The sequence below is a fragment of the Lates calcarifer genome, linkage group LG19 (assembly GCF_001640805.2).
Source record: "Lates calcarifer isolate ASB-BC8 linkage group LG19, TLL_Latcal_v3, whole genome shotgun sequence".
Lineage (NCBI taxonomy): Eukaryota > Metazoa > Chordata > Actinopteri > Centropomidae > Lates > Lates calcarifer.
The window spans coordinates 12,249,058-12,486,814 of NC_066851.1; the positions used below are offsets into that span (position 1 = coordinate 12,249,058).

The 237,757-nt window shown below is 40.8% G+C and overlaps 11 protein-coding genes and 1 long non-coding RNA gene across 13 annotated transcripts in view; 4 read left to right on the forward strand and 8 right to left on the reverse strand.

Annotated features, from left to right (window-relative positions):
• prlh2r (prolactin releasing hormone 2 receptor) overlaps positions 1-3,174 on the forward strand; it is a 5,904-nt gene extending 2,730 nt beyond the window's left edge. The window contains exon 3 of the mRNA XM_018683926.2: positions 698-3,174. Within this exon, the coding sequence (XP_018539442.1) occupies positions 698-1,021 (324 nt within the window). The 3' untranslated portion in view covers positions 1,022-3,174. The remainder of the gene's footprint in view (positions 1-697) is intronic.
• A 3,616-nt stretch (positions 3,175-6,790) lies between these two features.
• Positions 6,791-34,909, reverse strand: bahd1 (bromo adjacent homology domain containing 1). Of its 2 annotated transcripts, none has more exons than XM_018683952.2 (7): positions 34,215-34,909; positions 16,316-18,098; positions 13,253-13,656; positions 12,782-12,941; positions 12,585-12,664; positions 11,272-11,363; positions 6,791-11,013 (listed from the first exon to the last, which is right to left on the reverse strand). In XM_018683952.2, the coding sequence occupies exons 2-7, from the start codon at positions 17,967-17,969 to the stop codon at positions 10,821-10,823; spliced, it is 2,583 nt and encodes an 860-aa protein (XP_018539468.1). In that variant the 5' UTR covers positions 17,970-18,098; positions 34,215-34,909; the 3' UTR covers positions 6,791-10,820. The 2 variants fall into 2 exon arrangements, with proteins under 2 accessions (XP_018539468.1, XP_018539469.1); XM_018683953.2 differs by lacking the exon at positions 34,215-34,909 and adding an exon at positions 23,754-24,139.
• A 3,369-nt stretch (positions 34,910-38,278) lies between these two features.
• Positions 38,279-46,159, reverse strand: ivd (isovaleryl-CoA dehydrogenase). Its single transcript, XM_018683954.2, has 12 exons — positions 45,852-46,159; positions 44,915-45,004; positions 44,661-44,712; positions 44,263-44,432; positions 44,066-44,159; positions 42,519-42,649; positions 42,247-42,343; positions 41,988-42,081; positions 41,324-41,405; positions 41,069-41,173; positions 40,483-40,555; positions 38,279-39,488 (listed from the first exon to the last, which is right to left on the reverse strand). The coding sequence occupies exons 1-12, from the start codon at positions 45,981-45,983 to the stop codon at positions 39,355-39,357; spliced, it is 1,254 nt and encodes a 417-aa protein (XP_018539470.1). The 5' UTR covers positions 45,984-46,159; the 3' UTR covers positions 38,279-39,354.
• Positions 46,160-47,675: 1,516 nt separating this feature from the next.
• Positions 47,676-58,487, forward strand: itpka (inositol-trisphosphate 3-kinase A). Its single transcript, XM_018683956.2, has 7 exons — positions 47,676-48,364; positions 53,233-53,329; positions 53,602-53,815; positions 55,073-55,277; positions 55,857-55,958; positions 56,414-56,485; positions 57,295-58,487. The coding sequence occupies exons 1-7, from the start codon at positions 47,933-47,935 to the stop codon at positions 57,565-57,567; spliced, it is 1,395 nt and encodes a 464-aa protein (XP_018539472.1). The 5' UTR covers positions 47,676-47,932; the 3' UTR covers positions 57,568-58,487.
• A 135-nt stretch (positions 58,488-58,622) lies between these two features.
• ltk (leukocyte receptor tyrosine kinase) lies at positions 58,623-151,222 on the reverse strand. The gene is given in 33 exon segments (XM_018683957.2): positions 58,623-62,319; positions 62,426-62,516; positions 63,058-63,192; positions 64,964-65,065; positions 65,337-65,429; positions 66,483-66,580; positions 66,665-66,794; positions 68,032-68,096; positions 68,540-68,630; positions 68,735-68,921; positions 72,441-72,554; positions 72,676-72,837; positions 75,125-75,203; positions 75,205-75,224; positions 75,932-76,117; positions 78,492-78,648; positions 78,949-79,077; positions 79,278-79,428; positions 80,659-80,833; positions 81,205-81,276; positions 83,668-83,762; positions 84,136-84,296; positions 84,440-84,540; positions 85,011-85,160; positions 87,841-87,966; positions 88,882-89,021; positions 91,610-91,838; positions 92,125-92,274; positions 93,651-93,746; positions 114,617-115,130; positions 127,775-127,867; positions 147,570-147,669; positions 151,200-151,222. Coding segments are annotated over 30 exon segments (4,599 nt in total). The 5' UTR covers positions 114,669-115,130; positions 127,775-127,867; positions 147,570-147,669; positions 151,200-151,222; the 3' UTR covers positions 58,623-61,257.
• Positions 148,981-164,169, reverse strand: rpap1 (RNA polymerase II associated protein 1). Its single transcript, XM_018683961.2, is given in 28 exon segments — positions 148,981-151,449; positions 152,889-152,945; positions 153,651-153,827; positions 153,975-154,206; positions 154,313-154,431; positions 155,256-155,390; positions 155,392-155,689; positions 155,966-156,108; positions 156,189-156,335; positions 156,619-156,814; positions 156,977-157,086; positions 157,503-157,698; positions 157,804-157,974; positions 158,112-158,269; positions 159,273-159,443; positions 159,520-159,654; positions 159,813-159,992; positions 160,242-160,409; positions 160,497-160,598; positions 160,682-160,780; positions 160,903-161,018; positions 162,160-162,393; positions 162,570-162,731; positions 162,895-163,084; positions 163,350-163,442; positions 163,716-163,864; positions 163,973-164,078; positions 164,080-164,169. Coding segments are annotated over 28 exon segments (4,284 nt in total). The 3' UTR covers positions 148,981-151,299.
• Positions 164,170-164,953: 784 nt separating this feature from the next.
• On the forward strand, positions 164,954-170,178 carry si:dkey-13p1.4 (transmembrane protein 151B). Its single transcript, XM_018683959.1, has 2 exons — positions 164,954-165,689; positions 168,520-170,178. The coding sequence occupies exons 1-2, from the start codon at positions 165,561-165,563 to the stop codon at positions 170,176-170,178; spliced, it is 1,788 nt and encodes a 595-aa protein (XP_018539475.1). The 5' UTR covers positions 164,954-165,560.
• Positions 170,179-173,034: 2,856 nt separating this feature from the next.
• On the forward strand, positions 173,035-177,699 carry lrr1 (leucine rich repeat protein 1). The gene is made up of 5 exons (XM_018683960.2): positions 173,035-173,592; positions 174,926-175,024; positions 175,853-176,105; positions 176,325-176,799; positions 176,884-177,699. The coding sequence occupies exons 1-5, from the start codon at positions 173,410-173,412 to the stop codon at positions 177,137-177,139; spliced, it is 1,266 nt and encodes a 421-aa protein (XP_018539476.1). The 5' UTR covers positions 173,035-173,409; the 3' UTR covers positions 177,140-177,699.
• Positions 177,487-180,366, reverse strand: dnaaf2 (dynein axonemal assembly factor 2). The gene is made up of 2 exons (XM_018683958.2): positions 178,389-180,366; positions 177,487-178,306 (listed from the first exon to the last, which is right to left on the reverse strand). The coding sequence occupies exons 1-2, from the start codon at positions 180,111-180,113 to the stop codon at positions 177,929-177,931; spliced, it is 2,103 nt and encodes a 700-aa protein (XP_018539474.1). The 5' UTR covers positions 180,114-180,366; the 3' UTR covers positions 177,487-177,928.
• Positions 180,367-182,560: 2,194 nt separating this feature from the next.
• Positions 182,561-186,188, reverse strand: klf11b (Kruppel-like factor 11b). The gene is made up of 4 exons (XM_018683962.2): positions 185,987-186,188; positions 184,838-185,116; positions 183,453-184,431; positions 182,561-183,184 (listed from the first exon to the last, which is right to left on the reverse strand). The coding sequence occupies exons 1-4, from the start codon at positions 186,023-186,025 to the stop codon at positions 182,883-182,885; spliced, it is 1,599 nt and encodes a 532-aa protein (XP_018539478.1). The 5' UTR covers positions 186,026-186,188; the 3' UTR covers positions 182,561-182,882.
• An 8,886-nt stretch (positions 186,189-195,074) lies between these two features.
• Positions 195,075-211,173, reverse strand: grhl1 (grainyhead-like transcription factor 1). Its single transcript, XM_018683964.2, is given in 17 exon segments — positions 195,075-196,441; positions 196,670-196,734; positions 197,261-197,346; positions 199,157-199,242; positions 199,467-199,495; positions 201,601-201,728; positions 202,458-202,689; positions 202,691-202,702; positions 204,949-205,043; positions 205,607-205,718; positions 205,842-205,995; positions 206,377-206,459; positions 207,090-207,325; positions 207,415-207,548; positions 208,162-208,235; positions 208,563-208,752; positions 210,996-211,173. Coding segments are annotated over 17 exon segments (1,851 nt in total). The 5' UTR covers positions 211,016-211,173; the 3' UTR covers positions 195,075-196,326.
• LOC127143615 (uncharacterized) lies at positions 210,042-210,989 on the reverse strand. The gene is made up of 2 exons (XR_007815181.1): positions 210,718-210,989; positions 210,042-210,296 (listed from the first exon to the last, which is right to left on the reverse strand). It is a non-coding gene; the product is annotated as an uncharacterized LOC127143615 (long non-coding RNA).
• Positions 211,174-237,757: the final 26,584 nt, after the last annotated feature.

Consider the following 237,757-nt stretch of genomic DNA (forward strand, 5'->3'; position numbering starts at 1 on the left):
CTCCTTGGTTCCTACTCGGTGCAACCAGTGGAGACTCCAGCACATAAAAACTAAGAAAATCACAGTTAGGCCCTGCCCTGCCAATGGATACCCTGCCCTCCCAAAAAAGGCAAAGAAAAAAATCAAAAATCATTTACATTTTACTTCCTGTTTCATGTGTGTCTCTGCATATGTGTCCACACACAGGAGTGGAAGAGCTGCAGAGGAGACAGGCTGACAACTCCTATCCTAAACATCCAAAAGTCAGATCAAATTATCAGCATGCTATCTGCCAACAGTGGCTTTGCTGTCAGGGAGGCTAGCCCTAATCCTTTTCTCCAGCATCTGTATAGAACTGTAAAGTAGCTACATCATTCTAGGAGAAACACTGGATAGTGGTATTGATTTTCTCATCTCTTTCTTGGCAAGCAAAAAAAACAGAGGTGTCCTCTACATGTAGGAATACATTTTTAACAACAAATCTTGAAAGTGAACTGACTATATCAAATCACCACTGTCACTGATTGAATCATTAGCTTTTAGCACTATTGTTAGCCATGTTTCTTGTTAAAACCTTATTAAAAGACAATGACGACCACAGAAACAATCTTACAACCTTGTTGCAAACAGTCGACTACTGATCTATTAAACTTATCAATGCTTCCTGAAGGAATTAATTCTTGAATGAATACTTCGGATAACATTGTTTACCTTTCAGGTGGTGAACCTGATCCGTGACCTGGACACAGACTTCTCCATCTTGGGGAAGAATTATATTAATGTCATCCAGGTGTCAAGTCACCTGTTTGCCATGAGCTCTGCCTGCTACAACCCTTTCATTTATGCCTCATTACATGACAAGTTCCTGTCCTATCTGTGTCGCCGCTTCCTGTCCCGGAGGAGAGGAAAAGGAAAGGAGCGAGGCCAAGGATCAAGCATCTTAACAATGTCTCATAGAATGCCGCGTCTTCACACCTCCACCATTGTCGCAGATTTACCAGGTGCTGTAGCAAATAACATTCCTCAAGACAACTACACTTAAGTTGTTGTTTCAGATGACTAGGCACACAAATTTTATCCACTGCCGTTTTCTTCAGTTCAGTTGGGTGTAAATCTCTGTATCAGAAATGACACAGTATATCTTCTTCACTTCATATTTACTAAGAAGCTAGTCAGCCTTCATACTGACAGACAAACGGAGTGAAAAGAGAATTTGTTTAAAGCACAAAGTGAAGCTGCAAGGCTTTCATGCAATAGCTGTGTACAGCAGAACATGGTCACAAACAAAAGTACACAATGGGTCAGTGACTTTGAATGGATTTATAAAGGTGTAAAAACATCAGCCTTCTTTGGTTAAAAGGATTTACGTGTAATGACATATCTTTTATGTATGAATGTTTATGTGCTGAAAATCCATGTAGCACTGAAAAAAAAAAAAAAAAAAAAAACGCTGTTGTGAGCTTAAAAATACATGTTAGACAGTGATTTTGCTCTGTCCTGGCAAATAAAACACAGTGAAGTTTTTCATGATTTTTCATTGAATTCTATGTGTGTGTGTGTGTGTGTGTATATATATATATATATTTATTCTTGTGCATATATACTTCTCTGCATCAACTTTATGACATTAATATATATATTATAATGTGCTGTTCTTATTTATTTGCCATTTATGTCCATTTTAACTGATAATGTATTTGTTTAGTTGTGTATGTGTTTATTACATGTGTAATGTTAGATATATTTAGTTGAATTCCACTCAATAAACAGGTTTATTTAAATCATCTGTCACTGACAATTTTATTTATTAAGAGTTTCTGCCTTGAGTCACAGAGCACTTTTCACTCTTTCTGCAACTGCAGCTGTGACATTTGATGAACACAATGCAATATGTAAAACACGCGGTGTTGTTAAAATGTCAACTTTAAGATTGTGCTAGAGTCATTAAGACATGTAAAAATAACAGAGTGAATAAACCTGAGAGAAGGTTTAATGAATAAAGAAATTTAAAACAAACAAAGAAACAATGTCCTGATACTTCTGAGTTAAGTTAAAGCTTTGCTATGCAAGGATATTTTTTGCAGCTGGGCGCCCCTCCAGTTTCAGAGAGCAATTCACTTTTACACCACTGTGGTAAATCCAAATCTGGCCCTGACCCCTAATGGACACCTGAACATGTATTTGTTGAACTGAAATATTGAGTCCGAGTGTGGTATCAGCAGGTTTGCTAACATCATCTCGAGATGTCTAGCTAGCAGCTAAACCTCCAAAATGGGCTGACTTGGCCTGCGAACAAAAACTAATGAGTCAACAACTTTGCTGACACAAACATCAAGCAAGTGCAACAACACAAGACAAGCTAATATTACTCACCAGCTCTATGCACAGCAGTCCAGCAGCAAGAGGACCAGCTCAGTGCGAAGCTCTCGCCAACGTCCAACTGCCAGTCCGACATTTACTCTCGCCGGCCCTGTTGCTTGGTCACACTCACATTTTCACCTCTTAGCCTCCTCTGTTAACGTCCTCCTCGGCCTCTAAGCCGCGGGCAAGAGACCATTCCGAAAATAACGATCTAGTTTGTTTTTACAGCTGTCTAAGCACGCATAGATGGTGGTTTGTGACATGACGCCATTAAGCGTAATAAAATTATTTTTTTCAGCCGTGGTGGGCGAAGACCCGCCCCTACCCAAGCCTCTGATTGGCTGGTACCTGTTTCAAAGATCTACTGACAGCTATAGCTACATTTCTCAAATTGTGCTTAGGTCACAATGCAATTGTTGTGTATGTATGTGTGTATATATATATATGTGTGTGTGTGTGTGTGTGTGTGTGTGTGTGTGTGTGTGTGTGGACATACACACACTTCATACCAACCACATATATATATATCCAACAGATCAGAGCAGCTCTACTGAAAGCAGTCACTTTTACTGGAAAACCAGCGGTGAAAACAAGCACTCTGGTGAGTAATGCACCATTGCACAATCTCTCAGTATTTTCTGAGTAAGTCTTGAAGTTGTCATGACCCCCAGCCACTAGAGTTGTGTAATGTGAGTTTAACATTCTCTCAAGACTGTAGAAATGATCAGATCTTAAATGAGGCAAGTATCAAACAGCCTTTTAAATTTCCTGATGTCCCACATATCAAGAAAACCAACAGACACCAACAATACAGACGTTACAACACCAAGGTTGAAAAACATCTGCATTACTCATCAGCTAAGTAGATGTTATGTAACAGTTATTGCTAGTGAAAGATCATTTATAAGTCTGATTTTGTGAGATCTTTTCAAAAGGTTGCGTTTATAATCATAATGAGGAGACACTGGTTCTCCAAGAAAAAAAGAAACTAAATTTTTTTAGTTTGTTGACACACCATTGATTGGCATTAATACACAATTAGATCAAAACATGATGCAGCCAATTATAGAGTCTGATATCTGCAAAAGTAGCACTTCATCTAACACAGTCCCTTTGTTTGTGTGCATAGATGTCATTTTATTCTATATCAAGTTAAAAAGCTGAGGGATGTCTTTTTAAATACATTTTTAAAGGAAAGGCTAACTAATGCATCACATTGTAAAATTTCTGAATGGCTCCTTTTCTTGATCTCATTTTCTTCGATTTTACCTCACAAAAAAAGGGCATCTGACAGGATGGTGGTGCAGAGGCTGCTTACATTTCAGAAACTCAGAACTCCTTTTAGACCACTTTACTAAGCATAAAATACATGTTTTAAGCAGCTGATGGTTGAGAGATGATTGTGAAGCATGGGCAGTGTAAGCTGGGATGAGCTGCAGTCTGAATATATGAGCTCACAACAGAAGATAGGGAGAGGGTGCTTGTAAAATATATCAGGAAAGCTCATGTGTTGTCACCTCTGCTAATGGGAACATGAAATTATCCGAATGCAATGTTTTGAACGCAAGTCACATTTCTACTTATGCATCCTGCTATTCTCAAGTCTGATTGTGTTGAGAACATCCTTTATGAAAATGCAAATGTGAACCGGCTTACCAAAGTCTTCACATGCAAATGTCAGTGGTCTTGATAAAGTAATCACCAGTGGTAGTAGTGTGCTGTGTATATAAATTCAGGAGAGATGATGGTCCTCTTTCATTCTGAGGCTGTTGAGATTATTGTCCTGAACACTAGGCATGTTTAATGTTCAAAAGAAACTCAACTGAGGCATCACCAGACCTTTAAAATGTCAATGTGTAGAAAAATCATATAAATCAATTCTTAAAAGAATATGGTGTTGTTGTGATGTTAGCTCTTACTGTCTGATGATACAAATAAATAAATAAATAAAATAAGAAAACAGCGAGCAACAAATGAGACCCTTCTGGAATAACCTTGCAGGGCATTTTGAGCTGAAGAAAACAATTTACACGCTTTCACTTGCTCTTGTGTAGTATTTTTTGTCTGTAGACTCACAAGGCTCACAAAACCCTCACAGCTTTACCTGGAGGGTGCACTGTGGGCAGAGGTTTATAAAAAACTCAGAATAATTAGAGAGGGTTTTGATGGAGCATGAAAATCCTGAATGTCAGATAAGTAGCGGCTTAATTGTTTCCTCTGCCTTCATGTGGAGAGGATTTTACACAGACCAAAAGAACAGCAGGAAAAAACATAGTCTCTTCTGAATAAATCGGAGAGCGTTCAGCCTCAGTTCTTGTATTAATGTTATAAAAGGGAACAGCATTGTCAGAGTTATATTTCTTATTACATAACAAGCTGAATATGTAGCATGATGTGTGACTTTACTCAACAATTTAGCAGATAAAACAACACCAAGTCGCCTCAATAATCTGAGTCTCCCCAAAGGTAAAGCCACTGTGCCTGTGATTCAGTAGATCACTAGTGTGTACAGCTGCAGAGAGGGCAGGAGAAGTTGAAAAGAGCAGAGAGTGGTGCAAAATTGGAATGAGTCAGTCTGTGGAAAGCCTTGCAGGTGTGTAATTTAAACACCTCAGGACCTCTGCTGAAATACACTTGCTCTCAGCACAACTCGTGGAGCTGTTGTGCATGACACGAGGAAATCCCATTTGAGGCCATTTCTTCACCTCTCCAGACAGTTCTGACATATGGGAAAATGTTTTCTTGGAGAGGCCTTTGGGGAAAAATTAAGTTTTTCCTCTTAAATATATTGTACTGGTAGAGTAAATGGCTGCAACCATTCATTTACAGGCACCTGGTCGCAGCTTTAGCGGCATGTTTTATCTGTGCTAGCATAGTTAATTATTCATTTTAAAAGCAGAGGTTCTCAACTCTTTGTCTGACACACTTCTATCATTTGGAGAGCCTTGTTCCAAATATGTTTAAGTTGATATGTTTTGCATATAGTTAATTAGGTTGGTTTAGCCAAGTTAGCATTTCTACTACTATCACTGTAGTGATTGAGTGATGTGGTTGAAATAGTTAGCTGAAAGTAAATAACCAGTTTTAGCTATATGACTGTAAATCAACTTTTAGCAATCTCACACATTTTCCAAATTTTTAGCTAACCATTGTCAACTGTTAATCTACTGTTTTCAGCAAATTATTTCAAATGTTAATCTATTATTTTTAGCTAACCATGTCAACTGTTAAGCTACTATTCTTAGCTAACCATGTTCAACTGTTTATCCAGTATTTCTTAGCTAACTGTTTCAACTGCAGAGGTACCCCCTGGTGTACAAGTAGTTGGGAATCATAACTCCTGTACTGGGTGTTGCTGCAGAAAACAGGACATAATCATAATTGCACATTCACTGCACAATCATTGAGCATGCACACATGCACACAATCTCACTAAACAATCTGTGAACTGAAGCAGCTGAACTCTATGACTCTTATCCCACACATGCTTGCTGTTATAGATGCAAATGATTTACCTGCTTGAGCCATTTTAAAACCCGACTGAGTAGTGCCAGAGGTCTCATACATATTCATCAGAGGCCTGATTATTGAAGTTAGATGATTTACGTCTCCTCATGTCTGTTTTCAAGATGCTCACACTCTTGTCTTTCCTGTCATGATCTATGCAGCGTAACATATAAATGGGATCGTAATCATTTCAGGTTTTGAGAGCTGAATGAATTAGAAGTAGAAACAAAAGGGAAGGGCTTGAAGTAATGGAAAGAGAACAGACATTTTGATGTATCTAGATAAAATATTACTTTGCGTTTTACTCTGTAAATTTAAATGCAAAGGCAGATGAATAATTCCTAAAATGAAGAAAATATTCAGATTGCTTTCATGCAGCAGAAAAGAAAAGTTTGAGTTTCCTTTCATTGATGACAGAAAAAAATTGAGTCATGGTCAGTACAGGAATCTATCCCCATTTCTAATTAAATCGACCATAAAGAAACAACAGACACATACCTGACTAAGGGAGAGCTGAGAGCTACAGCATGTTGTGAGAATTGATTGAGTGAATCGATTGAATCATGATTACACAGGAGCTTAACAAACCATATTAAATTTGTAATGTGGATACAGCTTGCTGCCTCAAGTATCCTGCAAGCCTGGAGTCAATATTTACTGACTACACAGAGTGCTAACAGTCTTTTCAGTTCTGCATTAACCGTTTCCGTAGAACATTAACTGGTCTCGTACAATATTTGACACATCAATATTAAGATAGTTTCTTCAAAACCATGTCAAACACCTCTCAGTGCAGTGATCACTGTGATGACTATATTTGATAAAAACAGATCAGATACAAAAATATTATCAGAGTGAGCCACCATGTGGGCAACAACCATTACTACAGCTGTCAACCTGTTTAAAGAATTTAAATTTGATGTAAAAATCTCTCAAACACATGTTCAAACTCATATATTATTTATTACAATTAAATATTTTTCTTATATTACAGAGGTCCATTTGAAACCATACAAATAATCTGTGCTGTGATTAATATTTCCAAGATATTTCCAAAACTCCATGCAAAGAATATGAACATAAATTCACATCAGAAGAACCAAAGTTTAGTTTTTTTTTTTTTTTTTTTTTTTTTTACACCTGGGAATGAAGTTAATTCATGTTTCAATATCCTCCTCTTTCTCTCTCTTCTCTCTTTTTGGTGCAGACATTTCTTTGTGGTGATTCAAGATCAGACCAGCGTTATCTGACAAAAATGAAAGGCATTTGGAAGGTGAGTAAAAACAACAGCAACTGCTCGTCCTTCTCTTCATGGAACCGCTTGGAAGATATATATATATATATATATATATGGGTTAATGGGAATAGGCACAGAGGACCAACTAAGACATAAGTATCACACATCTTGATTAAACATAATTAGTTTGCTGAGTGATTCCTATGGTTTCTAACACTGATCCAGAACACCCAGAGAGATTTTAAATTGAAATTAAACCAAATGTAGTTTACCCAATTCTGCTGTGTAGTATTGTGCTGTGTGGGCTTTGCTACATCCATCATGCATAAATATACTCAATAAAATGTTTCAATCAGTGGAGAGGTCTTTTGATACAGGCTGATTACCTTTGGTTTACTGAAAAGGGTCTAACCTCTCCATTTTAGCCCACTGAGTTGAATTAATCAATATGAATATATTCAACTAAGGAGGCTCGTTTGAAAGTCATATATTAATCCATTAATTAATAATAGTGAATTTTATTTTTGTAAATTAACACACAGAGTTAATCGACCCCACCCTTTGTACAGGGAGCAAAGCAGAAGTAGACAGGATGTGGGCAGTTTCAAGTGATATACCACCCAAAATCTTTTGAATATCACAGACTCACTCTCTGTGCTTGTAAGGTGGCTTAATAGCCTGTACTTTACTCCTTCATGTAGAACAGCAATTGCTGGCAGCTTACAACATGTTGAATACCAAGTATTTAAATGGGGACAAGTTTCAAAGCAGAGTAAAAACTACTCCTGCATAATCCATTTCCTCACTGCCAGTGGCAAAGTACACCACCTCTGTGTTGTGCTTTCACCATCCACAAAGCTCTACCAAAAAGTTTCTTTAGCAATATTTTGACAAAAATTGTGATTGTTTGGAACATGATGAGCATTCAGATGGACAGTTAAGAGTTGGATTGTGCTGAAGTAGTGGTTTACGGAGTCTGTATGGATTTTTTGTACTAAATTCATATCGACTGTTACAAATCAAGCTAACCACAGCTTTTGTTATTTGAGAGGGATAAAACTACAAACTTAAAGGAAATGTTTGACACTTTGGAAAATGTGTTATTGTAGTCAGTTAGATGAAAAGATCAAGACCACTCTCATATCTGTGCGTCAAATATGAAGCTACAGCCACTTGCTAGCTAGCTTAGCATAACATAGAGGCTGGAAGCAGAAGGAAACCGCTACCAGCAAACTGCTGTTTTAACAGATTAAATAAGTTATAATGTGTTAATTCATGAGCTTTAGATGTGCTGACAGGTGGTTTTAGTTGCCTTTTCTGATTTCTGCCTGCTTACAGTTGTTACGCTAAGCTAAGCTTAACAGCTACTGACCGCATCTATATATTTAGCAGACACATATGAGAGTGATACCATTTTTTTCAAAATGTCAAACTATTCTTTTACCCACCATCTAGTCTTCAGGTGTGTGATGCTGAAGATCAGTTTCAGTTTGAATTAAACGTGCAGACATTTGTCCAAATAAAAGTATTGATCAAGAGTCAGTCTTGTGTTTCAGATCACATGAATGAGATGGAACTGAGATGCATTTCAAGCATCTAGGAATCAAAGTCAGCACACTAAGAAGCTTCACAACCCCAGGCTGAGATTGGTACACATTTGTAAATGAAAGGCTGGGAATGTTCTATAAGGCAGCAAGATCAAGGGCACAGGCTAATGGCAAAGTACGTTTAAATCATTGTAGCATTCGGCATTTAAAGGTGAAGAGGCAAAGCTTTATCATCTGAGGAGACATGAAAGGAGAATAACAAGAAGCTGGGAGAGGCCAAGGTACGTTTTGGTCCTGCAAACATCTCTGGTCACATGTAAGCAGGTGTCCTTCAAACTGTATCTGATTTCCTTCCAAATACTCTACATGTGTCCTCAAATCTGCCAAGGACCTCAACATCTCAACACTACATTTAATAGGCTTGTATTGGGTGAGCAAGCTTGATCAGTCACAGAAAAAACTATTGCAAATGACTCACACTTTTCATTTTAGACAGTGCAGCTAAGCAGAGACATCTTTGACTTTTCTAATCAGGAATGAAAGCCACTCCTTTTAAACTCTATTCTTTAAAATTATCTTTTGAAAATAAATTATATTTTCTCAGTACAGAAATAAATACATATCTTCTCTCAAACATAGGAATGAATCATTATCACATATCTAAATGCTACACTGAATACATTACTCACCATCTAATCGGTGAAGAAACAAGAATATAGGTGACTAACTGATGCCATCTGCCAGGAACAGACACTCATCCAGACATATAAATGCAAATATACAGTTAGCTGACACCAAAGTAAAATCACACCTCTGGCAAACAGCTTTGAGAAAGTAAAATATTCCTAAGCATTGGCATAACAAAAATCCCCTCAATGCTCGGCTCGCTGGACATCTTCACACTGCGAAACCAAACAAACCTAACTGTGCTTTCTTTGTAGGGTGCACGTTTGTTATACAGTGTGAAAGTCGCCACTGGGTTGAATTTCTGAGTTAAAGATATGACACTAAACCTATAATTATCTTAGAAACTCACAAGAGGTGTAGCCCAAAAAAATTCCACATTTCATCGTTTGCTGTGCATGAAACCGATCAGTGATAATAAAACTGAGTATACTTAATCAAACCTTCTGATCAATAACTTTCTCCACTTCTGCGTTCAAAGTGTACTACATAGACCTACAAGTAAATTACACTCACTGTATATGAAAATGGAAATGTTAAATAAGAGAGTATATTAATTTGTGGGAAACATGCTTATTTGCTTTCTTGCTGAGATTTATGGCTGTGTCTTAATTATGCAGCTGGAGCCAGCAGCCAATTAGCATAGCTTAGCATAAAGACTGGAATAGGGGGAAGCAGCTAGCCTGGTTCTTGTCAAAACCAGGCTAGCTGCTTCTACATGTTTCTAGTCTTTATGTTGAGCTATTCTAAACAGCTGCTAACAGTAGCTTCATATTTACCGTAAAGACATGAGCGTGATGTCAGTCCTCTCGTCAAGAAAGTGAATATGCACATTTACCAGAAATGTTAAAAACAACTTGAACACAGATACTCGATCTAGAGCTTTTCTATGACACTTCACTATATAGTGCCTTGTAGAAAACTGCGCATTTCTACGTTCAGATCATATGGACACCACTCGGCCGCAGATAACAGAGAAATCCAACGATGAATGTGTTTTCAGCCACCAAGAAATCTCTTTGTTTAGGCACAATACGCCTCAGATTTTCTTTACCTATGGCATATCACCGAGACTTTTGTGTGTCTGATATCTGCAGGCAGATATAAACGTTATTCACATGTAACATCAACCTCTCTTCCTATCTACCAAACGTCACATTTCTAAGAGCTACAGTAGCATTTTCTACAGCAGAGTTACGTTCCAGGTTCTTCACACAGCTGCTACAACACCAGAGAGCCATGTATGATAAAGACCATTTACACTGCCATAATAACTCTTATACAATATGTCAGACCAGTACTCTTACTAAATAAACATGTGGCATGTTAAGTATGAACAAGAGATTTGAAATCAAAATAAGCTCATGTCTCCTTCATCCTAAATTTCCAGTTCCTCTCTCACAGAGACAGCAAGTAAGTTTGTGGCTAATTAAAGTCGCGGAGGATGAAACCACAGTAACATTAGCTCACGTCCTGTAGCATGACACGTCATGACCTGTCAGATGCTACTGCAGGTTCTTGAGGAGGCGTCCATAGCGGAAGTCGTAGACGTGTCGACTGAAAAACACCAGCTCTGGGTCGATGTCGTCGGGCACACAGTGGTGGGTGGGCATGGCGTTGCCAACAATGGGTGGCACCACGAGGGAGGCAGCACTGTCGTGTACACCCTCCCTACGGCGTTTTACCAAGGCACAAAATCTGGACAGAGAACAAAAAACAAAGTCAGGTTAAAAAAAAAAACATTCAGAAAAGCAATAAAACATTTCTTTTTAGCTTCAAACTGTCTGAGAACTAAGAAAACCTGCATATTTACCTGGATTTAGAGGAGCCTCATAAACAATCACTAGAATTTTCTCAGCAGGGACATGTAATCTTTAAAAAGCCGTATGTTTAACGTGAAAGAAATGTACTTGAAAGGAAAACGCAAGAGCCACCACAACATGTAAACTTTCTTACCGACAATACTGTGCCAATGTTAGGACATAGCATTTGTCTTCAATACAGGCCACACTGTTCACATCCTGGTGACGAGATGCAAAGATCTCATTCTATGGAAAAAGAGAGATGTGTTTTATTCATGTGTTAGCTCTTAAAAGTGTAATTTAGCAACATTTGACCCCCATAAAGCTTCACAGTAATCCTCGACTGACTGGGACCTCAAAAGGCAACATCTTTCACTTCCAGATGTAAGGACAGATTCAGCTGAGAAAGATGTTTCACTTCCTCCTCTGAGCCACAGCCTGTGCTACTGTCCTCACACTGCTGCTCTGATGTGTTTGTTGTTTGTTAGTGCAGCCGGGAAATGACAGGCTTTATGTGGTTTATTGTTTCTAGAGATTGAATAAAGTGCAACTCGTTCCACTGGGAGATTACTGACAACAGGAAGCGAGCACAACAGAAGCTGTTCCTCAGCATGTGTGTCTGTCTGTGTATGTTTGTCTCTGTATATCTGTGTACTATTGTCTCACATTTGCAGCTACTGAGTCTGTCTTAAAATCTCAAGTCTTTTCTTGAATCCTAATGTGATCATTTTGATACAAACTCACAAAATGAAGAGATGCTAAAGGAATATTAAAACATGAAATTACTGAAGTGTACTGCAAAATAAACATATGTCCTGTAAAAAATATTACAATGTACACCAATGAGTCTGGCTATTATATTTTTTTTAAACTGTAGACACTTGTCAATTAAAGCTCTGTTTAAGCCTGTTTAAAAAATCTGCCTTGTGTTATTCTAAGATTTTCTTGTTGTCAGCAAAACTTAGGTAAACTCCAATGTCCGCAAACCTGTGACCTGGGACTATTTTCAGCTGTGGATTAATACATATTTGGTGCTCTAGAGAGTATTTACTGCAGCAGGACAGTGCACAGCCTTGATCATGGTCCAGGACAGATGCAGATGTGATCAGCTGCACTTGGACAGTGTACGCACACATTCATGCGCTTCTATGCATATGTCAATAGAGGTATATCGTAGGCGGACACGTTCCACACATGCGCACCAGAGAACATGACGCCTACCACCTGACAGCAAGAAGAAGAGCTTTTTTTGTTTATTGTATTTTGTTTTATTTTTACCTGAGGGAGTTAAAAGCTAAGATGGCGTGTAAGTATTCTTGCCATGCTTACATGCAGTTTAATGTGCTGTACCTTGCACGCTGATTTACATACAGTTGACTGATTTTACATGATTTTAGCAAACACCTGCTGACCACTCATACAACCATTTTTTTCTGTGGGACTTGTTTGAAAAGATTTATTTCTCACCTCACAATGTATGCTGGGGTTGCGTCCCCCCTGTGTGTGTTCTGGACGGTAGTACCAAAACAAACTCATCATCAGCTCTCCTGAAGATAAGAAACACAGAGACACACAGTTCACTTCAATGCTCAAGGCAGTTATTACTGCTTTACTTCAGCTTCTCTTGTGGTGTAAATAAACACTGTGTGCAGTGCGTGTCCTACCTGTCTCTGGCTCTTGCCACAGAGCTGAGATCTTGGCCACATAAGGCAGAGATTTCTTCCTAGGTCCAGATTTCAGCAGAACAGTGTCTCTGACCCGAATCAGCTCCCCGTCCCTCTGGACTCCCTCAAAACACTTCCTCAGCACCAAAGTCTCCTCTCCCTGGGAACACAGGCAGCAGGAAATACTGACTCCTCCAGCAGTTACAAACTGATAAGCTGTGAAAGGCTGTGGAGTAAAATGCTGCAGGATGTAATTTGTATTGAATGACTTCTGTGTCTCGACAGAAATGTGGACAGTCAGGAGTTTGGATAAAATGCAGAAAACAGTGAATAAGCCTTGATGTAACAATGATGCATGTGTGATAAATCATCGCAAACTCTCTTAGGACAAGTCAAGTTAAATCAGATTTAATTACAAGTGGCACCACCATGGCTGCATCAAAAAGCACCAGCGTGACTTTTTCTACATACCACAGAGAACACCTCCTTCTGAAAGGGCAGGCCAACTGGCTGCCAGCCGTTGGTGGTTTTTTGGCGCCCATTCTTCGGCTGCTTGGCAACGGATCGCTCCCTGACGCCGGGAGAGCCGAGCTTCTGTTTCTTCTCCCTGTCGAGAGGGCAGACAGCCGAGCTGATGCTGCTGGTGCCGCGCGCACCAGACCTTGACCCGCTGGGCGGCTTGGCACTCTGCGGACACTCCTTTGCCACCTGCAGCGGGGGCTGCGGTTGGCTGGGGTCAGACAGCGGAGTCTGAACGTGGGGCACCGACTGGCCGGCTGGAGGCACAGTGGGAATGGGGCAGCCAGTGAGGATTCTGGGGCTGGGGGAGATGGGGATGGAGGAGGGGCTGTGATGGTCTGTGAGATTTGATGGATCTGAGGAAAGGAGCAGAAAAAGGGAGATAATGAAGTAGAGTGACGGAGTGAAACATGTGCACGCAGTCTTTTAAGGGGCCGCCACAGTGATCAACAACCTTTAACAAGGTTACATAATAGAGACATGAACTGCACTCAGTTGTTATTAGTTCCGCTGAGGCAGCAGAAAAAACAAACAGAGCCTCAATTAAGGTCAATTATAGCCTTTAACAGAGCAACCACACACACACACACACACACACACACACAGACATACACACACAAATAGCCTTCTCCATAAAACTGACAATGAAAAACAGTAACATCCTCCTGTGTGTGAGATAACAGAAAGAGGTTGTACACACCCCCGTGATACAGCTGTGGTGATGACATTATGGTAAATTAATGGTCGATTTATTTCAGTGTGATCTCTCAGCTCTCTGGATCCAAACCTCATCAGCTGCCTTTATTTGTTCCATGGAGAATACATTAACATTAGGCTGCTTGGTTTACAGTTATCCTGCTGAGGATACATACAGAGAAGTAGGAGTGGACCACAACTAAATACAATTCCTCATGTACTGTACTTGTGTACACTTTACAGTTCCTGAATACCTCCATTTTCTATTCAACTTCTTACTCCTACTACATTTATTTACCAGCTGCTGTAGCAACTAGCTACTTTATAGATTAGGATTTTATGTACAATACCTCATAAAGTTGTGAAACACACTGCATCAACAATATATACGGTAAAATAAACATTAAAATGATACTCATACAGTCATGATAATGCAGTGACCACTTGTATTTTCAATGCCTTAAACCTGCAATAACTGACTTTTCGACCAGCTGGGGGTAGCAGAAACAAGCTAACACAACAGCAGCTGCAAAGCCAACAGTTTCTAGTCTTATATTCACTCTCTTTTAACACTGTTTATGTGTTCACCACCTTCTGAGAGAATTTTCGCCATGTTCACCATCTAGCTGCTAACTTCGAGTCACACAGGTTCTTACACTGGCTAATAAGACATCTGCTCAGGTTGTAGTTGGGTGGAGCCTTGCTGGGAATAACACGAGGGCACCGAAGTCCATGTACTAATGAGGAGTGAGTTGTCCAACCTCAGCAGGTGCAACAAAACAAGCAGAAGAGGGAGGGAGATGTCAATGAAACCTGATGTGTATACGCCTACACAGTTCTGAGAAGAGTTCTAATCAGGCAAAAGAGGGGGCAACACTTATGATGATGCACCATAGGCCATTTTCACAGCAGACATTTTGACTTGTCATTAAAAAAAAGCTTACAAGTAACATTCACAATGGCTCTGTTCTATATCAGATAAGAAGCAAACTAGAATTCAGACGTCTTTCATTCTGTTATTTACACCTCTGCTTTTCCTACAGTGACATGTCAAAATGTCCTCAGTGAAAAATATTTGTAAAGATTTCCAATGAGAAGGTTGACAGTGCTCTTGCAGACAAGAGCCATCAACCCTCACAGCCTGACCTGGTTTTGGCTGCTGGAGACCACAGGAAGAGAGAGAGAGAGAGAGTATTCATGTGTAATCAAGTGTCGTTTTGAGGTCACGTTCAGGTGTTTTTAACCATACACTCACACATTCTGACACACACTGTTACACCGCAAACATCACAAAGACTTTTCCTGTTTGGGTTCACATCTGTGACTCCAACATAGTAACTAGCTGCTGACACTCAAGCTCATGCAGTCAGCTCATTAGGTTTCAGCTGCACAGGCCTCGTATTCACTGTCCGGCAGGCCTGTATTCAAACTGAGACAAAAGAGGTCTTGCCCTTTATCTGATATTTTTTTGTTACTTCCCACTCAAGTGACATTCCAAAAAGGGAAATTAAAAATGCCTGACATAATAGCTATTCTCAGCACATTGTGCTGCTTTGGCAGCCGGATTACGGGGGACACTGCATACAAAACAACCTTATAACCATAGTGCTCTCATGAACATTTAATACTTATCAGGAAACCTTGCTGTCTTACTTAAAGCTGATGAAGTTCAGTTTCACTCATCATGGGGAGCATGACCCAATCCTTGGTTCAGGCTCAAAAACTACACATTTCTAACACAAAAAAATCAGTGTTATAAACTGAGGTCATGGAGTTTGGAAGATGTGGGCATTTACCAAGGAAAAGACGTCTAACAAAAGATATTATTGAGTTGCATTTTTGTAAATGTAGGATCCAGCGTTTTTGAACTTGACCTATGATAGGGACAAAAAATCAGGATATCTCAGCCTCTGCTGCAGAGATTTTGATCTTTTTTCCCCCCAATCTGTCTCCTGCAGACCTCCCGACTTTGTAAAAGCACAAAACTAAATTAGCTGGAGTAACCCTTTCAGTCAGCTGATATGACATGAGGCTGAAAGCTCAACACGATCGGAAAGAAATTCATGTTCAAGGCCCAGATTTAAGGCTAGTTCACATTCAATACATCTCTGCCATTCAATAATCAGAGATAATGGACTCTACTGTCCTTTTTCTTCATATCTGAGGTACTTCGGGAAGATGTCAGTGTTGCTGCATTAGTGCCATCAGGACACATACTTGTGCATTAAATTGTCCTGGTAATCTGTAAAAATAACTCTGATACAGTGCTTGAAATACATAAAACATGAACCTTGTAATGTTAGTCTTTTGTCTGCTCACCTCTTTTGATGCTGTGGTTACAGTTGGTGCAGTCTGTGGGGCTGAAGGAGCACCCTCCTCTGGCGATGGCTGGAATCACACTGGTGTAGGTGGAGTAGCCATTGATCCTGCAGGGCTCTCCGTAGCACGCCTCCACTGAGGTGCAGCAGTACACTGGATGGCTAATCCCTGAGGGCTGCGAACCTGTGCCGGGGAGCAGCTTGGGTCTCTTGCCACTCCTCGGGCATAAAGCGAGGGGCGACACAGGGGAGGGGGAGGCGTCCGGGTGGCTGAAGTGGACATAGTAGCTCGGGAAGCAGGTGTACGTGTGCGGGCTGATGGTTATGGCTGCTGGGTGGGCTACAGAATGAGGAGACTGAAGGTGGTGATGGTGGTGGTGATGGTGGTGATGGTGGTGGTGGAACACGTCGGACAGTGAGCCGTCCTCCGGCTCCTTGAAGGTCTTGTCGTCCAGGAAGAGGGCCAGTCTGTGACAGTACTCGACACACCTGTCCTGGGAGCAGCAGTAGCAGGAAGACACCTCGGTCTCCACCTGCTCCTCTTTGATTGTTTTTAAGGAGAATCCCAGCGTAGAGCCACAATGGAGGGCATGTTTGAGACACTCCTGCCCTCCCGTGGCACCTTTCCACTCTGGATCCAGAGCCTCTGTCTTACATAAACTACAGCATCCCTGGATGTTAGGGCCCAGCTGGGAGTGGACCGGATCCTCTGTACCCTGTTGTCTGTGCTTTAGTTGCTCATGTTTGGGATGCATTGCTCTTTTGGTCTGCTTTGTCCCACAGCACACAGGTTTACTGCTAATCTCATCCTGAGTCATAGCTGCTGCTGTTGCTGCTTCACCTCCGCTCCCCAGCTTGGACTCTGACTTCTTTTGCCGTTTGGTTCCGTACGTGGCGCTGGTGAGTTTGAGCAGCGTCGCAGCAGTGAGGCCCGCCTGGCGCCGAGGGGTTGGCGTGAACAAACTCAGCCAGTCAATGTCATGAGTTTCCACCCGTGACCGCTTCTGTTTTTTAGGTTTTTCTTTTAGTGCTGCTTTCCCTCCTGAAGAAACCTTTTTGGTTTTCTGACCTCTGTGTTCAGCTTTGACGAGACTATCCTTTGCTGGATCTTCATATGAAGACTGTCGTTTCTTCATGAGATTTGACACAAGAGGATCGTGTCTGTAGAGCAGCAAGCTGTTGACAGCCTCTGCGTTCAGAGAGGCCATTCTCCGCCTGCGGGGCTCAAAGACAGGTAACATGAATAAGGCGTCAGATTGGTTGATTTTTGGTTCCAGTGCTTGTTGATTGGCTGTGGAAGTTTTCTTTAGTCCAGATTTGGTCCTTCTTTGAATGGCGGAACTGTGGTGCAGCTTCTTTTTGACTTTAGCACTCTTTTGTTTCCCAGATTTTGGTGCATCCTTTTCCTTACCCAGAGCTCCTTTCTCCTCCAGACGGGTGAGCAGGACGCAGCAGTCCAGCGCGTCTCCATCGCCCACCGCCAGCGACTTCTTCCTGCGCCGGTGTGACTCTTTCTTGTCATTCTTTTTCTTCCCTTTCAGCTCGTTCTTTCTCTCCTTCCCCTTTTTCACACCGCCTCCTTTTTCCTTGCTTCCCTTCTTCTCCTTCTGGGGCTTCCCATCTTTCGCTGGCTGACTCTGCTGAGCTTTAACCATGGTCTCAGTGTCCGGGAGCAGATACACCACCTCCTCTTCATCCACAGGGTCTCGGCGATGGCGTGCTTCGGCTCAGAGAGGGCCTTCAGCGAGCATCGTCACGGATCATCAGATGGGTCCATACACTCTCTATGGAGACACAGATCAGACATTGAACCACACAGACTTCACTCTTGCAGAATCTGAGAGTGACTTAATGTAACAGACAGGATCTTCTGATGCATTATTTAACAACCGGTTTTACTTAGTTTGCTGTCAATTTCCAGGTCCCCAGAGAACATGGCCACTTAGACAGCCCTTCTCCTTAACATGCAAATACACTGCACACACAGGATGGAGAAACTGAGATAAAGAGCACATTATAGTGTTATGTTTAAGCCTGAGGCAATAGGTACTCCAGCTGCTCTCCCATTTTTCATTGCTGTTTTAGTTTAAAAATTAGATCATGATATATTAACTATGCTGTAGCTACTGCATGTTTTGATTTAGAAAAAAAAACCCCCTGCCTTTTCATCCTTTGTATCAATAAAGCCAATTTCCTTGAACCCATGTTGAAGCAGATAAATGACTCACATGATCCACCAGGAGCCCAACATTACAAGCATTCACCCACTCACGGCTAAAATACAGAACAAGAGCAGATGAGGCATTGAGGTGATGCGTTTGATGCCTGATATGATGCCTTTTAGAAGTGATTTGAATCTTTTAATTCACAAAGCCACACCGATTTAATTGGAGCAAAGGCTACAGTACAGCCTGCAGCTGATCTCCACAAGTGGTACTATGGCTTCCCAAAGAGAAGGTAATTAGATTAAACATGAAAAGACTGCGAAGACTGTTTCACCTCGAAGGAGCACATTCGCTAGCTTCAGTAAGTATTCAGACCCCTTCACATTTTGCACACTTAATTGTGTCGTAGATTGAAATTTCAATAGAAAAAAATGACCATTATTTAGACTTAATAATCCATAAAGACAAAGTGAAAAGATATTTTCAGAAATTTTCTCTACCAGTAGCAAATTGAATTAACTGTAAATAGTTCTGGAAAACACACACTTTTATGTACATGAAGCCCCTCAGTTCATATTGTATGTCAACATAAAAACCAAGTTCAAGACACTCTCTCTGGACCTCAGCAATAAAACTGCTGTGAGGCATAGATCATAGCAGGAGTATAAAGAGCAGTCCTTGAAGTAAATCTACCACGCCGAGTAACCTATGACGTGACCTGACACTGGGGTGATGGCCTTTTAGCACAACAATGATCTGAAGCATACAACCAAGACACTGCATCAGGACAGGACTCTGATAGTTCTTAAGTGGCCAAGCTAAAGCCCAGATTTAAACCTCACAGAACATCTGTGGAGAGACCTGAAGATGGTAGGTCACACACTTCCCATCTAATCTAACAGAGCTTGAGAGGATCTGCCAGGAAGAATAGTACAAACTGCCCAAATCCAGGTGTGTAAAGCCTGTAGAGACTTGGTCAAGAAGACTCAAAGCTATAATTGCTGCTAAAGGATTCAACAAAATACTGAATTAAGGGTCTGAATACTTCTGTAAATAAGAGATTTCAGTTATTGATTGTTGAAAAATTACCAAAAAAGAAAATAAAAAAATCTCTTTGTCATTTTGGGTTATTGAGTGTGTGTTGAAATTGCAATTTTATCCATTTAAAATGTAATCTACAACACTATAAAGTGTGCAAAAAGGGAAGGGATCTGAATATTTTCTTGAGCCACTGTATTTCAATTGTCTACAAGGTCAAAGGGGCAACAAACACTTTTCAATCACTGTGAGATATGTAATTAAGGAATCAATCTCCAACTTTTGGAGATGGAAAAAACAGTGTGAATAAATCACACATGAACTGATAAGATTTCACAAAAAGCAGAAACACACAACCATGTCAACAAGCTGTTACAGATTACATCAATGCGTCTCCAGCAACTTAATAAAAAATGACTCATAATAAGATTTAAGACTGTCTGCAATTTACTCGTGTGCCCACTCCTCTGCTCTCTCATCACACAAAAAAACACCTCACTTAGGAAAAACCTTTAAAGTTCCTGATGATTCAACTGCCAGTGACCTTTATACAATGACACTCTTTCGTGCAGCTTAAAGAGATGGATCATCCTTCTTGCCGCAGCCCTGAAACACAATTATGCTGCTTGACCTCAAAGAAATAAAGTCAACACAGGCCATTTTTATATTAAGTGACTCTTCAGCCAGAAAACCATCTAGCTTTCATGACCACACACCGTCTCAAAAAGGATTTGGTTCCCTATTAATAACTGAGACATGCTGTATGGTTAGTGACAGAATTTTCTTTTAACAAGCTGGTATGTATACACTCAGGTTGGTACAGTTAGTATTTTTTTTGTCAGTCTTAGGGGTAGTGGACACTTTCAGTCCAGCATGTCATTGGCTGCCAAACACTTCATCTCAGATGTCTTATTGTTGTTATTTCTTTCTACACCAGTAGAAGCCCTGCATAAAGTCAGTCTAAAAATGATTCACATGCTGCCTTCATCCTGTTGTAGGGAATATTACAAGCTGAGCTCCAACTGTGATCATTCTCAGTATTGGTGAAGCTTCAAATTGTTGCCTCTTGGTCTATAAATGTCAGACAACAGTGAAAACTCTGCTCACGGGTTATTAGAATCTAAACTTACATATTTAAATGTCTTGTTTTGTCCAGATAAAAGTCAGTTTACAAGTCAAGTCAAATTTTATTTATATAGCGCCAATTCACAACAGAAGTTATCTCGAGACGCTGTGATGTCAAACTGAGAGAAGCTGCAAAACTTGATTAATCAACTATTTTAACATTACATGAGTGATGTATATAGTATACATATAAAATAGTAGGAAAGTAATATGACAGCGAAAGTGCTACGGTCCCTGAGCGCAGACCTTTAAAGGAAGAATGCGTGGAAACCTCATCTGAGAGCAAAGGAGTCATATTCTTCATATTCTTGAAGGAAAATCTCACATATAAACTTGCTTTCCAGTAAACTTCTTGCTCTATCACCACAGTAGAATACAGGAATTAGTCATAAAAACTTAATGAAAATATGTCAAAAAAAAAAAAAAAACACTGATGAGAGGATATGACTCAATAATACATGCAAATTCTACTGGAGACTGTTGTTGCGCTGCATAATAATAACAGAATCACTTAACAGCTCATTGAGGCAGTCAAGTATTTACACGACTTTCATCTCATCAAGTGTGCAACAAATCTGCTTTTCTTTTTCTACGACAACTTGTTATCATGCAACACCTAATGAAGGGCTAGAGAAGCAGAGCCTGGTGTGGTTTTTGTTGAAGTGCTTTAATTACAAGGAACAGACTGACTGACTTTTATTTTATCACATTTTCTCTGTCTGTCAGTAACAAAATACCAATTTGCCTGTGATCTACTGCAGTAAAATGACTGTTAAACTTGTAAAGGATGTTTCCAAAACCTGTGACTCTTGTAAGCTGTGATCTGTTTAAAAATTTTACGCCCTCTTAAAACAACTGAGAACATAGCCAGAGTTAAATTGAACTAAATATACAAATTCAGGCTGACTCTGAAGTGGACACAGTGGGCATTTTCAAAACCATCTCATGGCTCGGTCCGCCCTTATTACCGAATGACTCGGTGAACCGTGAAATGCAATCCATGAGAGAGAAATTTAATTTCCAGATAACAAGAGGACAGAAGGAGCCTCACATTGAGTTTGTGTCTGTGGATATCAAATCAAGTTGCTTCATTTGAATAAGACAAGCGTACACAATGGAAAGACAGGAGCTCATTGAGGAGCGTCATTATTTTCTTCCAGCTAGACCCTTGCCGCACTGACCACAACAAATAACAGGATAGATTTTTAGGTTGAAATTCATCCTGTGGTCTTATATCCGCTTGTTTTGTCCACACTGTAAGGAAAATCAACTTAAAGCAGGGTAACAGTTCAGAAACACTCTTCACACTCAGCTTAACAAACAGCAGCAACACCTGTAGCCACACACACACACACACATTCAAATCTTAACATTTGTTTCAGGATATTTTGAGCAAATATTATAAGCTCTCTGGTAACTACCACTGATTATTGACCAAATGCATCCTTTTTCTAATCATTTTTATTCTCAAACTTAAAGAGCCTGTCGCTAAAGTGCATCTCTGAAGCTTAATTCTGTTGTGTAGATGGTGTGTGGTGTCATGAAATGACGTTTCTGATAAGACAGAACTACAGTTCCTCTCAGACTTTTCCATAATGATTCATTTTTGCTTGTGAAATACTCAATCATTTTTTATTTTCAGGCCTCTAAATACACTCCAATGAAACATTCTGAGGGAGGAAAATAACTCTGGTTTTAAATGGTCTTTTTGAAAGATGAAACAAAGACTGATTTTCCCCTCTAGGTCTGGTTCACTTGAGGGATTTTGGAAGGTGTCAGTGAAGTGCTCAGATCTTTTACTCAAGTCACAGTGGCAGCTTGTTGGGCTGGAGCTCACTTCAGCTGCTTCATGCACAGTTGGGCAGTTCCATCTGTTAGAATGCATCACATTTTAAAGACTGATCATATGTTTTCTGAGTAAAGTCTTAATCTGCAATGTAACTACCACAGCTACCAAACAAATGCAGAAGAGTAAAAAGTCCATTTGTGTCTTAAATGTACTTCCTGAGTAAATTACGCAAAAGAAAACAAAGCCAGAAGAAAAGCGACAAAAATGAGAGAAATTTTCTTAAGCAGGGACATTTTTTTTCCTTTCGTATCCCTTTAATTATCTTGTGAACCTTCTTATTTATCCTGGGGCCCCTCTTGAGGTCCTGACACCCTAACCCTATAACCACTGTATCAGAAAATCAAATGGAAAGACATATTTCAATCACAGGAGATTAAAAAAACCCATCACATATATGCAATGCAGCCCAAAGTAAACAGAGCATAATTGACACATAAAACCTACTTAGTAATAATTCTGTGTCATGGATTTGTCTCCCTCTCTCCTACTGATGGCTTATTAACTGACTGTAGTTTCATCTGTATCAGGGGGTTCGGATATAGAGGAGGAGGTGGCTGCGCTGCCTGACTGTCAGACACACTCATTCAGAAGAAGGACATGGTGTAGAGCTGTCATCAAAAAAAAAAAAAAAAAAAAAAAAAAAAAAAACCAAAAAGCCCGAGGCAGCTGGTGTGTGCAGCTTCAGATAGCGCCTATCACCAAGTCCACTTTTCCTGGAGCAAATCAGCAGTTCAACAGTCCTACACCACCAACACTAAACCATCCTCCTCCTCCACCACCAACACCCTTCACCTCCATGCAGGTTCGGCCACCAGCAGTTACAAACACACCCACCATTCACTCGTGGATCGGGATTTTTTTTTTTTTTAAAGCAGAGGAAAAAATGCAATTAAAGAGCAGCGTTGTGTACGTCTTGTAATGAGGCTGTGTAAAGACAGACTCGCCTACTGGAGCTTGTAGTTGGCCATGGTGGTGGTGGTGGACAGTGTTAATCTGACAGCATGCCGTAGCAGGAGTGCAGGCTGTGATAGGAGAAGTGAAAAAGCTCCACAGCGGAGAAACGAGTCTAAAACACCCGAACATCCCCTCGATCAATCGCGGGAGTTTTTTGGTTTTGTTTGTTTTTTGGGAAGCGGAGCTGCTCGTTCATATCAATATCATTAGGAGCTCGTATTACAGCCGAGTTGTTAGATGCAGGGCTACCCACCGATCCTACCATCTCCACAACTGTGACGGGAATTACAGCCGCGATTCATCGTTACCTTGTGCGTCCCGTCGGAAATGGAAATCATCTTCCTTCAAAAAACGAAATTAAAAAAGCCACACATAGATCCCCTCGTCCGCGCTGCTTCTTTTTCGGTCAGTTTCCATTCGCTCGGGCTGTCGACCTGGAGAGCGATCCGCGGACCAAACAGCCCACAGTAGCTGGAGACATGGTGAACAAATCGGTGAGCGGTGACCTACTTCCGAAGTGGCATGCTGGAGATAATATCCATGCGCTGCCTGCATTCGCATTCGCCGTTGCACCGGGACATCCCTCTGTAACGCGAAATCACGGCCGTTGTTGCTGTGATATTCCTGCAGGGACTAAACTAAAGGCGATTTTTGCCCCTACACTTTACGGGATTTTTAATCTCACACTAATTGTGCACTTGTATCGCTTCTCTCTAACATTAATTATAGGAGCGTTATGGGTTTATTTGAGCTCATTGGTGTCCAGAACCAAAAACATCACAAACTTCCCCAAATGAGATCACTTCTTAAAAACAGCGACTAGTTATCAATTAATTCTCTTTATTTTCTCCTGTATGATAACTTTAAACTCACTGTATTCAATCTCTGACAACTCCATACTGAAAGATTACTTAAGGTCATTATAAACTCACTGTGCATTAAACGTACTACACTGTGAATATACTGTATGTCCCTGTAGGTATGGTTACATAATCATCATCATGTATAAAATAAATGTCAACTCAGTAATGAGCATTACATTCATAATACAAACAACCATGAATCCAACTTAAGGCTGAATGACCTCATATCGTGATGAATAATACACAGATACCTGATTATTACTGTCACATGTAAGAACACCAACCAAGTCCTTCAATGACACTGATAGCAGGCTGCTGTAATATCATTTTAGACTCACTATACTGAAGTCCATGCAGAAATACTGGAGAACTTCACTACATGCAAAGCAAGCTTAAGTTTCTATATGTGCAGTTAACAGTAACAGAAACATAAAATACTGATAACAAGTTGATTGTTTAGCTCTTTTTTTCCCCAAGACAAACTGGTGACATTTCACTGGCTCCAGCTCCTCAAATGATAGTGATATCTTTAGGTTTTGATCTCTTAGTTTGACTAGGTCTAAGTCTCATTGGGCTCGGGCGACATTTTTGACATTTTATAGACTAATAGCAGGTAAATCAATCAATAACGAAAATGATAATTAGTTGGAGCCCCAGAATAAACACGATAAAATCTAATTATATTATATAAGATCATAAACTCACTATAAATCACACTAAGTCTCTTCAACAGAGACATAAGTGTTATTGAGCATAAGATCACTGTCAAGTCACTAATGGGTTCTACATCCAAAATATGAATCCCTAAAGGAATATTCCAGTGATTTACTTCCCCATCAGATTAATGACGGCAGAGAACAAAAGCTTGTATCCCTGTTAATTAGTCTCATTTACTGTATCCTCTTCTCTTAATGATACATGCAATCTAATAATATGGATGAGTGATCAGTCTCTGCTTGTCATTTATTGCCTTACTTCTTGAGGAAACACAGATAAGATTGGCCTGTTATGACACACACACACACACACACAGCTGCTGGATTCACTCAGTAGGTGTTCAGTTTACAGGAGAACTTCAATATCTGCTCTGAAGCAGGTTCAGTCTTTTGACAACAAACTTGATTGAAAAGCCACTACGTCAAGTTAGCATGCAGTCAGAATAAAGCCTAATTGGGATAAATGCTGATTGTCCTCATCAATATCAGCTTTACAGTGTGTAATTAACAGCTGTAAACGAGCTGAGTGTGTTGAGTTAATGAGGCGTGAGCACCGAGGGAAGCTGAGGGAGTATAGACTGCTGAGAGCTGACCTGCACTGCAATAAACACACTGCAACACACTGCGGGGAGATGCCCGGCTCTGACCACGACAACTAAATGCTTCCTAAAAGCAGGAAGCACTCACTTACCCACTCACTCACTCACTCACTCACTCACTCACTGGTGCTGATACAGACGTACAGCAGGTATGTAAATCACTGCTGAAAAGCAAATTCTGATTCAAATCTTTAACAGAATAAAATGAATATGTTCACTGTCAGGGAAAGTCAACTAAACACTTGTCACATGTTCACATATTCATCTTCTCTTATGCGGGCCTACACGAGATATTTAATACTTCCTTCATTCAGCATTATTACAGTTATTTATTTATTTTTGGGGAAATTTGAGCAGAGCAGAAAAAGCTGTGAACACAACGCTGTTGGCAAACAGCTGCCTCATTATACATCTGCCAGACACAGAGCAACATAAACATTCATTTAAAGTCGTGTTTCTGGCGACCTGTCCAAAATTCACTCTTCTTTTAGCTCAGTTTCTCATCTCTACCAACTCTACCAAAATTACGCAGCAGGAACAGTAACACTGAACCAAAACAATGAGGTGAAAGATCAGATCAAAAAGGTCAGCAGAAGAGAAGTGAACTGCAGAGTCTGGTGATGATTCTTTGTGTATTACCCACCGCTGGCGACCCTTTTCACATTACACATAGTGATTTCAAATGTTGATTATGGCAGCTTTAAAGATTTGTTTAAAGGTATGGTTTTCAATACCCTGATCATGTTTCACAGCGTGAGTGCATTCAGGCATCCCTAGTCCCAAAATCTCAAAATCAGATTTTTAACATGCCAAACAGTGTATTTATCTATTTTTTCAGGATCATTGAAAATAAGTAATTTTGGGGGCGCCCCCACAGCCGAATGCTTAGGGTGCATACTGCATGGGCCTTAGCGCCCTGAGGAGCTGGAGCCTGGGTCAACACCCGATCCAGCCGGACCTTTGCTGTATGTCACTCCCCTACTCCCTCTCCCCGTTTCCTGTCTATACTTTCCTATCCAATAAAAAAAAAGCCCCAAAAATAATTTAAAAAGAAAAAAAAAAGAATTTCAGTCTAACAATAACAGTTATAAATAAAGACAGGTGTAAAATAAATATCAATAACCATGAAAAAATACACACTGAGGGAGGCAAAAATATTTGGGAACTAATACTTTGTACAAACAGAAATTGTCAGCATATCAGAGAAAACAGTTCCTCAACAGGGCTTAGTTAGATCAGGGAAGTTTTTAATTCCAAGTTGTCCCTCATGTCAGGAAGCACCTTGCCGTTGTGGACCGAGACATGCAATCTGACTGTAAACTCAACAGTATTTCTTAAGATTTTGGTCCTTTGTATGGTCTTAGTGTGCTCCAAACCATTTTCACCAAAGATATCTCCAACCTGATCTACATTTGTCCTCGTACGTATCCCCATTCGACAAGATCTTGCCCCAGAAACCCTCATCTCGGGAGATATTTACTGAAGATGATGAATTTTTCATTCTGAAGGTGGAGAGATAGCATCGGGGCCGATGAAATAACACTGTAATACTTTATTGATCTCTTTCTCCACTTGCCCCTGCCTGAAAAGTCAGAGCTCAGATTCTGCTACAGACCAGTCGCCCTCGAGCTGACAGAGCGTCTGTGCACTGAAAATGAAAGGTTTACAAAAATATCTACAATATGTACTTGGACTGAAAGATTTTTTTTTATATAAAAAGACAAGTTAACAACCTTTCACATCTAAAACCAGCAAGAGCTACAATATGAAATTACGCTGCCATTTTTAAAGATGCTAGGTGTATGGAGCACTCTTTAGGCCCTTAAAAACTTTTTAAAGACTGCATTAGAAAGAATAAATAACCTTTCTTCCTATTATAAATAAAAAGTTGAATTGATAAGGAATGAAACATGCCCTTACTCAGTTCAATTCACTGCGGGGTTTGGCTGCTACAGCCTTATGTGGTCTGGTATGACCAGTAGCTTATGGTGGCTACTTCAAGCTAACTTTAGAAAACATACTGTAAGCTAGATATTCAAAATTAACTGAGTCAATTCACTGACTTCATGGTTCTTCTGCTTATGTGCAACTATTAAGCTAGTAACATTATTATCCTGAAACTGCCACTTATAGTCACTGCTGTCCCTGAATACTTCTATTCAAGGACACCTGTAAGAGAGACCTGAAAGTCTACAATATTTCTCCAGTGTCCACAAGGGCACAGCAGACGCAGATGTGAGGGGAGGCCGACTCGCAGCACAGAAGAGGGACTAGAGGAAGCGTGCTGCAGCAACCCCCCTAACCCAGGCTTCTCTGTTAGTCTGTACCAAGTGCAACAGAGACTCTTGTGCATCTGCCACACACAACCACAGCAGACGATGCCGCGACCCTTCAGACTGACAGACAACACTCCGGAGATGCATCAAGCATGGTTTTTCAAAACCAAGCTGTCAATCACACACACACATCAAAGCAGCAGTAATGAGGATTTTTATGGTGAAAACGTATAAAAGGACAGTGAGGAAACAATGTGACTGTGAAAAGAGTTGATCATAGAAATGAACCTACAGGGAAATATCACCTGAACCTGAACCTGAAGCTCCACTCAACTTTACAAAGCTTTATAGCAACTTTCACCTCATTTTTAGCTGCCGGGCCCACAGCTTTATGATTTGGTTCTCAGCCGGATTCAGCAGCTGTTTACTGCGAAAAAGCTCTAAAAAACCCCACTGTACCTGCTCAGCACCAAACAGCTGACAGACACAGTTAGTGACTAGTTGATGAATATACTGGAGTTCTTCGATGCTAAAGAGACAGATATTTGCCTCAGGAGTCGGTAGAGACCAAAAACAGAGCTAAAAGAGAGTGGATTTTGGACTTTGGCTCACCAGGTGGCCAGAAACATGATTATACATGACAGGGTTTCTCTGTAACTGCTGGATGTGTAAATAAGCAAGTTGTTTTGCCAACATGGCAATATGTCAGCACTCAAAATCACTGACATCATCATCATCCAACCATCATCAGTTATTGAAAGGTTAGTTAAGCCAAATTTTGCAACCCGTCTTTAAATGTAATGAAATAGCCATGGTTCTAAAAATGCACAAAAAGTGTCTGACTCGCTCTTTTTGTCACCTAAAAACAAAGCAGAGCCGACACTCGGCTTCAGGAACCAGGCGGGAGGTTCAAACCAGTGGAGCTCTGTGATTTCCCTCCTCATTATCATTAACGTCACCTTCAGTTACGAGCGTCCTGAGAGTCATTACCATCATGATAGGTAAAACTGGCTGACGCAATAGTAAAGGCAACTGTGTGAATCTGTCTCTGTCTCTTGTGAACAATACCCCTCTTAGGTGTGGCGATCGTGGTTACACACAGCTACAACGTGTGAATGTACTAAAAATATAACAAACATCCAATCGCCTCAGCCAATGTGGTTTATTTAGCCACATAAAGAAAAGCTGCAAGAGGCTGGGCAGCAAGTGTTTACTCTCAATTTCACAATACAGTAGGAGACGAAGTGAGGCGCACAGCAATCGTTTGACATTAAAGCGAAAACATATATCTTTAATGTAATTATTCCTACAGTGTACGAGTGATCTGACCTGAGTACAGTGTGTGTGTTAACCGACACTTCTTTAGCAGTGTGTGACAGAGGGAAATATTTATGTCATGCACACACACATGACTGGTTTGTTTGTGTGCCAACAACTTACTCATGCAAAATAGTCATATTTATATCAGTTAAAAACATTTAAAGGGAGAATGACAGTGAATAAGTAGATGAACGTCAATAAAAATGTTTAAAATCAACTCACAAGTTAAACACGGTCAAGGACACAAAAGCGTGTCGCATTGAAAACTCTTGAGTTTGCAGCACAACAGAACAGGTAGTAAGCTGTTATTTCTCAGCTTCAGAGTGAAGCCTACAGATGTAAAGATGATAGTTCAGCACTACAGAGCAGATGCAGGACAGGAAGTGTAATTATCTGCTTCTACTGTTCCTCTTCAAAGAGACGAGGCAAGATGCCAGACAGCCTGATTGGCAAAGAGGGAGAGGAGGAGGAGGGGGAAAAAAAAAAAGAGAGAGGCGAGTCAGATAGAGAGAGATAGTGATGAAGATTGAACTCACAGAGATTGAAGCGAAGCACCAGAGAGGATTGGGAGAGTGAAGAGGGAATCTCACACCTCACATCTCATCGAGGGGCAGAAAAGTCAAACTTAGTGGAAATCAGAGGGACAATTTTTCACATTCGCCCTCGTGCTTTTCTTTGCCTGACAGCTCCTCAGAGATACAGCGGTTTGACATGGACTTTGTGAGAGAGCAGGCGAGAACAAGGGAGGAGGAAGAAAAATTAAGAGAATGTGTGAGAGACAGCGACAGAGAGGAGGGCAGAGGGGGAGGAGGGGGGGGGAGCGAAAGGACAAGAGAGTGATGGATTGAGATAGCACAGAGAATGGAGACAGAGAGAGATTGTCATCATCATCGTGAACAATGACTCTCTGATAGGAGGCCTCTTGCTGGATTTTCAACCCAGCTGAGGGAAGGAGCAAGGAGGGGGCGGTCGCCCGCCTGCCCACCTGCCAGGGCCTCTGTCATGCTTTTAGCATCTGCCAAACTGAAGGACGCCTGGTGCCATGTGCTTTTCACTGAGGGAGCCTGACGTTTGTCAGTCACACTAAGGGCTTCTGTTCTGTTCGGCCTCAGCCAAACAGGGTTTAACCCAACACCACCCCCCAACATACACACACACACACACTCCTACCCCATGCAAACAATCCCAGTGTGTGTGAAAAGTGAGCGAGACCCCGGCTCTGAAAGCTCCACATCCACTGCAGCTGTGGGCCGGCCGACAGCTGACGCCAGGCTGTGGGTCCCTGCTCTCTTTCTCCTTCCTTCCCCACCAGCCCTGCCTCCTCTTCTTCTATGTTTCCATGAAACAGACCTGTAATTTTCACAGCTGTGTGTTGGGCATTTTGCCAGGGTGAGTCAGGAAAAGGGAGACAGAGAGAGAGAGATTGGGGCGGGGGGGCTAATGGCTTTTAGAGGACTACAGGCTACAGCACAGCTCTGCTAATCTTGAGCCACTCAAGATTCACTGCTCGTTCAGGAGCAGAAATATTCAAACAACTGACCAAGATTGAGATCCAACCGCAAAACTTCTTATAGTTATGAAACAAACAAGTACAAAGTTCTGTGAATTGTATCATAGCCCTTAAAGATATATGCAGTTTATAACAACCTGGGTGTTATTTTGTGACTTTGGTCAGCACTTCTATTGGTCACTATAACATTACACCCGGCAAATCTGAGAACACAACAACATCGCTTCAACAAGCTCAGATAATCAGGCAGGTGGTAATGAGGTCAACCGTTTACTCCAATAAAACCATGTTTTTCGAAGGTAAAACCAAAAACGAGTGCAACCCGAAATGACGGCAATAATCCCAAATTGCAGGAAAACTATTTGCACGCAAAACTAAGTAAGTACAGTGGGTCAGAGTCGAGGCAGGAAGTCAGTCTGTAAACTGTGATGCTTGTTTACGACGGACAGTTTGGGAGATCATCGTTTCACCGCCTGCCTTTATTTTCTCCTCAAAATAAAGACCGACAAATTCACATCGTAAAGTGGTCTCAGGCTTTTGGATCTCATTTTTTTAGCAGTGTCACCACATTCCCAGATCTTAGCTATGGCTGGATTACCCACAGGGCTTAGCCAGAACTCTTCAGGGTTTGGGGTTAAAACTCCAGGGTTCAAGTTTGGGCTAATTTTAATGAACATTTACACAGAAATATGCATTATTAAAATGCAATGACAAGATCGGAGCCTTTAGGCGTGTCCTGCCTCATTCATGATCTTGAAAGTTCCTCTCTACGTCTAAAACTAGTTGGGTGCATTCAGGTACTGCATTGGGTGTAGGTCACCTGTGTTTTGGCTCAAATACACAGTCACTGTGGTTACAAACATAAAACAGAAGAAAAGAGACTGGGAGCATAAAAAATGCTTCAGGCTGCTTTCAGGAACGCAAGTAAAACACAAGCCATTACACATCCTGTGCAGAAAGCTTGATTGTTCAAAACCTGCACCATATCTGTGTGCGTGAGACAGATGACTGGAAAATGTGGCTGAAACACCTCCTGAGTGGTCACGCCGTTAAACTGCTTCAAACCCCAACCCCATACCCTACACCAGCAAGGTATGGCAACCTGAGAGGCAGGGCCTGGGGCAGAGGAAGTCTAGAAAGCATCTGCTGCACTGCATGTTTGGTGTTCACAGCGCACCGTCACAACTGAAGGCAACTCAGAGGAGTGTATCAGTATTTTTGTTATCGACCCTGCTCTTCCATTATCATCTAGTATATGGAAGAGCACAATGTTCAGCAAGTTTTCAGTAAGAAAACAAAAAAAAAAAATTGCCACCCACCCACCCCACAGCTGCAGAATACTACACCAGACAGGACACAACTGAATCACATTTCGTTGCACTTGATTTCCTTTAACAGTAATGAATAAATAACCCAAAAATATACATAAAGATAAATGGAACATTAAAAAAAGAATACAAATATAAAAATGTGACTGTACAGAGCAGCATATGTATTTTGTGGACGTAAACTATGTTATTGTACATGAGGTTTCTGCGTTTTTCAAGTCCAGTGTGAGTGTGAATTGTGTGAATAAAGGGTTCAACAGTCGGATAGCATGGGGGAAGAAACTGTTGTGAAACCTGGCTGTACGGGTCTGCATTTAAAATACACAAGATTCCCAAACCTATACAAATCTAGCCCACATTAAGTCATTTACGATGACAGACATGCAGCTGGAGCTGCCGAAAAATGGAGCAAGTATCAACAACTGCTTACAAAGTTACATAAAGGAAGATAGCCTGTACTGAGAGGCATCCAAACAGATCAAGCCCAGTGAGCCGCCTGAGTTCCTGTTAGATAATATTTAACATCACTCTGTGGTGGAGCGCCACAGCGCGATGATGACAAGTGTTTTGGAAAAAAGGGATGTGTCAGTGTACTTTTCCTAAGCTGCTTCATGAACAATAAGTCATTCACAGCAGGTGGGATGTTGTTTTCACTCATAGAAAATGTCCTCATATACTAAAATACACAGCAACGCTTTATTTCACAAGATGAGAACAATACACCACATTTAGTTTGTTGCATTGCTGACAACTATTGTGTTCTAGTCCTCACTGTCCTTCCCTTCTGACCACATGAGGCCTGTATCTGAGCAGGAAGTATTTGTCTCCTGTGGGACAGCAGGGAGGACAGTATGTTTGGGTGACATGAAGCACATTCCCTCCTCCTCCTCCTCCTCCTCCTCCTCCTCTCTATGGCCACAACAGGACACTTCTTCAGAAATAATGGGATTATGACCGGGATTGATATCCAGCTTTATGACTCACGTGTGGCTGCTGCACCTCTATTCAACACGCTGCTATGACAGGCCTGTCAAGGTAGGCTGTGGAGAACTGACTGGACACAAATCTACCACGACCTCCAAAACTGAAGCTCCATTGTCGAGCTTCTCTGTTCACAAGAGGCTTTACAAAACACCATTATGCCGAGGAACTCACCAGGCAACTTGTATGCCACGCATTATCACCCTGATGTCATGTCAAAGCCTGCACTTTCCAGCAGGAGATGATCGACTTTTCACAGATTAGATGCTTTAAGACAGAAACACACAATCATTTACATTATCTGTTGAACCTGACTAACTTTAACAACTGATTGTTTAGACTAAAATGACATAAAATCACTTGTTTTACCTCGCAACAATGGTGGAAGTTGAATAGTTTAACACCACAGTGTAAAAATACACTGTTGTGATTAAAAGTCCTGCATTCGATATCTCATATAAGTTCAGACAGTATCAGTTAACTTTATGTTAACTATCAAAAGTAAAGGTCTTCTTTACGTGGAATGGCTCCTGCCATACATATTCAGCACATGTACCAAAATACAGCCTCTCTACTGATTTGTTTTTATATTATTAGCTGTATATTAAGAGATAAACAGCATTTAAACGTTACATCTGGCTGACACGGTGCTAATTTAAACTGTTTTATACACTTTGGGGTGGTTAAAGTTACTGTATAACAATGCATTGGGATTGTAATTGTAATACGCTCCCCCCACCCCCAAAAAACTAACTTTTATCTCCATCAAGTAACCATCTAACAGCAAAGCTACAGACTCCACAGCTGAGTCGAGCCTCAAACTTGACTCCAACAGAAGCTGCCTGTGTGTGACATTTTCTGCTGATCACGAGCTGGAGTCTCAGCCGAGGCTCCGCTCACCGTTCACACACGAAAAGACACGACTGAGCCACCTGCACAAGAGCAAACAGACATAACTGACATTTCCAAAAGTTGCTTTTGAGGTTCACAGATCGGCAGCAAAAGGGAGGATCTATCTATCTATCTCTCTGTCTGTCTGTCTGTCTGCGGCTGACACATTATTCCAAACCCGAAGCGGTCTCATCGCTCGATCTTGTCCTGCTGCCACTGACACTTTCAGTTTTGCCCGACAGGCGATAAGAGTTGAAGGTTTTTTTTGGGGGGGGGGAGTCTTACCGCTTTGAAGACTGGAAAATAACCCAGCAGAGACGATTTTTCTTTTTTTCAAAGGAAATTTCACTTCCACAGGACGAGAGAGTGATGCGTCAGGTGTACGCTTCCCGCAAGTGAAGGAGGAAAACAGAGTGGAAGGCGACTCATGTTGAGTTGATCGGGTGAAGCCTGTGTGGGTTTTTTTTTTCTCTCTCTCTCTCTCTCCCTCTCTTCTTACTCCAAACTGCGCTGCTCCGTGCGCTACGCGTAAAAATCACCACTCGGTTCACTTTAAACCACAATCCTGGTTTACAGGGCGAAGTGCGGCGTGCCGAGCGTTCAGCAGAGCTCCTGCAAACTACGGCTCACTTCAGCATGTTTTTACATAACAGCATCATCCGCTTTTTATGTTGACGCATCATGTAGCGAAAACATGGAGTTTCTTAAAGGGCCACGGACGTGCCGTCCACATGTCACCGTTCACCCCCACACCCACCCCTCTCCCGGCAGCCCCCGCTGTGGCTGACAGATGGCTTTCACCTAGTTAATGTCTTTAAGCCCCGTTCTTTTGACACTTGCGTTAACCCTGGCAGCGGCGGAGTGGAGGAGCTGGGCTCTGCTGCTCAGGACTGAATGTGTTGTCAGATCTGACTCATGACCAAACCTGCTCCGACATGTGACTGGAGAACTGATGAGCAGGAGTTTGTTTTCCATTTAATGAGACTTTAAATTTCTGCTGTGTAGTTTTATTTAGTGGAAACTGGGATGGACTTGTTTTGTTTATTATTATTATTATTATTATTATTAATAATAATAATAATAATAATAATAATGATAAAAGTCAACGTGCAGAAAGTGGTCATCAAATTTTGGTTGTCATGATTGCACTAAAAGAAAATAAAATAAGATCAAATAAAATAAGCTGAAATAAAATAAAATGAAATGAAATAAAGAAATGACAAGTGAAGACATTTTTCTGTGTGTGTGAATTGGAGACCACTGCAACATAAGCAGGCTACTCATTTGACAGACACATTACATGATTGAAATCCACACTAATCTCAGACAGGTGCTGATATAACACATGTTTGCATACATTAACATTTAATCTGCAGAGACAGACAAAAAATGTATGGCAACTTCCACCCTCTCCTCACCTGTTTTCCTATATGATACATGATTCTTCAAGGGGCTATTAATTACCACGGGTCCATTTTCTAATAAAGCATCCTGAGAAAATGGATTATTAAATCTTAACCAGTGCTTTATAGATAAGTTACAGATCATCAGTTTGTACTTATTGTTGCCAGATTGTTGACGCTTTCCTTGACTGGTCTTTATCCTTTCTATTGTGTATTAATATAATCATAAATCTTGGTAGTACAATAGGGTTCATCTCTTTATAACAAGCCATCAGGTCTGTATTTACACATGTTATAAAGTCTTTAATAAAGGGATTTCACCCATCAAGTCTGTAGGTATATAAGCTTATTTACTGATCTGAGTAAGTGCTCAAACTCAAACTGATTTTTACAAACTGGGGGGCACAGAATTTGTTCGTGTTAACTGACATATGAAGCTTTAGTGAAAGATTTAATGAAGACATTAGTTACAACTTTAAAACCCTTGATGTCATAAAGTGGTTCTATTATCACACATGAATTTATTAAACAAGCCATCACAATGCAGAGATAAAAATAACTTTGGAATTGTGAAGCCACATTTCCGTGATGCATTCCTTCATTTTTCTGTTTATCTCCCGTCAGAGCCTGGTTTTATTTTTAGCCGGGTGGTTATGAATCAGGAGGAACCTCCTCCCCACAGACTGTTTGACTCCCTGCATTTGTAAAAGAAGGTTACATAGCATCCAACAAACATTTATCAATGACCAGCTTATTGTGCATTAACCCCAGGTCTGAAGCTTCTTATAAAATGAAAAACATTCACTTGACAATAAAGCATTCAGTTTGCACCTCTCCCCTAAAGGGAGGAGTCCTTCCTGCTTAATAAAGAGCCACACAGCCAGAAGGTCACAGCACAGTCCACTGACAGAGGTTACACAGCAGCTTCCTTCACTGAGACCTGGTCTGGAAACCCAGAGGCTGTTTTAAGTTTGCATCATCATCATTTATTACTGATCTGCAGGTATTAAAGAAATGTCAGCTCTTTAGAAAGTGGTCAGTGACGACTGGGAAAACCCTTTATAATGTGTATTTTATATAACTGTAGAGTCATAATATGATTGTGACAATATGATTACTCCTGTGTAAACTGACTGCTGTGTCACAGGTGCAGAGGATCATCTCTACACTAAACTACCACCCGACATCTTGTCACTGTGTTTCTGACGGGAGAATGGGCCACCTGCCATTTCAGGACAGGAAACTGTCAGAAATAGTGTAATTGAGAGTCTCTGAGAACATCTGAGGTCCTGTGAAGTGCAATCAGATTAATCTGGCATTTTGCTCAAGGTCCAGTGCCAAGAAAACAAAAAAGGTAAAAGGAGGGAAACTCAGTCTGTTTAACCGTTTTAAACTTTCTTCTTCAGCTTGGGTATCGACTGATTCATCTAACTCTTTATTTGGTTTTTAACTTACTATTAAGCCTCCTTCTCTGTGTTTTCATAATACAAATAGAAAACTTATCCCTCCTCACTGGAACCATAGAGTTTGAATTTTACACTCCAGGCAACCAATCTTCATAATGTTTAGCTCATAGCAGGCCGTCTCTTGTGTCACTAGCTGGAGCTTTCGACCTCATCTCATGGTCTTCATCAGCAGATTATTGCAGTTGTCATGGAGACAAGGTCGTCATCATCGGAGAGAAAAACTTGGAGTAGCGTTTGGCTGTTAACCGAGCCGTCTTCACAGCAAATCCCACCCGCTGGGGAAGATCATGAGATAAAGTCGAAAGTTCTGGAAATTTTTTTTTACAGTTTGTCACAATCAGATTTTTAATCAGAGCTTTCGCTGACGTCACTGTTTACTCTCAGGGATATTAAGTCAACAGTGCTACATATGTGCATTATTAAAATGACAAATGTGAAGGCTTAGGGTTGGAGTTATATGAGGCTGGGATTGAGTCTAATCTCTAAATAACAACTGTTTAGGCTGTTAGCTCAGCATAGTAGAGATACGACATTTGTTCAAACCAGTCCAAACCTATTTCCTGTAAAGGGAAAATCCACCCTGAAACACCCTGAATCCAACCTATGTATTATTCAAATGCAGTGGGATAGTTCAGTCATTGTCTGAACTACTGTCTCCCTCTGGCTTTCCTAGAAACAATGAGCTCTATGTTCAGTGGATACAGATACAGAGGGATGGTAGAAACGTCTGTTTTGTTTACAGTTTTTCTCTGCCTTTTTTTCTTCTTATTTTGTTTTTTAATCACAGGATACATCTGAACCATAAATGCACCCGTATTTCAGGACAAGCACAGTCATCTCTGATTACAGTCAGACAGAGCAGACGCAGTGTCTTTTACATCTTCCTGTGGAGAGCTGATGAGCGCCTTCACATGTGAAATGCCACTCTTTCATCTCCACTGGAGGGTTAAGGAATAAAACAACAAACTCAGAATACTGTTAATCTAACAGCTCAATGCAGCAGGGTTGTTTTTTTTTTTTGTTTTTTTTTAAAATCACACACAGTGGAGCGGTATCAAAGTCCAACCAAACAATCTTCTGCACATCAATCAGCCTGAGTCACGGCGTGTGACAGAGATGAAACGGCAGTAGATGGATTGGAGGCAATAAGCTGCGGATCCATCATCTTAACAGGTGATGGACAGAGACGTCTCAGCAGCAGGTCAGTGAGAGAAGGATGAGCGAGTGCAGGAATTACGGAGAGTAATGAACGGTTTAAGAGACAAGAATGTTTTAAAATATGTCACAGTGACAGCAGGACCTCTTAAAACCTTTTAATTAATTTAATGCTTTTTTACTTCCCTTTACTTTCAGGTTGAATATAAATCATTGTAAATCCTTATAATGAAATGATCAACAATATTAAAAGAAGTGTGAGACGTAAATTGTGTCTTTAAGGAAGTACATTAAAACTGACAAAAATTAAAGTCCAGAAATAAAAAAAGGTTTGATTTTTTATTTATTGCGAACAAAACTAGTATATATGTATATTTTCATACTGTACAACTACAGACTGATACTTAAAATCAAAGTCTTTTAGAGAGGAGAAGACAAACACGTCTCACAGAGGGATTCTCCCAGTGGGATTGATTTACACAGTGTACCACAGTGGAATATATTTGCTCTCAAAAATGAACAAACAGGCTTTCTAATGCTAATTATCTACAACAGAGTACCCAGACATCAGCTGATCCTGTGTCATGTTCAGAAACATTTCACTTTGTGAAAGGGGGTTTATAAAGAATGACTTACAGCTAAGTTACAAACACTCCACACATTTAAAGTGAGAGATTAGGGTAAAATCATGAGACGTTTTTCTTGACTAGTGATAATGACTGTTGAGGTTAGAGAGAGTCATCACTGAGGTTTTATCCCAGCAACAGTTGCCTGCCAAAGTGTCCTGTAGCCACACAGAGCCCCTGGCATCTATCTGCCATTTTCCTCACATAATCAATGATACAATATTCACAGTCAATTTGTTCTTACAACCCTTGAGACCTCAGCAGCAGCAGTTCTGGATCTTTAGTAGGAGTGTTCAAGACAACATGAAAATCTGTTTTTGTTTGGTTCAGGGGCCTAGAAGAACTGTAAAATACAAAACTAAAAAACTGATACACTACCATATCAAAGATGTCCAAATTCAATTTCATCACATAAGAGGAAAATCTCTGACGCTGCCTGTTTCTAACGTCACTGATTTATTGGCTTTTCAGTGGTTATTAAGTACTGTAACTAAGACTACAGTTAGCCTAATATAGAAAAAGTAAATGACATCAAGGCCACTTCACAAACTAGCTCATCATTTAATTTGTTCAGTCTGCTGTCATGCAGCTCGAAACGTCACTGTCCACTCTGTGATTTCCATGTGTATTGCATATGAATTAAAATACCAGGTGACACTGATTCTGAAAACCCACAACATCCTAACAGCAGCAACAACTCAATCAGTATAAGGTCCTGGGTGTGAGTAACTGTGTTCATTCATCCATTCATTTAGTCGATCGCAGTTTCTCAGTCTTATTTGAACATGGCGTTGAAACTGCGTCCGATGATAAGCCGGCGAATTTCGCTTGTGCCCGCGCCTATTTCGTACAGCTTTGCATCACGTAGAAACCGTCCCATGGGGTAGTCGTTGATGTAGCCGTTCCCACCTGGTGGCACACAGGTTTAAAGTTAGTGTGCAGTGACACAGCTGCCGTGTCCGCATGAATAAAATCTGTCAGGATATACAATTATTGATTTACCTGCATGACGTTGCAAAATTATACCTGAAGTTGCTTTAGAGTGCACATACTTCAGTATACATGTCTGTTGTGTCAGTTTCCAATTCTAATTCAACTCAAAAAAATCAGTGATTTTGCACTACATTAATGTAATCAATTTCCTTTAAAAGCTTAGGTATGTTTCTAATTTTAAAGAGACTATAAAAGTTTAAAATATGAAACAAAATCAGTCACACTCAATCAACTTGACAGGATAATTTTGTTTGCATGAATTACCAAGCTCTATGTACAAAAACTGTCGAATTAAAGCATTTAGTGGGTAAAACAGGGTAATAATATGTCACTCGGCTCATTAAAGCCTGGGATCAGGTGCAAATGGAAACAGGGAATGTAGACATGGAGGGAAATTCTTTGTAATTATGCAAATGAGGGTAATAACGAAAACAAGCAAAACAAAACACAGAACATGTCTAGAAATCGGTGCACGAGTCAAACTAAAGAATGAAGCTTCAATCTGGAAGATTATTCTCTCTGTTATACAGGACACACCTCCTGGGTTCTATCCATCCATACTATCTACACTATCCTTCCATGTTCACACCATGTAGTTGAGGAAACCTCCTCTCTTGTATCTATTAACCAAAGAGGCCTGCTCCCTGCTCCTGACAACGATGGTTAACATCAACATCGGCAACAACACTCGGGGTTCACACGGACTCACTGATTCATACATTTATTCCAAAACTGGACACATACACCACAGACTTAATTTATGCATTACATCTTGTCCATAAACTAGACTTTTCTGACAGTGACAAGTTCATTACAACCTGTAATATATGTTTCCTCTGCTAGTCTTTGACAGTTTAAGGTTCAGTTTTCATTTAAATCACTCTTTTTTTGTGTGTTTTGTGGCACTTACCCAAACACTGAATACCATCCAAAGCAACCTGAGTGGCGTTCTCAGCACAATACAAGATCACTCCAGCACAATCCTGCAACGGCAACACAAACCAACACAGTCACTGTGTGCAGGGGAGGCAAAAAATACGAATACGAATGTGAAAGATGTCGACTTAGGGAATGACTGTCCCATAAAAAGAATCCTTCATTTTTCCTCTGGTTTAATCAGGTTACGTCTGAGGAAATTTTATAATGGATAAAATAAATTACACAATATTTTAATCACAATATGAAAAGTCAAACACATATCTAACCAGTTGACACTATGACAGATCATAAATGTTAAAGATTTTACAGGTCACTTTTTCCACAAGTCTTCATATAATAATGTGAGATTACAATCATCAGTGTTTTTGATCTTTTGATTGAAAAAGGTGGAAATATTATAAATAATATGCAGCATTTTGGCCTTAATCTCATTGAACACAGCCTATGAAACACCACTCTAAATACCTTTTAACATATTCTTAACTGAAATAAAACTTTCGAAGCAAATTTTTAAAAAAATCTTTGTCTGCTACAGAAGTGATTAAAAATCCTCTCACCATCGCACTGAAGTGTCCTTTGTCACAAGCCCTGGCAACATTGTACACGTACTGCCGACAGGAGCTCAGTCTGGTGTACATGTCTGCCATCTTGCCTTGCATCAGCTGTTGAACAGATGAATGTGACGCATTAAGTCGGTTTCACTCCAGGTATTTTAAGCTTTTAAATTCAGTGCCGCCTAACGTCAAAACTTAAAAATTATAAAGCAGATCTTTTTAAACTGCACTTCATTTTATAAAGGCTGAAGGTCAAACCTGAAAGTGTCCAATCTTCTGTCCGAAGGCTTCTCTGACATGAAGGTAGGGAATGGCAAAATCCAGAACGGCCTGCATGATGCTGCAAAGTAATAATGTTAGAGACTACTGAACAATTCACGTCCTGTTTGTTAGGATGTAACAGTAACTCACGTAATGTTAATTGCAAGATGCCGAAAAAAAGTGAATGATGTCTGTTTTGGTGTGTAATGCCAGAGGTGTGAGTTTGGTTGGCAGTGTTGTTGTGAACATCTTTACTTTACTGCTCCTGATATCACAACATTTTATTTTATGAGCCTTTCAAAAGAACAAAGCAATAAATGTTTCACTTCTCACTTTGGAACCATTTCCAGTTCCAGAAATAATGGCTTCAATAAAATGTAAATACTGCTTTGCTCTTGTAGGTAAATAGAAACTCAACACATATGCAAACTAAACGTGTCACTGGCTTTGTTGGCTGCACTCAAACCCACACGGTTTAACAGGCAGACACAGTGTTTCCATTCAAATGATTTCCTCAGCAAAACCTGAGGTAGAGTGATGAGGTACAAATATTCAAAACCAAAACTCAAATTAACAAGCAAATACCTGTGGAAATTAAAATCAGTAAGAACATAGACACTAGCCACCACGTTATATTCCATGTGTTCTGGTGTGAACTTACCCGATGGGTCCAGATGCAAGAACCAGCCTCTCCAGATCTAATCCACTCATCATCACATAAACACCTTTGTTCAACGGACCGAGGATGTTTTCCTCTACAACAAACAAGAAGAAGGTTTGATCAATAGAAATTAAACACCAGCGTCTTAGAAACAAAATCAGGTCGCACAGGGTTCACATGACATAAAGAAATGAGCCAAAACAAAGCACCAATCTATGAATTCAAGTCAACATACATGTGTGAGCACTTAAACACACACCTGGGATTTTGCAGTCTTCAAAGATCAGCTCGCAGGTGTTTGATCCCCTCATGCCGAGTTTGTCGAGCTTCTGTGCTGTAGTGAATCCCGGCATTCCCTACAAAACACAAACATCACAACACACATACGCTTTTTAAATTGCTAAGATTTGTGTGACGTCCCCATAATCATCATATTCATTTAATAAATTCATTTTAAAGACATCACACCCTCTCTAGCCACAAATAAATTCAGAGGCAGGGAGGAATATGTCTGTATTTGACTGGATTTACCTTTTCAACAATGAAAGCTGTGATTCCTCTTTGATGGGCCTCAGGATCTGTCTTGGCATAAACAATAAGGACGTCAGCATCTGGCCCGTTTGTGATCCAGAACTTGTTGCCATTCAGAATATAGTAGTCACCTGAGAATAAAAATACAGTCCAAAGAGTTAAGAAGCACTTGTGGGTATCCCTTGCACAATAATCTTGCATGAGAACAAATTTACAAATGTTACTCATACGTTAAAGACAGAAGATGTGATTTTGGTTATTTAATAGGCACCTTCTCATGCAGAATTTTAGTCCGTCACATTAGCTGACAGACCAACAATAAACTCTCACCCTGGAAACATCTCTGTCTCTGGTTAAACTGGCACACACCACTACTCTATCATCCTTACAATCAACAGCAGATTCATAATCAGCATTTACAAGGCATGAGGTAAAGTGCAGCCACAAGGATCACACTCTACAGCTGATCTGTCTGACATGTCTCAGTCATTTCCTCCTCCCGCTGTGTCAGCAAGGTGATGCACGCGTTCCCTAAAATCAGCCGCAGCACATTTTCATCTCAGTGAATGTGCACACACTTTCTACACATGACTTTAAAGTTTCTTTTTCGGTCATGTTCTAGGAGAAACATGAAAGGCTGCACACAGAGAAAACTTCATCTTCTACAGTTCAGCAGTGCTCCCTCTCTTCACATGTTGTTGCCTTGAATTTATTCACACTTTTGCTGCTTAGGGGTAATTTGAAATTCATGTTTGCATATTTGCATTCATTGTTTTCATTGGCTTTGGGCCACTTTAGGCACTTTATGCCATTTTTGTCCTTCGCTGGTATTTTGGCTCGCGCTCAACCCGTTCTCTCCACTGAGCGCAGCAGTGTGTGGGAATCACTGAGTCTGATTTTCTGGAGAAAAAAATACAAATTGCTGATCTCATCTGATTAGAATCAGCCAAACCTGGCACTTATCTATGCGGCAATGTTCGGCAGAAAAACTTGTGAAAATGTCTAAATCCACCTCTAGAGCGAAAATTTATCAAGGGGAGATGTGAGCTTAAATGCCTCTCTTATCAGGCTGCGTAGCTTGTTAGTGACGTGATGTGACACAAGGTGAACTTAAATACATATAAATCTGTGGTCTCACAGGACTCAGTTATAAACAGCTTCTAACTTTTAGCTTTGCTGCAGTGTTGACTGAAAAGAACACCTTGCTTTACATACATCCACTGCTCACACTGACAGTCTGGCCATGCAGCACACACATGCAACCCTGCTGAGTCAGAGTCACTTGGCAAATGTAATATTCAGTGTGAAAAGGGCTAAATGCCAGCAGTGTTTCTGTCAAACCCTGAGTCAGTACAATCCTCAAGAAATGCAAAACTGAGGTTTTTAAATCAGCGGCACAGAAACCAGAGCAGTATCTATTGGTAAGATAGTAAGTTTCAGATGAGATTTATACACAGATGCTGATGATATGAGGATGATATGCTGATGTAGAGTACTACACAATGTTTAACAACAGAGTATGTGATTTACAGTTTTTGGTGCCCTACCTTCCTTCTTGGCTTTAAGTTTCATAGATACGACATCCGAGCCGGCGTTGGGCTCACTCATGGCCAGAGCTCCAACGTGTTCCCCTGTCATTAACTGACAACAGGAAAAACCCAGAGGAGAGTGAACGATTGAAATCATTTTTGTTTTTTCGTTTTGGGTTTTATTTCCCATCAGTATGAATTGTCCTGGTTCTGACCTTTGGCATGTACTTCTCTTTCTGCTTTTCGTTCGCGTGGCGCACCATCTGGTTTACACAGAGGTTAGAGTGGGCGCCGTAACTGAGGGCAATGGCAGCCGACACCCGGGATATTTCCTCCATCACAATGACGTGATCTAGGTAGCCCAATCCTGTGCCACCATATTCCACTGAAAGAGATGTGCAGAGTAAATTAATTTTATAATACCTGCAAAAATAGAGCAGCATTCAGTCAATGCTTTGATTTTAAGAAAATAAACACAAAAAGCTTCTTCCTGTTTCATTATTTCATAAAAAATCTATATTTCTGCTGATAGGTCAGTTCCTTATAGGTAACTAGAATGCAACTACTTCCACATATATTATAGAATAACAGTATTTTCCTCCAATTATCCTACCTGGAGCAGTGATCCCAAGAAGCCCCATCTCCCCCATGTCTTTCCAAAACTCCTGGGAGAGACAATAAAAAGGGATATCAATACAAATATCCTGCTCTAGTGAAATAAACTGTGGATATAATACACAACTCCATTATGAGATACAGCACAGGCGGGGTGTGGATAAAGTTCAATTTATTTGCTAGCATTTCCTGAACTGTGTAACCCGACCAGGAGACTACAGGTGTGCTTTACAATGGAGTGTTTCAACTCACCCGCATTCCTGTAAATTCATTCTTCTTGTCAATCTCATCAGCATAAGGTGCAAGCTTCTCCGCACAAAACTTACGAACCGTCTGTCTGAGCTGCAACACAAACAAGCAAATGAGATAATCCATATATGTGATTACTTTATTAAATGTAGCAAAAAATTTACAGACTCTGACATTAGTTCCTCCTTCCTTTGGCTGCAAGGCAGACTGGTATAAACTTATTTATCAATGAGCGAGTGGAGACAAGTGTGCTGACTGAGTTACAGGTGCATGAGTTAAGGTATTTCACAATCAAACAGAAACCTGTTGACTGAGAGTACAGGTATGTCTTACTTTATGGATGACCAGGGTTGCATCGCAGCCACTTTCACCCAATCAAATCCTTAGTTTGCACCCCACCCCCTGCCCTCCTCCCCAGCCAGCGTCCAGTCTCCTAAAGTTGGTGCCAAAACACCGCTGACCTCTGTGACCTCAATCTGAATGAACAAACTTTGATTTTGAGGTGTGTTAACATGGTCCTCTCACCCCTCACTGCCTTTATAACAACGCTGGCTGTTGTAGCTGTGGGTGACAGTGCTATGATTTAAGCTAGCTGAGCTTTTAACGCTGTCCCTGGAAAAGTATTGGTACCTCTAGCTTTAGTAGTTAGGTGAGAGCTAGCAGAAATGAATTTGGACTAACATTAAGTAGCTGTCGGGTAGGAAATCTGTGTTTTGTAGGAGGTGAGCTAGGTCGGCTAATCTCAAGGTCTGTTAGCTAACATTATGTCATCACGCCACGAGCGCTACGTCCTTAAATAACCGTCCGTCAGACTCATTAAACCGCCTCCATTAAACTTTATCTTTGACTTGTTTGTCACTGTGCTGTTTCTACCACCAGCGTCTTGTCTGCACAGATAAATAAACCCAGTGATGCTCGTTAGCTAGCCGACGAAGCTAACCTGTATCTGCTCGTCGGTGAGTCCGTTCACCACGTCGTCCACCGGGATGGAGGCTCCGGCGCATCCTCTCCTCGCCACCGCGGGTATGGATAACCTGGAGCCGAGGCGGAGAGCGTTTCTGACGGCGAACATGGTGGTTTCTTACGGAGCGTGGGGTACAGGGAGGAAGACGGAGCAAAAGCTGACACGGTGGTGGATGGCTGTCAAATACCAGGGCCAGCTGCCCTTTAGCTGAAAAAAAGTAAGAGGTCTCACTCTGCCACTATTTCCCGGTACCACAGATATCAGCCACACAGTTCCCTCTTCTCTCACTGTGGCGCTGGGAAAACAGCTCAACGGTGCATTAACGCCACCTACTGGACTGGTGTACATCAGCAGATCAGTCAACTGGCTGTTAAAAAACACAACCTGACATTAATAATATCATTATTATTAATGCCATCAGGATGTGTATATACTTGAATCTCTGAATGACCAGCCACTTTTCTGTGCTGGAATACTATCCGGCCACCTTTGCTGTATAGTAGTTAATTACCACATTCATGTAAGGATATGCAGCAAATTCACACGCCTATTTTTGTGTTAAAATATTATTTCTGTTTGGCTTGTTTGAATACTACACTATTTGGTTGACTGATATGACCCTATTTATTGGTAACTGATTTATGTATTTAATCAACTAGCCATTAAAGTGGCCTGGCTGTATTATTTCCACCACCACGACTAAGCAGTCCCTTCATTTGCTGCATATTGCTCTTGCCAGTGTAATATATCTGATGCAATGATGTTAATGGTGTTTTTAAGTTAAAAACATTGAAGTCAAGCCTTAGCCTGAGGATTCTTTGAGTAGGAGTTCTAAAGACTGGGTTCACTTAAACACTACAACAGGATTTCTATAAAGGACCAGACCACTGGTTTTGCATCTTATAGCCTATAAGCCTACTTTACATAATGCAGAATTTCTGCTTAAACTTCACAACCACTCAATAATATAACCATGGAAAACAAAAAAGCAGACTTGAAACTCCACTTTGATGGATTACACAACTCAAGCAGGTCTGCCAGTTTATTTAAATGCACCTACAATCTGGAAATGTGGTGGACCTTTCAGCAGTAACGCACAATGTGCATGACAAAGGATGGACCAGACCAGCGACTGCATCTTTTAAACATTTTGGAAGAGAGTTTATACCTAACAAGTGATTCATCGTCAAGTTTCACACCATCGTTGCTCTCAGCGGTGACTGAGATCAAGAGCTGCGCAGTAGCGTCACCTCGTGGATAACAAAGACTTGATAATAACAACCTGTTGAAATTAAAATGTTGTAGACTTCCTCTTTTGCCGCCAGGGCCCAATACTGTTATACTTTTTTTTTTTTTTTTTTTTTTTTTTAAATTCAAATGTTTTATTTTGAAAATCTGCATTGCTGACACTGGTGTGCAGCAATTTTACTTTTGCATGTTTTGATTATCCTGCCTGATGTGCAGACTACACCAAGTTTTATTTTTTATTTTAAAACACACCAGTTTGTTTTTGAAGCTTGAAGTTTTAAATGGAGGTTATGTTCGTCTTATGTGTCTAAAAATCTTTTCTGTCTGTGCCGGTGGGGAATCAAACACATTTTGATGTAAAGCCAGTTCAGTGTGAGAACAGAGGAAAATCTGTAACGACTAAAAAAAAAAAAAAAAAACTTAACCTGTCAGCCGGTTTAATTTTTCAGTCAGGAAGCGAGAAAGATAATGCGGAAGATAATAAACTAACACGGTTGTGTAAGTGAGTGCGCCGGCGCGCGCGCGCGCGTGTAAACCGCGTAAAAGCGCGAGCCTCTCCGCCTGCTTAGACTGAGAGGGGTTCCCCTTACCGACAGAGCGCACAGAACAAGAGAGGCTGACAGAGGCTGTTAATGTGTCAAAACTCGGACAACAACGAGGAAGTGCGGCAGAGGGCCGAGTGAACAGACCGCCTGAACTCAGAGAGCGTCCGAAACCGTCTGAAAGTGAAATGACTGGATTTGAAGGTTGAAGTTGGAAGAAACTCTGCGCCTCCCGTCGTGCGCTCTCGCGACGGATTTAGGTCTCCAATGCCCAAAGAGTGCAGGAGAAAGACCTCCAAGGACTTGGGGCTCTGTGGGACCGGGCTGGTAAACGAGGGGTCTCGCTCGGAGCGAAGGGCAGCCGGGAAGTCGTCCCAGATCTGCGATGAGCTCCTTCAGAAAGCCGCTCAAATCGGTCCGTCGTCTTCGTCGTCCGCAACCGGAGCGCCGACTGTGATGATGGATGCGCGCCGGGTACCGCAGGTCACCATCACCCCGGAGGGAGGCGGCTCCTCCCGGGAGATTCAGCAGGAGGACTGGGACGATGCGGTGGACGGCACCCTGCGGAGGAAACTGTCCAACTCCTCCATCTCCTCCACGGGCTCCTCGGCCGTGGAGTCCGAGGACGACTTACTCAGTGACAACGAGAGCAAAAGCAAAGGCATCATAACTTTAGAGCATCTGGTGGACGCTGGAGAGGTGAGTAAACTTAATAAGAGATACTGGTCTGTTTAAGACTTTAATGGGGTTTTTTAAAGCGGCGCCTCGGGTTCAGTTTCCAGGGGTTTACAAGCTCATAATTCCACTTTATGGTATTTTCCAGTTACAGAATGCGTTAAATAATTCACAACACTGTTATGTAATGCATGACTGAATCAGCTACAGCAAAAGTCTCCCTATATGGAGCTCCCTGGGACGAAAACATTTCAGATTGACGTCTTGTTATCTTGGATGCAAATCGGCATCCTTTTTATAATTACCCAGTTACAGTAAAGAGCTGATGTTTTGAAAAGAAGAAACAGTGAAGCACAGCAAGCACATAAACAGCAGTCAGCAAACTACTTCCTCACAGGAGACCTCTGGAATCCATTTGACTGCAGAGAAGAGACAGTTACAGAGTGATAACAGTTATTTGTTCAATGTCTGTTCGGCCGATTTTCAAGTCCCAAGGGAAAAAAAAAGATACAGAAACTTTCCCCTGTCTGTTCTGTGTTTAGTACCGTGAGTGTTGTTTTGACATCTTGGAAATCTCAGTTGTGGATTGTACCTGTTCAGAGTCTCGCTGCTTTTTCTTTGGTTATTTGAGATCATGCATAAAAAGAGAAGAAGAAAAGACAGATTAAAGTACTTTGAGATCCTTCTGGAGAGAGCAGGAAAATCCTGAGGAAATGTAATTATCCCCACTGAAATCATGTTATCTCACGTTGTGTTTAATGGGTTATCAAAGCCTTTCACATCACCTTAATGATCTCAGACGCTGTATGAACTGAAACCAACATGAAGAAGCTGCTGAAAGTCTTTTGTTGTGTGGCGAGCCTCTGGACTGCTACTGTCAGAGTCATTTATCTTTGGAGAACATACTGAAGATAAGACTAGCTACTTCTCATACTGATAATCATTTTGTATCAGATTTTTTTTTTTTTTACAGTTGGATCTCTCATGCATAAGTTATACACACTGATATAAGTGAGAGTGCATGTGTTGCTTGTTAAATGTCAGAACAACAAGCCTTTGACTTTTCTGTTTTGGCACTGTAAGTCTTGACCTTTAACACAGCGTGTCCCTCCTTCAGCACACAGACCAGTGTTGAAGGATTGTTCCTTTTAGTTCAGCAGATGCTGAGGGTGCAGATTTATTTGCCTTTGACATTCTCTGCCGATACAGTTTTACTTGTAGCCGACAAGTCTCACTGAACATGCTTGCATTAGCATTAAGATGGTTCTGTTTTCCACCTTTTGAGAGCATAACTTCTGATACTCCACATTTAGATCTGAACGGAACGACATGTGCAGCTGCTGAGCTTTTACACAATCATGGTCTCTCCATGTGAGTCGTAGGGAAGTTGAGTGTGGTCACTGTGAGTCACCTCGCCGTTTCAGCCCTATAGTCAACAATATAATCTGCGTTTTGTCTAAACTGTCACCACGTTTGACTCAGGTGCAGACTTCCATTGGGCGTGTGTGTGTTTTTAATGTTGCTACCACTTCTCTTTGCCTTCTCCATACAAGGCCTGTAGCTGTCACTTTCTTTTAAACAGACTGAATACACATTGCCTGTGAAGCCTGTGTGTGTGTGTGTGTGTGTGTGTGTGTTAGAGAGTGTGTTGCTCAAGTGAAGCTCAGTATGAAAGCTTTTCCAAATATAAGTTCATTCAAGCTATGTTTAATAACTCTTTTGGATGTCCTAAGTTAAAATGGAAATATGTCGGTCGTGTCACCTCTGAAAATAGTGACTTTTACGCTCCTGCCCTATCAGCCCACACACACACACCCACACACACACACACACAGTAGATCACAGGCTAACATGTCATCATAATTATGTTTTTTTGTGGTCAGTAGCCAATTTCAGCCTTGGCTTTTGACATTTAACAAAGAACCACTTCAGGAAGTAACGAACACTTGTTTATCAGTACTTAGCCTCCATTAGTTCACACTTAAACGCATGAATGAATACAGACAAATTCAGAGCAGATAATGCAGAGTAAAGAGGATTTTAATGGACATACAACAGGGGAGAGACCAGACTGTGAACAGATAAACAAACTTTATCATGGCAGAGATTCATTTGATGATCTCGCAGTGGTTCACAGATGCATTAACACCTCACAACACCACAGCTTCATGCGAGAGGCCGACACAAAGGCTTTTGTGTCGGCCTCCCTCTCTCCCTCCCTCCCCGCTCTCCTCAGTCTCTGGAAATGCACTGTCGGCAACTGGGTGAGTGTTTGTCAGAGTTGCGTTGAGTCAGTGTTTCACATCAGACTTAGTGTTACAAAGACAAGGTGTGTCCAACAGAGCAGAAAACCAGTTGTGAAGGAACCAACCAGAAAACGAGCATAAGTCATAGAATTAGCTTCCTTTTAATTTGTAAAAGTCAACAAAACTTTATTGTCCTTGCACGGTTTGTTTGTATATTTACACATATACTGTATTTATACTCCAGCATTTAAATTTTCTTCCACTTTTTGCTACACCCCAACATTCATTTGACGGTTACTGTTACTTTTAGAAAGTATTTTTGAGTTAAAAGCTTATAAAATATAACACTTTGTTAGGGATTAAACCAGTGGTTTCCAGCCTTTGAATTGTGACCCCTTATAAAAAAAAAAGCAGTGTCTAGTTGGGGCTCTGTGCCAAGTTTTGGCTGTTTATGAGTTGTGAGCAGTTCAAGTCTCAAAGAAGTGAAATGATCCAACTTTTCACAAAAATAAATAAATAAAAAACAGGAATACAAATTTTGTGTAGCATGATATATCTTCTCCAGCTCATTAATGATCTCACTACCCCCGTCAGATTTATCTTGTGACTCTGTGGAGGCCTGTTCTCCAACCACAAACTTCCCACCTGTTTACATGGCAGGTAAAAATACAGTAGCTCCACCTACATCTGTGCAACCTACAACAGTAAAACACTGTATATGTGTTTCAGTCACAGAAGTAATTTTACTAATGAATGAGCTCTTTAAGTACATTTTACCAGTAATACTTTAATACATTTACTAAAGTAGGATTTTGAATGCAGGACTTTTACCTGTAGCAGAGTATTTTACATTGTTATTTTGGTGTTTTTAGTTAATTAAAGAATCTGAAAACCACTTCCACCACTGCTATTCATTCATCTTTTGATGATCTCTTGAAGGTGCAGTAAGTATACTGTAAGCAGACCTGCTATTTCAAGTTCTAACTTGAGAGTGAAACCAATATTATTCCCAGTGTTATCAGTACAAACTCTTGCGGTTTCTGTCATCAGGACTGGAGGGACAGCACAGTTTGAACGACGTGAAGTCTCCCAGTCAGACTTTGTGTGAAATATAAATACTGTCCTTATGTTTACATCAAAACTCAAGGCTCAGATCTCAGTTTCCATTCTCTCTCTGTCTGTGGATAAGACGTTACATATCCCGACTCCAGACTCCTGGAGACTTTATTTCAGTTAAAATGCAAACAATCAGTAACATTACCTGTAAATCACCATGATTATCTGCCTGCAGTAACCCACAAGCCCGTTAAGTGAAAGACTTGCAGCGATAAAGCAAATGTTTGTCTGTGAAAGTCCAACACCTTCGTAATGTGATATCGTCAGTAAACATTAATGCTAAGTGAATCATATCGCTTGACATTTAAGGTAGACCTGGCTGACTGCTGCTGAGTTCTGCTGTTGGTGAGGACTGCGAGCTGTGAGACACTCAAGCATGCACCGAGTGTTTCACTGACATGAGAGCCCCTGTTTCATTTCCTGTTTCAATCAGAACGCACAGAGTAAAATGACCTCTCCAAGGCCTAATGACAGGATCTCCGTACATGTTCTAGTTTTCTTCTTCTAGTGCCTGGGAGTTAAGCTGAGTTGGTTTATTTTTCTTTGTAATTATGTTGTATAGAAGTATAAAAATCTCAGAGTTAAAGTGTGTGGTCAGTTTTCTTGGAGGGAGTAAAACAGGCAGTCCCCCATAAGTGTGAAGCACTACTGTGTCTCTGTGAAATCTGCAAGCTGTTCCTGTGTTTTTCTATGTGTGTGTGTGTGTGTGTGTGTTGTGGTGAGAGACAGAGAGAGAAAGGTGGTGAAACTGAGGGTGGCGAGAGAGGAGCCCTTCAATAAACAACCATGAAGAAATAAAAATATTTTATTTTATTATGTATGTGTGTATGTATATATATATATATATATATATATATATATATGTTTTTGGTTTAGGATTCAGCGCACACACTCATATGACACACACACACGCAAATATCAATAACAAGTGAGTGGGAGTTGAGGGGCCAACAGTATGGCAAGTGTCAAGCTGGGTTATTTGATATTAAAACCCTCAGAATTTCACTTGAAATATGACAATTTGACCAAAGATGACAAATTATGCACTTCATTTAGTTTTTTTTTTTTAAACTCTAAGTCTACTTGAGTGTAAATAAAGATCTTTCCTGTCCAACCAGAAACTGTCTTCAACTGTAAATTCATTCATAGTATGTTTTTGTTTGTGAATCAAGTTCCATCACCACACCAAACTGGAGATGCTGACTAGAGATGCTGAATGTAGATATGAGTTTCCACAGAAATGGCATTTAAGTGACCTAGATCTATTGGAGGCTTCATGCAGTGGAAAACCAGAAGCTTGGCATCAGATTCAGTGGGCAGAATTGCTTATGTGATCAGATTTCTCTTCAGACACTAAAGGTTGGACCAGTCAGTGACTTTAACAGAACTTCTTTCTGTTATTAGATCATTTATGTGAACAAGGACACACCGATGCACCTCAACCTGTGACTCAGTGCTTTGCAAGGATCTGTGCCGGTTCTGGGTCTATTGTATTCGCTTCTCATTTGCTTCCTTGTGTGTCTTCTCCAGAGCAAGCCGTGGTGGAAGTTAAAGACAATCGTTCACTGGCCCTTCAGCGCTACCCAGAGGAGAAAACTGAACTGGGTTCAGCTCGCTGGGCATAAAGGTACGACCTAAAGATCTTATCACACACACCACTCAGACCATCACACGCTGTTTGTGACACTGTAGATTTAAACTGATGTCCTCTTTTACTTGCAGCCTCTGCTGTCAGTATGCGGTGTGCAGTCTTTGACGTGATTCTTTTTTAACATTGTGTAATTTTTTTTGTTGTTTTGTTCAACTAAATTCTCAGACAGTTCCTCATCTCTCATGTTTGTGAACGCCTGAACTGCAGAGCATTGGTATTAGTATCAGAATCTCTCTGTCTGATCTCAGGTAACTTTAAAGCGGCAGATGAGGGCACCATTCTGAAAAAGTTCTCAGAAAATGAGATGCAGTGTTTTGAGAAGCTGAGGGGTGACGCGCTGCTCCCGTTTGTGCCCGGTTACCACGGCGTCGTGGAGAAAGACGGAGAGTCTTTCCTCCATATGACTGACCTGCTGGCAAACTTTGACCTTCCCAATGTAATGGACTGTAAGATGGGAGTGAGGTAAGGAAGTAAGGTATTTATGTATTTTCTTGTAATAGATATTTTTCTCATGTATCTATAATTAATATTTATTTATTAGCAACCACATTTTGTCATATATAAAGGAGTTAAAAGGGAACATTTCCTTGTAGCTTATTTCTGCTACTGTATGTGGTGATTTAACAAGATGATATTTATTTATGTGTTTGTTTATGTTTAATACTCACATTGAAATGGATTAATATGATTAGTGCAGACTTGTGACAGTACGTGCTGCCTAAAGCATTTTTTGCTCTACAAGGGAACACCTGTTGTAACTGCAGGCTATATGCTTGGCTTCCTGCCACAGCGGGCGGGGTGCCTCACTGTATCATGTGCACAGGCAGGCGCGAGCGCGCGCACACACACACACACACACACACACACACACACACACACACACGAATGTATACATCCACGTGTTCATGCATGCACAGATATGCAGGTATGGACCCCCCCCACCCCCGGCTCTGAGAGCTTTATATCCGGTTCAAACAAGCAAATGCGCGCACACTGAACCAAGCACATGCACACACACACACGCACGCACGCACACACACACACACACACACACACACACACACACATGCACTAAACATGAACAAATTACCTTAGTGTCTGTCTGCATCTGTATGTTTTAGGCTACACACACACACACACATACACATTTACACGCTCAGGGTGTCCCTGGAGACTCCCCTTTGTCAAAAACACTCTCAACCACAAAGTTGCAAAACCGCCAACTTGCACAAACACACACTCAGACTTTCACACAGTTTAACACTGTGCACTGGAGTCTCCTCTCAGCTTCCCTCTTCAGCACAGAGGAAGTGCAGCGCACAAACTGAAACTGAAATTCACATCTGTTTGTGCATAATTGCCTGGTATGAATATGACAAGTGTCAGTGTGCTGCTGCACTGAACGGGGGCTGTGCAGAGCAGTAATGGCGTTTTCATGCTCTGGTCATTACACCTGCACGGGAGAATACCGTTAACAAGGTGCTGATCTCCCTGGATTTAAGGGGAGAAAAAGAAAAAATATTGTGTGAGATTAATGTCTTTATTCCTGTAGCAATTTATTATATAAAAATCATAGTGGCTTCATAAAAAAAAAAAAAAATGTGTTAGCAGTATATCCTCCGCTTGGGCGTTTATATACATGCAGATAGCACTTAAAACAACAGTGTGTAAACACACAGCTCCTTCATCTGAAGGATTTCTCCTCTCCTGCTGTCTCAGGACGTACTTGGAGGAGGAGCTTGTCCGAGCGCGAGAGCGGCCCAAGCCGAGGGAGGACCTATACAAGAAAATGGTGGAGGTGGACAGCGAGGGGCCGACCCCCCAGGAGCATTCTCAGCGGGGCGTCACCAAGCCTCGCTACATGCAGTGGAGGGAAACCATGAGCTCCACCAACACCCTGGGCTTCAGGATAGAAGGGATCAAGGTAGAGGAAAGAATCCATGTGTATAGTTATGTCGATGTTAAAGCACGTAGCTGAGAAGCAGCGTGTGCATTCAACAGACCATTACTTTGTTTGTTTGATGTTTTTATAATAATAATGGGTTAAAATGAGTGAACTCACTCTGCAGTTTTACCCTCAGCTCTGTGGAACGTTTTACGTTCTGTCAGCTCACTGTTTTGGTTTTATTAAGTGTGAATGTACGGTTTTAATTAATTCTCATTCATGCATTCATTCACACTCTGCCTGCCTTTTCTATATTACGAACTCTCCTGTCATGTCAGACCCACCCCATGCCCTCCTGCCCTGCAATAACCCCGGCTTTCCCACCTCTCAGTCGCCTGCCTCTCACCCTGCCCACCCACTCACCTGTTCTCTAATCAGCCCTCAGTATTTAATATTACTTTTGTGCTTTCCAGCCTTTCTCGCCTGTTTTTGACCACCTGTCCGTTTTTGGATTTTGCTTTTACCTGCTCCATTTGCTTGGTTTATCTGGTTTATCTCCCTAGATCTGAGCTGTGACACTCAGCAGCAGTTTTTATTCTGCTTTTTCCCTCTCTTTAGAAATGTGACGGCACATGTCGAACTGACTTCAAGAAAACCAGATCGAAGCAGGATGTCGTCCAAGTGTTTGAGGACTTTGTTGGAGGGAACGTAAACATCTTAGTATGTGGCAGTCAGTCAACTACACGCACATACACTAAACAATATATTCATGTGTGGAAAGAGACACAAGGCATGTTTGTACAGTGTGTGTGTGTGTGTGTACAGTACACAAAGCAACCTGAAAGACCACACCAACTACAAACACACTGGTTGAGTAAGCTCACATGTTTTCAGTGTTTGGACAAATATAAATAAGTTTGTACACAGTTTTTACATCTGAAAAAGCTGAGACTCGTCAAAGGATGAATGAAAACAGCCTCAAAGTGTTTGAACTGCAAGAGCAAACCATCGACTAATTACACACACATGACACAAAGTAAATATTCACACAGTTATGTTGTTTGAGTTTTCAGTTTTTGGTGGTGGTGGGGGGGTTCTCAAATATACATTGTGTCTACACTCATGTTTTATGAAACGCCTTGAACTGTTGTCTTTTTTTTTTCCTTGAAACACAGAAGTCTTACCTGTGCAGACTGATGGAGATCCAGCAGGCCCTCAAGACATCAGAGTTCTTCAAGCGACATGAGGTGATGAGTGATCTAAAGATGAAAAACAAACAGACAGTGCCTAAGTAAAGTGTTGCACCAGGAACTTCATCTGAAACTCTGCTCGAGGGATCGAACACCATTTCTCATCACTTACTTAGTGTTTCGAAGGGAGCGTCTAACATGTTCTCTTATAAACTGATCAGCCACAACATTAAAACCACCTGCCTACTATCGTGTAGGTCCCCATTGTGCTGTGCAAGGTCACCAGCTTGGGCTCTTTGTTGAGCAGTCTTTGTGGTGTGGTGGGAGCGTTGTCCTGCAGCAGGAATGCTTGAATCCCAGGACTCCAGCAGAAGAGTGTATTGGAACGAGATGATTAGTGTTATTCACTTCACCTGTCAGTGGTTTAATGTTGTGGCTGATTGGTGTAGGTGTGTAATTGGGTGTAGAACTGGTGACCGTGAACAGCAGAGGTTCCCAAACCATACTGCCCCATCAGATAAACTCAAGCAACAAGCACTTTTTGCTAAATATTTTAACCATTATTTTTAGCTAACTTTTCAGCTGTTTTTCCTTTTAGCTTTGCTGTTTAGACCTCTTTGCTCACACTTGCGATTGTATCATGTAGTCTTCAGTATTAAAGGTGATTCAGGGGATGGTAAATTTATCATTTTGCTTTTTAAATAAAATCTTTATAGCTACTCTGTTGCTTAGAAGTATCAGCATCCATTACTCATTATTCTAGTTTTTCTTTTGTCACTCGACTGTTTTTACGGATTGACAAATAAAAAGGAGCAGCGGAGAGAAAAGCAGAAACTAATATTAAACCTGTCTTGTTTTCTTCGAAGGTCATCGGCAGCTCTCTCCTCTTTATCCACGACCACACCGGCAATGCACAGGTCTGGATCATTGACTTTGGTAAGACCACAGTGTTACCAGAGGGACAGACGTTGAACCACGATATTCCCTGGCAGGAGGGCAACCGAGAGGATGGTTACCTGTGGGGGCTGGAAAACCTCATCCACACACTGGAGTCTGTAGGCAACAATGGGGCCGGTGAAGAAACCTGTTGCTCCGTTACCAAAGAAAATAACCAGCCTGTAGAGACAGATGGGCAGTGACCTTTGACTTATAAATGTGTGTGAGGAACTCAAACTATTTTAATGAACACCACAGAGAGACAGGTTTCATGTATGTTGATTTGCTTCCATGAGCGTTGTTAAAGAGAAGAAATGATAGAAGAAGGAACGTTTTGTGTGGCTCAAGAAGAGTTTCATCAAGCTCTTCATCAGTGTGCAGATCAGATTAACACCAACACCCACAGTAATCAAAGGCTGTTTTTCACCATTTCAAACAACAAGTGGTCACATTTGTCACTGAGAGGTTTGGTACTCACACTGACAGGAAAGATGGGAGGGACACTGAGCAGAGAGGAGAGTTTGTCACTAGTTTGAGCAAATGAACTGACACTAATCCAACTTCCTACAAAATGAACAGAAGTGAAAGTGGAGGCTTTCTGCATTTCAGTTTCAGGGATGGGATGTTGCATGTAAAGGCAAATGCTCATAAAATCCCAATTAAATTGAGGAGAGTCAAGTCACCAAACTCAGTCTCACTTCATAAAACCTACTGTAACCATCACCACCCCTGATGTTACAAACCTGAGTGTGATATTAAAGCACAATTTCTTTTCAGCATGAAACTCTGAGACTGGGTCACACACACCTCTTAGTCTTATGACTACATTAAAAACACATGCTCAGTGCAGTGCTGTGTAATGATCAGACTGTGTCATCAGTGTCACTGCTTTGATAAACTGTCACATGTTGTGTATCGATGTATATTTCTTTCACTGATTTTATTCCTGTAATCAAAGTTAAATATTTTCATTTCTTGTGCAAAACTTGTTGGATACAGATGCTGCACTGTTTGTTACAGCACATTTTCTTTTGATCTGGGTCTTATCATTCCTCAGAATATGACATATGGTGTGTGAATGAAATGAATGAACATCTACTTGGAATTAAAAGGGGACAATACAGATTTTTTATTTTATTTTCAAGATTAAAACACTATTTTAGGGTATCTTATATGTTAGTCAGGGCTGAGTTCAAGCCTGTACATTTCCTGTAGCTGGGACAAACCTGTGTGACTGATCAAACTCACACAAATGAGATAAATATATGTTGATTTATTTGGGGACACAGTTAGGTTAGATCAAAGTGTGAAAGACAGTATATTGCATAGAATGTCTTTGCACTGTTGTTTGAGGAATAACACCCTCAGCTACATAAAGAATACAGGAAAAAAACTTTTCAGTAAGTGTAAAATAAAATTCACCAGGCCTTAAAAATATACACTGTGAGCAGGACAAGGGTGTTTTGTTTTTCTCTGTAAAATAAATTCTACAGTAATCAGTATTTGTAAGTGGCACACATTTCTTGCTAAAAAGGAGTCTTTAGAAAACTATGTGAGCCTTTTGGTAAGTTACCTTTTCTAAAGATGTAATTTTCAAGTGGACTGTCAAGCAACTAAGATAAACACTCACTAACATCAGCAAGCCTGAAGATAAAAACACTGAAAGCCAATAGAACCCTTATAAATGAAACCATTCAACATATTAAAAAACTATCACCATGTTTAAGCTCAAAACAAAGACACATATCAGAGTACAACTATTAAATTGATTAAATAAGAATAACCTGAACATATAAATACTGAAGAAAGATTTTCACAATTGAATCTTGCATTAATTGTGTAAGACTGAGATACCTGCAGCAGCATGTGTTTGGTATTTCCAAAGCTGAATACCTCCCCCTGCTGAGTAAACATAGGTACTACCAACGCCTGCATCAGCAGATGCAGTGTCTTGGTATCTAATGGCAGTGATCAACTACAAGTACAGATTCATCACAAACAATAAATGAATAAAAAATGGCAAATAAATGACAAAACAACTACAAATGCAATGGGTTAGTCCAGTGTAAGGAATTGAGTACAAAAATAGCAAATATTTTCACAGCTGCGTGGTCATCAAATTCTATACATTAATGGGACCCCCTGAAGTCAAAGTAAATATTGGGACATGAATTAATCCAAAATATGCTAAGTCAAATCATGATTCATGTAGTTCTGGGGGGAAAATGGTCAGCACTTTCCTCAAAGCTGTCACTGCTTTAAAGGAATACTTCAGCATTTTAAGAAACACAATTATTTGCTTTCTTTCTGAGAGTTAGATGAGAAGTTTGATGCCACTCTCGAGTGAGAATAAGAAAAAAATAAAGCCAACATTCAGTTAGCTTAGATTAGTTTAGCACAAAGACTGAAAACAGGGGGAAACAGCTAGCCTGCCTTTACCCAGAGGTAACAAAATCTGTCTACTTGCACCTTTAAAGCTCACTAACAGGTTTTATCTAGTTTGTTTTTGTCTGTACAAGAACTGAGACATGGAGGTTTTACAGGGGTTAATCAGTGAGGGTCTTGAAACGTCCTGCTAGGTATTTTGTTAACTTCAGACAGACCCAGGCTAACTCTTTCCCCTTGTTTCCAGTCTTTATGCTAAGCTAAAGAGCTGCTGGTTGTAGCTTCATGTACAGACATGGGAATGGTTTCAGTCTTCTCAACAACACGACCCATGAGACTGAATGAACAACGGAAACAGACAACGTCAGCTGTCTGTGAGCACCAAGCCAGAGCCGCTCACAGCATCAACTGGGAGGGCGTCAAATCGTTGGATCAGGGGTCAGTCAACGGCCAGAGAGAGATAAAGGAGGCTATTTATGGCCAACACCAAAGACCGTCCTTGAACAAAAACAGGGCTTAAGATCACGTTACTGAAATTCCATTTGGATGCCACGTGACAGCAAACTAAACCGTCTCCATGACAACGGAGCAACTTCATCTTCCGAGGAAGTCAAAGAGATGAGGCTGACAGCTTTGAAAACACCAGGCAAGTGGGCAAGCTGTTTTCCAAGGTGAAGAATAAACTCTCAGGCACAAGATATACTATGTATGGAAAAACAGACATTTTCAGGAAACACGTTATTGCAGTAGTTTGGGAGGATGTTTCACATTATCTGGGGTGAAATCAGAATCAGAATCAGAATCAAAATACTAGCACTAAAAGTTCCTGATGTATGCATTAAATTATAAATGAAACATCCACCTACTTTAATATTTCCACAGTCAAAATAAGGGTTAGTTACTCTACAGAAGCCTTTTCTGATCTTATGCTACTGAAATGAAAACTTAAAGCATATTCTTAGAGATTCTCTTCCCATTTTTTGGGTTGTTTGGGTCGTACTGTACAGTGAAAACTACAAATTCCAAACAATTGTTTACAATAATGCAACATATACTACTGCCTAAGCTGTCCCGAAAAAAAAAAAAATACAGCAAAAAAACAAAAAAAAAGTAGGTAAAAAAAAAGGAATTCAACTACAGCAGTTATTTATGGCAGCCATCACCAACAGTGTGGACATAGAGAAAGTGCAGGGCTGCGTGTCCTCCAGTGTTTCAGCTTCAGTGTTCAGCTACCAGTGTACCAGAAACCAAGGAAACAAGTCCAGCACTGGCTCTCTGTATCACAGTGCAGAGGAGTGTTTGTGTGCATGTGAGTGTGTTTTCCAGCATTCCAGGAGCTCTGGTAATTCGATGTGGTGGCTCTCAGACTGTGGCAGAGCCCTCATGGTCATGCTTTTTGTTCCAGAAATCCAGAACTCCAATCTCAAGTTTGTGAGAGAGAAGGGGCCCTGGGTGGCATTTTAGTTTAATATCAATCAAAATCCCTGTTACAGCGAGACTTTTTTTTCCTAGATTGGGGTAACGCTGAGGTCTTCGGACAGAGAAAAGCCTGAGTCTCGGTCGCGTGTAGGCTTCTCGGCTTTGGTGTGTCTCCTCACGTCCTCGTGTCCGTAGCTGGCGTGGCGCTTCAGCAGCAGTTTAGGCATGCAAGCTGAGGAGGTATGGAGGCCCAACGCCAAACCCAGGCTAGTCCCAGAGGAGACACTCGGGGCAGAGCTGGTGTTTGTGATGGCTTCTGAGGCTTTGGGCACAACCAGGGGCAGGCTCTCTGCCTCGTAGCTTTGCTCATCGTAGGCATAGTTGACGTTGCCGCAGGGGAAACTCTGCAGTTTAGCCAGGTCCATGCCAGCTTTTGCGGTCCCACCTGCTGGAGTCTTGTGTGAGGATGTGCTCGGGGCAGCTTGGGCCTGGCAGGAAGAGGATGGAGTTGCGGAAGTACCGAGGCCAGAAGGGCTGTGGTGGGTGCTGTTGGCGTTGTCACACCCGGCCTCGTTGCTCTCTGAGGCTGGGTTGCAGGTCTGCGTGTTGGCAGTGGAGGATGAGGAGCTTGAGAGTGGCATGGACTGAGTGTGAGCCAGTGTTTTCTTCCCCCTGAAGTTCTCCAAAACCCAGGAGCCGTATGTGGGGTTCCACAGGTTCTTAGTCTTGTTCTTCAGCCTCTGGCTTCCCGAGGAGGAGCTGTTTCTGGAGCAAGGCCGGTGGTGTGGAGGCTCAGGGTGGAGCCAGTGGCTTCCTGATGCTGCTGCTGCTGCTGACAACCCAGGGGCGGGAACAGGCTCGGCCCAGGACGGCTCCAGGGCCTCACGGCACGTCGCCACTTCATGGTGAACAGGTTGGGTTCTCTGGAGGAGCAGACGAGGTTTGGTGGGCTGTGGAGGAAGAGGCGTAGGACCTAGGCCCAGGGGGGAGAGCCCCAGCTGGGAGGAGGAATCCTGGGAAACAGTGTGGGTCACAAGGAGTGGAGTGAGGCTGGTGGAGGTGTGGTCAGAAGGACGGATTACTGTGCCGCCATCATCCTCTGTGTTGGGGCCGTATTCCACTGGTAGGGGTGTGTTGATCACATCTGGGTCCTGATAAAGAGCAGTGACAGATATTAAAAAACAATATTTGCATAACAAGACAGTAATAGAAAGAGGAAATTATTAAAGATGGACAGATGTGTAGAAACATACTTACCTGAGTGCAGTAGTTAATTCTCTCCAGGATAGTTGAGAAGTTGGGCCGGTGCTCAGGACAGTGCTGCCAACACTGAGTCATGATCCGATAGCTACACAGCAACACGCACAAATTCATTCACATGCTGTTTAAGCTGTATGCTACATAAAATGTATATAATGTCCCACCACTTATTCATCACTTTGAAAAGAGAAAAGAAGCAGAGAAAACTTTCAGAGAGTTCAATCAATTCCACATCGAAGGTGGGAGATAAAGCAGAGTGCAGTGCCATTATCTCTAAAGATTTTTGTTTTTCAGTGTGTCAGACATCATATATTGCACAAGCTATTATCATTAGTGGAGCTCCACTTAAGAGTGGTGTACAAAGAAAAACAATCTTTAACGAATGTAACCATATTGTAAGGTCTCAAAAGTAAACTTCAATTCAGTTTGTGACTCGACAAACTGAGGATGTTGAATTATCACAATTTTCTGTCTTTGTAGAAAATTCATGAAACATTTATTCTCAGAAAGGAAAGGAAAGAGGAAAGACAAAGCCAGGTAACTCAAAAAGCCATTCTTGTTTTCTGCCCTGCTTGGACTTTACATCCAGGCTCGTGCAGTTTGATGTATTATTTCCTGTCAGTACTCACACAGGCCCCGGGCAGCCCTTAGGGGGATCCATTCTGCCTCCGCTGGTGACAAACTCCAGCACCTCCTGGTTGGTTTTACAAGGATATGGCATGTAGCCCAGAGAGAGGATCTCCCAAAGCAGCACTCCAAATGACCTGCAGGGGGAGACACAGATCAACAACTGACTCGTCTGGATCACTGACAGTGATAAAGGAGAGGGGGAGGCAGGCCAGACCTTTCGTTCCAGTGTTGAATTACCAAAAAAGCCAAAATTCACCACATTTGCATCAAACTACAAACCTCCCTGGTTGTCTTTAGTGTGGCCTTCCTGACAAGCTGACGTTTATTGCCTGTGCTATAATTACAGCAGCTGAGTCCTACTGATTACTGATCAGCAATTACAGTCTCGTATCATGTACAGTGGGGTCCAGAAGTCTGAGTGCACTGCCAGTAAATTTGTGATTTACCAAAATAGACATTGATTATATAAATTCTTTAATAAATGTAATTTTAGTTAAATGGTGCTTGGACTAGCTTATTAATTTTTCACTATTACACGGAAAATAATCTGCAGGGATATTTACCAAAGTCTAAATCTTATCTAGAGTTTATTTGTTGTTTGTTTAATATCAGTTTTACATATCTATCATATTATTCTAATGCTCTGTTAGATCCACCCAGATGCTGTACAGTGATTTTTTTTGATTTTCTCTTTACGCATTTTCCCACAGCTGCTCCCTGGGGCTGAGTTCTGCTAAGTGGATGGAATGTCACACAAGCTAGCACTTGTTTTTTTTTTTTTTTTTTTTTTTGTTGTGGGTGAAAATCTTGATGGAAAATGATTCCTCTTCCAAACAACTTTCAGCGAGAAAGAACAATGTCCCCCTGTAGGCTTTAGCTATACTTTCTAAAGTGTAGCTGATCCTATTCATATTCCCACCGCAATGTTTGGCTATGCCGCTTGCCGTCTCCACATAATGGGAACCAGACAAATATGTTCCCCAGCTCTGTATTCATGTCATGAGCAACTGTGGGAACTCATCACAGTACTTTTCTGCTCCCATCACTGGTGTATGGCTCTTAATATAACAGGCCTACACTTGGGAAAACCTATCAAATGGGTTGCGTTTATGTAGCTGTTTTTAAGCCTTGTAAAACAATAAATAAATAAAATTCGATAATATCTGTGACATACTTTTTATATCAGATCAAATTTGATCCAAACACCACAGGAGGGTAAATGTGCAGAATACTGAATTGGGGAACACAGGACCCTGGGAACATGGATACACTCCCCTATCTTCCAGTCTTCACAAGTGAAATTTTGTCGCTGTTTGGCCCGTGCTAAATATCAGAATTGTTTTGTCACTGGAGAAGTGTTTCGGGAACTGCTCAGTTGGCTCTGTGTCTTGAATACAGATGCTATTCTGTCTTGTAAAGATGTTCACTTGATATATGGCTCTTTAGATGTCGAACTCTCTGTAGGTCTATCTGGCTTTGGAGTAAAATTACTTGGTTTGAGAAAATCTCTTCAGCTTGTGTTGTTCTGACAACATAAGGGCTTTTAAATTAGCCACAATTAGGAGCTGGGATACTTTTCACCACTCAAGAGAATAGTTTGGCTCTGCGACATGGTTGGAAATTCAAAAATAATTTCCAATGGCAAGTCTGTTTTCTAAGTACAACATCTGCTATGAGTTGTTTCGATGCACAACACCCATGAGGATATTTGAATAATGGTGAATACATGGTGTGACAACAATTAGCATAAACATATGACATCCAGTGTTTATCAAAGACTTACAAATTAGTGTCAGTTCAAAGTATTATACTCTTTAATAATTGGTCTCAAACCAGAAAAAAATTTAAACTATCCACTTTTTCAAACAGTTTTTTCTTGTTAAGTTATTTTGGAGCCTTGTATACCATGTATCAGTCTTGCAGGTGAAGATTCCCTCCATAAAGGCCTCTGGTGGCATCCATTTGACTGGCAGCATGGCACGACCACCTTTCCTGTAATAGCTGGCTCTAGGAAAAGAAGAATAGTGATATCAGATTTAAGAATGACCATTTCTCATCAGTTAAGAAGAGAATGTAAATACCACAAGGCCATGAACTCTGTAAGTACATTTTAGAGACTGGCCCCACGGAGTAAAATTAGATAGCTTTTTAACTGGTCCTCCATTTACCACATCAACCCAGCTCTGCCTGGACTCCAGTTCTCATGAGACACATCATCGTAAATCATCCGCTGTGCTTTGCTATGTGGACTGCAAGGGTGCAGAATCAGTATACAAACCTGTAAATATCTCGTGCCATGCCAAAGTCTCCAATCTTAGCCACTCTGTCTGGTCCAGGGCAGGTAAGTAGACAATTTCTAGCAGCAATGTCTCTGAAAAACACAATAGTTATTAAAAAATGTAGCTTCATGATGGCACTAAACTCAGACACTTGACTAGTTTACTGTATGCTTAATAAAGTTCATAGTTTGTTGTGTTTTTTCTGAATTTTGCTGAAAAATAACATTAATTTTTTAAGGAGAACAGAGATTGATTTAAAGGTGCTTTATGTAAGTTTTTGGATATCGCTACATAGACATCATTAGCATTAACATCTATTTACTCACTAAGAACTTCAGCTATTGTTGTTATTGTAAAATATGCCCTCTGAGCAGTGCTACTTCTTTAACCTCTCATGTTGGACTGAGGGCAGTCTGGACACTACACTCACTATCACAAAGAGGTATTACGAGACAGGAAGGAATGGGCATGTGCTAGCTAGTTAGCATGATAGATAGCGATATCATTGGCGTTTCTTTCTACCTCTAGAGACAGCTCTTGACAAGTAAAGGAATGAAGTTTGATGCTGAACTTGCATCATTTCTTCTAGACTGGTAAGTAAACAGCTGTTAATGCTAACGTTGGCTATGTAGCAATAGCAAAAACACACATATAGCACCTTTAAAGATTGGAATCCTATTTTCACCTGGATTTACTTCTACGTAAAGGTGCTGTGTTTGTGTGTTGACCACTTAAGTTAACAGTAAACAAGATACACATGAAATGACAACAGCTCAGAAAATCTAGTCGATCTAAAAACATAAATGAGTAAATATAAGGTGAAATATTTCTCATCCATCACAATTTTTGTCTTATTTAAAATGAAAAAAAAAAAAAACCAAAAAAAGAATGAATTCCTGGATTCAACAACAGCAATGAGTCCTAATGATGTGATCCCCACTCATTCAAGTGTTTTCGTTGCAGTGGGAGGGGCAGTCTCAAATCATCCTCTCAGCCAGTGCTACACAATATTTGTTTACATGCAGCTCTTACAATTACACACACAAATGATCGTAACCCTGATAAATTTTATTATTAGTTAGTAGGATAGATAGTAAGTATTTCAATTGAGCTCTCAGCAGTAATAACTGGGTGTGAATCTGAACCTGTGGATGAAGTGGTTCTCCTCCAGGTAGCGACAGCCACAGGCAATGTCTCTGGCCATCCGCAGCAGATCCCGCATGGTGAGAGAAGAGGTCTGGCCCTGGATACAGCACAGCTCAATTTAGCGTACAACGTGTACACACACATGCACCCACATGGAAAGAACACTGTAGTACAGACGTACAGTTCGTGGCCTGTTCTGCCTCAGAAAGCTCTTCATGTCTCCTCCAGTCATCAGCTCCAGCAGGATGAAGCGAGGCAAGATGTTCAGACTGACGCCAATGCAGCGCACAATGTTCTCATGGCTGAACTTGCTGCATGGACAAACAGTGAACAACACTTGGGTTAGCACAACTGCAATTGTGTGTGCACTTGCTCGATACAAGGAGAAAAGAAGGCATGGCAACACAGGTGAAAAAGAGAGACGGGGTAAACACTTTTTTCAATGTAAGAGACACGGTGAATGTGACATGTATGGAATTTTATGATAAAACTCTTTAAACCAATTTGAGCTTAAATCAGCATGCGAGAGTAAAGATTTGATACTGTACAGGGACAGATCTGTCAGCACAGCGCAACTCCTCAGTTTAAAACATTCTCCCCAAATGAATCTAAAAGGGACTTATCAACATTTTTTGCTGACAGGTTTATCTGCATCTTGGCTGTTAGGGTCATATCTTTTTCACAGTAGAAACTTTTGGACAAATGGAAAAGCTGATGGACCTACCAGGATGACGTCTCACTGTGTTCACGTCATTCTGTGTGTGTATCTATCTGATGTGTTAAATAACAGCATACAGATTTGAGGAATATTGAACTAAGCACCAACTGCTCTCTTAGATGTGGGGACACAACTCCTCTTCTGTCCTCAAACACACTGATTTTGCTTGAAATGCTTCTTAAAGGTCATTTCTGTGCCTTTATTACAGATAACAGGGAGGTGATAAAAAAGAGAAAGGGAGAACTCTCAAATCTGCGTCTATATTTTTGTCATTAATTAACTTCCATACTGTATGTGACCTGTGTGAATGAAGCTATGTGTGTGATCTGATCTAAATTAGGAAAGTCTTCTTTGATCTTAACCCCTGTCTGTCTCAAAACATTATCTCTAATAAAACAAAAATGCCCAGCAGATGTTTGAGAAGGAGACTAATTACCGGTACTTACCAATTAACAACACTCAGATCATAAACTAAAATTAAATTAACTATATGACAGTTATTTTCCAGAGATCAAACTGTATCCCTGCAGACATCATTGTCCTTTAACGTCTTGACTAATTGTCTCCCATATAATTAGTCAAAACAACCAATTAATTATTTGAGAGGTCAACACGTGGGCTACATTAGTAGTAGTGGTTTGATTTCTGAGTTTCACATCTGGCTCCAGCTGTTATCTCCTCCTCTAACTCAGAGGAGGACTCAGAGTTAATTTATAAAATAAATCCAGCACACAGGTCAGGTGCACCAGAGGAAGGGTACATTACGTGAATCACTGTGTGAACTAAAATATATGGCGACTAGTAGAATGTACTGCCGCAGTATGGTGCACCTCATAATCAGCGCCTCCATCAGGAAATCCATTTCATCCTGTTCAGAGCAGATTTCTGGAAGAGTCTGTAGAGCAGAAAGTACAAGAGACGCCGTTTGAAGGGTGCGTGTGCTATTGTCAAGAGAAGAGATATCATCAGACCTAATCAGAAGACTATTGAAAAGCTGGAAAACCCATGTGGAGAGCACTCAGCTTTTCCTTTTCTACCTGCCAAGTTTTTAAAGCAAAGTGATCTGAGGGCTCTGACTGAATGAATTTGCATTCTCCTTTTTTCGTAGTCAACAACAATCCTTTTGTGAACAGAGGTTTGCAGTATGTGATTTCATCTTTGCATGATTCATTACACAAACCACATGATAACATTTTCATATTAAGAAATAAGAAAAGTAAATAATCCTAAATAGACACATTTAAAAACTGTTTTTTAAAATCCTAAATGTGTGTGTGACAGGAGAACCCCTGTGGGATATTATTGAATAGATTATATGTAATGAACACCAGCCCTGACCTTTATCGCAACGTGCATGGAACTGTTATCACCGCTCATCCCCAGAACTTGCCCTTCATAGACTTCACCAAATGCACCATGGCCGAGAGCCCTGGGAAAAAAAGAAAAAAAAAAACAGGGAAAAATACAAGAATTGAAGTGAAAACATCAGTACATACAGTAGGCACTTTGACATTGTGTCACCTTGTGTCCTACCTGAGAAGTGTGATGTTCTTGCGCGGTACCTCCTTCAGTTCACTGAGTGAGGCTGCCTTCCCTGCAAAGCAGTAGTTAGGGTTGTAGTCCGTCATGATGGTGGAGGAGCGGATCTTGCTCAGCTTGTACTCTGGACTCTGCAGACGCCCCCTCACTGCATGCAGGTCATTCTTTCTGCGGTACCACACTAGAGACAAAGACAAGACAGAGGGACAAACAAGCTAGTTTTATTTTACAGTCTTGACAAACCCTTTTTCAAAGAAATCATAACGGTGACTCTCACCAGGACCCCACACTTGCATTTAAGTTGCAGAAACAACTTCCTGACTATCTGCTAAAGGTAGGAGCGGTAACACAAGGAGGGGTCAAGCCGCAGTCTGGGGGCCAGTGGAGAAAAAAATGGATTCACAAACATGAATTTTGGTCTTAAAAAAAGCACTCCACCGACTTAGCATTGCAGCCCTTTACCAAAGGACAGTTTAAAAGAAAATTGATGCAGCAGAACCAGAGGTATCGTATTTTTTTTTTACTCCGTGAATTATGCTCACTTGTCTCAAAGTGGTGCCTATATCATCCACAATGCAACACGACAGCTGTCAGTTTGGTTTGGAGATTCAGGTGTTATGCTAGCTGTGGCTAATCTAGCCTTGAATCTTCTGCACACCAACGCAACGTTTTGTGGGATGTCCTCTCCTTGGTTACTGCTCCTAGACTTTCTGTGCCAGTGAGTTTGGACTCACCCGCCATGGAGGCAGCCCACGTCCCCGATGCAGGTTGGTAGTCTGCCAGGGAGGGGGGGGCGTTGCGTGCAGGTAAGAGGTGCCGTCGAGCCATCGCCCGGTGCAGATGCTAGGGACTCGGGGGGGTGAGGTGGGGGTGGGGTGGGATGAGGGGGGAAGGTTGAGATGAGGAGGGAGGTGGAGGTAGAGGAGGAGGAGGAGGAGGAAGGAGAGGAGGGAGAGGAGGAGGAGGGGGAAGAGGAGATGGAGCGCCCAGGGAACAGACTACCTCCCTGCATGGGGGAGAGCTCAGGTGAAGAGACACTGTTAACCTGAAAGGTGTGTGTGTGTGTGTCCTGCCTTTATAATAGCAAATGTAAGGTACTGCACACATGCCATCAGTCTCTGTTTTAGTACTTGATTTATTCACTTGCAAATTCACACTATTACACATAATGCAGTTAGTGAAGAAGTCACACTAAATACTTCATCCATTTTTCTCCAGGATGTAGCGCCCTGTTTGTACTTTGTCTGGTAATTACAGGAGTACGATGTCATGCAGTTACACTCCACAGCAGTTTGTTCAGCAACCATCTTATTCCAAATTAACATCTGTGTGATCACACCCTGGTTACACAGAGTGACTCTATATTTAGCTGTAACTTTTTCCCACGTTGTTACACACACTAACATTTTCTTCTGTTTTCTGCTTTTTTTCTGGTCAGAATTTTTTTGTCTTGAAAGAAAAGACCATTTATCTGACGACTGATATTTGCTGGTCTGGCTGATTGTAACCTTTGCCTGAACCTGAACCTGTCCTTTCCACTTTGATGCATTTCCCATTTCTCTTCTCAACATTTTATCAATTTCCTCAGAGAACAGTGCTGCCCCACAGTTCCCACAGATTTGACTGTCTACATTGACAATAAGAACCAAGTGATTGTATTTTCTCAACATATTCAAAAAACCATGCGTTTCATCCATGCATTAGCAACCAGTATCAATATCCTGTCTTATAACTGTCTGCCACTAGGACTTACTGACGTACTTCCATTTCAAGTGAAATGGAAGTGAAATGGAAGTAGTGTAGTTGATTTTTTTTGATCCATGACATTTCATTGCCCTGCGTTTATTTAGGATCAGCTGGAAAACTTCTATTACCATTCTCACTGCCAATGGGAAAAACAGCTCCATATTGTTCCTTTAATCCATCAGTTATCCTTTATATCACTCTACAGGAGGTGTATTTTAAGCAACTGCTTTTGTCATGCCTGCTTTTCTTGTCAGTCTGCGTTTGGGCCCAGAGAGCTGAAAATGCAACCGATATTACACAGGAAGTCAATACCGTACAGATTCCTCCAGAGGCCTTAACACAAAGTTTAGATTCATTGAAACTGACTGTAGGAAAGAAACGAGCAGGCGAGTCTTCCACAGCTGAACTTCACTTAATATTCAGCCCTTTCAGCGAGGTTATGGAGAGGACATTGGAGAAAGTGAGAACCTGGTGTATTCAAACACCTTAAAACGGCACGTGGTGGAGGATTAGTGGGTCGACCGATATGTGAGGATTCCCTTCACAATTATCTGCAGCAGAAGCGTATAATAAACTGTATAATCCCTCACTCTCCTATATTACTGTAAAATGACTGCATATGTTGTTGTTAATGCTGCAGACAAACTGTATTTATATTAAGTGTCTGCGGTTCATTAAACAAGATTTAGTATATGAGTCAACATCTAACAGTATACATTGCATAGCAGCTTTTGAGACAGAGTTAAATACTAATGCAAAATTAGTTATTATTCAACATTAATGTTATAATTCATATTAAATATTATATTGTGGTTGTCTCTTTATCCCTCAGTTGTCTTTCTTTTTCTTTCCTGGAGTGTTATTACCACTGAGTTGTAAAAACTGCACAAATTGGTTAATTGTTAATTCCCTAATTACTCCCATTTTAAGCAGTTTACTTGTGCAAGAATCATCAGTAAAGCTTTTTTCCATCATGTCTGACTGTCAGATTCTCTCAGATGAACCAAAGACTGCAGCCAACAGAGTGAATATATTCAGTTCTTCATTCAGAAAACAGATGCTCACCCTCTCCCCAGTTCTGTACATCACAGTGCTTTGCGTAAACAGCTTTTAGCTTCATCACAGCTGAAGTCTTTTCCTGCTATATCTAAGACTCTTACCATAGAGAGTCAATGCCCGTGGGTTTAGATAAACTCGTCATTGTCTCTGTGCACTTCCCAAAATGACTAAAAGGCTAATCTTTTATCACGGCTCTCTAGTTTCTCATATTCTTTTAATCTTCATGCTTCACATAAACATAATGATCTGTTTTTTCAGCCACTGAATCATGAACGCCTGGCATTTACCGTTACCTAATCTAACTCACCAACACATATCTCCAGCTGAGAGAAACTTCCTCATAAAATGTCAAAGCTTTCTGCTTGTCCTTTTTATAGCCAATCATGTATTTTTATATTAGTGTCAAACACTGAGATGAGCTTACAGTACATCTCTACTGTTTCATGCTTCCATGAGAGCAATCGTTCTACTGTAAGCACAAAAATATAAAATATAAACACTATAGTATTTAACTGCAATCACCTCCATTATTTCATCATTAACTTTTCATTTGCAATAAAATCTTGTTTCCTACTCTTTGGGCTTATTTCTACTGTATTTACTTACAGCCAGAGAAAGAAGAGCATCACCTGAAACAAGGCCCTGTAATAAAAGTGTTCATACATGCTCACTTCATATTGTGTCAGTGTCCTCAAATTCAGACCCATATCTTTCCCACGGTTCCTTTAATCATCCAGCGCTCAGCCAGAGGATGGCATTTCAACCAATGCTTATCAAAGGTGTTCCTGTTTCTGCTTTCAGTAACATGTGGAAGCATCTGTTACGTCCAGCTGCGCTCACAGCCGGTGGAAGGTGGAGGGCACAGATTGCACACAGAACTGGAGGAGTCTCTTACTAAGGATGACGCCGGCGCAGATCAGCGCGATGCCGCTCGCGATGGTGGAGACCACGACAGCCAGGATCAGCGATGTCGACATTGGCCCCTGCGGAGCTGGGCCTTGAGGGGCTGCTGGGAGAGAGATGAGAAGAGTGTTGGTTAACAGGCTCAACAAAGTGTTTTAGTCTATCATGATGATTTATCATAATTATGCAGGGGAAACAGCACTATTTGTTTGGGGGTAATTACTTACCCACAGTACCAATACATGTAACATTGTCGCTGGCCAGGACTTCATCTTCTTCGCAGAGACAGAGGATAAGGTGAGTGTCTTCATCGCGTTTGCAGCTCTGCGTCTGACAGTGGCTGCAGTTCAGCTGCACTTTGATCTCACACTCCCCGTGACTCTCCATGGCTACAGGGAACAATGTATAGACACATAAACACAGGTGCATGCAGTAAAACACAAACTTCTTTTCTGAGAGACATTGTTAAGTTTGCAGGATACTTCAATAAGACGGGGTGAGATTCATTAAGTTTCTTTTTGTCAGCAAACAATGAATTGATCTGACAAACACGTGTTGTCTGAAATAACTTATTCCTCTAGGCTAAAGAACTTAATCACTCTCCAAAAACTATTAAAACACATCAGTGAGCTACACATTTGCACCTGCTGATGTTTCTTTATGGTGAGGAACACGGACACTGTGGATTATTTTGAGTCAGTCTCACATACAGCACTAAATCTGCAGCTGAAAATAGTCGTAGTAGATTTATGTGAAGATTTATGTCTTCAGTAGGAAGAATGAATGGGACTGAGAGCCAAAGACAGGCTGAGGTCTGACAGTACTGCCTGACAGACTTACTCGCTGTTGGTTTTGTTCATAAGATGTGCTGACAAAAAGAAAAATAAAGAATATCAACAACCTCGTCCTTTAGTCATTACATGTTGTACTCAAGTATATGTGATTAATTATGTGTGTATTTGTGCAAAATGCAGTAAAAAAATGTCTCTTTAATACATTTAAATACCATTATTGGCTCAACATTTTGCTCTACGTTATACTGTAATTTGATGCCTTTGCCCATTATTAGGTTACTCCAAATTCTGGACCCTACAGTGCTGCATTGTTGGCTGAAACAAATTATGAATAGGAGACTTTGGCTTTCATCTCATCCTGATGAGATGAAAAGATGTTTTAACTACATTAAGGAAAAAAAACATATTTTGTCTTAAAACTCAATCTTGATAACATCTCTGTTGTTCAGATCTCGCTTTGAATGTGTTTCATGTCGCAGACGCAGTCATTGCGTTTAAAAGCGATGACTGGCAGCACACGCAGCAAAAACAACAGTGTCTTTCACATGAGAATGGAAGTCTGTCTGTTGGCGCCGAAGGCAACAGGCTCCATAAGGCTGTGAATTAGTCGACCGCCTTCCTGTTCCTCCCAATGAATAATGAGAATCAGATGGTAGTCTCACCAAAACAAAAAGAAAAAAAACCCACTCCATATATCCATGTGTATGCGTGTGTGTGTGTGTGTGTGTGTGTGTGTGAAGTAAGTGTTCAGACAGATAGTTTGGCACAAACAGGTACACACACACACACAGGTGCACCCTGGGGCACTGACTGGATCAGTTGCTTGGAGAGCTAAGTGAACAAGAAGCCGAGGAGCTCAGGATTTAATCTTCACACCAACAGTGTCTCTTTGCTTTGGGATCAGCCTTGTTTTATGTTATCTGTTCCTGGAGCGACTCAAAACAAACTTTTCATATTAATACCACTAACAGCGTGGAGTCTTAGTTTACAGTACATCTGCTCATGGTTTTTCAGTCAATCTGCAGTTTAATAGTTCAATTACACACCAATTTCAATTGATTTCCTTTTTTGTTATCACAGTAATGTCTTGACTTAGTCTTAAGCTAAACTTATATCAGTATTTCCATCATGCTGCTTGTGACCATTGAGCTGCTTTAACCATGTGGTTTACTCGTGGTGTAATTTGTTTTCTATTCTTTTGACAAATTACTCTTAACTCAATATCCACTTACTAGCGCTTCTAGTCATATTTCATTTCATTTCATTGGTGGAATTTGCTTTGTATTCTTTACTAATCTACTCTACTCTGTTCACCTCCACTATACTATGCTCTTGTGCAAACAAAATAGTTTAACTTGATCTCCACTTTCTAACTTCTTCTTGTGGGTTGAAACGCATCTAACTAGATTTTGATTTTTCAGAACCACATCTTGGTCTTCATCAGTAGATGGCATTTGCTTTCTGTTCTATTCAATTGTTCTATTTTAGCCAGCCAAAAAAATCATTGTACTCAAGGTTTAGAAGCCTTTTCTATCCTATTCTCTCTCTCTCTCTCTCTCTCACACACACACACACACAACACACACACACACACACACACACACACACACACACAAAACCCCCTCAAGGATCACTTACCATCTTTTTCCAAACCTTCCAGCTGCATCTCATCTCTTTTGTCCTCATCAGCAGATTAACTTTACTCTCTATTCTAGCTTTCCTAGAGCTTTCAACCACATCACAGGTTTTCAACAGCAAATGGAGTATCAGTTATCCTCAACTCTACCTTACATTACTCTGCTCTCATCTAGTCTTTGTCACCACCATTGTCTTTATATAATCATGATATGATATGGCTGTGGTTTGTCAGACTGAGTCTCACCTGCCAGAGGCTGCAGGAAAATCTCTCCCATTGGATGAATGAACGAGACTCCGTTCTGACCGTCAGCTGTGATCTCATCCTGTCAGCGCTGCGTCACCTCCTGTCACAGAAATCATGTTGTGAACTCTCCGGTCAGTCAGTATTACAACGCCTTATCAGCACCTTACTGATCCCATTATGACAGTTTACATTTGTCAGTGTGTTTGCTATATACATGTCAGTTTGTTGCCTCTCTTGACAGTTTTCTCTTGAAAAAAGAAAAGAAAACAAGTTGCTTAACATCATGTATTTTGACCTTGGTGATAGAAAGTTAAAAGACACAAAATTGTGATTTGACTGGAGTGATCTAACAATTAACCTGCTCCATCCAGCTGCTGGCTCTGGCAGGCTGTTATATCACTCATGGATAAAAACGTTGATATAAACAAAAAGAAAATGTAAAATTACTCTGTATGATTATCAAAGCAACAAACCAAGGACACTGTATAACTACACTGCTTGTAGGTCTTTGTCATTACCTGTAACATTGCAGACATTGCAATTACTACATGAATATGACAGTGACAAGTTTCACACTGTAAAACAGCAAAATTGTGCAACTGTCGAGAGTAAAAGCTGAAGAATAAATTATGTGTCAGACTAATACACAGACTGGTAAATCTGTAAAGAAAGACAGAATGTGTGTAATGTTTAGCTTTGTCTGCACTGACAAGAGAGAGCGAGACAGGTGAAAATAACAGACATAAAAGTGTTTTGGGCTTTTAGTGCAGGGGTAGAAAATGGTAAAGCAGCACGAACTGTTGTTACCTCTGTACCCTCCTCCGCCACCACCAGCTGTGCAGGCTCCACCTCCGCCTCCAAAACCCCCGTAGGTGGACCAGCCGAGCTTGGACAGGGCCAGTGGACACGACGACCCTCCCTCTGCACCCTCCACCAGAGACCTGCCGGCTCTCAGGTGAGGGCTGGGGCTGTCTTTCCAACCTCCACCTCCACCTTCAGGGAAATAAACATGAATGCAAAATGAAATAGTATTATATCCAACTTTTAAAGCCTCTGCGGTCATCCACTGGGTTCTTGTAACCATGTGGGATTTGCTTAAAAAAACAGAAATAAGATAGGCAGACTGAAAAAATGGCTAGCTGCTGTGTTCGACAGCTACAGCAAGGAGACTGGGTGACTAAAAAAAGAAGCAACCCTGAGTCGCTGTCCAAACCAACCTGCATGTTTATGTTGTAGCTGCAATGCTCCAAGATGGTGGGTGATGTTAAAGGGGCACTTCAGTGATTTAGTATCATAAAGTCAGAGGACTAACAAGAAAGAGAGTTTTGAAAAATGGTCCAAAACAGTGCACGCTAAGTTCCTAGCATGGGTCAGGTTCCAAAAAGGCTGACTTTCTGTCGTAAATTTGTAGATGCCAAGCCCAGTATCAGACATCTGGTTGATGTTACTTGAGCATTTTTTTTCAGACTTGACGAAGATCCCTCAAGAGCCACTAACACCATCACACAACTATTTTCACGGTCTGATAAGTACACCAAACTAGTAAACAGATTTTGATGTGTAAACGTCTGAGGAGTTCTTGGCAGTAATGGGCAGATGCACCATGGTAGTGATACCACGATACTTGTTGCAGAGCATCTGTGGCTGAATATTGCCAGCCGTCTGTGCCATATGACCAGCTGTATTGGCTCTAGTCGACTCTTACTGGCAGCCACTGGGCTGACAAATTCGCAACACAGGTATTCAGCGAGAAAGAGCTGCCTGAGTCCACAGGGGATTCTCACGAAGGCAAGGTCTTCCAAGCTGAGAGCTCAGTCTGCTTAAGGCTACATTTGATGAGGTTTGATGACATCCAGCTGGAGACTGGAGTGAACCAAGCAAACCAGTTGCTGGTTTTAATGTTGTGTCTGATTGGTGTAGAAATAAGTGGAGATTGTTTGAGATTTAAGTTCAGTGGCAGCTGGTAGGTGGACATGAAGGGTCAACAGCAAAGCTTCAGCCATTCAGTCTCCCAAAATAAGGTGTTCCTTTTCCCTTTTGTTTGATAGTGTATAACATCCCCACAATTTTTACCCTTCCACTTATACATACTGATGTTGCTGACTGCCACACACTACTGTAGCTGCATTGTAGCTTTTTCTATATTGTTGTTTTTGTTGTTGTTTGTCACAATTTTGAAAAAGGGATTTAGTACGGAGTGAAGAGAACAGGTAGAACTTCTCCCTAGTCATTACAATGCAGTTCAATCACTGGCAGATCCATGATGATGACATGTTATATTTCTGCTGCAGATGTAGTCTCATGTATGTGACGGCAAGGAGACCAGTTTCAACGCTGCTAGACACAGTTCAAATACATGCACCAGCAAACACACAGCTCACAAGCACACACACACACACCTCTTGCACACACGACAAAGAGCTACATATTTCCTCTGACACTCAGATCTTTATCTAAACAATCCCACAGAAGTTTCAATTAGATGAGCTGATAGATGGTCTGTGTTGAGACTCTACTGGTCAGGAGGGATTTACTGAGAATTTGCTGGAGCAAAGAGAGACATCTCTGCCATATGTCCTGCTTCAAAGGTCAAGACCTGTCAAGAAAATAAAATTAAAAAATAATCCAGATAGATCCATTTATCTGCAGGCCAAACACATCCTGCTGTGTAGAGAGCTTATGCCAAGGCTTCAAGTATGTGTGTATACAGAACAAAAGGTTTTAACGCTGCCTTTTAGAGAAATGAAAAACGTGCTTGATATCAGTTCAAGTTCACTCACTCGTTTTGAGCTGCAAGGAGAAAAGCCTCTTGTCATCTGAGGCTCAGCGCTCCTCAGCACTTGATGGGAAAGCACGTTTTCACTGGGACACACACTATGAAGTATGGATCTGAGTCTGCAGCCTTCATATTCATCAGGAATAATAAGTCCTGTTGTTAATTTTATAAATAATTTCTATGTTCTCTATCTTCAAGTCATCAATCATAATAATAATTTAAAAGATATTCTGAAGAGACAAATGTGTCATGCTGATTTCAAGGCATAGTCCATCACAGAACCCGGTAAAATTTCATGAAAAGGTAAACTAGACTCAGTATTTAGAGTATATATATTTTTAAGGACCATGAAAAACACTGAGAATCTGGGGTACCCTTGCGGACACTGATTTAAGCAAGAGATCTAACCGTTGTCTTTATTAAAAGCAATCTTTCAATGCTGTGAGAATGAGAAATAAAACAGTGCAGGGAGAAATCTCAGAGACAGATAACTCAAAATCTGGAATCATGAAACTCAGACTGTATTTTCAGTGAATCAACCCTTCAAACAAACTTCCTGTATTGGCAGCAGGATAACTTATATCAACGCACCTGCAGCACCGGTTCGACCGTTGGTACTGGGACGCAGAGTGCTATTTTCGTACTGCTCAAGTGGTATCTGGTCCAGACTGGACTCCGGGTCCTCCAGGTAGGCATTTCCTCCTCCACCAGCTGCGATCAGTAAGGGGATCAGCTCACCATTCTCCATCTGACAAGACAGAAACACAGCAACATCTTTGCATCTCAACATTTCACTGCAAATGGAAAATGATTGGCCTCAGCTGTAACGAAAACTGAACATGAGCCTCCTGTGTTACAGATGGGAGAACACAGCCATGACCATAATGTTCAATCTATATTTAAACCTGTGGATTAGGATGAATTGTTTCAATATGCCTGCAGACATTTTTGATGCCTATCAGCTCATACACTTAATCCCCACAAGTCATCGCACAAAGCCACAGAGCGGATGCACAATATTCAAGCAACACAAAGTATCTTCTGTTACCTTAAAGATGTAAGTAGCCCCCCCTCCTCCACCTCCTCCTCCAGCCCACTCTGCGCTAGCCTCTCCCCTGAGGTCGTCTTCAATCACTGATGACTCTCCCAGGCAGATCTTCTGAGTGTGAGGATTTCTCTACACAGACGGAGGGAGAGGGAGATTCACGTTTCAGAGAAAGAAGCCGTCTTCAAAAAAGTATGAATCCAGCAGGAGAGAATCTTTTTCTTTTCTTTTTTTTTATCTAGGTCTCTCTCTCTGGAGAAAAATATCCCAGTGGGACATTGCATATGTCAACGAATCCTGCCAGCCTTCGACTTCACTCTCGCCCTACTCACCCCAGGGCAGGCGTCCTCTCCCTGGTGGCCCACCAAGATATAAAGTATATCTCCTTTCTCGAGAGGAAATATGGCAGAGATGAAGACCCCGTGGTTGCGCTTGTTGTGGTTTTTGGCTCCCTTCCCTCCTGCAGCTCCATAGGCAGAGATCCTGTGGGAGATTATTGCACCACAATGGGATTAGACATTGTAACTGAAATAAATTGCTTTCTGGCACAGGCTCCATGGTACATATCATACTAGATAGATAGACTGCAGTACACTTGAGCAAACTACTATAGATGTCTGTCCTAACACACCAATCAGGAGGCGCAGTCACTTGCTGCTTTATCATGATTTCCTCTTACAAACAGACACACTGCGCTGATACTGGCAGGAAGTACAGCTGTGCATAATTAAGCCTTGAGTATTTCCCCACCCTGTAAATCCTATGATTAATCCTGACATTTTTCTCTTGCCTCATCGCATGTCGTGACTGTGATAGCGAGGTCCCATGACCTGCTGTGCGGAGACGATCAAATAGCTTGAAGTTTTTCATCTGGCAGGACAACAATCAGTCACACAGAGCGTGGCCAGAACAATTTAGTCCCCGAGCATGCAGTCACACCTCTAAATTGTCACTTAGCCCAGACCTCTGAGTCACACCACAACGTTAACACATGTGGATGACTGTTCTCTCTTTAGTGAGTAAACTCTTAAAAATGAACTACGTAAGAAAGTGTAAACACCACTGGAACTCTTCCTGGTCACATATTCTGCATAACAGGATTCACAACATTATAATAATACATGTTATATTTTACTTATTGTCAACAAACAGCATGATAGTCCATATCTCAATACTTTGACTTCATTTCACTGTCTGTACTCTGAACCTCAAGTAATCGTAAATCTTATATCTAAAAAAAAAAAAAAAAAATACTTATAAATCTTTAAAAAAACAGGTCACACTTACTTCCATTTTTTTAGACAGCTGAATAAATTCCTGTAACAGCTGAACACTGTCGTTTTTAGAAACCATTACTCAAACCGTAGTAAATGGAGCATTTTTCTGGCACAACTTTCAGCCACAGATTTGATGCATTAGTAGAATATCAAGGACAGTGAGACAATGCACGTTGCCTGGCTCAAAATAAACTAGAGTGCCTCAGAATTCATGTGTTTTTGCTAGATTTTAGACAAAAATAATAAAGATTTAAAAATGTATAGCACAGAGTATGTCGTTAGTACTTATTAATGGAATCAGTTTTTTTTTCTTCATGGGATTTTGAAGGAAAATAAAAAATATTACTTGGTGAGGAGCTTGTGACTGATTTGAGAGAAACTTCCACCTTGGCACTCAGATAGATGAGCATCAAAGCCAACCTCCTCTATCACTTACAAATATCTGTTGGTAGCAGGCACCCTCCATTTTTGAACTCCTTTCAATGAGCCTTCCTTCCCCACAGTAACACTGACATTTTTGTTCCTGTAGGTGCTGTCACACTGGGCCTGGGTCGGGCCATGGGGACCGCTGGCGCCGCATGAGTTAAACCACCATGTCATCAAAGACACCTCTAGAAAAATGGAGACAGTAAAGTAAAATACTGACATGAGCTGGTGGGAACTGTAGAATTGCTGAGTGAGCCGGTCACTAGAAAATAATGCAAAGAAATACATGACACAGATAAACTGTTGAACGCTGAAGAACAGAACATCTCAGCAAGTCACTGGAGATGTCATTAAGCACCTGTTATGTGAATGCCGAACACTGAATGGATTAAAAGCTTCTGGTCAGTGGATACGGTAGCTAAAGCTTCAAGCGTCAAGAGAAATTGTGAGTATACACTCCTGCACCTGGTGTGTAAAATTCTGCTTGACACGGTAGACAAAGGATGCTTCAGAAATTCACAAGGTAACCAAGGTGACAGCTAGATCTACACGCTACCTGAGGCCGAGGGCTCTGGAAGGGGGCTTAAGATATCCTCCAAGCTCATCATGGGCAGCAGAGAGTTGAGATCTGAGGAGAGAGGGGAAGCCAAGACAGGGAAAGGTGGGAGGAAAGAGAGAAAAGGTGTCACAGTCAGTCATCTGCATTTCACTGGAAATTATATTCACGGATCAAAGGAAATGAGAAAAATTCAAAGAACACAGTGACTTTTATGAGACTAATTCCTGCGCAGGAAGACATCATGAATATATTTCTCTCTTAACGTCTTCATCCACTATGTAGCATACAGAGACAGGAAATTAAGTCCACGCATTGGTGATTTCACACATTCTAGCCTCTATAAAACTTACAGGTTAGTGTTGTGTTCATTTTGCCCAACTCCAGACCAGCAGGCCCCTCCCTAAAACCAGCCTGATATTGTCGAACTTGCATAACAACAGCTTCCATAGTTTCGGCCTTGATATCAAAAAGGCATGCAAAAAGTCTCTCCAGTACAACAAGATCCCAGCACACAGTGAGGTCAGAAATGTAATAAGGAGAAACATTAAACTAATTTATGGCTTGCTGAAGTTAATGTGGGATCCTGAATTGACCCTGATATCAGTTAGAAAATGCTTCAGTCTTGCCCAACTGGGGCTGAGCAACATCAGCTGTGCCTCCCTTGAGTTTTTAAACCATCTATCCCTTAAATCATGCACAAACAAAAACAGACTTATTGCTTTAATCCAGTGTGGAGAGGTCAAATTTCATATCTGTGTATCAACCCTAATACCAAGCTAAATGGTCAAATTCACCCCGTACCATTTAAATGGAGCAAAGAAAGGGTTTTAAAAAAGCCCTCTCACATGACTGTGAGAATTGAAAACAACAACAGTAACACATGAATGCTGGTACACACTTTAACTGTCATATTGCGGTATTGCATTTGTAGCAAATTATTAAATGTTGGTCGCCCTCATGTCATGACCAATCATAGAAACTGGGCATCAAACAAATAACTGTACACCACTGCAGCTCCGAGCGAAAGACAGTAGTCACCACTTAGTCAACAGTCAACAACAACAGTTCAGTTGGGAGAACTCCATGTACTCTTCTGCTCCCAATTTAATCCAGCAAGAGTTTTGATTGATGAGTTTACATCTGGCTTACAGATCACTGTGAAAGTAAACAGAAGAGAGAAAACAAGACTACATGCTACACACAAATAAACATATAGAGTTTTAGCTGTTGTCATTGGGCTGCACCATTTCGACAGCAAAATAAAGAAGCAACTTTGTGGCTTTATTAAGCATCTAAATATATAATTCTTTGTTATTTAATGAACATGTTAACCCATAGGATCAGACCATAAATCTCTACTGATTTTAAAATGGGATGGCAGCCCTGGTGTGGATGCAATTTATGTCCAAAACTGCAGTAAATTTCACAGGTAAATATCCAGAGTGGAGCTGCCATCTTGAAGAACTACAGCCTACCTTATTAAGGGTTTAATTTCTTTTACAACAGGTCCTTTCTACCAAGAAAGTGGATCATGACTCTTTAAAATGGAGGGGCCCATTCTCCTCATGGAAGGGCAGTATTTTTGGACATATTACTCTTGAATAGCCTGGCTTTCAAGCAAGCCTAAGTAACTGTTCCTCTGTTGTCCCAAATTTTTTTAGCTTCTCTCGTGTTAGTCACTTGAATTCTGTTATCATTAGGTTTCCTGAAAGAGAACAAGTCACACAGGACCAAAAGCAGACAACAAAAAATGTCTTCAGTCTAGCAAGTTTAAGTGTTTTAATGCTATTAGCAGTAGATCACTTTGAAGCAGCTGTGTTTAAAGTGGTTCATTCTTTTGAAATGTCTGATGTACTCACTGCTGTTATTTTTTTAAGGTATCACAAAAAAGGCTATATTTTCAGGCCGGTGCAGTGATGTGGCCAGTGGTCACATGCCCCTACCCTCTGGAATTCCCTTCCACAACACATCAGGAACTTGGACTCATTACAGACCTTCAAATCACTAAACAAGACCCACCTATTCAACCTGGCATTTGCAGTTATAACAGTCACTTTATTTAATTTACTTTCTTTTGTTATATTGTTATGCGTCTTTGAGTGTCTTGAAAAGCGCTATAGAAATTTCATGTATTATTATTATTAATAGTCTGCTTCAAGAGTAACACAATGACTGTATATAAAGATGGACGCCGCATCTCCACTTCCTCCCTCTGAACAAAAAGGAAACCAAAAATATCCCAGACGTGACGGCAGCCATCTTTGCGCTGGCGACGTCATTTGGAGCCAGAGTCTGCACAGTAGTGATCAGCCACGGTATCAATGTCCTGCCCATGTAATTAGTGTTCTCATTATTATTATTACATTATCATCATTATACCGTATAAACAACCACAGTTTAACAGTGGCATTGCTGTTACAGTCTGTAGAATTTCGTGGTGGCATGTTAGCAACAGCTCACCTGTACTGAAGCAGCTTGCTCCGAGTGCAATGTCATCAAGAGCCACATCAGCATTTGAGCCTTGTTCCCACACAGCTGTCACCTTCACGTGGAACCTGGAGCAAAGTACATACCATTTGTGTATTTGGAGAATTATTAACAGCTCATACTAAAAGAAGCCAAAGCTTGAAAAAGATTAGAAATTCTCTAGATTTAGTCAGCAATTTTCCTCTTCCTCGTCTTCAGACTAAAGTATGTATTCATCCTCAACTTCTTCATCGCCGCTGTAAAATTGTAATTGTACTTCTGCTTGAGAATAGTTTTTGTTCTGACATATAACGTAGGGGAAATAGAAATATTTCAGAGCCTACTGTGAAAGAACTTCTATTTTTGAATGAGTGAGGAAAAAGAAGTGAGTCAAGCTGATTAGTAGCTAAATATTATACACAAGAGACTGCTCTGCTATTCATTTGTTTTCCTATTACCTACCCGTGATGAAGGTCGGTCAACTGCAGGGCAACATCCTCCCAGTCGTCAGCCCACTGATAATTTCTTTCCCAGACCAGTGGTGCAGTGGTGGTCCCATTCTCCTCTATAGCCACCAACAATGAACCATTAAAGTCCCCATGCATATACAGAGAGAAGCGCATCTGCACAGAGACAGAAGATCAGCAAAGATTTAGCAGAGTTTTTTTAAATATGATTTGAGCCAAAGAACAGTCTCAGGAGAAAAGAGGAAACAAAAACACTTAAATTGAATAATTTAACCGCTGTATCAGTCTGAATAACTGACCTGGCAGGCAGTGGTAGAGACTGGAGGAGGGAAAGAGGAGCTCTGAATAGATGCCTCTCGAAGGGAATTACTCTCTCTTACCTGCAAAAACAAGAAGTGCCCTTGGGGCGCACAATAAATACAATAATAATTAGTAAGGTTTTTGCTGTTTTTTTTTTTTAAAGCATGCAATTGAACTTGTTTATTGCTGCATAGGAACAAGTAGCCTATACAATAAAAACCACTCCGAAGAATGGGTTAAATATAAAGACGTTCTGTTAGCAGCTGGATTTAAAAGATCCATATGAACTCTTCAAGGACATGGTGCAACTTCATATGGTAGTAATCTCACAAGGCATTCCTATCATTAACTGGATCTACAAATAATAAATGAAACATGCAACGTTTGACATAAGGAAATTGAGCTTTCACACTAAGCAATGTGAGACATGTGGAGAGAAGTCAGGGTAAATACTCAGTCTCCAGAGCACAATAATTCATCATAAGGGGAAGAGATTCACCAGAGGGCTAGTAATAAAATCAGAGAATGGGATGTTCCACACACACACACACACACACACACGCAGCCAACCTGGTGTACTCTGCAGAGTGACACCCTGCATGTCTTCTTTCTCCAAAAGTGCATCTCCAGCGACCCTCCTCCAGGCCAAGGGCTGGTTAGAGACAGACCAACCACATGAATCCTGTTCGAATGAGCAGTGTGAGCCAAACGGAAGAGCACCTGGAGAGGAGACAAATTGTTGTCATATTTCACTTAAACAGACATCACAGCTGCTAAAACGTGACAAGAGGACTTGACAAGAGGACTCAAGGGGAAAATATGGAAGAAAAGCATCACATTTTGGAGAAATCGGCTTAGCACATGCAGTATAATATGCTTGAGAGAGTGACATATTTTATGATGTGAAATTGTGTGTTAGCCTGTGTGTTTGGGCACATTTCCTTTACTCTGCATGCTTCACACTACATCTGGACTTGGTGATATGCTTGTTACACTGCATCTGCGGGTTAGACTGTCCTGGCATCTTTGTGCTGCAGGAATATGCTTGTTTAGCAAATTGCAGTCACATGAGATCCTCATTAGTCATTTTATCTGTGTGCATCTAGCACAAAAAGACTTCAGCCTCAAAACTATCACATTTTTATTTTGAATCACAGTAGCTTACGGACTAGTTGTCAATGCATCCAAAAGTCACTGGTAAACTGTGTTTTAGTTACAACATCAGTATAATTTTCAGCCACTGCAACTGACATGAGCTGTGGAAAGAAACAGCTAATGCATGAGCTAAATGTGCCTCAGTCTACTATATCTCATTTTTTTTATATCTACACATGTTAAATAAAAAGTTCAAAACTTGGGAAAAAAATCTGTCACTTATTTTCCAAGAATGAGATGAAGAGTGACAGCATGCAGACACAGTTAGCCTAGCTAGGGAAACAGCTAATGCAAAATAGCTTAGCTCTCTCCATATTTAGAAATGCCTACTAACACCTATAAAGCTTACTAATTAATATGATGTTGTTTTGTTGTTTGTTTGTTTTTGCTTGTTTGTTTAGTGTAAAAACAAATAGAAGCCTAAAAATAACAGTTTTCTGGCTTTATTTGTGAAGTGTTTTGGTCTGCTGTCGTGACAGTTATTGCACCTGGCTGTTGCTAACAAACAGTTGCAGCTCGTAACATTTATTTATTTATTTTTCGAGGTTTTTTAGCCTTTATTGGATAGGACAGTAGAGAGAGACAGGAAACGAGGAGAGAGAGTAGGTGGAATGACTTGCAGCAAGGGTCTGACCAGATCGGAAGTCGATCCGGGGTCTACCTGCTCAGGGCACCAAGGCCCATGTGGTACGCACCCTAACCATTCAGCCATCGGGGCGCCCCTGCAGCTCGTAACATTTCTGTTTGTTAATTGATTAAACAAACATGATATGATGCTAGTTCACCCAAATCCTGCTCTGTACTCAACACATAGTCACTAGTATTCCTATTCCTTTAATCATCTTTTTTGATTAATTAATTAACATTTGCATCAAATGAAAAAAAATGAAAATCCAAAGACTTTGTAAAGATGTGGGGACCAAGAGTCCTATGGAAGATTTTTATCTGTATTAAGGTATAAAGTGTTTATGTAAAAGTTTGGGCAATTCCTACACCATCATTTTATTTCTTTATTAGTTTAATTATTCATCTGTTCAGTATATTTTGTTATCTGGCACATATGCCCGTATGCTAAGCCAGTTTTTTTTTTCTTTTTTGGATTAGGTTTTATATGTTTGACATATATTCAAAACAGAATAAATACAATATATCTTTGTCCTTAAATATGTCACCCATCTCTCCAGTGGACTAAAATCTATTTTCATTCGATTTTCAGTAGGACAACAAAAAAATTACATTTGTAAAACGTTCAAGTGTCCCTTTAACATAACAAAGAGTCTTTTACGGGGACTCATACAAGATAGATTTTACTGGTGGGTCATTTCAGAAATTGCACCACCACTGTGACCCAGCTTGTTTCCCCGGGGGATCCACAACTCAAGGACTCTAAATAGCCCTGACTGCATTGATTTCATTACTGACTCGAGAGGAGAGGCCTTTTGATTCTCAGAGTGGTGAAGTGTTTTTCTTTGCACTCAATGATAGATGTTTTCAAAGAAAAAGAGGAAGCTTGTTACATTTTAGATTGTGAAGTGCAAGGAAATACGAGGTATTGATCGGCTGTCTGAAAAGGCTAATTTTTCTGCGGCATATTTTTTTAAATCTGGGATTTCCAAAAATTCATAGATCCACAAAAGGTGGATTATATTTTGATAAATTGTTGATTATCTTATGTTAAACATTTTAAAGGTGTGATTTCAAAATGAAAAGCACATCAAATTCCTAACAATACAATTAAATACCTTTCCAATTATCCAAGGCTTCACACTTAAAGTGTCATATAAAAGTTAAACCGCGCATTTAAAATATGTTTGTACAGAGGCCCTTAGCATGGAATAATCTGGTACCTCCAGTCAAAGGATTAACAATTTATCATGGATTTAAACTTTAATACAGCTAATGAAAATGGATGACAGCCTGCCAATAGCCCCACTTTCTGCTTTAGGACTGCTGCACTGTATGCTGGCCTCACTTAACTCTCCACCCACAATCACACAAACTAAAGCGCCCACACATACACATCTTTTTTCATATTGTTTTCATACTCCCACTCTCTGAATCAGTCCGATGGTGAAGATCAAATCAAAAGAAAAATTATTCACTGTCATACAAGAGTAAACATCTAAAGCCACCTGCAACCGTGTATATTCATAAATTGCTGTTAGAAATTCAAGACCACGATTTCACTCAAAGCAACATCCTATTCTGCATCCTGTGATTTCATTAAGAAAAAACAAAATCTTACCACAGATGAAGCCCTCATCCTCTCCAAACGGACAGTCGGTGTGGAAGTTACACACTTGGCTCGGGTCAATGCAGACTTCTGAATTTACACAGTGGAAAGATTCCCCACAAATGGCATCCTGGTGTTCTGCATCCCAGCAAACACACAGCAGTTAAACAGTTGTACAATACTGTTATCACACACTGTCTAGACCAGTGGTTAACAACATTTTTTCACAGTGGCCCCTTAATACAAAGCAGTATTTTCCTATGACCTCTCATCACAGTATATATGTGAGTAGATAAATAAATGACTGATTTTTCATTTTCAGATTGTTTAAAGACCTGGGAGAGTAAAACTGGCAAGGACGAAGCCAAATTAAGAGAAAAGCCTGACAAACCAACATATTTTTGTTTTGTAGAATTCAAAAATCTCATATCTTTGACCTCTCATGTGGGTGTCCTGTTCCCCAGGTGGGGAACCACTGATTTATACCCTGGAAGAACTGAGAAATAAAAACCACAGAAAAAAAGATTTCTATACTTTTAAGTCATTTGACCCTAATATTAAAATAAATATAGAGCGGCAACAAAAAACTGCAAAAACAATTACTGCCTATACTATCAGTTAATCGAAAAGTTATTTTTCAAGCAAAAATGGCAAAACTAGTAGCTGCACATTCTCAGATGTGAGAATTTGAACTGTTGGTCACACAAAAAAAGAAATTTAATGGCCTTGTGCTCTAGGAAATTGTGATAGTCTTGCCATTAGTCACTTTGAATTAAACAGTATCATATATATTGTAAACCTGTCCATACACTAAGCATAAAAACAAACACAACTAAATACCCTACTGCAGTAAGTCTCAACAAGCAGCTTTGCATTATATTGAGGAAATCTTACTCTGTTTTCAATCCCTGTGGAACCTTTAAACCAGATATTTCCAAACGTGTCACAGTCAACCAACAGCCAGCTGCAGTCAAAATGGTCAAAGATGCAGTATGGTTTGATTTGAAGAGACATTTGTAAATTAGGCATCCGACATGACAAACACAAACTCACCTGATTCACAGTCTATGAGCTCTAGAGAGTCCAGAGCCACAGTGACTCCATCTTCCCCCAAACAGGAAGTATAGAGGAGAGTCACCTCAAAGGGCTCATCCACCTGGCCAATCACACTCTCCAGGACTTCCCACTTGGCCCTGTATCAACCAATCACAGAGAAGTGTCTTTGAAAGTCACAATTAGAAATTCACAGTTTTCCTCATTTATCATTAAAGCTGAGTTGACTTGTATGGATAAATTTATACAGCATGAAATATATACATTGATGTATATATACAATATATATACATTGGCAATATATAAGATATTATATGACACATTTCTAAACTTTTTGTGTTACTGTTCTTCAATTTAGTATAAATCTATCTGCTACTATCACTGTAAGTAGTTACAGTAGTAATCTAAGTTTACATCTTTGCATCAGCTGTTATTAGGTCTTTTAATATACTACATGCTATTGCTGCAAACATGGTTTGTGTTGTTGTAAGCCTATGCGGTCAGACATACTAGCAGCTCCCCTTTGTTGTGTCTAAGCAACAACAGTCACCTGCTGTCAATAACTGAGCTAACATGGTTAATAACATTAGCTAATGTCATTAGCAAATTGAAAAAGGAAAAAGGTTACGATGCAAGTCAGTTGCAATTCTCCAAACCAGATGTTGTTTATCATGACATTCATGTTTTACTGTGTCAAGGTCTTTTTGCTGTTTTATATATTTTCCATGCTTATAACAGAGAAAAGAAAAGTTTGCCTCTGCACTTATCTGTTTAGAAAGCTGAGAAAACTCATGGTTATCTAGGTTAGATTCCACTTATTTTTAAAATATTTTCAAGTTCCCTTCAAATCCACTGGAACGAATTAGACAAAGATGTCTCTCAGGGCCAAAGTATTTGTAGCACTTGAAATGGAAAACCTGCAGGTTTATCCCTTTAGAAAATAGAGGAGCTGATATTATCAACGAGACGTCTTCTGAGGTCTTTCAATTGATCACCAATAAAATAAAATAAAAAATGAAAGTACATGTGAACATGTACTAGATTTGTTTACAAAGTATAATGCACATTATTGTCATACCAAGCTAGAAGACATAGTCATGGGAATTTGTGTCTCTGTTTGACAGACTACTTCAGACTACAGTCCGCTTGAACTGAAACTGATATTAAAACAAACACTGGGGCAGACTGGGATCTCAGTTACCTTGAGGACTTTTTACTGTAATCAAACATTTTGTTTACATAACCCTCATTTTTCACCTAAATGGATCCTGAAGGCCTTCCAAACACATTGAATACATTCTCTCTCATAAAAGACTTTCTGGCTCGTTTTGAAACCGGCAGATTGCAGCCTTCCTCTCGTACTGGAACCCTGCTATATATGGCATAGAAATATAACAGCACTGTGGCATGTACAGTATGTGCATCATCATGCATGTCAACAGCTAGAACAAACAAGCACTCATCAAAGCGTTTCTCCACTGCACTACTAAATAAAAGACCCACTGGAAAAAGATTTAAAACACAGTGTCTACTTGTTATGTCTTTGTTGTTTTTGGTCCCACCTGACACGTTTGATTTTTCACGCCACAAACTCATTGCCAGAGCTGGGCCATATGCAGCAGCTGTGCTCTTGCAATAGTGTGATCACAGCCTCCATCACAGTCCCCCTAAAGACGAGCCTTTTTTGTGACATTTAAATTTAATGCCACCTTGAATATGTGACGGCACCTTCACTAAGCCTTACTCCACACATTACAAATCCACCTCTCAGAGTCCATTTCTACTTCTTCTTAAAAAAAAAAAAAAAAAAAACAAAAAACAGGTTGTCACAGCATCAAATGTACTGATCATTCAATAGAGTGGGTGAGTGGTGCTCCACTACCAGAACCATATAGTAAAATGACAATGATACAAGCAATCTAGGAGCCATTTACAGAGCCAATAAGCCTCTGTTTTTCAGGAAAAATGTTTGAGTAGGACAGCTGCTGACTTCACGTGCAGGTGAAATGTCACCACACACACACACACACACCACGACAGTAAAAGATGTGTCACATCAGATGGGAACTGTGCTTTAAATAGAGAATGTTACTGGATCTAATCTACAGGTTAGTATGAGATGAATAAAAAGCCAAATAAATGAAACCACTGTCTGTGTGTGTCTCGTAATGGAATTGCTCAGTCCATTACTGCACAAACACTAACAAACTTATTGCATATGCCCGTCCATCCCTCTTCTGTCCTGACCAATTATATATAAATTCATTTCCTGAGCCTGCATCTTGAGACAAGAATGCTTTTAGCTGTTCTAAAGATGGCCGCACTTCAGCATTAGATCAATAGGAAATACCTGTCCCCGCTTCCCAAACAATACACAGAGGACTGCTGTCCCCTTACAGTCACAATTCTACAGTTTTTGTCCCACATGGCAGGCAAGAAAATTTTTCTCTCTATTTAACTTTAGTACCTCACAAGTAAAATGTATTAGTTTCTGTGCCCTTGCTCTGTCTGAAGGCCTGTGTCACCTTTCATTGCATCCCCCTTTTATTTATTTTACAGGCTTGACCTCAACTTGACAAGCACTTCGATCAGAGAGAAGATGCAGGGTTTTGCTTTTTGACACTAATTAAATGGACATGTTGTGCTGCAAATCATGAGTTTACAGAGAAATAAATAATTATTCTGCACAAACACCATTGCGAAAGCATGTCTTAGTGTGTCTACTGACCTCTGGTCATCTCGCTTCCTGTGGTTGAGGACCACAGAGTGAACAGCTGAATCTGAGAGAACTGGTTTGATCAGGAGCGTGAGATTCCCCAACCCTGGATGGGACTCGTACAGAGCCATCTGCAAGGTGCAGTGCCTGTCGCTTCCTGGCAAGACTGGGCTGGTTAGGTGGTAATCACATCTCCCAGAGGCCTCAGCAGCAGGGGAGGAGCTTAGGAGAAGAAAGTGCCCTGTTGTAATAAAAAGACAGTTGATAGTTTCATAACAGCCTGCTGTCACTCCCATAAGTAATTTGACAAATGCTTTAACTTTAGGACAAATGTCACAAAATGACTTTGCAGTAGGATACATCAAAAACCAATTCAAAATAAATGTCAAGGGAAAAGCGTTCATTCAAAAAATAAAGAAAATGATCCATCGCTGGGTTTTCTACTCTCTTAATATGTTTCAAAGAAGAAGAAAGCGTGGGCAGTTTCCTGAAGCTCTCATTTATTTTCTCCTCAGTGAGTCTCTTACCATCAGAGCTTCCCTCTGAGTGGTCGGTCTCAGGCATCAACCCGACCTGTGCACTTTCTGGTTGCCGTGGAGACACCACTGACCAGTCACTTTGGTCGCTATGATTTGATAAAGTCCAGAGGCACAGTGACTCAAAATCACAGGAGGTAACTGCAAGACAGAAAAACGATAGTGAAGCCTTAAACTCTGTGTCTGTTGGAAGTGGGGATTTTGTTGAACACTTCGTCTGCAACCCAAAGGTTCACATGGTAAAAGTTGCTAAAACAATGCATATATCCTTAACTTTCATTCAGTATATTAACAAAGTCTTTTGATCAAATGTTTGCTGTAAAATGTTTTGATTTACTAAAACACAATAATTAAACAAAATTAATTTTCAGAACCAACTAGTCAATATCACTTTGCAGAGAACAAACAGCATCTGTGATTCCCCCATAAAATGAGCCAAAACTGATTTTTATGATTGCCAGAGTAGGGATGGCTTAGTACGCCACTTTGGGATCACAAGAAAATCATTTAATGATCTCAACATAACAAGTTATTTTAGTCAGAACACAACATGCTGAAATTAAGTAAATACACGAGGCCACTCACCAAGGCTGCAAAATCCTCTGAATTCACAATTTTAACCAAAAAACTTAACATTTTCTGGATACAGAGCTGCATTAAAATACATGGAGTATAGTGATAAACAGTTATGAGATACAGTACATGTGCCAGATGCTTTCTATTTCAGTATGAAAAATGTTAAAAAATATCCCACCATAATGCTAAATAATGGTTTCAAAAATTCCTGGAGGTGCAGACAGATCACTTCCTTGGCTCATCATCTAAATTTCCACTAAATCTAATTGAAATTCAAAATGTGTTTAACAGCCAAACAGACAGACTCTTTGTAAATTTTGGGGGATTGTATGGGGGGCGCTGATGAACAGGATGAGAAAGGAGGAGGCGAGCGAGACGTCATGTGATGATGAGAGGAAACTGCCACTACAGCTAATGTGGCAAACAGCCACAGGAATCCCTCTGGGGGTAAAGGACAGAAATACGAGGCACATTATTAATTTGTTATTCCTTTGAAACCTACTTTAATTTTTCTTTTGGTCATAAATCAACCAAAAATAGGCTTCCTTTGATCGCAAACGACCTAAAATGTGGCGGGTTGGCTCTTTTACTGCCAAACTATTTTCCTGGTGTCAGCATGCTGTTTGTGTGCTGCTTTGTTCTTCAGATCTCACAGAGCAATGCTGTTACACCTCGAGTCAAAACTTGCACCTGAAATTCAAAACAAGTAGTTTTCTGTTCCTTAAAGGTCAAGTTTCTCATAGTGGTTAATTAGCAACAGTAGTCACTGTTAACCTTGAAAGCAGATTTCATGTTTTCAGGAAAGCTGCATACTACTAAAGTCAGTCATTCAGGTCCGTACTTGCATGATGAAAGTAATGATAAGAATGACACAGATGATCATGGGACTACTTATATGGTGTTTGTGTGTGTCTGCGTTTCATGAAGCACACAGCTCTTACTTTGGCTGTCATCTTCTGAGTCCAGGTGATGAGAAAAGATCTGATCTGAGTGCTCCTCCTGAAATCTGTCCAAAAGGGCGTGACAGGTACAGTTAACTGAGGAGAGAGAGAGACAGAGAGAGCATTTACAGTACTTGTTTGGCTTATGAGGGCAAATCATACCCACAGTACATAGAGAACTTCCAGCTCCTAAACAATGCATTTCATTGTTCCTGATCACCCCAGTTGCCCTGTTTGAGTTGTAATTGCAGTTCCCTCGGGTCAGATTCATTGTGAAAACATGACAATGCTGTGGTTTTGTTGAAGAAACAAATAGGTGCCTGGGTGGTGCTCCAGCCAGAGCAACTTGGTTCAAAGGTTTATCAGAGGAGTGCTATACATGGCAAAGCCAATTATGGGAGATAGCAACAACAACAGCCTCCAGGTGATGGATAATTTGCCAATTCAAGCTGAGACATTTTGATTCAAAGTGTGACTGTGTCAGCAGCACTGTGATGGACGAGACTGTCCACCTGTAGCTTATTACAACCCATAGTTACATTTCATTGTTTGCTTCCCATGTGAAACAGACGTCCACATGGTTTGTTTTATCCTTGCCCATTCTGTAACCTTAATCACGTGTTTATTATTGTAACCATGATGATGAAGGTCCTCCATCTAACCAAGTAGTTTTTATGCCTTTACCTAACAAACCGTGTTGACAATTCCATAAACTAAACTGTTTATTAGTGTTGCCATGATGGTAAAGGTCTGATGTGCTTGCCACTGTTACACTCCCAGGGACAAGTTACCTGTATGACTGTTTAAGTTGGAGGACTTGCTGAATAGACTGCTGACTCTGCCTCTTCTCTAATAGGAGCTGGGATTGGCTCCAGTATGAAAAGATTTTAAAAGAAAACAAATCAAACAATTACTACCCTCCATCTCCTTCATTTTGGCTTTGAGGAGACCATAAAACCTGGATAGAACAAACTGGATTTCTGGCACAACTTCACCTACTAACACAGTGCGTAATACAAATGAAAGCAAGGGAAATACTTAATACTAAATACTAATATAAACCAACATTGTTTATTTACAGTGAGCCTTGAATACACAGAAATGATTAGGCTTAACTGTCAACAAACAGAATTCCCCCTGTTAGACAGTCAAGACAATTGAAATTCCTCCAGCGTGTTTGCCTGATGGCACTTTAGACAGCACATCTGTGTGACCAACCTTTCAGTTCATTAGCCATAGATGAGGCAATATGGAGGCAATTTACCATTTCCGTACTGTGGATGATTTGATGTCATTCATCATAAGAGCCTTTATCTTACCCTACTGTGACTTATTACACCAGAATAAAATCTATCAAATATTCTGTGGGATTTCTGATCATTTCATCTCCTACAAATCAAGATTTGCTTTTTCAGTTAATAATTCCTCCTCTAATGTATGAAAGCTGGGAGAGGCAGTAATTATACAGTGGTGGAAAAAAGTTTTTGGACACCCCATGCATTTGTGAAATATTGCATTAAGAATCACTCTAAGGTTTTCAAGTGCAATTTCATTTAGTACAGTCACAGCCAATATACATACATGAGAAATTTTGAGTATTGGGTCATTTTGGTACCAGTGATCCACTAATGAAGGTCATACTTTTTATTAGAAGACGCAATTTTTGTTGCCGTAGTTCGTGTCTATATAAAGCCAGCACATTTGAAAGTTCTTCAGAGACAAAAATGGCTAAAACAAGGAACCTAACACAGGAAACACGCCTGAAGATACAGATTCTCAGCCAGGAAGGGTACAGCTGCCACCAGATAGCCAGGAAGTGCAGATGCAGTCCTTCAGCAGTTGGATACATTCTGCAGAAATACAGATGACCCAACAGCTTCCACCTGCACTGTACATGGCCAACTTTCAGATCATGGCTTAAGGTCCTACAACGCTGTCAAGAAGCCCCTGACCAATGAGAGACAGAGGTTAGCCCGGCGTCATTGGGCCCAAGCACACAAGAACTGGACAGCCAGGAATTGGAAGAAGATTCTGTGGTCAGATGAGTCCAGTTTCCAACTTTATCCTCCTACTGATAATGTGAGGGTACGCAGAAGGCCAGGCGAAGCTTTATCTCCAGCATGTACAGTATCTACTGTCTATTGAACTCTGCCAAGTATTGTGCCATTCTTGAAAACCACATGCTCCCTTCTGCACGTACACTGTTCTATCGAGGTCAAAACTGGATGTTTCAACAAGATAATGCCTCTTGCTACACATCCAGGGCCAGCAGAACTTGGCTGCAGGAGCACTGTATCCAGGTCTTAGTCTTAGAGTGACCAGCTCAATCCCCAGACATGAGCCCCATTGAAGATCTGCAGTGGATTATCAAAAGGTCTGTTTCAAAGCGTAAACCAAAGAATTTAGAAGAATTAAAAGCAGAATGGGACAAGATTACCCCTCAACAGTGTGAAAGGCTAATGGGGAACATGCCAGCCAGGATTAGAGCTCTACTGTGTGCTAATGGCAGGACTACTAAAGGACTACAGTTTTGAACACATTCTCTGTTATTTGTTGACTTTGATACTGATAATGTTGAGAACTGACATACTGAAACTGTGAAGAATTGAGTTTTGTTAGTTTTTCTTGTAAACCATAAACAAAAAATATCATTTGTATTAGTTTGTGTCTGTCTAATGCAGCCACACCTTTTGAAACACAAAAAAGATTTTATTTTATTTTTTTTAAATTTCATAATAATATTTGAGATTGTGTAAAATTTTAAGGGTGTCCAAACACTTTTTTGCACCACTGTAGACTGTCCTGAAGAGACACTAGAACTGAGCATTAATCAATGATATGAGCAGTAAGAGAGGGGCTCTGTTCGTGAAGGTGCGGGATCTATCATTAAGTATCATGTCTTGTTGAAGACACATGCACATGTGCATTACTAATGCAGCAATTTACACAGCATTGCTATTTTGTTAAACTACCATTGCCATTCAACTGACTCTGTGACTGATTCAAGTGACTCTGAGAATAGATAAATAATGGATGTATGAACCAGTTAACCCAGAAATAGAGCCACAAACAACCAAGAGACAGTCTTATTATGGAGAAAGTCTGGACACAGAGGATGGAGAATGACTGAGAGGGAGGGCACTTTACACGTGACATGACATTCAACATACTAACAAGCGTGACCACCAGAATAATGATGCGAGATGATCAAATCTCAGTGGGTCATCGCAACTTAACCCCTGCAGTGGCCTCTGAACAGTGACATTGCTGTTCTCTGATGCCCGTAAGGCAAGGTCAAACAGGTCGAGCAGGACAAATCGAATTATGAAAAGGACAGTTTCTTAAAAGCAGTTAGTGATGATAATGACGGCAGGGTCGGGGGGGTTGTATAGTTGAAGGGCAGCTTTGCTATTCATCTGTAATTATGGAGTAAAAGCAGCTATGGACAGATTCCTGCCCACGGAAACCGGATAAATAGCCCAAAAAAGAGGGGGATTCATCCAAAAGAAAAAACATTTAACAGACTATTATTAACATAAAATGGCAGTTTTCTTTGGGAATCCCCCTAGATTTTTAAACTTCCTTGCATTTCCTCCAACTGTTCACTTTTTGCCTCGTCCAGTTTGGATTTTAAAAAATGAGGGAAAAAATCTGAAAAACATGAAGATGTTCTCTTTTATGAAAAAGAGGGAATGGGAAAAGAGTGAATGATCTGCCTCATCATTAGCCAGTGGAGTAGCTCGTTACTTTGATGACAATCCAGGACTGGCTGGCTGGGCTGTTAGTGTACCACAGGCTTTGAACAGAGTGGGACTTTTGAATGCTGTCAGTGCTGTAGAGAGCAAAGAAAGTCTTGGGTTAGTTTCCAAACGACAAAGACTGTATCAAGGTAGGCAGTGTTGCAGAGTCTGAGAGCTGCTGCTAGTTGTAGTTTAGTTAAGTTCAAGGCTGAGGGCTTTGTAGTGAAAGTTGCAGATCCTGAGCTGCTCAGGAAAGTCATTTCGTCTGATTTGCTGACAGAAAAGGCAGCAAACTAGCCCGGGCCAATTTACCTCTGATAGACCTGACCAATCTCCTCATCTCATCTCCTCTCCATGTCCCAGCTATCTCCCACCATCTCATCTTTCACTTTCTCCACCGGAGGGTTTGGTTCACACCACGGTGAAATGTGTGACAACAAAGAGATCTGGACCTGTTTACAAAGCTGTCTGGAAAATTGCTGTGTGAATATTGGCCGATTGTCAGGTCAAATAACACTTAAACACTGCAGCTTCAGACCTTCAGAAGGTCTCACATCAGAATTCTGATGACATGGCCATGCATTTTACACTTTTATCTGATGCTGTATTTACTGAGAGCATGCTATTTTTGCATCAGCTACAGCACTTATAAGCACTTATAAAATAAATCAGATTCGCTTTTCCTCTGCTTATGAAAGCAGCATGTTGCAAATAGTATTTGACTAAAAAACGAGACCAAGAGTTTACAACCATGCTAGCAGCTCCATGAGGCTGCACAAAATGCTAACATCAACATGTTAACATACTTACAGTAACAATGCAAACAAGCTGATGTTTAGCAGGCATAATTTTTACCCCGTTCACCATTTAGTAATTTGCACAAAACTCAAAGCACTGTATAGTTGAGGCTGACAGGAATATCATTAGTTTTGAAGGTATCAAAGTATCATGCAAATTAAAATTCTGACCTGATGAATGTGTTGTAGTAAATGTGGCTAATGTAGCCTTGAACTGCTAGCATGTATCTTCCTTTAAGTTACCCTTTAAGGGATCATTAAAGTGATTACAATCCATCCTGAGGGAGTGTTTGCAACAAACTCTTTAGGATGTTGATTAGGTACATTTAGATATTTCAGCCTGGACCAAAGTGGTGGAGAGACAAACAGGCCAACATCAGTGAAGTCATGCTGCTAAACACAAGATGGAGACTATTGTGTGATTAACACCCAATGAAGTTAATCTCTGCCTCTTTTATGACAGCACTGCAGATCACGTCTGGAAACATTTTGACATGATGAGGAATGCTGCTGGCTTTTGTACCTGGAGAAAGCATTAAAATGCAGAACAGATACAGAACATTTTCAAGGGCGATACGGAAGCCCAAAAGGCCAAGAATCCATCTCCATGTTCTGTGTGCTGAGTCATCATGTGCTGATAGTGAGGCTTCATCTCTCTCCAACTGCTTAACAAAGTCCTGATCCCCTCAAATCCCTCATTCCCTCATGGTCTTATCCCTTATTTCCACCGGGAAGACACGTGAAGACAGCTGAACCAATATAAAGAGAGCCATCATCTTAAACATCCAATGACAACTCTGCAGCGTCGAGTGTGAAGACAGATGGAGGTTTAGAGGAAGATTCACTGACAAGGAAGAAAAAGACAGACGGCACCGAAGCACATGCACAACACACATTATACACAAGCATGTACACAAGCACAGAGAAGTTCTCCTGAGAGGTTCACATGTTCAATTCACACGGGGTGGGATCAGGAAACATGGCCACAAACACCACCTGTCATCCAACTGTCATTTTCATCTGTGTGACATCAGCATAAAAACGCGGTCTTGATGGTCAATTCTCTTCAAAACGTAATATTAACATGTTAAGTTTAGGTTGTATCATTTCACAAAAACATGATTGTTGTGAGTAAATGTTAGTTACAGTTGTGCCCTGGAGCATTTAGCAAAAACAGGCACTCTTTTGCTGAATCCACCCTAATAAAAGTCCAGGCTTATATTGTGAATAGTTTACCCCTGTCCTTGTTAACATAGTTATTGAGTGTGTTTGAGCCTTTTTAATTGCTTGCAAGTGTGCGGTTATGAGCACATTCAAGTGTGTCTCAGAACTTTCTGCTTCATTTATGAGGGTGTCTGAGAAACAAAAAACAAAAAACAAAAAAAACAAAAAACAAAAAAAGAGCAAAACACTGAAATGAAACAAAACTCTCACCCACAAAACATTGGCTCTCCTCAGAGAGGAGTCAACTTTTGCACTCACTCCTCAGCAGAGAGTACAGCGTGATCAAAGCATAGTCTCAGACATAAAAAGGTGGTTTTTAATGTTGTCTGTCACTAAACTAAATCCTAAGCAGAACTTTGCAAAGCTCTCAGAGACATATAGTCAATCAGATGTCTGGAAATTGGCCGGGGAAGCTTCTAACTCAACAACAAGTGGTTACAAAGGATGAGGAGGCAGTGTTTTCGTAGGAGACAGATGGTGCAACAGTGACGTAAAACTGACTGTAAAATTACAACATTAGCCAGCGCTCCCATCCATCGTTGCCATTTACCAGGGCTATTGAGGTAAGAGGAGTACGTACATGGGTAGATGTTGCACTTTTATATGCAGTGAATCATTCACAAATTGTTTTCAGTGGAGCACACTGTAAAGAGAGACAGACACAGAGAAGGCACCACAGGGAGATAACGACACCACAGAGGTTCAGCGACCCCGCCATGTTTGCCCACAGCCAGAGGACATGCATTAGCTAAACAGGCCACAGCCAGCACAAGCTTAACACACAGCACATGACATTTTATACACAGTTATTTTCATGGACAGCTCATCCTCCAGGGTGGAATACTTACAGTATCTTTGACAATATGTCTGCACAGTATAACCACTTACTTATGAGTCATGCTGGTGTTTCAGGGTGTTATTTGTCTGGCACTGTGTCAGTAAATCATCAGAGAGGTGAGAGAGTCCTAAGGAAAATATAAGAGCATCTGAGGGAACTCAGAACAAAGCTTTTTATATTAAATAAAGGAGAAGTATAGGAGAACAAGAAAATTAGAGGGACATTTGGAAACAGGGAGCTAGTCTGGCTCAGTGAAAAGGTAACAGTAACAGCAGGTAACTATTCTCCAGGTAGACACTACTAATAGTCATATAAAACTTTGTCTTTTTGTATTCATACATTTTTTGAAATAAACAAAAAAGTCTTCACAACACTGCCCTTCTGAACAACACATGGGCAAGAGCAGGACGACATCGTTTGTCTGTGCCTATTCTGTTACAGATCATCAAACAACTTGGGTAGGCCCAGGGAAAGATTGTGGTCTAGGTTAAAATTATTACTTTGTTAAGGTTAGGGGATCTTCCTTGTCAAGGTTACGATAATAACCACATGGTTAAGGTCTCAGGGGTCACAATTTAAAGAAACCCACGCTGACTTGCAGCAGGAAACAGTAAACAAACAGCAGTCTCCCGTGTTGAAGTCAGACATTTCAGTGACCCATCCCTCCAACCCCTGACCTCCTCTCTCTGTGGACTTGGCGAGGGTTTTATCACTTGAACATAAACATATGTTGTTTTGGGGCACTTTTTGTCACAAATTGCAGATCTTGTTAACATTGCACAGAGTGATGCCAGTCGTTTCCCTTCTTCCCAGTCTTTATGTCAAGCTCAGCTTAGTCTTACCATGCGAACATAAGAGTAGTATCACTCTCCTCTCAACTGTCGGAACAAAAGCCAACAAATCTACTTAAAAATGTATCAAACTATTATAATTATATAATTAATATACAGCCCAGTGTTACACATGATGTTTTGCAGTGTAATAAAGCAGAACACACTGATCTTGCTTTAATTAAATTAAAGAATATGATTTCCAACATATGTTTGGCAGAGAGAGGAAAATGAAAGAAAAAATTAACCCTCATTACTCTCATCTCTTTAAAGACAGTTCTCACAGTGACACAGTCTGGATAATTAAACTTAGGAAATGACACTGCTAGACACTAGCCTCACGTTATCTTTCACTTTAAAAGCAATTTAAAATTTATGTCTGTTTCCATGTTCTTGTAACAGGACTGTGAGTTTGTTTCTAGGTTCAGAAACAAGGATGACGTGGGTAATTTCTTTTGAGAACAACTGTGTTTCATCCATACTAGCCCAGTTATAATAAATTCAGTTTGAATTTCCATTTAATGGTGGCACATCACATTGGGAAAGAAATCTAAGTAGTGTGGTTTTGTGCCTGAAGTATTGCCAATTTAACTTTAAAACCAGAGTATCGTGTGGTTCAGTTCCTTAAAAAGAAATTTAAAATAAATCCTCTTTTTCCCCTGAAATCCACCAACTGTAGCCAACACTGTTTTCTATGACCTACCATGACAGGTACACACTTCATACTGAGACAGACTTATTTTGAAGAGGAGACACTCATTTGGAGCCCAAAATTCTTAGTGTTGGTATTTGTCACTTTTTCTGTATGTAAATTGTTTCTGTTACAATCTGGGGCTGCAACTAATACTTATATTAATTATCAATTAATCTGCAGATACTTTTCTCAATTAAGTAATAGTACTGTTCATAAATGTCTGAAAAATTGAGAAAATGGTTTCTCAAAGTCCAAGGTGATGTCTTTGCTGTCTTCATCTGAACAATAGTGTAAGTCCAAATTTTACATTTACAAATATGTCTTTTTTACAAATATGTGTCTTTTATGCTGTAATAATAATACAGCCTAAATCGAATTTTCTCTCCAGGATCAATAAAGTTTCACAATGCTCTAATTTAATTATTTTCCATGCATACTGCAAGTTATTTAGTATAAGTGAGTTAGTTTCTTATTGGATTCAATACCAGATGTTACAAAAAGACCAAGAATAAAAAGAGAAAAACAGGCTTAATGAACCAGGTAAACTTTTAAACATTTTCCAATTTTGTTTTGCATTCAGCATTAAAAAAAAATCACAACATACAACATTCTCTATCCTTGGACCAGGGTTTCTCAAACTTCGTGTCAGGGCCCCATGTGGGGCCAATTGATAAGCAGACAGGGTACTATAAATATTAAAATTGTTTTTTTTTAAGTCTTAGTCTGTCACTATTGTCATATATTAAACTTAGATGTCCCTTCATGCACTTGAAAATCAAACAGACATCCCAACACTCTTAACTCCTGGGTTTATGATGATTTTGGGGCCTAAAAATTGAGAACTTTTTCTAACTTTCTTCAGTTTTTTAATCGTGGTCAGACCCACAATGTGTAGCTCAAAGCATGTTAATCTTCCTCCCTGAAGGGAATAGCTTGTTTATACTAGTGTTTGATATATCATCACTCAGACACGATTCATATGAGGGAGCTCCAACAGTAAAAAAAAAATATTAGTGTAATCATTTCAGTTCAGGGTTTATTTTTTCAAATGCACTGTGTGGCCATTTAAAGCTAAACTTTAAACATACTGTTGTTGCATTGCATGTTCCAGCTCTCATCTGCCCATCAAACACTGCAAAGCACATTTCTGCTCTTGTCTGTGCTCAGAGGCCCATCCAAAAAAAGCAAACACCAAATATCACCTCCCAAAAACCTCATCTATTAAACTCCAGACACACACACACATATTTGGAAACCATTTGTACATACCAACATGACTCTGAACCATAACTCTTTTCTCTTCTCTAATTTTTATGTCAATCATCTATGAGGTCATCAGAAAACAGAGGTATTAGGCATGTAGAGGCAAACGCAAAACTCTCTTAAGACCCTCAAATCGACCTTAATGTGCTCAGAAGATTAATGTGGGCTGATAAACGCATAAACATTTAGGCAACTTGGGAACAATTGCTGACAGCCTTTATTACTACTGGAAAATTTAAGCAAATCTTCAGCCTTTACTCAGATTTATGATACTGCTGACTCAAATGTATCGATGCACAAACTTCAAAAAAGCAATGAGTGTAGGAAAAATACAGCTCAATCATCTATTGAAAACATATAGAGTTTCACTGCAGGTCCTTGTCAGGTAAACAAAACCATAATGGAGTTCGTTTTATGCCTTTGCACAAAACAACAAGTGCTCTCTTTTCTTGTGAAGACAGTCCCAGAAACCCAGAATTATCAGAGAAAATGTAAACGCACAAAAACGTCACATGCTCCAAGTTGCAGGATAAAAGCAATATAAAAGAAAAACATTCCATCGGCAGAGATTCCTCACTTCTGTCAAGTTTTATTTTTCCCTCTGCTCATTTCCCACTCTGGGCCACTCTTACAGAACGCCTACATTTATATCCCACACAGTCAGACAGGCTGGCTAAAGGAATGTGCAGAGCTTTTTATGAAACCTAAAGTCTGTAACAACAATTTTGGATGTCACACTGTGTTCAGGTGAAGACATACAACAACTTTAAAACTTTAAGCACTTCAGACAGAAACAGTTTTGAACTAACAAAAATTGATGTGGAAAAAAGACCAACTATGTTCACTGGATCTAATTCAGCTGCTACATAGAAAAAAGGTGATGAAAGTGAACTGGTGATAAATGGAGCAGCTCCCTGAAGAAACAGTAAAAAATGAAATTAAATTCTTCTTATTATTGAAAATAAAAACTGTCCTCTTACTGGACATTTCAAAACACTTTGTTCTAATAACACTCCCTTGTTCTTTGACAAGAAAGACTTAAAATAGATTTTCAGCTGGGAATCATTTTTTCACAGTTTTCAGCGGTGGGGTGGGGGGGTCTCAATATGACAACCATGAGACAAGCAGAATGAAAAACAGCCACAGAAAAAACAAATACGTATATGAAGCTTTTAACTACAATTTCACATTAATGCAATCGTCTAATAGCTTCACAGGTATAGGCTACATCATTAGCTAGTTCAAGTGAATAAAGAGCATGAGAATATCTTCTCCTCTCATTCATAAATGGACACTACACTAGTCCATTAATTCACACTCCATCCATTAAGTTACATCAAGCAGAGCCAACGAGCAAACAGGAGGTTCTTTTGTACTGGTGCAAAATTAAGAAAAAGATATTTCTTCACATCCATCAGCTAAGTGTCTGCGTAACTGAGGCCAAGAGGTTCATCCCCATCTAGAAAGGAGGCTCAATTATATCTAGAGAATGTATCGTATATACTATCAAAACATGTGCATCTTTGCTGAGATGCTTCAATGTCTCTATGCGTCCAGACACACTTCTGAAGACCCATTCATGTGCAGTGAATCAGGCTTTTGGTATTTCCAAAAGAATTAAGTCCAATAACTCAATTTATGATTTAATTGGTTGCAGCTTGGCTTTAGTTAGCTGGTATGTCGTACCGGTTTGCAGTTTCTTCTCAGATGCTCCCTTTTTCAACATAAACGCACTGACTCTTAGACACATCATGCCTGTTTTCCACTTTCTCTGACAACTGGATGTGAATACAATAAGCATTTTAACTCAAGGTGCCTTGGGACGAGTTAACTGACATGGGAACAGAGCATGTGATTTTGATGATAAGCACACAGACTGAAAGCTTGGAGTGATGGTGATGGTGAAAAGCTTTCACTGCATTAACATGATGTGTTTTTGCTACACATTCTTCATATGTGTTTATAAATGTCAAGCTCGGGCAGAAAAGACCTTTACTGACACAAATGTAATGTAGAAGAACAGAATGTAATTATGGCAAAATCTGTACATTGTGCTGTGGTTAAATGTACAATCTGCGCTCCATCCATCCATCCATTATCTATACCACTTATCCGTTAAGGGTCATGGGGGGGCTGGAGCCTATCTCAGCTGTCATTGGCCGAGAGGCAGGGTAGACCTTGTACGGATCGCCAGTCCATCACAGAGCCAATACATACAGACAAACTACCATTCACACTCACAATCACATCTACGGGCAATTTAGAGTTATCAATTAACCTAAACTGCATGTCTTGGGACAGTGGGAGGAAGCCGGAGTACCGGAGAGAACCCACACAAGTACATGGAAAACAAGCAAACTCCATCTGCGATCCAAATAAGAGTCACCTCGCTGCCATAAAACAAAAGTGGTTTCATTTTCAAACTGATAGACAGATTATTTTATAAAAGGGCTAGAAGTCAAAGTCTATGTTAGTATTATTTTATAATCCATCAGCAATGTTTAGATAAATAATGTTGTTTATGTAATGTAATGCTAATATTAAAGTAAAGCAGGGGTCAGTTTACTTTATCTGGAAAATTAAGCTGTTCTGGGTTTGACACAGCAAATGTATCCAGATAACTCTGTAAACCACCTTCTGTTCTCAGACACTGACAATAGTGGTTTGTCAAACCACTTCCAGTGGTCTGTAATTATATGTAATTAACCTATAAATTTGCCGGAGAAGAAACTCTCACAGCTGAGACAATACTCTCACACAGTTTTCTGTTTGGAGCAACAGTGGAAGTAGATCGCAGCAAAAAGCAGACAAGAAACTGAAACCAAACCTCTCAGGAAAAGTTGGACATTGTGCAAAATGTACTTATTTGTTTTGGGGTTTTTTTTTGCCGAGAGTTACATGAGAAGATTAACACAACTCCATTTTATTAGTAGTTTCAGCAGAAAGATAAAGGTAGCGTTTAGCAACTAAAGAAGCTGATATTTCCCTCAGGAGTTGGTGGAGACCAAAACAAAGCTAAAGGGAATGTGAATTTACTTAAATTCATCAGGTGGACACAAAGATGATTCTACATTAATGCTAATGCTGCTCTGTGTCTGCTGGAGCAGTAAATACTCAACTGTTTGCTAACACATTCACTGTATTAACTTAAAAGCAGATGATAAGTCAGTTGTGCTTAAAAAAAGAAAAAAGAATTAACTATAGTGACTGAAAATCAGAAAAGGGCATATGAACAAGTTTTGTAACATTATATTTATAATAGCTTGAACAAATGTGCACAAAATGCTAACATTTGTTGTTTCCCGAGGCAAAGAGAACCAACTTATTTTGTTGCTCATGCTGGAGGACTTGTTCGCCAAATTAACTTATCCAGATACTATGTGAATCTAGGCTCAGGTTTGCAGTATATGATTGAAAATACTCCAAAAGCAAGGATACTTGAATAGCCCTTACTTGAAACAGCAAGTCAATACATCCATTAAAAATAGCATTTATGCTGTATGTATTACTCAAATGATTTATAGTGTACATATTGGTACAGTGAGAGCACTGTGGTTGCCCTCACATCTGTCTAGATGAGGAGGTGGGTCTGAAAGGACTGAAGCAGCCCCTCTCATCTCCAGCCACAAAGTCCAACTCCCACTCGGTCCAAACAGGAATAGTGAGCTGACCTTCGTCCACTGAGATCAAACAGCAGCGTTTATGAAAAGTGGGCACATTCTTCACTCATAAGCTCTGTCTTTCAGTTCAGCACTGAGGCATAAATTAAGCCAGAACATCATTGTGACCAACCAGAGCAAGAGCCGTCTCCTCTATGACTCACTGCTTTGCTTTAGTGGACTTGAATGAGTGTCTGCTGCCCGGTGATTAAGGACTGATTCTTTCTGTCAGTGTGCTAAAGCAATGTTTCCCGCAATATGGAGAATATTTAAAACACAAGTTCAAAGATATTAAAATGCTTCCTGGTAACAAAATGGTGTTTGTCTGTTTGGTAGCACAACAACAGTCACCCTGTTTATAATTTCCTTAATAGACAGACACAGAGAATAACAGTCTGGGTTTGTCGCTTGTCTCTTGCTGCAACCTGCTCTTTCTCTACCACAGACTCAAAGATCTGTTCAGACTTATTCTTCTTCTGCTTAAATCTAAACCTTCTTTATTCTAACCAAGAGTCAGGACACATCTGTGTGACAGTGGAAATGCGGTCAATGCACGAAGGTCTTGTGAAAAATCAACATGTGACCTTGAATCCGTGACATCGGACACTCTGTTGTTGTGTTTTGTGCCTTTGCTTCCTATGACGGTGGCCTGTTTTCATTCAGCGACGTCAAGTCACTCCCAAGTTATTCATCACCATATGAAAGTCTGGGGCCCATGAAATGTGAAACATTTCACATCTAAAACCTTCATTCAACTCAGTGTCACATAAAAAAGAAAGAAAAAAAAACGTGGAAGACCGCTACACAGATGTTAGAAACTGAGCATGACAGAAACATTAATAACTGCATGACCCTCAGTTTCTGCTTTATGTATTATATCTTTTATATTTTAAATCACAAATTAGAGTTAAATATCAAATAACATTGCTGTTGGGAACTCTGCTTCATTAATTAGTCTTTTTGTGGCTGCCTCTGAGCATTAGTCTGGTTTTTAAAAGAGGAATGATTTTGTTCAAAACATTAAATAATTGGCACCACTTTATTCATGGTCCCACTATTTGTCATTTATTAGCAGTAGATGAACATGTAATAGATGTTTTATAACACACAATAATGTAGTTGTAAGCAGATTTAAATGTTTTTTAACGTATTTGCCAGTTATAACTCCTCCTCTTATGGGCTGCTGTGTGAACAGATTGTAGGTGACAACATAGTAAAACAGTTGTAATAATACAAAATACTTCTTCATAGTAATAAGTTATAATTTCTGGCAAATAATGCACATTAATAAACATTTTAAAATATGCTTATAGCTGTTAACAACTACTTTATAGTGTGTTAGAGTATAAACCACTTATTAGACAAACTAAATTGAATTAAAATTGATATAATTAAATTAAGTATGCAACTACTGTAGCAATTATTTTCATTATTGCTAAATCTGCAAATTGTGTTTTATCATTGTTTAACAAAAAAAAAGCAAACAGTCTAATAACTGAGGTGACATGAAAAATGCTTATTTTTCCTGCAGCTTTGGGGCTGAACTATCATTGTGAAGCTTGCTGCTGCACGTAGAGTAATAACACTGAAATATTATCATCCCACTGTTAAATAATTCTGGTAAATATGACCAGTCTTTAATACTAATCATCACCTGTGGATGTGGACACATTTTCCCACATGATGACTGCCTGGTTATTAAAACAAGCACATAATTCTCCAGTATTATCTCACTTCATCCCCAGAGACACTCACCCTCTCTGCATTTGACGTTCAATAAATCACAGGAAAAAATGCACTGCCTCTCGAGCCTCACAGAGCACAGTTTCGTTTCACCTGATGAAAACCAGCGTGATAGATCGGCACAATCTGTGCTCTCAAATATTTAAGATAATAGTCTCCCAAAAAAATGGCTTTGCAGCTCACTGCAATTTTATTGATAGAATCGGACTGGGAAGTCACGCTGTCTCATCATATATGGTCACTTTTTGGAGTTCTATCTATTTGTTCGGATAACTGTGATCTACAAAGGTCTGGAGCTTATTATCTGTACGGTCGTGACGCTTCAGGTGCCAAAAATTAATTTGCAAAACTCAACAGCACTGTCTATTTTCCAGAGTAAACACCCACAGGATTTTTGTCTGTGTTATTAGCTCTGGTGCTTTATGAGCAGACTGACGTGAGCGTGCACAAAACTCTACTAACACTCTGTTTTTTGTCTCTTTTGTTGACACATGATGTAGGGCCACAATTTAGAAAAATCTTTCAGCCAGCACAATATCTGTGTGTTAACTTTCATTATCACGTCGTAAATATGTGAGACAAAAGAAAACAGATGAATTTTTGATGCCATCTGAATCTTGTATCTGTAAAAAGTGTAAAGTCTGCCACACTCAAACTTTAAGCCTTTCACACACAGCTGTGTGAATGAAATTAGAGCTGAAACAATTGCAATCAATTAGTGGATCCACGGAGCATTAATCGCTGACTATTTTATTTATCGATTGGGTCATTTTTCAAGACAAAACTTCAACTTCTCTTGCTTCTCAAATGTGAAGCTTTGCTGCTCTGTAAATTCTGTGATAGTAAATTGAATCTCATTGGTATTTGGACTGTTTTGGACAAAACATTTAAGGACGTCACTGTGGGCTCTTAGAAACTGTGATGGATGCTTTTGACTTTTTTCTGACATTTTACAGACTAAAATAATCAACAGTTTAATAAATAATTACAAAGTTAGTTGCAGCCCTAAATGAATCCATTATTCCTTTTCTGTTCCTTACTGACTTGACTTTTTCTTCAGTTTTGCTTCTGGAAAAATACATAATGCATCTTTAACATTTGCCAAGTCTAGCATGTCATTCTTGTTTTGAGATTCTTGCCAGCGGTCAGCTTGATGTCATGTTTTATCTTCAATGTTGCCTCCAAACCGAGTCTGTCTCGCCTATTTTTGATGACAAAACTAAAAAAAAAAACAAAAAAAAAAAAAAAAACCTTTAACAACATCTGACTGGTTTTGCCTCGACCCATGGTCGCCCTTGAACACAGCTGGCTGCTCATCTGTCTGTTATCCAGCCAGCAGAGTGACGCCCCTGAGGCACAGCTTTGATCTGCCGTCTCTCTCTCTCTCCCACTCTTTTACCCGGCTGTGGATACATCATTTCACTCTAACTACACCTGAGTAACAGACATTAGAATCTCATCCAGCAACTTCACTACAAGGACACAGGAGGAAACACTCTCTCTTGTCTCTTTGTGTTACAGACTGTTGCTGGTTCAGGAGGTGGAAAGCAATAAACTCAAAGAGAGACGAGGTCCCAAAACATAATCCAAGCAGCCTGTCTTTAAAACCTGCCAGAGAAACTCTGGAAGGAGGCAGACAAAGGAAATGAGACATTTTGCAGGGAAAAGTAAAGAAAATATACAGTTACAAAAGTGATGGAAGTTTGCACCTCTGAAGAAAGGCTGAACTGAGTTATCACAACCCACCAGCAAGACATCTGACTCCTGAGAAATTCAAGTGAAATCGCACTTAATTCCCAACCATGTTTGAAACTCGGACTAATCAATTTACACCTTAACCCAGCTCCTCTCAGGTCAAGACAGGGTCAACCTTTAACATTTGTTTGATCTTCAAAAAAAAAAAATCTAATTACCATTTATGTCACTTAATCTCAGGGTAAATTTCATACCTAAATTCAACCAACAGGATTCATCTGATGTAAATAACATTAAACACAACGTAAACGCTGGAGATGAGTTTGTGTTTGTCTAGAAATATATCAAAGCACAAACTCTAAAAGATCCACACTGACTTAAATTGAATCATTTGAAGGATGAGCTGACTTAGTGTGTGTGTGTGTGTGTGTGTGTGTGTGTGTGTGTGATCTATAGTGTGTGCTGGCTCCAGTAATGAGATTCAGACTCTGCTGATTAAGTGCAGATCAGATCCGTCTTTCTTTTTTTAACATTCATAGAAACACATGGGGACTGAGAGGTGCAAAATAAACACAGATGATTACTTTGAGAGGCATCATTAAAGCTGTACACACACACATACACAGCTTGAGAGTCGCCGCTGTTCAATCAACAATCAAAACAACATCAGACTCATCGGTTATGACCTGAACCAGTGTGATATTTACTCCTGAGGTGCATGTATTCATCACAGTCATACCTCCACATTCAGTCAGTAGAAAAGTGAACATCAAATCAAAACTGGGGTCTGAACTGAAATATAAGGATGTAATTCATCTGGTTTTTGAGGCTGGAAACAGGGCAGCAAACTGAAAAGGTAAAGGATTACAGCAGGGAGGGAGTGCATGTTTTCAATTCTTTCAAGATAACATAAGCGATCTCTTCAACGCTCAATGTGGGGTGGGGTGGGGGGTGGTGGGTGTATTTAGCAGAAGCATCCTAGTAACTGAGATGATGGTATGAGTCAGTGTGAAAAGAAGCACTCTCTCCTAAAGACTAATGGCAAAGTTCTTGGCTGCGGTCCTCTACCATTTTAGAAGATGCAACTTGGCATTTGGCAGAGCTATTAGAGGAGGGGAGAAGGGAACAGTTAAGTGTCTGAAATAGTGATGTTAATCCCCCTGGTGTTTCTACTGCACAACATCCAGCTGCACAAGGTGTATAATGGGCCAGAAATACAGCTGGCTTCTTAAACTGCATTCATGAATGCATTCATCTTTATAATATGCAAAGAGTGCGAGCAAAAAAACAAGCACTGACTACTAGGAAACCAGAACAAGTCAAAATGTCTTCCGCATTTGTGTTTATAATCTAAGAGGTGGAAATGAACCACAGAAGGAGCATGTTATATATTTTCATAGACAAACATGCAGCAAAGACAAACATGTCACTGGTGTTGAATAATGGAGTAAATGAAAGACATGCTTCATTTGAAAATACTACTTTCAGAGCACACATTTAAATGCTGCATTCAAAACATGTTTCTTGAGGAATGCAACAGCTTTTGTAAAGCACTCTCCCTTTACACCTTCCAGGTCCTCTGTTATTGTGTTCAGTGCCTCAGGTTGAAGATGGATTATTGATTTTATTACTCTACATTGCCATTTTGGTCAGGTCTCACTTGTAAAAGGAGAAGGTAGGTAGCCTGCAATTTACAGTGTAAATTCACTGTGTGAATCAGGTCATATGGTGTCCACCCCTCTTCTTCTAATAGCTTAAGGCTGATGTGTTTGTTGACTTTGCTAAAAGATGGACACAACATGAGGAGTTACACAACATGTTATGATTAGCAACATGTTTGTACAAAATTATTTACTTTGTTTGTATTACAGCCCATGATTTACAGTGATAGAATACTGGTTTAAAATACTGGTTCCTACTTATAAATGTGGAGACAGTTCAAGAAAACAAGAAGAGAACAAGGCCATTTCACAGGACAGAAATAAAGAAATAAATTATACTTTAAGTATATTAGTAAATACTGGGTGCCTGCGGGGTGCAGTGCTGGGAAACAAAACTTTAGTTTGGGAAAAAACTGTGTAAACACTGATATTCTGTGGAAACCTGTGAAGTAATCACGGGATTACTAGATACAGATACGTTACCAAACCTGCAGAGGTACAATCAGATAACAAAAGAAGCTTTGAGCAAATCTCTCAAAACTTAGAAGAAGGGCTTATTGAAGAACATATGGGCAACACTCCCAAAATGATGACAGCTGTACTCAACAATGAAATGCTGGGGGAGCTTCTTCTCCAAACATATTCCCTTAAGGTTCAAGAAAAAGTAGGTGGATTCCACCCTCTGATCACAAATGTATCCAAACATACCCTATCACTGACCCTCATAGTTTCAGCCCTCACTGGCATCCAGCCCAATGCTCATGAGGGGCTACATCAAAAATGGGCTCCATCTCCTACAGCTCCCCAACCTTCATGTCTCCCAGAAATTATGTTTATACTAATTTGATTTGTCGAATATGTGTTGCAGGAATTGTAACTGCTGTATTGATTGTGTTTATTACATAACAATAACATATATTTTTATTATATATATTCAATTCAATTTCAATTCAATTTTATTTATATAGCGCCACAACAAAAGTCATCTCAAGGCACAGGAAGGAAGGAAGTGCTATGTTCGTGTCAGTCGGAGGGAGGCAGTCGGCCGGCGTGCCAAGTTCAGGTTTAGGCATCAAAGGCACTTTGATTAAGGTTAGGGAAAAGATTGTAGGTTTAGACAGATGTTGCTAAAACAAACATGTCAAGTCTCAACTTTTTCACTATATACCGCTTTTTTATATCTTGTTAACCTTAACCAACTGCTTTGAGTACCTAAACATACCCATTAGAAAGTTTAATTTAGGTGCTACACCAGCTAAATGGCTGTTTTGTTGACTGTCACATTTGTTGTTTCAGTGTGAGCATTTTGTCACTTTGCAGATAAGTTAAAAATTTTCCTCACACTGTTGATAAAAAAAAATGGAATTTGATCACTCAGTAAAACATTTATTGTTGCAAATTAGCAGTTGCTATGGGAGAACTGCATCTCACTTCTTGATGAAAACTGCTGCCTGCTGGATATGACTCAGGGACTAAGAGGGAGGGGGTGGGTCTGTCATAATACTGTGACTTCTGGCAAAGCTCACCCTGGGTTTCTCCTGTCACAGGGGCTGACTGCAGTAAGAGCCACTTGCGCTGCTCCAGCCTGTGTCTACAAAAGCCAAAGAGGGGACGGCCCAGGAGACTCACTCCTCCTGTGTCAGATTTTTGCAGAGCGAGCTACCCACTGCCTCCTTATCAGCTCATCACGACTGGCTCAACACGTACAGTACACGCAATATCCAGCGGATTTAAAGACTGTGGATGCAAAGCAAGTGGGACTACATTACAGGAGAGAGAAACCTGTGTGAAACAGCACAAACTACGCCAGAAACAATCTCTAGAAAACCAAGCAAAAGCATGGAAACTTGGTTGGCGATCAGTGAGAGCAGGTGATCCGAATCTGGCCTTAACATGTAAAAGGTGAACTAATGTGCTCCATGGGAACATTTAAGGGCACATGGAGTCACAGTGATGCTTATAAGCCAGCTCTAGTGGATCCAAGACAGCTCATCATTATATCGATGCCCACATGACATGCCTCTGCTGGTCCTAAACACTCACTCCAGTCACATGACGTTTAGCCTGATTGGATCTGGTAGGCAAAGAGTACAAATAAACATCATATTCTTCTGGTCAACAATGGAAACCATAACCCAACCTTCTTTATGTGTTGATAATGGTCTTCACAATTGTATTTACCCCTTTCAGTCAGAAGTTAACAAAATGACATCTGGATTACGTTGATTCACTGATTTTTGAAAAGAAATGTCAGAATTTCCTCTATGATTTGCTTCAGGTAGGCACTGTAACTAACAGCATATACTATTCTGTAACCGCAAACCCTCTTAGTGTTATGAGACCAGTTGCAGAGCCCATTCCTTGCCAAGTCTTGTTGTCGTGCTGCAGTGTAAATGAATGTAAATCAAATTCTCTCAAGTGTGCCTCAAGAGAATATGACACCTCGACTGACGCCGTTTTTCAAAGTGGATGTGAAAACACCTTTGGACGTGTTCGTGGCAGTGAAAAAAAAAAAAAGAGAGAGAGAGTGTGAGTTACAGCACAGGCTCTCAAAGGGGTAAAATGCTGCACGGGCTCTGTCTAAATACTGGACCTAAATACTCGACCTGTGATCCCTGTGGGTGAGAGTTACGGTTAAAATAAAGGAGCAGCGGGCGTGAGCAGCAGCAGCTTATTAATCTCACACATTGTTGGCAAATTGGTTCATTCAACCATTTAAAGATGATATAAAGTAATATAAGCACGAGGAGGGAGAAGTTAAAGTGTGGCTAAACGGTTCGTCTTGCTTAAAATTGCGAGTAAAAGTGAATTGATCTACTTACTTAGCAAAATGACGATGGACAGATAAGTCTGTTGGTTTCTTATATAATCCATGGCTCCCTTTATTTCGGCAGCTCCACAGAGAGTCCGTGCATGTGGTGTTTGACACCTTTTAGATCCTCATGGATACGTTGAAGAGACCGTCACAAACACAGCTCGTGAGGAGAAGAGTTTTAACGGACATACACTCACACTCATACACACACACACACATACGCGCGCGCTCCTCCGGACAGTGTAGTTGTTTCTCCCAAGTTGCGCCGCACCGTTACTCATTCCGGTGATGCTGATGCTGCTGCAGCTCCCAGTGACGACAGCAACCCCCCACCCCAACACACACACACACACACACACACACACACCACCCTCCACCTCTCTACTCTCTCCCTCTGTGTTAGTCACCAGTCGTAAGGGCTCTTGGTCCTAGAGATATTCATTTTTTCAGGTTTCACCCAGGCTGCTGTCAGGATGAGTTTTATCTCTGTGCTCTGGCTGCAGCTGGTGACTCCATTTTATCTACAAAAAAAAAAGTTCAGAGAATTATTGTATTGTATGTATTTTACTCACGTAAAAGCAGAGGTAGAAAGTATAACAAAGTACATTTACAGAGTACAAATGCTGTACTTAAGTATAATTTTGTTCCTTGAGTGTTTCTACTCTATGCTACTACTATACTTCCACTACGCTACATTTACTTGACAGCTTTAGTTACTAGTTGATTTTAAGATTAAGATTTTACACAATGGATAATATAGCAAGCTTATCAAATACAACACGCTGTAAAAGATTACACCAGTGGTTTCCAATATATTTGGATTCTGGCGTCTTTTAAAAAGCAGTATGTGGCCAGGGTCACATTTCAGATGTCTGAGAGTTGTTAACGGCTCCACCAAATAAAGACCCCCCCCCACCCCCCAGCTTCTCACATGGTTTCATTTCAATAGATGTTCAAATGATTCAGTATCTCACCACAAATCAAAGATTAGAGAAAAAGTCCAAAAACTGAAAACAGATTTGGGAATCAAAACTTTTTTCCCTGTCCCTTTAATCATCTCATGATACCTCAGATTTATCTGGCATCCCTGTATAAATTACAACTGTACATAAAGTAGATCAAACTAGCTCCAACTCCAACGGTTAACATGCACTTCAGTACCATCTAATATCATATATATATATATATATATATATATACATATATGTGTTTGTGTGTGTGTGTGTGTCAAGTGTTTTCTTGGCGCCTTCTTAAGATGTGAACAGAGACAACAGATGCAAATTAGTGTTTGATGAAGGAGTATCATCCCTGTCAAAAAAAAAAAAAAACGTAAGTAAATACAGCAGTGTAAACATTTACACTTATGAGTAAAAGTCCTTAACTTAAGTAAAATTACATGTCTTTACAGAAAAGTATCAAAAGTTGTTTTTTTTTATCCTTATTTTACCACTATACCACATCATCTTAATTATTTTTAACCATTTAATAATAATTTTGTGAAGTCTAAACATACTGCAGTGTTTGTATGACGTAAATGCATGAATCTACATCAAGCAGAATTTCAAATGCTGCCGGTGCCTTTTTTATTTTGCTTCTACTAAAGGTGGAATGACGAAAGGTTCACAAAGACCATATTCTAAGATCTGCTGTTGTGTTTCCTTTTCCTTTATTCCATAAGGAACAAAGCCACAACAAGTGGACAAGTTTGCACAAGTCAAATGATAACCTTTTTATAAGATTACATTTGAATACACGCTCTTTCTTTCTTCATTACAATTATCTTTCTCAAGTGTTTGTTGAGCATTCTTCTCTCAAGAAAGGGACTACTTCAGATGGATGTACATTTGTGTTCTTCAATCATACAAAGCCGCTTTATCTGTGAACCCGCCAATCAATGGCAGTTTAAAGAAAATGTTTTTCACTCTTCAGAGCACTTCACACCGCAGATTTACAGCAAAAGTGAGGGAGGCTGTGGAGTGGGAAGAAAATAGCTTCAGGACAGAGGAACACAAAGAGATCGGAGGAAAATAATAACTTCTTCTTTCAAGGGTAAAAAACGTCATTGTTGTCAACGCAGCTATAAAAGCACTTACTTTTGATTTTACAGGGTCATCCTCTCAAAGACCTCAAGAGACAATCTGAGATAGGATGGCAACAGAGATCTGATATTTCTTGAGCAATGTTTGATACTGATAGCTCATTCACATCACTGCTTTTATCACCTTCTACACGTGTTGCTGAATTACTAACAAGAATTTCTCACAGATGCAGCATCCAAGTGGAACAATAAGCGCAGGAAATACACAGAAGATAGCAAACCCATATTGACGCTATGTGTTCTGCCCATTAAAGGGCTTTCAAAGACATTTTATTTAAAGGTAAAATAGACCACCTGAACTCAGATGACTTCCTAGTGACTAATGCTTACCAGGAATTACAAACATCCAAACTGGCAGATCTTTGTTGTTTGTTTTTTTTACTCCTGCATTGCCTGTGTTTCTTCTTTGTAAGCTGTCCAATGCTGCAAGAAATGACTGAAACAATCTCTTAATAATTCAGTATTTTCCTCAGAATCAGGGGAACACAGTAGATGAGGATTGCAACAGCATCCACAGATGTTTCTTCTCATCAGCCTTTGAAAAGAGAAAAGTCAGCCACTTCTGGCTGGTCTGGGGTGTTGACCCTTCGAGGCATCCTTCAGCTATGTTCACATCTGTGTCACTGACTTGTGAATTTGTGAATGTTTGAATGTGAGCACATTTTAACCTTTGGTCTCCTAATCTTAGAGTAGCATACACCTTATCACATGTCAGCCATGAGATTATTTTGATACACCTTCCTATTACATTCACAAGAATTCAACTAATTAATAATTTACAGCAAAATGATTATAAAGTGATAGATTTGGTGGAAAAGGCTCAGGTCTTTAATGGAGCTCACAAACAATCCAATTAGCAGTGACATTTATGTTGGGAGGACTACTAAATACATACATAAACCAGTCACCGTGTTGTATAACTGCATGCCTATGATTGAACATTATCAGCTGATAACCAACAGCTGGTGAATGAGACAGTGATTGTGAAGCATAGACGAAACCACTGGTGTCAAGCATGATTTAAGTGTTCGGACAGAAGTAACCACTGCAATTAATTATCACTGTCAACAAGGATACGTTTTCACCCTTGTCTGTTTTTTGCTTTGTTTGTTTGTTAGCAGGATTACACAGAACTTACTGAACCGATTTGCACCAAATTTGGTGGAGGAATGGCAGCTGCAAAACAGAACTGAGAAGAAACACTTTCTGACTCAGCGACAAGTCCCCCAAATTAAACAACAACAAATACTGCTGGTACGTGCCTGTAAACATGTAAGCCTTTTCTCATCTAACTCCATTTTCAACAGAAGGATATCATTTAAAAAAACTGATCTGACAGCACTTTGGTTAGACTCATATTCGGAGTTAAAATGATTACTTCATTAAAGTTACAGGACTTTTGTTGTCATGGCTACAATAGTAATCTCTTGGTTAAGGTTAGGGAGTGAGCGTGGTCAAATACAAAATATCCAATATCCAAAAAATAAAAACTTAATTTCATCATGAATAAAACATAAAAGACAACACACCAGAAAGAGCCCAAGTTGCAAAGTGAGGAAAAAACTGCTTAACACCATCATCTGTGCAAATTCAGCCAACTAATTGCAGTGCAAATAAAGTTTTAGACCTATTAGTTGGAATTCTATATTTTCTACCTGAAGGTAGAATCTTAAACTCCATCTGCAGGGGATGGTCAGTACAGTCCAATATGGCATAGGTTCTAAATACGTTTAAATACTTATTTTAACCTAATCCATGATCTTTCCATAAATGTAACCAAACCTTAGCTATGGTTTTATCACACCATGAAACAGATTTATTCTTAAACGATGATTTGTAAAAGTGTTGAAGGGCAGAGACAAATGATGCGGTCCTGCTGACAGAGGCATCAGTTCAGAAAACGCTTCCATGTGTCGAAAATCGACACTATCTAATGTCAATACATCTAGTTCAGCCAAAGAGTGCATGAGGGGAAACTGCTGCAGCTCCAGCAAACAAACCACATGTTTGGCTGTGATGGATGACTTAGAAGTCAGTCCAGTCAGTCAGACCACCATGGCTTCTGCCAAAGTTTCCCTCTTCACATCCCGTTGCCACTCAGCAGTCTGCCAAACACGAGAACGTAACAAGTGGAAAGCTTCTTTCCCATCACCGGCCATGTTGTCACCACATCTGTGATCTCTGTGGATAACATACTGTAAGGTTTGTGGTCAATGTCAAGGGTTGCATGGTGGTAGAAAGTCTGCCAAGACAATTCAGGACGTGTTTGCAGGCACTCAGCTCAACTTCTGGACATCCTCCTTGTTAAAATTTAGCAAAATTGCCCCATTTACTCTGTGGGATCTGTTGCAGAAATTGAATGAATATCAACCATAATAAACACACAAAAGACTGTGGTGGAAGAGTATAAAGATATATACTGTACAATATAGTGACATGTTCACCCAAACAAGCAGAGTGTCAGTGGAGATTCCCCCCAAACAACAGTGAAACTCCCCTTTTTAAGCCTATACCATTCAAGAGAATCAAGAAACACTGCTCTACTGTTTAGCTGTCCGATCGGTTTAGCTGATGTGACAGATTTATCGCGAATATCTGGAAGCACTCAGCCTCACATTTATCAGACGTATATGGAAATACCCCAATGCTGGAAAGAACACATACCACAAAATAATATGGAGTTCAAGTTGCTTCCGTCTGGCCACAACCTGCCAACAGGCAGGGCAGACTTTAGATCTCATTTGTCCTGGTTGCTGTTGAAATTTTATATAACTTTTTATATAATATATATATATATATTTATGTTGTATTTGTTGTCCATTGTTACTGTTTGATGCTTGTGTGGTTACTGCTGACTGTACAACAATGCTTCTTGGAGATATTTAAACAATCTTTGATCCTGATAAATAAATGACTCATAATACCATACCATAAACTCATAATTATACAATGTTACATCATGCTCATACAGCACACCTATATCATACTGCTATATCATTTATCATAAGTAAAAAACAATTATGTAAAGATATTATATAAGAATGTTATGTAAGGATGGTTTCAAAGTCTTATGCAAAGATCCCTCTGCCATCATTACTTTTGTCAAAAAAAGGCAGAAAATAAAAATCAACATTACAGGGTGGCTTGACCTCAGAGGTTCCTACAGAGCTCACTCAGCACAAACCACTGGTTATGATTGATTCCTATTCTCCAGAGAGGTTTCTACTAAGCTGAACGTCAAAGCTTCAGCCAAACCTCACTTAAGAATCACTTCAAATGGGTCTTCTCAAACATCTGCTGTTGTAAAAGAGAATTCCTTGTGTTTGAATCATAAGACGGCGGTGGTTCCCTCTCAGCACCCATTCTTTTATCCTTAACTCTACATCCAACATCAACACCACTGGACACATTCTCATACTCCTACAGCTACACGGTATGATTTTCCTACATGAGTGCATTCTGTCAAGGCTGTGGAAGTTGTCCAAAGCTAATACACAAGCTCCCACCTCTGCTCATCAGTGTGCTAATGTCATCACATTTGCAGAGTCACACATGCAGGACAGACTTAAGAACTCACAAAGTTAAATCCAAGAGACAGACTTCAGATATTGACCATAAGTCGATTTCAACTGCAGTCCAGGAAGACATAACAAAAGTCAGCAACATCTGAAAAAAGACACTAGAGACTGAACATATTCGGCAAATCAGGTGAAATCAAAGTGATGTTTGAACCTGTGCATTTCTTTTCTCTACTTGTGCCAAAACATGATAATGTCACAGCTATTTTTGGTGAGGAGAAAAACATACTGCTCTCAGTGAAGCTGTAACCCTGCTGCGTGAAACGTGTGCAAGTTACAATTACACAAAAACACCGGCAACATTTTCTGGCAGAGAAAAAGAAAAGCAAGAATAGATTTAAGATGTTATCCTGTCTTTTTCTTTTTTTAGTTTGATGGAACTGATACAGAACTAACTGTTTTAGAACAGGGTAATACAGCAGCAGCTTCCTTTACAATAGAGAGAGATTTTTGATGTATTTCCAGCAGAATACTGAAGCAGGACATGACTCAAAAATGTAAAGGAATAATCATAAGATGAAGCAAATTAGACACCATGGAAGACATGAGTTGCAGGGTCACTACATTCTTTGTGTATGCACAGTATTTAAAATTTTGTTTGTATCACAATATCACAATATTAAATGGCTTTATCAATCAAATACCAGGCAATTGCACCAGGTTACATAATTTCTATGTGTTTTAATGCAAGTAAGATTGTTTAGTAGATGTTCATGTGTGGAAAGAGAAACTACAAATGAAAACTTTCATCATCTACAGAGAAGATGTGGAGTTCATTAGCTTCCACAAGTCAAGTGGCTGAACTCAGAGAGCAGATTTTCAGATGTCTCAGAAGAGCAGTCAGTCAGGGAAAAAAAGAGATTCATTACTGTAGGGCTGTAGCTAAATATGATTTTCATTATCTATTCATCTGCAAGTTATTTTCTCAATTAACTGGTTAATCTGGTCTTTAATATGTCAACAAATACTGAAAAATGACCATCAAACATTCCTTGACCCAAAAGAGATATTTTCTAAATGCCTGTTTTTGACAGACCAACCCATATAGTGTGTAGATAATCCAACATTTGATGCAAAACATGCAAGCAAACAAAATTCAATTCAATTTTATTTATAACAAAAGTCATCTCAATGAGCACAGGCCCAGCGGAAGGCAAAACCACAGAGCAAATAATAATAGAGATAGAGATAATTAAGTCAGGTGACATATTACGTCAGCTCTAAAGAAGGCTCAGCTGTAAGTGTCTCTATATACTGGCCTACGTCAATAACGCCTTTTAGCACTACAGAGTCATGATACTATACTTTGACACTGTTGAAAAACCGTCCTGTTATTGGGATTTATGCTGGTATCTTATTTCTGTGGTAACCTGGGAAACAGAGAAAACAGATCACAGTACTTCCATCACAGCTTCAGTGACATATGATGGCAGAATTAGAAGCCTGAATCTGAGAAAGAGCAGAGAGCGTCTTTCCAAAGTCACAATTCAACATTTTACTCCAAGCCCAGTACAACAGAGTGTAATGCAGCTACAATGCAACTGTCTACTAATACACACACATGTAATTTGGACATTTGAATGCAAGTAACTTGCTCTCTCTTCACTCTGCCTTACCTCCATGGTATGAAAAAGCAGCAAACTGTATCAAGTGATGCGGTATCATGAAAACCAAATGACCTCCAGTGAAAAGCCATGCGTGAGAAGCCTCTATTCATCTGAGTTACTCAAAAGCCAAGTGTCAGACAGTTTCTGAATCTGTCTCTGTGTCATGTGGTAGCTGTTTCTTGTTTTGACAAATCCAGAAAATTATCACCCACTCTTCAGTTCCTCTCACTCTATGAGGTTTGTTCAGTATCTTTCAGCTCATTGTTTTGGTTTTCTGACATACAACTTAACTGTTGGCTCACTCTCATCTCATCTCATCATCAACACACTGTATAGTACCTGTCCAGCACCAAATGTTGGCAGCTAGCTGGTGAGCGAAGTGGGGCATTTAACAGCTAAACAGCCAAATATTTCCCTCAGGGGTTGGTGGAGACCAAAAACAGAGTTAAAAGATGGTTAATATTGGACTTTATTAGTCATGTGGACAGAAACATGACTGCAAATGAATGATAACGTCGCTCCGTAACCGCAAGCAGCTAATTGCTAATAAATTTGCCAGTGTCAGTCAAGACAGGATAAAATCATTACAGAAGGAATTCCTGAGTGACCAGGTGAGAGTTAGGAAGACTCCATGGACAAGGTCTGAGAGATGCTAGTTGAAAAGTTACATATGGATGAAAAAAAGGATTGAGGTGGAACACATGATGGAAACTAACTGAGCTGACAGACCCAGGTTGATAGACATGAAATTTTTACAGCTCAAGAGATGCAAGATGGCTGTTCTGGGAAGAGGCAGTTGCTGAAGGGAACTAAGATCTTATTCAACAAGGACTATACCAAGACAAAGAGAAAACAAATCATCCCAGCCATGTAAGGTTAAAGACATAAAGGGAACATTGTGTACATCCATCTACGACAGACTCATTGTCCACCTCTCTGAGAGAGTGGAAAGAGCCACTTGGCACGCACGCACACACACACACACACACAGAGACACACACACACACACACACACACACACACACACACACACACACACACAGAAACCTGACTAAATGTTGAATACTGTTGCTTTTTGCTTTGGTCTTTTCTACATCATGTCTCTATCTGATAAATTGGCTAACATCAACATATTCAAGCCATCTCTGGGACCCACTTAGACAACTCATTTGATGATGCTACAGTGGCAGTATAGGGATATAACATCTACTTATGGGGAAGGAGTTGCAATATACATTCAGAGCCAGATTCCTGTCAAACTCAGAGAGGACTTGATGTCAAGTGCTGAAATATTGTGGGTGCAGTTTCATCTGTGTCATTTAAAGCCTTTGCTGTCGGGATGCTGCTATAGGCCACCAAGTTTTAACAGTATCTAGATCATTTCTGTGAAATGCTTGATATATATGAAGTGTGTAATGTGAATTGTGAGACTTATTTCCTAGACTGATTCAGGTCACTAACAAACCTATGAACAAGCCTGTGTGTCCTTGTAAGCAGATGATACAACAATATACATGTATGCATCTACAGTTAATGAAATCACTGCAACCCTCAACAAAGAGCTGCAAACAGTTCTAGAATAAACTAGTCTTAAACACATCAAAGAATAACAGCATTGTACTTGGTACTAATCACTCCCTCCGCTCTAGATCTCAACTGAATCTAATGTTGAATGATGCAGCTCTTCAGACCTTTTGGTGTTATTCTAGATTGTAAACTATTGTGGACAAGGCATATAGATTCTTTTGTTGTAAAGATGGGGAATAGTTCAGTTCAGAACTGAATTGCTTTTCTAACACCACACTTGACCAAACAAGTCCTGCTAACTGTATCCCATCTAAACAATCACTCAATGATGTGGTCAGATCAGCTTGTCCTGCTCTTCAATGCCCACTGAGGTTGAATGTAAACAACATGCGTGCCAAGTTCTCCATTGTGTGGACTCCAGGAAGAGTAGCTGGTGGGAATACTAATAAAATTGTAGATCATAAATGTTCATTAGATGTCAGGTGGGGGTTTTTTTTGCCCTTCACATGGCCTAAAAGTTTGTTATTACAGGCTTAATGTGTTTTAGGAGCTTTACTTCAATATCCCGGGATGTTTCTTTGGGGTCTCCTACTTCACAACCTTAAACTAGAGTCTTATGGAGTATCTCTCATCAACATCCGTCAGTAGTCTTTTAGGTCACTGTGAGGCCCATCAGGGGTCTTCTGGTCAGGTCACTGGGATTATTTATTTCATGCCTGCACTGTAAGAATTTCATAGCAGTCTTCCAACTACATGCAATTACTACAATACAATACTACAACTGTGTTTCTAACCACTGTAAGAGCGACCAAGCAGAGGTCATCCAGCATTAGGGCACCTAGCTGTCATCTCCCTGTCACCACGTTCCCCTGACCTTTGTTTGACTACGTATACAATCTCTCAGGGTGATCTCAAATCTAATCATGTAATTGAATTAGAGGGACCTCATTACTTTGAATCGCCTGCAGAAGTAAGGTTTTGTCTCAGGCCTGATTACATGACATTTCTTCTTCCGCGAACGTAGTCTGGTTTGTTGGCAGTAGGACGGGTGATGGAGGACAAGACAGAGAGAAGGGGGGTCTTCATTTTGAGAAATCAAGCCCACAAATCTTTGAAGCTTTTAATGAGCCGTTTCTGATGTGACTGTGTGAGAAAGGTGTAAATTCAGTTCTTTCTTAACATTGTTTTTTGTTCAATTGGACAGCATTATTATGTTAAACATTGCTTTTACTTGTGTAAAAGTGGGGGAAAAACTTGTGCCTGTGTGTTCATTTGAGGAAAATGTTGCATTACACTGACCCTGGCATGTGGTTTTAAACTTTTCTGTGAGTCATATCTGATTAGCCTGAAGAACAATGATGTGACATGTTTTTCTTGTTATTCCATTTAGCATTGTTAGGATGAAATTTCTAGAGACACAGCTTGACTTTTTGGAAAGGTTCTGACCATTTGTGCATTTGAAAGAATCTATAACATGCCAAAAAAAAAGAGAAACACGCTGATTGAAACAGGCCTCTTTTGTTGACAGCTTTTGTTTTGGCGTTGTTAGAGGTATACACCACATAATCCAAACCCCACCATGAAAAACCATTTTGACATCTTATTGGTCAGCACTTGTAATTTCATTTTACTTGCCCTCCACTGCAGAGAGATCAAAGTTCTGGTTCAGTTGCTCCTTTTGTGGAGCTGGTGGGGGTTTGATGCCTTGCTCAAGGACACAGTGGAACCTTGCAGATTTGACAACTCGAACCTCCTGAGCCTCTGATTGCAGGGCTGCAGCCAGATACAGTAAATGCGCACTAAAGTACATCTGGTTAATCTTATGCGGCTCGAAGGGGAATTTCAGTGCCAGACTTGCTACATTAACACTGACTTGAGCTGTTCACAAATGTTTTCCATGGTGGAGACTGCTTCAACATTTTGTATTTCAAGTAAATTTTATTTATATAATGTTAAATCACAACAGAAGTTATGTCAGGGCACTTTTCATATAGGGCAGGTCCAGACCATACTCTTTACAATATTACTTACAGAGACAAAACAGTTTCTACCATGTGCAAGCACGTGGCAACAGTGGCAAGGAAAAAATCCCTCTTAAGGGGAAGAAACCTAAAGCAGACTCGGGCTCTGGGTGGGCGGTTTTCTGTCCTGGCTGGTTGGGTTGAGAGAGAAAAAGAGAGAGAGAGAGCGAGAGCAGGAGGATGCAAGGTCCATTCAACAACATTTATGCAGCTAATGACAGGAACTGTCTAGAAAGGCTATGAATATAGGGAGTTCATGGTCTTCATGATGTAGAATAGCTGTAATGTTTAAAATGTCACTTACAATGATACATTTACTCCCTGTGTGCGTATTTAGAAACTTTTTATATATCTTTTATTCTGTTAGATGTGATCTACATGCTGCTTTTCTGCCTCTGTTTTGCTCTTTGTCCCAAAAAATGTCATAAAAAGAAATGGATGGCAAAATGCAGGGGCTGAAAACCCAGAGGACGACCTTTAAGACTGCAGCAAATTCTTGATTTATTGACGCATGTGTTTCCTATTGACTTACTTATTCTCTTTAAAACTTTACAATACACTAAGCCTCTCTGAATCTATTACTTTATAACTTCATTAGCCAACAGACAGATGTATTGACAGATGTTGTCATACAGCAGCGAACATGTTGTTTACCCCCTCAGTTGGCAGGAAACGACTTGCACTTGATGTTTAATCTAATAAATGTGAAATACGAAGCTGTCTGGGTCTATCAGGATGTGTTTCCTCCATCTTTAATGTGTGTGTGTGTGTGTGTGTGTGTCTGTGTGTATAAGACTTATCAGGGGCCCATCAGGAAGCATCTCCCAATTTATGGCATCCCAGTCACTGTAAACAACTCTTCCTATACCTCACAAAGCTGTGCTGTTAGTCCTCTGCAGGGGTTTGACATGACAGCTTATGAACCAAAACGTACTGTGTAGGTCATCATCCAGTAACTCAACAAGAAGTGGACAAATGAGATCTGAATCACTACTTTCATCTCTCTTTTCTACTTGTTCTCTGCCTCATGGGTCTGAGCTGTAGGACATGTTGACAGAACAGTTAATACCAAGCAGATCACATTCCTTGTCTGTGAGGGTTTGTACAGGAACCTCATCTAGGGCAATGAGGATCACATTTCCCAGTTGATTTTCTGCACTTTAGCCCGAGGTCAGTTGATTTAAAATCTGTTGACGACATAAAAGTCACTGTATGTTTGTCTGTGTGAGAAAGAGAGGAATTTTGCAAAGAAACTAGAATTTTCTGAAAACACTGTGGTTCGATTTGCTGCTGGCGGCTGCACAGGAGATCTTGGCATGAGAGGTAAAATCTCTGGACTGGATTTAATTTCCTTCCCTGTGGCAAAACACCAATTCCTGAGGCGAATTTTAAAATTGTTGGAAGCACCGTCGAGGACCTCCACGCAAACAATGAGGTGATGCTCGGCAGAAAATGGAAAATCCCTGGCCGGTTGAAGGGAGCTGTGATAAGTGTAATAACTGGAGATGAGCAGAGAGTAGAGATGAGAGGAAATGATAAAGAAAAGCCTGAACTTAACTCTGAAATATAAGAGTCAGCATAATGAATTGAAACATTCTCAAGGGTTATACTGTAATAATATTAGCAGACAGAGCAGCGGAAGAAGGGGAAACCTCAAGAGAAGCTTCATTCTTAAAAGACAGATGTGAGGTATCAATCTTGTCATCTAACTTTCAGCGAGAACATCCCCCAGAGTTGAACTATTCCTTTAAAATGAACTTTTCTTTGAGTTTTTTTACACTGCAGAAAATGGTTTGAGGGTGTGTTCCAGTGTTTATTCATGGTCAAGTCCAGGACCACAATCACGACTCCCTTAATGTTACTTCTGGCTCTGCCACGCTGCTAATCACACTAACCACAACCTTTTGAAGAAGGAGAACAATGTCTTTGAGCTCAGCAGGGAATAATTTCCCAACTCCTATTAAAAAAAAAAAAAAAGCAAAACAGGACTTCTATAGAGGAAAGCCACGATGTTAGATCAGTCAAAAACACACTACTGGTTTTCTTTTCTGGACGATGATCAGTTAAAAGTCATATCTCCACTTTCTGTGTGTTTGCAGAGACAGATACAGTCCCAGAGGTTATGTTAATCTCAGCTCATATCACTGTCTCTATTAGATATTAGAGGGGGAGGTCTTGGCACAAATGGGAGCTGTGTAAATAATGCATCACTAAGTGTCAGGGAGTGCAATATACAGCATTATAGTACACGTGTGGGTTTATTATCTCGGCAGGCCACATAGTCTCTCCTGGCATGACATCTACAGAAATCCACATAACAAACAGTGTACTCACATGTAGGCGCTGACCCTTGTGCTCACAGGGAAAAGCATGTCTTCCCCTCCCGTCAGATTTCCATGCTCCATTTTACATATTTAACATAGTCGCCTGTAACCACAGACACATGATATCAATTTCGAATCTTGACACAAGCAGTAAAACATGATAAAATGTTGTTGTGTTCATGTTAAGTCAGTCTCAAATCCAAAACAAAAAGTAGTATTGGATGTACAGCACACCTGTGACTATTTATTCCAGTAACACAGTCAGTCCAGAATGAAGCTTTGAATTATACAATAATATATGTGTGTCAGCGAGAGTTCAAAACTATTGCCATAATAACTGACACACCACTTTTGCAATTCTCATATTGTAAAATGAATTATCGGCCCCAAAGCAGCTTCAACAGTGAAGTCAGTTCTTTCTGCCAGATCCTTCCCACATCTGTTGGATTTAGAAAAAAAAATGCACATTTGCACGCTTCCTCTGCAGAGAAGGCACCAAAAGTTAAGTAAAATGAAAAACCCTAACAGTCAGTGATTCCTTCAACAAAGGAAACTGGTTAAAAGGTTCTAATACCTCCTGTTTAATGTCAGTTATTTGTAATTTTTCAAACAAAAATGCCAACATTACCAAGGTCTGGCCTCTCACTTGTGACCATTTTCTGCTTCTCGCTGTCTTTGTCTCTTTAACTGTCATAGCAGGGAAAGCACAGGTGTTACTAATGACATTAACAACAGTCCCAGGAGGCCATGGCAGAGTGATAATGAGCCAATATGCACAATACCAGGCAGCAGGTTTTATCATTTACACCTGTGTTTTTCCTGTTGTGACATGTCAAAATTTACTCCATGAAAAAGGCCTGTGTGGTGGGCAGTTTTCAGCATTTAATAGTCAAAACCATGGATCAAGAACATAAGGAAGTAATCAACAGATTAACTGATGATGGAAATAACTGTTACCAGCCCAACTTTACGTGTGATGATAATTCAGTCCACGTAGGTGTTTTTCACCATCTGGTGAGGCCTAAATTCTGTTTAATTTGAACAAACTCAAAGATGCTGGGAATCATATATAGGCTTTAGCAGCTAGAACAGAGTTGAAAAACACATTTTGGCCCTCACATGTTGACAAAATACCTCTTCCACATTCTTGTATTTTCTGATGACAAGGCTACCCTTGTCCAGTTTTATGTTTCACTCCATGTAAACATGTAAACGTCAAACTCATCTTGCTAGATATGTCAATCACATTTGTCATCTAAAAGCTCAAAATGAACTTTACCAAAGAGCCATATATTTAATTACAGATGATGCCACAGTGTAGGAGTATAACTTTATGAGTAAAAACTGAGTGTACAACTGTTCAGTCAGCTATGAAAACTGTGCTCACATTTTCATGATCTGATTTAACACGTTTTCCACCATAACCACAAGAGACTGGCTGCTGTTATCTTTGTGGAGATTGATGTTTTGTTTCATCATGCCCTATGAAATCCATCAAAATACAAAAAATAAATAAATAAATAAATAAAAAATAGCAGTATGTACAACAAAGTCACTTCTTCACTTCACTTCTTTGACATTAAAAAAACATCTAGCACCTACTAACTACTGAAGTCTTTCAAAAAAGTGTTTTATCTATTTTATCTATTGTACATATATATTCATATATAAATCATTTTGTAAATGCTGAGTCAGATGAGATACGTAAGACAGTCTTTTCCCCGATGATGTAAAGCTTTTGTGAAATTATGAAAAACTTTTCATGTTTGGTATTGGGTTACATTGTTTTCGCTCTCTCTCTTTCTGCTGTTATACTTTAAGAATAACAACGAGGTTATGGGTTAACCACAGTTATATGCGTCTATGTGTCTAGACAAATGCCAACTGTTTCAACTTAAACTGTCTTATTTAGACATCTAGGGATCTTCTGCCCTGCAAATCACAAAAATCAGTGCTTACCGAGGTCCATCCATTAGCTATACCGCTTACTCTTTGAGGGTCACAGAGTTTACTGAGGCGTGTTTAAGTAAGCTGATGGGAGGGTTTAATGTCTAGACATGTTGCATGCTCTGAAGGTGGAACAGACAAACAGCTGAATATATCATGAGTTTTCATAACATTTTCAGCTTTAAGAATGTAGATATATTAAAGTTAAGTGCTGCAACAAAACATCAATGCATTTTCTATTTCAAGTTCTGGGGCACTTTAATACAACAGTTAACATATACCCAGGTAAATAAACACTTGAGGATTCTACTTACATCTTGGTATCTTTTCTTAGTTCCTGCTTTTACCTCTCTGCCGACCTGAACCTCTTGTTTACCAGACTCACAATGTGCCTCATGGTCAATAGACAACCTACTGCTGTTTACAGCTAGCCTTTGACGTAATTGCCATAATTAAAAACAGGTCAAATAAGCCTGCTGACCTGTTAGACCCTCTGCAATTTGCAACAAACAGCTCCATTAAAACATCAATGAGGAAGCCATGCAGCACTTCACCGCTGCATTAAGACCCCTTTCTAGTCGTCCCAGTGTGGCTTTGGCTGTGCAGTACAAGCCCAAACACTGTTCTACCTCAGAGACAGGAAATATAATGCATGCAAAACAAATTATCAAGGGGTATAGGATCAGTGTTATACAGCCAGGATTTGTGGCATGTGGAAATTAGACATATGCAAAATCTACCAATAGCTGTGTTAACATGAAAGCACCCTAAACTAAAATGGTGAACATGGTAAATATATCTGCATGAGTATTTTAGCATGCTGACATTACCATTTAGCTCAAAGCAGTGCCTAAGTACAGCCTCACAGACGTACTAGCATGACTAGTGACTGTGACTGTGATAATAACGAAAATATTTCTGTAGTATCTAACCAAGTGCAACAACACAGAAAGGGAGAAATGAAAAATAAGTTGTCATTTTTACAGGCAGGATCACATGAATGCATTTTTTGTTCTTTTTGAGAATGTAGAGTGCTAAAATGCTTGACATCGCAGGGGCATAGAAAAAAAAACATAAGAATGGTTAGAGACAAGCTGCTTTGCTTAGTAAACAGTGCAGTAGTGTGATGCAAAGCAGAACTAAAATGAAAACACTTTCAACAGAAAACACGAACACCATTAATATCTCAACCACCACGTCATAAAAACATAAGCAAAAACTCTAGGGGGCTGCAATGTGAACCTAATGTTTCCTCCCAAGGGATGCTGACGATTTATCATCAGTCCTAAAACTGTAGTCAGCCATTGTGTTTTAACGACTGAAAGCAAACAGCTGAAAGGAAAAAGATGTTAACAATTAGGCCACTGTTATTCAAACACATAGTTCATAAGCATGTAATGAGACGATCAGAGCTCTGCTGTGAGGAACATTAGTGTTTGCCGGTAGCTCTGAAATTAAATATTACAGTCAACAGTTTACTAAATCATTCAGTTCAGCAACTTACTTTTGTTTGCCCTCTTCTGTATAATGTTCATTCACATCAGGTGGTTTGCCTTTAAAGGAATAGTCGGAAAATGTACTTCTGTGCTTTCTTGCTGAAAGTAAGTAGAATTTAGAAAAAAGTCTCCCTATCAGCGCCTCCAAAGTGCATTAATTACATTATTTATTAAGATTATATATTTCATTTGTTTAATTTGAACAAAAAACAAAGTTTGAAGGTATGGTTTTACATAGGGTTCCGCATACGTAAAAGAGCGTGGTATCAGTCTTCTCATATTAATCAGTACAGTAGTGTCCTACTTTCAGTAACCAGGGAGCCAAAAGAGTGCTGTGTAACCACTTCAGAAAAGCTGACTGTCTGTTTTCTTTCCATCAAAGGAAGTGATGAAGTAATAAGAAATATAATGAATGCAGGCTGAGAGAGTGACCTGCCCGTCCTTCACCTCACCGAGCTCTCACTCTTCTTCAGGATTTGGCTTTTGAACAGAGCAGAAGCAGTGAAAATCTGATTTAAGTGACAGACAACGCTGTTGGTGCTGCTGCTTATTCCCCTGAGTCAACAGTGTGTGTGTGTGTGTGTGTGAGTGAGTGCATACCACAGAGACCTGCAGGGTAAGTAGAAGATCTGTCTTTGGCACAGCATGTGGTCAAATCTTGTTGTATGTATTTCATGCAAACATATTGTATTTGATGCTATGATTTTATTTTCCCTCTATTCATACTGGGTCAATTAACACTCCACCCCCCAAAAAAACCAAACTAGTTACATGTTCTATGACCTATAAACTGTGTTACACATGACAGATGTGTGTTAATTGTTTGTTTTGTTTTGAGCGGCCAGCTGAAGTTTTGTATTTGATGTGGTCTGTTTATGCCGTCGCCGCAGAGCAGATGCTGGAAATAATGCGGGGCCTTACTGGTATGAATACTGTTTTCCACATTTTGTTCACATTTTCAATCTGTCATCACATTTTTGAGCATAACTAGCTTAACCTAAAGCTGAGATGACTTGAGGATGTAAGAAACTTTTTCTTTTATCTTGTATCTTATATCATGTGCTGGGGATTCAGTCAGCTAATGAGCGTGCTTACTTTCTCTACACTGTGCAGATTTTCTTGTTCTCTCATCCAAAGCAAATGTTTCTCCTGTATTGTTGTTTTTCTGGGTACTGGCCACTTTTTTTTTTTATTTTCCACCGTTTTAATCAGACAGCAAACCTCAATGTTTTCTTTAATCCCCGCGTCTGAATTTGTAATCAGTATTTCCTCATAAACAGCTGCTGGCAACAGGTATTAACAATTACATACAGACTGTGTGTTATGCAACAAAGAATGAATCAGTGCTGGAAATTAACAACACTGAAACAATAACAGAAAAGATTAAATTGTCTGACAGAAAACATCAGTTCAGAGGATGGATGATGTTACACTGGGAGAGTAGTTCCCAGTCTTTTTTGTGTACCGCCATATCCCTCTGATGAGCACAAATACCCCTGCATCATATGTTCTACATGTGTTCATTTGAACTGATTTAAACTTGGTTTTATTTAACCCTAACAGTCTTATTTACCACGTATATAAATAAAAAACAAGACATCATGGCTTTACTGAGCATCAATCAACTACTAGCTTTATGTTAGCCCTGGTGACTGTACACCACTCGTTCTGTCCTTCTGAAAAATCAAAATGTAAATGTTTTACCTGTTATCTACTAAACCATTTTTATTTTCTCATAGATGTTTGTCCAGATTTATTCAACATTTGCCCAAGGTGCTATGCCCAATGTTACAATCCAATATTTCCACTACTGCATAACACACATGAAGCAAGAGCAGTATAGAAATACAGTTGGTGGAAATGTTCCCAGCTGACATTGGGCGAGAGGCTGGGCACACCCTGGACAGGTCACATAGTGAGTGACATATAGAGACAAACAACCATTCATACTCACATTCATATATCTATGGGCAATTAAGAGTCACCAGTTAACCTGTGTGCCTTTGGACTGTCGGAGGAAGCCGGAGTACCCGAAGAGAACCCATGCAGGGGGAACAAGCAGACTCTGCACAGGTAACAATGCTAACCACTGCACCACCATGCCGCCCTAACATAGGCAAACTTTTATCATTCCAGGCAGATGGTATTATGCAAAATTACCTTTGTAGCAGATGGAAAACAAATAAAAAGTAACCTTTTGACTTTTCCTCTAAAGTTTTCTCGGGGAAATCTATGTGACCAAATTACAGAGTAATGCTCAGCGTGCAAAGGTCACAAATTGGAATAGTTCAGTATCTTTCAGTCTACTGAGCACAGAGATGAGACTGATATCAGCCCTGCATCTAACTCCCATTGAGATGCAAACAAGCTGACCCCGAAAGTGTCAAAGTAATAGAGTGTTACTGGGATTCGTAAATGTGACCTGCAATGTGCAACGGCAAGTAATGTGTTACTGCCTGGCGCTGTCTATTTCCCCCTCAATCTTTTCACATACCTCTTGGCAACAGAAGCGTTCCCTGAGGTACAAGCACTCTTGATAATACCAACCTACACACGTGCCACACACTCTAATCACTCATCCCATCAAAGCCAGTCTTCATGGCTACATTAAAAAGTGGGACACCTTCCTGACTGCAGAGGAAATGGTGAAATTCCACAACAAATTAACTCTCTGAACTGAAGCCAAGAGAGGCAACTCGAAGCTCGGGGTTTCTCCCATATGTGCTGTACACATGCAGCAGATTTAAGGAACAACTCCAGCAGGTTTTCAACAACCTGAACTCTTGTTTCTTTGCTGACGTCTCATCTTTCTGGACTTCACATTTACTGTGTTTTTATCTCCATAGAGAGAGCAAAGGAAGTAAATCCCAGGAAATGTATATACCGTGCCCACAGTAGGTGGTTAATCTGACAGGACAAGCTACATAAAGATGCAGCATGGAGTGTCGGGAAGCCATGCCTCACTGTGTCGGCTTCATGTCGGCAGGGAGGGGGGCAGGATTTCAGTCCAATAGGAAACAAAGAATCTCACCCAGCTCCACTGAAATGAGAACCTGCACTCAGAGGGATTTATTAAGGAGAATATCTTTGGCTGTACTTTCTACATGGGCCTGACAGTAATGCCACAGCTGGTGTTATTAATGACTGTGTGGCTCTCCAATGTGCATCTCATTGTCTAATGTGTGCCGGGTGGATGATGGATGAGCACAGTGATAAGTAAGCACAGAGCAGTTCTTCTCCAGGTCCATCGCTCCTCTTGGAGCACAGAGTCTGGAGATAACTTGTTCAGAGATAATTTATGACCTCTTTCTTTCTGGCAAAATTGTCAGCGAAAACAAATCAGAGACATTCCTGCTGAGAAGAAGTCAAGCCAAACATTTTTGGGCATACATAATTTTGAACAATGTCAGCCATTGATTTGTCACCCTTTCAGTATCTTCTCTTGTCCTGAAATGACCTTGTATTTTAATCTGGTTTAAATCAAGTCAAGTGTAATCTGTGACTATCAAATCTCTATGGGCTCTGAAGGCCCACAACAGGGAGCTCAAGCTCTTAGAAAAGATGAAAACTATAGGACATTAGAGAAAAGCGGCTATGACGAATAAAAATTGGGGGACGTGAAGGGAAAAAAGTAAAATTCTTTATAATATTCTATCTAATATCAGACAAGTCTAAGAAACTATAGCTACTGTGTGTTATTGTTTTTACAAGTATTCAACTTATTTCTTTTAGCACGGCAATCTATCTGACAGCTGTTGAGATATTTTAGTTTGGACCAAAGTGGTGGACCCAACAACTAACTTCCCGACCAAGAACCCGACCTTTTCTTTGTATTTTTTCATTTTTCCATTGATATGTAAAGTCCCGTAAGTATTGAAGTTTCACTTTTTTTTGTTTTATTTCTCTCTGTGCTCCATCAAGTTTAGTTTGGAATAAAGAGGAACTACACTGAAGTGCCAAGTAAGTTGAGCAGTATAAATCAATATAGAAAGAACTGTGTGGGACATACAGCACCTTAAACAGACAGATTGCAAGGGAAAAGAAGAAAACCTTGCAGAATAAAATTCAAAGATAGATCCTCTCTGCAGGTGGGAAAATGGAAAATTTCCAAAAAAAGAAGAAAGAAAAGAAGAAAAAGAATCAGCAGAAAGTTGGAAAAGAATTCAAATGCACAAAACAATCCCTCCAAAGCAGATAGATGGAAAAGAAAAAGAACACAGACACCTCAAGACAGCACTTAAAACATGTGGTTACCCTAACTGGGCCTTCATCAAGTCAACGAAAAGACGTAGAGAAGAGCCACAGACGTCAACCAGTGAGGAACAGGAGAAAAGACGTAAGGACATTGTCATACCTTATGTAGCAGGACTGTCAGAAAAATTCAAAAGAATTTTTCTAAACATAACATCCCGGCACATTTCAGACCCGGTAACACCCTCAGACAGAGACTGGTTCATCCTAAAGACTCCCAAGCACAAGTTTAGTAACCTTGTGTATGCTGTACAATGCAGGGAGAAATACTCAGCAGTTCATCTACACCTGGAGGAGAAGGGATACTCATTCAATGACGACAAGGTCCACATCTCGGACAGAGAGGACAGATGGTTTGAGAGAGGAGTAAAAGAGTCTATGAATCTATGTCCACCTGGAACGTCCCTCTCTAAACAGAGGTGGTGGCTTACAACACCAACTTTCAGCCACCTACAATGCAGTCCTGAGATCCTTACCCAGGAGACTTAACCCCCATTCACACTTTGAGACATGTGACCCTAATGACTTGCATAACGACTGGATGGGTCAGTGACTCCCATAACCACACCCAGAGGTTAAATACCTGGGACTCCCCAACCAGTTTTCAGAACTGAAGAAGCCTTTCAGATGAGAGGTGAAATGTCTTCAAGAACCTAAAAGAAGTCCAGCTGCCTTCAACTTCAGCACTTAAGACTACCATGACCTGGATGACTGAGAACCTTCACAGACAAAATAATTCAAACTACAAAAAAGGAATTACAAACCAACAATAAGATTATAATGGGTCCAATACTTGTACGAGTGGGCTGAGAGGAAAACAGCAGCAGCAGGTATCCTTGATGATGTTACCACATGTCTAGCATGTTTCGCATTAGCTGCTTCCTATTCACCACTATCGTGCTCTTTTTCCTTTCACAACATGTACACAGCTCAGAAACAAGCATACCATCAAACATTCAGCTCCAAATTACACCTGAATCTGTTCTGGGAATCGTTTATTCTGCAGAGCTTCTCTCTGAGAAAACATGTGAAGCTTATGGACTCTGCAGGGTGAAAACGATGCGGTCCTTACAGAGCCAATAACGTCATGGATGTCTGCATATATGGAATGTCAACACAGTCACACACACACATAAAAATCACCAGAACAAATGTGGCTCGACCTGCCAGCTGGATGTGAGCAAGTAAAGCAGAGAAAGCCAAAGCAGCAGGGGAAAGCGACCGCCTACTGCTACAGCCCCTGTCCAAAACATTTATATGCCTGGAATACCGCACATCAATCCGAGCCTTGAATGGTCTGAGCTCCACAAAAACTGAAACCAAATTAAATTCTCGTAACGAATCACATCAAACCATGTGAGCGTTAAATGGCTGGATCGGGGAGGGAGGGGAGGAAGTGAAATTCCAATTTCTCCGCTATTGCAACAACATGAGTTGCCTGCAGCCTGTAGGGGTGCAGAGAGCGAGGTGTATAATCTGCTGCTGTTAAAGGAAACAAGGACATAATGCATGTGTGTGTGTGTGTGTGTGTGTGTTGTCATACCTCTACACACGGATGCAAACCAAATGTCCCCCCAGAGAAGCAGATGAAGAAAACATTTCACGGTGAGGTTTTGCTTGGTCTAAATGTTTTAAGGTGCCGGTGTAAGATTAGGAGTTAAGGTAAGGAGTTGTTAGAAGGTCAAAGTTGGAATAAGACTTTTTTATTTTTGGCATTTTTTATTCGACTGCAGTATTAGTCTTTGTTCACACATTCAGGTGAGGTGAAAGAGTTAAAAAAAAAAAAGCTCTAAAAGGGTCATATTAATAACAATTTTTTGTTTGTTGTTTCATTCCATGAAATGGAATGAATGTACTTTCATTCCATGAAATGGAGCCTCATCTGAGTTCAGTCACCTGGCATCATCTTTTTAAATGGCTATGAAAGTTTGAATGTTCTTTTTGTGTGTTTTACAGGGAACAGCAGAGATAAATATTCGCGGGGACCTTAAACCGCTGAATGAGCAGCATCATCGAGGGACCCTCAGCGCTGACTGGTCTTAATAAATTTGGTGAGTACATTTCACATTCTTCTCAGCCTGACACACACCCTCAATCTGAAATATCCCTCCAAACTTTTCAACCTCCTGAGACTTCAAAAACAAAGAGGCTGAAACTAACCAACGAGTACATTAGCCTGGGTTAGATAATCAGACGTGGCTGTTGGGCCGACAAAGCCTGTGCAAGGCTCTTTGTACTGTGTTCATGCTGTGTGCGGCCTCATTTTTCTTTTTCTATTATCATCTGTGTGAGGAATTCTTTTTGAAGATCATGGTGTAATGGACTGTGTTTGTGAACGAGACACTGAGCTACACTTTCTAATTGTCACAAGTGTCTTTTCAAAGGTTTTTTTCATTTTGGAAACTGTGGGTACTGGCAACTTTGTAAGGACACTCAGCATGTGTGTTAGTTTTGTGTTGTGTCTGTGCTGTGAAGCTTTTAAGTGAGCTCTATCAGCTCTACCTGAATGACCAAACTGAATTTATATAGAGGCTGAGTATTTTGGAGAATTACACATTACAGGACCAAAATGTAATTCTTTGGGGGGGGGGGGTGTTCTTTCTCATGTCTAATTGTTTACCTCTGATTTGGTTTACAGTGTTTATATGTTTGAATTTAATGTACTGCTGTATTACATATATATTTTTAAATTTCATTTTATTCCTTGAAATTTAAATTTTGTTGATATTAACTAACTAATGTAGATTTAATGCAAAACAGAGTTGGGAATGATTTTTTTTAAAGGACCATTAGAATTGATATGAACTCAATTCTCTTTAATTTTACTCAGCTTAATAAAGTATGACCTCATTCTAGAAACCCTGCTGAGCATTATTCACACCCAGCATGTGAGGGTGTGAAGTCTAAGAAGTGTCCCATATCCCTTGTTGGCAAGAGCAAGTCTGAACTTACTAATAACTTGAACATTTTTATAATCATTTTAATACTTTTTTTTTTTTTTTTTTTTAGCAAGGAACTATTTGTGTACATAAATGTTTGCCCTGAGCAGAATAAGACAGGTTTTTAAACTCTGCAGGGGGGGTGAGGGAAAGGAAAGGTCTTTGTCTAGATAATACAGCCGACTTCTTATGAACTGTGCAGAACTGTTGTCATATCTTGACATATCTTCCTTGAGACAGTTCAACTCCATAGGGTTTCTTGTCTCTGTACCTGTGCTCATGAGTAAAGCACAAAAATCACTCAGTGGCTACAGGCCTGTGGCACTTTCTTCTCTCATTATGAAAAGATTTTAGCAGATGGATTTAGCAGCATCCACAACATTGACCCTGAAATAACATGTTGGCTGGTTGACTTTCAAACTGACAGGTCTGAAAAGGTGAAAGTCAGCACTGTTTTATCCAATGCTTTTTTATCTTCTACTCTAGCTCATTTGTCCCTGCTGTTATGAGCCTCTTAAGTAATCTGCTTTTTGAGTAAATTGTGTGCGTGCTGACTGATGCATGTTGATTGTGGTTACTACTGGCTGTCCCTCAGGGATAATAAAAATGATTTTGACCTTTGTATGCTGACTTAAAGTTTGTTTTCTTGGTGTTTTCATGTAGGTTCTACTTAATTTTTAGTGTTACAGTTACTGCATTTTTTCAACTTTCCCAACTAAAAAATACCAAGAAGTTCACCTGACTTACAAGAATTGCTTGGAAAATGTTTCTGCATTCTTTGAGTTTTATTTAAGAGACAGTTTTTGCAGAGTGTGATGACCTCAGCCCTCTCTTGCCAGTCTGTTGTTTGTCTGCCTGTGTTTCAAAGGTCTGGTGGGTGGGGCAGGGATCACCTGTCCTCCCAGGCTACAAAGCTCTGGCTGCTGCCACTTGGTTATGCTGTTTTAGTTTCTCCTCCTCACAACACTCACATCCTTCACTGCTGACTCCACTGACCCTCCACAATCTGTCTGTGCTTTTGTTATGTATTTAAGCAATCTTAGTCTGTTCAAAAAATGATTTTGTTTAACTGCTTTTGTCATGGCTTTACGTGCCAGTTTGCGACAAGTGCACATTTTGCTGTATTGAGATGGAAAAGAGTGTTAATGGTGCTTGATTGAAAACACATTCATTGCCATCTCATTTACAACAGAGATGAATAAAAAGATTAACAAATTTCCTGTTGATTCATCTGATGTGTAGAGCAGCCACGATATCAGATGCTATCAAATGCCATGGTAGAAAAGACAGAAATGTTTTGTCTAGGTAGAGTTCTGCATGAGACTCAAACCCAGCCTTACCCACGTCTTTACAACCTGTCCTGGCTACTTCCAACTTTTGAAACTTGATACTGCAGGTTGAGAGTTAAGTATCACTGTTTGTAGTCAGGTTTGATACATCTACTGAACATTTGGGACGATCTAGATCTATATTCTCTGTCCTTTTATTAAACAGTTCATTCTTTAGCTGCTAATGCGGGTGTGTTTTTACTGTGCCCGTGTTCATAAGATTAACACACGAGAGCGCCTAAAATCCTTCCTTCACGAAGGCCATAACGCTCAGTTATTTTTCTTCTTTATAAAATCTTGCAAACATGAATTTTTATCATCTTGCAAACATCTGTGTGCTCTTGTTTCATTTCCGGAAGACATTTTGACTTCAAACACAGGGGAAACTAATAACATTAACAATGGCACTGATTTAAAATTGCTGCCGTGCAATACAAAAATTTATAATATAAATAGTTACATCTTTGGAAGGTCATAATTTCTGCTGATACGACTTGACTACAACAATACATTTACACTGGCTATACTGGTGAGGAGGCAACATGAGTATAATAACACAGAAAAAGAAATGGTCATGGAGTAGGTTGGTTGCAGACAATGTTAAAACAAATGAGCATGGACCAAGTCCTCACTTGGTGAGTGCTGTCTTTTGGATGTATCCACAAGTGTGCTTTGATGACTGCACACACACACACACACACACACACACACGCACGCACTTTCTGACACAGTGAGATATTGATTGTGTTTGCAGGATGCACAGGATGTTCATACTTTAGGATTTAGTCGATTGAGGCAATGACCCAGCTAAGCCCTGGGGCTGCATGTGTGTGTGTGTGTGTGTGTGTGTGTGTGTGTGTAAGTACATCACATCACACTGAGGGTGTTTAAGAGATAATGATTAACACAAAGCTCTTGTTCCAAGTGATCACTTCAGTATTGATGGTTTTAATGGGTTTATAAGCACATCCATACACCCACCACATCTCCCCTCATACACACACACACACACACACACACACATACACACAGAAAGTGCTCTTGGTCTAATTAATTAGTGTGCACTGACTCATTCACTCTGACCTCTTGTTGTATCAGAGAAATGTCTTTATTGTAGGTTAATGGCTGTAATGGAAAAGTGTCATTCACATTTCCACTTTTTCCACTTACACAGATGCTAATGTGTTTCTAACGTGTTCACAGGTCATGTAAACAGAGGTTAGCTGTTGTTCGGGGTCTGGATGACACATCACCGAACATATGACCAAATATAGAGACCTGTTAAGATGATAGAAAGGAACATTAGAAAGATCTCATCCATGATGCTATAAACAGACAATCTGTTATGTTTTTTGTGTTTGTAATTATCAATAGTAACTTATAAGAAGGTATAAAAGTTATGAAACACGTCTTCTTCCTAAAAGAATTCAAAAGCTTATCTTGGTTCATTTGATGTATGCGTATTTGAAAGATGAAGACCTCGCTCTGCTGCTGTTCACTTCGTTTCAATAATCAAGTGAGGACTGATGAATTACCAAACCTTTAGAGGCTTTAAAGGCGTCATGAAGCTTCATATATGTATGTGGGCACACTATATCTAAAGATAACTCTGTCAAGCCACCCTCATGAACCCACGAGGTGTGTGAGTGAAACTGATACAGAAGGAATCCACAAGTTGCTCCCATTCACCGTGTACAACATGAAGCATCCCCACAGAGAAAATAAAGGCATGTAAGGCGTTGATGGATGATTCAGTGGTGTACAGTGTCAACTCAAAGAGGTGATACAAGGACAAATCCTTTGTTGCTTTAGAGTGCGACTCGGTCTACAAACATAGTGTTCCTAGTGGTACTAAATTGTACTCGCATGGGTAATTGCTGAAATCTGGGAATGTGATGGTATCGCTTTAAGCTGCATTTATCCTTTTTTTTTGTATTAAAAAGGATCATCACATTACATGTGATGTGAAATGTTGCTTAGAGCGACAAACCCACAGAATCATCGCCCAACCCTCCAGTTCCTCTTAGCTTTACAGAGTTTTAAAGCATGTTTCAGCCCATTGTTAATTATGAAGGAATCAATATTAGGTCTGCAAAACCGAAACAATGTCCTGAAAGACACTAAAACGTTTCATAGAGCTGAGAGAAAATGGTAGAGTTGATTTCTCTTTCACTTCATCACTACAAGCATTGTAGCATTGTATTGTAATAATTAGGAATTATTCTTTAGTTATTTGTACAAACAGGTGTTTTTATGCTAAATCCATTTAGGTGTCACTATATCAACAGTTCAGGTGATCGCAGGTGCATATGTACAACATATAAAGTTCATTCCATTAATATTTGTCTGGTCTACCCTGACTGTAAACACTGTCTGGCAATCATTCAGGTTCATGAGCCTGACAAGGCAAATAAGGAACAGTGAAGTTAGATAACCCCAGACTGATGCTTCTCTTCTTTTTTTTCCTCCCCTCTCCTTCTCCATCTGTTAGTGTTTTCCTCGCCTCTCTGTTTCATTCCCCCTCACACACACACCTATCCAAACACACACATACACATAGATCACAGACAGCGGAAGTGGAGGAATTCCCAGGTGGCATCAAGCTATAAAAAAACCCCCGTCTCTTTTAAAACTGAGCTTCTCATCACTCGATGGGGCCTTTGAAATAGTAATCTGGTGAATCCTGAATCCTCTCTCCCTTTCATGCCTGAGCAACAACAGCCCCCTCAGATTTACACATCTCAGCCCCGGCTCAAGCAGCACGGCCCTCGTTAGCTGGGTGTTAAATATTTAATGCTCCCAAATCTACAGAGAAACAGTGAGACAGTGGACAAGAAAGAGCACGAATGGCGCAACATGACACAAACCCGTAGTGGCAGCGAGTTTGAACATGTACACAGCAGATGACGTAGTTTCAGGGTGTTAGTGCAAATAAAGTCAGTTTTACTGGCTCAGTAAAATATTATATGTCTAAATACAGGCACGGATGTATATTTTCTGTCCTCTTTCTGTCTGGTTTAACATACTTCTGTATGAACGGCCCAGTGAGAGTAAGCTCAGCACATACACACGCACGCACGCACACACACACACACACACACACACACACACACACACAGTAATGAACACACCAGCTCCTCAGATTTAATGTATTCAGTGTGTTCTTTTTCATTTTCAAACACTGAAGTCAGGGAGGTTCAGTCATAGGCATTAATCTATATTCATTAATAGAGCTTTTGTGAGATGTATATTAATAAATGCAGTTTATTTACATCCTGCACTCACAAAAAAACATGTTAACAAAGTCAGATGCACACAGGCTGAGCTATTTATACATGCATACCCCCCCCCCCCCCCCACACACACACACACACACACACACACACTCGAAAAGTTTCACATCAGCTACTTTGTAAAGTCACATTTGCATCTTTACCCTCTCTCACTCTGTCTCTCTCTTCTTGTTTTTCAACCTGCCATAAGAGTGGCCGTGGTCTGAAGGCAGGCTTTGTTAGCTGGGCATCGTGAGAGCATCATGTCCTCCCTTTAATATAATCAGTTTCAGTGAATTACGACAGCGCCTAATGCATTAGGACCTGGTGACACTCATTTAGTCCACTTAAGTCCCTGCATGTCTCAGACTTGGAAAGTTGGAGCAGAGAGCTGAGAGAGTGACAGCTGTCTAAACAGCATCTCTTCCCGGTGAGACAGGAGCATTACAATTAAGGATTTTTCACGTTGAAGGATTCTCGAGCATAAAAGTCTCACTCTAAAGCTGCCAAAGTCTCTAAAGAAGATCTCTTATCTTAACTCGAGGCACTCTCTGAATCTTAAACTACAATAATCTGTCTGCAGGGGATTTTTGAGGAGTTTTAGCATTGAGCTCAGTTTTGTCACATTCACAGTTTAACACGCTTGTTAATCCAAATACAAACCTAAGAGAGACAGGAGTGAACGTTCTTCCTCTCTTGCCTTGCTAGGACTTCAGTTATCACACCAATTATTGTGACAATTATCTCTATTTGGTCTGAAAAAAAGTGGGAAATGCCCATCATTATTTCCTAGCTTGATAAAGTGGACTAAAATGTGAGTCAGGAACATGCAGCCAATTTACATTTAAGTAGCTGAGACCATCAAATATTTGTCATTTCTGTTTTAACACCAAGAGTCTACAGTCAGGCACAGTGGTGCTTTGTGCTAACATGCTAATAACAGCATGCTAACATGCTCACAATAACAGTGCTAAAATGCTTGCGTAATGTTTACCATGTTCATCTTCTCAGTTTAGCATGTTAGCATGCTAACATTTGCTAATTAGCACTAAACACAAAGTACAGATGAGGCTGATGGGAACATCATTCGTATCATATTCGTAAAAAATATCTGACGAGGTGAAATTACGATGCAGTGAGATGGTAGTGACTCTACGTTATTATAATTAATCCTGAGAAACATAAATGTGTGAACTGAATTTCATGGAAATCCATTCAAGAGTTTGTAAAAACTTTAACTTAAACCGACAAAGGTCAACTTCATGGTGGAGCCAGAGGAAAAGTTGGGGGATCACCAAAGTCAGCAGGATTCATCGTCTGTGAACCACGAGCGTCTGTACAACATTTCATGCCAATCCCTTTTGTAGATGTTGAAATACTTTGCTCTGACCTGCGCTTGGTGCTAGAGGTAAAGTCAGGGCCACAAATGCCTGCAATGAATTTGTCAACTAATTGTGTTAGCTCTGCTCCACAAAACAAGCAAAACAAAACAAAACTCCAAAACAAACAAAAAACAAAACAAAACACAGATTATAACCTCAGCATCTTTATACTGTCATTATAATGTTACGACCCTTAAGAAAGTTTATTAGAGCTGAGAAATAAAGGGAACCAAAAAGAGACTGTTGATGTGGTCGATCATAATCCCCCTTTTTAGATTGAATACATGTAAGCAGAGGCCATATCAGTTCCTGTCATCATTTATTCATACTGAGTTCAGCCTCTGCCATAGCTATCTGATAGTGACGTGCAGTGTTTGCTCTTAGCATGTTAAACACAGTGTGCATCGCACTTTGAAGATACTCTGTAACTAATGCAAATGAGCAACACAACATTAGAAAGCTTCAAAGCCCACTTTGTTTGCAGCTAAAAGAATGATGATTCAGTGAAGTCAAGGCTGTCAGTTTATACAGGAACATGTGAATGTTACTCTAAGCCATTTAGAAAGCAACACAGTGATCTTAAATAATTTGTACACTGTCTCAGCCACTGAGGTCAGAAATATTTAATGTTAATAATCTTGGCTTGGAAAACCAGCTCCAATGTGTGTTGTTCATTAACTCAGAGACCTCATTAGCCACTTTCTTGGACGTGGTCTCTTATTCTTCCTGCAGGAACGAACATCTGATGTTCTTTGTGCTGCAGTCACTTCAAACTGGTTCTAATTACAGGACAATTGATAAGAACAGACAAGATTTTAGATCTGGGTGGAATAATTGACGAAGCCTTTAATATGTTAAAAACAAAATGAAAAGCAAAAGGTAGTTTTTTTTTTTCTTTGTGTCAGTGTGTTTATGGACAACATCCACCAGGAGCTACCCTGGTGGATTCATTTTTAATGATTTGACTCCTCTCATACTGACTTTTAACTCAAATGAAAGAAATTCATGACAGAATAATTTATCATCTTAAAAAATATTTTCTTTCATTTATTTCTTTTGTCTATTCTAAAAGGTAATTACTGTATTCTGTATATTGCATGGTATCAAAAATCTGTTTATACAATAACAGTATCACTGTATTTATAAGGATATTTTCTATTATCAATATATACATTATGGCAATGTACAGTGGTGGAAGTATTAAGATTTTTCACTCAAATAAAAGACTCAATATCACAGTTATGAGTAAAAGTCTCAGCATCAAAAACAGTTTAGTTATTAAATAAATGTAAAGCAGTGGAAAGTTTAATTCTCTCCTCTGAAATGTAATAAATTAGAAGTATAAAGTAACTGAAAATAGAAATACTCAGCTGGTTGAGGCAGACGGCCCTGAGTCTGGCTCTGCTCAAGGTTTCTGCTCATAGAGGGAATTGTGTCTCTCTTTGTAAATATTATAATATAAAGACTATGGTCTGAAAAGCCTCCAGAGATAACTTCTGTTGTGATTTGGCGCTATATAAATAAAATGACCTCGGTCCTTCAAAATTCTACTCTACTATCAAAGTGGTGTTTAAAGAGAGGCATTCAAAGGAGATCGTGTTTTTCATGCAGTATGAGAGCAACAAAAACTGGTAGGATGGTGATATAATCATATTACAACATATTACAATATAATTCTACTGAAGGTCAATAATCAAATAAGCTTTTATCTGATAACTGCTTGTCACTCCCATATATAAAAAATTAACTGCAACTCCAGAACAGATCCAGAGTCCAGATCAGCCTTCACATTAAAATGGCAATTAGCAGCCTGCTAAGAGTTTATAGTAAAGGAGTCTAATGGCCAGTTGGATGTTCAGGTCTAAATAGCAGACGTCCTCATTGGGTATCACAGCAGCTTTGAGTTTTTACTTCACAGTCTAGACTTGGCTGGACAGAAAATTGACTTTGTCTGTTGAAGTCATCAAGTCTTTTGGCTCCGACTGAATATTGACGCTGGTTTTGGCCGATCCACTTCCAAGACACCTGAGGTACTTAACCTCACAATTCTGAGATCAATAATCGCCTCCAATCAATGATGTGTAAGCCCTCTGTCCCACAGAAAGAGGCCTTAATCTGGGGACTCTTGCTCTTCCACATCTCTTGGTCATTTAAAGCTGCTCCAGTCTCTACCACATTCTAACACTGACACCAAATCAAGAGACGCTAACTCCACCAAAAAACACTGGCTCTGAATTAGATTTCAAGGCTTCTCTCATTAGCTCTGAGACGAATTTTAAAGCAGGGTTATTAGAGGTATAATCACGCCTAAAACTTCCCCTGTCGGTAAATGGTTCACACTTCTTTTTTGAAGCAGAAATAAAAACAAAGCACCCACTTATCTGCCAATTATTCACCTTCTTTATTTAAAGGATTTAATCTCTGAGGTATTTATTTAATTGCCCCTTGATTCTTTTTAATTTCCTGTGTTAAAGCAGCTGAGTAAAAGAGGATGACTCAGAGGAGATTAATTTTCTGTTCTGGGATGTTAAGAGTGTTGGAGTACTATTCTCAAGTGTTCAATATCCTAAAAATTTAAAAACGCTTTATTAGCTGGCAGAAGATTGATACGTCAACGAGACTACACAGACTGCAGAAAACCGGGTCCTGCAGAGGTTCTCTTTGCTGCACTACTACTTCTGTGGGACAGACTTGTAGGCTGATCGATCCTTCACTTAAACGGGAAAGTGGACTCAGACTGTTGGACGGCACTGTGGACCATTAGATACCTGGGGAGGTAGGTGACCAGTTCTAACATTTAGAAGACATTTAAATAACAAGCTGCTCCAGGACCCTACAGGTAACAACACACTGCTGCGCGACTGCCTCAGGTAAGTGGCAACACACACACACTCATATTTTTTGTCCGAAGTTAAGAAATTATTGTATGGATGTATTTGATGCTCTTAAATAGATTTTTCATTATGATATTCCCAAAGATCCAAAAATAGTCCCTCCAGCTGTACGCCCAGAAAGCTGTGAGGGAAGGACTAAAATGCCATAAAGTGTTTTACCATTAGGTGGTTGAAACCTGACCCACCCAATATACATCATTTGGATCCAAGAAGTGTGGAAACTGTATAAAATGGGGTAAATAACATAGTCATTAAGGCCCCAAAAGGCCAAAACTGTACTCCCCCCTCTCACATACCTCATCGCAGATATTCATAAATCATCCACTACAATCAACACAGAAGGAAATATGAGACGATCAGCGATGGTCCCACTGGGCTCGACTGTTGTGGCAGCAACTGAGAAAAAAAAAAAACAAAAAAAAACAGGTTATTTAAAAATTCACTCAGAATTTTTTTTTTTACAGCAGAGGAGTTTTGAAGAGGCTTAAAGTGGCAGGAATCAAACCTTTTTACAGTGTGCAAATATTCATGAAGTTCATTCACGTAAGCATCTTGGGAAAATACACATTTTCCATCAAATACATGTGAAATTTTTGGTTTGGTGTAATTTCCCTGTAGATAACTTTTTTTCCAATCACATTGGTCAATTTTGCAATTAAATTAAGTGGGGCAGTTTGCAGATTCCTCACTTTTGTGGCCAAACAATTCTGCATATTTCCCCATGAATGAGACCAAATCCAGACCAGATGTGGAGTGGGCCGTGTGACCAGGATTAGTACCCACAGGAGGTGCCATTGTCTTTCACTGGTTAATTACGTGCCAAGGAATGCAACTGGGAACAAGAATCTGGAGTAGCAAACGGACAAATAAAAAGATCTCTTAACCCGAAAAATCAGGTCAGTGCAGTTTATAAGAGAGCAGAGGAATGAATAAACAACATGACATAAAGCTGTCTGGTGCCAGTCAACGCTCTGATATGAAATGTGAAAATCTGGATGGTGGTGAAACTGGGAAATGAAAACAAATCAGTTTAATCAGAAACAGGAATTCACCTCTGCAATCTTATTTCTGCATGATGGACTCGAGAGTGTGTTAGAAGCCACAAGTTGGACGTTTCATAAGAAGTTAATGTTCTTGGCTGATTATGAGGTGGGATCTTTAAAGTATCACATTGCTATTATTTTAAACATAGTGCAAGAAGGTACATTTGTTGCCTCCCTAGAAGCTGCAGGAGTTTGGTGTTTGACTCAAAACATCTTGCTCGCGTTGAAAAAGGCTGACTCCACCTGTTGCAGGGACCAATACAGCAGCCACGTGACAACTGGGATAATTCAGGCCACTGTGGAATAACATGACATCAAACTGAAAAAGCATCGGTCTATTATGAAATTTGTGTGTGAGACATCTAGTCCTGTAAGAAACATTTCACACGTTGAAACAGGAAAGGTGGTGGGTGGATTTTACAGCTGCAGTAAAATCATAATGAAGCGTGTTGCTATCAAGCATTTAAAGTTCAACGTTTTAATGGGCAGATTTTATTGTTCCTGACTATTTCTTAGTATTATTATCATTTTAGAAGCACTGACATAACTTCTGCTAAATGAAAACACCAGGGCTGCAAACAAAGGATCCAGTTGTTGCACCTCATTTCATTCGGAGGATTTCACACTCACATTTGTTTTATATGACGATGAGAAGGGACACGAGTTTTGAAAGACTTCTATTTTTCCAGTTTTTATTGAAATGTAAACAGTTAAAGTCCAGTGAATAACCGTAAATGTTAGAAAAGGTCAGCAGTGGGGAACTTTAAAGGAAAAAAAGAGGAAGTTTAAGTCATGAAGTAGAAGTAGTGCTGTAATGGAAGTTAATGAAGCGTTGAAAGTTAATTCAAACAATTCCTACAGGTGATTACTTACAAACCTCTCTGTCTGTATAAAAGAACAATCTGTTTCTACACCCTCTGATACACTATTAGTACAATACTGCACTGCAGGAAGTAAGGTAAGGAAGTAAGGAAGACGGTGGCTTCAAATGACGGAGGACCAGCACAGTCTCCAGACTTAAACCCAGTCGAGCTTGTCTGCGATGAACAGAAGGTGAAAGCAAAGCAACAAGTGCAGCGTATCCATGACAACTACAGCTGTGAACAGACAAACCTTCTGAACATTTGATTTCCATTGTGGAGTCAAAAATTTAAAAAAAAAATTTATTCGTTTCGAAAAAGTTATTCGTTTTTTTTTTTTTTTTTAATCATTTGTTCTATCCTTTAAGTTCAGAGTAGACTGAAACATTACACTGTGTGAATTTCAGTAACAACTTGAAAAATGGAGGTGAACTTTTGACTCGAAGTATATGTCAGTTATTGTTATTGGAGAGCTTCCTCCAGTCCAGCATCCACTGGCTTTACTCCTGCAAATTTTATGAACCCTGAAGGCTTTTTACTCCTGAATCACTTCCTGTTGAACACTGCAACCTTTGTGTTGTTTTCTCCTCTTGTATTTCAAGATGCTGTGCTGCACTGTTGCAAACGGAGTCATTATTAAAAGAAACACCATGCTCTCTTTAAAAAACTAGGGAAAAAACACAAGTGTATCTGGTCTGTCTGAAGCTATCTACTGCAAACCATGCGCATGAAAAGCACAGGAGCTTGAAAGAATGTTTTCACAGAGGAATGTGTAATGCTTAAACTGAACATAAAATATTAAACACAGATTTGTAGTTATGTACGGCTGAACTAATAAATTAAGACGATCGAGACATTCCTGGGGTTTGCTGGAGTTTTTATGCTTAGAAAATAATAAAATCACCAAGACCTGTTTTTTGGCAGATGCATCTATTTTTTAAAATGCTTTCAGAATATTTATATCGCACAAAAGTAATTTTAAAAAATTATATATTCAATCTCCCAAGTTTTGCTTATAAAAGTTGTCATAATGTGGGATGTTTAACAGATTAAGTGAGAAGTTTAAGTGTAAATGTTGTGCTTGGCTTGTTATCTAACGGAGCACAAACAGGGGATTTATAAACACACAGGCACCTTATGGGCATTTTCCAAACCTGATCTAACACTGGCAACAGTTAGGGCAGCTTCAATGGAAAAGCAATGGAGACTTTGTCAGTGAAGGACTTCAGAGTGAGTGTTATTGATCAGTGACACTGAGAGGGAACAATTCATTCTGCTCATCTGAATCCTTCTGAGCCCCAATCTGGCTGGTTTTTGACCCCACTTTAATCTATTTCCATCAAAATATATGTGCTGGCATGTGTGGTGTGGCCACAGGCGTTACAAACTCAGTTAAATACTATTTTTATGGGCTATAATTCCAGTACTGAGTCGTATAGTGATTAAAAGATAAAAAGTTTACACAGATTTGAAATTATGTTTTATTCACAAAAATACCATTTCAGGCACTTGTAAAGTAGGATGTTTTGTCTTTACTCTGAGATGCCAAGAACTGTCCCGGGCTGTTTTTGAAGCAACACAGTAACTCCGGCAAAACGCTGTTGTCACAAGGAAAAACATTCAATTCCTCCCACTGGCTCGGAGGAACGGTTCATGGGCCTGGTGCCTCGCAGCATCTGCGCTTAATTTTTAGCATTTGTGTTTAGCCTTTGGCTGTGTTGTGGCTGGGACAGGTTAGAGTAAACTTAGAAAACCAAAAATACACTCAACAGACTTTCAGATCATTTCCAGTGATGGTCCTGTATGACTTAGTGCTAAAAATTATTCGCAAATGCTACTTCATTCACAGCTGACCAGGTCGTCCTCAGCTTTGGTTTCCTTTAACAGAGGAGGCCACAGAAAATTTTCCTTGAGACCACGTTGGCTCTTCTGACAAGACCCATCTTGATGAGACACTTCAATCAACGTCTCACTGTCTCCCAATGTGAGCCTCTCTTTCCCAGCATCCTCTACTCATGCTCACCTCTCCTTCCCTTTGCCTTCAGTCCTACACTGTCTGTCGCTTCTCTGCATCTTCTGTTTTTGGCTCGCCACCTTCATTTTTCCCCCTCTCTCTGCTTCTCTCAGTCTCCTTTGTCATCATTGCTGTCCTGCAGTCCCAGGATGCTCTCCAACCTCTTCGCCCTGATGGGAGGCAACTGCTCGTACATATCAAAGCCAAACTCTGAGTGCCGTTGGGGAAGACGGAAGAGCAGCAAGTGGTTCCTCAACACCTGGAAATGAAAGAGAGAGTGAGACAGAGGTGAGAAGAGCAGCAGAAGATAATTTCCAACCAGGCGTACTTGCTCCCCCAGGGGGTTCTTCTGCAGCTGTTATGTGGAGAGATTGTGAAGTAGCTCAACTAAAGCCATCTTCTCATATGAGCTGCAGACAATAGGTGGACATTGTCTGCCCTTTCACACATGTAACACACAACCAGAGACTGTCTGCGTCAGACATGTTCTCACTTACTGGAGGTATTTTGATTGTTTTAGGCGAGGTGTGGCACCCACTCACTCGCTGGTAAGACCTGGCCATTTGCACATGTCGGCTCAATCAGACATTACACTGGCTTTGTACTAGGGAGCTGCCAGGGTGACGTCCATTCAATGTCCGGTCCAACTGATTCGGACATTTGTGCTCTCACAAACAGCTCCTCTGGGTAACGTCTAGATAAGTTCTGGGGTGCAGTGCATGTGTGAAAGCAGCTTCAAGTTAAAAAGAATTTAGATAACGTTTTTGTCTAAAAAATTATATTAACATATTGAGTCAGCTGTAAAACCTCAACACTAAGTATTCCAACTGAGGGTGCATGAAAATTAGTTAGCAAGCAAAAAAAAAAAAAAAAAAAAAAAAGGTCGCGAGTTAGGCATTAAGACAAAGGATAAATGGTTGAAAAGGAATAAGCTAAATGTAAAAGTCTAAATTCTGCTGCTCCAAGTGGTAGAGTACAAACACAAACTTGACCAAACCAACTAAACACCGACCTTTCAGTTATATGAAATTACTGTATAACAATATCCACATTTATATAGTTAATAGTGTTAAATCAGATCCAGTTTAAAATCAGTTCAAATGAACATGTGGCTCATGACATGATGCCAGGGCTGTGGGGGGTTCATCAGGCAAAAAAGAAACACTTGTATAAACAAAGTTTTTGGTTTTAAGAACCACACAAGGTTTCAAATTATATCACTGCAGGACTTTAAGTTGCACATTTATTCAATTGAACTTGGGGAGCACGCTGGGACTAAGACTAAAACTAGGTGCTGAAGACATTATAGAGAAACTGAAAGAAAACTGAACTTAAAGTGTCCTCTACTTTAAAAAAATAATAAAAGTGGTGGAAGGATCAAAACATGAAAACACAAAGCTACTGAACATTTTTAACAAATGAGATAAAAACTAAGCTACAAAAACAACAGATGGAAAGGTAAACAGTCCAGCAGGCCAGCAGTGGCTTGGACGGTGGTCAACGAGATGAAAAACAGTGAGAAGCAGACTGGTTTTTGTCCGAGGAATGTGGAGAAAACATCCTCTGAAAGTTAGATGAGAAGTGAGGCGAAAAGCTGGTACAATCAAACACCTCGCAGCGAATAAAGATCAGAGAGAAAGAGAGGGAGGGAGAGAGGGGAGGAAAGCAAAGCAGTGGATGTAGAAAGGAGAAGAGTACCTCATCAGTCAGGTAGTAGATTTTCCTCAGCATACTGTGTCGAGCTGCTTCAACCTCCTGGTAAAAAAGGACGAGGAGGGATTAAAGATCAAAGGCCTCACTGATGTACTGTACTAACACGTTCAAGTGTTTACTAAAACACTCTTCCTGTGTGTATGAATGTTTTCAGTCCCTGCTCTGAAATAATGTGTTTGTGAAGTTAAAGTTGGTAAATGTGTTTCTTATCCTCGGATGTTAACTCCAAAACCTCACACTTAAACAGCATTTATGAAAATTGAGTATGAGGGACCAACTCTGAAGCTGCTCCATTGACAGTTAATCAACAACATGAGGTTGCTTTCGTAGGCTAGTAAAACCTCCAAGACTTTGCATCCAATGAGCTCATATTTGACGCAGAAAATGTGCATAAATCCCCGTAAAACCGCCGAGCACTTCCCACAAATCCAGCCTCCTACTCAGTGCAGCTGCAGCACCTTCTGGGTTTGCTAAATCATTATATGTGAGGCAGTCTGCCTTTGGTTTTGCTGTGGCTGATTAAAAAAAAGCCACAAGGCACAGTCAGAACAGGAATACATAATCAAAAATTCAGTGAAAGCGGGACAACAGACTTAATCAAGAGAGGCTAGGATTGGATTTTTGAAGCCTTTGGGGAGCGGTCTTCATAAATCAGGAAAACACTTTCAGTGCTGACAGAGAACACATATTTCTCATCTGTTCTGAGGGATGTTTTTGGTCAGTTGTGGGCCACGCAGTGCTTTATACCTGTGCTGCGGCATCCTGAGAGAAGATGAAGGAGTTGACGTGAGACAAGGCGACCACATATAAGACCGGACACCAGCAGAGCCTCAGGGTCCCAGTTACCAAAGAGCGGAAGTAGAGACGGAGGAGAGGGAGGGAGTCCTCGGGGGGAGAGGTGAACCGCTCGATAGGGACGGACAGCTTCAAATGACCAGGAAGAGGTCATTTAGGGAAAAAAAAAAAAACTACTTCAAATCGTGAGTTTTAAAAGACAGTAAAGAACTGAAAAGCTGCTAAAAAGATAAAAAGGCAGCTGATGAAAATGAAAAGCATCAGCATCATCTTTACCTGCTCCAGAGTGACCCCCAGTGACCTCAGCATCCCCACATGTTCTCCAAACACAGCCAGCCTCATCGTGGCACTGTACTTCCTCTGCAGGGGTAACAGCACCCAGCAGCCAAACAGCCGGTCTCCAAAAGACACGGCTTCGTACTGAGCCAAAAGGGCTGAGTACAAGTCCTGGAAGGAGGCTAAGCCAGGAGGAGGGACGTTCAGGTCCAAGATGTCCAGCCTGGATCGCCTGCAAATAAAGACCTTCTGTTTACCAGGATCTGAGCCGCCCTTACACTGTGCTCAATGGAGATTAGAACAAGGGTATTAAACATTTTATGGATGTCATATCAGACCTGGTCAGCAGTCTGAACAGACCCCAGGTCAGCTTCTGAACGGGTCTCTCCAGGAACAAGTCACTGGAGCACAGGAACACACAGGAGAGGCGGGCGAGCTTGGCGATTGGGGGGATCACCTAGAGCAGGACAAAATGTTCTGGATGTTACAATAATAGATGCAATATATGACTGAATGAATGAAACACACTGGAGGAGGAAGATCAAAAAATAATGACAAGTATTTATCTCACATAGGTATATTATTATTAGGCCTGCAACAGTTGATTGTTTTATTGTCAATTAGCCTGTGTACTATTCAATAGGCTTATTGTAATTTCTCACAACCTAAAGAGTAGTCTATATATTGTTTTATTCATATAACCAATGATCCAGCTCAGTTTAGTTTGATATATGAAACAGAAGAGCAGCAAATCCTCTCATTTTGCAAGCTGGAACCAGAGAATGTTCTGCATTTAAATTGTTAATCTGTTATATAATCAATGAATAAACAACATCTTTCAAAAGAATTCATTAAAATAATCTTAAAAGAGAAGCTTTAATTGTTAGCCCACTATTTCATTTTTATGTATGTGTGTTTTTTATTTTGATGTTTTATATCTCATTTTATTATTTTTGGGGTATTTTATTTCATTTTGTTCTTTGAACTTTTATTTGCTGGATTTTATTTAATGGCAGTACTGAATTGTCTTAATTTAGTTGTAAACCATAATGTTTTGAAAGATACTATATTATTGGTACAAACCATGTTGGATGATATGTAATATGATTTGTTCCCTCTTCATCAACCTAAAAAAACCAATATCAATTTACTCTAATTGTTCTAAAACTTCATCAAAGGTCTAAGGATAGAGGATGTTGTCTGCTGTACAGACATTAAGTTTTTTGAGGTCATTTTGTGATTTTGCTGCACAAATAAAACCGACTTGACTTGAATTTGTACCTTTAGGGCTTCCTCCCTCCAGACCTCCAGCAGCAGCAGCCACTGCAGACAGTGGGTCACCGCCTGCAGAGCCCCCTGAGGCAGCTCCTCCACCGCTAACCCTCCACCGTCTGACACCCCTGTTCGCTCGTACAGGACTGACGAGCGGGAGGAAAGGCCAATCAGACGGTAGGGTGGGCCCGGTGAGCTCTGGGAGGAAAAGGGAGTTGATCCAAGGGTTACGGCCGCAGAAAGCGTCTCGGGACACCAGCACAGAGGACTCCAGATGGGCCAGGTGGGTGAGGTAGCAGCCTCGGATGGACGGCAGCTGGACGCAGGCCTCTCTCAGGAGAGCGCCGACAGTCTGCAGAGAGGGAGAGGTGCAGTGCTGTGTTTCTTCGTGGAGCTTCAGCTCTCCCAGCTCTACAGCCTCCGGGCCTCCGCTGTGGCCCTCACTGGAACATAAACAAACAAACATAAATGAAGTAACACTGGGATATAGAGGAAGTGAAGCACGTCAAACATCACTTTTGGTGGAGATGTAATTTGAATTTAATTTAATTTGTGAAATTAGATTAGAATTATGAGCCCAGTTTAGACAGAATGCATTATATATAGTAAACAAAACAAAAATGTCAGAGCAAAGTCTCAGGCTGATGATTGTGTCTGTACTTATTGGCCTTGTAAATACATAATCCAAAATTAAACTCTGTAAAATAATGTAAACTTACGATAGAAAGTCCTTGTTGAAGATGACAGTGGAGAGCAGCTCATGTGCCAGGTACTCGCTGCCTGGTAATAACCATAGCAGGAGAACCAGCGCCACCTGGTGGTACAATGATGCCTGTGTTGCAACTTGTGGCTCAATGGGAACCTGAGAACAGACAAACAGAATACAGAGTAAAAATGAAGCTTGACAGCGATGATGCATGTATAGTTTAGGTTAGAGCCTACCAGTCTGTGTGCCAGCCGGAGCAGCAGGTAAAGGAGGTGGTGTTCGTGTCGGAGAAGCCAAGCCCTAGTGTGAGACAGGGTGGGTGAAGCCTGACTGCAACTGCGGAGGTAACCCATCACAGGCTCGGACAGGAGGAGAGCAGTGAACTAGAGAGTGGGAGAGAAAATCAGACACAGATAAGAGAAAAATGGAGATAAAATATATAGGATTTTTTTTCATGTGTTACCACAAGATGGCAGCAAAATGTAGCCCTGTGTGCCTGATACTGCATGTTTTCCCTCCAACCAAAGACTACGCATCTTACTGATAAGTTCCTCCTCTTTAACCGGAGATTATCTAAGCAGTAAAATCACCTCATGATTACCTCACCTCCGGTTCCTGTCCAAGCATGATATATAATACTCCCTAAAGATGTTCAGTGGGACCTACCTTACAGCTGAGACCTTTGTGGATGCCTGTGATTGTTTGCAGGAGGAGCCCCAGGCCTGTGAGAAGAGGGAAGGGGGAGCTGGGGACAACCAGGCCCGGACGATCCCTCCAGCCTGGGCAGGCCAAACCGGGGAGGCTAGGGGTGATCTCTGGGCTCTGATGACTAGACTGGACATTACACACGACTGAGGAAGACCTGGTGTTGCAGAAGTTATAATCAATCAAGATGAGTAAAATGCATCAAACACATAAGCAAGAAAGCAAAAGTAAACGCATTTAAGTCGTCATTTGTTTCCACTATTCCAGCATTAACTGTCTTATCTGACAACAGAGTTGACATGAAGTAAATCCAACATACCTGAGGTTCTTTATCAGGCTTTGGACAACATGGTGAGAAAACAACGGGAGGAGAACCTCAGATGTGAGCTGCTCCAGCTCTTGCAGAGTCTCTACTGGCTTGAAACAATTCTGAAGAACCAAGTTACATTGTATGAAATAAATACACATGTCCACATTTTGCACTTAACAATATCATTTTACATTTTGTTCAAGTGTAGCCAGAGCAAATACATATCAAATCTTAGACATTTTCCCTAATTGACAATTTGTGTTTTATATACTATATCAGGCGGTTCATAGATTAAACGCTCAGTAAGGTACAGAGAGTTCAACCATACTGATGTGGTCAGATTTCCTCAGATATTTTCCTCTGCCTTGTTATTTTATTGATATTTATTCATGGAAAACCATGAATTTGTTAATAAAAGTATCACTTGATAAGTTCCACCTGCTCCAAGTTCCAAAAATTGTGGCTTTGCAATGAGACTGACACATACAGTTATCAGCATACATACAGGTGAGAAGAACAAAGTGAGGAATGGTACCTGTCTGGAGAGCTGATGATAATAAGCTTCTAGGTAGAGCAGGTAAGCTGGTATCAGAGCAAGGCCGCTGTCTTTCTGAAGTGGATTATCGAGGCACTTCACAAAGCCTTTCAAATGGCCCAACAAAGATGTCTGCAACCCTGTGACATGTCCCCAAGACACTGGAGGAGGCGGGGGGCACTCCTCTCCCCGAGAGCTGTAGGAATAACAGAGAGCGTGGCATGTGGATACCAAGGAGTGTTGTGTGATGACTCATGCAGCTGTGTGGTTCTCTCAGTCCATTTCAGTCATTCATCTGTACCTGACCATGCCGGCCTGAAGCTCCTGGTGGCACCCGGCAGTGTGTGTGACCTGTGTGAGTAATGAGAGCAGAGCCAGGACTCGCTGGAGCTGCAGAGACAGCAGAGGATCTGAGGGGTTCAGCGCTCGGTGAACGGACTGTAGTGCCCTCAGTAAGGCTGGGTACAGGTCTCTGTGGAATAATAATGACAGTAATCATTAATGAGCAGAAGTGAATATTAAGCATCTAGCACACCAAAGACCCAGACATTAAAAAAGAGCTAAAAGGAAAGGAAATATGGCTTAAAAAGCTTGAAGATGTTAGCTCACATGTACAATTTGCAGGCCTGTCCGTAGCTGGCTGCTACAGCCCACAGCCTGTAGGCCTCAGTGGTGATCCTGAGGGCCTCAGTGGGCTCCAGCAGCAGTTCACTGGGCTCAGCACTCAGCAGACAAGACAGACGTTCCCTCACTCCTAGAGAGTTTAACTGATGAGAGGAGAGGGGGAAATATATTACTAATGCATACATGTGTGCTGTACAAAAAATGGAAACACTGACATTAACCTATACTTAGTTTAGAGCTCCAACAGAGGTTATAAATAGTATATATTTGCACAGTATTTAATGAACTCTAAATTATTCATATGTCTATTTTTTGTATGTAGCTTTTGTATGTAATCTCTGTTTTTTGTATTTTACAGAAACAAAAGCTCTCATGCAATTTTCCCACAAGTACTGTTGCTTGTCAACAAACATTTTAGAAAACTCCTCTCAGGCTTTTTTATGTTTCTGTTTTCAAAAGTGTTCTTCCTGTGACTGGACACTATTGTACCTTGATCTTGGAGGTAAGCTTGTTTGGAAGTTTGGAAGTTTTCCATGGTTCCATTTGAATTTCTGTTCAATCTGGGGTCAACATCCCTTGGCTATGGACCTTAAACTCCTTGATAATATTGGCAGCTGTGGTCACAGGAGCAACAAGCTGCTGGGAGATGACCTTGTAGCCTTTACCTTGACCACACTTCCTCATCTCCTCAGACAAATCTCCTCTTTTCTTTCTCTGGTCCATGTTCAGTGTGATTCACACAAACAGCACAATGAGGACTTTTCTTCATTCAAATAGGCTGAATGACTGATTATAAGATTAAAGACACCTGTGATTCTAACTGAAGACAAATGTCTGCTTGAAATATCACAGCAATCCACTTATTTATCACCACTTCTAAGGAGTGCCGATAATTTTGTCCAGGCCGTTTTAGAGGATCTTTGTGGAATAAGCAGAATATTCTGTGGTAAACCAAAGGCCATTTCAACACTTCTCAGAGAGAACAGAACATTGTTTCAATGAGGTGTAAGGGTACAAAACACTTTTAGCCATGTCTGAATATGCACTTCAATTGATAAAATTCAATATAGTCACAGTTCATCCAGACATTTAAGACACAGTCTCTTCAAAACACTAATCAAGACACTATGACATGGGAACACTTACCAGTCTGGCACAGGCATGTCTGCCAGAGGTAGCCAAAACTCTTAAAAGTTTCATGGCGTTGGCCAGTGGGAGTCCATAAACAGACTGAGGGAGGGGTGAGGATGGTGCTGCCCAAGAAGTGGGAAGAAACTCAGACATCACTGTCCCCATCAGACGAGGACAGTCCAACACCTGAGAGCGAAATGATAGTAATTCAGTGACTGTGAGTGAAATGTTTGCTGACCGGAGGAGTTGTTACTGTAGTTACCTGTGTGGCAGACGAGGCGGAGTGCCTGGCAATACGAGTCAGGATGTCCAGAACATCCTGGACAACTCGAGGTGATGGTCGAAACACCTCAAGGATGTAACGTAGCCTGGGGAGCAATTTCATTTTTAGCAGACCCTGAAACACAGATAGGGATATCAAAGAGAAAACAATAATCGTTAAATTTTCATTTACAGGACTCCTTCACTGCATTCACAAAAATTAAAATATGAATAAGTCTGACCCAAGGAAAACATGTAAAATATAAAAAGGAAAAATGAATTCTGGTTGTTTACCTTGACAACATCCTGCCTGGCCACGTCATGATCACTTCTCCTCTCTTCCTTCTCCTTGGCTGTCTCCTTCATACTTTCGTCCAGCCCTTCATCCTCCTTATCCTCTTCCTCCTGAGCAGACGGCAGCAGAGGGAAGGAGGCCAGACCATGAAACCAGGAGAAGGTGCAATCCAAACAGTCCTGAGAGGAGAAACAAATTGAATAAGAACTAGAGGGACTAGACACTGGACTGAGATACTGTTGCAGAGGTATAGTGACAAGCAACCACAGTGTTTTATGTTATACAAATCAATATATTCAGTAAAAGCGGTCAGTGTGGCTTTATTTTCCAACTGCACTTCGCAGAATCATTTAATAATTCTACCTTAAATTTTCTGTTTGAGAATTTGGAGAAAATGGGTTAAGAAAAAACTGTTCAAGTAGTCTTACTTCATCCTCTGCACACACTAGAAGTGCTTTGAGTGCATGCACAGCTGCTGACATCACTCCCTCCACACCATCATCCAATGCAAAGCGGAGCAGGAAGAGCAGGCCGGCGTCGAGCAGAGTGGACGTCACACTGCCTTTCAGAACTGAGCGGTATTCTCCAGCACGAGCCTACAGGGTATTCAAAAAAAGCATCCAGTATGAGTGAGGCACTGTAGATATGTGCGACACTGAGTGAGTGTGTGTTTGTTTGTGTACCTTTGAGAGGATGTTGGCGAGAGTGCTGAGGGCCAGAGTCCTCTGCGGGATGACCTGACTCCGAGACAGCAGGAAGAGCTCCTGCAGGGAGTAACCTGCCCGCTGGGAGGAGAAATCCTCAGTGTCAAGAATGAAATCACAGCAAACCTTGACTTTTTGGGTATTTTGGCTCAGTGCCTACTGACCTCTGGCTCTTCTCCATGATGGTGCAGACCCAGGTGAGTAGGCAGATCCTCCATGGGCGGGATCAAGCTCCCAGCAAAGTCAAACCGAGCCTGCATGGCCTGTCAGGACACACAGAAACAGCAGAATGTGCTGGCTCAGGTACACAATATGTTTAACTCAGGAAAACACTTGTCAGTGAGGCTTTGAGTAGAAATGAATGAAAATGTCAACATCTCTCTACCTTCTTGGTTCCTTTCCTTCTGGGTGCAGGCAAGTCCCTCATCCACTCCAGCTTCTCTGGCTCCAGCTTGTCCATGTGGACCCATTCTTTCTGAGGCTTCACCAGCAGATCCCTTTCTGAATTAACAAGCAAACACACACACAGGAGGAGTAAGCATATTGAGTAACAATGTAAGATAGCTTATTCTAATTGGTACAACCACCATCTGTTGTAGCCATGACAAATAAAGTGACAGCTCCAGCATGTGTCACCACTGTGAGCCAAACCTACACCTACACTGAGAAAACAATCCTCCCGCTGAGTTATTTAGTGTGTTGAAGACATAGAGAACATTAGCTTGAACCACATCAAGTTTGGGCTCCTGATAACACTAAATCACATCTTGGTAGCATCACGTGATATTCTGTCAGCCAAACAATATGACACTATGCAAAATGTTATACAGAACCATGTGGGAAACTTGTGCTTCTCTTGATAATTACAAAAAAAAAAAAAACTATCATAAGTGACAGTGACCAGGACAGGTGGGTTATATTGTGACACAAAAAAAATCTCACAGTCAGCATCCCTACAATGCTCTGTGAAAAGCTGAGGCAATGTCTGGCTATTTATTCTCAATCCATAACAAGGATGTATTGTTTTCTGTAGGAAAGGCGATAAATAATCTTTGGCCAGAATAACAGAATGACAAAAACAACTTTTCTCTTTTTTTCTTAGTGAAACAAAAAGGTATAAATGATGTGCAAGATCTGTCTTCATGTGATCCATTAGCAACGCTTTCATCAGGACTGGGAGTATCCTCTGAATGATCTGCAGTAACTTAATTGCAGAGAGTGGCTACTTTTGGCTCAGTCTGGCCTCTCTGCTAATCACACAAAGTGAAGTCAACGATCAGCTTTATGCCTGGATTTTAGCCATGCAGCTGAAGCATCCCACATTAGTTATACAATTAGAGGGTGGATGAGTGGAGAGAGAGAAGTAAAGTAAAGAGCAGGAGGGGCAGGGATGGAGGGAGAGACAGCTGCAGGCAGTCAGCCAGGTATGCTGGTGTGGGAGCTGCTGCTGCCGAGATGCATCACTGATCAAATGATTATACAGCCTCAGCAAAAAGGTTACAATTTCACTGAGCCAAAGCAAGATGTGATGAGGAATACTTATATAGCCATATAACCTAGATCCTGTTGGTTAATTTATATCTGGAGAGCAGGAACTGGGAAGGTAGACGTGATAAAAGGGTTTATTTTGAATACATCATACCAGTCAAAGCAGGTGGTGGTGGCACTTCACCCTCCTCCTCCTCCTCTCCTTCCATTTCCACTTCTTGGGGTTTCTGAAATAGCTCAGCAGCACTGGAGGAGTCTGACTCTCTGCTTGCACTTTCAAGAGGAAAATCTTCCTTGCCGCTTTTGCCCTTGGGGTGTTTGGATGAGGAGGCAGAGGACAGGACGCTCTGGGCTTTGCGAGATCTAACAAACTCCACCAGTCTCGGATCTGGGAGGCAGAAATAATCGTGTTAAGCACTGTAGTACCAACAAAAAGTAAAAGAGGTTCGGATGTACCAGTCAAGATACAAACTCAGCACAGGAGCTATGGATTACTGTCCATGACAGCTCATGCATCTGTATTAGATGCTTATTAGCTATCATGTGGACAAAAGCGCTGCCTACCGAGCTGAGCTAAGAGTTTCTTCTGCTCCTCTAGGATCTCAGACTGAGACATCGCCTGGAGTTTGGCCTGGTTCTCCCTGTGGATCCTCATGGTCTCTCCTGAGCTACGTGGGCCCCCAAGCCCCTGACCAGACACCAGCCTGGGACCTGAGACCGTAGGATGGTTCTAGAGAACGTAAAGGAGTGAGAATGATATAATGTCAAAACAGATGTGTGGTGGAAAAACCCCCAAAACAAAAAACTTCCTAACAATTAGGACATAATTCATATACTCCTGAAGATGTCCAACATATCAGCTGTCATGTGTCATTACATTACGTTCACTAACGATCACCTGCAGCATCACACTGATCTGTATCCATACTAGTCTCAGGAGGGAGGTTCTGTTCCCTGAGTTCAGGTGTCTGAGCAGTTTCAGGTGCACAGTGTAACGGCGTCTTTCCTTCCTTAAGTCTCTGTGCTGCAATCTGACGAGCAAAGATGCTTTTCTTCCCTCCAGATGATGACAGAGGCACCTGGTTGTAAGGAGTACATCCACTTCAAATATTTGAATACATCCAAACAAGAATCATTTTATTCAATGCCAAATTAATTTAACAATACAAACAAGTATGAACAGTAAAACTAGACATTTGTTAAGATACATTTTAAAGTAATGTATGTTTTTGAATATATAGAGAGGATATGTTTTAATTATAAATGGCTATGGTTAACTGCAATTTTAAGATCTTTATCTGTTGAAAATCAAACTGAGTAGAATGGACATTAATGTCTCTGTACCTGGCTGCTGGTTTCTGAGCGGTGCAGCACTTTGGGGAAAGCCATGCCTGTAAATGCTGGTAGAGATATTGGAGTAGAGCTTGTGTCTCTCTCCTTGAAATAAAGAATAATGTTACTTATTCATGGGTGAAAAAATTAAAAATAAACAACTAAAACTGCATATCACGTGAAAAGAAACAAGACCCCAGCTGACTCTGAGGAACTCACACACACATGAACAACACAATTTGTGTGACATATCACTTGCATTTATGCTGGGGGGGACTAACTGGGAAAATCAGCAACTTAATGGAGTTCACTGATTCTCAGTTTGTACTTGTCATTTTTGAAGAAAAGTATGAGTTAAGTTTTACAACCAGCACTTACGACGATCCTGGAGAGAACAGCACTAATGTGAGTGTCGTGTCTGTCCAGCCTCTCTCCAGCATCCTCATCCTCGAAAGTGACACGACTAGCTTTAAAGCGAGACTTCTTTGGGGGGGCTGGCGTCAGAGAAGGGAGCTGGTCTGGAAGATCTACAATAAACACACAGATTAATATTGTATTTGGGGTTTCTGTATTAAATAATCTTACTGTGTATTTAGATCAGTTAGGAAACCATTTTAGCAGGTAAATGTTCTCACCTTCTATCGTAACCACATCCCTCTGGCTTCCTTCAGTCTCCCCGTTGTGTTCTCCTGCTCCGCCTCCAGCCTCGCCTCTCCTCTTGTCAGGACGGCGAACCACATTTGGCAGCAGACGGGGCACCAGAGGTCAGAAACTGCTCCTGCTCTCTCAGGAGGTCTGCCTCCGAGTCAGTTGGCTTGGGACGCCGCAACATCCCTCTGAAGGACACAAGAGACCATATTAATGGTATAGTTATTTCCTTTTCCATACCCACAGGTGTTTGCTTAAACCTGACACCTGGCACAACCATTCATCTCTCAAACACCTAACACTCCTCGGTGGGGAGACACACTTTGACATAAGACTGCTGGAGTGACAGGTGGTGGTGACTTAAGGGGCCCAAAGCTGGTTTGTGACTACAAAAACAAAAGCTCCGCCCCTAATGACAGATAATGGATAAAATCTGAAAAGAATTAAAACACTCTCAAGCTGACTCCAAATTCATCATACTATGTGTAGCTGATAGTTTAGTCTGGCAGATAATGGGGACCATATTAATATGAATTCAACTGCTGAACTTTGTTAGCGTGGCTACTCTTATTTCAAACAGACGCTAACTAGGAGTGTAACAAAAGGCAAAAAGCAACTAACTCAAACAAATTAACTAAATAAATCTGCCACATCTAAGGTTAGCTAAATAATACTTCTTCGTTTTCACGTGTACTGAAGTTTACATGAGACACGCACGTACTTACCGGCGATGAATGTAATGTACAGTTAACGTTAGCTTAACGTTAGCTTGAAATCTCAAACCTCACTCAGTCGGAGTGTAAAAAAATTCCAAAACAATAACGAGTACTGGCAAAACAATGTAACTATTTTTGCTGCTTTACAGCATTTCACAGTTGTGTTAGCTAGCCTTCAGTTAAGCGCAGGATCCGAAACAGTCGACACTCGGGGAACACACGGAAGATTTTTAATGTGACACAAAATATTACCTTCAAAATAAAAGCTTGCCAACATTCGGTGAAAGGGAGGTGCGTCGACTTCCCCTCTCTCTAGCAAAAAATTACATGGTAATTTAGAGGTGTACAATATTGAGTGGAGTTGTTGGCAGTTATTTAATGCATCCTCTCTGATTTATGTCACGGGAACGCCCAGGGTGTTCAAGGTAACGACACCGCCCCCTCCCTCCGTCCCTGCTGTAGGAGAGTGGACAGCCGGTATCTGGATGAACACGGTGCAGTGTTGGGGTTTTTTTCTTTTATGATGTATGGTTTTATTGGGTAATTTCAACTGCACAGCACTGGGCACTGACGACAAGCTTCGCTGACTGCATCATGGTCAACCTCTGCTGTCTCTGCTGCGGTGAAATCCCTCAACCCCGCCCCCCTCCGTCAGGCCAGTCGGGAGGACCACCGCGGGATCCCCGCTCCGTGCAGCAGCAGCAGCAGCAGCAGCAGCCGCCTGCTGGCTCCGGCCCAGACGCTGTGGGGCTGAGGGGGGCGCAAAAAGGGGGAGCGAACGGAAGGGATATCTAGAAGAGAGCATGTGGATAAAAAGGAGTGAGTTTATGATCTCTCTCTGACATGCGAAGAGTGCAGCATGCTCTCTTCCGATCTGGACTCTGCGGAGGACACGACGGCCAGCGCTCCCAATGATGCTGAGGGAGAGGAGCAGGAGCAGGAGGAAGAAGAGGAAGACTCACCGGCAGAGAGTGATGTCCCGGAGGAGGTAGGTGTAGACAAACCCTCAGTTCTTCATCTTATTTTTAACCTGAAGAAAAGACACATCAGCTGACAATAGATATACCTGACACTTCTCATAGCTGAATGACTTTAAGAAAAGTAAGTAAATCAGAAATTGTGAACTATAAATTGCCCGTTCCTGCAACATAACAGCAAGGCCACAATAAGATGCAAGCTTCCTGATCATGTGTTTTACTTTCTTTAAAAATATACTAATTTTCTTTTGTGTAACTCTGAATTGAAAACACTGCATTGTGATTTTTGTGCCATGGTGGCTCTCTGGGGAATAAATCCTTTGACATTCCCTCCCCCCCTGTGCCATTACAGTACCACTGCTTCCACCTGCAGCCAAACAGCGTCTCTGCTCTCTGAAATGACAGAATATCCCATTTCACAAAGTGGCAGTTAGACTCCAGTGATGTGGAAAGTGTACCCTCACTAACAAACGGATACATTTTGCTCTGGAGAGAGTTACGTCTCACTAAGAGTTATTTCCTGTAAAGCCCTACCTTGGTGTAGACACACAGTCACATTTCAAGTGTACCTGCATGTGTCCCCTCTACAGTCCCCTCTGCCACGTAGTAATTACTATGATTCCATCTGGGCAGCTGGTTGTGTGCAGCCAGCCATGTAGTGAGTACAGGCAGTAAGATGATACAAGCTGTCTTCAGATCTATCATCCATGTAACTAGATCCCATCTTATAGTGTGGAGAAATCTGAAATAAACTTTAGTTATGAGCAACTTGTGCCTTTTTTATCAAATATATTTCCTGTTTGACGTCAGCCAGCAGATTTAATTCAGCTCCTGTCACATCTTGAGTCAGGGCTTTTTGATTGATTTAATCTTTGCTATATTTAGAAATTGACTAAACATCAGAAGAGGTATTTCAAGAGAGAATTGCATATTATTATATATAGTATAGTAGTAGTAGAAATACACGATGGAATAAAAATCACTGCATAGTGTTTTTAAGGTAAATGAGTACAGGCTGTACATCGTCTTTAATGTCTGCAGTCAGGATGCCTGGACTGCTGAAGACTCCTCTCCATCCTCTCTGGTGCACGAGAACTGAATCCCCGTTTGCTCCATAAATAACTGAGGTGGAACCAGCAAAGTGACATCCCCACCCCTGTGTCAGTGCAGTAATGGATGGCTGGTTGTCAGCATAAATCCCTTCACTCCATAAAACACTAGAGGTAGTCTACAACAACACAGGATCTCATGGGGATGAAATGTTACAATAAAAAAAACAAAAACAGACGAGAATATCACAAAGTGCCATAAAGTCGTTCAAAAACAAACTCCCGTCCTCTCAGGTTACATTAAACCTTTCACTCCTGGTTTAATCTCTTCATGCATAAAGGGTTACGCTTCAGCTTCTGTTACTGTTAGTGTTACTGATGAAATAGCTTTGGGCCACTGTCTTTGCTGAATGGGACAATTTGACTTCTGCTCAGTATTGCAAATGTGAGCACTTTGTGTTTCTGTTTTTTTGCCCTGAGCTAACCAGCCAGTACTCAGCAGATTAAGTGAGAAGCAGAGAGATGTACAGAAAGTACTTAAAGTATCAAACATGAAAAATGGGAAATAACATTATATTGTATTGTATTATTCCATTATAATAACTCATGTCAACATGATGTAAGTTGTATTTTAATGTTGTATCTGGTTGAGGTGGAGTTACTTTTAACTACTTTACATTGTATTGGATCGTTTATCTGTCTAACAGTGTGTCATATTTTATCAGCTACTGAAATAGTTTGATATCACTTTAATAATCAATTATTAATTCATTACTTAAGCACTAATTATATCTAGGGTAAAAAGTACAGTATTTAATCTGTGGAGAGGGAGTAGAGTGTGAAGTAGTCATAAAAGGAAATTTCAAATAAAAGTACTTCACAAATTGTACTTAGTAAATGTACCTACATTCCAACATTAATGCATGCATATGCATAAATGGGCCATAGTAGACTGCAAATGACGATTATTTCCCTCATCAATTAATTGCTTAACAGGTTTCTTTTGTTTGTTTGTCTTGTTTTTTTTTTCTTTTATTGTACTACATATTAATCTTCAAAATGTCAGAAAGTGGTGAAAAATGCAAACTTTCCCAAGGTAACATGTTCCGATGTTTTCAACATGTCGTCCAAAAATCAAAATTATTTCATTTAAAAACCACATCTAACAGAGCAGAGCAATGAAACCAAACAGGAAATTATTGCTGACTATTATTTTTTTGTCCCTTCAAGTAATAGGTTAATTGAGTACTGGTGTCATGTTTCATTCTGCTGCAGTCAGAGCAAAAAGTACACATATATACAGTATATATATCAAGTGTGATTACTAACAAGTATCAATATTAGTATCTGCCTCAGAAAGCCAGTGTAAATCAGGCTGTTTCTAACTATGGATTTTAATCTCCATGATTTTTAGGATTCTGTCTGCATACACATGAGCCTTACCCTGTGGTATTAATGTGACATCTTTACTAGCCAGTACATTTGCCCTCATGCAATATAAATTAAGTTAATTTCAGAGACAGATGAGTGAAAACAGCTCAGTTAATATCTGTCTGTCAGCTGCAGTGACACACAGCCTCATGGGGGACACTACGCGGTTTAATTGAATTCCACTGAGCTTTCTTTAGTTTGATTTACTTTGTGCTTAGGTGTGGAAAAGCCAGGCAATTTATAGTGCAGCTGCACTCATTTGCATTTCTGCTGCAAGTCATGATATTGCTGCCATGTTTCAGGGGCTCATTGCTCTAAGTGCCTTTTCCTTATTACTCACTCTCTCTCTCTCTCTCTGCAGCAACGTCCAGTGAAGCAGTCCCTGGGTTCATGTGTCTGCCGGGAGTCCCACTGGCGCTGCCTGCTGCTCTCCCTGCTCATGTACAGCTGTGTGGGTGCGGTGGCCTGGTGTCAGCTCACCAAGGTCACCAAGATCAGCTTCAGCTCCGCCCTCCCCTCCTCCTTCACGGCCTCCTTCACCTCCTCCCTGCGGGGGACGTCCGGGATGGGCACCGGAGGCCACTCCATGATATACCACGACAGCCCCTGCTCCGACGGCTACATCTACATCCCCCTGGCCTTCCTGCTCATGCTCTATGTGCTGTACATGGTGGAGTGCTGGCACTGCAGGGCCAGGAGCGAGCTGCAGTGTAAGGCGGACGTGGACAGCGTGTACGAGCGCGTGCTGCGGATGCGCCAGGCCCAGCCCTGCATATGGTGGAAGGCCATCAGTTACCATTTTGTGCGACGGACCCGGCAGGTCACCCGGTACCGCAACGGGGACGCCTACACCACCACGCAGGTGTACCACGAGAGAGTGAACACGCACGTGGCGGAGGGAGAGTTTGACTACAGCCACTGTGGGATGAAAGATGTGTCGCGTGACCTCAGGGGCCTGGAGGGTCACACAGCGACTCGCTTCCGCTTCACCAAGTGTTTCAGCTTCACCGAGGCGGGCCCAGAAAACGATTACCTCAACCAGAGAGCCAGATTCTTCTCTGAAATCGAGGGGTTGGACGATTACATGGAGGCCAGGGAGGGGATGCAGCTGAAGAACGTGGACTTCAGAGAAAACCTGATAGCCTATGTAGACCCAGATAGGATGCCCTGGTACACTTCCCAGGTTGCCTTCTGGCTGGCAGCTCTCTTCATGCTGTCCTGGCCTCTGAGAGTGCTCATAGAGTACCGCACTGCTTATGTGCACTACCGCATAGAGAAACTATTTGGGTTAGAGTACAGCCACAGCAGCCCGTCTCCTCTGGACGAAGACAGGCCTGTGGGGAACAATATCAGTTGTGCTATTCCGAGAGTGGACACGCTGGACAGCACTGAGATGGAGTGGCACATACGCTGCAACCGCCAGGTGATTCCCAGCTACTCAGAGGCCATGATGATAAACATGAGCACAGCAGAGTCTAACTCGCTGCATGACACTGAGTGCACCTCATCCTCGAACTGCTTCCTGCTGGACAGCAGCCAGACTGCTCAGAGTTACGGTGCCCTCCAGAGCCAGGACGACTGTGACCGATGCAGCGATCTGACCACAGATGGAGGAGGAGGAGGAGGAGAAGGAGGAGACAGGGGAGGAGGCAGGAGGAGGACCATCACCAGCTCCAGCTGCTCCTCCATCTTCTCCTGCCGGGGAGCGCTGTTCCAGTCCCACCTCTCCTCGGACACGTCCCGCCTCTCCCTCTGCCGCATGTACGGCTCCCACCGCACCGTGGCCCTGTGGAGGAGCCGCAGCAGCAACCTGACCGACCCCTGCTGCGCCGACGAGCAGTGCTGCGGGTCCGACTCCAGCCAGCTGGCCCTCAGCGACAGCCCGCCCACCTACAGGGACGCTCGCTTCTTCCCGGTCCTCATCGTGCACCGGTCCGAGGGTTGCGGCGGCGAGGATGGGAGGGAGGTGAGGCGTTATTACGTGCGGAGAGGGTCGTCCTGTGTGGAGACGGCTCTGTGAAGGGATGAAAAGAGACTCTGATAAGTCAAGATAATAATGGACAGTGCTGACATTGTAAAGATTTATGGAGAAAATGGGATGTTTCAGGAAATCCCACTGTAAATATGAAGCAGACAAAACAGCTGCAGGTGTGATGTGTTTAAATGCAATAAGACATGTCATACTCTCCTTGTGGCAGCAATAGTCTGTCACCTACACTGACAGAGTGTGTGTATAAATAATTGTCACAGTCTGATCAAGATGGTGCATACATGCCTTTAATACACGGCACTGCCACAATCTGAGCGTTCCCACATTTCGTCACAGACGTTTTCCAAAAATAAAGGTTCACCTGTTCTTGTGTGTGTGTGTGTGTGTGTGTGTGTGTGTGTGTGTAGGGGGTGGGATTTAGATGGGTGGAAATTGTCCTACTTAGAGGAAAATGTAAGAATAATTAAAAGAAAAAAAAGAAAAGTTGCATGTTGTTGCCAAAGGTATTGTCTTTTAGTTTGTTAATAGACATCAAGGTGAAACCAAAGACATGAGTGTTCTGTTTTTTGTTTCATTTGTTATTATTTTATTGAACCCTACAAAGCATTTATCAGTGAAAGATGCAGTGTGTGGAGCAGAGAACATGAAGTGAATGTCAAACTGTGGGAAATAAAGATGGTCCTGAAGGAACAGGTGCTTAATATCAACTTTTAAGGTAGATGAATCTGGCGTGTTGTTTTTTTTTTTCTCGCTCTCTCAAATGAGTCGATTAAAACTTGCAGCAAATCATTTCACTGCAACACATTTCTATTTTTGAATTTAAGGTCAGGAACAAAAGTGCATTCTGTCAATATAGAGGACAAGAAAGAAAAAGAAGGAGAGGAGAGATTGGAGTTGATTTTGTCTTGTGATCATGTTGATCTGAGGTGACGATGTCAGACACTGTCAGACTCACTGGTACTTCTGCTGTCCTCGACTACAAGCGCAAGAGTAGAAACACTGTGGACGGACTCAGGAGTCACAACACTGATCATTTGGTTTCATCAACAGCTTTCCACTTCGGTTGCAGGACTGAGGGTGGTTGGTACAAATGAGGATTGAAATGTGTTACTGAGAGGCTACACATTTATACACAAAGTTTTGGCTTGACACAAAAGGGAAATGGTTTGTTTTAACAGCAGCCCTCCGTCAAACTTCACTGCCAATATTTTTGTCTGTGAACCTCATTTTAAGAGTTTGCTTTTCCAGAGTGTTGTATTATATTGTGGTGGAACGATAGACCACAATACAGAGAGGAGACAGAAAGTCATGATGGCAAGAAAAAAATATATTTTATCAGCTCAGGAACCAGCACAACAAAACTAACAACAGTTAACACCTGACTGGACTGCTGAGTATAGTAGTAGTTTTACTGAAGTAAAAGTCACACATTATGGGATTATTATTACTGATGCATTAACATGTTAACCGCAGTTAAATGTCGTAGCTGCTCAACATGGTTTTAACTACTTTACATGTTTATAACAATACAACATATTTTATAAACTGATATATGTAAAACATTATCTCCAAACTAATAGGTAAAATTACAAAAAATCTTATTTTTGCCCCACAGTGCAGTACAGTATAGTATAGTTTTTATCTCTCCCCTTGCTGACCACTAGATGTCGCCATTGCCACAGACCACATTTACAGTGTGGTAATGTGTCATGAGGGAAAATTGTGCTCATATGTTTTTGAATGTCTTCATTCATTCATCTATTAACCCATTTATCTGTTATTAACCAAACTTATGTTTTACTAACTCATGTAGAGGTTAAGTGCAAAAACAAATTCTTCACTTGTACCATGGAAATAGCAAAAAAATTCTAAACTAAAACTTGGCCATTTAATCACTTATTCAGAAGCTCTTCCTTGCTGAATGGAGTTTGCTCAGTCGTCATGGAGACACCTTTGTGAGACATGGGAAAAGCTAGTAAGTGAAATTTGTTAAGTAAGGTGGGCTCTAGGTGTGACACAGAGAGGGCTTTGTTGTTTTCTCTTTTTTAGTTTATTGGACCCAGTGAGAGAGAGGACCCCAGGTCACACATCTACAAGATGTCAAGGAAAACACAATAAAGTCCAAACACATTCTACCATCACATTCATACAATAACTACAATATGTATCATCACCAATAAAATCACTGCACATCAAAACTATACATACACACATCTTAACTAAGATGATGAACTCACACCTCTCATGAGCCACAATTTAACTTTCTTTTTATTTAAAAAATGTTGTGGTTAGTTATTGTTATTATTAATTACGCAGTGATTCTTTTGACCACAGAATCTAGAAAACAAATAACCATGTTGGTGTTAGACCAAGGAAGTACTGTACTGAAGTACAAAGTTAAGGTACTTATACCTTATTTTCACTTTGTACTACTTTAAACTTCCACTACACTACACTTCAAAGGGAACTATTTTTAGTTTTAGTTAGTTTTAATCTATTTCATATATTTCACAGCTTTAGTTTCTAGTTAGTCTTCAGATTAAAATGTATTTTTATTGCTTATTAAATATGATGTTGTACCACACTATGAATCTACTGAATAGTTAATAAAGTATCTCAGGTTGGCTCCACGTTGACAAACCACAACATTAAAATGCTTTTACATGTACTGATTTTTTAAAAACAGATTAATATAATATGGTATTGCTGATATTACCTCTGTACTTATTCCACCTCTGGAGAGGATCGTGGATTATGTTTTATTATCGATTATTGATACTTTGGGCAAACAAACGTCATGTTAAATGTAACCTAACACCGCTCAGAGGTCTGTCCCTCAGCTGTCCAATGTGAGCGCGAGCTGCGTTAACGACTCCCTCGCTGACGTCACTTCCCACGCGCGCGATATCATGCTAACTGCAGCTAACTGACCAACTGACAACAGCAAACTATGCGGGACGTTTAGAGTTTGTTAAAAAAAAAAAATACTGACAGGAAAGCTGCACTTACCCTACGAAAGTTGCAGTGTTGTGTCCCCGCTGTAGAAAGGACGCGGTGTCCTCGACGGGTCCCTTCAGATGCAGCTGAAACCGCGCGGAAAAAGCTGCTCGGTTGTTGACATCCATGACGAGCACGGATGTTAGTGTGTCAGCAGCTAGCGTTACTTTTTTCACGGAAGTTTTCCTCTGGTATGCATTTAGAGCCTTAGCTCGCTCTGATTCGGCACCGAGCCGGACTCCAGTCTTCATTTAACGGGTTACGATGAAGCTGCAGTGCGATGTCGAGGTGGTGAATCGGATGCTCCCCACGTTTGGTATGAAAAGTCGAGGGAAAGGGACGAGGGCGGTGCTGTCCATCGGGAGGCATTTGGACAAGACGAGCCAACGCAGCAACATCTACATGATGATCTGCACAGCGAAAGACAGAGCAGGATCCAAGTACAAGGTCTGTGTTGTTTTTGTTTTTGTTGTTGTGTACTGTATTTGTTGGATGTCACAGCTGGAGTCACATTTATAATGTATCCCGGGGTGTGTGGCCTCTTGTTGTTTTCCAAATCAGGCTGATTCCAAGATCCTTATATTACTTTCAAGCTGCTTCAAGTCAAATGTAGTAGTAGGAGTATTTTTATTAATCTGTGGAAGAACATTTCAAGGCCAGTTAAAGTCTGAAAACAGCAGAGAGACCTAGGCAAACACTACCCATCATAGACAGATACAACAGCAGGTTTAATGAGTGAAAAAAACAATGATGAGCATATTAAATATAATGTGAGATTTATTTTAGGTCTATAGGTCTATATACAGGTCTATAATCTTGTTTATGTAGCATCTATTTATGTTTCAGCCACAAACCTGCTTATATTTTCAGTCATTTATTTTTAAATAGAGAGATTCATTGTGCCTGAATCAGCCCTCTGATCAAGAGCAGACTTTGTATTTACAGAGACATGAGAAGGATGAGAAAAGACATTAAACAACCATTAAGTCATGAAAGCTGTTCATATTGTCACTGATCTTTACACTTTAACATCAGCATGGCAGAATTAATATTCACTCTTCTCTCTTTCATCAGTGCTGTATGATTTATGCCTGAGTGTTGTTATAGTTATTCTCCCTGTTGTTGTTGTTGTTGTCATTTTGTTCCTTTAACTATACATTAAAAAAAGAAAGGAAAACATTTTAATACAGAAGAGGAAATGTGTAATTCTGCTCACTGTAATTGAACAGTTTGATCATCCAGGCACCAAATCTCTCACTTAAGTCTGAAGTATTGTTCTCTTCTCTCTCACAGCTTGGACTGTTGACTTTGACTGTGTTTTGGTCACATTGTAACAAAGCATTTTAGTCCCTGCTGGGACTTATAATTTACTGGCTGCATTCCTCTATTCCACTGAAACATTGACTGTATCATACAGGCATTAGCAAAACATTCCAGTAACTTTTATTGCCTGCGTTTTTGCTTTTCAGTTCACTCAATCCCTTGAGCCACTTAGATCTACTTTTTTGAATTATTCATCATTGTTTTTCCCAGGACGACCTAGATTGGAAACGCTAGCAGTGTTGTTTTCAGTCTGAAATGCTGAGCTTCCCAGAAGCTTCTGTTTCTGATTTAAAGAGTCATGCCTCTGTAAAGTCTGTCAAAACCAGCTTGATGACGTAAATGTTCAAATGCTCGGAGTATTCCTGTCTGCACTTGCAGAATGAATCACCCGCTTACCCGCCCTAATGTTGTGAAATGTATTTTTCCACCCCTGACATTTGCCAACTTTCTCTTGCAGCTAAAAGACAACATAGAGAAGTTCTTCACATGGTTTGTGGAGGAAGGCAAGGCCACAGTGAGATTAAAGGAACCTGCTGTTGACATTTGTTTGAGCAAGGTACGACATCCAGTGTGGTGTAATTATTGTCTGCACATGAAGGTGTTCATACAGTCAGGAACAAGCTTTTCACACTCACAATTGTAGCAATGTCTTTCTCATTTCCATATAAAATAAGTGACAGATGAGACAAAGATGACATTGTCAGGCCTCTTGTTTAAAAGTGCAGTAAGTACACAGATTTCTTTTCAGAATTTACCATGTGAGGAGAGTACAACGCAGGGCTCAGAGACGACAGGCTGTCCACTCATTCATTTATCAGCTAGGCAGACACATAACAGTTGTTTTGACTGTGGCCGATGCCACAGCAACCTCATTGTTTCCAGTTGCTGTAAATCTCCTCTGGTTGTTTTGGAGCAGTGGTGACCCTTCACCCAGATTCTAACATAGTTCAACCTGTCACACCAACAGAAACACACCCACAAACTGACTGACAATACATTGTGAAGATACACAGGTCCAATTACCCTGCTCAGCCGCAAGTTTATAAACACCATGATACCATTACCAGCATTACCATACATTTAAATAAACACCTCCATGTTTAGAAAAGGTGAGTATTGGATTGCACAGGTGTTCACAAAATGGCCCTGTACTTTCCATCTCACTCACTTTTTTTTTTTTTTTAATTCCCAACAGCAGAAAGTTCATCATGTTCGTTCAAAGGAAGTGTGTCAGGATATTCTAGGTTAGTGAATTTAGGTTAGGTATTTCAAGGAATCCGGTCACACACACAACAACCTGAGAGGAAACTGTGAGTCTTTCCGTTTCTGCTACCTGTTAATCTATCAGATCAGTCTTTAACTTGATTCATTTATTCGTTTATAGGCTGATGCAAACAGCTTGAAGAACTTCCTCTCGGCCGCTCGTTTGGCGGACAGAGGGAGTGACACAAGCAGCCTGCCTCTCTCCACGCTCACCCCCGTTCGCGCCAGGGACGTGGAGCAACCCAAGAAGAAGCTCACCATCGTCTCCAAGAAGGACTACCCCCTCACCTCCAACTTCCCCTACTCTCTGGAGCAGCTGCAGGTCTCCTACTGCAAACTGTCACGTGTGGACATGCGGATGCTGTCGCTCAAAGGTAAAGGCTTTGACAAGATTAAAGTGGAAATCTGTCAGTTTAACTCATGGAGGTCAGTTTACTTAATAAAGAATCTGTTAAAGTATTAAAGTAAGTGTTGCTAAGATGCATCATGGGAGATGTAGGATCCAGCGTTTTAAGAGCTTGACCCTTACTAGCAACAAATAGCTGGATTAGCCCTTTAAGTCATGGTATTTTTCTTTGGTTTTATTTTTGCAGCTCTCCGAAAACTAGACCTCAGCAACAACCATATCAAGAAACTTCCCGCCACCATTGGTGACCTCAGCTGCCTCTCTGAACTCATCCTCCACAACAACCACCTGGAAGCCTTCAGCGAGGCCCTGTGCCTCTCCACCCTGCAGCGGACCCTCCAGCTCCTGGACCTCAGCCAGAACCGACTGCAGTCCCTCCCCGCTCAGTTCTGCCAGCTTAGGGAACTGTCAAACCTCAAGCTGGACGACAACGAGCTTGTCTGTTTGCCATTCCACATTGGCCGGCTCTCGAAGCTGAGGTTCCTGTCAGCGGCGCACAACCAGCTGGCCGTGCTGCCCGGCGACTTCCGCAAGCTGAGTCTGGAGAACCTGGACCTGTTCGGGAACCCGTTTATCCAGCCCAACCCTTTGGACCACACAATGCAGCTCACGTTCCCCCTTCCGCTTCAAGAGCTGGCTTCCAGAGCTGTGTCCAACCTCAGGTCAGAACATCACCTTCTCTTTAGTCTGTATATCACACACTCTAACAGCAAACTCATAAAATCTCTTCCTGATTCACTTCACAGGATACCGTACGGACCTCACCTCATCCCCGCCCACTTGTGTCAGGACCTCGAATTAGCCAAGACCTGCGACTGCGGCTGCGTCTGCATCAACTTCTACATCAGGACAGCGGTCAGCATGAACCTGCACCAAGTGTCTCACACGGTGGTCCTGGTGGACGACATGGGAGGCACGGACGCACCGGTGCAGCAGCACTTCTGTTCCCTCTCCTGCTACTCTGAATTTTTAGACAACTCCCTCCAGAGAGGAATCAGATGAGCAGGAAGGGTGAGGGTGTCAAACTTGGTTTTACTGAAAACCCACCAACAGCTAGAAATTGCTGTGGATGCTGCAGTAGTGAGATACTGTAGGAGGGTATCTGATGAGGAGGAGCCTACAGTAGTGGATATCTCAGTGGTGCAGTTTTCTGGTAATGCCTTTGAAATAAAAGGACACTGTTGACTCTGTTAAGCTTTGTTTTTAAAAGTGCTTCAAGCTGCCTGTTTCACCCTCACATCCAACTCATCAGTACCTTCATGCCTGCTCTGCCTGTATCTGCTGGGCACTGACTGTATGTAATAATAGCAGGCAGCAACACTGACACAAAATGACTCTGATATGTCGTCTTTTTCTGTTCTTCCTGCCTCTAACAGCAAAATGCAGATTCCCCTACTGACCTACTTCAGCTAGACAGGGGAATAAAGACATTAGGTCAATTTCCTGAACACAGTGCCTCAGGGTCCATAAGCATCACCTAAAGGGAGTTACTTTTTACTGTGCTAATGACCCACAACTTTTTTTTATATATATGTGAAATATTCAATAAAATAAATGCATTCCATGTCTTGTCTCTGGTAGTTTATTCTGGGATATTGATTTATGTGCTATAAAAAGAAAAGAAATATATATGCTATAAATATATAATATGCTATAAAAATTTGAAAATAAAGGTCAGGTTTAATGCCTGAAAAATGTTTAATAGGAGATTCTGCAGACGTGAACTGAATGTCACTTGTGTTTAAAACTGCTGTAATACAAGAAAACCCCTTCAGCCCTTGCTCACAGTCGTCAGTCCAGTTCAAACATCAGGGTGTTTTGGAAAATGAATTCAACAGAAGTGGAGTGATTGCTGATGACTGTTTCGTTACCATCTTTATCAACTTCCCTCAACAAGGCAGGCGGCAGCTTGTCGTCACACTGTGGGGTTTGGGAGATCTGCTCTGTCGGCAGGTCGTCCTCGTCCACATCCTCCCTCTGTTCCTGCTTTCCTGAGCCTGAGACCCCTGCGTCTGACTTGTCTGCTTCATCTGGTGCAGGTGCTTCAGGCCTCTGGGAGATGCAGCAGTCCTCTACAGAGGCGTGGCTTGAAGTGGCCGTCACAGCAGGAGCAGCTGTATGGGATTCCTCACTGGATGTGTGCTTGTGAAGTGCAGCATCTGCTTCCAACTGGAACAGAAAAACATTGAAGACGTAACAGATTAGGTTGACCTCACACTTCTACCTTCACCCCGGTTAGAGTTTGTCTCACCTGCACATTTCTTTGTAAGTTTTCTTTTGTCTTCTCTGTCTCGTCTTGGTTGTCTGGCGTTGACTCCAAACAAAAGTTCAGATTTACTCCTCCCTCCTCTCTGGTGCCAGAGGAGAGTTGGGACTGGTTTTCAGTCTCATTTTCCTGGTTCTGCTCTTTCAATTTCTCCTCCTCCACAACTTCACCTTCATAAATCTTGTCGCTTTTTTCCTCCTCCACACTTTCTTGGCCTTTTCCATTCTGGTTCTTCCATTCTGTGTCCTCCTCCACTTCTTTTCCCTTCTGCTTTCTCCATTTTTCCTCCTCACCCACTACGCTTTCCTCCCCCTCTACGTCATCCTGGCCTTTCCTGATCTGCTCCTCTCCCTCCTCCACCCTTGTCTGCTGCTTCAGATCCTCCTGCTTTACCTTCTCCTCCTCAACGCCTCTTTGCTCCTCCTCACCTTTCTCACTTCCCCTCTCCTGCTCCCTGCATTCACACGCTACACTTTCCTCCCCCTCTGCATCCTCCTGGCCTTTCCTCCCCTGCTCTTCTCCTCCCTCCTCTTCACCTTTCTCGCCCTCCTCACATTCCTTCCCCTTCCCTTCATCATCTCCTACACCCTGAGTGTCACCATCAGTTGTAGCAAGCCCAAAATCAAAAGCCTCACGAGATGGAAGAACAGGAAGTGTAACTGTCAGCTGTCCTTTTGCTTTGTTGAACTTGGCCTCTCCTTTGTCTTCATCTACAGGGTAGGCTAAAGGCAGCTCCAGTCTGTACGCTGGTTTCTTGGACTCCAGGAGCAGGCAATTCTCTTTCACCTCCAGGCTGGTGTCTGCAACGGACTTCAGCAGCGGCAAGTCAATGGTGACCACTATCTCTTTGGGCCTGGGGCCCCTGGCTGAGTCTCTCGAGCATCTAAAGTCCTGCAGGTCGACAACAGATCTGTATTTTACTGTGTGGTTCGGCCTGGTCGGCTCTCTGGTTTCCTGAGGCTGGATCTGGTAGCTTTTAGGTTTGGTGTCGCTGCTGGTTTTTGTTGCAGGTGAATCTGTAGGTTTGGTTTGTGAGGATTCTACAGGTCTCTTTTCGTCCGGGTACGGGAAGGCAAGAGGGTCAGGCTTCTCTGAGGGCTCCCTGGCTTTGTATCCAGGTATGGGTTTTCGGATGACACAAGGCTGAGGTGTGCCCTTGTACTTGGTGTTCATCACTCGCATGTTGTTTTTGTCCAGAGTCACTTTAAAAGCATTCTGGATCCCCTGAATGGCCACACTGTCTACCATATCCATGAAACCCTTGTTTCTGCTTGCTATGTGGAGAGTGTCAGGGTGGAAAATCACATCATAGATCATGATCTTGTTTCCTTTTGGGTCGGTGTCCTGTCTCCCTGGGTGCAGACCATGAGGCAGGGACCAGCACTGACCTTTGCGGCCATCCTCCGACACACCACTCTTATACTCAGGCTTTTCGACGTTATCACTGGCACAGATGTTGATAAAGCACTTCTGCTTGCCGTCCACACTCGTCCTGAGAGCCCTGAACGGTTTCGGGTGGATAAACTCGACGCTGTTTCCTCTCTCCTTCTCCAAAATTTTGATTTCCTCCTCATATCTTTTCATATTCTCCGGGTCTGATATTTCTTGGGCGTAATCGCGCAGCATTTCCCTGAATTTCTCATCTCTTAAAGCTTTTGTCAGTCTGTCGATTTCATCTACCGTCACGTTTAAGTCTTTCAGCTTTTCCATGTTGGTGACTGCGAGGAGAAACGTTGGAGTGGTTGAAGTAAACGGTCAAAACCTGCCACCGACCTTCTCTCGCCCAAATGTCCAAGAAAACAGCTCAGAAACGAAGTTAAATTTGAACACATTAACTGCTACAATCTGGTTTCTTCAAAGTACAAAAAAATAATACGTGTTTTAGCTCGTGTTGTGAAACCACAAACTCTTAACAGGCAGCTAATTACGTCCCGGTTGTGTTCATGTAACCATAGCAACACGAGAGTCAATGGTGCAACCAGGAAACACGTCCCCGAGAAACATTTTCTTCAAATACACCCGCCAGATTTTGACTAGATTTATTTTTAACAAATATTATATGCATATATTTACATTAAAGTGAGAAACAACTATCAATTGTTATAAACAAAAACATGCCTCACAACAAGAAAATCAGATCTACGCACCTGCAGTGGCTTCGAAACGCATTCAAATTTTTCACATATTTCTTCTTCTTCTTCAATTAATTAGTTAAACTTATTGAGTGGTTACTTCATTTTTGAGGTACTGTGAAGTTTTGGACCTTATGTACAGAGTTGTATGTCCATCCAGTGTCCATGTGCAGAGGGTTGAATTTGCCACAGGTGGACTTCAGGATAATTAAATCAAACAGGGTGCACCTGAGTTCAGATTGGAGCGCCATAAGAAAAGGGTCTGAATACTTAGGTGCAGTATGTACACGAAAAATAATAAATAATAATGTCCTTTCAATTTGTTTTATGTTCACTTTATTTTATTGGCAATAAATCCAATTAAATTCAAATCAGATATAATCAGATATAATATACAATACAATGTGCAATAAGTGTTCTATATTGCTTAAAAATCTTTATATTTGCATGAATATCTCCTTAAATTGTGTCAAGCCGTATTGAAATTAGTCATTAATTAAAGAGAATATTACATTTTACATCACTTTTCAGGTCAAATCAACTTTTGTTTTTGTTTTGTCTCCTAATGGACCAAATGAACTTACCATTAAAATGTCCTCTAGAGTTATACCACTTATATGTCACTTTATGCTTTTAACTGAATGTTAAAAAAAAGTACATTTAATTCACTTAACTTACTGTAAAAAGGAAATTACAAGGATTCACACTACTTAAGCCATAAGAAGCAAATTTAAAGAGCATACTCTTTTTTCCCCTCAACATGTTAAAAAAAAAAAAAAAAAAAAAAGTCTGGTGGTGATAGTGACAATTTTCTACCAGCAGGTGTCGCTGTAGACTAGCACTCAGGTGGCACAAGGCCAGTGAGTATGTCGGTCAGTAAGGCAAAGGGGCGGGTGTGCAGGGAAGAGAGGTGATTGGTCGCACCCCCAGCAGTTCATATTTCTCACTGTCTGATTGGAAGCGGTGTGCTGTTACTAGGTATGGGACCACTGCTTATGAATGTGTTGTAGGAGAGAGGGGCTGGAAGCAGCACAGAGAGCCAGTCTTGGCCCAGAACCGTCTTAGTAGTTTCTTTTTATTGTTTACATTATAAAATTTCCACTCGCATCCTTCCAGCTTCTACAGTTGAAGCATGAAAACACTGAAAACCACTTTATCATAGCCCCTGTATTTTCTAGACTAGACTCAGCATAGTCAGTTTTTTATATAACTGTACTTCTTATTTGTAACCACTGATCACAAGATTGGGACACGTTTACAAAAATATACCAGGCTGATAAGCAATTTTTGAATGAGCAAAACTCAGGGGTGTGTTATGCAAGAATCACACAGCTCCACCGCCTCCTTGTTCCCATGTGACAGGGGCTGAATGGGCTCAAATGATCAGTTAATGAACTCCAATACAAGGCAAACAAATCTCTGTCTGTTTTTGTCTGATGCTCTGACTCATCAAGAATTCTGGCTCTGAGCTAATGAACAGGACATAATGTCCCCAGATGGTTTCACCAAAAGAGCTTTTATAACACCAAAAAAAAAAAAAAAAAAAATCATTCAGCCAGCAGGAAGCTGCCCACAGGCTAGTCAGCACATTTCGAAGGACACAAGTGAGTTTCAGCTGACAAAGAGGGCGGTGGTGGGGGGGCAGTCAGCGTGTGACGCACACGGGATGTGGGCAGACACTCACTGTATTTCAGCATGAGATGACCGGGAAGGATCGCTGACTACACTTTGATCCAACACCTCCTTCTTCCAGCATTAGTTATTGGAAAAATGAACCAAAATGACTCATTTCATTCTTTTTTTTATTACAAATATGTATTAAATAATATGAAAAGTTAGACAGGGAGATATAATCAAGGTATAATCATAGCACTGTTGATTAATACTCATATTTACATTGTTTTTCATGTCAATATTTCCCAAATATGACAAATTAATGCATTTCATAGTACAACAGACAATACATTCACATAGACATATATATATATATATATATATATATATATATATATATATATATATATATATATATATATCAGTATTAACACAATCAAAGAAAAAGTGTTGTAAGAGAAGTGGAGAAGGTGAAATGTATAAGACAGACTTCATACAAAGGCTTTGGCAAGGGTGCATACATATTATCACTTATATCAAAGTAAACAAAAGAATCCTTTAGAGAAAAATACATGTACAAATGAGCAGTAGAGAGGGGAAAAAAAGAGTCCAGTGCATGTTTTGTTTGTTTTTTCTCATTCCCATGAGTAAAAGAGCAGCAGCCTTGTGTGCTTGGCTGCTCCCTGTATCCCTGTGGTATCTTGGGAGTGGGTAGGATGGCAGTGATCATTGTCTACTTTGAACCAGCAGGTACTAGCATGCCTAGCGTGGCGAGGCCAGGTTTTGAGGGCATTGCTTTGGCAGCAGCCATTTTGTTCAAGCTCCGAACATCAGCCTGCCAGGAGGGAATTTTCTTCGTGGTCATGTGGCGTCGTGCGTGCTTGGTGAGGTGATCGCTGCGCATGAATCGCCGGTCGCACACGGGACACACAAACTTTTTCTCGCCGGTGTGCGTTCGCCGGTGGCGGGAAAGCTCGTCGGAGCGGGCGAACCTCTTATCGCAGCCGTCCCAGCTGCAGCTGAAAGGCTTCTCACCTAAGGGGGCGGGGTAAGAGAGATGGGAAGGAAAAAACAGGGAGAACAGGGAGTCGGCAAGTGAGTCACATTGCAGTCATAAAGACTTCACACGTCACATCGGCCTGTCTGACTTAAAACAATGAGCTCACTCTCTTCCCATCGAGAATAACACAGAAGGAATGCTTTACAAACAGGATGCGACACTTATCTGTGGTAGTCACAGTTCATTCCACATCCTCATGAGATTTAACCAAACCAAAGTCTCCCTCGTGCTGTAAATGCTCACCTGTGTGTGTTCGGAGGTGAGCCTTCAGGTGTGAGCTCTTGAAGTATGTCTTCCTGCAGCCGGGGAAGTTGCAGACATAGTTTCTCCTGCGGGAAAAGTCCATCTTTGTGGGCGCGGTGCTGCCGCTGGGCCCCGCTGGCACGTACACAGGGGCTGGGGCCAGAGGTAGCAGCTTGGTGTTGCCCAGGGTCATGACAGTCTGAGGGCAGTGAGGGGCTTGAGAGACCGAGGACTGAGGGAGAACCAGCATCACTGTGCCCTGGGGAACCGCCGAACCCACAATGAGGGACTGCTGGACAGGGGTGGTGTTACCCGAGGTGGGCTGGGGGAGGATGGGTGTGGTGGTGGCGGTCCGAATTCCAGTACTGGATGTCTGAACCGCGCTGGGGATGAAGGCTGAGATTATCCCTGATTGGCTGCTAACGGGGAACATCTGGCAGATGATTTGAGGGCTGGTGACTGGAGGTGGGGACAGGGTTGCGGGAGCAGTGGGAGGGGGTGGGCTGTGTTGCGGTTGGATGTTGAAAAGGGTGGGGGTGGAGGCAATGTCCAAACAGGGTTTTGAGGGACTGGGCTGCTGTTCTGTCTTTAAGGGCATGAGGGGAGCAGGAGGAGATGGAGGTGTGGTTATCTGCTCAGTCTTTGTAATGTGCTGCTGCTGCTGTAGTAGTTGCTGCTGCTGACAGACCGTTGTAGCCGTTACCATGTCTCTAGTTTTCTCTGGACTGGGGGCCACTGGAATGTGGTGTTGGCAGGGGGTGCTGTCTGCGGTATGGCGGATGACGCTAGTCGCCATGGCTCTGCAGGGCTGCGGTGGAGGGGGGAGGGAGGGGGTCTTTTCGGCAATGGGTGCCAGGACAGGTTGATGGAGCCCGGACCCACAGCGCTGCGAGGACACAGCCAGGCCAGAGCTTGACTGGAGGCCAGTGCTGGATGTTGAAGTCTCAACAAAGCTGGGGCTGTGAGGGGGAGTCATACACTAGAAAAAGACGGGAGATATGAAGGCAGAGGAATTAAAATGAATCCCAGTAGTAGAATAATATCAAGGTGTGTGTGTCTAGTGTTAACTGTGTCTGCACAGGTAAACATCACAGGTGCACACAAGAATAATCTTTTTATGACCCTGCATCTGCAAGAACAAACTCTGTCTGAAGGTCAGTCTCATGTCATAAACTACAGTTATCTACAGCTACAGTTACATCAAAAAGCCTTGGGGTTTAATTCAAAGCTTGACAATCACAAATATGTTTTACAAATCAAACATCAGTTATCTCAAAGGTTTTACAGCTCCATGTGATTTCAGTGCCAACCTCTGGCTCATACTCAGTCTTGCAAAACAGATTATTCAACGGTTTGGCACCTGTACAGTATGAGGAGTGTCTTACCAGGGAGGAGAGGGACACAAAGTCCTTCGGGGGCTCTGGGATTTCTGGCGGCAGGAGGGAGTCACAGGAGTCTGAAGCCGGGGTAAGGGGTCTGGGCTTGCAGGGGTTTGGCCTGTTGCTGCCGAGGAAGAGGCCCTGACCCCAGGAGCTCATGCACACCAGCGCTTCGGCTGCCTCCAGGTCCGTGTACTCCAGGCCAGAGGTTCCACTGGAGACTGACTGTTCGCTGTCGTGCCTCCTTCTCTTCACATGGGACCCACAGTGATCCATGTACTCAGTCTGAAAGGAACAATAAATAAACATCAGACAAAGGAGGCAGATTATAAGTACACTCAGCACTGCCACATCATTTACTTATCATGGTTAATTTCAACTGCATGATACGCAATGTGGATTCAAATCTGACTCAGATCTGGTAATGGCTTAAAGGTTAACAGAAGGGAAGCTTTCAGTTGTCCTAACCATAATGGAAAAAAAAGAATTTCCAAATTTCCAGTTATCATCTGCTCAGTCACTGTTCCTGTATCTAAAGTTCCCGGGCCAAACTGCACGCTGCTGCCAATAAGGGAGAGGGGGTGCTGGTGACTACACCCCAGCCCAGCATGCACTGCCTTTGGCTCAGAGCCAGGACACCTCCCATTGCCAAATATAGACCAAACAGTGACGTGCTGCCGAGATGAGCCATGTGAAATCCCCATAAAGCGGGTTTGCATCAGGAAGTAAGCTTATCACGTTACAAACTTGTTATAAATTTTTACAGTAAACAACGCATATCACTGGTCCTCAACAAAAACTCAGCCAGGTGTCACTTGCAGGCTTCCGTCCATGTCAAAATTACATTTTACTTTCAGATTATCATAGATAGAAAGGTTATAACCTTTACAAGACTGAGTAAAAAATAAAACTGAAATGTCAGTGTGTAATAATAAAAATAAGTGTTTACATATTAATTTAATAACATTGATTAGACGTTGACACGACACTAAATAATAAAAGACAGATAAATAAAAAAGAGAGTTATACAAAAATGTTGAATTTAGCTGATGACTTAACTTGAATCATGAAATATCAATCAGTCAGTAAACAACTGAGTGTTACTGGACTGAAGGGAAAATACATAACAAATACATGTTTAAAGAATTGTCTTACCCCGTGTGAGTCCATTTCCGTGAATTTTCGCGATGGCATTGAAGAATACAATATTTAAATATCACTTTTTTGTTGTCAGAGCCAGTAAAGAACAAAGAGACGGCGGTTGCCAGTGCTCCTGCCTGGACTCGGGTAGGGTTGAGGTGGTTTTTGTCTCTGACTGGCTGCCTTTTCTCTCAGCTGTATGTGTAAAACACAGGGAGGAGAGAAAAAAAAAAAGAAAAACAAAACTCACAACACGCACCGGCGGTGGCAACACTCGACCAATCACAATCGAGTGTGTGCAGAGCTCCAGCCAATAGGCGAGCAGAGAGCGCGTGAACAGTGCGTGCTCGCTGAACGGTTGGAGGAAATAGGGTGCGTGGCCGTTGGTGGGCGTGGTCACGGAGTCAGCAGTGTCAGGGTAAACCCGATGAACTGCCAGCCGCTAAACTAGGCGAAAGGTCGATCCAGTCTATGCGGCGTTGACGGGCTGTGGGAACAATCTGCTGAAAACGACAAGACGGCTTGATGAAAGAGTATATAAGTCATTCAGAAGAATAAATTATAACATAAACGCAATGTTCCCCGTCCAGTACTGTAAATCAGATTCATTGATATCTTATGAATTGGAAAATTTGCACTTATTGCCAAAGTGAAGAGACTATACAGGAGCTAAGTAACAGAATCTTACATAAGGTAAAATTACAAAAACATAGATAAGTGACCCATTATATGGTTGTTATGCACTTTTAAGGCTAGAATGTACCCGTTCTTTTTATCAGTGTAGTTTCCTGAAATTTCAGAACTGAGACTACATTATATTGCAACGAGTGTATGCCTATTTCTGTTAGTCTGTCACAATGTTTCATGGCCTCTCAAATGAGGATTACAAATTATTACATTGTATGTCTTATTGTGCTAAATATTGTGATCTGATGAGAGAGGGCAAAATATCAGACATTTATGAAAATGTATACTTAAACCCATCTTAGATCAAATGTTATGTAAAGTGTTCTATAATTATAATTTCATAGGTGTGTGCTGTAATATGGGTTTAAGTGAAATGTCTCCTGCAGCACACAGTCTGTGATTTTGCACTGTATGCTGTTACATTTAGAAATAGAAGGAAGAACAGGTCAAAACTCCTAATGTATATGAAGTCAAAATGCAAAGGTTTGACATAAGATGACTAAATAAATCATGCTAGCTTTTGCAGATGTTCACAAGTAGTGAGCTGAATTTGCAGAAACTCTCAAACAAGGTATAAGTAAGCAAGGTTGCAACACATTACACACACTTATACACACATTATTTCACAACTATTACCAATTCACATATTCCCCTGACCTTTTCAAGCTCTTTTGATAACTTAAAAGTGAAAAGGTTTTCAGGAAATTAATTTGTCCCACCTTTCTCACAACGCTTGAATGCAACACCAGTGCTAGATGAAGCGCGGGTTTCTGACTTGTTTTTTGGAGCTATTTGTGCAGTTTTCTCACAGAAAAAGCAGATTAAAAAGTTTTTAAATTGTTGTCACTGTCACATTTCGTAACACAATCACACATTCCTTGAGCTTCAAAGTGAACAGAATTATTTTTAATCCATGTTATCGCTGTAGCCTTTAACTAACTAATGTAAGAATTTATTATTTTACATTAGGCTACCTATTGGCAACTCTCTTAATAATACATAAATTAGGCAACAGTGTAACTGGTGTACCCCACTTATGGTCATGATTTTGACACATCTTTTGTCTGTGGGTGTAGCTATTATTTAAGGACTTCTGAGGTGGAGGCAACCACCTCAGAAGAAACTCCCTTTATATCTATATGAGCTATATTAGGTTTTTAATTTATATTATTACAGTTACGTATGCAGAAAATTGAACCTTTTTATTGAGATTTTCCACTGGCATTTAATTCCCCAGATGCACTGAGAAAAAAACACTACACTTTGTTCTCCTGCTACCAAATATATTCTTTAAACTTTATGTTAATGGTAATGTGTGTTTGGCTGATTTTGCCTGTGGCCTACTGTCAGGCTATTTCCATGCAGATCATTCCCATAAGTACATGTCAGAGAATTCAAATTGGTCTTGACCTACATATGCTGTTACATCACCAACTGCATTTGGACAAAGGAAAAAATGTGTCAGAAGTCCCAACGAATGTCTGGGAGCCATGATATAAAGGAGGCGCCACAGTAATGCTTTAAAAAATACAGGCCAGTGTCATTTTCATGAGCAAAGACCAGTGATGTGTAATATTCTGTGATTCTTCTTGTTTATATATACATAAACCTCATATGACCACACTTCACCTTGTGTCACACTGAAACTGGTGTTTGTTTGCAGCTTTCCCTGCAGCAGAAGGGAGTGTAGCAGGTGTGTTGGACTGGCTCTGGCAGCGCCTGGCCACTAACGAAAGGCCGTGCCTCGGTATGACTCACATAAGCATGACCTCAGGGAGCAACGAGGGCCTGGAGCTGTAGCAGTGCAACCTCGGTGCCAGGAGTTAGCAAGAAGAGAGAAGAAGAGGGAGGAGTTACAGGGAAAACGAGTTAGCACGCAGGCATGACAGGCAGCCCAGACCTAAGTACAGCAGCCTGTTTGTGATATAAGTGGGGCAGTCAGCTTCAACTTAGTTAGGGAATCTGGAGGAAAGGTTACCCTGGCCCTATCAGGGCCTCTGTGTGCACACCTCCCCTGTCCAGCCAACTCCCCCAACTCAGGAACTCCAGGAACGAACTCAGAAAGGGGGGAGTTGCCCCAGCAGGGTTAAATATACCACCCAGGGGCTATATTTCACCAACAGCCCCTGAGCTTTGACAGGCAGCCACAGGCAGTGTCATATAGAGAAGAGTGTTACTTCCACATGAAGTGTCTCCACTAAAAATCTAAAATGTTATTATATTAGGTAGACTGCCACAACACATTTAACTATAATTAACACCTAACTTATTATAATGTTGTTTTGTATTGATATTAATTTGAAAACATATTTCCTGTTGCTGAGAGGAGCAACATGAGACCTTTATATTGTTTTACACTCAGGTAAGAGCACACACTTATTGTCTCAATTTATTTTGGAGCACCTAAAGTCACACTGAAGACTAAATACATTGCATGTTTGCAACATTTTTGATAAATCTTATTTCAGTTATCTTCAAAGGTGGGAATGCTGAAATAATGTCTGGTTTAATGTTATATATTAATAACAAAGGTAAAAGCCACAGAAACTGTATTAAGTTTTCTAAAACATCCTCCTCATCCTCACCATTACAAGGATTATAGAGACCATTGTTCAGCAAGTCCATGTGGTTAAATAACCCAAAATCATCTTACACATATTATAATTACACACACTGATACATATGTTTATAAAGCCATATATGTACGAATCATAGCCCAACAAACAGGAGACAACCAAACAAATAACTTTGTGCAACACGAAGAGGAATTCCTTGGTGTTGTGAAATCCCTCCTCTGTACTCATGTCAGCTGGTTTACATTTTTTTGTCTCTATGTAACACAGAGTGTAAATGGATTTTAGAAATTATTTTTGAAGGAAATGTAATAGCACTTTGCTTTTATGCTTCTGAATTACTTTCCTAACATTTATATTCATATTCATTTGTTCAGTACTTTACGTGGTTTGGTGATCATGTTTACGAGTATTCAAAAATGATTTGTGTACTCACTTGAATTTGAAAACACTGTCAGTCACTTGCTCCTCCCCACCGTCACTGCAAGCTGGCATCTGGGTGAAAGGACACAGCAAGTAAAGAGCCCCCAGGCTGTGTACACAAACTCTAAAGAAGTTATTACTCATTAGTCATTATTCCTTACTCTTACACTGCGCTGTTATCAAGCATGAAATATGATGAAGCACAAACTGAAAAATAAAGACTACGCTTTATCATATGCATACCATAACAGACCATGTTATGCAAAAAAAATAATGTACTAAACAACAAGCCAAAGTAAGTGGAGCTAGTGTGTACTGATATTCTTCCTGAAAAGATTAAAGGGAGTTTATTTCACAGAATACGAATTTGGCCTCCAATATATTATTTATCTGCACAGGGACAAAATGGAGTCAAAGAGTCATGGCTATGCATGTATTCTGTTTGCAAGTGATACATCATTGCAACACTGAGGAGCATGGTAGAGCATATTAAAGAAAAGCTTCCTTGGCTTAAAATGGAAATTCAGTCATTTGTCACTCATCTATGTGTAAAATCCCATAAGGCCCTATATGTTCTTTATACAGCTTCAAAAGATGCAAAACAGTCATCAAATGTATCACAGATCCATATTTACCACAGTATCTCCTACATTTTATATTATAGTCACATGTGCGTGCTACAAACTAATGCTAACAAGAAAAAACATAAGAGATAACCAGGTGAATACTGGGTTTTTGGACATACACATCAACCCACAATTCAGTCATGTGGCTACTAAACAAAACAAAGCATGTGGATAATTCTGCAGAAACTGTATGGAGAGACTTTTTTATTTTATTTAGTTTCTCTTGTAGTGCACCGAAGGATGCTTTGTGTACCACACAACATGTGACTTCACCTCCCTCTACATTAGAGTGAAGCAACAATGAGGATTCCTCCACAAGCACCTGGCTCCTGATTGGTCAGAATGGAGTTCTAAAGCCAATCTGTTGCTATGAGACACTGACTCGTGCGCTGCTAGTTCACTGTCTGTTGTCCTGGCAACATGAGGAACAGGAGGCAGGTTTGAGAGCTCCCTGAAGGAGCTTCCCTGGAGACGGTCTGAACATGTGTAGCGCCTAATGATGCAGGCTCAGAAATCTGTGAAGTTATTAAATCATACACTTTGAATAATATTCTGTCTGGTTGTCTGGCTCGAGGGAGCATGTTATTCTTCTGCAGTGGCTCGCCGCACAATACTCTATGAAAGAAGTACATGCTTCATGTTTTTGGAGTCCATTTGCATCCATTGCCATTGCAAATGGCTCAGGTGTTTTTGTCATGTTCTATAGAGTGTTTTGAATATTAATGCCTACATATAGTAATACATATACTGTACCTGTGTTGAGTGTGTTAAGGTTTCAGCAGAGGTAAATGCACTTCATGTCTTCTGCCCTGTATGCTACCACTCTTGAGGCCAACTTGCCTGAGATAAAATTGCGAGTATCAACATGCAACCTGACATTCAAGTCATCACAATCATCATCACTGCAGAAGGATTGAGGTTGTGATGCCTGAGCAGCACAGGGTGTTGTCCTCTGCCTGTTACTGGCTTCTTCTGTTGAGTTCAGTATGTCTGTGAACAGAAAACTCAGTGTTTTTTGGCCTCCAACAATGTCCCAGGCACTCGGAGTTCAGCTTACCCAAATATCTTCTCAGACACCTGGTAGCGTGAAACACCATATAACGAAGAGACGCTGTGTTGGACATGAGACAGAACAAAGCATTAATGGCTTGGGCAGGTTTGATGCCTGATTAAAAGGACCTTCACAGTCATCTCATTTACAGCAGAGTTAAAGAAGCACTGATTTTGGAGACAGGCCGCACCATGTCTACTCACTACCCACAATTATTTAAATGCAATTTGCATACAGTTTTTTCACACACACACACACACACACACACACACACACACTCAGTCACTGGGAACAAATAAATACTTAAACATCAGAGGGACTGTTAATGTGCAACTACAAAAGCACTCTGTAGGTTTCAACAGCACATTTTTAGAGTATGTGTGGAGCTGCTGGTGGTAAGAGGTTGATTGGTAATTGAGAAATGAAGGTGTTTTCTGAGCCTCGTTCTGTTTAAGAACAGACAACATTCTGTTTAATAGTTGTTAGGATGAATTCAGTGTAGTGTAGATGAGATGATGATTAAGAGTAGATGTGACCCTCAGAGTAGAAGATGGTTTCCACTCCACATGATACTCATGAAACTTTTTGTAATACCAGCAGTCTGTGTTCCACATAGTGCAAGTGTCCTGAGGAGAACACTATAAGGTCATGGTGTAACTGTGTGTGGTGTGTAGGTGTGCGTCTATTTTCAGGGCTAGATTGAAATGATCACAGATTCTATTTTTAGTGCCTACACAATGAGTCACAGAGGCACAATAAAAAGACATTTTCATCCTGTTATGTCACCAATTCCACACATGGGGAGTGAATAACTTCACAGTGGGAGTTTACTTTGAAGCGTGGTTTTTTAAACTTGCCATGAATCATCCAAAAACTGGCTGAAACATACTGACTCAACCAGTGAGGACAGTGAAGAATTTGTTATCCCTGTGACTGTGAAGTTGAAAGTCTGTACTGCAAATGAAATTTTAAAAAGCAAAGATGAGAGGATAATTCCTGGAGAAATACAAAATCACATTAATTTGGTATATCTTAACTGGAATGCTTCTGCACACTTTTTAAAAAAAAAAAAAAAAAAAGAACTTTGAGGAGATTTTATCATCATGAGACTGTACGTGTGCAAATGTTTATCTGGACTCCTGCCTGATACCAGATATGGAACAAGATGTATCTCAGGGGAAATTTGAGAAGGATTACGTTGCTGGAGGAAAGTGTTTTTAGTTTTCTAAAAGTGCAAAACCAAGCAGAGCTGCACATGTTTGAATAGTATCAAAGTAGGTCACTTGTGGTTTGCAGAGGGTACACTATATACTGTCAGCTGTGTGCAGTTTTAGAGGGCAGGACTTAAAGTGGTGTAGCATTTAACCTCAGAGGAGTCATTGGTGTCAAGATCTCGACAGCAGTGAGATTAAATATGAGTCATCTGTTTTGACTGAATATACTGTGGCTCAGTCCAGCTAACAAAAGGGAATGAATTTCCCCGTCAGGTACTTTAGTGTCACAGAGATGAAGACTGGATGTTATGTAACACCATCAAGACTGCAGAGAGTTAAGTGATATTCCACAGTATCATCATCTGCATATTTTGCAGCTTCCTACCAGCTACGTGACCTGACACAACAGTCCACCCACTGTAACCAGTTCATGCAGAGCAGAACTCTCTGTGTTGGGTTGTTTTTCCAGAAATAAATGAAAAGATTCCAAGATTCTCAGTGAATGAAAGAACAGGTCTCCACCCACAGAAATCCAAGCTGTATCATTAAAACATCCCAAAAAAAAAAACACCCAAAAAAGAAAAAGTACCACTGTGCCATGATTGTGGCCACATTATTTGATTGAAGTGCAGTGCAAAAACACTAGATTATGACCTCTGCTCATAAAAGATAATATTAAAAAAAGTCTTAAGGCTCACTGCACTTGTGTTATATGTTGAAAGGTGGCAAGGCAGGAAAGTAGTTTGAAAAGATGTCATGTAATCGCAATTATAAAAGCATTTAAACAAGTTCAAAAGAGAACAGAATTTGAATCTGCTCACTCTTTTAATCACATGCTAAGCTTTCAGCCAGGTATCATCTGTAAGGATACCAATCAAACATAATGAAAGACTCCCTGTGTATTTAGGCAAACCAGGTATTAGCCTCAGTGCAAAGCATCTATGTGTTATACGACATCATACTCAAGGGTGTTGTAGTCTTATGGTATGCATGGACTACAAAAATGGTGGGAAAAAACAGAACAAACAAAACAAAAAACTGCCTGGATTAAAAAAAAATGTATAGAGCAGACAAGCAGGCAGCTTAATGGAGATTAACAGAGAAAGCTGAAGGTGTAAATTATTATACCTTACAGTCACCACTCACTCAGTTTCCATCCAATTCCAATTTGTCTATGTGACGTTTGCATAAACTGTTAACAGGAATGTATGACGGAAAACAAAGAGAGACCATATGTTTGGGTTGTGAGCCTGGTCAGCTCCTTGACCTCACCCAAACTCATCTACACTGAGACACAGAAGCTGTATCTTGACACCAACTGTGGTTTTAAACGAGAACATCTTGAGAATGAACTGGGGGAGCGAGAGAGAGAGACCATATGGTCTTGCACTTTAGGACAAAAGGGCAACACTGCAACATTGGCGTGGCTGTTAGTTAAATTATAACTAAATGAGTGTTCTTTACAGTGGGCCCTGTAGCTATCACTGCTCCTGCAGCCACAGGTAGTGTAGCTGTAGCTGCTGACCTCTGGCCTGAGGTGTTCATGCTGTTCAGTACATCATGTGTCCAACAGCTGACAATTATAATAAACACACAAAGCATACGGGTACCTGTCACAAACTATTACTGTATAAAAGAGCAAGAGAGAGCTAAGTGAGTCATCTAACTGCAGACTGTGTCAGCTGCGTGCTAACAACTGAATGAATTTGAGCCAATATATTGGTAAAAATAGAACATTTGACCTGTTCCTTTTTTGATGATTTTGTGATGCATGTGCTAGCATGCTATCATGCTCACAATGTGTGAGTTCAGTGTGTTAGCATGCTAATATATGGCTGATGGCATCAAACACAAAGTAAAGCTGAGGCTGATGGGATCGTCATTAGTTTTACAGGTATTTGGTCATAAAACCAGCAGTAGTAAAAGTGAAAAAATCAATCAGATGATGTGCCAAAATTAAAGGTTGAGGGATCACGCAAGTTATTACAGTTCATCCTGAGGGGAACATGAATGTCTACAACACATTTCATGCTAATCTATCCAATAGATATCAAGACAGTTCACTCACTACCACAATGGTGAAATTAATGGTAGCACAAAAGGAAAAGTCAAGGAATCACTAGATTCATTTTGTCGGGGAAACATGAACGTCATGCAGGTAGCATGGCTAAAAAAAATCAAATAGCCAGAGAAAAATGGGAGCCTACTTCAATCAAAGGGCGTATGTAGGAATTTGAGGCCAGGTTTCCGACAGGGCAGCCTCTCTGCACCAGGCTGTCCTGTCATGGCCGTTTCCTGTCCACAGGGTTAGAGTTGATGCCAAGACATCTGCTCCTGTGGACAGACAAAGAAAACACTGGCACAGTTAATCTCTGCTGCAGCTCAACACCTCAACCGCTGACAGACCTAGTACTGCTTGATTAAACAATTTCATGTGGTAAGAAAGTTTCTTATTGAAAAAGAGTAAAATGGGTCAAATGGTTTGAGTGATGATGAGTTAAAATAAATGCTTAGAACCAACACAGCAGCTGCTGAAGATCTTTTATTATGCACTTTGTGCATCAAGTCTTTTACAAAAAAATACATCAATTAAAAACAAAACTTTCTGTCCCTTGACATGTAATGTTAGAATAACTTCATATAAAAAGGAAAAAACATTATATTATTAGGAATAATAGAAATTTAGATATATATGGTAAAAAAGAAAAAAAGAAACAAACAATGACCCACATCCATTCTCTTAATAAATATATACACAATAAGTACTGAGATACAAAAGGAGGGATCATATAGATCCTTTTTTTTTCCAGTGGATATATACAACAATATTTCCATTTAAAAATCTGTTTTATCAGTTAATTTATATACTGTGCTTATGGCAATAGAGGAATTTCTTTTCTGAATGTGTTGGAACCTAAATATCATATTGCACTTCCAGAACAATCTCATTTAAACTGTCCCAGACATTCATTGACCTATTTCATCAACATTCAGAAAACTACTCTAGCTGTGTTTTAGAATTATTATCAATATAATTAATAGCTGTTTAATACTTACAAAGAGGCCATTATTTAAATTGATCTGAGGAAAGAGATCTTTCAAGCCATTTCATTCACAAACAACACGTATCCTATGCTAAAAAATACAACAAATATTTACAATATTCTACCCTAATTGTATGATGGTTGAAGAAAGTTTTACACACTAAATACTGCCGTGTTGTTTAGCATTAATACAGTGAATCACTGATGCTCCATTAACAATTTGCTGTCTTCGTTTTGTGCGCGAAATACCCAAAAATGAGCTGTTTCTCCTGATAAAATTCCAATATATGAGAAACAATGCTGCTTGCAAAGCATGAGGTATAGCAGCACCACAATCACTCGGCACATTTCAAACATAATTTACAAAAAATGGCACCAATATTTGAGGTGCAACTCATATTCTCACCAGACAGAAAACAAAGGTGTCACAACAATCAGATGTGTCCTCACTTGTTAATTCTCATGCGCAAGAAAAGTTTTGAAGTTAAGCAAATTGTATAACTTATGTCTCCAATCAACATTGTTGTCCATTAAGAGCTATGGCTTTTTAAATACATCTTTTGAGACTTTGTGTTTAAAAACTGTTTGACACTAATATAGCACAGTGACAACATGATTTCAATGTCAGATCCAGAGTCCATAATCACTGTGTAGCTAAACGTGTAAACCACTTCTCATGATGGCTCCTTGTGTCCTCCACCCCTCTACTCAGGATGGCATCACCTCCTCCCAACCAATCAGATTTCAGTGAGGGTGAGTTTGTACATGCCGCCCAAGTCCTCCATGGTGATCTGGAAGGTGTCTTCGTTGGAGTAGTGTTTGATGATGTTGTCGTCCATGTGGACTAGAATACTGTTTAAAACAGGTACGGGTGTTAGTGTCTTGTTTAATTCATCCTTGTACCAAAAAACTCTTTTATATGTAGCCGCAGCTGGCTAGCTAAGATTAGCACAGAGAGTCTAAACAGCAGGGATACGCCTTTAAAAAAGCTCTACCATACAGACACACAAATGGTATCAATCTTCTCATCTAACTCTTGGCAAAAAAGCCAAAGTGAATATGTCAATGACTGATACTCACCCTTTCTTGCACTTCTTGTACACCTTTCCAACTTTATCCAGAGGTAACTCATACTTCTCTGAAATCTGAGGGAAATAAATTAATGTTAAATTCTTGAAAGAAACATGAAAACCTGAGCACATATTGTGCACAGAGAAGAATTTGTGTCTGATTCTTCACAGACACATTCATCTGTTTCAGCTCATCAGCTCCTCTGTTGGTTCTCCATAATTAGCGTACATGACTCCTGCACTCCACATGTCTTTTTGGACCCCTAAAGTAACTGTACACCTGCTTCTTTCTTTTCCTCCAACTCCCCTTGCCTTTTGGACACCTCTTTTCCCACCCCCTCATCTTCTTCTCTCTCCTCACCTCCTCTTTTTCACAACTTTTTTCCATCACCCTCTCCTCCATTAGCCCCTTTTGCCCCCTCTCTTGACTTAACCCCCCCCCATCTCTACATCTCTTTCCCAGCATTAATCCAGGGTCCTGTCACAGCTCAGTTCTCCTGACTGGGTGTCAAGCTGCAGAGAGCGACGCAGAGACCACCAATCTGAAGCAGGATACAAGATACAAGTCAACACCAGCACAGTTTATGTGAGGACAACTTACAGCTTCTACCAGGCCTTTCAGCGTGGGATTCTTCAGCATGAGGGCGTCAAACACCTCCTCTGTCTCCTTGCGCACGTACAGCAGGACTGTGTGGTGAAAAGAGAGAGAGGAGGCGTCAACAACACGTAACACATGTAACCCCAAATCTGACCTCAGACAAAAAGTCACATGTATTTGCGTCAGGCTGGACAGCTTGACCGCCGGTTTTGGTACATTTGTGTGGGTTTGACGGTTGGTGGCTTTACTGCATCTGCATCTTGATTTCAAAGCAGCAAAGCTCAAGCACATGCACACGTACAGCGTGTTTAATCCATTAGTAAATTTGCAGATATACAGCGTAATGCTCCGGGCTGTTTTAAATGCTCCCCCTGGCAGACCATGTGGGCACTCATCCAAACTCAAACAAGTGGCACGGGGCCCAGACAAAGCACACCTAGAGAGCACATTCATCATACAACCTCAGCATGGTTGTAAAGAGACACACACAGAACAGAACGACAAACCCACTTCTCATTCATTACACCCAGTCTTCTTAAAATAGATCTCGCTCTAAATAGATTTTCTCGCATTGTTTTTCAACCTGTCTGCAGGAACTTGTAATATTAGCGGCGTCTAAATAAGACAAAACTTCCTCTGTATTTCAAGCAGGCCGCTATTTAAAGACAGAATTTTCAACAGTTTGATCCACTCCTGCTTATGGACGAAAACCATGTAAGACAGAACTGAAACAGAAGTAAAGTTAAGTGGCTCTCATACCGCTACTGCACACACAGGCTACAGTTCTGCTTCTCTCATTGTGGTCTGGAGGAGCCATGGATAACTTTATTTGAGACAGACGTCATTTCAAGGAGGCTGTGCAGCAGATGACTGACAGACTGACTCTTCACTCAGGATCCCTTCCAAACCATCGCTAGGCTGCCAATTCTCTAACTAGGAAAACATGACAGCTGCTGTGGAAAGGTTTTGAAAGGTTATTTAGTGTAAATTTAAGGTGACAAATCGGCCATGCTTTTTGCTGAATTGTGGTTCATTTTATATCTATAACATCGACATCAAATAGTTCCAAGATTTAGCGAGTTGCAGCATCATCTAAAACAGCAGTTCCTCCATAAAATGAAGTCGTGTTCACTTGTAACCTCTCATCACATGTTATGGCCTTTGAGTGGACATGAGCTGAGGGCAGTTCGGACACCATGAATGAGTGATTTTTGCCTCTGAGACTATATTTAGGAGCCTGGAGAGGCTAAATTAGCGAGCTAGCCAGAGAAAATCAAAAAAATAAAAAACAAAAAACACATGATTTCAAGCAACAGAAGTATCTGGTGACACTCATTGTTTGTGGACACCCTCTGACATGATTGGTTTTGTATGATTTTACATGGATGGTTTCCAGACTAAAATCCTGCAGCAAAAACTAGTCTTGCAAGATCTAGTCTGGCTCTGGGAAGCTATTGACTACATGGGGATGAATTCATATGGAATCAGTGTGAAAGAAGCTTTAAAGGATCAAATCGAGATTAAGCCTACCTTTTTTAAACTTTCCTTTTTTCTGGTTACAACACATGTTAGAGCATTTATTTAAATATTTGATATTGGAAAATAAGCCTATTGTATGGCTGTGAATAGGATATGGGGTAAAGGGCACAGGCTTGTTTGCATGTGTGTGTGCACGCAGTGATCAGTGGTATTTTGTTGGGTCAGTGGAGGCCTCTGGCATGTATAATCACATGGGCCAGAAAGAGTGTGAGTATGTGTGTGTGTGTGCACAGGCATATGCACACACTTTAACACACTGATTTAGCCCCAGAGAAGAGCATCATTCAAAGACCCCTGATCGGCATGTGAACAGTGGCAACAACACACACACACACACACACACACACACACATTTAGTACCTTTCTTTGGTTCATCCACTCTTGCCATCTTGTTTGGGGGCGAACCAAACTCGTCATCGCTGAAGGGTAATCTCTTCATGGCCGAGCTGCCGTGGACAAACACACACACAAATCACTACTTAAATGCCCTTTAATAGCCAGCTAACAGGCTATAAAACACACAAAAGCACACATGTATGCACTCAAAGCCCACGGGTATTTCCTAGAAACAACATATCTATCCTTGTATGCCTTTTACTGGGAAGGTGTCAAAGGTTGTCTTACTCCAAAACGAAGGGCAAGCGTGAAATCTGGGTTTCCGTGAACTCACCTGTCTTCTCCCTCTTCTGCCGAGAAAGGCTGCAAGAGAAACAGAGAGGCAGAAAGTCACTAAAATAGAACATACAGGTAAACAATAAGCTACTATATACACCTCAGAGAGACTTTGAATTAGCAATATGTTAAACTAGCTTTAAAACACAACTGCCCCAGTTCAAACTCGTTATGTCGACATCTAAACCAGTCAACAAGTTCAAAGGCAAAGTCAACAGCCACGTCCAAAAGGTTCCATGTGTTGACCCATTTATTACTTCTTTTATCCCTGAGAACTGAGCCTGGTCAACACACACCAGCTAATCAGCTGTACTGTTAAATATGTGGAGCACAGCCGGTACAGTTACAGCTGGAGAAATGGTGATCAAAGTGCAGGTCTGAACCCTGACAGGAGGGGGTCATGGGTTTCACTATTTGTAGGATAAATAATCTATTTTAATTCATTTTAATCTAATATTTATAGGATAAATAATCTTGAGAAATACAGAATACTTTTAAATACAGCAGGGTTACAGGTAACGGTTATTTTAAATTATGTTCTTGATTAATTGTTCTGCCAAAAAAATGTCAGAAACTTGTGAAAAATGCCCATTATAGTTTCAAATAACTCAAGGTGATGTAGTCAAATGTCTTTTTTGTCAGACTAGATCCCAGAGACATTAGATTTATAATCATATATGACAAAGAAAACAATCGATCCCTCACACTGAGAGGATGTGACCACATGGTTATCCAAATAGTTGCCAATTAATCTTTTGTCCACTGATTTTGCAGCTCTTAAATACAAAAAACATTTTTATCATTCTTCTAATTGAGCAGATGAATAAATTAAAAGGAAAAAATCTGTAGCTTTGACTCTGCTGCTCTGAAATCACATCATCTCCAACTGTGCTTGTTTATTAAGTAAATCGTGGAGGGGACAAAACCCATACAGGTCAATGAGTTTGATCAAAAAACAGTTTGTTCTTTTTAAATTCTTACTAAACAAGCTTTTTAAAATTCCTGGACAGCTGCCCTGGGACTGTATTGATCACATTGCTGTTAATAGACTTCTATTGTGAGCGGGAACCCAGTAAACTCAGAGTTTATCAGAAACTGATAGCACACCTGCTGACAGTTCAGTAAGGTTCAATGTCATCTCCAAAACCAAAAATAACCTCTTATCTGTCCCCGAGCTTGGCTGGTACAATAGTAAGCTTAGTGAGAGTGAAAGAAGGGAGAAATAGGACTTTTTGTTACTTGTGCTCAGCTGGGATTGCGCATAATTTTACCAGCAGGGGGCGCTAGAGGCTCGTTAAAAGGGGAAATTTCTCAATGGGTGATAATCCTTTCTTCATTTTCACCATAAATAAAACAGTTTATCAAACATGTCCACTCACAGAAAACATAAATTAAATACCCAAATGACCCGTAGGAACTCACGTGTGCAGGCCAGCTCCACACGTACACACACATACCTCTGTGAGTGTCATGTGATGTGTTCATCCTGATTGGAAGAAGCAAAGCTCAGAGTCCAGTCACAGTAAAGAGGACTGCTGCTGGCCAGAACTGATAAAAACCTGACAATCTGCATGCATGCTACTGCCTTAATGAACAGCAGATGGGTTGTTTGTACCTGTCAACTGTCTCTTCTGTCCTTACATATATTTCTGTCCATCTCCTGTTTGCTACATATAGTATCTACACATTAACAAAACTGCAGTCCTCTCTCTGTCTTTATATCTATTCAAATCAACCTTTTTCCTTTGCCTCTGAATATACACACATATTAAAATGGTAACACAGGTAGTATGTTCTGAACCCCCTGGTTTGTTTTGAGTCACTGGTAAATGATTCATCTTGTGAGTAAGCAGTCTGAAATACAGCCATCAGCATGTAGGACTCCTATCAGAGCTTGAAACCAGAACTCTCTGTTCTTGCCAACTAGCAAGAAGGCAGGTCACCTCGACCGAGCTGGCTGAAGAGTGGGTGGAAGCTCAAAAACAAACTGTTTATGGACCAACTAGGATGCTACGAGTGGAACAAAACTGTAGCAAACCACACGTTCATTCCCAGAAATGACATACAAGACATGTTACTGCGTGAACGTTACTGGTGGTGTGAAGTGTTTTGTGTCTGTGACTGGCACTTACATGGCGCTGGAAGGTAGAGAAGTGAATATCAGGAATGAAAAGCACAGGCTGGGTCTCATGGTCAGTCATCATCTTGAAGATGGTCACATCGTTGCGTTTCTGGAGGATGGGAACTTTGACATCCACAACTGGGAAAGAAAAAGGTGACAACAGGAAACAATTTAATAAGTCTGTTTATCTGGCCACTAGGGGGCAGCACAACAAGCTGTATAGACAAGACTGACACATTATCACCTAGATGTTAGTGAACATGTTAGCATATCATTGGTCAATTACACATTCAGCATGCATAGAGCAACATTAACATTTATAGGTCCAGTATTTACTCTATTTGAACTCTTTTGCTTTCCAGTAACTCCGGAGGGAAATACCTGGCTCTTAGCTGCTAAATGCTCCACAATGTTAACTAGCTAGTTGCTCACTTTGCCATATCTTCCTTTTGATGCTGAACAGGTAATATGCAGTAGGTTTATCTGACCTTTTTTTGCTGCCTGCTGCAGCTGGAAATGAGGCTGATGTTCACAAGAGCTGTGAGAGTGAACCAAAATATTGAAGTTGTGGGCTCTCAAAATAAAAAAGTGCTAAACCAAAGTTAAAATGCTCCGTAGGGCTGAGGGTAACTGCAGAGTTGGGTAATAAGTCTTGGAGTGTTAATCACTACATGTATCCACTACTGATCAGTGCAGCTTTAAGACCTTGGTGAGAAAGCAGGCTGGGTTTTCGTATGTGTATCTATATTTCATCACAGTGAAAACACACCTAATATATTCCTTAATGGCTAGGGAAAAGAACCTAGATCAAATATCAGTAGTTTCAGTTCCTTGTTTGTTCATCATAAACAAGGTAAAATGACTCACAGTTCAGGCTAGGGTTGAGCTCAGCCACCTTCCCTTTCCGGCGGGACTGCTTCCTCTCCTCGTCTCGGATCTTCCTCTCTGCTCCCTTGTCGCAGAAGACCTTGATCTGGCAGTAGGCGCGGTGGATAGGCTTGTTGCTGCGGTTGTTGTAGCTGTAGGTGTCGATCTGCAGGTTCAGAGGAAGACCCTTCACCCCCTTCTGAGAGGAGAAGTCTGTGCTCAAACAGTTGACAGGAGATGAAGATCTGTGGGGAGAGGATGGAGGAAGAAAATAGGACAAATAAATTGGGAACAATGAAGAGAAAAAAATAGTTCGACTTCACCTTTGAGATTTGGAGAAACAGAACATTAAAACATCTGCAAGCTTTTTCAGTCAGTCTTGTCAATCTAATTCCTTAATGGCTGCTTCTAAATAATAAAGAAACAAAACTTGTCACTGTCATTATTCACATTAGCATCACTGATAAATACTGGAGGACCTCTATACAGCAGAGGCCCCAACAGTGCATTCAGAGTTCTATGTTGCCCTCTATTGATCAACTTCAGTCATCACAGACTCGTATTTTATTATTTTTTTAATGTGGAGACTCTCCTTTGTTCTCCTGGTGCTTCTATTGAAAACAGGTTATTATTATGTCAACAAAACACGCTATGATAACAGAGTGTTTGAAACAACTATTAGACCGGACCTGATGTTTAAAAGGCAGATAACAGAAAATATTTGCATTGTTGCAGAAAAAACATGCATTTAAAAATCAGATGGAAAATTTAATGGTAAGAGGTTGAAAATGATGATGTTAGGCTTTCATGGACTATCTCATTTATGTCTGTAGACCATTAAAAAATGGTTTTGAAAGATGAGTATTTACAGGCATATATAGACTTTAAATTAAAAAGGCACAAAAATGAATTGTGATAAAACTGCTTTACATGCAAATAGTCTGTATTTTAGTTTTATTTCTTGCTTTTCTGTTGTATTTGGTTGCATAAATAGTAAAACAATATTTTTTTACAACCTTTAACTGTTTGTGCCATTTTCCTTGTATTTTGTGTTTTGGTATCTTAATACTTAATTAAACTGATGAAATTATACATTAGGCTTATGGCTGGGTTTGTGCTGAAGAAAGGATACCATGATATGAGGGGTAAGGACATGTTAAACAAAGACAAAAATTAATGTATAGCATGTCATACGTTTTTTGGAATGAACCAGTAAGACGCCCCGGGGCAGGTAAACATGAAAGGAGGGGCTGCCCTTCGCAAATACACTGAAGATACATATTTGCTGCAGGGCAATCGCCCCCGGGGCAAGCCACACATACACACATATCTTTGTCTGTCATCTAACACCGCGTTGATGAGATGCTCAAACAACCTGGCGGGTGGTGCTTTCAAAAAAAAAAAAAAAAAAAAACACACACACAAGATGAAGTCATGAACACACACAAGGATGAACATCCTATGGACACAGGCCTCGAGTCATGAGACAGTTGGTCCCACATCCTGGTGTGTGTGTGAGAGTGAGAGAGAGAGAGAGAGAGAGAGAGAGAGAGAGAGAGAGAGAGAGAGAGAGAGAGGTCTGTTGCATGTGACTGTATTTATGTTAAATGGAGCCTACAGAGAGCACAACGCTGGAGATGAGCCACACCACCATGTTGCCTCTCTGTTGGATTTTTAGCAGTCAGCCGTCGTCCATCTCAGGCTGATGGTGAAACCGTCAGAGAGGACAGGAGCTCCTCCTTCCTGTCACCCTTTGGGCAGAATTTTATTTAACTAACTGACAAATCCTCATTCCCCCCTGCTGAGTTTCCTCATTCCTGTGCCCTTTGTTGCTCCGGCCTGGTGTGCAGAAATACCTCAACGTGCAGCATCACAATAGGGGAGACAGGCAGGTTGAACCAGTCAAGAATGTATGTGCAGAGTGCAGGAAAATTCACACAGACACACACACACATTCACCTCCTCCTCGCCTCTACAAAATCTTACCAAACACACAGGAGGAATGGTGACGACAACCTGACAGCATCCTTGCTCTTTTGTTCAAGCACCAATTTTTTTCTAACGATTGTTTTGGAGGATCACAATCTACAAAGTGGATGATGATCACCAACAAACTGGTGTCAACACCTGAAACCTTAATTCTGCTCTGCGGCAGAAACCACACAGGACCTTAAGGAAAGAGGAGCAGTCTATTTTTGGCTTAAGGTTTAAGGGTGTTGATGTGAAAAGTTCAAGGCTCATATTAAGAGTTCAGGATGAGGAAGTATTATGGAAACCATGGATCACCAGTGATCCTGTGAGCTAAACAATGTACTTGTCTTTACACAAACACCAAAGAGGAAACAGTTTCATGCATATGCACACATCTAATTTTTGTTTTAGCCAAAACCTGCCACGTCTGGGATTCTTCTAAGCAGCTTCATGATTGGTAGTTGGAATCAAAGTTGTATTTCTGTGAAGTTGTGTGTGCATGTGTCTTTTATTGTCTTACTTTTGCCTCCTCATTGGTGTCCCAGGTGAAGGAGATGGCGTTGTAAGAAATCTCTTCAATGTTGCCAATGGTGTTGAAGCTCTCCTTGTAATCAGCTGTAATGAAGTAAAGAGTTTAGTGACACGTTAAGTAGTAAAGTGAGACATAAAACCAGTATTCAAAACATATCAATGCACAAAAATACAATTACAAACAAATATCAACCAAAAATCTAACACTGCTCGAATAAATGAAAAAGCTAGTCAGAAAAGCAGAGAAGAAAACTTTATTTTTACTTATTGTTACTGTGTGGTACAATGAGGTATTTAACACTGTAGGCTTAATCCCTCACCAGATAAACTCAACTGTCACAACCAAACAACACACCTCTTACTGTCAGCCACTGCTAATCCACCCTTTCAACCATCCACTCAACTGTGCCGACACAGAAGGATTAATCACCCTGTTCCATGTTAAAACTAAACACCTGAAAACCGCCTCAGCTGTCAGCCAATCCGTGGCCCCAGATGACTCATAAAAACTGTGTCTCAGACATTACAAGCGAGAATAAAAAGTTGACCCTCACTTGCAGTGCTCTTGTCTTGCCAAACAGTGTGAATTTCTTTAATGTAACTGAAGGATAAAAATTTAAGAAAAGACGGAGTGTGGTGGTTCTTACCGATGTCGAGACACCTCTGCTTGGCAGTGTGCTGTCTGGAGTGCCAGTACTTCCAGTGTTTCAGCTGGTCGTCTCTGCACTTCTCCTCTCCGAACACCACCATCACTACACTCTGGAAACAATACAACAAACACAATGACAGCTTGAAATGTTAAAAGAATATTCAACACGTGATTGCTGTCAATAATCCTAAATTGTTGCTTGTTTCAGGTTGATTTTTATTGCTCTGTCTTACCCTGACTTTGGTGATGGGTTGCTGCATGCCTTTGTTGTCAATCTCCCTGAGGGTGATTGGGTAAAACTGGCCCTTGTTCAGGTAGGTCATCGTCCCATCACCTGTCTTCTGACGCAGAGACTTGGATGCCTCAAGGGTGTACTCAAAATTATTCCTAAAGGGCAAAAAATTAATGGAAGAATCTAGTGAATATCAAATATAAGTGAGTAAAACTTTTCAAAGGACACTCTTTAAACCTGTGCTTTCTTTTCTGTACAATTTATGCATTTATACTGAGAAAACCAAAATAAAACAGTAAGGTAAAACTTAATGGGGCACGCTTCATGTAGCTGTAGCAGCTAAATCATGACCTAAAATCAGCGCGGGGCCAGATAACGCCCGTGTGTGCAGACTCTCGTCTTTCACACGAAGGGGAGTCCAGGTGTCTCCCCTGTGACTGCCCTGAATGAGGCCATTCTGTGGTGTTGTGTCAAAAAGCTGAATGGCGGTGTGGCGGTGGAAGCCGGGCGGTGGGCCGGCGGGCAGCACGACTTACCCCGGCACGGTGTTAAATTGAGTGTAGTCCTCGGGCGTCATGGAGGCCATACGTAACTGGAGATCTCCTGGGAAGGAAAACACCTACAGCACACAAAGAAAAACAGATAGAGTAAGACTCAGAGTTTGAAGTAAGACACAACAAAAAGAAAATAGTGAACAGCTACTTCACTTTGATTTATTTTAATTGGCTCTTCCAATAGCACAGCATTTTAACGCAGTGCCCCTCAGGGATTTTCTTCCACCTTTCTTCCACCACTTATCACAGTTTGTCTAGGTTTTGTTTTGTCTTTCCCCTTCATCTCCCTTTCTTTTTGTTAAAAATGCCTCCACATTCTGTTGGTTACCCCCCCCCCCACTCCTGTACTGGAGTTTTGTTGGGTTATCCTACTCTAAGGTAATTCGCCTCCAGGTTAGAAAGAGAAAGAGGAGAGAGAAAAGGCTTTGGCTATTGTAGGAGAAAAGTACAGCACTTTATTGTGTTGGTGAGACAATGACATAATAACACACTAGCCGCTATTTTGGCATGTTCAAATAAAACCAGGGAAGACTGAGCCCACCGCTGGCTCCATGGGATCAGGTGAATATCCTTTTGTCTGATGGGAAAGTTCTGAGAGAAGAGAGGAAAGCGAAGGAGAGGAGGAGGAGGGGAGGTTGTAGGGAGAGCAGTAGCAGGGTTTTAAAGAGGGAGAGAGGGGGGATCGAAACACTCACCTCCTGGGAACCATCCTTGAAACTCTCGGAGAAGGTGGAGTCGGGGGGCGTGCGGGAGTGAGTGCTGGGGCTGAACTGGACGGCGCCGTGGGTGAGCTGGCGGTCAAAGACGCCCACATGGCCGTCGGTTTCGGCACAGTTGTTTGGCACGGTCACTGAGAAGCCGTGGGTGGGCACCTCGGTCTTGACGGGCGGGTAGTTTGGCACGGCAGCAATGGAAACTGTGACGGTTGTGTCTGAAAGGAGAAAAATCACCAAACTGACGATCAAGTTTTCTGCGTTTAAGCTGCTTACGATCTGATTGTGTTGTTGAGCGTGAACAGACCTGGCGAAGGGAACTGGGCTCTCTTTTCCGGGGCAAGCTGAAGAATATTAAAGGGCCCCTTCAGGACCTGGATCCTGTTCTCCATACCAGCTTCCTGGATTTGAGCTATGGAGTGTCCAGCTTGGATCTGATGTCTGCAACAAAGGAGAATAACACATATGTAGAATCACTGTCATTTGAATCTTGCATCTATAATACATGAGTTCCATTAGCCAAAACTACCAGACTAGCAGTTTCTTAACATGCGTGCATACTGTATACCTATCCAGTCAAGATTTAATATTTTTACTCACACTTTAACTTTTACCTGTGTGATTGATTAATGGACCATTTACAATAAATGAAACAACTCTTAAGATGGATTCTTTCAATCCCTTTCGCAGTTTTAAAGCTTTATATCTGATATAATTTTACAACTCTTGTAATTGTTTTTAATCACTTGACTGCTTGTTTTAGTAAAGGTAGTAAAACCTCACCAAACCCTTAAATAAATGTATATGGTAGTATTGTGACTTTGGGATAACAGGTGTGAGCAGATTTAAATAGATTTTAGTAAATGAGTGCTCTGTAGTCTGTTCAGCATTCAGCTCCTTGTACTGTACAAATCCACACACACAATTCAGAGAACGTTAAAGAGCTTCAATCTCTCCATTCCCTTCGTGCTGGCCGTGGTTCCCCCTCTGTCATGCTTTTATTTTTTAAAGGGGGGGTGGGTGGGGGTGGTATTAAGTGAGGGATGTCGCTCACCTTTTGTTGGGATCCACATCAGAGACCAGTGCGTCTGGCTTGCTCTGGGGTATTGTTCTCTTTTCCCTGGGCACCTGTATGGGAAGGGTAAACACAGCCGCTCAGCATCTGACCACATCACATCCAACAACTCGGGTCATCCCGCTGTCTATATGGGCAATTAGATCAGTTACATGACATAGGCTCTGCCTCACAGATGTTGCTTAATGGTCGGATTACAGAGTGATTGACGACGATATAGGTAAAGCCTGTAAGGATGTGGTAACTGATCCCCTAACGGAAGATTTGGCACTTTTGATTGCTACCAGTTCCACTGCAGATTTGACAAAAGAGCTCAGAAAATTGGAGACATTTTTCCTGCATGGTCAAAGAAAGTACTTCTCAAAAGTTTTCCCTGATACCTTGTAGTAGTCATAGAGGAGGCCGAGAGCTGCGGCGCTGTCCTCGTCTCCATTGATGCTCATCATGGCCTTGGTGGCAGCTGTCAGTGGGTTCTCCAGAAACGACTTCCAGGCTTCGTCTTCTGTGGTGAAGGAGCGACGCTGGCCGCCATAACCTGGCTCGTTCTGGAGAACCAGGACCGCACGTTTACTGTGGGAAGACAGAGTTTTATAGGGGTTAGAGTTATGTTTCTTTTAATGCAGAGATCTGCTTCCGTGTTGAGTTTTAAACTCAACAATTGAAGGCTTAACCTCAAATACACTGTATGGACATGACTCATACACGTTTAAAAGAGCAGAAAGGACTCTGGGGTTCGTATCTCCCTCTATGGGCTTTTCCTCAAGCGTTCAACAAACCGATTCACCTCTGTGACTTTGTGTGAGTTCACGAGGCCAGGACCTGCAATCACGGCCTCGTTCAAAACAGACAAACAGGTTATAAGCAAGAGATCAACCACGTAGATGCTCTTTATCTGTGAGACCTGTTGTTCAGGATTTTCCACGATTGTGCAACAAATCTCAGCCATCGAACCACCACGAGGGTGTCTCGAGAAAAAGATGCTCTACAGGCTCGTCCAGTGCAACGACTCTGGTTCGGGGATCGTTCATTGGCTGAGAGGCCTGACCGCAAAAGTGACGTATCTGACCCTGCTACATTCCTGTGTTTTAACAGCACCATGCCACTGTTGTTGTGAAGGAACCTGTTTGTGGAAATTAATCATGAGTTTTTATGCAGTCACCGCCTGCATGCCTCTCATCCTCTTCCTCTTCCGCCTTGTGAGGCCTTGAGAGGCATCGTCAGACAGAGTCGCACCAACAGAAAGAATACACCAGCTTGTGTTGTTATGTGTCTCACCTGCTTGTAATGGTCTTAATAACTAATAAGCCCACTGAAGTTGGGTAACTGCCTTACATTTAAATAGAAATGACAGTACGGCACTGAGTTTAAACATGTAACATCCTTGTTTACAGTAAATTTAAATGTTTGCTCAGCCTCTGTTTGCGTAGACGTGTCAGGCCTAATGACTAGAGCAAAGTAAAGCCAATCTTTTGTTTCATCTAGATCATTAGTGTTCCTTGTCAAACTCTGGAAACCTCACACCCCTGTAATACATCTTCAGTCATCCATCTGCTGATTTTCTGCCACAACAAAGTCATTATGATAAAGTGTAAACGGTCTGGCTCAGTCTCCACGTCAGTATCTACAACAAATACAGCTTTTTTTCCCCTCAATGGTCAAAGCAAAGTGATAATTAGTAATCCTATATCTAATTGTGCTATTCATAAACTGCAATCCGATAAGATCCATTATTTACTGGCAATAAAACTAAGGAAGGACATGTAATCCATTACTTAAGACAAGAGAAGAGTTTTACTGTTTTTCAAGCAGATATGAAAATTAGATTTCACTTGTAGAAAATAAAGGCAGTGAAAGCAGCATGAATTCATATTTTTAATATACATGAAGCATGAAAAAACACAAGTAATTTTTTCTGTGTAAACATTTAGAAAAGCCTGCATTTACCTCTCCAATATTTGTCCCACAAATTTGACAAAACATCTGAGTCATATAGAGTAAAATCCACTAAGACCTCATATAGCCCTGTGCTTGCTTACATTGTCTGTGTTGGTAGTCGGGCCAACGCCTAGCAGGTGTACAATTTCACTCCCCTCACACGTCTCCTTGTCATTGCCCTCAAAAAATATACAGAATATCGTCTGATCACCTCTCACAACATGAGAAATATTTCTGTTTTTTTAAATAGATTTTTGTTTTTTTCCAGTGAAGCCGGATCTGGTCTCTTTAGGTGAATATAAAACCACATGCAGAGACAGTTTTCTTTAGCTGAGGGCTCCCTGCTGAGGTCCATGTTTATTCCTGAACAAACATTATTAAGACTATCCACATAACTGTTAGAGCTTACAGCAAAATCAAACACTAAACCGCCCATCGCTATCATCGGGACAGTTCCTTATTCTTACAGGCGCCTCTGCTCGCACGACAGGTGGAGATACACCTGTACAGGCTTGAACATGACAGGTGAAATAAGCGGAGTTACACCATGGGAAACTATGAGATATAATCACTTGGCAGCCAGACTTAAAGTAAACTTACCCTGAAGAAAAAAACACGGAGCTATAATAATAATAATCCTAAAATGATGCTTAAATTCTAGACAAATGTCACAACAAGTCTTAAAATGTCAGGCAGCAGCTGCAGGACAGAGGTGGACCACAGTGGGACCTCGGGTCTTAGAAATCCGTCTGTGCCATGAACTCAAAAAAGTGCAAAAATAAAGGGGAAAAAATCCAGAAAATATTTAGAGTCAGTATTAAAAGCTTAGACCACCAACTCCTTGTGCCGGCTAAAAGTGGAGAGTCAGGACAACTTACTTGTCATGCTCCTGTGACATCTCGGTCGGTCGAACTGGACTTTCTAGTTGGTACTGAAAATCCGATCCGTCTTCTTTACCCGTGGAAAACCCGCTAACACTGGGATGAGGGCCGCGGCAACAAACAAGGTGTCCCCTACTGAGAGAACGGGTTTTGTCGGCTTTTCTCGCTTTTTTGGGGGCAATGCTGAGAAATTGAGGCCGGTTTTACCTGTGACAGGGCCCGCGGATTGGATTACAGGTGGACGTAGGGGCGGGGCCACGCTGTCGATTATCCTCTCTGAGGTCGTGATTGGCTCACCGGGGTGCCTTACCTGGAGCTGTGGAGGGACTCAAGCTGAGCCAGTGGAAGAACAGGGTTTAACAGCTGTGATTTTATCATTTTGTGACACTCATTTAGGGGGAAAATGCAAATACTTAAATACTTTAATACTTAACTATAATTTTTTGAATAAAAGTGATTTTAGGGTCAGAGGTAAAAATGTTCATTTAATAATGAATAAAAATAAAAAGGGGGATAAAAATTAAAAACTAATAATGCACCAATATCACAATTAAATCACAGCTGATTCCTTGTCTGAGGTGCTGGAGAGACTTGTATTTATGAGCACAACCCAGGAGTTAGGTGCTGATTTAAGGTTGGAGGAGTGGGGAGGACTTTCTTTTGGGCAGATAATGTGTGTTAGATTACTTTATGTTCAGTCATTTGTATGAGTGGACCGATGGTTGCTGTATATAACTTTCAAAAACTGATCATTTAAAAAAAATACTCATGGGTACCTCCAGATACCAATAGCTGATCAGATGTGCTCTCCACTGCCCAAGTGTGAAACCTGTAAACCTCACTGTCACAGAATGGCCAGATGTTGCAGTTCATGTAATGACAATAAAAAAAGAAGCTGTTCTTAAAGCATAGGTTCCATTTTTTCAAGTCTTAAAACAACAGTCATGCTCCCATATGCACATTGAAGGTGATTCCTCCTGCTGCTGTAGGCCTAACCATTCCTCATGTTCTTACTGGACACTGATATATAAAAGAGGTTTAAAATTCCAAGAAAAAGTGCTCTTTAATGCAGATCATTTTCATTCTCTTCACTGGGTATCAGCCAATACCAGTGCCGGTGCCAATACTGACCCAGTCCAAAGGTCAGTATTGGCACCAGTATCAGTGCAGAGTATTGGATCAGTGCAACATGTAATCCTCCGACCAAGGCCATGAATATGTTACAAGTACATCCATTATAGAGATTTATAGTGTTTGTGGTTGTAAATCAGAGACTCTGTAGTGCACATAGTGATAAAGTAGCACCTGTAGAGTTGCAGTAATATTTATCAAGTTAATTGCAAACAGTGAATTCAATTATTAATTGCTCCAAATGTTTTTATAAAACATGAGAGATTGAAAGAACTCTTTGTGTGACCTTTAAGCTTCCTAATTCTCTTGCACAAGCTTTTGTTTACTTTATTTATATGTATAAAGTAAACATATATCTTATGTATGAGTATATGTAGGTGTAAGGGTTAGGGTAGGGGCCATATATTTTATAATACATATTTTTTTTTAATGTGAAAACAAACTAATGCAAAATAAAGATATAAACAGGTGAGTTTTTCCTCTACTATATCCCTGGAAGATACCATGAACCTGGGTTCTGTGAAATCATGTTTCAGATGACCTCTCATGCAAAATGACAGTTTTCCATCATGTGTAACTGGAAGTTAACTTTGTCATCACTCTGTGAAGTCTTACTCCCACCTGTGCCACCGTTAGCAGATAATGACAGTTGTTTACGTTGTCCTGCAGGACGGATTACCATCAGCCTGCACATCTGCATGGATCAGTCAAATTAGTCCCTGAAACCTCCTGGATCATCTAAAGCTTGCAAATGAAATGATGAATTAGCATGCAACCAAATCATGGGGAAAATCTTAACTGTTAGCAGCTTGCAGCAAGCAGCATGAAATGAGCACATATTTTTGTCAATGGCTGTTAAATCGCTAAAATGGGAAGTTTTTCAATGGAAGTCTGGTATAGAAAATTAAAAGTACTGCCTTGTCTATCTCATATATTTTGAGCTGCTGTGATGCTCTGTGTTTGTTTTCGGCCTTACTCTTCATAATCCTCCACAACTAACTGAGGGCCACTTGTGATAAAAAAAGATAAAAATAAGCATAAATCTACGATAAAACCTTCAAACCCAAAAGCACCTGATGAAAAGAGACACCCTGAGTGAAAACAAACAGCTTTGTTTGAGACAGAGGGGGCTGAAAAGATGCTATCAGCAATATTCAAAGTTTCTCCCCACATACACACACACACCACTGAGACAGAAACTAACAGTAATTCCCTTCCCCCTCCTCACCCATTCCCTCTCTTTCCCCTGACACACACACACACACACACACGCCACACACACACACACCACACACACACACACACACGCCACACACACACACACACACCCTCCTGCTCCTGGATCCTGGTTTATTGTTTATTTATCCCAGTGGAGGGACACCTGCTTCTCCTGGAGCTTGTTTGTGTTTGCACTGAGGACACTGGATAATACTGTAGGGGAGGGATACAAGGATGTGTGTGTGTGTGTATGTGTATGTGGGGGGGAGGCTGGGAAAACGCGGCCCATGGTGGGTCTGAAGATGCTGATTCGACAGAGCACATGGAGGTCGAACAGACAAAAGAAAACAAGTCTGGATCAAAGCATCAGATCAAACCTGAGAATAGACCTGCTAAGTTATTCTCGGTAAGTGGAAGATACAGATCCTTTACTCAAGTAAAAGCACCAGTACAACAAAGCAAAATTACCCCATTACAAATAAAAGTACATTTTATTTCTTGGGGCCGTGAACGTTTCTGTGAGGAATCACAAGCCAAAAAAGTTTGAAAACACAACACATCTTATCATATGTTTTTTAATTGTAAAATCTTAATCTGTGACAAGTAACTATGGCTTTCAAATAAATAGTGGGGTAATAAGTACAGTGTTTCCATCTGGAACTGTACTGGAAGTGTTATGAGGCAGAAAATGGAAACAGTGAAGTTAAGTACACGTACTTCATGACTGTACTACTGGCTAGTGGGTCAGCCCTGGATTGGTTTCTGTCTGTACCCCAAGGGCTCCGTTCTAGATCCTAATTTATTTATTTTATATTATTTATTCTCTCCAGATATTGGACAGATATCAAGACAGTTTAAAACACATCTTGTCACTGTTGAGAAGTGAGAAGAGGCGCTTGTTAGAGAATTCAGAGCAGTTTGTCATTGTAGCTCGAAGCAGAACACCAGATTATATTGCTCGTTTTCTCAACAGTATATTTGTTTGCTTCCATGTGCCATTTGCGGTACATGTAACAGTTCTTATGTACATGCATGTTCCTTCAACTTTATATAAAAAAAAACAAAACTGATATTTTGTAATACAGCTGTCAGTCTTTTTTTGTTCAACCCTTTTCCAAACTGTAGTAAAGCTCCAGCTGTTTATGAGAAAAATGAATGGGAAAAACCAGGGGCTGCCAAAATAGTCCCACTCACAACTCTATGCAGATGATATTCAATTATACATCTCTTTTAAGCCTCAAAACATGGCAAAAATGCAAATTTCAGTTATTACACAACTGGGTAATTAATACTAAAATTGTACAACTGATAATTTTCTACATCTACATGGTGATAGAACAGAGATACTGGTCTCATTTGTTAAACCTACACTCAAAAATAATCTATCTCCTGGTTTTTACGGTTGAAAAACACTGCTAAACTTGGGCCTATTTGTGCTTTTATTTCATCCTGTTTCATCCTGTATTTTAACTCCCTCTTCAGTTGCCTCAGCAAGATATCCTTGGGTTGTGTCCAGGAAGTTTTTGACCAGGTCTCCAAAAACGTCTCATGTTACTCTAGTCTTTGTCTTTTCTTTTCACACTGGTGCTCAGTCAAATTCAAAATCCAGTTTAAGATTATTTTGATCACATTTAAAGTATAGGAGGCTTACAGCAGCAATATATTACCATAGGTCTCCAAGGTCTTATCAGGGCTTGTAGGTTTTTCTCTCTCCAGACTCACTGTCTTGGCTCCTAAACTCTGGAACTTTTGAAACTGAGGATACTTTTAAAAACCCCACGCATTTTACAAACATAACATACTTAACATGTATCCCTTCAAAAATAGCAGTAAAAATCCCCCAAAAAGAAAGAAGATCCACTTTAGTAACTCCTTTCATGAAGACACTTTTGTTTTAAAGGAATAACAAACTTTGCTCTCTAACTGAGGAGAACCAACACCCAGGCCAGGCTTGCTGTAGTTACTGTGGTTCAACAGCCCGAGGGAAAGAGATGATCTCATGACTTTTTGGAAAGAGACGACAGAGGACGCGAGAAGTAATGGTAGCTGCAACCACAATAAACTGTAACTTGGAGGGACACAGAGCAATTTCCAGCAGTTTTTAACGACTCAAACCCTCCAGGATGCTTTGTGTCATGTTTGTCAATTTACTTAGAGGGATTCAGCCCTTCCCTTCCCCTCGTCCCTTCTCCCATCCCTATCTTCCCCTTAACCTGGAAGGCAGCTGGGTTTTTTTTTTATTATGCTATCCCACCTCACTCCAGGCATCTAACCAGGATGGAAATGAGATGCAAATCTGTCCCCACTTTTTTCAAGCGTGTATATGCTTGTCTGAGCTGAGAGCGCTTGTAACTGTATTGAGGTCTGTTGATGAGTCGCACTGGACCATCAGTTCGTGTGCAGCTCACACGGTAAAGATCGTTGTTGTTGGGTAAACAGCGGACAAGCCTATATGAACAAGGAAACAGTGTCGTAATGTGTTTGAAGATCATTATCATGTTGCTGGTCGTTGTCCGCCTAAATGTTAACAGACATCATATATGTGCACCCACACACACACACACACAGGGGTTTGAGGTTTGAAAGATATGGGAGCCCTGTAGGACTGTTATTTGCATCTACTCAGGTCTACTTGGACGACAGATGAGTGTGATCTACAAATATTATTTTATTGACATTGTGGGATTGTCTTCCCTCCTGTGTAACTGATTACTTGTGGTTTCCTCTGTTATTACAGCCTCATCGTTGGGACTTTCTCACTCAGTCATTCTTAGATGAATACTTGATTTTAAAGCTCGTTGGCTGTGATGTTTTGCAGTGTTTTGCTGAGGCTGGGGTTAGATGGTATCTCAGTTTTTCCCACTGATGACAGTAAAAACAGTCACAGACACTGACGGCACGGCAGACCCGCATACTGCTCCTCAACACCTAAAACACATACACACACACACACACACACACACTGGGAAGGAAACAGGTCAGTGGTTTTTCCAGGTGTTATGGGATTGTGGGATCCTGGGATTCTTTAGTGTTTGTGTGTGTTTTGCTTCACAACACTGCTGATGTTTTAGCCCTGAGCCGGGGATATTACTGACCATTCAGTTTGATTAAAGAGGCCGTTATTATTCACAACATGTGTGTGTGGTGCGCAGGACCTGAGTTAGACATGGTGGTTTGGTTTCATGTGCCTCATGAAGAAGATGAATAAGTTTCATCAGTATCCTTTTAAAAAACGCTTTCCTCAGCTGTAGACCGTGTTTTCCTTTTCAGTTGATCTTATTTTGATTCATGGAAATGTCACTGAAAGAAGTGGGTTGATTAAAAAAACAGTTGAGTCTGAAAACATGGGCTAAAACACATCATACAATAATACCTCATACTGCCATGCCTTATGAAAAAAGTAAATAAAAGCAAGTAAATAAACATACAAGGAATGATCAGGATGATAGGTGTGATGTAATTTTGGAAAATAGATTTGAGTTCATTTGCACATGCACAAAAACATAATACTTTTGATGGATTTTTAAAAAGCATTTCTGGTGAGATTAAAATGAGTTTATGAGGACCTCTCACCAAATACATGAATAAATAATAAGAAAATGACCAAGATTAGATGTGATCAGTGAATAAACACAAAAATGTGATTTTGAAGCACATCGGCATTACATAGAAAAGAAAACAGAAAAACATAATAATCACCAGTTATATGTGTGTAGGATACATACGTATGTGAATTGTGACAGTGAAACTAGAAAGAACTGCTGGTTGTGGTTAGATTTGATTTCATGGCAGAGCAGCTGATTCCTGATAAACTAAAAAAAAAAAAAAAAAAAAAAATACACAAATGTGCTGAAACACTCCTAACTCAAATGTATCACACAGTAGCTTCCATTACTGCGGCTGCATTTGGAGGTTGATATTGTGGCAGCAGAGGAAGTTTGTGGTTTATTCAGTGGAAGAGCCTGCTGGGACTGAAGCTGCTGGTTGACAAAATGCCAACATATTTACATAACATTATGGACTATGTAATAAGTAAAAACTGATGCAACAGATTCAAAAGAAAGTCATCTATTTAACATCAACACCACACCCAACGATGTATTTGGAGTGAGGTGTTGATGATCTGTGAATTGTTAGTGTGGGATTCAGACTCCTGATGGATGTAAACACTAACAGTAACCTGAGAACTGTATTGTGGTGCTGTTCTACAGGCCCAGACATTTGAATTATACTCTATCTCTAACTATATTAAAGTGAATTAAAGAGAAATTATTTGTGTGCTTCCTTTGCCTTTTCACTTCACCTTCTCTCTGCTACTGTACCTGTATGCTAAGTCTCTATTTTCTTTCATATTTAGTCCCATGATAACTGACACCACTCTAACTGTTTTGCATTTAGCAGTCAGCTTTAAGGTTTTTATAAGTAGCTGGTGCTGACTGCGTGTTGCCTGTTTGAGGAATGCAGGCGAACAGAACACACAACATTCTTGCATGACCGCAGACGTTGCAACGCACTATTTTAAAACTTACGTCCATGGGAAACTTTGTCAACTTTACTCAAAATCCCCATAGAGAACTATACTCCACAAGCAGAGCAGACAGATACAATGAGATACTGACAGCAGAAATCTTTAAATTCATCTGCAGAATAGAGAAAAAAGCAGCTCAGTGTTGTTAATCTAGATCTCCACTTTAAATACTCTCAGATGCAAAACTGGTCTTCTATTGTTACACTGTATTTGAGTGACATTTTAATGAAGAGGTGAGTAAGTGTCATTATGCAAATCAAATTCTGCTACTGTGAGATCCTGATCAGATCTCAGCAGTTAACAATCCCTCAATCTCCCCATCAGGCCTAAGAAACTGCTGGTGGTTTGTCTGGATCTGTTTTAGCGGCTGGATGTTCACAACCATTATATGTCTTAATATAACCTCAATTTATTTTGGAGTTTATCCCCAGGTGATTAAAAACCCCAGTGAAATCAAAGGAAATCCTCAGAGAACAGTTAATACCTGTTTGGTCTTGTGACTTACAGGAACCTTCAGAAACATACAGACAACAATGAGGTGCGTTATTTATATGGTCACATGGAGGGGTGGACAGGGTGGTGGAGGCTCACGGATGGGACTGGTGTGGTGACTTCAGTGAAGGCAGTTATTGTTGAGGAAAGTGGGAGCGTGGGAGACTCTGTCAAACGAGCTCTGCAGCTCTTCACCTGGTTCAGCCTCCCGTTCTGCCCAGTCCAGTTTTGTCTCTGTCGTGATTGATTCTAACTCACAGCCAGCAATCACAGCCTCCTCACTCGTTATCGCAAATATTTCATGCATTATTAACTAAATGTACGAAAGAAAAATTACTGTGATTAAGTGAGTTTTATATAATCATACATTATATAAACTGATAATTCATTTGTGTAAGCAACATTTCACTTATGTAGTCAAGATGGAGCTATATGCAACTAAGCTAATTGTATATATTCATAAGTAACTCGTTATTAAAGTAACAAGTAACTTAAACTGTCAGATAAATGGAGTTTAGTGAGTAAAAGCATGTCATTTCCCTACCTCATTTTTTTTAGAAACACGTTATTATATTGAGTATTGAGTAAATGTCAAATCAGAAGGTGTAGCACCTGAGAGAAATGGGTTAAAACAAATCTGTATTTGTGTGTGCTGTTGGACTTGTCACCTTCATATGTTCAAGTGTACGTTCAGGTTCAGCAGCACACAAACACACAGAGAGACACACCACTCAGCAGACAGGAATCCTTCCTGAGCGGATTTGCTGTCAAACCTGAAATGCGTCTTCAAGAGGAAGCAGGAAGCAAAAGCAGAATGTCACATGTTTCTGGAAGATGTGTTGGGTTATAAAAACAACAGGTTGACGTTCATGGTCGTTTTGATTGGGCTGGATGTTTTTTTGTAAAGCTACATATTCTCTGACCTTACTCTGATTTACACTGTTCAGATTATGTCTTTTTCACTTTCACAACTGAAGACGCCTCTCCACATATCACCACTGACGTTTAAGTTCACTGAGAGGACATCGTACAGATATGATGCACTTCTGTGGGTGAGGGTGTTGCAACATCAACAAACTTCCTGTTTCACAGAGAGAGAGACAACGTCTCTCACCCCCTCCCCCCAAACAAAATCTAACAGGGGTTATGTCATCAAAGATTCTGTGTCTCAATTCAAAAGAAAAATGTGGTTTCCACGGTCACAGCAAGTGCAATTTTAAAATAAAAGGAGGAATCTCTGTCCGTTGATTTTCCAAAACAACTTCACAGTCAAATCTGCACCTCCCTGAATCCTCAGCGAGATTCATGCAAAGTTTGAAGCTGATCAGATAAACAGATGTCGACAACATACAGTCATCCCTCAGATCAGCCTCTACAGGCGGCTTCATCTTTTAAATACGCCTAAGTCATTATTTGACACTAAATTAAGTAGAGACACTACACATGAAAAACCAAACCACTTTTTAGCAACTGAAAAATGTAAAGATCAGAACAAAGCAGTGAGGAGCAAGTTGATATAGGAGAAGTTTCACTGAGGAATTATTTAGGTGATTTATGAGAACACACACATATACACACACACACATGCTCACACACAGAGTCTCAGATTTAATTTCCCTGTGTCGATACAGTCAGCAGGATCTCAGAAGGCATGTATGAACCTGCAGGAGTTTCTGTTGTCTTCAAGCCAACCGTTGCTGCGATCTTCATGTTGTGAAGGAACGGCTGCAGTGAAACCAATTTGTTTCCTCTCCTGCGACACCTGTAACGTGCAGGAGGGCACTGACTGCGGCACAACGATGAGCCCATTCCTATATGCTACTGTACATTTGCAAAGGGGGAGGCTTTGAGAAGCCCTCGGGAGGGAAACGGTTTTGATACTGCGCCCTAGTTCATTCTGAATAAGTGAGTCGAAGAGGATCCCTGCGTCAGGGAAAAGGAAAAAAAAAGAACTCCCAGAAAAAGAGGTTGGAGGCAAAGTGACAAGACAGCGTCAGGCCTCGACAGAGAGCAGGAATAAACAGAGGAGTTTCACTTGAAACCAGGGCCAAGACTCTGAGTCTGAGAGGGGTGAGAAACTGGGATAATTGTGATGATATTCCTCAACATATTACATACATTAATTAGTATCAGTGGTAACATGATATAATAAGGAAAGACAGCAGGAAGTCTCTCATCAGCGCTGTCGCACTAAATAACAAAGAAATAAAGTATAATCCAATCTGATCCACGGCACTGAGGTCATGTCTTCTGTGTTTTTCTGTCAGCATGGAGGGAGGCTGAAGAGACATTCAGAGCTTCATACTGGGAGTTAAAAGTGGTATTTTAAAGGTCAATCACTTTTTGCAGAGTGTAAACAAAATAGCTGGAGAGTAGTTTGTCCTGCTGGATTTTTTAGCTTTTTTAAAATTTCCAACAGAAGAGACATAAGAAAAAATGTGTAAAAATATGTTTAAGCACTCGACTTAAATCAATAGGACATGTTGAGACGCTTTTAACTCACTCATGACCTCAGTATTTCTACAACGATGGCTAATCTTTCAGCATTTTGTTATTAGAAGTATTATCAATCCTTGATCAATATTGATATTAATCTTCAGCCAAATATTACTTGATATAATCCTATCAGATTTTTTAAATCTTTATCGTCTATATAACTGATAAACACTTTGATTGCATCAGTAAAAAGTCTCGACTTTCTTCTCTCTGTCCCAGCATCACGTGTCAATCTATAATATGCGGACAGATCTGCGGGGTCAGAGGGAGTGAAACCTGCTGCTAAAACAACATCTTTACATGCACGTCTTTTGTTAACTGATCCCGCAGACCAGTCAAACCAGCAACACCTCTGTCCTTAGTCCATCCCAGGGTGGAGCAGAGAAATCACTGCAGTTGACAAGCTGGATTAGGCCAACCGTCACCTTCGGTTTTTGTTTTTATGTGGGTCAGGGTTTCACTCGGTGTGAATGTTCTTGTTTTCATCCACCTTGGTGACTTTTGAACGCTGTTAATCACTTGATCGCATCATGTTTATACTTGTTCTATAAATATAGCTGGACATAATCATTATTACCAGTCATATTAAAGGCATTTTAATGGTTTAAGATGCTTCATGCTGCATTTGAGGGACAGCACAAGGCAGTAAATGCACAGAAGTATGCAAGTAGAAAGTACACAGACCACAAAGGTTACAAATGAACAACAGACGTATACATATACATACACACATATAAAAAAGCAAAACAACCAAAAGAACAAGGATAATTAAAATACCTTTGAAGGGAAAAATTAGATCAGATTCAATGAAACACGTTTATTAAGAGTTTGCTAGCTGGCCCCAGGAGGAGACTGTTGCATGAGGTTGTTGTCTTGTGTAACAGTTGTTGTGTTGTGCAACATTTGTTGTCGCGTCCTTATAGTTTGGGGGAAATTTACAAACCTTTTACATCATGTAATTTTCAGTTTTTAGTTGAAAAATCACCAGGACAGTGACCACGGGTAACATCAACTTATATTTTGAACTTTGGGCCTGCTATTCTAGTATACCAGACCTTGTGATGTAGATGGTGTTATATAATGTAATCATGTCATTTGTGGGCGGGTTGTAGTTCAGAGCATATTGACAGAATAATATTAACACTGTACAATATATGTCAACATACTGTATAGATCAGGTTTCTTTAGCTTTTAGTTCCAAAACTAAACTTGGCCAAAACTTTTATTGTAATTTAAAAAACTAATTCAGTAAAAGCTTCATCCACCTCAGTGTTTCTTCATCCAAGTAACAGCCTATATGACAATGTACTGATATATGGTGAAGCCAAGTTGTGTAAGGCCTTAAAACTAATTAGGAGATGTTTGAATTCAATTCTAATTTTAGTGGAGTCTGCACAAGGACAACATGGCATCACAACAGACTCTTAGTAATTGTGCTGCAGATTGTTTTTTACTACTTATGCAACAATATCTTGGTTTTGCCAAGAAGAGTGCATTACATATACAAAACAAGAAAAGACAAAGGAATACTTTGTTCAAGGCGTTGAAAAGATAACTGGAGATGTTTTTGCAGTGTGTTTTAATCAGAAATAACAAGAGTGAATGACTGAGTGTAACTTAACATGTGTTTGAAAGTTCAACTGGAAATCAGATAGTATTGATTAAATGCAGTAAAAAAAAAGAGAGAAAAGGAAAGGCACAAAACTCTGTTGAACTGTTGAAAAAAGAAAAATGAAAGAGAAAAAAGGGTGAATGATGAAACCAAAAGCTGTGATCTAGACTAAGCCATTTTTACGATGTACACCTCTCAATATATCACCTGATTTTTTTTTTTTTTTTAAGAAACACACCATCAGTCTGATCACTCCCTCTGCAGCAGCAGTGTGAGCTAAATGCCAGGAGAGGGCGGTATGTGATAACATTCATGTGAAATCAACCTGCACTGATCAAATCCTCTCCCCTCCACTCTGTCGTTAGAGGAACAGGTTGTATAACATTGATCTTTTACAAAGATTTGTTCCAACACGCCTTCTGTTCTGCTCTGTTCTGTCGCGCCTTCAGGCAAGAAACTGAGCCTCACGCACACATCTGCGCTGCCACATGCACACAAACACACACAGCTTCACACAAGCAAAGAGGGCTTTATATACTCTGAGCCTCTCCTGACCCCTCTATTTTTATGCAAATGTCTTCCTGTAGGACAGTGTATAGAAGCTCTTGTCTATGGAAATTAGTAGCGGGCTTTAACTGACGCTGCAGATAAAAGACTATGTTTGATATGAGGCCTCTTAGCTGGGAGGCCTCTTATTAGGATAATAATCTGCTTTTTCACTCTCTCTCTCTCGCACATGCAGAGCTGCACTGTGTCTGACTCTTTGTCTCTTCACTCTCTGTTCTCCTGTCTCCTTCTCATGAATATTTCACAGTTTTTCGTTTCCCCTGTTGCTGCCTGGTCCTCTCTCTCTCTCTCTCTCCCCAAACCCCTCTCTCCCCTCTTACCTTCTTCTCCCCTCCTGTCTCTCGCTCTTTTATCTCAAGCATAGAGCATAAGGAGGTAGTGTGTGTATGTGTGTGTGGAGGTGGGGGTTTGGTATCGATCTGTTTGTGTCCCAGTCAAAGCAAAACAAACAAACAAACAAACAAAAAAAAAAACAAAAACCTGGGTTTATTATCACAGATTAGGAGGAGGGCTAAGGGGCAGCATTTACTGGGTAATGAGCTGCCTAAACACCCAGGGGTGCTTGCTTGATTCATCCTCTGTGTCCCAGTTGCATGCTTTTCCTTTTTTGTCTGTAACCTGAAACCTCCCCTCGATGACTACAAAATGATTTCTGCCACCGCTGAGGATCTATTTAATTAGAAATCCACCGTGTGCTGCATGGCTCTACACAAACACAGGGGCAGATGAGGACATATAGGACATGTATATGGCAGACAGATCAATTAGAAAACCAGTAGACAAAAGGAGAAAGGAGGAGGAGGATCAACAGATCCTCTGCTCCACACAAGGGAGGAAACAGGAAACAGGACATCAAGAGGGGAAGTGCAGCAACAACATCATTCACTCCTCCTCCTCCTCCTCCTCATCCTCACCACCACACCACTCACACAGATGTTCCCATGTAATTCCCCTCATCCACCCCACCCCACAACCATTCCTCCAGCCGCCTCCCTGCATTTGTAAGACGCCGGCTTGCTGCTGGTAACCATGGGAACCGCTGCGTGCTGGCTGCTTGACATGCATTCACAGCAGTCACGCCGTGAAAACCGGGACCGATCCCACCCACTTACAAGGGGAAGGAGGCTGCATTCATCACCATGACGAGGGCAGTGCTGGGCGTTAATATGGTCGACTTCACTGAACACACAACGAGTCCGGTCCAAGAATAACACCTCCTCTGGTTTCCTTTGTTCTGACGACTCAGTGCATGAATGTATTCATCACACCATCAGAATGGGAAGTGCTCAAGTGAAGCAATGAGTTAAACAACACAGATGTGGACGTTAAATGACTTTACTGTTACTGTGTATACTTACAGTCACTATAAGCGTACACACAAGCTTACAGTCTGTTTTATCTATTTGCTTGTTTTACACTCACATGTATACTTACATTTAAAATCCTAACAAGAAATGAGGGCTACAAATTAGCCTCAGTGAGACATCGCATAACACATCTGTTGCATTTTTTCTTCTTCTGTCTATGTTGTTCCTGGCAAATGAGTGTGATTTATCACTGAATAATGCATTCATTCCTATCTGTCTTTTTTCTCTTTTTCCATCTCTCTCAAAACCCTTTAATTCATGTATTTCCTTACTTTGTTAAGACTATGATTCTACTTCTTCTACTAAGAAACAATGGGAACTATCTATCTGCTTTCATGACAGGCTTCTTCTTGGATATTGTTTGATTTTGTCGACCTCTGTAAATTCTGCTCAAAACATTTTTTATCACAATTATTGAATGGCCAAGTTGTATAGTAATAAATGCACTAGCAGTAGACTGCATATTTATCTTACTTCATTTCTGACCTTAGTTTGTTCGCCTGCTTTCTACCTTACTTCACAGACTTCCTCCTCAGCTTATGGAGTTTGCTTAGTCATGAAGGTTGTTCATGTCTCCAGCCACTGAGGAAGACTGTAAAACTGGGAGATATTGAATCATAAACAATAAAAAAGAAATAATTTTTTAAAAAGCAAGATGTTTTAATTTTTATATGTGCCTTATTTTGTTACCTTTGCAGATTCATTTGGGATATACACATAAAATATCATATCACCCACCTGCCCACAGTCACACCTTCCTGTCTTGGTGTCTGTCTGGTTTCTCTCATTGTGTCTGCCGGTGCAAACTGTGCTCCAGTTATCAGCCCAGTTAACGCCCTGGGACAGCTGTCGTGGTGGAATGTAAATAGCACCGACGGAGTCACATCAAGACTCACGATTAGAGAGAAAAACAAATCTGTATTGTTAACAGTAGAAGCCACAATGAAGACACAGACTCACCCTTTTATTTGTGTGTGTGTGTGTGTAGTACCAGGTGTCAGCCAGATTACTGACCAGTCGGCGGTGACACACTCTGCTGGCATCCTCCCTCTGTCTGCCTACCCCCCCCCCCCTGCCTACCTCCCCAAATCCTGTCTGTCTCTGATTCTGACTCTCGTCATCTGCCTCTCTCTCTCTCTCTCTCTCTCTTGTTCGGTTGCATGCGCCACATGACCTCACTGCCCAGATTTCACACAGGGATGCCAGTGAGCATGTCCGTCTGTTTTCTTTTCTTTTTTTTCCCCTTTTTTTTCCTCTAGCAACAGTCAAAGTCATAGGGAGGAGGAGAGAAAACGAGACACTGAGAGAGGCAGGTTGGCAGACATGACAGGATGCAGACCATTTAAGGCTCTGGGTGTGACAGGATTTCATAGGGAAATGCTGAGATTAGCAGCTACACTCACTGCACAGTAATGGATGCACATTCAGCCAGCTAGCTAAAATGAATACAACAGCTCTGTAATAAATCCTACCTTCATGTGGGGTGTAAAGTTTAGTTTTTTTTTGAAGCTGTGTCAGAGAGGTGATGATTCAACTGTATGATAATTTTGGAGGATGTAATGTAATGATGCTGTTATTTAGTACACCAGTTGATATAAATAATATAAAACAGTTTCATGATAAACTGAACATTATAATCCTCATAAAGGCAGGATTATTGTAAGCTATTGTATTCCTCTGCATTAATCTTAGCCCTGATAATGGGACTAGATCAAAACTCAGAGGAGCAACAGACTCACTCTGAAGGAAAAGAGATTTTTAACAGCACTACCAACAGACTGACGTCGCTATCCCCGGAGCCATGCAGCAAGCGTGGCTAAAAAAAACCAACACATTCATCATTGTTACTGTCAGCACAATTACTGACCATAATGTTTGTGGGCACACTGCATGTAACTGACCTGCTAACAGCCCACAGCTCCTCAGAGACGATGAAAAACCTCATTTTCTGTTTGAGAGACTTAACGATTCGTCGCTCAGTTTGTTCCATGTCACTACAAGACAGACAGACAATTACCTACGCTGCAGCGTCAACCTACATTTAACTGCATTTGATGACATATACTGTGTTTGAAATATGCATACGGTGTAAATTAATATGACATGACTTTATTTGTACAATCAGATCAGATGAACATAACATGATAGGGGACACAAGATACACATTTAATGTACATAATTTGTTTGTTATGTGTACAGTATAACCAGTTTGTATTATAATCACAGTTTTTTTTTTTTTTTATTTATTTATATGCTTCGGCAGGATGTACAAATGAACTGAGTCACACATACATAATAGACTGAATAAGCTTAAAAGAACAATGATCGTATTTGGTATAGAGGCCATAGATTAAAATGGTAGACAACAGAAGAGGACTCACAACAACAGATGACAGAGGAGGAGAATTTGGTGCGAATTAGTCTCTTGCTGCATCATCACAGAGCAGGGTCACCTTGGGGAGAGGAGAGGAAGAGAGGAGGAGAGGAGAGAGGAGGAGAGGAGAGAGAGGAGAGGAGAGCGGAAAATAGAAACGAGAGCAGAGAGCCCGTCATCAGAGCAGAACGTGACCCGAGGCCTGGACACAGATTGAAGCCTCTCCCTCTCTCTCCTCTCTCTCCCTCTCTCTCCTCTGCCGTCTGTGCTTCTTTTAGCCTTTTAGCCAGATTACCTCAGTGAAACAAAGCTTTGTGTCGACAGTTTTGTGCCTGTGGAAGAAAACCATTCATCACAAGTGTAAAAGATAAAGACCATGCAGATCTCCATCTGGGTGAGTCTGATAGTGTTGCATAATCGGCTCAGAGCAGACAATAGCCTAAAGTTAAGACAGAAATTGTCTGATGCTCCTGTCATCACCACAGCGATTTCATTACCATACTGTGGTTAATGTGTTTTTAAAATCAAAATGACTAATGAAAGGATTTGATTTTAAAGCTGCTGTAACACTTATAGTAACAAAGCAGTAACGTCTTATCAGATTTTCCATATTTGGGTCATAAATCACTTCCTGTTGAAGCATTGTTTCCAGGAAGACAGTGTGGCAGTACTTCCTCCAGGGATATCCTTTGTGTGTTTATAGCCACAGGATATTTGTACCAGTTCTGGCTTCATGCCTGTTACAAATATAGCTTTTAGTAAATAACACAGTAAATTTTACAGATATAGTGAATGATAATGACAATTTTCACCCACTTTTTCTTTTTCTGGCCACAGACTCATCATAAAGCAACATCTAATTACACAGAGCAAAACGTTTTAATTCAATGACTGTGGTGCTTGAAAGTTTACTTAAGATACTCTGGATATCTTCTCTGTTTCCAGCTCTATTCTATGGAGCCATTGTTTTTAAATGATAATTAGAAAGCGTGGGCAGGCGGCTCACATTGCTATGGTGACAAGACCACAGCAGGAGGTAAGAAAGGCAAAAGAGCAGGAATCTGTAATATGAGAGGGAAGAGAAAGCAGATCATTGATGGAATGATAATAAACCACATTAGAGAGAAATAAAAATATAGATATGGAGATAAAGAGGCTCACTGACATGAGTGGGTGTGGTGGGGTGGTGGTGGGGCTCTCGTATGTTCTCTGATGGAACTGAAACGTTGTAGAGGAAATGTCAGCAGCTCAACGCTATCTACAACAAACACTTGAGCTGAAGTGCCTTGGTGTGGTTGAGGAGGCATTCAAATACACCCCTCTACAAACACACACACGTGCAGGTTGAGGGAATAGTTTGACATTTTGGGAGATGTTGCTCATTTGCATTCTTGCTGAGAGGTAGATGAGAAGATTGATACCACACTCTAAATAGGAAGCTACAAACAGACAGAGCCAGGGCTAGCTGCTTCCCCCTACGTTGTCTTTTTGCTAAGCTAGGCTAGTCAGCTGTTAGCTTTAGCTTCACAGTTAGCACACACACATAAGAGTAGTATCATAGAACTTCCAGCAAGAATGCGAACAAGTTTAAAAATGTCCTATTATTCCTGTGCTGTTGATAATTTGCGTACTCAAGTGTGAAATATTCTTATCTCTTCGCTTTAGTTCATTTTTTTACTCTTTAGTCATCGCTGTTCCCAGTAAAATGCTCATTAAGCCAACACAAACAACAGAGAACTGACCTGTTTTACCTGCTGTGTTTCATATATTCTGGTGCAACAATTCACTCTTTCCTTCTCTCTATTAGGGCTGCAGTGTGACCCGGCTAGCTGTTGCTAAGTTTATCTCTGTGCCAATCTGTGCCCCAGAGGCATGCAGAGGCAACCCAGAAAAGACAGAGTGCACTGTCAGTTAGAATAATCAGGGGAGGGAGCGAGGGAGGAGGGGGGGTGAAAACTCACGATGGCCTGCTCTGTTTAACCCGAGCCGCGAGAACGTAACTGCAGGCCGAGGGGCTGTGGGTGAGCATGTGCGTGCATGCGAGTGATTTTGTGAGCGAGTGGGCGTGTGTGTGTGTGTATGCGTCGCATAACAGTGGCATCAAAATATTAGCTTCAGATGATAGCAGGGTGCTTTTTAATCATCAGAAATGAGCTCAGCGCCCTGTTCCCGTTGACCTTTCTGCTGCTGTTTGCCTGCAAAGCTCTGGAACTGACTCAGCCACTTAATAATTAACACCAACCCCCCAAACCATTCCATGTAGCCCATGCTAATGACTGCGCGAAGCACTGTACGGTGTGAAAGTGTGTTTATTAAGCTCACATGCTGCAGCTTTTATTGATAATTTGCAAATTAAAAAGAAGGGTCACTTTCTTCATTTTGTCAGATAATAATTCTCCTCAGCTCTCTCCCTTCCAAGACCTGACTTGTGGTTAGTACTAGAAACCAAACGAGACCTAAAATGCTGGTGTGTTAACACCTTCAGCGAGCACCAGGAAACCACAGCTTTAATGGTCCAGCACAGCACAGCACAGCTCAGCAACTGCACTGCACTGTTTTATAACTGGTGTACTGGAATACACTCCGAACCTATCAGTCAATATATTGATCTGAAATGAGGCATGCCTGTGAATAATTGAGTTTGTGACCTCTATGCAGTGAGCTGACATCATCACTGCAGGTCTGGAGCCAAACGCCCCGCCGCACTGGAAAAGCCCCTCTGGCCAGGACTGGGAAGATCTCAGCCCTGCTGGTGGTGTACTGTACTGGGGCAGATTGAGGGCTTGACATGATGTACTGTAGTGGATCAGAGATAATGGACCTCTGGCTGAGGCCTTACTGGACGTTTTTTAATGACGTCATTTTGCAAAGGAATTCTGGAACATGTCCCTTCTTATTACATCATAGATGCAGAAAGTCATCATCAGTTCCTTTCTGTTGAGATGTTTGTCACAGTTGTACCTAAATCTATTTAAAAAATCACATCCCCGTTATTCATCTTAGATTTGGGAGCAGGAGTTTTCTCTTCAGGCATGTCGTAGCACAGTCAGGGCAGTGTCTATTTGCCTACTGGCCCAGTGGTTGAGCCCTGCCCTCTGATGACTCATAAAATACCCAAAGACGCTGGAAAAAAAGGTCATCCATACAGAATTGTACACTTTGCAATTATGACCATCTCTTGGTCAAACTGTTGCTATTTTGTTTGTTCCATGCAAAATCCCTGCATTTATTAGTCATCTTAGTCAAAGCTGGTCATCTGTGCTGCAGCCGCACATGGGACACGCCCTGTTACACACATTACAGAGCACCAGGGGCACAGCAGCATGCCGTACACCTCACCTTTGAGTAAACCTCAGGGAGTGGCCCTGACGTATCATAAAACCAGCTTTAGTAACTTTCCATTTCTCACTACAGAGGAGGAAGGGAGAGGCTTATATGACAGCCAGACTCCATGCTTGAGCAACTTTATTGTCTAGAAAGAATTACATACAGGTACACCCCCCCCCCCCCCGATAATATCAACTTGAAGGCTATACCATTGTGTTATTTTCAGTTCCAATTCTGCTGATCTTTTTTTCTCTCTCTCTCTCTCTGTTACAGTTCCAGGCATCTGTTGTTTTCTACTTATTTGTTCTCACAGGACTAAAATCAGTTGGCAGACTCCCAAAACTTGAGCCTGGGTCATGTGATCTGTCTCAGTGAATCTTCAAATCACACCACTGTTGTGAGCTAACATAATGGAGACACACAGACAAAAATGAATCCAGACTTTACGTTCACTCCAATGAATTACAAAACTCAAGTGAGTTTTGAGAATCTGCTTTGTGCAGAAATCAGTGCAAACCAATTGATGTCTGGAACAACAGATGGGATGCATCCAAATCTCTAAAATACACCAGAGCAGTTTGCAAAATAGTTTGGTGCAATGTAAAATATGGGTGATTTGTCATAAATTTGCTACAGGAGTCAATGCTTTTATACCATTTATCTTAGCTAAGCTAACCAGAACTCTAGGGGTTTAAACATATGTTGAATGTGTACAGCATGTTTTCATGCATGGGTTTTGCTTCCAGCTTCTACTACAAAATGCAGCATACCTCCGCCTCTTCCCTCAGGACACACATGTCCTTATCATGTGCTCTCCCTGGGATTAAGCGTTCGCTCTCTTTTTACGCTCTCCTCTCTACCTTCATTCTTGGCTGCATTCCTGTGCAGAACTGGCAAATGTCTCATCTCTGCAGGTTGACACAGGAGCCCCGTCAGCCCTCCTGTCTGATCCCCTGACAACATGTGCACTGGGTGCAGGTATTTGGGTGTGTACCACAGCAACAATGCTTACTACACAGATAAAGGGGCGTTTTTTCCGGTGGTGACACTGCATGCGTTTTCATGGTGAAAGGGGGTATGTTGTATATCATCGTACATATACTGAGGGAAAGAAAATGAAACAATGAGATAGAGACAGATGGCAAATGAGAGAGAGAAAAAAAAGAAGCGCTTCAGCCTACTCCTATCACTGTTTCATTTGGCTGAGTCTCTGGTACTGTAGCACCCTGTGTGGGTGTATTGGAAGCCCACTTGTTGTGTAACACCTTTTCCATCCTCCACACTATCGCCAAACTCTGCTACAACAAGGTTGAATCACAACAGCTTTCATCTTCCGGTGTGGGATATTTCAACTTTTTCTATGCTGTTTTCACTCTTCCCCCTTTCCTCCTAATGCACTGTAAAATAACAGTGAATCAGTGGATCGAACAGCCAACTGTATAATCATTTCAAATCAAAGACATATATTCTCTGCTTGAACAATGCTGTTGCTGAATTACATAACTCATATTTTCAGGAGACAGTCATGTTTGAGCTGACTGTCTTTTTCAGCTTTGAGAACTGTAATACGACTCCTTATTGAGAAAATCTGTAATACTGCCACAGATATGTGGCCTTTCTTTAATCTTATTGGTGAACTGGCACATCATATGCTGAAGATTGCCTGATATTGTTTAGTATATTACCCTAAATTTCCTCGCACCTCTCACCTCTGTTGAGTGTGCAAACTTCAACAATGAGCTTTCAGGGCATGAATGGGCACCATAACAGAACTCTGGGGGCACATTTTTAAACTCGTCTGATTCACACAAACATGGACAAAGCTAGCATCACTGATATATTGCTTTCATAATTTTATATGATCAGTTGTTCCTTTGCAAAACAAGCATGCTGTCTACTATTCAAATGGCCAACACTCACACCACAGCATGTTTATTTTCAGATTTTCAGTTATGATGTTTTCCACTACACCTTCATGATGCTGCCACATGTGAGCCAGATTTGTAATGCAACTCCAAGTCCTCTTACTTTATCAAACCAAATTCCACATTAAATACTACCACATGTTATCTGAGACCAAACATTACATTTGTGTTTGTGTTAATTTTTTAGACATTAAGTGAATGACTATAACATTGTCATATTGCCTAAGTGCAATTGTTCCTCCTGACAAGCCTTATTGATTTTTCTTGGTTGATTTGCTCTTGTTCTCTGTAGTGCTGAGTTGGAGATTGGCTTCCTTGCATTTCTTGTTCAGGATTAATGGAGACAGCCTCTACATCAGCACCTTGTGGTAACTTCACTCTGTCTGACATTGACCTATCACTGGACCACGCCAACACCACCGGTGCCAATGCCACAGCGGTCTTCCATTTTATCTCCAGCCCCCTGCTCATTTCCTCCCTTCCCCTCAGCTACCCTAACATGTTTCTCTGGCTCAGATGGAGCAGCCCGATAGAGAGGCACAAAATCTTGCCAGAATGCGCTTCGCTCGGGGCTCTTCTGCAGCCAACTGCCACTCCACTCTGCAGTGAGGTGGAATGATGCTCAGCAGCCGGCGCTTCGAGGCTAGAGGTGCTGCGGCATGTTGTATCTGTGTGTGTGTGTATGCAAAAAGATGGTGTATAGGCACGTTAATTTAGAAGAACAGGATGTGGGGAGCGATGTTGACGGGGAAAAATAGGCACGGCTTGTGATTTTCTGCCAGTGATGAGCCAGTGCATATGTGTGTGCCTGAACATGTTTGACTGTCAAGAATCCCTGGAAAGGCTGAGTCAGTTGAGAGAAACACAGAGTGAGTGAAAATAGAGATGGAGAGGCGAGGGGGGAGAAGTGGTACTGAGCAGACTCTATACATTATGAAAGCAGAGTGGGTGGGAAATGGAGAGGAGACACACATCACAGAGGACACAGTTTGAAAGGTATTCTGCATCTCTATTAACCTCAATAAATCTCATGCAGGTTTTCTATTTGTTCTGTTTTCTCTGTAAGAATGTGTGACTTTGAATGCATTTCAATATATTTCACATGAAATATCACCTCAGAGGCAGTTTCAGGAGAGACAAGATAATTGCACCAAGCAGGACTTATGTGTGCACAGCATTTAGCCATTTAGCCATATAGTTTATATAATGATTTTGGGAGATTTATTTTGCAAATATCATTACATCAGAATTACACCAAATACAGTCATTGTATTGAATATTAACTGTTATGTAAAAGAATGCACAGACTTATGTAGTGAAAACCTATTTGCACCTTTATGATAAAGCACATCAGTTTGACACAAACTTCTCATTCATCATTTTTATTCTCATCATTGTTGTTTTTGGACGAGCTCTGCTTTAAAAAAATAAAAAATAAAAAGGCATTTTTTTGAAGAAGTAATTACAGTTTGTCAGTGAGGATAGCTTGTGTCAAAGAAGAGAAGACATCCTGCTATTGGCAGCTAGGGACTGTGGTGACAAATCTGTCAGTCGTCACCACATAACTCCTCCTTACATCTGAATATAACCTGCAGAGGTCATTGGTGTGTACATTTCTACATGAATAGAAATGTGTGATTTGTATCTTGCTCCTCATCCTCCTCCTCCTCTGGGAGAATGAAATGTAATGGTGTGGAGTAACATGCGCCGATCTTGGACGGTCAAGAAAAACATTCACTACTGAGGAATATGAAGGTTCTCTCTACCCTTTGGGCATCACAGAATGATTATTCATCTGTCTCAGGGTGCCACAGTATAAACTGCATTTTCTCTCTTACAAGGTGGAGAGGAGAGGAGAGGAGAGGAGAGGAGAGGGTTGTTAAGTATATTTCAGCTGACTTTGATGAAGGTCATGCTACACAGTGATGGCTGCAGTAAACATATCTTGTTTGACAGAAAGACAGACATGTACATGAGCACACAACTACACACACACACACACATATACAGAATATATATAGCATTGGTGTTGTGAATCTCTACAGCGATGTGCACTTAGTGAGCACAGGTGATGTATTATTCATATAAGCAGTCAAAGAATGAGAGAGCGAATGCAACCTGCATACCAAGCTACCTACTGCGGACACACACAGGCACAACAGTTTACGCAGTACATTGTCCACACAGGCCTCGGCATATCACCCCTGTTTAAAGAGCAGTGCATGCAAATGTGCACAAGCTGATTTCCAGTGTGGGCACAGATAAATAGGGAAGCAGCTCAGCACACATCAGTGCTGCTGAAAACAACGCAAGCCACAAGGAAAAAGCACACTGACATTACTGAAATGCAGGAGGAGAGTCTAAAGCCTACTTGATAATTCAGTGACATTCTCTGTTGGATCTAATTAGAGCATATACCCTATTGAAATCCTGGTGCGTACTTGCAGCTGCATGTGTCTGTGTGTAAGGGAGAGCAGATGAGTAGAGTGTTTTAATTACCTCTAATTAGAACTGAGAGATGGGCTGTGAACTGGAGCACAGAGGCCTAATTGTCATGAGACGACCTCCCACCACCGTGCGGTGTGAAGTGGAGACCACCCTCCACTTTAAGAGTCTGTCCATTAGTTGTCAAAAGCCACTAAGTAAATACAGTGAGGTTTACAATACAAGGAATCACATCTACACTTATCAGTGAAACCATCCAAACTCATATTCTGATAAAATGATTGTTAAAAAGTTAATACTTTAAGCACAGAGCAAGAATAATGAGGTTCAAAAAATAGCTTAATTTCTCATTTATTATTCAACCTCTCGCCATCAGCAGCTCCAATCGCTCTGTAAATGTCCTTCTGAGGCAAAATGAGAGAAAATATTTAAGTGTTGTGTATCTGCAAGTCTAATAACTGGAAAGCCTGTAGTAGAATATGATTTGATTTGTCTCTGAAATCAGTGCCTCTTTAACTCTACTGTAAATAAGATGGCTATGGAAGTCTTCTTAATCAGCCAAACCTGTCTAAGCCATTAACGCTATTTTCAATCACAATACAGCAAAATGTACAGTGTTGTCTAATAAATACCACTAATTTTTCACAGACCAGTTCAACTCATTCTATTACTGAACGTTATCTAGACCCTAATTATAATACAACAATATGAATAAAACACAAACACACAAAATAATAAATTGTCCCCACAAGCTATTGTGTTGTGTGCAAAAGATTCATGTTGTGCTCCGTACAAATGTGTAGCTTTTTCCTTTGCGTGCCCTCTCATTCCCAACCCCAAAAGATACTGATGTAGACGACAGTGGTCAGGTCGATAATTAGGGAGGCACGGTCCATGTACATAGAACCGATTTCCGTTTTGGAGTGGGAAAACAGAACACAGAAAACAGACGATGAGCATTTTTCCGTTTTTCGTTTTGGAATAAAAACCCGGAAACAAAAACGAGACGTTTTCCGATTTTTGTTTTGGAATAGTAAAATCGGAAAACAAAAAAGGACTAGTGTTTTTATATTAACACGGAGAAATGACAAATCAGTTACGGGCTTAAAAACCGTTAAATAATTTTTATTTTGCCCCGGAAAGAAGGAAATCGGAAAACGGCTCATTTTTTGTCTCCGGTTTCTTATTTTAAGAGAAAAAACGGGAAATGGCTCGTCATCTGATTTCTGTCTTCCCAGTCCAGAACGAAAATCGATTAGCCGTTACGTACACCCACATCTTAGTGTTTTGGTTGTCAATCCCTTTTCTGTGCTTCCTTGCTGCCCAAAAATATCGTTCATTGGGTGACTTCCGGGGCAAAATAAAAATAATTTAACGCACGATGAAACAGACTGTTTTTTTTTTAGCTCGTAACTGAGACTAATGACTCTAATCTGTATGTGGCGCGCTGTAACTAGTGATCATAAGTCTTAATTCACGCTTTAGCTGGGGACATGGATAAATCAGTGATCATACTAGATAATATTTTCATTAAAATTCCAAATTTTATTCCACAAATTAAAATGTTAAAGATTGCTTAAATTGCTGTGCTTATTAATTTTTGAGGGATTAGCTGACAGCTCCCAAGCAACTTCAGTGTCAGCGCTTGAATTTCATTAAAAAAAAAAAAAAAAAAAAAAAAAAACATCTGTAAATATGAGGTCACCGAAATGTGATACTGGCTCATGCCTGTGTCTGCTAGTGCGCACGCGCTATCGAGTGTTCGTGTACATGCGCGCGCACACACACACACACACACACACACACACACACACACATGTGAGTGAAATGACGTCAACACTTGCATTGTTGTCCGTTGTGACAAAGGACTACGTGACGTCACGTGTCGTCAGTAGTTCAAAGGAACCGAATTTATAACACCCCATCTCTCAAGACCACAAGCAAAATTCAAACTCAACGTTTACGGAAGGCAGGATTCAAACTCAACTAAATATTTACACAACTTTTCAAAAAGCTTGTGAAAGAAGAAAAAAGTGTTATCAACAATGGCCCAATCCAGATCCGACATGCAATCCGCTATTGTAATCACACCAGAGGCTCTTCTGCCCATTATCAACAATTTTTTTGAAAAATTATCTGCAGTGCAATGGAACATGTTAGCTGCAGGGACTCCAGACTCAGCCACAGAATCTAGATTGGTTGATATGGTGATAGAGATAGTACAAACAGTCTCTACAGAAGTCCTGAAATTTGTCAAACCAATGTTTGAGGGGGACATGCACAGAAAAACATCCCAGGATGACGTAAGGGCAGCGCTGGAGGACATCAATATATATTTGGAAAACTCCCTTTCTGAGAGCTTTGCTGCTGCTCTCGGCATGTCACAGGACAAATGTGACAGTGCTGAAAAACTGGCAGCACTTGTTGAGAAGGAAGTTTTACAGAAGGTGAACTCCATCGCATCTGCTGCCGTCGACAACGTTTGGCCGTCACAGCCTGCTGTTTTTGTCACTGGCTCCGTGTCCACAACGTCTCTTCGTTATATGGTGTTTCATGCTATCAGGTGTCTGAGAAGATATTTGGGTAAGCTGAACTCCGAGTGCCTGGGACATTGTTGGAGGGCAAAAATCATTGAGATTTCCCAATTAAGAAGCTCTGGGTCAATGTCACCGAGCCTTGAAATAAAGGAACGAGGGCCCCTTGAATCATCTCAGAGTATAAAATCCAAGATCTCTGTGCCCTCAGCCACTGAAGCTGTGACAGACATTCTCATGAAATGGTCCGGCAAAACACCAGACATGGATGTCAGCCTTTCTCTGGATGCTCATTATGCAGCATCTGATATTGTCAGAGATGTGCAGAATAGCCTCCATCATGACTTTGGACATGTTGCTGAACGCAGTGCGAAAAGCAACCTACCGAGGCCCCATTTTAACATGGGGTTAATTCACAACAAGGTGAGAGAGTTTTTTACCTCACAAGTCAAACCCACAGCCCACTCCACCAATGCTAACCAAACATTACGCAAGTGCAACTTTTGCAGGTTTGTCCTTAAACAGTTTGAAAAAACAGTGGCAGACCTGAGGGGTGCATTTAAGAGTAAAGAGTCAAAGTTCCTGGTGAGTCTCGAACAGGATTCAGCGTCCTCTCCGAGACTCATGGGAGCTGAAGACTCTTCTGAAGTTTGTGAGGAGATTTTGCCAGGAGTTATGCCAGACCACCCAAGGTCTAGGCCTCAAACTCCTAAAACTTTAACTCCAACCAGCCGGACAACAAT

Excerpts from the sequence above, each read along its gene's own strand:
- bahd1 (XM_018683952.2), bottom strand. The coding sequence starts at position 17,969 with ATGGTTAAAGCTCAGCAGAGTCAGCCAGCGAAAGATGGGAAGCCCCAG. Across the intron at positions 12,942-13,252 it reads AGAAGGAGGTGTTCTCTGTG|GGAGAGGAGACTTTGGTGCT; the intron begins GTATGTAGAAAA and ends CTGTGTTCCCAG. Across the intron at positions 11,364-12,584 it reads ACCCCAGCATACATTGTGAG|AATGAGATCTTTGCATCTCG; the intron begins GTGAGAAATAAA and ends CTTTTTCCATAG.
- ivd (XM_018683954.2), bottom strand. The coding sequence starts at position 45,983 with ATGTTCGCCGTCAGAAACGCTCTCCGCCTCGGCTCCAGGTTATCCATA. Across the intron at positions 44,433-44,660 it reads TCTTGGGATCACTGCTCCAG|TGGAATATGGTGGCACAGGA; the intron begins GTAGGATAATTG and ends CATCTCTTTCAG. Across the intron at positions 41,406-41,987 it reads CTTGCATCTGGACCCATCGG|CATCATGCAGGCCGTTCTGG; the intron begins GTAAGTTCACAC and ends ATTACTTTGCAG.
- lrr1 (XM_018683960.2), top strand. The coding sequence starts at position 173,410 with ATGAAGCTGCAGTGCGATGTCGAGGTGGTGAATCGGATGCTCCCCACG. Across the intron at positions 175,025-175,852 it reads TTGACATTTGTTTGAGCAAG|GCTGATGCAAACAGCTTGAA; the intron begins GTACGACATCCA and ends ATTCGTTTATAG. Across the intron at positions 176,800-176,883 it reads AGAGCTGTGTCCAACCTCAG|GATACCGTACGGACCTCACC; the intron begins GTCAGAACATCA and ends TTCACTTCACAG.
- klf11b (XM_018683962.2), bottom strand. The coding sequence starts at position 186,025 with ATGCCATCGCGAAAATTCACGGAAATGGACTCACACGGG. Across the intron at positions 185,117-185,986 it reads CGGAAATGGACTCACACGGG|ACTGAGTACATGGATCACTG; the intron begins GTAAGACAATTC and ends TGTTCCTTTCAG. Across the intron at positions 183,185-183,452 it reads TCACCTCCGAACACACACAG|GTGAGAAGCCTTTCAGCTGC; the intron begins GTGAGCATTTAC and ends CCGCCCCCTTAG.
- si:dkey-13p1.4 (XM_018683959.1), top strand. The coding sequence starts at position 165,561 with ATGCTCTCTTCCGATCTGGACTCTGCGGAGGACACGACGGCCAGCGCT. Across the intron at positions 165,690-168,519 it reads AGAGTGATGTCCCGGAGGAG|CAACGTCCAGTGAAGCAGTC; the intron begins GTAGGTGTAGAC and ends CTCTCTCTGCAG.
- dnaaf2 (XM_018683958.2), bottom strand. The coding sequence starts at position 180,113 with ATGGAAAAGCTGAAAGACTTAAACGTGACGGTAGATGAAATCGACAGA. Across the intron at positions 178,307-178,388 it reads ACTTACAAAGAAATGTGCAG|TTGGAAGCAGATGCTGCACT; the intron begins GTGAGACAAACT and ends TTTCTGTTCCAG.
- itpka (XM_018683956.2), top strand. The coding sequence starts at position 47,933 with ATGCCCAAAGAGTGCAGGAGAAAGACCTCCAAGGACTTGGGGCTCTGT. Across the intron at positions 53,330-53,601 it reads TCAGCTCGCTGGGCATAAAG|GTAACTTTAAAGCGGCAGAT; the intron begins GTACGACCTAAA and ends GTCTGATCTCAG. Across the intron at positions 56,486-57,294 it reads AGTTCTTCAAGCGACATGAG|GTCATCGGCAGCTCTCTCCT; the intron begins GTGATGAGTGAT and ends TTTTCTTCGAAG.